We start from the raw sequence: 288,358 nt of genomic DNA, 5'->3' as shown, positions 1-288,358 counted from the left end.
TTCGAATATTTAATCGGATTCGAATTTGAATATTAATTTTCAATATCCGTCGGATATCGAATCGAATTCGGATATCAGATTTTCTAATTGGATTCAAATTCGGATAAGATCCGATTCGAATTCGATCCGTTTACACCCTTAAAAGGCATTTACTGTGGGTACCACTTAAATCTTGAAAAAGAATATGGGAGAATTGATGAATGAGAATCAAAATCCCATTGACCCACTTTCTCCCCTTCCAAAATCCAGAAAAAAGAAGGAAGCTTTCAAGGGCTACACAACAAGGGGTAGCCCATCCCCCAACCTATCAAGTCTTTGCTATAACCAACCAATTGGTTAACACCTTACGAATTCTAGGGTTTACTTCAAGGCAAATTCAATTTCAAAGTAAGTTCCAATAAGATCAATTCCACTAAGGCTAACCAAGGTTGATTCATGGGTCGGATCGAGTACCCCTAAACCCTAAAACTAGCTTGGGTGGAGGTTAGTTCTAAGAATTTGGAACTAGACCTATCTTGTAACAGATTGGATAGGGCCGGTTCAAGATAGGTTCAAGGTTGATTCCATTTGATTCTAAGTAAAACCTAATAATTTGCTCACTCCTATAGACTACTACCAAAAACACATCCGAGAGATTTTTTTTTTCGTCCCATTTTATAGGATTTTGATATCTCTTACATTTTCGATTTGGATTCGATTGAATTGGATAATAGAATTTGATTAAAAATTGGAATAATGTGGATCACCCCTATCCGACCCAAAAAAATCCAATTGGAGCAGATTTGGATCGCCTTTATATGTAATTTATTTATTTATTTATAAATATGTGTATATTATATTTTTGTAATTTTTATATTATTTATTTTTATAAAAAGACATGCATATATACGATAAAAATAGTTAAAAATACTTATATATTTTTTTCTTTATATAAATTATTTCATTTCTTTTAATAATTTAAAATTTGTATAGACCTGTTCATGGGTCGGGCTTTCACTCTTCATTCACATAATTTTTTCAGGCCTGAGCTCGAGCATGATCCGACCAACGGGCCTACAACTTGGGCTTGAGTCTAAACCTCTTAAAAAGCATTGAGAATATTGCATACTGAATTCGCCGGTGATAATGAGTTCACCAGAGTTCATTGGTGGCGCTGGTGAGAATGAAAACATTGAGAAGATGGAATACAGAGAGAGAAAGAGGGCACGAACTCATTGCCATAGTTTACTAGTGGTGCCGATTCTTGATAAAGTGAGAATATGCGACAATGATCCAGTTAGTGAGAAACTAAGAATGAGAATTGCGAGAGAGAAGAGAGAAAGAAGACTCACTACCGGAGAGAGAGACGACCGGTGCCTGAGCTCACGTGTTGCCTCTAAGATTGAGAATGGTGGCTGCCTGTCTAGGTTTGCGTCGATTCTTGAGAGTGAGAGTGAAGAGAAAAGAAGATGAAGATTGAAGAGAGCGAATAAGAAAGGGTATTTATTCGGCTAGGGTTTAAAAATTATAATAGGTTACACTTGGTCGGACCGGGCTGGGCTTTTGTGACAAATCCCGAGCCCAGCCCGTAAAATAATCGGGCTCGGGCTTTTAGGTCTGAGGTGAAGCTCAAGGGCTAAAAAATATGCGCAAGCCCATCTGGGGGGCTGGCCCGGCCTGTCGGATTACCCAACCCATGAATAGGTCTAAATTTGTATAAGATATAAGATTTGTACTATCGAATCGGATTCGGATATCCCGATTCGAATCCGATCCGTTTGCATCTCTAGCTGAGCAGGAGAATTGCTCATCTGGCATTAATAGATGGATATTCACCGAGAAGTGTAACAAGTAACAACCAATCTTGGATCTTGTTTCTCCAGCCCAGTAACTAGAGGGAGAGAGAGAGAGGGAGAAGAGAGAGAGAGAGATGAAAGCTTACCGAACTGCTGCCTTAGAGCTTTACAATGGTTACTCGAATGAGGAAAAAGTGTTGGTGGAGGAGGCTTTCAAAGCCTCGGCTTCGTACAACAAGGGCAAAGTAAGCTGTAAAGAGTTCGAAGATTTGTTCTCCAAATTCGGTGGGCGTGCAGAAACAGAACAAACTTTGGCCAAACTAGACAAAGATGGAGATGGGTATCTAGATCTCCAAGACTTCATTGCTCTGGCCTACAAGTTTTACCAGGGCTTTTCTTGCGACCACTGCCTTAAGAAAATAAAGGGCGGCATGCTTTACTCTTGTGTTGCTTGCATTGAGAGGAGAGATTCGAGGGGCAGGATGCTTTCCTATGATCTTTGTCCCAAATGCTCTGGTTGTTTCTCTAATTATCTGGCTAATCTGTTGTTGGGCACAGGAAACGCAGAAAAAGGGAGAGATGACGGAAATCCGTAAAGCTGCCATGACACTCTTCAATACGAGTGACGAAAAGGAGATACTAGAGAAGACCATCGACTCCAATAAAAATGGCAAATGGAGCATTAAGGAGTTACGTGATAATTGGTGGCCTTCCTTCGCATTAGAAGATTTCTTGCTCGTAGACAAAGATGGAGATGGGTATCTGGATAAGGAAGATATGATCGTGAGTAACTATATGGCTTTCTGTAGGCAAACGTGTAACGGATGTGGACTGTTTATAAAAGGCATGTATTACACGTGTAGAATGCTTCGAAACCTGGGATTCCGAAGGCAAACAATGGCGCTTTGATCTATGCCTCACCTGTTATCATCGCAGTGATGGACTCTGCACCCGCAATCACTCATTCTTCGTGGATAACTACGTAATGTTCAAGGTAGTTGCAGAAAAAAGCAAGGTAAAGCCAAAAAATTCGGAGTAGATTCTTCCTGTAAGGATTTGGGCAGAGCCTCTTTTAGGTCTGTAGACTGTAGGGCCGGGATATGGCTCTTCAAGGATTCAGACCAGCATGATAGCTTTCTTTGATTAAATACGATTTTTTTTACTAGGTTTCAATCACTGTAAGAAGGGTGTTTATTGAGCTATCAAGACTCAAGACAGTTTTAAGTGTTTTCTTGATTAATTATAGGGCTACTTAAAAATGGGGTTCTCAATTAAAGGCTAGGAACTGTATTTAATCAATTTTCTTTAGAGAATCAAGCAGTTGTGGTCAATCAAAACCTCAACAAGTTGGTTTGGAAGCATGTTGGGGTGTAAGTTTGATGGCTTCAAGGTTTGTTCAAGTCTTGTTCCGATGCTCTCCTATTGAAAGAGAACAAGAAGTCAAGAATGATGTTCTAATCAGTTCTTGTTCGGCTTTATTGGCAAATAGGGACACCTCATAATAATGCATTATTTAATAATTCTAATCCTAATCCTTGTGATGCTATTGATACTGTTAACAGGAAAGGCAGAAAAAGATTGATGATATTGAAGCCATCTGCCAAGGATGGATCACAGATTCAGAGTAAATGTTTTGATGTTAGAAGGAATGAGACAGGAGCAGCTTCTTTTGGTGTTGTGGTTAGAGACTGAAATGGTGATTTCGTTATTGCAAAATGGGGATCTTTTTGGCTTATTCTCCACCCGTTGGGGGATGAAAGAAGACTTGCTGGTCAAAGATTGAACTTAGGACTGACTGCAACTTATAACCATGATATAAATGATCGTTAAGTTTCTTTTTGTAATTAATCAGCAAATTTGGCAGCCCATCTGTCACCATGAAGAAAGGTTAATTATGTGGATTGTGGATGGTGGAGATGTTTTTGTATGGCCTCAATGTGGATGCTTTCTGTTAGTTCAATCAGTAGCAATTTAGTAGTTTTAGGCTACTCTTAATCTTGGTTGTTCAATCAACATGCAGAGGGTGGTTTCTACTTTCTAGTATTTGTTGTGCTGTTATTAGGGGCGTTTTTTTTTTCTGGATTTTAAAATTGGGAAAGTTGGTCAATGGAATTTTGATTCCCATTGACCAAAAATCGCATGTTCTTTTTCAGATTTATGTGGGGATGAGGGAAAGTATATTTTCTTGGGTATTTATTCATTTTTTAGGTGGGTAGACCTGTTCATAGGCTGGGTAGCCCGATAGGCCGAGCCGGCCCCTAGATGGGCTTGAGCATGCACTTTAGCCTATGGGCTTGATCTCGGACCTAAAAGCTCGAGTCTGACTATTTTGCAGGTTGGGCTCAGGATTTGTTAAAAAAGCTAAGCCCGATTTTTATACAAGTTAAACCTAAATTCCCAAACCACCTAATCCTAACCCTAAATTCTTAAAATTTTTCTTTTCATTATCATTTCTCACTCACACTCTCAATGGGCTTTCATTTCTCCCTCTCAGACTCTCACAATCTGCCAACTTAGGCATCGACGGCCGACGCTACTATAACTAGGTCTTCTCTCTCTCTCTCTCTCTCTCCAATTGGCACCATTTTCATCTTCTATCATCTCATTCACAGTTCTCTCTCTTATCAGAACTAGGATTTCTATCTTCTTAGTTCTCTCTCCAATCAGTGCCATCAGAACCCAAGCGCACCGTTTTCACTTTGCAAACTCATGTACCGGTGGCACCAGCCACCAGATCTAGGTTGTCTCTCTCTCCGGCGGCTAGCGCCACTAGACTCCTAGGAATCAGTGGACTCATCTCAGGCACCATTCTCTCAATCTCATAGGGAACTGACGGTGCTCAAACTCCCATGTCGGGCTTTTTATGGGGGCCGAGCTTGGGCTTGGAAAATTTCTGTTAATGAAGAGCAAAAGCTCGGCTCGAGACCGACCCATGAACAAGTCTATAGGTGGGTAAATAACTTTCCCACCTTCGGGGAAAATTGCCAACACTTGAATGAGACAAAAATGCCCCTTATAATAATGGATTTTTATGATTAAAATGGTCATTGTTTTGTATGCATGAGAAATAAAAGAACATGGGTAAATACACTTAACCCAAATAAGTAATTCCCAGAAAAGAAACTTACCCGAATAAGTGCATTTACTCGGATAAATAACTTACCAAAAACAAACAGGGCCTTGCTGTTATTTGTTGTTGTTCTTAATATGTTTCTTTTTAACTGAATTAGAGCACGTGCTTCAAGAGAGTAGTGGCACGTGCATTTACATGTGTAAGAGTATGATCTTCAATACTCATTTTCCCCCGGCCTTGGCTGCCAAAAATATGGGCTTCCTTGGAATCACATGATGAATACCACTGACCTGACTGGTTAGTGGTTACTACCATTTAATACTTCAACATCTTCAAATTAACAATCTTGGAATACCATCAAACCTCAATGCTCACAGTTTATATTTTTTCCTGGCCTTGGTTGCTAAAACCTGGCTCAAGTGGTCATGCGACTATGCATCTTATATACCGGTGTAACTGAACTGTGGATGTAGCTTCAAAAGCTTGTAGAAGGGATGGACATCCATTGCCCATTTTCTGCTTTTGCTCACTACTATGCAATAAAATTTTGGGAAAATCTGTGATTAGTATTCTGTATTTTGGGAATAGTGTCATTTTAGTTTTTGAATTTTAAAATGCGATAATTTAGTATTCGTACTTTTAAAACATGTCAATCCAGTATTTACCTTAAGCAGCATTTAATCAGTCATTAAGTGGCATTTTAAAAAGACACAAATGCCCTTTTAGTGTTATCTGATTTTTTTTACCAACTACCCAAATGTTGACAAAAAAATTTATAGTCGTAAATTCTTGCCTCTTTTATTCAAAAAAGTTGGGGTTCAGAAATGCTCATGAGATTGACTTCAACTTTCTTGAATAGAAGAAGCAAGGATTTGTGATTGTTAGTTTTTTGTTGACGTTTGGATGGTTGATAAGGAAAATTAGATAACATTCAAAAGGTATTTGTGTCTTTTTCAAATGCCACTTAAGGACTGCTTAACCGTAGGCAATGGATTGACACATTTTGAAAGTTCGGGTATTGAATTATCGCATTTTATAGTTCGGGGATTAAAATGGCACTAGGCCCGAAGTACATAGTACCAATCAAGAATTTTCCCTAAAATTTTTACAATGTTAATAATTAAAAAAAATGAGATGCCACTCTTGTTGGAGTAACATGCATCCATGAACATCAATGGCATGGGAAACCTAATTCTCATGTTGAAATATAACACTAGAAGTTAGGATGTATCCATGCAACTATCCCTTTAATTTGTTTTAAAAGTAAGTGTAGTGGCTTCATAAGTAAAACAATTCAAAAAATTTTCATGGTGTGTATTCAACTATACGTTTTTTGCACCATTTGCACCACAAGGCAAGCTCGGAGAGAACATAAACTTCATGCTTGCAATGTGGAATATGGCAAAAAAAAACATGATAGTTAGCAATGTGGAATATTTCATGCTTATCTGATTTTGTTGAATTGGATTTTTGGCTCAGTTTGGAAAGAGTACAAATATAAATATGTACAGTGCAAATAGATTTGCAAAATAATACAAAATACAGAGTTTTGAGTTTTGCACTCTACATATATTTGTATTTGTGCTCTCCTTCCTGACTTTATATGAAATTTCGCTTGGACTGGAGCATTGGAATTGCTGTTAATTCTCTTGTTTTTTAACAATAGAGATTGTTAACTCCACTAAAGCTGAGGTGCTAGTTGCATTAACTAGGATTTGTATAGTTAGAGATGAAGGGGATTCAGCAAACACAGTCAGATGGTTGAGAGAGGATAGTGGACATTGTAGGCCGGCGCATTATTTAACAGAGGCTAGAGACATCCTTAACCAGTTAATGCATCGAACTAACAGGGACAATTAGTTTAGCAATAGGTATTTTCCATTATAATCTTTTGGGTGTTTCTTTTTCCTAACGTGCATCTCCTCATCCATTATAGCCCAATTTCCAACTAGAACATTTTGATAATATATAGATATGTATATCATAAAATATTGGTACATGCTCAAATTGAGTTAGGCCAAGCTTAAATTATCCGAGGCCTCAATCCAAATCCAACCTGAGTTTAGATTAGCATTAAAAATTTTGGCCTACACCCAGCTTGAAGTTCAAAAACTCAAGCCCAACTTGTGCAAAAGCTTGGGTTGAACTCAGTCATGCTCAAGTTAGGCCCACCCAACCCAAGGTATACCCCTAGCTCCTTTTGCCTCAAATTCTTTTAACAAAATTTGTGCATTGTAGGGTCCCCACTAGTAATTAATAGCACTAATTTTAATTTATAATTACTAATAGTAATATTAATTACTAAGAATAGTAATATTTTATGGTATTTTTTAGTTGTTCACAAAAATAGTTAATAATTATTTGTTAGGTTTAATAATTAATATCTAAAAAATATTAATAAATTTATAAATATAGTTAATAACTCTTAATTATGAATTAATAAATTTTACAATTCTTAATTAATAAAAATCTTACTATTATTAATAGTAATAATAGTTAATTTAATAAACAATTGAATTATTCATGAAACAAATATTAATTTTAAAATTTTAATATTAATAAAATAATTAATTATTATTGGTAATTAATTAATTTGTTGGTAGTATGCCACTAATAATTAATCATGAATTATTAATATTAATTACTAAAAATAGTAATATATTTTGGTATTAAATTTTGGCAATTTTTAAAAAATCATGGATATAAATAATAGATTTTAAGTGAATTTTGGTATTTTTCAATTAATTCTAAAAAGAATTAATTAATTTTGGTAAACTATTAGTAAATTATCGGCAATATTAGTAATTAATCCCAAAAATATTACTAAAATGAAAAATATTAATTATTAAAAATAGTAATATTTTTTGGGAATTTTTAAATAATCACAAAAATAATTAATTTATTTTGGTATAAGTTATAATAGAATAAAATAAAATTATTAATTATAAACAATAGGTAATATACCATTCAAAGTAAATGAGTCAGATTAATGAAAACCAAACTATACCCGATCCAATAAACCACATCACTTTAACTAAATAAATCAAATAGAGAGAGAGAGAGAGAGAGAGAGAGAGAGACGTTTCTTAGTTAGAAGTGGGAATTTTCGGTCTTCCTCCCATTTTCAACTCTTCCCCACCAAGCCCTAACCTAGAAGCATCCATCGGCATGACGTCCGTGAACGTGAAAGCCACCGGCAGACAACATCAAGGGTTACAACTTTGTTTGCTGCTGGACAGCGCATACTGTCTCCACCGTCCTCGTCTCCATCAACTACCATTTCTCGCCGAAACATTGGTTCTCAACGTTGTACAATGATGGATTCAAAACTCTGGTGTTCCTGAATGCAAGAAATTGCGCGGGGTTTCCAATTAATGCCAATATCACTTCTTTATACTATTATTTTTTTTTGTTGTTTGTGAATACTTCTGAAGTTGGTAGTACTTGAACCCCTTTTTTCTCTAAAACGAACAACAACATCCCTAAATCGTCGGTACCTTGATAGAAGGCAATCTATCAAAGTTCCGGAAAGAGAACAGTTAACTCTCTATGCCTGGTTTGTTTCACCAAATCAAGATGGGCATTTTTCTGTAAGTTCTAGACTTTGTAAGTAGCTATAAATTTATGAGTAAAAAAATCAAAGTTTTATTTTTTTACTTGTAACAAATTTGTATCACAAAGTAATAGAACTTGGTGTGAAGTAGTGTTGAATTTCTTCCTTGAACTCAAGGTTAACAGATCGACATTTTTTTTTTCTAAGGTTAAGTTAAAATGTTGTATTAGTTTCATAAAAAACCTATACAGACATAACTCATGTACACTGAACAGCCATGCATTAAGAATATAAAAATCATTTAAGAATTTCTACAGAGATGAACTCAAATAGAATTCAATATTGGAATTCTAGTAAGAGAATTGCTTTTACAATTTCATTTCTGTGGTCCAAATTCCATGTTTTCAGCTCTCAAAGTAGTGTAGTAAGTCTCATAGAACTGCATTAAACAGACAAGGAATTCAGTTAATTTGTATTAGACAAATGGCACCAGAGCAACAGAGAACTGGATCCAAATCTGTTTTTGGGGTTTTGATAGGTTGCCTTCGATCGGGGTAGCACCGACTTGGGGATGCGGATTTTTGTTACAGAGAGGAAGGAGTTTAGGGGTAACGTTGACTTCAAAAGTATTAAAAAGAAAAAAAAAAATTATGTTTGCAGGGAAGGAGGAGGAGAAGAAAAATAAATCCTCAGAAGAATATTCGAAGAAGAATAGAAAGAAGACAAGCATGCTTATTGCTGGTTGATTTTCTTGTCGTCGGTGGATTCCTCGTTCACAGACATTGGTTGTGCAGTGAAATCGCCGGTGGTAAAAAGGGGAGAAGAGAGAGAGTCAAGGAAAATGTAAGGGAATGCAGCAAGAAGAAGTAACCATGTTTTAACTTTTATCTGAAGGGAATAGATTAGCGGGAGACAATAACATACACACCCAGCTAAACTACTTAGCACGGTTGAACACACTAGTGTTCATTATAGCTGGGCTCTAGATGGGGCCCATAGTGAGTACTGGCATGCTTAATTGTGATAGGTAGTTCAGCTGGGTGTGTATGATTTTGTTTCCAGTTAACCCATTCCCTTATCTAAGCATACAGTTAGAAGTTAACTAGTCTAGTAGTAGCTATGGTAAACCTTTTATTTCTTTCTTTGCAATGATCTTTCAGACATTAACCGACTCTCATCCGTTTGAAAGCCATTCTAGATGGGGTGGCTTCTTTTGTATCATTTGATTCTAGATGGGTTGGTTGGTTTTCTAATTAAAAGATGAGACATTTAAGGTTTAAAATCTAAACTACTTTAAAAAGCACAAATGGCCTCAAGAATATTTCTGGAATTTTTTAAGGACAAAATTTACCCCTCTATATTTAAATTTATTGATAAAAATGATGACAAATAGGGTAATCAGTTCTTGATATTAAATGAGTTGAAAAGAAGTTATTTAAAGATAATCAATGCATTCAATTCTCTCTCATTAAATCCAACATAAGTTATTAACTTGCATTCATGTTCATTGAATCATGCATTTAAGTCATTTTTTGTTTCTTCTCATCATTAAGTTATATTAATTAAATCCATACTTAATAAATTAATAATTCCAATAACATAAAAGCTTATACTTTTAAAATCTACCTAGCAAAAATAGTGTTTTCATCTAGGTGGTGGTAAGAAATTAAATCATTTTGGGTTAAATGGGTTAATCCATGTTGCCACAATTAAATAATAAAAATAAAAAATAGATAAAATGAAAAAAAATAGAAATTGAAAAAATTGAACATTTTTAGCACACATATTAAACAATAATAAGTATGATAAATAAGAAATGTTTTTATTAATGATGGAAATGGAATGTAAAATTTAAAATCAATTGCAAATAAAAATATTTTACTATATTCTCTCTAATTAAATCCTATGTTCATTGAATCATATATTTAAGTCATTTTTAATTTGTTTCTTTTCATCATTAAGTTCTATCAATTAAATCCATACTTAATAAATTAATAATTCCAATAACATAAAAGCTTATACTTTTAAAATCTACTTAGCAAAATAGTGTTTTCATCTATGTGGTGGTAAGAAATTAAATCGTTTTGGGTTAAATAGGTTAATCCATGTTACCACAATTAAATAATAAAATTAAGAAATAGATAAAATGAAAAAAAAATAGAAATTTAAAAAAATTGGAAACATTTTTAACATACATATTAAACAATAATAAGTATGATAAATAAGAAATGTTTTTATTAACGATGGAAATTGAGTGTAAAACTTAAAATCAATTGGAAATAAAAATATTTTCCTATTCTCTCTAATTAAATCCTATATTTAAGATATATTTTTCTCATCATTAAATTCTTGTAATTAAATCCACATATTAACTTTAATAATATAAAATAAACATTTTAAAAAGTAATTTGAAAACAAAACCATTTTCTTCCCTCCCGGTGGTGGGCAAGCAATTTGACCATTTGGGGTCAAATGGATTAATAAATAATTTCATAATTAAATAATAAAAATTAAAATAAATAAATATGAAATGTAAGAAATATTTTTATTAATGTTGAAAATGGAATACCAAATTCAAAATTTACCTAGAAATGAAATGATGTCATAGTCAAATAATAAAATTTTTAATAATAGAAAATACAAAGAATCACAAAAATAAAAAAATAGAGAAAATTTTGGGCACATATCTAATGTTATATATTTATAAAAAATAAAATATTGGTGGGTACATCTCTAATATTGTGCACTCATTATATTGAACAAAAATAAGTTTTATACATAAGAAATAACTTTATCAATGATGGAAGTGTAATACAAAATTTAATGTTAACTTAGAAATCAAAGAGTTTTTATTTTTAGAAGGTGGGTTAGTGGTTTTGAGTCAAATGATACTATAGACAAACAAAAATTAAGTGTGATAAATAAAGAATATTTTATATAATGTAAATAAAATATATAATTTAAAGGGAAAATTATAATCAAAGTCGGTTGTACATTTAAAATTAGGTTGCAGGTTGGTCTAGAAACCAACAAAACTTTGACAACCAACATTACATTTCAAATTATAAAAACCCCAACCATGTCATCAAAGGTTTATGTGGCTATTTCCAACATGGACTCTTGGACACAGCAAAAAACCTATACTGAAAATAGGTTTTAAGTTTCTCTCCCACTCCCTCTGTCTCTTGATCTCCCTCATTTCTCTCTCACTTTCACAGTCATCTCTTGATCTCCTGCTCCCTTTGTTCTCCCACTCTCTCATCTTTGATCTATAGCCAAATCAAAACTTCTCTCTCTCCCTCTCTCTCTCTCTATTGTTTTCCCCCAATCTTTTTCGATCATTCTTCTCCCTCACTCTTCCTCTCGGTCAATATCTCCTTATCCCTTAATCTCTATTATTCTCCAGTTGGTGTAAATTTCATAGCCAAGAGCTTCTTGTGATTTTTTATTAAATTGGTGTAATAATTCTTGAACCATACCAAGTTGGTCTCATGTTCTTTTATACGATCTGATTAATGTAAAAAAATAAAAAATAATGAGAGAGGGAGCATGAGAGAAATTGAGGGAGAACGATAGAAATTAAGAGAGAATGAGAGATCAACTGAGAAAGAGAATGATAGATAGAGAGAGAATAAGAGAAATTGAAATGGAGAACGTAAATACAGAAACCAAAAACCATTTTTATTTATTTTCAAATCACATAGTCATTGAGCAGATAAAGATGAGAGAAAGAGAGAGACTAAAAACCCTTATTTTATTTTCCAATCACCCAACATTAAAGGGAAATTTTAGAATAAGCTTTTTGTTGTGTCCAACATGGATAAAGAGTCTCATATTGGCTAGGGATGAGCAAAAAAAACTAAAAAACTGAGCCGACTAAAACCAAACTGAAAAATCGGTTAATCGAACCAATCAGTTCAGTTTCAGTTCAATATTCTTAAAAAACTGATAGTTTTGGTTAACCATTTAAAAAAACCAGTGGTTAATCAAAGTGATCAATATATATATTATATTGTATTTTTTATTTTTTTTTGAAATTTGAATAAAAGAGTTCGCAACCTATTTCAACCTTTCTCTTTGAAATTTCAACATTTTTCAACAGTGCCAGACTGCTAGTCTGGCAACCTCCAATACTCTCCGTCGCCCATCGGTTCTCTTTTATCTTTTCCCCAAACTGCTAATCTGGCATTTTCTCTTTTGTCTCATTCAGTCTCTCGGTTTTCTACTTTTCTCTTTGGTTTCTCAATCTTTCACTCTCTCGCTCTCTCATTTCTCTTTTCCTTCATTTCTCTACTTTTCTCTTACTCTTTTGTCTCTCATTTCTCTTGTTCCCCAATCCCCACTCCAGACTCTCGTGCGGCCCGCGTCAACCATCAGCACGGTAGCACCAGCAGCAATGTCGGTCGCTACCTCACTGACAAGCAAGCACCAATGGTCCAATGCCAACCACCAACACGACAGCACCAAGCCTATCAAACAGATTTTTGTCTCTCTTCTCGCTCTCTCACTTGTCCTCTCTGCGTCTTCGCCAGGCGCCACCTCTCAAGTCTCAAGCTTTCACTTCAAGCAACAGTAGACACTCGACAGCAACCACCGGCACCAACCAGTCCCAACACCGACAACAACCACCGTCTTCATGAAAAATCCACCATCTTCATGATAAATGAAAAAAGAAATGAAAAATCCACCATCTTCATGAAAAATCCGGCATCAACAACAACCATCATCCATCGACAGTTTTAGTTTTTTTTTTTTTTTTTTTTTTTTATTTTAAGTGCGTAAAAAATTGAAAAACCGAACTATGGTTAATGAGTCCATCGGTTAACCAATTGCATCAATTCGGTTTCGATTTGGATATTTAAAAAACCGATTAGGTCAGTTTGGTTTGAAAAAATACCCCACAGTTTTGTTAACCAAACTGTGAGCACCGCTAATATTGGCAATAGCTATATAAGCCTCCGATGACATGGCGAGGATTTTTAAAATTTGAAATGTAGAACCAGTTGTCAGAGTTTTGTTGGTTTATTGACCAACTTGTAGCCTAATTTTAAATGTACAACCGGCACCGACTAATTTAAAACTAATAAAAAAAAATCTATTTTCTTATTTAGATGGTGGGACAATGATCTAACATTTCAAAAAAGCCCATGATATCATAATTGAATAATAAATATTTAAGTTTATTTTTAACTATATTGTTACTTTTGTTAATTTCCAATTTTTATCTTAAGATATATCTAAAACTCAAATAATTAATATGAAGAAAATTTTCTTACGTGCAATAAACGTGATTATTTACTAGTAAATAAAAACAAGACAATCTCCAAGGAGGAAGACAATCTCGAAGGAGGTCACTGATAATAATTGCTAAATGGGCAGCTGAATTGAATCTCTTATTATCCAGACTCGTTTAGTGGCATAATATACAGTCACATAATGAAACATTTAGGCTGTGTTTGGTTGCAGTACGTACAATTTTTTACATTAAAATTTTTTTTACATTAATACAAATGCATAGGAGTGCAAATGAAAAGAATACAAAAATTTTGGCTTAATTTTGCTTTGGATTTTAATCTGTTGTGGTTCATGTCTTATTTTAGTTCACTTAGAATGTAATTAGATAAAATTTGAAACAAAATTTGCACTCAAATCATTTGCACTGGCACACTGTCAATGTTTTGCATCGATGCAAATAAGTTTGCGCTGCAACCAAACACAGCCTGAGGTGTTAAAGTGGTCATCTAACACGTGCCATTCATTCAGTATACTTGGGTTTGAGCCTCCCATTCCACGGGTTGAACCTCCTGCAGTTACATCTTCTCCTCTTCCCTCTTCCCTCTTCCCTTAACATTAACTGAAAATGCAAGCAAATTCAATGTAACGTGAAAAGTAAGTGGATGAGGCTCACTAGTCACTAACAGCTTCTTTTATTATATTATATAAAATTTTAATTAATCACTCTTTTTATCTTTTGGCTAGGGCTGTCTCCTGATTAACTACGGAATCAATATGCCCAGATTAGTGGACGACCGACGACCCTTGGAAGTCTCTGAGTGGCCAAGCTAACTATAAAAGAACTCGTCTCACAGCTTTTCCCTGCGCTCATTAGTCATTACAATTTACACGGTGAGGAATGAAGTCAGTCAGTCCTGCAGCTGGGTTGGCGCTTTAGTCGGGAAAAGAACATGATGGGCAAATACTGTAATCAGCCTAGTTCATGGCAGAACTCCTTTCTATTCCTCCCTCCCTCTGACTCTTCCTGTGGCTGTTTCATTTCAGAGTTCTGCCGCGTGAACTGGGTCTTAAACAATTCCAGCTTTCTGAAGCAGCTTCGTCCATGAACTTGTGATATATGAAGACGAAAGCGAGAGAAGTGCAGCAGAGATATTGAGGTTAGGAACGAGGCTGGTGATGAGGTATTTAAGTTTAATTGTTTATCACTCTGTAGATGAGCCCAATCTAAAAGCTCGCAGTAAGCCCGCGTACTGTAATCTGCCTATTACATGGCGGAACCCTCTTTCACTCTTCCCCTCGATCTCTTTCTCTTTCTCTTTCATTTCTTCCCGGAAGCCGTAGGAAGAACCAGAGGAGTGGAAAATAGTTCCACCGTGGACTAGGTAGATTACAGAAGGCGGACTTATTGCAAACTTTTTGATCATAATCATGAACTGCGTGATAACAATTAAGCTTCTCGCGACTGCCGACTGGCCTATTTCGTAACCTCAGTATCTCTCTGCACTTACCCCATAGCTTTCGTTTTCGTACTTTCATGGACAAAGCTACTTCAGAAGGTTGGAATTCTTTCCACCAGTTCACACGGCAGGATAACACCATAACCCAGGTTTGCGCAGTTGCTTGTTACGACACTGCTGTAGAAGGTGAATGCTCTAATCTTAAAAAAAGAAAAAAAAAATATCAGTTCAATCTTTCCATTTTCAGTTTGCTCTTTCTCTCTAATATGTTCAAATTTTGTTCTCTTTTGTATTGCACATGGTCTAATTTGGGATGTAGATTCCTCTTGATCTGGTTGTAAAATGGTTTGCTGGGTCTGCTTTAAATTCTTTAATGTTAATAATCTGACGGTTGGTCTTTATAGGGATGATCTTTTGGAGCCACAAGGCGGTTGATTTCTTTATATATATATATATGGTCATTGTTCTCAGCTTCTGATTTTTTTTTTCCAGCTGCAAGTTGGGTAAGACTCCATTTCTTGTAATCAGATCCCTTTTATTAATATCCTTAGATTTAAATTTACTTCTGATTCAAAACTCAAAATTTTAATGGGCGAGTGATTATTTATGCAAGCTTTTCAATTTCCATGGCGCTCTGAACTATATATTGGTTAATCTGGTTGTTTAGAGCATCAATCAAACGCAGATATACTGGGATGTACTAAGTTTTTCTGGGTATTAGGATGATATATGATTGTTGGTAACTGTGGAATAGTTCTATACCTCTAGGTGTTTTGATGAGGAAACTAAAAAACCAATCTTACTAAAACCATTCTATATTTTAATTTTGTAATCTCAATTTTGTTAGGTCGACCCTTTATGAAGAGCATCTCTTGGGGTGAACGTTTCCATCATCCTTAGGAATCCGGAACTGGTAGCCACACTCTATGAGCACACTATGTAAACATTATGAGCATGTGGACACGGGACACCTGTCCCTTAAATACCTCATAGCCCCCTTCAAAGTTTAAACACTTTCAACACGATAGATGGGCCGGGCCGGGCCGGGATTTTAGAGGGCAATAACAATCTTGAGGCCTGCAAAGGCCTAGCCCTATCTGCACTCTGGTCTGATAATACATGTCCAGGCCCAAAGTCCCGAGCAGCTGGGCCAGGCTCGCATTTGTGATTAATAGACCAGTTCATGGGCCGGCCCAGCCCCCAGACGGGCTTGAACACGTTAAAGAGCCCGCGGGCTTAACCCCAGGCCAAAAACCCGGTTCGGCCCTCAGACGGGCTTGAACATGCTAAAGAGCCTGTAGGCTTAACTCCAGGCCAAAAAGCCCGGCCCACAATAAATTCGAGCCAGGCTTGGGATTTGTCAAAATAGCCCAGCCCGAGCCCGACCTATAGATTAAAGTTAAAAAACCCTAGTTGAACCCCTCTTCTCTTTCACCTCTTTCCAGCCGAACCTCTCTTCTCTTCAGTTTTCACATCATCCTCAGTCCTCAGTCCTTGCACTCTTAGGCAGCCACACAACCGGTGAGGTGGCGAATATTCACCATTCCTCTTCTCACTTTCTCTCTCTCTCTCTCTCTCTCTCTCTCTCTCTGACACGAACTGATCACTGTTGAAATCACAGCTTACAAATCTCAAACACCGCGAACTTAGCTTACAGTCACTGGCGAGGCGACGAATATAGGCACCGGCGGCGACAGTGAGTTCTCTCTCTCTCTCTCTCTCTCTCAGACGTGAACTGATCATTGTTGAAATCGCAGCTTACAATTACTGCGAATTCGGGCTTCGGGCTTTTTATCAAGGTCGGGCTCGGGCCCAAGTTGTAAACCCGTTGGTCAAGCCGAGCTCAGGCTTGGGCCTAACAAATTTTCATTCATGAAGAGTAAAAACTCGGCCCAAGCCCGGCCCGGCCCATGAACAGGTCTAGTGATTAATATTTATATATTTTAAAAATAAAAATTTCATTTATTTTTATAATAAAAAATACTAAAAAAAAGCTATATATATGTTAAAATTGGTTTGTCAATGTAAGCAGCCTTCTCCTTCCAGCAAACCCATTACTTTTATAATCAAAATTACTAAAAAATTTTATGCACGTAATTATCCCACAACCAATAAAACTTTTGTGAAATAAAGTGGAGGCAGAGACGTCTGGACTTCTAAAGCGTCTCGTACCCACATCTGCCATTAAATCTTATAGAAAGCCTAAGAACTTTTGGACTTCCAAGCTTTTTTACAAGAGTTGAAACCCTTGGACTCCCATGCGTATTTTCTCTTTTCTTGCTTTTGTTTGTGCTGAAATGTTTGTTTTTTACAGTCTCCTTTAAGAACATCTTAGATTAGGTTTGTTTCATTTTTTTCCTGAAACTTCCACAAACTTTCATTTTCTCATTGTTCATTGTTTCTCTTCAGTATGACTTTCTTCAGGTTCGACTTTACTTGAGCAGACGTGATTTAGCTTGGAAGAAGCATCTCAGCATTATTTTGCTTTTTCCAATTTTCTTGCTCAGACCAGGTACGTATTAGCTAGGTGTTTTTCTGCGAAAAACAGATTTGATTAGGTGTTTTTTTTGCATTATTGGTAGCATTGTTAAGTGTTCTTTTTATGCTGAAATGTTGAACAATAACAAATTTCATTTCTCCTTCGTTTCTCTACTTTTAAAAAAAAAGTTGAAAAATAACTAAAAAAAGTAAAACCGACTCATTAATAACAAATAAGTAGAGAAAACAGCAAAAGAAAGTAATGAAAAATGAAAAAGATAATCGGGTCTTTGCAGAACTCGTTTTAACTATCGGGCAAAGAAGATAACGAAAGCGGTTTTTTCGCGCCCCGTTTTCGATATTAAATCGGGTATGTACGAACCCGAACCGTGTTGCGGATGGTTCACACCGACCATGCATCATACGGTACAATTAATCAATTAACAGTAATCAATTAAAAACAATAATATAATTAACAATAATTAATTACAGTTATTAGCAGAAAATTACAAAAGTCAATTGTAATTAACAGTAATTATTTTAAAAAAATTACATTTAAATAATTATAGTATTTTTAATAATTAGTAGTATTTTAATAAATATAGTATTTACTAATTACAAGTATTAATAATTATAGAATTTTTCATAATTTTTAATAATTTACATTATTTTAAAAAATACAGTATTTTTTCATATTACTGTATTTTAACAATAATTATGAATTAATGGTATTAATTATCAGAAAATTACATTGAAATAATTACAGTATTTTTAATAATTAAATGTATTTATTAATTAAAAGTATTAGTAATTACGGTATTTATTAAAAATAATGTGTTTATTTTAATAATTAACAGTATTTATTATTTACAAGTATTAATAATTAGAGTATTTATTAAATATATATTTATTAATTAACAATAATTTAATAATTACAATATTTCTCTAATTTTTAATAATTAACATTAAAATAGTATTTTGTTAATTATAGTATTTATTTAAAATAATGTGTTTATTAAATAATAGTGTTGATACTCGGAGTGGTGGAGGGCAACAAAGCCAATTCACTCTTGAGCTTCAAAGGATGGTCGAAGTCTTTGAAGATCTGGAGAGGGTATGCCGAGGCCAAGGACTGGAGGCCGAGGTGGATCGCTTCCTTGGATGCTGAAGAAGCCAAGGGCTAGTATTGAGAAGGATGTTTAAGGAGACTGAAGTATAACTGCTCACTTGTGCGTACAAGGGGTCTGGAGGAGCTCTTGTGAGTTGCTCTACAAGGAAGAAAGTGTCAGAGGCCTCGGGGAAGAGGATATGAGAGGTCTCAAAGGTTCTAAATCCTTTACCTTGTGGGAGGTGCCTTGCATTTATAGTCGGAGCTGCTTGCGAGTAGTTGGGCTTGGATGGCTTAGATGCGAAGCGTACGAGGGTTGGGCGAGATATTCCAATGGAGCCATGCGGCACCCTACGATTGGCTCCGCACGTCCTTATGGAAACCCTATGCTAGTGCCTGCTGGCTGACACACGTCAGCCCTATATTGGCCAGCTGGATGCGCCTACATCACTTGCCCCCCCCCCCCCGCTCCCGAGGTTGAGGCGGAGGCCTAGATAGGGCTTCAGCTTCGGCCAAAGGGAGTGTTGACATTGGTAGATGCAATTGGGTTCATCGCGTTCATCTTGTGTATTTTTTGGTCCTATCTCTTGTTCGCGGTGGAGGGGCGAAGCTGTTGGGGCCTCTGCTCTGGCTAGGGAGTCCGTATAGGAGGGTTTGGAGAGGTCAAGTCCATGCCTCGTGCTCACATGGGTTGTTGCATCGGGATCGTTCCCCATACGGGTCATGCGTGACGAAAGCCCTCCGTAGGCGGAACAGGTGCTCTAGGTGAGTTGGACCGCATATTCGTTGGGTCAACAGGCCCGAGCAAGCGGGTTGTGGCAAATGGACCTATCAGTTCGACCGGCATCGTTTCTTCTCCTTGAGGCTAAGTGTCGAGTGTCGTGCCACGGATGGGCAATGGAGGAGAAGGCTTCACGACCGTTGGATTTGGCCGGATCTGGGTCGTTTGTTCTTCTATAAATAGGGGCCTTAGTTATAGTTTTTCTTTATCATTTGACTCTAGGCACCTTTGCTATCGAGTGATTTCCGCTCCTAGAACCTTTGACCAACACACTTCGTCTAGCTTCCTTCAACCCTCGTCTTTAGGTAACACCTCATCCCAATGTGTTGTTCTGATTCTAGCCTTGAGTGTTATGAGCTTCCTAACTTGTCGGGGTGGGGGGGTGGGAATTCTCCTCGGACTCCCACTCCTCTTATCTCCAATTTGGGGCCATTGATTGCCAAGGTCTCCCCTCTGCGAGAGGTGGAGGTGCTGAAGGAGAGGGTGGCTTTTGGGGGTGCCGAGGGCAATCGCCGAGGCAGTGACCCTCCTTGTTAGAGTGCCGCATCCGTGACGCAAAGGGAGCCGGAGGGGTCCCCTTTGGACAAGGGTGAGACACTCCCTGAGCTCAATCTGAGGGGGCGGCAGAGTGCGCTGCTCGAGGGGTGGCCCTAGCCAACTTGCTGCGTTCAGAGTTTGAAAGTACTCTGGACATGGACTAGGTAAAGACCCTAGCCAGATAGTTCTACATACCTCGATCCTGCTCACTTAGAGTACCCGATGTCGGTGATCGGCCGTGGACTCCCAAGGAGGGGGAAGTTTGGCCTTAGGTTCCCTCTCCATCCTCTGATTTCCGAGTTGCTGAGGTGGCATAGGATCACCATTAGCCAGCTTGTTCCCAACGCCCTCCGAACCATGGTTGTCATGCTAGTAGTGGCTCGGCTTCGAGACGTGGAGTTGACGCCCAAGTTCTTCCGTGTCATGTTCGTGCCGAGGAAGCACACCTCTGAGGTCGGCATATATTATCTTCAGCCTCGGAGGGATAAGACTGTTGACAACCCCTCATCCGTCCATAACTAAATGGACAAGTTCTTCTATATTTTTTGCCCCAAGGGTTGGTCTTTCAGGTCGAGGTGGGGAGAGGCATGTACAATGGTGGAGAGGTGCCCTCCCACACTTCGGAATGAGGATGCCACTAACATAGCCCACCTACTCGTACAAGGGACAATCAAGGCCAAGCCTTTGGTGGAGGAGGAACTTCCTTTGGTGTTTGTGGGGCTCAACCCTGCCCCATCAGTAGGAGATGTCCTGTAGTCTCTTAAAACATTCCCCTCGTCTTCAACAGTTTATTGACTTGTGTTTTTTGCTTGCTTGAAGAGGTTCCCATGGACATGAAGAAGTTTTTGTTGGAGAGTGTCCATGCGAGGAAGAAGGCCCAAGGGGGCAATATGCCAGGAGGGCAGGCACCAAAGAAGCTTGTCGATGCAGCACTAGCAAGGGGTGATTGGGTACCCGCTCTTGCCACGGGGCCAACCCATAGCAAGTCCTGGCCGGCCAAGGGGACCAAGGGAAGAAGCCGACCGAGGGGGGGGGGGGGAAGAAGAGGCTGACTGAGGAGGCTCCGTGAGATTGTCCATTGAAGAAGCTGGCGCATAAAGATCGACCTGCCGAGGTAGCCGTAGCGAAGAAGCCCCCTACGAAGGGGTATCCTACAGGGCCTTCCTCCACCCTTGCATCTGTGCAAGATTGGGCCGGGGAGCCTGAGTGCCTCACCTGGGTGTTTTGCCCCTGGTGGTAGATCCGTGAGGGGGACTCCATTACTGAGAAGGGGGTTGATGAAGGATGATTTGACCCAACCTATGAAACAGTGACACGTAGACATTTACTCAACATAAGCGTCAGCTCAGCATTGTGGTCCAGTACAACCAAGTAACGAGCCCATAAAGCAGCTCGCTACATCATAGCGCGCAAAGGGAAGAGCTCGCCACAACGCGAGCTCCGGGTTCCCCGAGCTACCTCTAAAGGGATACTCCGAGGCAAATGTAGCTCGCGAGCTACAGTTATCAACTCGCTCGAGCTCCCTAGCAGACAGGTCATTCCGAGGATAAATTTCACTAAGGGTAATCTTGGAATGTTCCAAGCTCACTATGAGATAGGTCGCGAACGAGCCGCACTAGCACCCTCCAGGAAGCTTCCGACTGACAGACCATACCGGTCAAACTGTGCCATATCCTCTATTGACGGCATAGTCCCAGTACTTTCGATAGTTTGAGTCCACGTCTCTCGGTAGGCAAAGGCATGCCTGCCACTTTGGAAATGTGTCACTCACCCGGACGAAGCATACACCACAACGGCCACCTACGCAGCCCTAGCAGGTAACGGTTGTGGTAGGAGCCCAATGGCAGTTATGCCGACCTAATGTGAGTGTCCCTATAAAATCCCTCAGGGCAGAAGGGAAACTTCTTCTGGAGAACTCTAACCTCTCGAGTATAGTGATAAAGTGAGACCTACACTCTTAGCTACCGACTCTTCATTTCCTTCTTTCTTGCGTTCTAACTTAAGCATTGGAGTATTCCCACCGGGTAAAATCCCTGGGAATCCTTCCTTTCATCTTCTTAGGTGCCGTCCGTTGCCAACGAGGAGCCAATCAGCAGCCAGCTAGGAGTGCCCAGATCGTGCTACATCATTTGGCGCCGTCTGTGGGAAACTCTTCAAAAGGCTTTTCTCTCTAAATTTTCTCAGTTCTTATCTTCCTCGAAACAATCCAACACCCATGGCTTCCTCTAGCAACGTCGGACGAAGCACGAAAATGGACAACTCTAGAGAACAACCCCAGCTTCCTACTGTTTGTATCAGACAGTTCACCGTCCCCCTCTCAACGAACGGAATCCCCAACTTGAGTGTGCCTCTCACGGTGGCACCTGTCGTCGCCCCACTCCCTGCTGCTGTCAGAGCAACGTTCACCGAACCTTCGGTCGTGCCCCAAGCGACCAGCTCAAACCAACTAGAGGACTTGATGCAGTGCATGCGGGCCATGCAGGCCCAAATGCAACAGTTCCAGCAACTTCAGCTCTATCAACAACACGTACTGCACCAGGTCTCCCAGCATCAGTATCAGCAGCAGTTCCCCCAACTGCCTCAACCTCAACTTCAGCAGCCGCAATTCCCGCCTCGGCACCCGGCCTTGCAGCAAGATAAGTCTCATCGCCAAGATGAGCGGCCCTCAGGCCAAGGAGGGGTCTCCCAAAACCTCCCAAGAAACTAGGCCTCCCCTCGCAGCAGACGAGAAAGACCAGCTACCCTGATCTCACTACAGGCGGGCAGGTTAGGGGGACCCAGCTCAGCAGGTCTACGTCTCCTCGATAGTCGAAGTTTGAAACCCCGCTCCTTGAGAACCGGTTTGAGGTCCTAGCAACAGATTCTAAGCAGGACCCCTCTGTCTATAGCCATCACCAGCAGACTGGGCTACTTCCTGCACAAACCATTCCAGATAGCGCAGAGATGAGCAGCACGAACGCCAAGCCCACCAAGAAGCAGAGACGCCACCGCCAAGCTCGTCGATTTGTCACCCGCGATTTGCCCGAGCTCATGGGCAAAGAAGAGGCAGGCTCGGCTGAAGTCAAAGCCCCCCTCCTCTCAACTCCATCCCCCCTGTCTTCCGAACTCCTGGCAGTCAAAATGCCTAAAGACTTCAAGCTCCCCCTCTTGACAAGTACGACGGGTCGTTCGACCCAAACGATCACGTGGACACCTTTCAGTTGCAAATGCACCTGGCAAGAGCTAGTGAATCGTGCATGTGCGTGGCCTTCTCCACCACTTTTAGAGGAGCAACCCGTACATGGTACCGGAACTTGGCACCTAGGTCGATAAGAAGTTGGGTGCAGTTCGCACAAGCCTTCACATCCCACTTCGTCACCAGCAAATGGTGCCCCTGAACTGAAGAAAGCCTCATCAGCATAGTGAAAAGAGAGGGAGAGTCCATCCGAGGCTATATCAAGCGGTTCAACGATGCTTGTATGTGGATACACACAAATAGTTCAAATGGCACATGGTCGTTAACCAACTAGCGACCATAACCGAGTTCCTGAAGCTTGCGAACAGGTTCATAGCCATCGAAGAGGAGATCAACTAAAAGGGCGAGGGCGCGCCCGAAAAGAGAAAGAGGGAAGGAGCGCTTTCCAGTCAAGGGGACAGCCAAAAGAAAAAGGACACAGCTCGGGGGGCAAAGCCGGGTCAGCTTTTCCAACCTCCTATAGTGGACCGAGTTGATTACACCCCACTAAACGCAAAGTAGAATGAAATCCTAATGGCAATCAAGGATGCCCCATACATAAATTGGCCACCACGTCTGAGAGGCCATTCCAATGAAAGAAATAAGAACTTGTATTGCAGTTTTCATAAAGATCACGGTCACAGTACCAAGAGTTATAAAAACCTCCATAATGAGATAGAGGAGCTCATCCGTCGCGGGTATCTAAGAAACTCTATACAGAATAATAGTAACAGTAATAAAACAGGTCGGCAAGGGGAGCACGATAAGGATGCTCCTGAGTCCAGTAGTAGGCCGGTCGAACAGCCACAGAGGCAGCCTCCGGAAGAGAGGCCAGTCCGGGGAACCATCCGCATGATAGTGGGAGGTTCTATTGTCGCGGGTTGCACTTCAGTAGCAGCTTCGACTTTGGTTCGTGAAGCCACTTGGGAGGAGCAGAACCCCCCAAAGCGATTGAGGATAGAAGAGCCAATTTTCTTCACAGAAGATGACACGCGAGGAGTCCAATATCCTCACAACGACGCGCTCGTGATAAAACTAAGAGTCAACGACTTTGAGGTCAGGCGTGTACTCGTTGACTCAGGCAGCTCAGCCGACATCCTCTTCAAAGCTACATTTGACCAGCTCCAATTGCAGAGAAGCGACTTGAAGCCCGCAGACACTCCTTTGGTAGGCTTTAACGGAGAAGAAGTCCGGCCCCTTGGGAAAATAACAGTACCTGTGGAAGTCAGCACGTGGCCTTGTGTGGTCAGATTCAAGCACGACTTCTTGGTGGTTGCGACCCCCTCCCCCTACAATGCCATAGTAGGTCGACCGATCACCCATGTCCTACGGGCGGTGGTCTCCACTTACCATTTGGCTATGAAGTTCCCAACCGACTTCGGTGTGGGAGTAGCGCGGGGTGACCAGCTCGAGTCCCGTAAGTGCTACGTCGCCGCCCTGAAGGGAAAAACCAAGGTAGCCGATGACCTCGAGCTGGAGCAGCCTATAGAGCAAGGTGAAGCACGAGCCGTGCCAACAGAAGAAACAATCGCGGTTCCGACCTCAGCAACGGACCCAACTCAAACACTTCAAACCGGCGCTTCCGTCCAAGAACCTCTAAGATCGGAAGTGGTAAGCTTCTTACTTCAAAATTTAGATATTTTTGCATGGTCTGCAGTAGAGATGCCCAGTATAGACCCCAAACTCATAACTCACAAGCTGAACACTAATCCTATTGTTAGGCTTGTTAGACAGAAGAAATGCAACCTAGCCCCGAAGCGGTGGAAAGCGGTCGATGAGGAGGTCGAAAAGCTCATCGCAGCGGACTTCATAAGAGAAGTCCACTACCCGAGCTGGGTAGCCAACCCCATCCTGGTAAAGAAGGCCAACGACAAGTGGCGCATGTGCGTCGACTACACCAACCTGAACTGGGATTGCCCAAAAGACTGCTTCCCGCTCCCTAGAATCGACCACTTGGTAGACACGAACTCAGGGTATGAGTTGCTAAGTTTCTTGGATGCCTATTCGGACTATAACTAAATCAGGATGGACCCGGTGGACAAAGAAAAGACTGCATTCATCACAGAATTCGGTCTGTACTGTTACAAGGTTATGCCCTTCGGGTTGAAAAATGCAGGGGCAACCTTTCAAAGGCTTGTAAATAAATTGTTTGCACCATTAATCGGCAGAAAAGTAGAATGCTATGTAGATGACATGGTCGTCAAAACTCAACACTCACAAGAATTAATACAAGATTTGCATTCTGTTTTTGAAATTCTGCATAAGTTTAATATGAGACTGAACCCAAACAAGTGTATGTTTGGTGCGACCTCGGGCAAGTTCCTAGGATACATTGTTAACCGGCATGGCATCGAAGCCAACCCGGATAAGATTAAGGCCATTTTGGATATGAGATCACCCCGGAAGCTGAAGGAGGTTTAGAGGTTGAATGATCGCATAGCTGCCCTGAGACGCTTCATGTCTAAGTCGGCCGACCGTTGTCTGCCATTCTTTAAGGAAATTAAGAGCAAAAAGTTTGAATGGACCCAAGGTTGTCAGCTCGCGTTCGACGAGCTCAAGAAATACCTCGCTAGTGTGCCGACCTTAACCCGGCCCAAGGAGGGCGATGTCTTAGAATTGTATCTCTCGGTGAGCGATGAAGTGGTCAGTTCGGTACTAATAAAGGAAGTAGATCGAGTACAAAGACCCATCTATTATGTTAGTAAAGTATTGCAGGGAGCATAAACGAGATACCCGAAGATGGAAAAGCTAGCATACGCATTGATAATCGCTCTCGGAAGCTCCGCCCGTACTTCCAAGCTCATACTATTGTCGTCCTCACCGACAAACCTTTGAGGCAGGTGTTGCTTAAGCCCGAGGTCTTTGGTTGACGAAGTGGGCCGTTGAGCTCAGCGAGTACGACCTCCAGTACAAGCCGCGAAGTGCCATTAAGGCCCAAGCCTTACCAGATTTCATAGCTGAATGCACATTCAGCTCGAAGTTCCCAAGCCGGTTGAGCGCAAGGCTCCCACCTTGGGTGAGCCCGAAGCTCCCGGGTCGGTCGAGTTCGAACCCCATGAGGTAGCAGCCAGTGTGGCACCTCTCCTGGCTTGGCCAACTTCGAGCTGGGATGAGGAGCCCTGGATCCTTCACGTAGATGGCTCCTCGAACCAACAGGGCAACGGTGCCAGAATAGTTCTAAATGGCCCAAGCAGTACGAAACTGGAATATGCACTACGCTTCGAGTTCATGGCATCTAACAATGAAGCAGAGTACGAGGCATTGATAGCTAGACTAGCCATAGCCAGAGATGTAAAAGCAAGGCACATTGTTATCTACAGCCTCCCAGCTCGTGGTTAACCAGGTTACCTGCGAGTATGAAGCTCACGTGCCAACCACGATTGCCTACCTGACCAAAGTTAGAAAAGCCCTGCTCGACTTCCAATCACACTTCATCAGACAGATCCCTAGGTCGGAGAATGATGAGGCCGACGCTCTATCCAAGTTAACCAGCACTAGTGACATCACCATGAGAAACGTGTACATAGAGGACCTGTCTTGGCCTAGCATTGTCAGGGGGGCAGAGGAGGTCACTCCCGTCGTCCAAGTAGAGCCGAGCTGGATTGACCCGCTCGCTAGCTTCTTGCTACATGGGACCCTCCCTGCAGATCGCAATGCAGCCAGAAGGGTGCAATGCCAGGCAGCCAAATACGTCATGATGGATGAGCGACTGTACAGGAGATCCTACACGATCCCCTATATGCATTGCTTGCGGCCTACCGAAGCCAAACTCGTACTCCACGACACTCATGAGGGGTTGTGCGGCGGGCACTTGGGGGGCAGAGCCCTTGCCCAGAAAGCACTTCAATAAGGGTATTATTGGCCAACAATGAAGGCAAATGCCATTGAACTCGTTAGAAAATGTGACAAATGCCAGAGACATGCCAATATCCACCACCAACCCGCTGCCGACCTCAAGTATCTCACCAGTCCGTGGCCCTTTGGACAATGGGGCATCGATCTACTCGGGTCATTCTCGCCAGCAACAGGTGGAAGGAAGTTCCTAGTGGTAGCAGTGGACTATCTTACCAAGTGGGTAGAAGTCGAAACCCTCGTAACGATCACAACCCGAAATGTTCAAAACTTCTTTTGGAAAAATATTGTATGCCGCTTCATATTACCTCGGGTATTGATTTTCGACAACGACAAACAGTTCGAAGACATCAAATTCCAAGACTCGTGCCAAGACATGGGAATCCGACAAAACTTACTTCAGTCGCACACCCTCAAACAAATGACCAAGCAGAAGTAACGAATAGAGCCATCCTCCGCGGATTAAAGGCACGATTGGTCCGAGCTAAAGGATTGTGGGCAGATGAACTACCCAGTGTTCTGTGGGCATACCGGTCCACAGAGAAGACCGCCATGGGAGAAACTCCCTTCAATCTTACCTACGGTACTGAAGTAGTAATCCCTACAAAGATCGAAGTGCCCACACTACGACTAGAAGCATACAGTGATCAAACGAATGAAGATGAGCTACATACCAACCTCGATCTATTCGACGAAGTAAGGGATCTTGGGTACATCAGAACCGCAGCCTACCAGAAGAGAGTAGCTCGGTACTATAACACCAGGGTCAAGAGGCGGAACCTCCGCATTGGTGACCTTGTCCTTCGTAAAGTTATGGTACCTGAGCCCGACGCTGGCAAGCTCGGGTCCAATTGGGAAGGCCCCTACCGAGTGAAGTGAGTGCTCGGGGAAGGAACATACGAGCTCGAGACTCTTGAAGGGAAACAAGTACCTCGGGCATGGAATATTGTCAACTTAAGGCAATATTACCTATAACTACTAAGTAGTCCATGAGTTGCTCCCAGAGCCTAAGGGTCAAAATGCGAGCTAATGCGACTTCGGCGCTAATAAGACCCAGTCGCCTCCATGGCATGGGCAAACTTCAAGGGCAGGCTATAAATCACCCCCTCAGACTAAGGGCTAAAACACCGAACTAACGAAGACCTCGGCACCAAGAAAGACTTAGGCACTTCAGTGGCGAAGGCAAAGTATGAAATATCAGAGGCGTAAGCAGCTCGGGTTTAAACCTTATGAAGCATAGCTCGTCTCAATACGTTGGTTGAATTGCGGAATAACCAACAAATCCATAGTTCGGGCATACATGGTAATCACTTCACGGTGTACCATAGAGACGCCTTAAACGTTAAAGGACATATCGAAATAACGACTAACGAAAAGTCCTACTTCGGGCATAAAGCTCTAAAAGCTCAAGTGATGAGACCGCCCAACAAGATCTTTAAAAGACCGGGTTTATGGCACCTGGAAGCCACCAGAAGCCTAGAGAAATGCAACCTCAAGTATCCACCTCCTCATTCTCTGGAGAGTCAGGCTCCTCTTCCTTCGCTTGGTCCGCCGTCTCAGGGGATAGACCCTTCATAGTAATGCCGCAGAGGTTGAGTCCGGAGAACTTCTTCTGAACCAACCACCGGCAAAGCTTAAACCCCGAGTGATACGAACCCGAACCATACTCCGCCTGGAGGTCCTAAAATTCCTAGGAGTGTTCAAAATCCTAGACCGCTTTCTCTCGCTTAGCCTCCACCATTTGATCAAAGTTTCGAGTCCGATTTAGAAGAGTGGACTCCAACTCCCGCACCTGCTGCCTGAGGAGCTCCCTCTTCGCTGCCATCCTCGACTATTCCTCCTTGTAACGTGTTCTTGTTAGACAGTTTTTTATGCCCTTAGCTTCAATCAAAATGATGTACTTGATGAGTTTATTGTAAATAAAAAAAATGCATATTTGATTCATGTTCCCTTGGTATGTTTCTGTGTAATACCCTTAAACTGAACACTTAATGAGACTCGTGTTAGTTTAGAATGTTCACAGCCAGTGGGTCGGTCTGGGGAGACCTATCCTAACAAGGCTGACACTGTAGTGCCACCAAGTCAGTTGGGATGGCTTGTCTCAGCTACAAGGGTGAGACCCTAGGCAGATATAGTGTAGGATTAATTGAATCTTTGAACTGGACCATATTTCCAGTATTGCCTTGGACCTTGGAGATTAATGGGCAAAACTGGAAAATTATACCTGACCCCTAGACTCGATTATGATACTACACTAGGTGTCGGATTGGATTATCTTTGATGTACCAATCAGTGAGATCCTTAGCAGGGGTCAAAACCTAGGTATGTTGGGACTGTCTGAGAATTCATCTGAGTGGGTGATCATAGTGACAAGATCAGCCCTTCTGTCGGACAAAGGTAATGATCGGGGATGCACTCTCACTGATGGAAACCAAGACTGCTGGCAACCGATTTCAATCATTGAGATTTGTTTTGCAAAATATATTTTATATGAGATATAAAAGTATATATATTATGGTTTTGAAATGTTTGCAAAATGTTTTAATTCCCGGGATCCATATAAGAGAGAGTGCAACACTGTTCCTTGCAGCCAGGGGAGAGGTCCTCTCTTGTCGGGCAGTGTATGATCATTATGGGCTGAGAGGTTAAGTGTAAGATCATTGAGGATAATACCTGATGGGCTAATCTTGCATCTGCCCACAGTCCCTAGGTGTTACAAGGTGGCTTGTCCCAGAGACCACTTAGGGTAAGTGTTGGGCCCATAGAGCCCATCTAATGGGTTTTAGGGGGTGCATTGTCCATAACAGTGTATTCGGCCAGGTCTTGTAACAAAGGCTGGACTGAACCCATGTGGTTGATGTGTAGATCAATATTTGGGTCCCACGCCATACAAGGAAGCCCAACTGGGTAGCAGTTTGGAAGGCTAAATGAATTCATAACCTTAAATGAGCCTATAGCCCATTTCGAACTGGGCTAATTTAATTAGTCACCTAAGGGGCGAATTCTGAGATGGATCAGCTGATAGGATTGGGCCCAGGCCCTATCCACTTAGAGAGTCCAAGATCTAAATGAGATTTAGATCTGGAAACCTCCTAATTAGATTAGGAGATGACTGATCTAATTTGTAGATAAGATAAGGGTTATCCCTTATCACTTAAAGGGACTCCTAATCCAAATATGATTTGGGTTAGCAACTCCAAATGGGATTAAGAGCTGGTCCCTTTATGTCTATAAAAGGAAGAGGGGGCGGTAGCCTTTAGACATGCAATGCAATCAACACTCTTGTCTTCAAAGCTGAGATTACAAGAAGAGAGAATTTTGCACCCTGCAAATACTCTCTTGCCGCCTCCTTCCTGTAGTCGCCGCCTACAGCAGTTCGATCTCCAATTCTTGGGAGAAATCAAAATTGGATCTAGATACCAATCTTTTGGAGAAAAGATTGGTGGGAGTTATATTCACAATCCATCCAAGTGATTCTTGAGAAAGGTCAAGATCTTTTGGAAGAACACTGTTGATTCTGCTCCACCCTGCACTGCGCCATCTTTAGTGGGAGCAGATTTTGGATCCTTCCTTGGGCGTGAACACCTCCATTGCGAGATACTACTTCTCTGTATCAGGTATTATCCCTCCCTACTCCTTTTGGTTTAGATCTGGTTCAATTTATGGTTCAAGAATGATCATTGAAAATATGATTTTCTAAATGGGGAATTTGATTCCCAATTGAAGGGAGAGAAAAATTTTTGAAATTCGCCCCCTTATTCTGCAATCTTTGGGCGTCCATGTGATGGATTTTCTATCCCTTCAGTGGTATCAGATCCATGGTTCAAATCTTGAACCATTCTATTTCATATCTGAACCTGCGCAAATAGGGATAAGGCGTTCTACCCAATTTGCACAGATATGGGTTTTGGGAAATTTGTTCCCAAAATGGATGGGCAAATAATCTGAAATTAATTTTATATAAATCTGATTATTGTTTAGAATAGTTCTTTATGATTTTCTTGATTTATGGGTTGTTCATACAAGAGGAGATCTAATTCTTGATTTGCGCAGGGAAAACTGCAATATTTGCAGTTTCTTGATTTATTTATTACATTTGGTCTGTAAATAATTTTTTTTACTCAATTTTTAGACATTCGATATAATGTAATTATTAATAGAAATAGGATTTCCATTTATTTTTATTTTTGGATCAAAGATGGCGGCGCAGAAAGGGAGATTTCGCAGAGAAGGAGATTTCGCAGATGGGAGACAGAATCTGCGATTTACAGTTTGTGAAACTACAATCTGTGATCTAACCTCCGTTTTGCAGGATGGAGTGTGCGAATAGCCCTGTTTAACTGATTCTTGATTTTCTTTTATCAGTTATTTAATTTCAGATTATTTTCTTGAATTAAAGATCAAACCCTAGACCCATTCGAACCAAGATTGGTTCAGACTGTTTGGACCAAATCTAGTGTTTAATCAAGGCTGAAAGTCAGCCCTAATTTTCCCACTAATGGGCTTGAGGATTGATATTTAATTAAATGGTTAATTTGGCCCAACCTGTAAAGGCCCAGTTTTAAATAGTTAAAACTGCTAAAAGCCCACTTCAAAGGATAAAGCTATATGGGCCGAACCGGGTAGCCCTACTTCAGCCCATATATCTAGATAATATTAATGGTTAATATTATGGATTTAAAATGGGCTTCCAATGGGCCTTACAGATAATTAATTGATTGGATCAATTTATCCCTGCATGAGATGTTTGGATGTGTGATGTGCTGCGTACATGGGCCATTAGTGCTTGGCCCATGCTCAATCGACTGTGGCTCTTGCGCATACCATGGTTGAATGCACATCATTGCCATGGTGTCCCTTTTGGTCATTGGATGACCTCCCTCAGTGGTGGGCCCCACACCTCATCAAGAGGTTACGTACGAAACCCTAGCCGATTTAAGGTCTACCGAAATCTGACTTTATGAAAGTCAGTGGGAGCCACTTTGGTTTGACCTAAATCAAACTAGGGCGTAATTAACTGTTCCCTCCAGCTAATATGAGTGCACGTGGTAGGAAGATTCATATGATGAACTCTCTAATGGCCTTCCATCATTAGCATGAGGATGGGTCCTTCAGTACTGAGGAAACACACCAGAAAATGGGATATCCATTTGCTGTTGGGCTTGTCTAAGTGTTTCATAAGATGATAGGGGCGTCATAGACCGATGTGGGAGGGGCTTCACTAGAAAATGGGAACTCTCTCTCGGTACCTTGGCGTTCACGAATATGATGGGTAAGCACTCATTGGACAGAAAGGTTTACCTAAAAATGGCTCTGAACCTTGTCTAACAGAGGCCAAAGGGAAAACTCATATGATGAGTGGATATGATCCTTCACAGAAAGGTGATGGGGTTATGCAGCTGAAACAGTTGGCTCCATGCACCCTATGTGATTTCCCACATTTCCAGAAACAACTCGTAGTCTCCGTCACTAAGAAAGGAGGGAAATCTCAGAGATGTATAAATGGAAATGGATCGTAGATTAAAATCCATATCTATGAAATGAAAATGAATCAAATTAGGTTGTGAACTGATGTTTGCTCTTTTATCAGAAAATGGCAAACGGATCATTTGTAAAGCTTCTTGAGGACAACAAGCTTAAGGGCCCAAACTATGCCGACTGGTACAGGAACCTTATGTTAGTCTTAACCTCTGAAAAGTTGAATAAGGTAGCCAAGAATCCTGCCCTGGATCGTCCGGGAGATAGGGCTTCTAAGGCCCATAGATGAGAATACCAAGAATGGGAGGAGAAAAACTCCCTTGCCCGCTGCTATATCATTGCCTCTTTGGACAATCCAATTCAGAGGCAGTTCGATCAGATCGAACTTGCCAAGTACGTATTGGATAGTCTTAAGATAATGTACGAAGAGTAGAATCGTTCTACTCGACAGAAGGTCTTGAAACAGTTCATGATCGTGCAAATGTCCAAGAACCAACAAGTTCACGACCATTGTCTCCGGATGATGGGTTACATCAACAAACTAGAGGCTCTTGGATCTGGGCCGGATTTGGTAACACAGATCGATGCTATTCTCAACTCTCTACCTTCGTCCTTTAATCCATTCATCATGAACTACAACCTGAACAAGTTGAATGTCAGCTTGCAGGAACTCAGCAATATGTTGTAGAGGGTCGAAGAATTGATTAAAAGGATGAGCCCATTGCCATGCTTATTGAAACTGGCAAATCGGGCAAGAAAAGGAAGGCAAAGAGAAAGCCCCAAAAGAAGGATGTCAAATCTAAGAAGCAAAAGAAAGACAAAGCATCGGATGCCTGTCACTTCTGCAAGAAGACCGACCACTAGAAAAGGAACTCTCCTGCCTACCTGGAATCTAAGAAAGGTAATTTCAAACCTTGTGTTATAGAAACCAATTTATTGGTAGCTTCTGCGTCTTGGTGTATTAACTCTGGGGCTTCAACTCATGCGTGTAACTCATAGGGGTTCAAGGTAAGCAAAAGGCTGAGTGAAGGAGAAGTTACACTCTTTTGGGGACTACTGCAACTGTTGCAGCTGCGGAAATAGGAACCATGGAGTTAATTTTTAGAGAAGGAATAATTGTACTGAAAGATTGTCTTTATGTACAAATTTTAAGGAGAAATTTGATTTCTGTTTCAAAACTATGTGCAGATGGTTATTCTGTCTTCTTTAGTAATACGATTACTATTAAAAGAAATAACAGATTCATCGCATACAGAGAACTGGAGAACGGTCTCTATGTTCTACATCCTTCTCTAGAAATTAACATAACCGAAACTACGTCAGCTGAAATCCCCAAGAAGAGAGCCCGTGATACAGTTAATCCCACGTGTCTATGGCATTACTGACTTGGCCACATCGGTGTTGACTGAATCACAAGGTTGGTAAAGGATGGTCCTTTGAATTTTCTAACTATAGAAGATCTTCCCACCTGTGAGCCTTGCCTACAAGGCAAGATGACGAAACGACCATTTAACGGTAAGCCTGAAAGATGTACATGCACACTTGACCTAATACATACTGATGTATGTGGTCCCTTGAGTGTTAGGACACGAAATCAACACGTGTACTTCATCACCTTCATAAATGATTTCTCACGATATAGTTACGTGTACCTAATGAGACACAAGTCTGAATCCTTTGAAAAGTTCAAAGAGTTTAGACAAAAGTTTGAGAAACAGTTGGGGAGAGAAATTAAAGCCCTTCGATCTAATCGAGTTGGCAAGTATCTCTCTCATGAATTCAGGGACTACTTAAAGGACAATGGGATAGTATCACAATTAGCTCCTCCTGCTACACCACAACTCAACGGTGTTTCAGAGAGGAGGAATAGTACCTTATTGGATATGGTCCAGTCACTTCTCATACACTCAGAGTTACCCACATCCTTTTGGGGTTACGCATTAGATACTGCTATTTACATGCTGAATCAAGTTCCAACCAAATCGGTTCCGAACACTCCATATGAACTTTGGACCGGAAGGAAACCAAGTGTCAAACACTTGAAGATTTGGGGTTGTCCAGCACATGTTAGAAGAATGAGTGCAGACAAGTTGGAATCCAAGACCAACTATTGCCTATTTGTAGGCTACCTAAAAGACTCTGTAGGTTACCTATTCTATGACCCAAGTCAGCAGAAAGTGTTCTACTATCGAAATGCCCAATTCTTGGAGACCGATTACATCCTGGACACCCATCGTCAGGAAATTGTTCTTGATGAGGAGAGCTCAGGAGTAGTGGGAGATGTCCCACAAGTTCTAGGTAGTGACCAACCTAGAAGATCCACTCGGGTATCCAGGCCACCAGTTCGTTATGGTTATGACTAGGATAGTTACCTGGTGGAAACCTTGACTAGTGAGGAGGATCCCGTGACTTATGCAGAAGCTATGTTGGACATAGATTCCCAGAAGTGGGTGGAGGCCATGAGAGTAGAGATGGACTCAATGGAGACCAATGGAGTCTGGACTCTGGTAGATCCGGCCTCCGGGGTAAAAGCAATCGGTTGCAAATGGATTTACAAGAGGAAGAAGGGCCCGATGGTAGGGTTGAGACCTTCAAAGCTCGTATGGTGGCAAAAGGGTACACTCAGAAAGAGGGCATCGATTATGAGGAAACATTTTCGCCTGTGGCCATTCTTAAATCCATTAGGATCTTGCTAGTTGTAGCAGCATACCATGATTATGAGATTTGGCAGATGGATGTCAAAACTGCATTCCTGAATGGAGATCTTACTAAAGATATCTATATGCAGCAGCCGCAAGGCTTCATAGCTGCCGGTCAAGAAAACATGGTATGTAAACTTAATAATCCATTTATGGACTTAAGCAAGCTTCTAGAAGTTGGAGCATCCGTTTTTACTCTGCTATCAAATCATTTGACTTCGAGCAGAATCCAGATGAACCCTGTGTTTACAGGAAGTATAGTGGAGATAAAGTTACCTTCTTGGTTTTGTATGTAGATGACATTCTACTCATTGGGAATGATGTAGGAATGTTGACTACGGTGAAAATATGGCTTTCACAGTAATTCTATATGAAAGATCTTGGAGAAGCCTCCTATATACTGGGTCTTCGACTATATAGAGATAGATCGAAGCGGATAATAGGATTATCCCAATCTGCCTACGTTGACAAAATAGTCAAAAGATACAGTATGGAAAACTCCAAAAAAGGAAATGTTCCTTTCAGGCATGGAGTCACTCTCTCCAAGAAGATGTCTCCCAAGACTTCTGAGGAGATTGATGGCATGAAAGACATTCCTAATGCCTCTGCCGTAGGGAGCATCATGTATGCCTTGTTGTGCACTCGTCCTGACATTGCTCAGGCAGTAGTGTAGTAAGCAGATTTCAAGCCAACCCAGGGCAGGAGCACTGGACTGTTGTGAAAAACATACTTAAGTACATTTGAAGGACAAAAGAGTTTTGTCTACTATTCGATGGTAGCTCACTACAGATCCAAGGGTATACAGATGCTGATTTTCAGTCGGAACCAGATGATAGAAAGTCTACATCTAGATATGTTTTCATGATAGGATCGTGTGCTATTTGTTGGAAAAGCAGCAAACAGGGGTCCACTGCAGACTCCACGACCGAGACCGAGTACATTGCCACAAGTGAGGCTGTCAAAGAAGCCGTGTGGATGAAGAAGTTCGTTCACGAGTTGGGAGTAGTTCCTTATAGCACATCACCCATCCCATTGTTGTGTGACAACAATGGAGCTATTGCTCAGGCTAAGGAGACACGAGCCCACTCGAAGTCGAAGCACATTGAGAGGAAGTACCACGTACTGAGGGAGATTGTTGGTAGAGGGGATGTCCTGATTCAGAAGATAGCATCAGCGAAAAATGTAGTAGACCCATTGACAAAGCTACTATCATAGAAAGTGTTTGAGAAACACGTGGAAAGCATGGGACTCCGGCTAGTACCTGATTGGACCTAATTGCAAGTGGGAGTTGTTAGACAGTTTTGTATGCCCTTAGCTTCAATCAAAATGATGTACTTTATGAGTTTGTTGTAAATAATTAAAAGTGCATATTTGATTCATGTTCCTTTAGTATGTTTCTATGTAATACCCTTAAACTGGACACTTAATGAGACTCGAGTTAGTTTAGAATGTTCACAGCCAGTGGGTCGGTCTAGGGAGACCTATCATGACAAGGCTGACACTGTAGTGCCACCAAGTCGGTTGGGGTGGCTTGTCTCAGCTACCAGGGTGAGACCCTAGGCACATACAGTGTAGGATTGATTGAATCTTTGAACTGGACCAGATTTCCAGTATTGCCCTGGACCTTGGAGATTGATGGACAAAACTGGAAAATTACACCCGACCCCTAGACTCGATTATGGTACTACACTCGGTGTCGGATTGGGCTATCTTTGATGTACCAATCAGTGAGATCCTTAGCGGGGGTCAAAACCTGGGTATGTTGGGACAATTTGAGAATTCATCTGAGTGGGTGATCATAGTGACAGGATTAGCCCCTTTGTCGGACAAAGGTAATGATCATGGATGCACTCTCACTGATGGAAATCAAGATTGTCGGCAGCCGATTTCAATCGTTGAGATTTGTTTTGCAAAAATTATCGTTTCAAAATGTTTGCAAAAGGTTTTAATTCCCAGGATCCATATAAGAGAGAGTGCAACACTGTTCCTTGCAACCGAGGGAGAGGTCATCTCTTGTTGGGCAGTGTATGATCATTATGGGTTGAGAGGTTAAGTGTAAGACCATTGAGGATAATACCAGTGTATGTCGGGCAGTGTTGGGCCCATAGAGCCCATATAATAGGTTTCAGGGGGTGCACTGTCCATAACAGTGTATTCGGCCAGGTCTTGTAACAAAGGCTGGGTTGAACCCATGTGGTTGATGTGTAGATCAATGTTTGGGTCCCACGCCATACAAGGAAGCCCAACTGGGCAGCAGTTTGAAAGGCTAAATGAATTCATAACCTTAAATGGGCCTTAAGCCCATTTCGAATTGGGCTAATTTGATTAGTCACTTAAGGGGCGAATTCTGAGATGGATCAGCTGATAGGATTGGGCCCAGACCCTATCCACTTAGAGAGTCCAAGATCTAAATGAGATTTAGATCTGGAAACCTCTTAATTAGATTAGGAGATGACTGATTTAATCTGCAGATAAGATAAGGGTTATCCCTTATCACTTAAAGGGACTTCTAATCCAAATATGATTTGGGTTAGCAACTCCTAATGGGATTAGGAGCTGATCCCTTTAAGTCTATAAAAGGAAGAGGGGGCGGCAGCCTTTAGACATGCAATGCAATCAACACTCTTGTCTTCAGTGTTGAGATTACAAGAAGAGAGAATTCTGCACCCTGCAAATACTCTCTTGCCGCCTCCTTCCTGCAGCCGCCGCCTATAGCAGTTCGATCTCCAATTCTTGGGAAAAATCAAGATTGGATCTTGATACCAATCTTTTGGAGAAAAGATTGGTGGGAGTTGTATTCACAAGCCGTCAAGGTGATTCTTGAGAAGGGTCAAGTTCTTTTGGAAGAACACTACTGATTCTGCTGCACCCTGCACTGCGCCATCTTCAGTGGGAGCAAATTTTGGATCCTTCCTTGGGTGTGAACACCTCCATTGGGAGATACTACTTCTCTGTATCAGGTATTATCCCTCCCTACTCCTTTTGGTTGAGATCTGGTTCAGTTTATGGTTCAAGAATGATCTTTGAAAATATGATTTTCTAAATGGGAAATTCGATTCCCAATTGAAGGGAGAGAAAATTTTTTGAAATTTGCCCCCTTATTCCGCAATCTCTGGGTGTCCATGTGATGGATTTCCTATCCCTTCAGTTCTCTCTTCAGAAAGCTGGGAGATTTGAGCCTCCTGGTCGTGGACGAGCAGCTCCTGAGACTCGCTCCCCTTGCAGGTGTGATGGAGCTCTTCCTGGATCCGGTTGAGCTCACTCTGGAGCTTTTGGTTGGTAGCCTGCTGGTCGAGGGCGTCGATGTTAGACAGTTTTGTATGCCCTTAACTTCAATCAAAATGATGTACTTTATGAGTTTATTGTAAATGAATAAAAGTGCATATTTGATTCATGTTCCCTTGGTATGTTTCTATGTAATACCCTTAAACTAGACACTTAATGAGACTCGTGTAAGTTTAGAATGTTCACAACCAGTGGGCCGGTCTGGGGACACCTATCCTGACAAGGCTGACAATATGGTGCCACCAATTCGGTTGGGGTGGCTTGTCTCAGCTACTAGGGTGATACCCTAGACACATACAGTGTAGGATTGATTGAATTTTTGAACTGGACCAGATTTCCAGTATTGCCCTGGACCTTGGAGATTGATGGACAAAACTGGAACCCAACCCCTAGACTCGATTATGGTACTGCACTCGGTGTCGGATTGGGCTATCTTTGATGTACCAATCAGTGAGATCCTTAGCGGGGGTCAAAACCTGGGTATGTTGGGACAATTTGAGAATTCATCTGAGTGGGTGATCATAATGACAGGATTAGCCCCTTTGTCGGACAAAGGTAATGATCATGGATGCACTCTACCTGATGGAAACCAAGATTGTCGGCAGTCAATTTCAATCGTTGAGATTTGTTTTGCAAAATATATTTTATATGAGATATAAAAGTATATATATTATGGTTTTGAAATGATTTGCAAAAGGGTTTTAATTCCCGGGATCCATAGAAGAGAGAGTGCAACACTGTTCCTTGCAGTTGAGGGAGAGTTCCTCTCTCGTCGGGTAGTGTATGATCATTATGGGCTGAGAGGTTAAGTGTAAGGCCATTGAGGATAATACCTGATGGGCTAATCTTGCATCTGCCCACAGTCCCTAGGTGTTACAAGGTGGCTTGGCCCAGGGACCACTTAGGGTAAGTGTTGGGCCCATAGAGCCCATCTGATGGGTTTCAGGGGGTGCACTATCCATAACAGTGTATTCGGACAGGCCTTGTAACAAAGGCTAGGCTGAACCCATGTGGCTAGTGTGTAGATCAATGTTTGGGTCCCACGCCATACAAGGAGGCCCAACCGAGCAGCAATTTGGAAGGCTAAATGAATTCATAACCTTAAATGGGCCTTAAGCCCATTTCGAACTGGGCTAATTTGATTAGTCACTTAAGGGGCGAATTCTGAGATGGATCAGCTGATAGGATTGGGCCCAAACCCTATCTACTTAGAGAGTCCAAGATCTAAATGAGATTTAGATCTAGAAACTTCCCAATTAGATTAGGAGATGGCTGATCTAATCTGCAGATAAGATAAGGGTTATCCCTTATCTTGAAGGGACTTTTAATCCAGATATAATTTGGGATAGCTACTCCCAATGGGATTAGGAGCTGATCCCTTTAAGTCTATAAAAGGAAGAGGGGGCAGCAGCCTTTAGACACAACACAATCACAAGCAAGCAACAGATAGTCTTGTCTTCAGAGCTGAAATCATAGAAGAGAGAATCTGTACCCTGCAAATACTCTCTTGTCGCCTCCTTCCTGCAGCCACCGCCTACAACAGTTTGATCTCCAGTTCTTGGGAGAAATCAAGATTGGATTTTGATTCCAATCTTTTGGAGAAAAGATTGGTGGGAGTTGTATTCACAATCCGTCCAGGTGATTCTTGAGAAGGATTAAGTTCTTTTGGAAGAACACTGTTGATTCTGCTCCACCCTGCACTGCGCCATCTTCAGTGGGAGCAGATTTTGGATCCTTCCTTGGGCGTGAACACCTCCTTTGGGAGATACTACTTCTGTGTATCAAGTATTATCTCTCCCTACTCCTTTTGGTTCAGATCTGGTTCAGATTATGGTTCAAGAATGATCACTGAAAATATGATTTTCTAAATAGGGAATTCGAATCCCAGTTGAAGGGAGAGAAAAATTTTTGAAATTTGCCCCCTTATTCTGCAATCTTTGGGCGCCCATGTAATGGATTTCCTATCCCTTCAGTCGACACGATGGATGCGTGTCTGGAGAGCCATGGCATGGATGTCGGAATTCACCTATCAACAGAAAAGAAGATCAGAAGACATCAAAAAAGGGCAAAACAAGAGAGAGAAGAGGGAAAAAGGTCACTTACCACCATGCAATGAGTAGAGGCGAATGCGGAGAGGTCCCCGGGCTCCATGTTTCCCCATTGAGCGATCTCGTCATTAGTGATCACCTTCCGGCTACTCCGACGAGCCACCAGATAATCATTTACCCCTTCCCAGTTCCCCACTAGAAACCGGGGGTAAGGACGGGGCTGAAGGGGATTACAGGGAGCCTCCCCAGGCTGAGGGAGCTCGTTTCCCCCAGGGTTAATCCCACTAGCCCCCTCGGGAGGTGGTATCGGAACCTCGGGTGGAGGAGAGCGTAGAACCGCCTCAGCAGACCCAAACTCAGTACTTCCCGAAGGAGGGGTCTGGTCGGGGCTCATCCTCTTTGCATGGCATCTCTGGCTGCCCGAGAGAAGGCGGTGCAAGTCGGCACTAAACATGATGGCTGCCAAAAGATCACAAGATATTAGTTCGACAAGAAACAAAATACATGTGTACAAGGCACTACATGACCTAAAAGGCCGACCAACCCGGACTCAAGCATGCCTGCACGAGCTTCTCCTCGATCAAGTAGTCCGAGCAAAGGAAGCCTACCGACGCTCAAGACAGCATCGTTTTTCAAGTTTCAGGGTCCAGCTCAGCCCCAAGGGGTTACGGACCACAAAGTAATCCCGCTTCTAGGTGGGAATCTTACTTGGCAGCTCGTACAAGAGCTTATAGCCACAATAGGGAGAGAGGTAATAAAAGTGCCTCTCTGGAGTAACCCTAGGAGCATCGTTCTTTATACAAAGGATAGAGACAAAAATATCAAGGTCCAAAGGAAGGCAGTACTCGTAACACAGGGATATAGTCCCAATCATGTTTCGAATGGCGTTGGGATGAAGTTGGTCAATGGTGATGTTGAAGTGATTTAACACCTCCACTATCAAGTGGTGTAGGGGGAGACGCAAGCCAGCCTCGAGTTGTTCCTGAAAGACTACTATGTCATTGGGACCATGCTCCCAAGGGAAGTTGCCAGTAGGGAGGCTGTAAACCAGGTCCCCAAGGAGGCGAAAGTAGCAGATCAGAGACCTGAGTCTCTCCGTTGTCATTAAGGGCCAAAGGTATCAGGCTCCCTCCCCCTAGAAGTAGACGACATGTCGCTAGAGGCCTCCCGAGCCTCCGGGATCTGCTCCCAGGCTCCCCCTGAGCTCGAGGGAGCATCATCATCATCCTGGCTATCGCCCCTATGATAGGTATGGTATGGGTATCCAGACATGGCTACAGCGATTGGGACTCACCAGAGTAGACAGAACGGAGCAGACTGAGGAACTCGGATAGACTAGGTGAAGTGCACAACCTCAGAATCCAAAGATAGCAAAGATGGCGTGGGAGAAAATAGGGCCCGAGGGGGCCCCCTATTTATAGTCTCCACCCTTTCAAATTGACGGCTCGGATCAAAGCAGATCCAACGGTCTGCGGGCGCCCTTACCGCACGCCTTCTAAAAACTGAAGGTGATTGGTGGCACGTCTTCCATAATTAAGGTAGTCGCAGCCGCACGACGTTCGGAGTTGAAGGCCACCTCAGCACGTTTTCCGAATTCGAAAAGCCAGGAAAGTCATAAAATCTCTTGATTCTCGCAAGTGCATTTAATAAGGGTAGTCAATCAAGTTTGAATTTCGGTCAAATCAGTTCATCGCACTTCATAAACTCCCCGCGCTAAGGCGGTACTCTTAGCTTGAGGAGTGGGGGGCAATTGATGAAGGATGATTTGACCCAACCTATGCAATGGTGACACGTAGACACTAACTTAGCATAAGCGACAACTCAGCATTGTGGTCCAGTACAACCAAGTAACGAGCCCATAAAGCAGCTCACTACATCATAGCGCGCAAAGGGAAGAGCTCGCCACAACGTGAGCTCTGGGTTCCCCGAGCTACCTCTAAAGGGATACTCCGAGACAATTGTAGCTTGCGAGCTAAAGTTATCAACTCGCTCGAGCTCCCTAACAGACAGGTCATTCCGAGGACAAATTTCACTAAGGGTAATCTTGGAATGTTCCAAGCTCACCACGAGATAGCTCGCGAACGAGCCGCACTAGCACCCTCCAGGAAGCTTTCGACTGACAGACCGTACCGGTCAGACTATGCCATATCCTCTACTGATGGTGCAGTCCCAGTCCTTTTGATAGTCTGTGTCCATGTCTCTCGACAGGCAAAGGCGTGCCTGCCACTTTGGAAATGTGTCACTCACCCGGACGAAGCGTACACCACAACGGCCACCTACGCAACCCTGGCAGGTAAAGGCTGTGGCAGGAGCCCAGTGGCAGTTATGCCCGACCTAATGTGAGTGTCCCTATAAAAGCCCTCAGGGCAGAAGGGAAACTTCTTCTGGAGAACTCTAATCTCTCGAGTATAGTGATAAAGCGCAACCTACACTCTTAGCTACTGACTCTTCATTTTCTTCTTTCTTGCGTTCTAACTTAAGCATCGGAGTATTCCCACCGGGTAAAATACCCGGGAATCCTTCCTTTCATCTTCTCAGGTGTTGTCCATTGCCAATGAGGAGCCAGTCAGTAGCCAGCTAGGAGTGCCCGGATCGTGCCACATCAGGGGTCGACAAGGCCTTGGTGAGCGGGGTGGTCCTTCCGCGGGACCGGTTTGAGATGATGCAGAGTGAACCTCTGTGCATGCGCGACGATGGCGTCACCAACTTGGCTGAGGTAAGCTCTTTTCTTCTCGTATTTTATTTCTTCATTATTCATCGTTTGCTTTACTGATGGTGCTTCCCTTTGGCGCAGGTATGCCATCACCTCGTCAATTTGGGGGATTGAGTGGAGCTCTTCCATGAGCACCTTGTCTGGCTCGAGAAGATCAATGAGAAGCTTACCATGAAGGCAACCAAGGCGAAGAGTAGCTGAGACGAGGCCATGGCGGCCCTGAAGGATGAGTAGCAGCTTCGATAGACACTGGAGGATGATCTGAACAGGGAGAAGGCTTGGGTCGATTGTGTGAAGGAGGCCCTCAAGAAGTTTGAGAAGGACCAGGCCCATCTCGATAGAGTTGCACTGGGGCCTCCAAGTAGGTAGCAGAAGCCGAGGCCGAAGCACGAGCGGTTAGGGCCATCGAGATTTGGAAGCAGTCAGTGGAGTACCAAAAAAGCCTCACCGACTACGTAGCTACCTCCTACCTAGATGACATCGAAGACACGAAGAAAGCAATTTTGCTAGTGATGCTAGACTTCAATGTCGAGGGGCTACAAGTGTACCTAGAGTCCCCCGAGGAGAGTGTTCAGGTCCTCGACCAGCTTGCTAATGCAGATGAGGCTGTTGGTGGAGCCGAATACTCTACCCTCCCCCCGGCTAGTGATGATACCTAACTACTTCTTTCCCTTGTATTTCTTTTGTTTTTCTTTTTGATGTAAATGTGCTCGGCCGCGGAGGCCAAAGGAATGTAAATGTTTTACACATGAATGAATGAATGAATGAATAAAACATTTTTTGTACAGTGTGTGACCAAGGTGTGTGACCAAGGTGCAACCGTGCAACTTGCTTGACTCGCTTCCTCCAAGTGTTTACTTAGGCGAGGCCAAGGTGGCCTGTCGAAGTGTGGGGGAGGGGCTGAGGCTGAGGTGCAGCTCACCTGGCCCATCTCTTTCCCAAGTGATTACTTCGGCAAGGCCGAGGTCTCGGGCCGAGGCATCGCATGCCTCGGCCATCCTGATGTATTCCCGTTTGGCGAGGTGTTAAATTTGGGTGTTCGCCACTAGCTCGAAGGGAGCAATGTGCCCTGGCGATGGTTCGGTGTGAGCGCATGGTCCTTGGGATGGGAGAGGCAATGCATTTCGGCTAGTTGTAAAGCCGAGGGGTCTTGGGGACTTAGTGAGAACACATGATAAATATTGAGCCAAAAAGGAACTTTGCATTATTCATTCATCATTTGGCCATCAAAATTTACAATTCCTGGTAGTACATTCAAAGATTCTCTGAGTTTCACGTATGAGGGACAAGTCTTCCATCTAGGTGTTCTAGGTGAAGGTGTCGGGGCCGAGGACTTGCTTGACCTTGTAGGGACCTTCCCAATTGGGGCCTAGCTTTCCTACCCAGGCTCGGGGACCATGACCTTCCTGAGAACGAGGTCCCCCTCTCTATAATGTCTTTCTTTCACCTTCGAGTTATAATAGCGGGTCACTCATTGCTAGTAGGCGGCCACCCTAATTTATGCTTGCTCCCTAGCTTCTTCCAGGAGATCTAGGTTTGTTCTCAATGCTTCACTATTCTCGTCTTCATTGTATGCTTCAATCTAGAGCATCGGCTGGCCGATCTCTGTTGGGATAACCACTTTGGTATCGTAGATCAGGCCAAATAGGTTCTCTCCTGTGGCCGTCCGAGGTGTGGTTTGGTATGCCCAGAGGACATTGTTCAGTTCATCAGCCCATAGGCCTTTAGCCCGGTCTAGTCTGGTCTTTAGTCCATCCAAGATGGTTCTATTGGTGACCTTGGCTAGGTTGTTTGTTTGGAAATAGCCTACCGAAGTGTATTGCTGCTTGATGCCAAAGGAGGCGCACCATTCCCAGAACCTGGCATCGTCAAACTGCTTTTCATTGTCAGTTACCAACATGTGGGGGAGGCCGAAGTGGTAGATTATGTTCTTCCAAAAGAAGTTCTGTATTGCTCGAGCTGTGAGGGTTCGGCTTCTACCCAATCGGTGAAGTAGTCCATGACGAAGACGAGGTATTTCTTGCCCCTTGTTGCTTGAGGGAAGGGGCCGAGGAGGTCGGTTCCCCAATTGGCGAAAGGCCAAGAGCTGTTGAGAGATGAGAGGGTTGTAGCCGGCTGGTGGCATAGGTTGGCATGTCTCTGGCATTTGTTGCATCTCCATCCCAGTTTGGTTGCGTCTTTCTGAAGGGTCGACCAAAAGTACCCCTACCTTAGTGCTTTTTGGACTAGAGCTCTACCGTCGAGGTGGTTGCTGCAAATGCCTTCGTGAATTTCTCAAAGAACATACTCACCCTCTTCCGAACGAAGGCATCAGAGGTAGGGCAAGGTAAATGATCTTCTGTACAACTTTCCCTCGAGCAAGGTGTAATGGGTTGCCTAATGTCAGAGTCGTCTGGCTTCGTTCCTGTTGCCGGGTAGCTGCTCAGTCAGAAGGAAGTTGACGATGGGGTCCGTCCATGACGGTTCGGCCTCTATCGGAAGGACCTAGGTCTCTTATATAGAGAGCCGAGGTAGCTCCTCTACACGAATAGTGCAGCCGAGGTGCTTGCCAACTTAGAGAGGGTGTCAGCTCTTGTGTTCTTGGCTCGCAGGACTTGCTGCAGGGAGAAGCATTGGAAGTGGCGAGCTAGCTCTTGAACCTTGGTGAGGTACTTGGTCATGCTTTACTCTCTGGCCTCATACTCATCATTGACTTGATTCATCTCCAGTTGTGAGTCACTAAAGACTTTGATGTGTTGGGAGCCAAGGTCTTTGGCGAGCTGTAGTCCAGCAAGAAGGGCCTCATAATCGGCTTCGTTGTTGGATGCCAAGATCTCAGGCTTGGTGAGGACAACCTTAAAGGGCTGGTTCGTCAGAACCATAGTGGTGTGAGCTTGAAAATATGGCCTAAGCTTCTTAGCCAAGATTACAAGGGCGAAGGCCAGCTTCTCCACCTCGGGATATATGGTTTCAGCAGTGCAGAGAACTTGTTGACATAGTATATTGGCTTTTGTGTCCCATCCTCTTTTATAAAAACTGAGCTGATTGCCTCATCCCCAGCTAACAACTACAAGTACAAAATTTATCTTGGAGTAGGCCAGGCAAGGAGGGGAGGTGAGGTGAGGTTTCTCTTTAACTCATTAAAAGTGCACTGGCACTCCTGTGTCCACTAGAAATCTTTTAGTTTCTTGATGGCATTGAAGAAGGGAAGATAGCGGTTGGATGACTTCGACATGAAACTGATGAGAGCAGCTATTTGATTGGTGAGTCTCTAAGTCTCCTTCACCGACCGGTGGGGTGCCATGTCTAGTATGACCTGTATCTTGTTAGGGTTGGCCACAATGCTTCTTTGAGTAATGATGAAGCCTAAGAATTTGCCTAAGGTGACATCGAAGGCACACTTGCTAGAACTAAGCCTATGTTGAACTTCTGCAAGGTGTCAAAGGTCTCGGCCAAGTTCGAGGTGTAAGTCTTAGCTTTTAGGCTTTTCACCACCATATCATTCACGTAGGATTCGACGTTCCTCCCCACCTGATTTTTGAACACCTTGTTGACGAGGCATTGGCAGCTATCTCTTGCATTTTTTAGGCTGAAGGGCATCACTTTGTAGCAGTATATACCATGCTTAGTGATGAATGAGGTCTTCTCCTCATCTTCGGGGTGCATCTTTATTTGGTTGTATCCGGAGATGACATCCATGAAGCTAAGTAGCTTGTACCCTGTAATGGCGTCAACAATGTGGTCTATCCTTAGCAAGGAAAACTGTCCTTATGGCAGGCTCAGTTATGGTCTATGAAATCAATACAGATCCGTTACTTCCCATTAGCTTTCTTTACCAAAACCACGTTTAACAACTAATTAGGGTTATATACCTCTCGGATGAAGGTAGTGTCGAGTAGCTTGCCAACTTCCTCTCATATGGACTTTCAATACTCCAGTGCAAAGTTTCACTTCTTTTGCCGAACTGGCCTAGAGCTCGGGTCCACGCTCAACATGTGAGTGATGACCAAGGGGTCAATTCCAAGCATATCAACAGTGGACCAAGCAAAGACGTCGGCATTAGTTTTGAGGAAACTTACCAGTCCGGATAGGCTCTCTGGGGGAAGGTTGGACTGGACACGGACTGTTTTTTCAGGCTTGGCCTCGTCTAGGGAAACTGAGGTGTGGTCTTCAGATGGTTGGCCTCGGCTCACTAGTTCCTCCCTGAGGTCAAGTCCCTCTAGTGGCAATGCTTCCTTGTTCTTGCCCTTCAATGCTGCCACATAGCACTGGCAGGCAGCTTGCTAATCTCCATGAATGACTCCGACACCGTGTTCGATGGGGAACTTGAGGGCAAGGTGGTAGGATGACATGGCTATCTTGAGTGCATGGAGGGTTAGTCTCCCCACAATGGCATTGTAGGGCGAGCCAATCTTCACGACTAGGAACTCGTTCATCCTTGTCACCTGTTGAGGCTCGGTTCCTACCGTAACGGGTAGGGTGATCCTCCCCTCTGGTCTTATCACATTCTCGGAGAAGCCAACTAGTGGAATACCGGCAGGCTAGAGGTGCTCGGGCACTATCTTCATCTTTTGAAATGCTTAATAGAAGAGGACATCGATTGAGCAGCCACTATCGATGAGAATCCTCTTTACCATGAAATTGGCGATGATGGCCGAGATTACGAGGGCATCATCATGGAGTACTGTGACCCCAACCAGGTCCTCATTCGTGAAGGTGAGTGTTTCTTGAGGCTTCAACTTCTTGGGGGCAGGCCCATGGATTCTCAATTGCCTGGCGTAGGCCTTGCGGGCCAAGGCCGAGGCCCCACCTGAGGCCATGCCTCCATTGATGACGTCGATGACGCCGACTACTTGTTGGTGTTGCTGTTGTTGCTAGGAGGACGAGGCACCGGGCTCGCCTCTGATGAATTGCTTAAGGTGCCCTTGTTGGATGAGGAACTCTATCTCATTCTTTAAACCGTAGCAGTCCTTGGTGTTGTGGTTGGTGCCACGGTGATACTTGCAATATTTTTTCAGGTTCACACTCTTGGGGTTCTTCTTCATTTTCTTTGGCCACTTCACGTACTTCTCATCACCGACCTGCATCAAGATCTGGATCCTGGTGGAGTTGAGTGGCGTATATTAGTTGTAAGCCAGGGCTGAAGCCGATGGCTTCTTGTTGTCCTTGTTGTTGTTGTTACGGTGGTCTCCACTCTTCATTTTCTTCTCCAAGGGCCCATTGTTGCGCTCGTCTTCCCGTTCTTGGTGATCTTCGGCTGAAGCCTCCTCGGTCGCAATGTACTTTTGTGCTTTCTTGAGGAACTCCATCTTGGTCTTTAGTGGGGTCTTGGCGGCCGAGCTGGGGTGGAGCCCATTGATAGCAGTGTGCATAAAGACTATGGGGTTGAGGTTATGAACCTCGAGCTCTTCTTTTTTAAAGCAGTCGATATAGGACTACAGACTTTCTCCCTGCTTCTACTTGATGGACATTAGCAAGACCACTTTTTTCTGGCACCGTTTGCTATTGATGAAGTGAGCAAGGAATAAGTTGGCAAACTGCTCCCATGAGCTTATTGACCGAGGCGGGAGATTGGAGAACCAATGACGGGCGACCCCCTTGAAAGTGGCCTGGAAAGTCCGATACGTCAAGGTGTTGGAATACCCATAGAGTATCATGAGTGCTCTAAAACTTTCTAGGTGGTTGATGGGGTTTGAGTTCCCATCGTACATCTCCAACGTGGAAGCTTTGAAGTGCGGCAAGAGAGGCTCAGAGATGATGTCTGGGGTGAAGGCATCCATCCTCCTCATCGGGTTGTTCTCGCCGTCCGAGGTGTCAACTTGGCTCTCTCGAACTTAGTGGAGCTCGTCCCTGACAGCCCCGAGCTCGGCTCATAGTTTTGCAATTCGAGGGTCGAGCATAGCTCTCGTGAGTTGCTCTGCAAGGAAGAAAGTGTTAGAGGCATCGGGTGAAAACCGGAGGCAAGGACTCCAATGGTCAAGTTAGTGTTTGCATGAGGTAAACAGTAAGTCTAGAGTCGAGGAGCCTAGACGAGGTCACTATTGGCACTAAGTCCTCAAGGAAGAGGATATGAGAGGTCCCAAAGGTTCCGGATCCTTTACCTTGTGGGAGGTGCCTTGCATTTATGGTCGGAGCTTCCTGGGAGTAGTTGGGCTCGGATGGCCCAAATGCGAGTCGTACGAGGGCTGGATGAGATATTCTAGCGGAGCCATGAGAGACCCTGCGATTGGGCCCGGTTTGTATCAAATGGCTCCGTGCGTCCTTATGGCGACCCTATGCTGACACCTATTGGCTGACACACGTCAGCCCCGACTAGCCCAATCGCAGGGCGTCGTGTGGCTCTATTGGAATATCTCGCCCAACCCTCGTACGGCTCACATCTGGGCCAACTATTCCCAGGTAGCTCTGACTATAAATGCAAGGCACCTCCCACAAGGTAAAGGATCCAGAACCTTTGAGATTTCTCATATCCTCTTCCTTGAGGACTTAGTGCCACTAAGTCCTTGCCTTGGGTCCCTTGGCTCCAAACTTATTCTTTACCTCATGGGCACACTAACTTGACCATTAGAGTCCTTGCCTTGGGTTTCCACCCAAGGCCTTTGACACTTTCTTCCTTGCAGAGCAACTCACAAGAGCTCCTTCAGACCCCTTGTACGCACAAGCGAGTAGTTATACTTTGGTCTCCTTGAACATCCTTCTCAGTACTAGCCCTCGGCTTCTTCAGCATTTGAGGAAGCGATCTGCCTCGGCCTCGGCATACCCTCTTCAGATCTTCAAAGCCTTTGGCCATCCTTTGAAGCTCAGGAGTGAATTGACTTTGTTGCCCTCTACCACTCCGAATATCGACAAACAATATTTTCAAAAAAATAACCAAAAATATTTCTAAAAATATGAAAATATGTAATTAACAGTAGTTATCAGAAAATTAACTGTAATTATTTTATAATTAAAAAAATCAACATATGGTTATTTTATAATTAATAGTAGTTATTTTTAAAAAATTATATTTAACTACATTTAAATAATTACAATATTTTTAATAATTAGGGATGGCAATTCATACTTTGGTATGACAAGTGAATGCAGCATTTAAACTAAGGATGGCAATTCCTACCCTACCTGGTGGGTACCCGCCCCTACCTTCCCCGATGGTAGTGACAACGACGATGGAGCAGGTTTTCTTGCTTTAGGAATGGGTTTTGTGGTAGGGATGCATTTTAAGATTCTACAACCCATACGGGTATGGGTAGGGTATGTGTTAGGATAAACCGACCCTCCTTGACCTGTATATTGTTGGAAAGCATATAAACTTTATGTACTAGATCTCGAATTTAGTAATATTTTAAATTTTATGACAATTAATAGTTTATGTGCTTTTTACATGCCTTAATCAAATAATTAGAAATTTAGTAATATTCTCAACCCACTTACCCTTGAATGTGGGGAGGGTATGATCCGAGAAGATTTTACATTTTCATGTGCGAATAAAGTTTGGATTGTTAAAATCCCTCCCTAAACCCGCCCCGTTGCCATTCATAATTAAAACATTATAAATTCTAAAGACTACAATTTCCCGTTACTAATGCCATATATTTGGTATGCTTGGTGGGGCCTCACCTGCATTATATGTGGGCTTGATATGGGTCCGATTGGGCTAGGCAGAGTGAAATTACTTTCTTCAGCCCATAAAATTTTCACATATGGGCCAGGTTATAAATAACTCTCTCAGCCTACTTTAAATACATTTGTAGGGCAATTGTCAGATTGTCAGCAAAATAATATATGCTTATTTCAATACAAAAAAAAAAAAAAAAAAAAATCATCCTTTCATGACGTTGAACGTCGAAGTTCTCTTTTCGGTGAAAATGATTTTTGTCGCAGAGAAAGGTTTTTGCAACGGTTACGAACAGCTGTTGTTAACATCCGCCTTTTCGCAACATTTAATTTCTGTTTTGACGACGTTCACCGTAAGTCATTAAAAGTCATTCCCGCCACCGCCATTATTTAGCCCCAAATATTTTAAACGTCGTAAAAACCTTAACTTTTAATAACATTTAGTTTATATTTTAGTGACATTTTTGCTAAACGTCACCAAATGTCTACTTTGAATCCCTTTTCCAAAATTGCTTTATTATATATATATAATTATTATTGTTATTATATTACTATTATTATTATTATTACTATTTAACTTTAAAGCTTTTATCAATTAGTTATAAAATGAATTAATTATAAAGTTAAGTTATAGCTAATTTGAAAATAATTATAAAAAATACTTATATAAATGAATATTTTAAATGCTTAAATATTTAAATTGTTTTTATTGAGCATAAAGTTTAATTATTAGTATTTCGTTTTAATTTTATTAATGTAGTTAGTATTTTCAAATAATCAATTACATTCTTGTTTTTAATTAAAATTTGAATATTCAGATAAATATATCTATTTTATAATTATAATATTAATTATACTTATAATATATAATATTTCAGAGTATAAAATTTATATTATTTATATTTTTACACAAATAATATAAAAATATACTTGCAAATATACCAGCAGTCAACCACCCACTACACCGGGTATTGTTACATAAGGAATCTCATCAAATATAAACGAAGGTATTATGTATAGAGGCTACCTTTGACAAGCGTGTCCCCATTGATGGAGGGACGAATAGATTGAAGCATTTGACGGAATATATCTGAACCATGCTTCTCTGAGGACTTAATAAATTCCAAATCCCTTTGAGAAACTGAATACAAATCAAACATCTCTATCATTCTAATGTTAGCATCAATAGCTAGCAAATCTTCAGATATAGACTAGGATTTGGAGTTTATAGTCGGAAAATAGAAAATAAACACTTTGTAACATTCTAACATAAAAGTGTCTAGGCATTGAACACAACTACAAAGCATAAAAAAACCCCAAAAACCAAAGTGTGGACTTGCGATATGGGTTTTCAACAGAGGAGAAAACATTGAACCGTATGGTTTAACAAAGAAGAAAATGATTGAAAGAGGAATAAGCAAACCCATGCAATAGATATTAACGAAAAACCACTTTTTACTTGGACTTTTTGAGATAGGTTCTAAGTAACAAACAAAAACGATAAGGCCATGTTTGATTCACGGGAATTGGGGTTTGGAATCGGAATTGGAATGGGCTATTCCGATTCGGAATCCTATTCCCATTCCTGCTGGAATGACATTCTACCATTTGAGGGAATGGTCATTCCCTACCCTTTTCTTGGGAATGAAATCTCATTCCTGCTTATTCCAATTCTCATCCGTCTGAACCAAATAGACTATGTGAATAGACCATTTCGATTCCGAGTCCAAAGGATTCTCATTCCTATTTCGATTCTGATTCCAATTACGAACTAAAGTGACCCTAAATCTTGCAAACGCCAGGGAAAAATATGAGAACAAAGCTTGAGAAAAAAAGAGAAAAAAATGAAGAGAATGATGGAATTTTTGTGATTATATTGTTTGAAAGAGGACAAAAAAAGAAGGGATATGATTCTTGCCTAAAATCCTACAAGTTGCAAAGAACCATTGTAGAGTAGAAAGTGTTTGGAGGAGTTTACATCTCCTTCCCACAAGGGGCCGCTCCACAATGCCCCACAACACATCTCGTCCATGTATAGGAAACATCTCCCGATGATAATACTAGAACCTATAATATCATCATTGGGAGATGTTTCCAATACACGGCGGGAATATACTGTAGGGCATTGTAGGACAGCCCCTTGTGGGGAGGAGATGTGATCTCCTATTGGACGTAGGAGAAGAAGCTGAGTGAGAGTTAGGGCTTTTGCCGAGCATCTATTTTGTCTTGCAAAATTATTGAACTGCCCATGTTCGCATGTGGAACATGGGCACTCATGTTTGGTATTTAACCAGAAGGACGTAGTGAGAAATCAAAAGATGAGAATCACTCATTTGTAGAAACGAAAAAATGGATTTGGAGAATTGGTCTTTTGGATGAGAATTTCTATTCAGAGTTAATAACTCCAAACTGCATTCCACTCCAAAAAATGCGACAATTGCCAGAAGCGATTATCCAGAGTGATGCCAAACAATGCCTCAATTTGTACTGTCTAGAGTCATACTCAGTTTTTTTTTTCTCATATATTAGTTCAGCTTTACCAAACGCCACCAAATTGTTAGGTTAATTTATATTGATGATCTAACATTTATCCCAAACCACTAAGGCCTCATTCGCTTTTCGATAAGAAAATGCAATTACCTGGGTAAGTTTTTCTTAGGAAATACTTACCCATGCTCTTTTATTTCTCATGTAAATAAGGTAATGACTATTTTAACTATAAAAATTCATTTTTAAAAGGGACATTTTTGTCCCATTCAAGGATTGGCAACTTTCCCCCTAAGTGGGAAAGTTATTTATCCACCTAGGTACTTAGGAAAATAAACTGGTCCCCACATAAATCTGTAAAAAAAATCTGAGATTCTTGATCAATGAAAACCAAAATACCATTGACTAATTTTCCTCCTCTCAAAATCAAAAAAAAAAAGAACGCCCCTAATTACTACTCCGACAATATATTTGATTAAGAGAGAGAGAGTGAGAGGTCAACCGGTAACTCTGGAATGGTTTGTTTTTTGGTGGCAAGCGTTTCCTAATCAACCAATGGGCCTTTAAAACGAGTGAGATCGATGCAATAACCCAGCCCTAAGTTTATACACTGGACCGGATCTATCTTATCTAGCCCAGGCCCAGTACAGTGAGCATTGTAGGAAAATTCGTGGTGATCACACATGCTGGTGCTAACGACAAGCTGGGATCTGGGTGTTTGTTCAACTGTTCATGATAGATGATCATAGATGTTGCTTTGAAATTTCTAGGTGGGTCCCAACGATCACCGTGCATCACGTGCTCTACGATTTCGCCGAATCAAGAGTAATTAATGCCAAAAACGAGGGTATTTTTGTAAACTGCAGTTAATCTCTGTGTCTCCTATTTCGATCGCAGTTCGCAGATTGTTCGGCTTCGCAATTTCGCATCCAGCTCTAAAAACTCACTCCATCACCGTCATCAGCCCTTCTTATCGATCCAACCTTCTTCTTCTCGTTCTCGAAAGAGAAGAACGACTGAACGAACCACAGCCGAAGAGCAAACCAGCAGAGATCAACTGAAATTAAGGTTTTTGAATTTCTCGGATCTTTGCAAAAATGTCTTCGACTTTCAGCGGTGACGAAACTGCTCCCTTCTTCGGTTTCCTCGGAGCCGCAGTAGCCCTCGTTTTCTCCTGTAAATTCTACCCCTTCCCGATCTGTAATTTGTATATTAGGGGATTATTTTTATATTTGGATATTATAGGCTCGTGATGGCGTTGTTGCAGGCATGGGTGCTGCGTATGGGACGGCGAAGAGTGGCGTCGGTGTTGCCTCAATGGGTGTGATGCGGCCTGAGCTTGTCATGAAATCGATCGTTCCAGTTGTTATGGCAGGAGTGTTGGGTATTTACGGTTTGATTATTGCTGTTATCATCAGTACGGGGATTAACCCTAAGGCGAAATCATACTATCTGTTTGATGGGTATGCTCACTTGTCATCTGGTCTTGCTTGTGGGCTCGCTGGGCTCTCTGCCGGAATGGCTATCGGGATCGTCGGTGATGCCGGTGTTAGGTGCTCTCTTATTTTAGTTTTCTGTTTTCCTACATATTTCTGATTATCGTTTAAAGTTTTAATCTTTTTCTTTGATTTTTGGTTGATTTGAGTAGCGATCTGCTCTTCCTGAATTCCTGAGTTTTTCCACTTGTTGATCTGTTTATTTTTCATCGAAAAAAAAAGAACAAAGAAAATGGAGATGCATGTTTTGGCTGTTTGATTGGATCTTAGGTTTTAGAAGTCTAATTTTAATGTCGGGTTATATAACTAAGGATCTTACTCTTCATATTATCGTCTGGGTATATTTGGAAATTCTGAAGATGTGGCAGTGGGGGAACGATCTTCCCTTTCAACTTAGTTGTCTGAGATTGCTGAATGTTATTCCAATTTTATAATAGAAAATCTTCCCTCACGAAATTCCATATATGTGGTTACGGGATTGCTTGAAATGCATTTACCGAAATTTGGTTCTAGAAGAGCAATTGCTCAATACTTTTCAGAAAGTCATATGTTTTTTGTAATTCCATTTTCTTTATCTGAAAACTTCATCATAGGTAGTTGAACATAAATGAGCTTGTCATTAACTAAATACCAATATGCATCTATACTTTTAAGAGATTTAGTTAGGCAAATTCAGGTCAAGTTACCAAAGTTTAAGTGCTTGCTTTTTCCCTTTATTTTCTCGTTGAAAATTGAGTTGGATATTCTTAGTGACACGTGACATACTGATTAAGAAAAAGTTTAAGCCCTGTCATATTGTTGCCTTCATTCAGTTCACTCCTTTCTGATATGTGTTTTTCTATGATATCCGGATACCTATACAAAAGTGACAAAAGTGATGTAACATGATGCATCGATTTTTAGTTAAATTCCACATCCAACATAGTGTCCAGCCATGTCCTTTTTGTACTCGGGTAAAGATGTAACTATGTATGTCCAATAGTTTATCTTATTCTGTATGAACAGAACATAATTACTGTACAAGTTTAATATGCCTTACCAGTTCGAAAGTAGTAACCTTCTACTAGATTTTCTTTTCGCAACATCTACTTGGAACAACTGGAGCAGTTTAAACTAATTCAATCTTTGACAAAGTTCAAATTAGTCATATTGGAAGGGAAGTCCCCTGCCTTGACAACAGTATGTAGCTCATTCTGCATTGGGGAAGTCATTGGTATTTACCCTGATTTTGATCTAGGAAAGAAAAGGTATGCACCCCAATATATTAGATTAGTTGAAAGTTTTGCTTCACCTTAAAAACAAGACATCTTTGATTGCCTTACTATTTTTTAGGTTAACTTAATAGTTAATATAGTAATAGCATGGATTTTACACTTGAGAATTCAATGTGCATATAAGAAGGCTATGTGGGAAAGATGCATTCCTTTTGATGGGCATCATTCTGATTTTCTTTCCCATTTAAGGGATGGCAGTGGTTTCATGAACAAGTTTGTAATCCTGTATTATTTACTGAGGGCAACTTGGTAAGAAAGTGCCACTGATCAGAAGAGAAAAAAAAAAAAAAAAGAAAGATAAGTAAATCTCATGGAACCATTTCTGTTAACCAGAGTTGAAGTTTTCTAGAGGGTTACATGAGCCCATGCCAGTATTCTTTCATATGTGAAGAATGGGTTGAATTGTCTTTGAAGGATTATATCAATGTTTAAAAATAAGGAGGCACTAGACATGGTGTGGGACCTTTAAATGCATCTGAGTTACTACTGTTTTAAGAGAAACTTGGATGAATATGGAATAACATAGCAACTCTTAGAAAGTTCTCAAAGTAAAGGTTCAAGTATAAAATAACACCTCAAATGGTTTTATATATGTTACGGCATAAATACATTTGTACTTAAGGCTTCAGAAGTTGTGAGGAATGTGCTTTTTATTCTCAGGAATGAGCTTCAAGTTTGAACCTTGGGTTGTTTTCCTTGAAGCTCACCTCAAGGCATAATATTCATGTGTATCTAGAGCATTGGTTCATGCAGAGATTAGTACAAGTTATATATTGTATTTCATTATAGATTATTATATTATCACTCATGTCTAATGTTTGGAAAGTGAGGAAGGCGATGCTATGTTGCATGCCATTAAACACCAGCAGCCACAACACAGATGCTTGTGTTGGTGCCACCATTCCACCTTCAATTTGCCCTGGCAACTGCTGCCAGAAATGCCACACTTAAAGCCATGGTGGAAAGGAATAGACATTATATTTACAGCTCATGTTTGCCAGTCTGAGGCATTGTTCAAGCTGACTTGCAATATTCCTCTATCACACATGAACTTCTTGGACTTTGATAATTTACTAAACTGAACAAGTTTCTGAATTTGTTGGGGGATAACATTAAAGCCTGTTTTTAAAGCTTCACTTCAATGCAGGATTTGTTTATCCAATTTTTTAGATCCTTGGTTTCCTTGAAGTTTTGAGTACAAGTTCAATCATACTTGTGCAGAAGATGATTGAAAAGTTTGCACTTTGTAGTCCTTTCTATATTCCATATTAGATTCAGCTGGCAGTGTTTGTTGTATATGGTATGAGATGGATAAGCTGTAATGGTTTAGAATGTCCTTATCCCCTGATAACCCATAGGTCCAGGCATCCAAATATGGTGCCTTGATTGCCTGTATCTTGGGTGTTGGACTATTGCTTGAAACACTCGCCGGAAATAAACCATTTATCTTCAATTGTTACAGTATAATAGTCCGTCCATCTCTTTACCATAATTTTGTTCTACAGAATTGATAATTGCATGCTCCGGATATAGTTTAAGCTTTTAGTATCCAACAAATGGTTCTTTGCTTGCTTCCAAAATAAAAGATATGTTTGAAGTAGCTTCTGTGATAAACGATAAAAAAAGTAGCTTCTGTGCTAATAGCCTTTTCTTCTTTTTTGAGGGTGGATTTTTTTGGGGTCCCTAATTGGATATCATGTACAGCTTCTCATTGTACAGAGGACCCTGCTTTTGATATTAATATAATTTACTATATTTTACCTTAAAAAAGAAAAAAAAAAGACAATAGCCCGAATGTTATTTGGTGTTGAGGTACACGCTTTTTCCTCCATTTAGTGCTCATATGTTACTGCTATGACTTTGGGTTGTTATTTTCAGGGCCAATGCTCAGCAGCCCAAGCTGTTCGTGGGTATGATTCTAATTCTGATCTTTGCTGAAGCTCTTGCTCTGTATGGGCTCATTGTGGGTATCATTCTCTCATCTCGAGCTGGCCAATCTCGGGCGGATTAGTGAAAGAGATTAAGTCGTGGCTACTTTGAAGCCTTTCCCCTTTCTTATTATAATGGCATGTTTAGATTCAAGAACTGCAACTGAACCAAGGCTTTGCTCAATATTCTATTCCATTTATGATTTTAATCAAATTAAGAGAACTTGCTGTATATGTGGAGTCTTATTGAAGATCTCCAAAATTTTCCCCAAATTTTTGTTCATCTTTTTGATTGGTTATTTTAATGGCCTCTGCGAAGGTGCAATGATAGAATGAATAGAAATGGCCAAATGGGTAGGTCTGATTCTTACATTATTACAAGAAAAATCATTTCCTCAGTTCCTGGTTTTTTAAGCTTTTATTATTTCTTTCATAAATAATTATTTAAAACTAGTGTAAATGACCTGCATGAAAATCAAGGCAAATGGAGCCTACGTCTGCCTGCCTTGATTGGGAAAGTACTGGTAAGTAGAGCCCTATTTAAAGAAATTGTTTGGGCAACCCAGCCTATGGTCTTATGATCACCACTGCCAAACTTGAGTGAAAAAGAATTTATAAAGGGTTCTAAAAGTAGTGTAAATGCGATTACATGGCAATTAATCATGCTTTTTTCATGTGTAAATGGTGCTCAGATCCTTTAGTTTTCGTATTTTCTTTATTAGCAAAAAATGTATTTTTTATTCTCTCTATTTTTAATTCTGTCATACTTTCTTACTTGTAGGCTCTGTTTGTTTCAATCTAAAGTGGGTGGAAAAGTTTTCAGGCTGAAATATTCCAGCTATACCATTTTTCTTTTATGGTGAAAATTTTGTTACTTGTCGAAAATTTGAATTGTCTTTTGGTTGTGAACTGTGAACCCAAAGTTTCAAATATGGAACGTTGGGTATAAAGAAAATGAGCAATGAACAAAACATATTTGATCATTATAAGCAATATCATTTCAGTATTAATGAGATTTATATCAATTTATTGGCATATCTTAGTTCTTCTACCAATTTTCAAAATTTGTATTCTATTTTATAGTCATTTATGTATTTTCATCTTAATGAGATTTATATCAAAGTTTTATGACCTTCTCTAGCATATCTATGTAGGTGTTTGGCATCCATGCCTTTGCTTTAGAGATGTTTTCTAAGAAAAGTTTGTATGAAGGTCTGTTGCACTGTTTTCTCAAAAAATGACGCTTTTTTTTTTGATTTGGCATCGATACTGCTATATAGGCTGTTTTCTGGGAAAACAGTATTGGTTTTGTTTGGTAGTAGTGCCGTATAATCATTATCAGCATTGGTATACATTATCCAACGCTCAAAATGATGCAACATTGATGTCACGTCATTGTGCCATTGGCAGTAAGTGGCTTTTTGAGAAAACATTGAATTTGGAGTTTTCTTCATACCACATTTTTCCAATTCTCAAGGCATGGTTTAGAGTAACATTTTTTTGGAAAAACCAAGGTTCAAAATGTCGATACACCTGATACATCATAGTTTTTTTTAATATATATATATATTTTTTCAAATCCAGTTTAGAGGGGTCGGTTTAAGGTTCATCCACCCCCTAAACTAGTCAAAATCCTGGTACATCCTTTGTAAGGGTGTATCGGGAAACTCTTGATACGGGCTGATACGTATTGATACTTTGAACTTTGGGAAAAATGATGCCAAAGGCCATTTTCTAAAGTACCATTTTTTCTGATGTAGCACCGATGTGGCACTGTTTTCTTAGAAAATGGCATTGTCTGCATCGATGCCAAACACTGCCTATGTCTGTTTGCAGAGTATATCTTTTACTTTAAGATGTTTCCCAATCCCAATATCATCATCATCTAATTCTTGTCCTGACCATATGGAGTCGCTTACATGAGTTTTGTTCTGCGCCATATGTATTGTTAAATTGAGGGCACTTGCACCATATTTGTAATAGATTATTTTTTTCTAAGAAGTGTTATAAGGGTGGCTTCACCACATAATTTAAGACATGACTGAAGGAATAAGGCATTACTTAGACTTTTGTAAAATTAGGTGCACATATTAAGGGCTTAATTATCATGCGGAAGATCTCTGGGCCTTAGGGTGTCTGTCTACTCAAATACTACAGCAACCAGAGCTAAAAAATGGTCTAATTTTGATGTAGTTTCTTTTGAGTCTTAACCCACTGAACACCTGAACTCCCACACCTATGTACTCAATTTTTCTATACCCAAAATATGTGCTTCTGACCTGTTGAAGGGAGACCAAACAATTAGAGCCCATTTTGAACCTGAATCAATATGAATATAATTTAGCACAAATCTCTGTTTAGCCAGAGATATATCGAAGGTAAAATTTATGGTGCATCCTCTGCACCATACAGTAAAAGGTGTGATTGGTTGAAATCTGCATTTAAATTTCAAACTTCAAACTTGGTCCGAAGATTAATACTCTAAAACTAAAAGTCCCCATTTGCAAGGGGCTGGTGAGGCTTCATCTCTTATTCTCAGCTCCTATAACTCTGGTCCATTCAAATACACGAATCTGAATTTCCTTCTCACAAAATCCTTCTTACAAGTCACACCCACTTAACAGTACGTTGCAACCACACATTACAACATCTCTCCTACTTGTATGTTTTTTATTCATGGGAGATATCATCAATGCATGGGTACAAGTGTTGTGAGGTGGGTATGAAGAGGAAATTTGCACACTTGATCATTCAAACAAGCACTTAAATAGACCCTTCAACTAGCAATCTCTCTCTGACCTTTCAATTTATCCCATCTTTTCCTCTGTTCCCACAACATAGACCCTTCAAACAAGCACAGACAGAACTCCCACAGGTCAAAAGAATAGGCAGGTCACAACGCACAAAGCCCAAAAGCAGGTCTAAAACCGAAAATAGACCCTTAGACCCTTCAACCATGCCTAAGACCAAAAAGTCTCGCCTTATCAGGCTTCGAAAAGAAAAGAAAAAAAAAGTCTCAAAATTCAACTCCAAGAGTCTAAGTCTTCCACCTTCAGACTCTCACAAGTCACAACGCACAAAGCCCAAAAGCAGTCACTATGGGCCTATTGGGCCATAATGAAGTCGATAGTGCACCTCCACTCACTTGAAGCACCTGCCTTGCTATATTAAAAAGCAAAATTTTATTCTCAACTGGTCAGTAAAGACTAAAGAGAGAGAGAGAGAGACACATGGCAACAGAGGCTCCGAAGATCATTTGGAACGAGAGCCAGCAGAGGTTCGAGACAGAGGATAAGAAAGCTTACATAGAGTACGAGCTCAGGGATGGCGGGAAAGTCATGGACATCGTTCACACGTTCGTTCCATCTAGCAAGAGAGGCCATGGTCTCGCTTCCCATCTCTGTGTCTCGGCCCTCAATCATGCGAAAGCTCATTCCATGTCCGTAATCCCAACCTGTTCTTACGTTTCTGTAAGTCTCCCCCACCACTCCATTCTCGTGGTTTATTTATTAGTGCAGTGGGGCTCTTAGTGTTGGCCAAGAATTCCGATTGGTGTATGTTAGGTTTTTGTTTTACGAGTATGCTTCATCGTTTCGAATTTTGATGGGTTTTAATTGTGAGTTTGCAAGTTTGCCTTCTGGGTTTATGTTTTCCGGTGGTTGAACGTTTTTTCCGAATTAATTGGTAGTCTGCAAGTTTGACTTCTGGGTTCTGTGCCTTTTGTAGTGATGTTAGACTTTAAATATGGATCAAATTCATGAATTTTCTGTCTAGGTTTTGTAATTTTCTTTTGTACATGTGTTGATTGATTGTACTTTACCTCTTGCAATCTGGGTTTATATCCTCCATTGCTCGGATGCTTCTCTCAAGTTTTCATTCGGTAGATTGTGTCCCGTTTACGATTTCTTTAGCATCAATAGCTGCTGCTGTTCTATTTAACTGAAGGTGATCCTGAGTATGGCTAGAATTTCCCGTTGTTGATCTTTAATTTATGGTCCATATAAATGGTTGTTTCTCAAGTGAATCCTTGTATTAATATTTTTTTTACTTGCCTACTCAAAATTGCAGAACGCTGTAGTTCCATTTTTCTCTGTTTGACTTTGTAAACTCATCCTCATCATGGTTAATTACTAGTAGGAGCCTTTTTTTTCTTGGGTTTGAGCCATTCATGAGTCATGACTGTCTACTAGGTTTGTAGGATTGTTCAAGGAACCGCACATATCATATATTACTTTTGTCTAACTTGTTTGGGTAATATTATGTGGACTTAGCGATTGGAATCTAGAAATTAGAGCCCAAGCAGTCCTGGCAGATAGATTTGATCGTGAGAAATTCTTGTTTGGTGCTATTAATCATACCTTCGCCAAAGACCAATGTCATCCAATCTAATCCAGTAGGGAAAATAGAGGGATTTTGTGTCTTCAAAAGTCTAATCCAGTAAGTATAACACAGGGATTTTGAATCTTGCAGAGAGAAGGATTGGCAACATGTGTCTTCAAAAAGAAACAGGATTTTGTGCCAGAGATTCACATATCTTTCTAGCAGTTTCCATTTCTAGAACTTGGGTCCATTTTGGCTTAGACAAGATTCTTATCAAATCTTTCGGTCTTATCTATGCTTACCGCGATTCCTCTTAAAACTGATCATTGAAATGTGAAAAATCTTGCAGCTCCATCATGGTAACTCGTGAAAACATGTGGCAAGTCTTTCTTTTTATTCATTCTTTTACCACTAACAGTACAGCTGTTATTTTAGTACATGCTAAACCTAGCATTCAATCTAGTCACATTTGGAGAAATGTTCAAAGATGTCTTTGAAAAGCCATATTTGAGTACTACAATCCAATAATTTCAGTTTTAGGCTTTTAGCTTATGAACACATTTATCTTTGCTAAACATATTTTTAGGTATTCATGAACACATCATTTGAGCCATGATGTGATTTATCTTGTTTAAGTGTTGAATATTAAACAATACGTGTCACAAGTTATCAATTTTGAGATTTCTGAATTCTAGAGCCAAACAACATTGTTTCAGGGTAAATTTTATTAAAACATTGTTTCAAGATAAACTTTTTTTCTCGTCAGCTGCATTATTTCCTCATGTTGCATGTCTCCAACTCAAAATACATTATTCCCTCATGTTGCATTTCTCTTGTATGACAGTTTTTCTAGCATGCCACCGGAACAGGAATTAATCTGGCATTTCTTTGCTTCTTTTTGGCAGGATACATTTCTTCCCCGGAATCCATCATGGAATTCAATCATATATACAGATGGTCATAAATCTAATATGTGAAAGTTGTTCTCAACTTTTACCAACAAGAATATATTTACATAGACATACATATTAAAAAGAATAAACAACATCTTTTCTATGTAATGATGTCCATACTCTGCTCCTCATTTCATGGCTTTAGGGGGTTGTGTTGTGGGTGCAATCTGAGAAATAAAAAAGGAAACTAGATGCAAATTTAAGTATGGAGTATGTGTGAGAGGTCAATTCTAGTTCCATCAAAACCAGGTCATTTTAAATATATGGTTGGATGTCTGAACCAACGGACCACAAATTGCTGCTAACCATTTTCGACTGTCTTATCAATTAAAAATTCCACCTTCCGAAGTCAAGGTCTAATTTACAGAAGCTTACTCCTTTGGCTGAGTCTTTTGACAGATTTGGATGGTTATGTGCATGTGTGCAAATGAGTTTACCTTCTAAATGAAAACCATTATGAATAGCAATAATATAGGCATTCCTCTCTTCTTCTTCTATACATCGTTGACAACCTAAACTTGAAATTTTAATACGGTCCAACGCGTAGAAAACAAACATGAAAATCAGTCCCCTGATTTTCATTACTGCCCACGGAATGAACCCAGGTGGCTCATGTTCTTCATGCTCAGGATAGATGGATTAGACGGTAAATTGGAAATAATGATATTCAGAATCCCAGCCAACAACACCATGAAGGGAAACTCCAGAGAAACCATACACTGCATATCGCAATCATTTTCAGCTTTAAAAAGGGATTTAATTTAGTTCAGATCAGCTTAATGGGACGGAATTTGAATTGGCATTCAGATAAAATGGATACCATTTGCAGGCATAATGGCTGAGGTACAAAGTATTCTCTGTAGATGATCAACGAAACTATATTTGGCAACTGCACAGCAATAGGCGATACTATTTGTGTTATCTGCTTGTGGTGTAAATATGTCATTCCTGGAGATGTTACAATATTTTTTAAATCAAGAGAAACTAAGAGAGTGATCAAACAAAGATGTCAGATAAAAAATTGTACCAGTTACTGCTGCCGGAACTTAAGGGCTTGAGAGTTACTAAAATATCACTAGTGGGTGAAGAAGCCCATGATAGAAGATTGGTAATTGAATTTAAACATGGCACCTCAGTTAAGTCCAACATCCAACAATTTGTTCTGTTTCCACCACAAGAACATACTGATAAATTTCAGAAAAGGAGGACGAAAGATCACAGTCTTGGCATAGTTAACATCTCATCTCAACTATACACAAACAAAAAAAACAAAATCCTTGTTTTGGTTAATCATTCATTATGAGATTAGACCACTAAAAGATTTCACAAACTTAAAGATTACTACAATAGCCTATATTCATAGGGAACTTTCTGACCTATACGTATTTACAGAGTGGAAATTCCTGATGCAAGTATTTTCCCAGGCATGAAATAATCCATCTTGTCCATAGGAAGATTCAGAACCGATGTTTCAACCTGTACAACGCACAAGATTGGGGTGTGTTATTTAATGGTGAAACTAAACCACCATAAGAAATAAATGGCCTTTGACAAGTCAAAATTCTTGCTCTCTTGAAATGGCTAATAGAAGAGACTTGTCATCAAGCAGGAAGTATTTGTTCAACATAACTGAATAGCATCAACTCCACATTCAGGTAATAGCAGGAAAATTCGTCAGAAATTCATGGGTTTTCAAACATTTTAATCCAGAGAAATCTTGAACATCATTGAAAAGCCACAGAAGATGTTTTCAAATTCCTATGGGCTTGCTCATGACAAGAAGGGATGTAGCAGATTCATTCAACAAGGAGTTGTGAAGATACTGTAAAATGATGAACAAGGAAGAAAGAAATTAACTTGTTAGATCTATAATAAATTTATAGTAAGCATGCGTGAGAGCATTGTAGTGCACGATCATTACATTATCAAAAGGATTTGTCAACAAGGAAGATATCACATGATAGCCCCAGTTTCTAGCAAATAGGTTCAGAAAGAACATATGCTTCCAACATCACATGATAGCCCCAATGACCCAAATAGATATCTTAGACAACAGAAAAAATGCAAGAAAAACCATGTGAGACCTTAACTGAATTCTCAAAACAGTAGAACGCAAGTCTGGATACAGGAGACAGCTTCAACCTGCAGATGAAGACCAGAAATGAACATCAGTTAACATATTGAAATATAAGAACGAAGTGGTGGACTAGAAAGTAGAAGGTTCCAATAAGATTTTCCCATCTAATGAAATGTTAATGGTATAGAAATGGAGAAGTGGATAGCAAAGTATGGAGTGAAGTTCTGGAAGACCGACCAAGAAAATGAAACCAGACCTTGTCATCAGACAGTGCGTAGTGGCCACTAAAAGCATATCAGTTTTAGAAGCACGGAAGTTCATGCATTTTGCCACATCTTTCACCTTTCCAGAAGAATTCTGACAAAACAGAATAACATTGTAAGAATATACATTTAGATACAGCAAGACAAAATCTTTTGAGAAAGTTAATGAGGCACTTGTGGGAAGTTACTTACCTGGGTAAATACACTTACCTGGCAAGTGTTTCCTTACATAGGTAAATGCACTTGCCCCGATAACTATTTCTTGGGCAAGTGCATTTATTCGCGTTCCTTTATTGCTCAGGGAAATGAGATAATGACCGTTTTAGCTATAAAAAGTCATTGTTAAGAGGGGCAATTTTGTTCCATCCAAGTATCCGCAACTTTCCCCCAAATGGAAAGTTAACCACCAGGGAGATGGATACCTAGGGAAAATAAATTTTCCATGAATCCCACACAAATCTGAAAGAAGGATATAACTCTCCCATTGACCAATTTCCCCCCTCTCAAAATCCGAAAAAGGAACAGACCCTAAATGAAATCCAGATATGGGAAGTAACCTTGTAAAAGAACTTGCCAGAAGGGAAAAACCTCAAGTAGCGGAAATAGCAGACCTACAAAAGCACAAAAATAAATTTAAAGACATGGTATCACAGAAAATGATCTCCCCTTCCTTTCCATTGGTAAAGATATCCTTCTATTACATATAAAAAATAAATCAAGAGCAGAATCTCATACGAATCAGAGAATTTACAAATAGTGCTTCCTATTTTCTTCCTTTCTAACTTTCTTTTCTTTTAACATACAATTATGCACCCTTGAAATGATTATCAAAGCAATCCCGTATCCAGAATTTTAGAAAAGAATGCTTGCAGATACAGACCATCACCAATAAAATGACCAACATATCTTTTGAAGAGTCTCATTTTTCATAGTTAACCAGTAGGATCTTTGTGCGTTCATCAGCGCAATGCAATAGAGATGTACAAGTCATTGAACAGTAAGTATCATCGATCACTTAACCCCTTTTTTGATGGGAGAAAGTTCTGAAATCGCCTGCAATGTATTTGAATGAGCACACTATACTTGTACCAAGATTTTTTAAACAAACAACACTGCTATTTGATGCATGTCATGCAACTGATCAATGACTTTCTTTTTGGTACTAGTCAAGTTATTAGGTCAGACAATAAGTAGGGACTCAGGAGTGGAGACAGCAGGATGAATGTGATGCCCAGTTCCCATACCACTGAGTGCCTCAAGTTCTGTGGGATCAACTCCAAGTCCCCACTATGGAAGTGATGCAGAGTGAACATCCCAATCACGCAGATGCAACACTGATCAATTTATTCATTAACAGAAGAAACAAAAACAGAGCATACCACATGTACAGGATTGGTTATCTTCCACTCTGCAACTCCAAAAGAAATGTTGGTGTTCCTACTCACATAAAGTCTTGACATGGAAAAAAGAGATCAGAACTGTAGGGGGATTCCTGAAAAACCTCAGAATTGCAGGTACAATACCATTAATATATTAAACAGTAAGAAATGGAAAGTTCATGCTTGACAGAATTGCCTTTGAAAACTAGTAAGAAACATGGTAACAATATGTCAATTATCCATTGTAGAAAAAGGATTATAAGGAGGAAAACCTCAAATTTTGATAATCTGATCTAACATTAGACTTCCTTTTTGTGCCACACTAAGATGAAAGGTGAACCTGTAAAACACCTATCATAGCAAATTGTAAACAATTGAAATCTCCTTCCAGACATATTAAATACATTAAAACATTAATAAAGTATATTCCCACTAGTTTTGCTTGCATTTTCTCACAAGAGAAAGTCTATGATACTGGTAAGACATGGTACCGGAAGAGTTTTGACCAATTAAAGTACCTCCATGAAGTTTGATGAATACCACCTGATTGGTCACCTCTTTTATTATACCAGTTGATTGGTTGTAAGTTTTTCTGGTACCATGTCTTTCTGGTATCATAGTCGAACCCGAAACATATAAATAGAATTTTTCTCTTATATCCATTTATGCAAACAGACATGTCATGAATTAATAACTCAAATACTAATAAGTTAACATTTACTTCATTAGACCGAAGAAAATATGTATGAGCTTTTGCATTAAGATCATAGCAACTTGAAGACCATTTGATTAAGTCACGTCTTTTCATGCGAAGATGAATTGAAAAAAGGGGAAAAACTCCATATGAATTTTTTTGGGAATAGCTCAAAATGGGCTTTCCGCATCTTTTCGGGACTATGGCTTTTAACAGCTAGATCTTTTCCACCCAAACGGGAAAAGACCAAAATGTGAACTGCCTAAAAAACCGATAGCCCACACAAAAAGACACACCAAATGGGGCCTTAGAAGGACTAACAATTTTCTTTTATGTATTCGATCCTTTTCTAGAGGAAGGAGATCCAATCAACATATTGATATTAATTTAATGGAACACAGTCATGAAACATGACATAAAGCTCTAGTGCCAATGCAATAGTCTTTCATATTTAAAGTAAAAGAATGATTTGTCAACTACAAAAGCACAACTGATTAAATAGATGGTAAAAGATACAAGCATGAGCAGAGTTTTAGACATATTCATTCAAGTAGAAGTTACCATCAGTACCAAGCCTTGGATTTAATAGCCACATTTTCCTCAACGAACCCTCATATTGTAGACTGCAAGATCTGGTCCACAGAGCTTTAGACAAAGAAGGCCTAAGTTTCGACTTGGATAACAGGTACACTCAATTGAAATAATAAGGCTAATTTTGGAAGGAATACAAATGCAAATATGTATAGTGGAAATACGTACAAAATAATAGAAAATACAAGGTTTTGCACTCTACATATTTGTAGTTGTACTCCTTCCAAGCTGAGCTTAAGGCTGTGTTTGGTTGCAATGCAAATAAATTTGCACTGGTGCAAAATTATGGCAATGCAAATGATTTGAGTGTAAATTCTGACCTATTTTTGTTTCAAATTTAGCTCATTTTATTTGATTGTAGTACAAATGAAGTAAATTAAGATATGAAGCAGAATAAAGTAAAATCCAAAACAAAATTAAACAAGTTGCATTTTTTACATTTGCACTCCCATACATTTGTGCTAATGCAAATAAATTTGCACTACAACCAAATACACCCTAAGGCTCAATTTGGAAGGAGTACGAATACAAACATGTAGAGTGCAAAGCCTAAATACATACAAAATAATACAAAATATAAGGTTTTGGACCCTACGCATTTGTATTTGTACTCCTTTGAAACTGACCATAAGGCATAATATGGAAGGTGTACAAATGCAAATATGTAGAGTGCAAAACCTTATATTTTGTATTACTTTCTATGTATTTGCACTGTACATATTTGTATTTGTAATCTTTCCAAATTGAGCCTAAAGCTCCATTTGGTTGGAGTATGAATGCAAAGTTATAGAGTGCAAAACAAAAATGTTTGGTTTATGTGAGTGCCAAGTGGTTCAAGATTTATACACCCATTTTGTCCTCAGCTCATTTGTTCTAAAGGATGTAAATAAGAATACAATTTTTGTGGATGTTTGGCATTTCCATCAATGTAAATACAACTATTTCTTGCTACCAAATGGTGTTCCAACTATTCCCACCATTAAACAAATATAAAACATAACAAGCTGCCCGAACATACAATGGGCATCTTGGTAGAAAATAACAAAATAAAAACAACCAGCTACTCCCACCATCAATGCAAATACAATGGTCTCTTTTACTAATTAAGTAAGCCAGCAATTCAAGATGTAGCAATTTTGATGTAGCAATTTTGATGCTTGTAGAATTGACGGAATCCCTTTGAATCATGGGAATTTCACGGGTTAATGTGACACGAAGATGTAGCAATTTTGATGCTTCAGCAATTCAAGAGTTGGGGCCTTTCTTCTTTCTTTCTTAATCTTAGTGCAGTGCATTTCCTCTCCTTCTTTTTCAAAAACAACGGAAGCGATCGAAGACAAACGAAAGCAGTGCTTGAAAGGGGGAGCTGAATAGGAGCTTCCTCTTGTTTTCTCCTTTATTTATAGAGGCTAACCAATAGACAATGAGCTAGTTTGAAATATTTGAATTGATTTGAATTGTTTAAATTCAATTCATCACCATTTAATGTTGATTGAAATGGGGGCACTAAATTGACATATCGGTGATCATTTTGTTGACTTGATTAGGGTAATTAGGTCATTTAATTGAAGTTAATTTCAATCCCTAATTGTACTTAGAACCAAATGCCACTTGGCACATGGTTGGGCCTACACATAAAAGGAAATCCAATGGATTAGTTGTAACATTCCCTCTTAACTTAGAATAAATTGGATGCCATTGAGATCCGATAATTCAATTTAAATGCTCTTCTCTAGACTGAAATGGAAATTGAATCAATCTCCCTTAATTAAGGGGCCATGTTTAGCTAATTGGGAAATCATTTGTGAAGAGGCCACTTGTTAGCTAGGTGTAATAACACCTCGTGGGTAATGTGGTCGGTCAAGATCCAACCAGAATTTCTTCCCCCCTCTTTTTGTTTATTATTTATTTTCTTGAATTCATGTTGGGCTCAATGGGATGGAAGGTTTTAATGGGACCCAATGTATGGGCCCTTTATCGTATTAGCCCAAGGTGTTGGAGCTCAACATTAATTAAAGAAAATAAATAATAAACAAAAAGAGGGGGGAAGATATTCCGATTGGATCTTGATCAACCACATTACCCACGAGGTGTTATTACACCTAGCTAACAAATGGCCTCTTCACAAATGATTTCCGAATTAGTTGAATGTGGCCCATTAATTAAGGGAGATTGATTCATTTGTTATTTCAGTCTGGAGAAGAGCATTTAAATTGAATTATCGGATCTCAATGGCATCTAATTTAATCCAAGTGGCAGTTGGATTTCCTTTTATGTGTAGGCCCAAACATGTGCCAAGTGGCAGTTGGTTCCAAGTACAGATAGGGAATGAAATTAACTTCAATTAAAAGACATAATTACCTTAATTAGGTCAACAAAGTGATCACTGATATGTCAATTTAGTGCCCCCATTTCAATCAACATTAAATGGTGATTAATTGAGTTGAAATCATTCAAATCAATTCAAATCTTTCAAACCAAGTCATCGCCTATTGGGGATCCTCTATAAATAGAGGAGAAAACAATAGGAAACACGGATCATCTTTCTCCCATTCAGCTCCCCCCTTTCAACCACTGCTTCCATTCGTCTCTGACTGCTTCCGTAAGGAGAGGAAACACGTTGCGCTAAGATCAAGGGAGAAAGAAGAAAGGCCCCAACTCTTCAACTGCCAAATCACCAAAATTGCTACAACTTTGTGACACATCAACCTGTGAAATTCCCATGATTTAAAGGGCTTCTGTGAATTCTACAACCAAGAACATTGCTTTTAGCTATTCACATTCTAATCATTAATTGAGCGTGAGTAAATTTTCGTTGACACAAGGTTGGGTGTTACTTGCTTCTCATAATTGTAAGCTCTAGTCGCGGTTTCGACTTTTGTCCAAGACAAGAGAATTAGAGGGTTTTGTTTGCCAAGAAAAGGAGAGTTTGTATCCCTTAAATTTCTACATAAATTCCTTTGAATTTGTCCACATTAATTTTTTTGCTCCAAATTTACACACGAAATTTGTGTCAACAAATCTGTAGCACGCCCAGTGGGACATCTCTTTCCTCTCATCTCTCAAGTCAACACATCAAGTTTGTTTTTGCTAATAGTTTGGAGACATGGCTCCAAAGAAAACCATTTCAAGTGTCATTAGAAATAAGAAAAATGCCACATATAACTCAAGTTCATTTGTATCAAGTGCATTTTTAGCCTCCAACCACGAGAGGCCAACCAAAATGCCAAAAAGGGACTTTCGAAGTTGTCAATGTCAAAGGACACTAATACAAAGGGGGTATCCCCAATGAAAGAGTTCATCATAACAACCTTCTTGGCATTGTACATATTGATGTGTGTTCTATGAGTTTCAGAGCTCTTTGTGGTGCTTTGTACTTTGTTACATTCATTAATGAAGAAATGTCTAGGCTTATGCCCTTAAATCCAAAGATCAAATGTTGATACCACTTAAACACTTTCACATTAGTGTTGAACGAGAAATCGGTAGAAAAATAGAAGTGTGTTGGTAATGCCAGTGAGCACCAAGGCTCATTTGGTAACTATTATAGAGAATATGGTATCAGATTGGAAAAGATTATTCCCAAAATAGAGTAGTAGAAAGGAGGACACACACCATAGTTGAAAGGACTTAAGTGTTAAAAGCCATGAGGACCATAATAGACTTAATCAATCTCTCTTCCTCTGTTCTACTAAGAGGAAATTTTGTTAATAGAGTTTGGAGAGGAAGTGACATTTCCTATGAACACCTACAAATCTTTGGCTATAGGGCTTTGGTCTACATTTCTATGGACGAAAGATCGAAGCTAGACAATAAAGGAAAACAATGCATTTTACGGGATATGGACATAAAGAATTTGGCTACAGGATATAAGATATTGTATATAAGAAAATCATCTGAAATAAGGATGTAATATTCTTTGATGATTAGACCTTTGAAGACCTTGAGAGTGTAGAAAAGATAAGATCTGTGGTTAAATCTTGACCCAAGATCTTCATCTGTGGTCTTGCATGATGAGTATGAAGATGTGCACACAGATCCTGAATTTACACTTAGAAAGGACTCAAGTGATAGATAAGTGGCCGAAGAACAAGCATCTCCTAAGCCAACCATTAACTAACATTTGAAAAGACACAAGTCCTTTGAGTGTCATATAATTTTCTTTGTCAACCATCCACATGTTGATAAAAAGTGAGCAGTTTCAAATCCTTGTCTCTTCTATTCAAGAGATTTAGGGTTACATCGCCGTGGGCATTTTGGTTGCCCCAACTTTCTTGAATAGAAAAGGCAAGAATTTGGGAATGTTCATTTTTTGTCAACGTTTGGATGGTTAATAAAGAGAATTAGATGACACTTGAAGGGTATTTGTGTCTTTTCAAATGGCACTTAACGACTGGTAGGGCTGTTCATGGGCCAGGTTGGGTCGGTTTACTGAGATTTTTCCAACCGACTTGACCTAATCGTTTTATCTGAAATCAAAACCAAAACTGACATTGTGTTAAGCAAAACCGACCTGGTCGGTTTGAGTTGGGTTGGGTCAGTTTGGGTTGGTTTCGGCTCTAAGTTCAACATGGTAATAAATTGGTAGATTGGAGAAAGAAGACTAGAATTTGATGTAAAAAAGGACACCTAATTCTATTAGAGAAAGAAGACCGAAATTGGTAGGGGGCCGGACCAAGTTAAAATAGAAGTTATCAAGAAAATAGAAAGTCAAACTGTATTAGAGAAAGAAGGCTTAAATTTGTATATTTCAAGAAACCTTCTAATCTAAGTAAAAAAGGAAACCTAATTCTAATTGTAGTTGGTTGCCTATTTGGTGTAAAGGACCATAAAAACTAGGATCCTTTGATTATTTTCTTTAAAATTTTCCAAAAAAATTCCTTGTCTAATTGTCTTACAATACTTGCCATTAATGTCATTTCTAACTAAAGGGAGTTAAGCAAACCCTTTGCTATAAAGGATTTGGGACTGGTGAAATAATTTCTAGGCATGAGTATCCTCCAAGGTAGGAAAAACAAAAGGCAATGATTGTCTTAGGAAGCGTACCATTGATAAGAGGGCATTTAAAATTTAATTTACAAATGTATACTACAAGTGAGAAAGAAAAAGAAGAAACGAAGAGTATGCCTTATGCATTAGTGACGGGTTGTCGAAGCCCTCAAAATTAGTGCTAGTCTCACAATAAAATTTCTGCAGTAAAAATGGTACTAGGTCGAATCCCACATTAAGCTAAACAATAATCTCTCAGCCGAATGAATAATATAACTGAATAACTACAATTTAAAAAAACAAGAAAGCAATAGCAAATTCAACTAACAAGATGTAATCGGTCTTACCAAATTCTGATTCAAGGGTTCGGGTTAGTCAATTGGCCATCGATCACTAGTAGACTTCAATGGTCTTGCAATTCAAGCATTTAACCTTATATTTATTATGATAGCCATAATAAACCATGTGTTTTCTTAATTTAGTTGACCAAACCCAGCATTCAATCAACACTTATCACTAATCGACTGGGTACAATAGCGTTCCATATCAATTAGTGATAGCATTAAGCTTTGTGAAAACATTTAAACCAAAATAACAATAATTGAGATAGCTGCAATTATTGATTTTTGTTCCATCGATTCCCTTTAGGTTAAAACATGTCAATACATTGGTCAAAGGCTATCACGAATGATGGACCCAGAAAGATATTAAACTAATTGCTACTTGTACCATTATTCGTGACAATTACAGGTCACCGAACTATGGATAGCAGTAGGAAAATCAATATTAATTAATTTGTCAGACTAATTAACATTAACATCCAATGAGAATATGTACAAGAACCAATGAATACTTGAATTAAAAAGCAAGACTTGAACTAAATACAGAACATCATGATGACACAATCAAACCTCCCCCCTTGAACCAGAAAGGAAAAGCTTAGCTGCTCATGAATTTTGATCCCTCCATGCTCTGCTTCTTAGTAGGCCGAACTGCTCTTCTTGATAGCTTGAGTTGCTTGAGGATTTCTTGGATGCTTGAGTGATTCCTAAGGCCGATCCGCCCCCCTCTTTATATAGCAGAGGAAAAGGGCTGTTTTCCAACTCCTTCTAGGATATTAACCTTAGCTAGAAAGTCCTGATCTGTTTTGAACTAATCCTATCCTATCTCTTATCTAATGTTCTAATCTCAATCTTCTTATCTCTCTAGGATTACATTCAAAACTTTAGATCTGATAAGACTCTCTCTCTCTGGAGATTACATTCGAAATTGGGACTCTTGGCTCTTGAATTCGAGTTGGGCTGCTTGATAACTTGGGTTGCTTCAAGGTTCTTCTGTGAGTTGGGCTTCAGCTATGAAATGGGCCTGACTACGAACTTGCTCCAACTTCGGGCCCGGTTTCATACTCGATGCGGAATGGATCTGTCAAATTCCAAAATATAAAAGTTGTGGGCCTTTCTTTCATATTTCTAATGCCTCTTGAATTGTCCAATTCAGAGTCTGGAATTGAGAGTTATGCCCATATTACTGATTGTTGGCGAAACTGTGCAAAATCATCCGAATTGCCCTGTTTTCTCCCAATTGCCTTCTTTTTGCCTTGAATCGAAATACACGAGTAATGAGTCAATTTAGGTGCTAAATAAGTGTAAAATAGTGAATATTAGGGGATAAAAATAGGGTACTTTTTAGTCTCATCAAATCCCTCCACACTTAAACTTTGTCCGTCCTTGGGCAAGGCAAAACTCAAGCAAAACATTGTCGTGCTACTACTCTGGCTTTTACGGTCCTCGGAGTCTGAATTCCGTGTGTTTTATTGCCAGCTCCTTCCCGTTCCCCAAAATCACCTTATAAACATTCCCCAGACTCTTCCTTCCCAATCAATTTCTCCTCTTTTATCGAATTCAATATATCTTCTTTGTTGAAACTCAACACACAAAATGATTTTACATTCTAAGAGTCCTTTGACAATGCATGCTCTTGTGCGACACATCGAAAAGGCTAAGCCTAAGAGAAGATAGACTCATCGGAATTGATCCCGTTAGCTGGTTATTCAATAGGTTTAACGATTTCAGGGAGGGTATTGCCCTAGTGTCGATGGAATTTGACCGGTGAGTGAGTTGTCGGTGAAATTTATGATGTTCAGAGAAATGCATGGACCTAATGAATCGGGTATGCTGCTAGAAAACATCTTATCCTACAACTGAATAATGTTGAGCTTCTTTAATTTTCTGGTACTAAGCAGAATGTCACCTAAGAACTTGTTGGAGTTCAAGTCAATAGAAATCAAAGTCGTCGCTTTTGAGATTTCTGATGGCAATTCACCTGAAAATCTAGTATTTGCAATGTATAACTGCCAGAGTGCTTTGGCATTTGCGATGTCGAACGTAATGACTCCTTCCAAGTGATTCATAGTGAAATCGATGATGCTGAGGTTGGGCAAACCCTACATTCCAATAGGGACGTTGCTAGAAAGGAAATCATTGCTTACCCGGAAAAGAGTTAGGAGTCAAACAATTCGTGTAAGTGGCCGGAACTAATGAAGCCACTATGTTTGTCCAGTAACACATACTTCGATATGGCCATCGATGTCTCTGAGAATTACTAGACATACTTCGATACCATCGATGTCTCAGAGAATTATTTGACGGGTCAGATTCCACCTGATATGGCGGGAACTAATGAAGCCACTGTGCAAGAACAACACAGTGGAGCCTACCTTCCTCTAAAATCGACAAAATGGAAAAGGCTTTCCAAACTCCAGATCTACCTAAAATGACTTTTCTTTTTAGCTTCTCCTAACCCTGGTTAAACCTTGGTTTGGGCTTTGAGATCAGTATCTTATAATTTCACTGAAACTTGACATGATTTATTTGTTTGTTTCTTTATGTATCTTCCCCAACTTGGTTGTTCCAATTAAATTATTTCATACCAACTTGGAGATTCTTTGTTCTTTCACAGTAAGCATATCCTACCTGACATAATTGAATTATTAATCATCTCTCATAAATACAGCTTGAAGAGCTAGCAACCACCAGCTCTAGGTTGGGTCAATATTTTCTGATCAAACATGAAAGTATCAAACTCTGAACTTGAAGCAGAAGGCATGTCCGAAGATGAATCAAACATCAACAGCCAAGTTGCTTCCAATATATATGGTCATGGAACCACTCCAGACCCTTCCTACTGGCCGGTACAAGAAACTATCTTACCGTGTTGTGTCTAAAACAGAAACTAGTACGGGTCATTCATGCCTAAAACAGAAACTACAGAAACAGAACTGAACACATCTACCAAACCCAGATTCTCAACAAAAGGAAGGCTCACATTACGTAGGCAAATCTTGAATTTCCCCTGTTCTTTATGACCATATTTAATGAAACCCTAATTTCTAGTGTCTTATGTACATTTCCAGATAACTAGGGAGAGACATTCATGTGTTAAGCTGAATAGGTGCTTCAGATGTATGCGGCTCTGATTCCAAATGTTGGAGCTTGTTAGGCTTATTTATTAGATGGTTTATGTCACTATTTTTTTTTTTTGTTCCTTTATGTGATAGAATGCCCGGGCAGTTAATTCTATTCCTTTTGGAAACTCCATAGTTCCTATTCAAAAAGAATAGTTATCATTGGCGTGAAGAGGAGAGAGAAACTGGCTTACTTAATTAGTAAAAGAGACCGTTGTATTTGCATTGATGGTGGGAGTAGTTGGTTGTTTTTATTTTGTTATTTTCTACCAAGATGCCCGTTGTATGTTCGGGCAGCTTGTTATTTTTTATATTTGTTTAATGGTGGGAATAGCTGGAACACCATTTGGTAGAAAGAAATAGTTGTATTTACATTGATGGAAATGCCAAACATCCACAAAAATTGTATTCTTATTTGCATCCTTTAAAACAAATGAGCTGAGGACAAAATGGGTGTATAAATCTTGAACCACTTGGCACTCACATAAACCAAACATTTTTGTTTTGCACTCCATAACTTTGCATTCATACTCCAATCAAACGGAGCCTTAGGCTCAATTTGGAAAGATTACAAATACAAATATGTATAGTGCAAATACATAGAAAGTAATACAAAATATAAGGTTTTGCACTCTACATATTTGCATTTGTACACCTTCCATATTATGCCTTACGCTCAGTTTCAAAGGAGTACAAATACAAATGTGTAGGGTCTAAAACCTTATATTTTGTATTATTTTGTATGCATTTAGGCTTTGCACTCTACATGTTTGTATTCGTACTCCTTCCAAATTGAGCCTTAGGGTGCGTTTGGTTGCAGTGCAAATTTATTTGCACTAGCACAAATGTATGGGAGTGCAAATGTAAAAAATGCAACTTGTTTAAATTTGTTTTAGATTTTACTTTATTCTGATTCATATCTTAATTTATTTCATTTGTACTACAATCAAATAAAATGAGCTAAATTTGAAACAAAAATAGGTCAGAATTCACACTCAAATCATTTGCATTGCCATAATTTTGCACCAGTGCAAATTTATTTGCATTGCAACCAAACACAGCCTTAAGCTCATCTTGGAAGGAGTACAACTACAAATATGTAGAGTGCAAAACCTTGTATTTTCTATTATTTTGTATGTATTTGCACTATACATATTTGCATTTGTACTCCTTCCAAAAGTAGCCTTATTATTTCAATTGAGTGTACCTGTTATCCAAGTCGGAACTTAGGCCTTCTTTGTCTAAAGCTCTGTGGACCAGATCTTGCAGTCTACAATATGAGGGTTCGTTGAGGAAAATGTGGCTATTAAATCCAAGGCTTGGTACTGATGGTAACTTCTACTTGAATGAATATATCTAAAACTCTGCTCATGCTTGTATCTTTTACCATCTATTTAATCAGTTGTGCTTTTGTAGTTGACAAATCATTCTTTTACTTTTAATATGAAAGACTATTGCATTGGCACTAGAGCCTCATGTCATGTTTCATGACTGTGTTCCATTAAATTAATATCAATATGTTGATTGGATCTCCTTCCTCTAGAAAAGGATCAAATACATAAAAGAAAACTGTTAGCCCTTCTAAGGCCCCATTTGGTGTGTCTTTTTGTGTGGGCTATCGGTTTTTTAGGCAGTTCACATTTTGGTCTTTTCCCGTTTGGGTGGAAAAGATCTAGCTGTTAAAAGTCATAGTCCCGAAAAGATGCGGGAAGCCCATTTTGAGATATTCTCAAAAAAATTCAAATGGGGTTTTTCCCCTTTTTTCAATTCATCTTCACATGAAAAGACGTGACTTAACCAAATGGTCTTCAAGTTGTTATGATCTTGATGCAAAAGCTCATACATATTTTCTTCAGTCTAATGAAGTAAATGTTAACTTATTAGTATTTGAGTTATTAATTCATGACATGTCTGTTCCCATAAATGGATATAAGAGAAAATTTCTATTTATATGTTTCGGGTTGGACTATGATACCAGAAAGACATGGCACCAGGAAAACTTACAGCCAATCAACTGGTATAATAAAAGAGGTGACCAATCAAGTGGTATTCATCAAACTTCATGGGGGTGCTTTAATTGGTCAAAACTCTTCCGGTACCATGTCTTTCCAATATCATAGACTTTCTCTTGTGAGAAAATGCAAGAAAAACTAGTGGGAATATATTTTATTATTTTTTAATGTATTTAATATGTCTGGAAGGAGATTTCAATTGTTTACAATTTGCTATGATAGGTGTTTTACAGGTTCACCTTTCATCTTAGTGTGGCACGAAAAGGAAGTCTAATGTTAGATCAGATTATCAAAATTTGAGGTTTTCCTCCTTATAATCCTTTTCTACAATGGATAATTGACATATTGTTACCATGTTTCTTACCAGTTTTCAAAAGCAATTTTGTCAAGCATGAACTTTCCATTTCTTACTGTTTAATATATTAATGGTATTGTACCTGCAATTCTGAGGTTTTTCAGGAATCCCTCTACAGTTCTGATCTCTTTTTTCCATGTCAAGACTTTATGGATTGTGTATAAGTTTTCACATGATGGATTGTGTGAGAGAATAAAAATCTAATTAGGGACCACATTAATGGGTTGTGCAGTTGCTCTAAATAGATACTACAAATTGCACATTCTAGCATATCTGAAATTGATATACAAAGAGGGCCGACCATTTTTGGAATTGTGGGGAAGACATTGGATGTAAATCTGCATAAAGTTATTTCCATGTGTATTTATATTTAAACACATTTATAATTAATTATTTATTGATTTTGGACTTTTTTTCTAAATCACACTAATTTCAGTGAAACAAATGAACCAAAATGATTTTGCTACTATTCTTGGAGGTCCCATCACCTTCATTTCCTAATTTGATGGGTGGAAACTCCAATTCTAGCCCAAGTGAGTCATTTTCCCGACATTAACAGACTAGCGATTCCACTAGGGAGTTCTCAGACCATGGGGGGGGTCCACATGGAGTCTATTTTGCTTGATTGCCTTTTCTTGTATATATGCATGGTTATGTGCTATTTCCTTTTTTCTAGTAATAGCTACTTATTTTCTGATAATTAGATATTTTTTACTTCTTTATATCTATTATTGCTTATCTGCTCACTTACACTCTACATGCACCATTTGCATTAGGTTTAGCATCCTATGCCCTATTAGGAAGGGTCCTAGGCGGTAGGTCGTTGGGGTCTTGGTCCTAATAGTATAACCAAATGCCCAAACTAGTCATTCACCAGAGAAGCCCATTTGTCTAGTGGGTGGAAATTTGAAGACCAGTTACCTAGCTTGTTGGAGCCTTGTGTCTAGAAATAAACTATGTCAATCCATGCATTTTTACTTAGATCCAATTTTAAATTTAGAAAGGAGTAGGAAGGCCGAGCAACACCTTGCCGACCTACAAAAGTCTTCAATACCCTCAGGAAGTACAAGATGAAGCTGAACCCGACCAAATGCACTTTTAGGGTCGGCTCGGGTAAATTCCTAGGGTTCATGGTGACACAAAGGGGCATTGAGGCAAACCCAAAGAAAATACAGGCCATCCTCAACATGCAATCCCCCCGAACCCACAGAGATGTACAACGACTCACAGGTAGAATATTCACCCTTAGCAGGTTCATGTCCAAATCTGTGGACCAGTGTCTGCCATTCTTCAAAGCCCTCAAACGACCGAAGGACTTCCAATGGACTAAGGAATGTGAACCCTTTCAAGAACTAAAGCGGTACCTAAGTTCATCGCCTCTCTTCACCAAGCCGAGCCCAGGGGATGAGCTATTGCTTTACCTCTTAGCTGGGGATGAGGTCGTGATCTTAGTACTAGTCAAAGAGGAAGACTGGGTATAGAAGCCGATTTACTATACTAGTGGAGTCCTTGGTGGTGCAGAAACTCGGTACTCTAACTTGGAGAAAATAGCTTTGGCTTTGGTCACCTCGTCTAGAAAGCTCAGACCATACTTTCAGGCCCACACTTTTTGAATGCTCACCAACAACTGCTTAAGTAAGTCCTCCAAAGGCTAGAAGCATATGGCCGATTAATCATGGAGCGTGGAGTTCAGTGAGTTCGACATCGAGTATGCACCCTGGCCTGCGATCAAAGTTCAGTCCCTACCTAACTTCATTGTCGAATGCACGCTCACCACCAAGTATCCTACCCCGCCGTTCTTTATATGGACCCTACACATGGACGACTCATCCAATCACCAAGGCAGTAGATCCAATCTTATTCTCCTTGCCCCGGATGACGAAGTGTTAGAGCATGCCCTCAGATTCGAGTTTAAAGCATCCAACAACGAGGCTGAGTATGAGGTTTTGATCGCTGGGCTATGCCTCGCCCTATACCTGGGAGCTCAAAGAATAGAAGCCTTCAGTGACTCTGAATTGGTAGTCAACCAGATCCATAGACAATTTGAGATGAGAATGTCCACGATGGTAAGTTACCCACAGAAGGTGTAGGAGCTCTTCCACCGACTTGAGCACTTCAATATCCAATAGATTCCTCAACTTGAGAACATAAGAGCTGATGCACTACCCAAGTTGGCCAGCTCCCTAAGAACCAACCTTAGCAAATCAGGATGGTTCGACACCCTGGCCTAGCTGAGCATCACGTAGACAACTCTCCTCGTCCTCCTGGTACAGCACGATCCATCCTGAATGGACCCTATAACACAGTACCTTCGCAAAGGCACACTTCCAGAAGATTGGACAGAAGCAAAGAAACTCCAACACACATCAGACCGGTATTGCCTTATACAGGGTCAACTCTACCGCCGGTCACATACTCTCCCCTACTTGAAATGCCTCTCCCTATCTGACTTAGACTACGTCCTCAGGGAAATCCACAAAGGCATTTACAGAGACCATCTTGGTGCACACACGCTAGCACACAAGGCACTTCGGCAAGGTTATTTCTGGCCGACGATGAAACAGGATGTGGCCCAACTGGTTTGGAGATGTGACAGTTACTAGCGACACTCCAATCTCCACCACAAGCTTGCAGTTCCTCTGAAGCCAATCACTAGCCCATAGCCGTTTGTGCAATGGGGGATGAACATCGTCGGCCCCTTTCCCATTGCGATTGCTCAAAAGAAGTTCCTCCTGGTGGCGGTGGATTACTTTGCCAAATGAGTAGAGGTTGAAGCTCTAGCACGCATTACTGTGCATAATGCCTAAAACTTTTCTGGCAAAGTATTGTCTACTGATTCAGTATTCCACACATCCTCATCACAGATAATGGGACATAGTTCACTAATCTAAAGTTTGAAGCCCTCTGCATTGACTTGAAGATTGACCATCAGACCATGACTGTACACTGACCCCAGAGCAAAGGGTAGACCAAGTTGACCAACCAAACCTTGTTGCACGGCCTGAAGACTTGGCTAGACCAGGCCAAGGGGAGGTGGGCTAAGGAACTGTCGAGCATACTTTCGGCATACAGGACTACTCCGCGGGGCAGCCACCAGTGAGACCCTCTTTAGCCTGACCTACAGGGCCGAGGCTATGGTTCCTGTAGAGATTGGTTCTCCAACCCTCCAGACAGAGCTCTTCGATGGAGACCAGAATGACGAGGACCTTCTCCCCAGAGTTAGACCTGATTGAGGAAGCCTGGGTCCGAGCATATGTCAAGATAGTAGCACAATAGCAAATGATGGCGACCTCATCCTCTACAAAGTCATAGTACCCGTGCCAAGAGAAGGAAAGCTCAGAATGAATTGGGAAGGGCCCAAGCACCTATAGGCTCAAAGACCTAGACGGCCAACTAATATTAGGGAGTTGGAACTCTCCACACAAGCATTTTGTAGACGAACATGATAAGTATACCAAGAAAGATAATGAAACACAAGGAATAAGAAGATGAGACCTACCTAGGCCACAAACCATAGTAGCACACACTCTAGTGCTCTGTTGCCGACCTCGATTGGTTCCCAAGCTATTGACATTGTCATGATTCCCTGCAAAAACTGCTCGAGAACCCCAGGCATCTCCACATTGTCATCCAAACAAGCCAACCACCTTGGCATGTGCAGACCCGAGCTACTGCCTGCCTTAGTTACTGATGCGCCTATGGGACAACAAACCCCTTTAGGGTCAACCACGACAATGTTGTCCTCCTCAACCTCCTATTGCTGGACTCTCTATTGCCGAAGAGCCCCTTGTTCGCGGAATGTGTCCGTTCTCCTATCTTAGGGCAAGCTTTCGGTTGCACATCGCCTTGCTCCTGTCTTTGTCGAAGTGCCTTCATTCGGTGAACAATTTATTCTTCGCTAACCATAATTGTACCTACAACACAAGATACCCGATGTAAGTAAAACGAAGATAAGATAAATTTAACTCGATGAACGAATAGTAAAGGAAACAGACTAGCCACCCTCTCCTCAGCCCAACGAGCATCAACATCTTCGAGGATGTGTATGCGATAACGTCAATTTCTTGAATCATGTTGAGGGCCAACCTCTCCTCCCAAGTGAGCGCTGAACATTGGGGCTGCAACAGAGTTGTCCTCAGCTCCCGCAGCTTGGCAGGAAAAGGGGGACCCTTGGGAATGCACACGAGGAAGAATGACTCTTTCCAGTGCTTCACAGAGGAAGGGGCCCAACTAATGACCAAATGTTCCACCGAGTGGAGAAGTAATAGTACCTCTGCTGGTGGTGTTTCAGCTGGAGCATAAAGTTCACCATCCCCAGGGTCATATCGACATCACAGACGACACAGTAGGACATAAGTCCGAGCAGGAACCTAAAGGAGTTTGGCATCTGCTGCACTGACAACGCCTTGTATCAGTTTAGCACCTCGACAAACCCTTCGCTCATTAGGAACCACAACCCAACCTCTAAACTGTGCTCATAAACGCATAGTTCACCGGGTTGAGCATCAATGGCCATCTCCCCGGGAAGTGGACACCTCATTTGGTATTCCATGGGAATAGCATATGTAGCTCGGATCCGAGCCATATCCCCAGGTGCCAAGACGCAGGGCGTGGTGCCAAACCGACGACCTACCCGTAGAGGAAGCTTTGTATCCATCTCGAAGGGACCAGCCTTAGCCTCCTCAACTTTGGCAGCCACAACATCTCTTAGCTCGGGCTCGTAGTTCGAACCATGTGAAGAGCTGGAACTGGAACTACTGAAGGACCCAAAAGAGGAGGACGACTGATGAGATGAAAAGGACATACTGAGCAATTCACAAGAGCTGAGGAGCGAAGGTCACCAAGCTATCTACTGTGTTAGTTGCCAAGCTATCCATTGTCTTCCCTTTTATAACCATTGGGGGTATGGACTGAGAAGAGATCAACGGTGCAGATGAAGCACCTCTAACAATGCCTTGGAAGACCAATCGACAGACCAATAATGTACGATGGAGAGCCTCGAAAACTGATGTGGCATCCTAAGTAGGCAGTAGTTATGCCTATTAATTGCACCAGTTCAACTACAATACCAATCCAACCTTTGACACGAAGACCCGCAATACCAGTCCAGTCTTTGACACAGACCTTCGGCTAGGCCACTCAAGTCCTCGGATAGGCTACTTAAGGCTACAAGGCCATGGAGTAGTCTGGCTGATGACTCTCCTCGATAGTAGAACTAGGGTAGTTGTTTGGGAATCGAAACTTCGATTGTCATTTAAGTTCTGTAGTCGACGAGCGAAAGACTCCTCGACAACGACTGACATGGCATGGACGAATCATGATGACTTTAGTTTTACAGCTCGGCAACCCCGAAGGAACCTATCTTCGCAGCCCGGTGCCCTATGGCCGAACATCACAACTTCAATTCTAGAGCTTGGACTCCAACCTTCAGCAAAAGGCCTTTCCTCAGCATACGGTCGAGCTAAGCCTCGATTTTGGAAGCTCAACACGTCAAAGCCGAGCATAACACAAACCCCAATTCTGAAATATGGATCCAACTCCAAATCTTGGTGCACCTTGGCCGAGCATCACCACGACACCAAAGCTCGACTTCCACTTGGAACCAGAGTTGTTCCTCGGCCCCAACAGCTTAGTTTGACACTTAGGCCCTCCACCAAGCTACACAACTGTGCAATATTTTAGGGAATGGTTTGGATTCCAAAGTCAGAGCTTTTAGAGTTTTGTAGCCAACAATGGGAAGATTCCTCTACCATTCCCTATATTGCCTAGTTCTCAAAATTGTGACCTTCACCGAGGAACACCAAAAGGGCCAGAAACCCATCTAGACATCAACTTGAAGTTCTTCAGTCGAAGAACGAATTGGACTACTTAATTCCTCAACTTCAAAACTAGGGGAGTGGTGTTCGGGTCTTGGCTGAATTGGTCCTGCGAGACACGTGGCCGCCTAACTATCGCCCTGCCATGTCATCCTAGCGTGGCCATGTTGGCCTAGCTATACTATTATTGTCGCTCCCGTTTTATCCTTCCATCCATGTCAACTACACATCATGCGGATGAGCACAATTATAGATAAGGAGGAGTAAGGAAAGATGACTCCACTAGGGAATGGGACTCTATCCCGAGTACCTCCAGCCAGGATACAGATCTTTGGGCATAAAAAAGTACTCCATGCTCGAGGTAAGGGATCCTACTTCTGGGACCAGTACTACTACTACTTAGGTTGGACCAACATCCTCATAGCTCGGCCCGATCACCTACCACTTCTTACTAATTTGAGTGTCAGATTACTTACTTGGAGATAATTCCTTGGGCCTCTAACTTCTTTCTTGATCACAGGTCCTAAAGCATAGCCTCATCTTTGTAGCTCGGCCTCACCCTATCAACAAGGACTACCTGATTGTTCTCCTTAGTTCATACACCACTTCGGATTGAGCAACTTTAAAAGCCATACTCACTGTAGACCAGAACTAGAAAGAAAGCTGCATAGTTAGAATAAAGATAATCTCTCTCTCACGGCTCACAATCTCATAATTTATAAAATATATAGAGGCTCGTCCATGATGCTAATGACATATGAATGCGTGATGTGAAATGTAGTTTGATGACAACCACTACCGGCCATTAGGTAGGCTTCTACCTAAACTTTTGTTTCTTTTTTTCTTTGTTACCAACGAAAATATCTTCTTTTTTTTTCTTTGGTTAAAAAAATTTCACTCCACAGCAAAGACGAGAAACCCCAAAAAAAAGAAATTACTTACTAGTACTACTAACTACTTTGGCGCAGTTTGAAAAGAGTACAAATACAATTATGTAGTGTAAATACATACAAAATACAAGATTTTGTACCCTACATCTATATTTGTGTCTACTCTTTTCAAACTGAGCTTTAGGCTGCTTTTGGTTGCAAAAAATTATTTATAGACCCAAAATAAATCAAGAACTGCAAAAACGTAGGTTCCCTGCGCAAACCAAGAATTCGATCTCCTCTTGTACGAACAACCCATAAATCAAGAAAATTATAAAGAACAATTCTAAATAATAATCAGATTTATTTAAAATTAATTTCAGATTATTTGCCCATCTGATTTGGGAACAAATTTCCCAAAACCAAATCTGCGCAAATTGGGTAGAACGCCTTCTCCCTAATTGCGCAGGTTCAGATCTGAAATAGAATGGTTCAAGATTTGGACCTGGCTCTGATACCACTGAAGGGTTGAGAGATCCATCCCATGGATGCCCAAAGATTGCGGAATAAGGGGCGAATTTCAAAAATTTTTCTCTTCCTTCAACTGGGAATCACATTCCCTATTTAGAAAATCATATTTTCAAGGATCAATCTTGAACCTTAAATTGAACCAGATCTGAACCAAAAGGAATGGGAGAGAATAATACCTGATACGGAGAAGTAATATCTCCCAACGAAGGTGTTCACGCCCAAGGAAGGATCCAAAGACTGCTCCCACTGAAGATGGCGCAGTACAGGATGGAGCAGAATCAGCAGTGTTCTTCCCAAGAACTCTGTCATTCACAAGAAACAACAGGATGGAACGTGAGCACAGCTTCCCTTTTCAGTCATTTCTCAAAGAACTGATGTCAAGATCCAATTTTGACTTCTCCCACAGCTAGAGATCGAACTGACAAACAGGGCGACAAGAGCAGGGAGGCGGCAAGAGAGTATTCGCAGGGTGCAGAATTCTCTCTTCTTGATTTGTTGGGTTTTCCCTCGTCATAATGAGGATGACTTTGCCATTTGTAGCCTTATGGGATTATGACTTCACAACCTTGAAAGCTCATAAAAGAAAAACATAAAGTATACAAATGAGGCCTCTACAAGCCTCTACCACCAAGCTCCAAGACAGGCAGGCATTCGGAGACCTCTTCAGGCCTCAACCAAGGCTAGAACCAAAAAACCACCCAAAGAGAAAAGCAACCTAAATAGGATAGAAGTACTATCCTAACTCAGCACACCAAAACAAGAGGAGGGCGTACAAATTAACCAACTGAAACACGACCTTGAAAATCTAGACTGAGATTAAGGCTGGAAACCGTGCTTCCCCAGCAGATCTAAGAAAAGGCTGCAAATCTTCCTCTACCTCTTCCTCTTATACTTCTCACACTCCTATTACCTTTCAAGCCACTAGAAAGATTGTAATCCCCCGTTTTAAAGAGAGTGTAAGTTTTCTAGAGACTAGTGTTCTGCGTTTTTTTCCATTAAGTTTTTATAAGTTTTCCACGTTAAAAATCCTATGTGTGCTCACTTTCTTGTTTATTGTTTTGATTATTTTTTTCTTATCTAATAACTTAAGCTTTTATGTTGAATGATTATGTAGGAAGGTATCAAGCCTTTTAATAGGCTTACACCTTACCTTTTCACTTCCTTTGACTTTCATTAAAATGAGCATGTTGAATCAACGTAATAATATAGGCAGGATGGAACTCAAATTTATTTTAATAAGACTGAAATCTTGATAAGATCAATTGCCGATTGGAATCAATCCCCGATCAAGTTGCTAGCAATGAGGTAAGGTTTTTAAATCTCATTTCAATCAATTTGCATAAACAAACAAAGTATCCAAATTAAAAAAATATATTAAAACACCCTAACTATTTATCAATTGAAAGAGGATTTATCAAAGGAAGAAATTTATCTATTCTATAAAACTATGATATGGAAAAGATATGATATCTAAAAAGTTTCTGACCACAGCTGGAATCATAAACGTGGTAGCCAATCATCAGGTGTTATTTATCAAAATTTATAGATGGGTTTTGATTAGTCAAAACTCTTCCCATATGATATATTTTCCACATCATAGATTTTCCCTTTTATTAATAATTAATAATGGAGTGCCCGAGTTCCAAGGAGAGGGAAACTTTTTATTTTAGGTATTTAACTTAATATTTTATGATTAATGACGAAACTAGTTGATCAGTAATTACGGATATTGAAACTGGTCGCTAAATAGCAATGTTTTGTGGAGTAATAACGATGATACATTATTCTTGATGTTATTAATGTCTGACAATGACAGTTTTTTTTTCAACAGACGTTAAGTATTGGTCGCTAATGACATAATTTCTTGTAGTGTTCGTTGTTAAACGAGACTAGAATAGGCTTTCTCATCTCCTTACCCAGTGGGGTTTGGTTTCTTCAATTTGACCAGGCAATATGGGGAATGGCCGAGGAATCTTCCCATCGTTGGCTGCAGAACTCTAAAAGCTCTGACTTCGGAATTTGAACCACTCCCCGAAATGTTGTGCGGTTGTGTAGCTTGACAAAGGGCCAAAGTTTCAAACTGAGCTTCCGAGTCCATCCTGTTGGGGCTGAGGAACGACTTTGGTTCCAAGTGGAAGTCAAGCTTTGGTGCTGTGGTGATGCTCGACCATGGTTAATCGAGATTTGGAGTTGGATCCTTATTTTGGAATAGGGGTTTGTGTCATGCTCGGCTTTGATGTGCCATCCTTCCGAAATCGAGGCTTAGCTGGGCCGTATGATGAGGAAAGGCCTTTTGCTGACTTTGGAGGCCGAGCTCTGGAACTGAGGTTGTGATGTTCGGCCACGGGGTGCTGGGCTGTGAAGACGGGTTCTTTCAGGGTTGCCGAGCTGTGAAACTAAAGTTGTCATGATTTGTCCATGCCATGTCAGTCGTTGTCTAGAAGTCTTTCGCTCATTGGCTGCAAAACTAAAATGAGAACCGAAGTTTCGGTTCCCAAACCACTCCCCCAATTCTGCTTTCGAGGAGGGGAGTCCTCAACCAGACTATTGTGTGGCCTTGTAGCCTTAAGCAGCCTATCCGAGGACTTGAGTGGCCTAGTCGAGGGTCTGCTTCGAAGGTTGGACCAGTACTTCAGTCTCCGCATCAAAGATTGGACCAGTAGTGTAGTTGAACCGGTGCAATTAATAGGCATAACTGCTGCCTGCGGAGGATGCCACATCGGTTTTTGAGGCTTTCCGTCATACGTTATTGGTCGTTTCGATTGGTCTTCTGCGGCATTGTTAGAGGTTCTTCATCTGCACCGTTGATCTTGTCTTGGTCTGTTCCCTTGATGGTTATAAAAGGGAAGACAGTGTATAGCTCGGCAACTAACACGGCAGATAGCTTGGTGGTCGTTGCTCCTCAGTTCTTGTGAATTGCCCGGTATGTCCTTTTCATCTCATCAGTCCTCTTCCTCTTTTGGGTCCTTTAGTAGTTCCGGTTCTAGCTCTTCTCACGGCTTGAACTACGAGCCTGAGCTGAGAGATTTTGTGGCTGCCGAAGTTGAGGAGGCTAAGGCTTGTCCCTCCGAGATGGAAGCAGAGCTTTCTCTATAGTCAAGTCATCATTTTGGCACCACACCCTGCGTCTTGGTGCCCGGGGATATGGCTCGGTGAACTATGTCTTTATGAACACAGTTTGGAGGCTTGGCTGAGGATCCCATTGAGCGAGGGGTTCGTCGAGGTGCTAAACTGGTACAGGGTGTTGCTGATGTAGCTGATGCCAAACTCATTTAGGTTCCTTGTTGGACTTATGTCCTACTGTGTTGTCTGTGATGTTGAGCTAACCCTGGTGATGGTGAACTTTACTCTCCAGCTGAAACACCATCAACAGGGGTACTATAACTTCTCCACTCGGTGGAATATTCGGTCGTTAGTCGGGGCCCCTTCCTCAGTGAAAAACTATTAGGAGTCGCTCTTCTTCATGCACATTCCAAAGGGTCCCCCTTTTCCTACACAGTTGCGTGAGTCGAGGATGACTCTACTACAGCCCCAATGGTCAACACTCACTTAGGAGGAGAGTCCCTGAGCATGATTCATGAAATCGACGTTATCGTGTACACATCCTCGGAGATGTTGATGCTCGTCGGGATGATGAAGAGGGTGGCTGGTCAGTTTCCTTTACTATTCGTTCATCGAGTTAAATTTATCTTGCCTGCCTTTTACTTGCATTGGGTATCCTGTGTTGTAGGTATAACTATGGTTAGCGAGGAAGAGATTGTTCACAGGATGAAGGCACTTCAACAAAGATAGGAGCTAGCCAGTGTTCAATCGGAAGCTCAATCCAAGACAGGAGAATGGCCACATTCTACGAATAAGGGAGGCTTGTCGGCAACAGAGAGTCCAACAATGGGAGGTTGAGGAGGACGACGTTGTCGTGGTCGACCCTGAAGGGGTTCGTCATCCGATAGGCACGTCGCTAACTAAGACTGGCAGTAGCACGGGTCTGCACGTGCCAAGGTGGTCAGTTCATTTGGACAAAAATCTGGAGATGCCTGGGGTACCCAGGCAGTTATTACGGGGAATCATGACAGTGTCAATAGCTTGGGAATCAATTGGAGTTGGCAGCGGAGCACTAGAGTGTGCGCTACTATGGTTTGTGGCACAGGTAAGTCTCCTTTTCTTATTCCTTGTGTTTCGTTCTCTTTCTTGTTATACTTATCATGTTCGTCTACAAAATGCTTGTGCAGCGATCGCGCTGGTTGATTATCTTCGAGACCTCAAGTTGTCGTACAAATGGGAACAGTCTGAGTATCTATGGTAGAAGGCCCAGTTGGCCGAGCTGCAGGCTGCTGGGGAGAGATCGCTCTTAAGAGGGAGGTTGCCGAGCTAAAGGTATAGTTGGCTTGGCAGACCAGCCTTGTCCGGGACCTGAAGCGAGAGATTGCTGAGCTTAAGGCAGAGCGAGATAGGTTGAGGCAGGAGGCTACCGACTAGGTAGCCAGCCAGTACAAGGCATCAGAGGAGATGTAGTTGCAAATGGACGAATACACCAAAGCTTCCTTTGCAGCTAGGTTCAACCTCTTTTGTCGAATGATCCTTCGTTGCCATCTGGACTTGGCCAATGAGTCAGAGGGCTGGGGTACTTTGGATCTGGATTCTTTGCAAGGATCCACTGAGGGAGCTGATGTTGAGGTCGAAGTTGTTAATTGTGTTGCTGACTCTACCACCAAGAATTGAGCGGCTTCCTTCTCTCTCTTTTTTCTGTTGTTTTGAGTTTTTTTTGGGGCTCAGTATGCCAAGCCTTAAGCAATGTAATGAATGATTTCGAGTTGAATATTTAGTGTTTCTTTTGTCTACCCATATGTTGCTATCCTAGTGCCTTTTTCTTTCCCCAGTCGAGGCAAGTCAAGCCGGGCTATTGTGTGTTGGGCTGGGTTATGCCTCGACATCTTATTATTCAATTTTCTATTGGCCTTATTGTACCATTTTCTGTTAGCTAGGGTAGGTTGTGCCTTGGGTAACCTCTTTGTACTCCTGTGATTTTAGTTTGTTGGTCGAGGCGTAGCTAGCCGAGCAATAACTCAGCATCCCCAGTTGTGTGCTGATTGAGATGTAGTTGCCCGAGGCATAGCTGGCTGGGTTATGCCTTGGCATCCCCAGTCTTGTCGTAACCGAGGTGTAGTTGGCTGAGGCATAGCCAACCAAGTTATGCCTCAGCATCCCCGGTCTTGTGCCGATCGAGGTGGAGTTGCCTGAGATCTTTCATTTTCCGAGTTCTCAACCATGGGGCGCTTAGTTTCCGGTCATAGGAGCCTTTGGGGACCTTCTAGGGATAGCCGTTTCCCAACTAGCTCGAACGTTAAGCTGGAGGAAGTGTGGAGTTTCTCAACCGCCCTCAAGCCTTAGTGGGTAGGGGCATTCTTCCTCCACGTTTAGGCTCAGCCGTTGTCAGCTGAGTCGGGTAGCTTAGTCGGTGATACGCTACTGAGCTGGGCGTAATGGGCTCAGCCGTTCAGGGACAACCGCAGTCAACTCATTGGAGGTGCGGCTCAGCATGTGTATGAGTAGTGTGTGAGGTGGGCGTGTGTGCGCCTTGGGGTCAGAGCTGTAGCTTAAAAGGTAGGAAACTCTTATTACTTGCAAGTCTACTAGTAGTACATCCTGAGATTTCCCGAGTTCCAACTTCTCAATATTGGTCCGCCATCTTGGTCTTCGAGCCTGTAGGTGCCTGGGCCCAGGACCTTGGTGACTCTATACGACCCTTTCCAATTTGGTCCAAGCTTTCCTTCTCCGAGCGCGGGTACTATGACTTTGTAGAGGATGAGGTCGCCATCCTCTGCTGTTGTGCTACCATCCTGACATATGCTCGGACCCAGGCTTCCTTGATTAGGTCTAACTCTACGTGGAGGTCCTCGTCGTTCTAGTCTCCATCTAAGAGCTCGGTCTGGAGGGTTGGAGAACCTATCTCTACAGGAACCATAACCTCGGCCCCATAGGTCAAACTAAAGAGGGTCTCACCAGTGGTTGCCCGCGGAGTAGTCCTGTATTCCCAAAGTATGCTCGGTAGTTCCTCAGCCCACCTCCCCTTGGCTTGGTCTAGCCAAGTCTTCAGGTCGTGCAACAAGGATCGGTTAGTTAACTCGGTTTGCCCATTGCTCTGGGGTTGGTGTACAGCCGTGGTCCGAGGGTCAATCTTTAGGTCGAAGTAGAGGGCTTCAAACTTTCGGCCGATGAACTGTGTCTTGTTATCTATGATGATGATACATGGAATACTAAATTGACAGACAATACGTTGCCAGGAAAAATTTTAGGCATTATGCGTAGTAATGCATGCTAGAGCTTCGGCTTCTACCCATTTGGTGAAGTAATCCACCGCCACCAAAAGGAACTTCTTCTGAGAAATCGCAGTGGGAAAGGGGCCAAGGATGTTCATCCTCCATTGTGCGAATGACCATGGGCTGGTAATTGGGTTCAGGGGAACTACAGGCTTGTGGTGGAAATTGGAGTGTTGCTGGCAACTATCGCATCTCCAAACCAATTGAGTCGCATCCAGTTTCATCGTCGGCTAAAAATAACCTTGTCGGAGTGCCTTGTGTGCCAACGTGCGTGCACCAGGATGGTCTCCGCAAATGCCTTCGTGGATCTCCTTGAGGACATAGTCTGCCTCGAATAGGGAGAGCCATTTCAAGTAGGGGAGAGTATGTGACCGTCGAAAGAGTTGACCCTAGATAAGGCAATACCGGGCCGATGTGTGTTGGAGTTTCTTTGCTTCTATCCAATCTTTTGGAAGTGTGCCTTTGCGGAGGTACCGTGCTATAGGGTCCACCCATAATGGGTCATGTTGTACCAGGAGAACGAGGAGAGTTATCTACGTGATGGTCGACTGGGCCATGGTGTCCAACCATGCTGATTTGCCAAGGTCGGTTCTTAGGGAGCTAGCCATCATGGACGTTCTCATCTCAAATTGTCTCTAGATCTGGTAAACAACTAGTTGAGAGTCACTGACGGCTTCTATTCTTTGAGCTCCCAGGTCTAGGGTGAGGCGTAGCCCGACAATCATAACCTCATACTCAACCTCATTGTTGGATGCTTTAAACTCGAACCTGAGGGCATGCACTAACATCGTGTCATCTGGGCCGAGGAGAATAAGATCGGCTTTGTTGCCTTGTTGATTGGATGAGTCGTCCATGTGTAGGGTCCATATATGCGACGATAGGGTAGGATCCTCTGTGATGAATGCGCATTTGGCAATGAAGTCAGCTAGGGACTGAGTTTTGATCGCATGCCGGGATGCATACTCGATGTCGAACTCACTAAACTCCATGCTCCATTTGATCAAGTGGCCATATGCTTCCAGCCTTTGGAGGACCAGCCTAAGCAGCTGGTCAGTGAGCACTCGAATAGTGTGGGCCGGAAAGTATGGTCTAAACTTTATTGCTGAGGTGACCAAAGCCAGAGCTATTTTCTCCAAGTTAGAGTATCAGGTTTTTGCGCCACCAAGGACTCTACTGGTATAGTAAATCAGCTTCTATACCCGACCTTCCTCCTTGACTAATACTGAGTTGACGACCTCATCCCCGACTAAGAGGTAAAGCAATAGCTCATCCCCTGGGCTCGGCTTGGTGAAGAGAGGCAGCGAACTTACGTATTGCTTTAGTTCTTGAAATGACTGTTCACATTCCTTGGTCCATTAGAAGTCCTTCAGTCATTTGAGGGCTTTGAAGAAGGGTAGACACCGGTCCACAGCGACATGAACCAGCTAAGGGAAAATATTCTATCGGTGAGCTGTTGTGTATCTTTGTGGGTTCGAGCAGATTGCATGTCCAGGATGGCTTGTATTTTCTCTGGGTTTGCCTCAATCCCCCTTTGTGTCCCCATGAACCCCAGGAATTTACCTAAGCCGACATCGAAAGCACAATTGGTCGGGCTTAGCTTCATCTTATACTTCTTGAGGGTATTGAAGATTTCCTTTAGGTCGGCAAGGTGCTGCTCGGCCTTCTTGCTCTTCACTAACATGTTGTCGACGTACGCTTCTACATTTCGGCAGAGCTGATCCTTGAACACCTCATTCACCAGCCTTTGGTAAGTTGCGCTAGCGTTCTTGAGGCCAAAGGGCATGACCTTGTAGCAATACAAGCCACGATCGATGATAAAGGTTATTTTCTCCTGGTCATCGGGATGCATTCGGATCTGATTGTACCCTGAGAAGGCATCCATAAAGCTTAGGAGTTCAAGGCCCGTTGTTGCATCAACAAGTTGGTCGATCATTGTTAAAGGAAAGTTGTATTTGGGGTAGGGCTTGTTTAGGTCAGTGAAGTCGATGCATATTCTCCACTTCCTGTTGGATTTTTCACCATTACTACATTGGCCAGCCAGTCGAGATACTTGACATCCCGAATGAAGCCAGCATCGAGTAGCTTTTGTACTTCGTCTGCAATCACCTTCCACCGTTCTGTTGCAAAATTCCTCTTCCTCTACTTGACAGGTCGGTAGCGGGGGTCAGCGTTCAAATGGAGTGTAATGAATTCGGGGTCGATCCCCAACATATCTGTTGTCGTCAGTCAAATACATCGGCGTGGTCTCTTAGTAGCTATACAAGCTCTTCCCAGAGGTGGTCATTTAAGAGAGAGCCGACCTGGACTCTTCTCTTGGGGTCTCCTTCATTGAGCGGTACCTGGATGAGGTCTTCGACTGGTTATCCATTACATGTCCTCACCTCATCTCGGAAGTTATAAGCTTTTGTCCTTCTGTGGCCGGTCATGGTCCTCAGTAGGAGAGCAGATAAAACTGCCATGCAATTATTTGATCACCACGTGCTACCCCTATATCATATTCAATGGGGAACTTCATAGCAAGATGGAATGTGGAGACTGCAGCTTGCAGAGCATTAAGGGTTACCCTACCAAGGATGGCATTGTAAGAAGAGGGGCAACGAACCATAGTGAAGTCCACCATGGTCATCGTAGTAATGTCACCATCTTCAATTAGTAAGGGAAGAGCTATTCTCCCAATGGGCAGGAGGGACTCCCCAGAGAAGCCCATTAGGGAATGGTCAATGAGGGTGAGGCACTTTTTGTCCATTTCGATCTTTTCAAGCACATCCTCGAAGAGTACATTAGTAGAGCTACCCGTGTCAACCAGGACCCGTCTTATCTCGAAGTTGGTCACCTTGGTCATGATGACCAAGGCGTCATCATGTGGGGTCTGAACTCCACGGAGATCATCGTCGGTGAATGTGATGATCTAGCCGCGCTTCTTCTTTTGCCCCGATTGTCAATCTCGCACAGTCGTGCATACTTCTTGCGCCCCGAGCTACTCTCCCCTCCTGTAGTGATTCCACCTAATATGATGTGGGTCACACCAATAGGGGGAGCTCGAGGCAGCAATCGAGCATCCTCCGTAAGCTATTCTTTCTGTGTCGGGTTCTTGCTCTTGATGAATCCGCCGAGGTATCCACGCCTGATTAGGTCTTCAATGTGGTTGTGCAGGTCGAAGAAGTTTTCAATGTATTGGCCATGATCACTATGGAACTCGCAATATTTTTCGCGATTCCTCTTGTTGCTTTGCATTTTCATCTTCTCAGGCCAACAAACATAGTTACGGTCACGGATTTGCCTTAACACTTTAGACCATGGCATATTGAGCAGTGTGAAGTTTCGATAGGTTGGCAGGGGTGTCCGTGGCTTGTGGTCGGGTCGGTGGTCTTGCCTCTTATAATCTTCTCCTCTTGTCGAGACTCTCTTCCTCAGCCCGTAGTTATGTCTATGCTTCTTCTACAATGAAATACTTCTATGCATGGCTCAAGCGTAGCTAGGGTTTGTGTAGGGTGTTTGGGGATGGAAAAGTTGAATGGGGATGGGCGGAGGCCATGCTAGATAGAGGTGACAGCCACAGACTGGTTCAGGTTCCTAACCTATAGTGCTTCCTTATTGAATCTGGCCAGGATCCTTGAGGGACTCATTTTTCTTCTATCACACCTGCATGAGGCTGGTTGAGGTCTTCCAATGCTTTTGACTCATTGTGAATTGAGCACGAAACTGGGTCTCCAGTTGCTCCCACGACACTATTCAGCGTGGGGGCAAGGAGGAATACCAAATTAGGGCTGGACCTGCGAGAGTGGCCACTAAGGTTTTGCACATCAAGCCCTCGGAGGATCCGTGCAACATTAACTAAGCCTTTAATGCTTCGATATGGTTGGCGGGATCAGTGTTTCCATTGTACTTGTCAAGTGGGGGTACCCAACATCCTGTGGGAGGTACCTGGTCAACAATTTCCTGGGAGAAGGGTGACTCCTTGGCCATGGGCACGAATGGTGGAACTGACCGATCTTCAACTGTTGTCATGCTTCTCTAGCTGCGCTCTAACTCCTCTAAGCGCTGGTAGAGTTCTTGAATCTTGTCATCCCTTTGGTCTAGAGCCACAGTGTGCATCGCCCTTTCCCTCTTGTGGCGCACTGCACTGTCCTTCACGGAGCTAGACTCGACAACGGAGACCACGTGAAGTTGCGCCAATCTGTTGAGCCTCTCTTTAGCCGGGATCCACGGATGGAGGGGGCCGACCTTGTTGTATCCTGCTTTTCTTGGTTGGGTCGCGCTATGCCCTTATCTATTCGGCACACTTTAGGGTCCTCGCGATGAGGACCATCCTTCGTGCATGTCTTTCTAGGGGGTGCTACGGGTCCTAGGTTCTCCATCATTTTGAAGATCTTGTCAATTTTTTCTTGCATTACTCGGAATTGCTCAGGATCAATCGCAATTGGGGGCTATGGAATATCTTGATGTGGAGAACTGCGGTGGCGAGACTCCCAAGATGGGGATCGGCCTGTTGAACGCTTGGACTAGTTCTTGGGCATCTTGGTCGCTTTCTTGATTGCGCGGTAAGAAAAGATTTTTGGGGTGGCTTTTTGTACTTTCCCACAGACGGCGCCAATCTGATGCTGCTCAATCCGAGGTGGTGCACAAACTGAGGAGAGCACCCAAATAGTCCTTGCTGATAGGGCGAGGCCGAGCTACAAGGATGAGGCCGTGCTTCAAGACCTGTGATCAGGAAAGAAATCAGAGGCCCGAGGAGTTATCTCTGGGTAAGTACTCCGACACTCAAGTCAGTAAGAGGTGGTGGGTGGGTGGGTGGGTCAAGCTATGAGGATGCTGGTCCGAGCTACGTAGAAGTACTGGTCTCAAAAGTAGGATCCCTTACCTCGAGCATGGAGTGCCTTTTTATAGCCAAAGATCTGTATCCTGGCTGGATTGGGCTTTTAGGGTTGTCGGGGTGAGGTTAGCCGCCGAGGTACTCAAGATAGAGTCCCATTCCCTAGCGGAGTCATCTTTCCTTACTCCTTATCTACAATTGTGCTCATTCGCATGACGTGTAGTTGACGTGGCTAGAAGGATAAGACGGGGGGCCACAGTAGTAGTATAGCTCGGTCGAGCTAGGCCGATGTGGCTGGAGTAGGATGATGTGGCAGGGTGATAGCTGGGCGGCCACGTGTCTCATAGGACCAGCTCAGCCATGACTTGAATAGCTTTAATCATTAGTAATCATTTTGAAACCCCAAATGATGAGAAAGAAGAAGAAAACTATATGTTGGTGGCCATGCAATTTGCAAGTGCGTCAGTGCTACCTAGGGCCTTGAAAGTCACTACAGAACAAGATGTGTTTGAGATCATATCTAGAGCTGGCCTTGATGCGTACCTCTCGGCTTTAGAGATTACCTTGCACCTTCACATTGAAAACCCAAATGCAGCAACCGCACTTGACCGTGTCATGTCTCTACTAAGGAGCTACTTTGTTCTTAAATGCTCTCTCGTCTACCGGGACAATGACCAAGTTGAAAGGCGTTATGGTTGGCTCCTATCTGCATTTTTTTTCACTAACAACCAGGATGGAATGTCGCTTCAACCCCTGCTTCTACTAATTCAGGACAAGTTGATCATCATGGGGACTGATCAGGAGATCGTAACACATATGAACTTTGTGATCATAAACTTGCTTTATTAGGTGTTAGATAGTGTATGCCCTTAGCTCCAATCAGCATGATGTACATTATGACATTTATTGAAAATGAATAAAGTACATATTTGGTTCATGTTATTATGGTGTGTTTCTATATAATACGCTTAAACTGGACACATATGAGAATCGTGTTAGTTCAGAATCTTTACAGCCTTTGGATAGATATGAGGAGATTTATCCTGTCAAGGCTGAAACTGATGTACTGCCAAGTTGGTTGGGGTGGCTTGTCTCAGCTGCTAGGGTGAGACCTGAGGTACATGCAGTGTGGGGTTTCTTGAAACCCTGAATTGGACCAAAATTCCAGTATTGCCTTCTACCTTGGAGATAGATGGGAAAAACTAGAATGTTACACCTGACCCATAGACTCGATTATGATACTACACTAGATGCCAGATTGGCCTGTCTTTGATATGCTAATCAGTGGGATCCTTAGAACGGGTCAAAACCTAGGTATGTTGGGATAGTCCAATAATTCATCTGAGTGGGAGATCATAGTGACAGGATCAGCCTCTTTGTCAGACAAAGTGAATGATCGGGGATGCACTCTCTTTGATTGAAACCTAAACTGCCGGTAGTTGATTTCAGCCGTTGAAATTTTGTTTTACAAAATATATTTATATAGAGATATACATATATATATATATATATATATATATATATATATATATATGTATATATATTATGGTTTCAAAATGTTTGCAAAATGTTTTAATCATGATCCATGTGAGTAGAGAGTGCAACATTATACCTTGCAGCCGAGGGAGAGGTCCTCTCTTGTCGGGCAGTGTTTGATAATTATGGGTTAAGAGGTTAAGTGTAAGACCATTGAGGATTGTACCTGATGGGCTAATCTTACATCTGCCCACAGTCCTTGGGCCTTCATAAGATGGCTGGACCCAAGGATCATTTAGTATGTTGGACCCATTAAGAGCCCATTCAACCTGAAAGCTTAAGCTATAAGGTGAGGTCTCAAATTAGGTTTTTATTCTCTAACACAACCCATCATGTGAAAATCTATTGGGTTTGGAGCATGAAGCATGAACAAGGGGAGTCCAATCCACACCTTATACTGAAATTTAATTAATTATAGTGGAGTGACAAGGATTGAACATTAGACCACTTACTCAAATAGGCTCCGATAACCATTTAACATAAAAGTTAAAGCTATTAGATAAGAAAAAAAACAAAACAATAATGTACAAGAAAGTGAGCACACACGGAGGATTTTTAACGTGGAAAACTCTTCTAAAAACTTAATGTTTAAAAACACAGGACACTAGTCTACAACAATTCCACTATCTCTTTAAAGTAGGGGGATTACAATCTTTCTGGACTCTATCAAAGGATAATAATGACAAGAAGATGAGCTTTGCATCCATGTTATAGAGGATGACCTTGTTGTTCACACATCACACTAATTATTATGGCTAATACAATCTTGTTCATGCACACCGCTATTCTATGTAAATAATATACACAAATAAATAGAATAGGGCAATGATTCAACTTCCAAAACTTCAATCTTTGAAGATACCCAAATCAATTAATTATCTCAACATATAGTCACGAGCCTCTGAATACCAAGAGATGTGAGGTTGTGAGGACACCATCAATGAGGCCCAAATAAGAACACAAGGTTAGGAGGGTGAGTCTAGCTTGTGAGGTCAGAGAGAAAATCGTGAGACCAAATTCTATGCTAGGTTGAGGTTCGAAGAAAGATAAAGTGGAGATGTTAGAACGATCATCCAAGGGCCCATAAAAGTAACTATGATCAAAAAGATTAGCAAGACTAAGAGGCAATGAATCCAAAAAGTTGCAACACCATCATCCCATGCCGTTGCAAGGTTACAGATCCCACAAGACTATGGGACTACCATTCGCAAGGTTGTGAAGTCATGGATCCCATAAGGCTACAAATGGAAAACTCATCCTCATTATGATGAGGGAAAACCCAACTAAACTCCCCCCTCCCAACTCATGAGGGCTCTACAAAACCTACTCTGTTTCTACATAGGGCAAACTTCTAGACAACAACAATCTTGGTCATCATGTTTAATCTAATCTCATCAGTCTGAATCTTTTTAAGTTCCCCTTGCTTGGTTTCCAGAGCATCATAGATTTATAGATATCTAATATTAATATGCTTGAACCTAGCTAGAATGGAAAATAGAGTTATTACTCACGGATGGCACTCTAACAGTTTGAGTGAAAAACATATTCTTCCTACTTTAGTCCAAATTCCTATTGGGATCTCTTCATCAATATCAGTCTTTGCTTGTCTCATTGATGGCAATGAATCAGTTTCAATGGTAGACAAGGAAATCCACTTCTGAAATTTTGACTACCACAGGACTGTTCCCACATGAAAAAGTAATCAAATATCTAGATGTGGATTTTCCTTGAATCCAAATCATATTTGCATTTATGTAGCCATCCAGCACAAAATTACCATTTTGAAAACATAAGTAAACTTTGGATGTTCCTCAAGGGAATCTGAGTATCAAATTCATAGCTGCCCAATGTTTCTTGCCTAGGTTTGAGAAAAATTTGCTTACTACACCAACATGGGTGACGCCTGGCCTAGTACATTAACATGGCTTAAATCAAACTTCCCATTGCTAATTGATGAGATTAAAAAATACCCTATTTTTATCCCCTAATATTCACTCTTTTACACTTATTTAGCACTTAAATGAACTCATTACTTTTGTATTTCGATTCAGGGCACGAAAAAAGGCAATTGGGAGAAAACAGGGCAATTCAAATGATTTTGCACAGTTTCGGCAACAGTCAGTAATCTGGGCATAATTCTCAATTCCAAACTCCGAATTGGACAATTCAAGAGGCATTAGAAATACGAAAGAAAGGCCCACAACTTTTATGTTTTTGGCTTTGACAGATCCAGTCCGCATCGAGTATGAAACTGGGCCCGAATTTGGAGCAAGTTCGTAGTCAGGCCCATTTCACAGCTGAAGCCCAACTCGCAAATGAACCTTGAAGCAGCCCAAGTTATCAAGCAGCCCAACTCGAATTCAAGAGCCAAGAGTCCCAATTTCAAATGTAATCTCCATAGAGAGAGAGAGAGAGAGAAAGTCTTATCAGATCTAAAGTTTTGAATGTAATCCTAGAGAGATAAGAAGATTGAGATTAGATCATTAGATAAGAGATAGGATAGGATTAGTTCAAAACAGATTAGTACTTTCTAGCTAAGGTTAATCTCCTAGAAGGAGTTGAAAAACAGCCATTTTCCTCTGCTATATAAAGAGGAGGTGGACTAGCCTTAGGATTCACTTAAGCATCCAAGAAATCATCAAGCAACTCAAGCTATCAAGAAGACTGCTATCGTACCCAGTTGATTAGTGATAACTATGGTAGTTGCAGCTAGTGGAGGAGCCTTGGTAAATAAAACACCCAAAGCGGCCAAGGAATTAATTTCCAACATGGCCAAAAATTCTCAACAGTTCGGAGCAAGAACAGATGGCACCACTAGGCGTGTTAATGTGGTAAGTCATGTTAATTTGGAAAATCAATTTTCAGATTTAACTGCTTTGGTAAGAGAATTGGTTGCAGGGCAATTGCAAACAGCTATGGTATGTGGTGTCTATTCAATCTCTGGGCATCCTACGGATATGTGTCTATCACTACAGGATGGATCGATGCAGCAAGTTAATACCGTAGGAGGACTTCCGGGCCAGCCTCAACGCAAGTTTGACCCCTATTCTAATTACTACAATCTGGGGTGGAGGGATCATCCAAATCTGAGCTACGGAAACCAAGGAGGACCACAAAGATACCAGCCCCAAGCTTTCAATAGACAGCCCCAATTTTCAGCACCTATCACAGTGCAAGGCCAACCCTCAAGTTCAGGTATGTCATTAGATGAAATAGTTATGGCTTTAGCTACTAACACTCAACAATTTTAGTAGGAAACAAGAGCCAGCATCCAAAACTTGGGGAACCAAATCAGCCAACTCGCTACTTCTATTAGCAAGTTGGAGGCGCAGAACTCTGGGAAACTACCATCATAGACGGTAGTCAACCCCAAGGAAAATGCAAATGTAGTGGTGCTAAGAAGCGGGAAGGAGTTGTAGCCCCAACCTACCTCACCAACGAGGGCAGGTAAAGGAGACAAGGAAGAGGAGAGACAAGGTTCAACCAGGGATCCCATTGAGGTATATCCGATCCCCCTCCCCCTAAGATTACTAATACCATTATACCACCTTTTCCTAGTAGGTTGGAAAAGCTCAAGAAGGAGGAATATGAGCGGAAAGTCTTAGAAACCTTCAGGAAGGTGGAAATCAAAATCCCCTTGTTAAATGCTATAAAACAAATCCCAAGATATGCAAAGTTTCTAAAGGCATTATGCACTAACAAGAGGAGGTTGCGAATCGATGAGAAGGTAAGGGTTGGAGAAAATGTTTCAGCTGTTATCAAGAGGACCTTGCCAGAAAAATGTGTTGATCCAGGTATGTTCACCTTACCTTGTGTGAATGGCAATAAATGAACCGAGCATGCCATGCTAGACTTAGGTGCATCCACCAATGTCATGCCATACTCGATTTACTGTGCTTTGAGATTAGGTCCCTTAAAGGAAACTAAAGTAGTTATTCAACTAGCTGATCGTTCTATTGCCAACCCGGAAGGGATTGTTAAGGATGTGTTGGTGTAGGTTAATGATTTAATTTTTTCAGTCGATTTTTACATCCTGAAGATGGAGGAGGACATAATCACAAGTTCAGCCCCATTTCTATTAGGCAAGCCATTCATGAAAATGGCCAAGACCAAAATAGATGTGGACGAGGGTACCCTCTCCGTCGAGTTCGACGGAGAGATTGTTAAATTTAATATATTTGAAGTTATGAAATATCCAAGTGAATGCCATTCGATATGCTCTATTGATACCATTGATTCGATTGTGCAGGAAGATTTTGGAAAGGAGGGCATGGATGAGGAACTTGAATTCAATGCACAATTGGACAAGGATGAGGAGTTTGATACACCCTATGAAACTCCGGAACCGATGCCGGAACAAAAGGTAATCAATTCTGATCTTCCATCGTCATGTTCTCACAAGAAATTGTTACCTTCTGTTTTGCAGGTTCCGAAGTTGGAACTAAAGACCTTACCTGATCACCTTAAGTATGTGCACTTGGGCGAAAAAGAGACACTACTCGTGATCATTGTGAAAGGGTTGACCGAATGGTATTGCTGCTTATGTCTTCATCCAGATGGTGGCATCGTCAAGCGAGCTTTCATCCCATATGGTATTGCTGCTTATGTCTTCATCCAGATGGGTACTTACACGGGTGCCTCAACACTTTTGTTGTTGTCAGTCTAGCCTACAAGCCTCTCCATATCGCCAGTAAGCCCCAGCTGGGTTCGGAAAGCTCACTAGTCTTCATAAATTTTACACTTCAACTAACAATCTCGAAGGAGATCTCTCAGAACTCAGGTTCCTGACACAATTCATCTCTCTACAACTCTTTGAGAATAATCTGTCGGGAGAAATGCCCAAAGAATTTGGGGATTTTAAGTATCTCATGAATTTGACGCTTTACTGGAACAACCTAAGTGGTACTCTCCCTCAGAGGCTTGATTACTAGACAGACTTCAATACCATCGATGTCTCTGAGAATTATTTGGCGGGTCTAATTCCGCCTGATATGTGCAAGAACGACAAATTGAAAGCCTTGCTCATGCTGCATAACAAGTTTATTGGAGAAATTCCAGCCACTTACACGAATTGTTCAACTCTAACTCTTTTCTACGTAAGCAATGATTCCCTTTCTAGCAGCGTCCCTATTGGAATCTAGGGATTGCCCAACCTCAACAACATCGATTTCACTATGAATCACCTGCAATGAGCCGTTATGTTCGAAATCGCGAATGCCAAAGCACTGTGGCAGTTATACATTGCAAATACTAGATTTTCAAGTGAATTGCCACCAGAAATCTCAAAAGCGATGACTTTGATTTCTATTGACTTGACCTCCAACAAGTTCTTAGGTGACATTCCATTTAGTATCGGAAAATTAAAGAAGCTCAACATTATTCAGTTGCAGGATAAGATGTTTTCTAGAAGCATACCCGATTCGTTAGGTTCAAGCGTTTCTTTGAACGTCATAAATTTCACCGATAACTCACTCACCAGTCAAATTCCATCGACACTAGAGCATTACCCTCCTTGAAATCGTTAAACCTATTGAATAACCAGCTAACGGGATCAATTCCGATGGGTCTATCTTCTCTTAGGCTTAGCCTTTTCAATGTGTCGCACAAGAGCATGCATTGTCAAAAGACTCTTAGAATGTAAAATCATTTTGTGTGTTGAGTTTCAACAAAGAAGATATATTGAATTCAATATAAGAGGAGAAATTGACTGGGAAGGAAGGGTCTGTGGAATGTTTATAAGGCGATTCTGGGGAACGGAAGGAGCTGACAATAAAACACATGGAATTCAAAATCCGAGGGCCGGAAAAGCCAGAGTAGTAGAACGACAATGTTGAAGAAGAGATCAAGAAACCCATCGGAATTCGACGCAGAGGTGACGACTCATCTCTCTGCATCTCTCTGTGATCGTGTCAATCGATAGTACTTCTCACGGCTCTGGCTGCAGAGCGAGATGGTGTACTAGATCTCTGATGCGAATTTGAAGGTCCAAGTATCAGAAGATGTGGTGTCTAAGGTGGGAGTGCACCGAGAAGATGTGGTAAAATAGGTATTTTAAAAAGATGATCATCTCTTTTACTTGTTCCATTTTGGTCATTGTAGAATACTAAAAAATGCGAGGTGATGGGGACACCATCATCAAGGCCCAAAGAACACAAGGTCAGGAGGGTGAGGCTGGCTTGCAAGGTTAGAGAGAAAACCACAAGACCAAATACTATGTGAGGCCGAGGTCCGAGGTTTGAGGAGCTACAAGGCAGAGATGTTAGAACCATCATATGAGGAGCCATAGAGGTACCTATTCAAAAAGATTAATGAGATAGTGAGGTTGCAAATACCATAGGGCTACAAGGTCATAAATCTCACATGGCTGCATGGCATTCATCCTACAAGGCTATGAAGTCGTGGATCCTATAGGGTTGAAAATGACAAACTCAACCTCCTTATGAGGGAAAACTCAACAAATAATACTATTGTCAACCTATTTTAGGGTCATTTTGTAAGACACCCCTTATATTTTAACTGATGTGTTTACTGAGACCTGCCCTTTAGTTTGCCCCGATTACTAAGATATCCATTATAGTTTTAGTTTGTAATTGTATTAGTTATTAATGATTCTTTTAGATGAAAGTGTAAAATGACATTTTTGACACGAATGCCATCAAACCAAACTAATAATTGAAAAAGAAAATAAGGGATATAAGCCTATTTTCTTTTGAAGAGTAGAAACCTAACCATTGAATGACAATGGATAATTGTCCTTTTCCACAGTATTCAAAGTCTAAAACCATGCTAGAAGCTCCCAAAGTTCCTAGAGCAGCATCAACAGCAAATGGGTATATATGTGGCCAATCGTTAATTCATAATAGTCCTGAGGGCTTCGACAACATGACAATTATAACTCAATTAGGAAAAAGAGAAAGCTATTTTGACATTTACATAGCCAAGTGTAAAATCCTGACAAGAATGCTAAAGTATGGGTGAGAATTTGGAAAAAAATCTTCATAAAACAACTTCCTTTCTGAGTAAAAGTTATAGAACATATATGATTGTTCTTTGTGTTGAATCTTTCTAAGAAGTTTGTTCTTGAAGTTTCTCTCCTGCAAATCCATTTTGTTTGTAAAGATTCTACAGATGCACCTTCATCACCATCTTGCAATTCGCAAATGATTACTTAATTTTTTCAAAAAAGTACTATTCCATCTTGCCTTGAAATTATAGATATTCTGTAAAAAGTGAACGGGGCCTAAGAAGGAAACCGTGTTGCAAACTGCTCCACTAATAAAGGTATTGATCAACAGAACTTTTTTACCTATACCTCGATGCATCCAATTCCAAATGACAATAGAAAGCTTCTTAGAGAAGACTACCAACAACTTCTCATTCTTTGAATGGGGTAGTGCTTTGGTTTCTCTTAACCTTATGTATTAACTAGTCGGGACCCGTGCACTACATGGGTTTTATTTATAAGAAAAATTGAGGATGGAATTCTATGACATTTCTAATTAAGTGGTACCCATCTATGTTCAATTCAAGTATTATTTATTGGGTTATGTCTAGTTTATCCAATCACAATATAAATTACGCTATTGTGAGAATGGCCCATTTCCTATTCTCTAGATAAGTTTATTTTCTTTTTTGTCTTAATGCTAATTTATTATTATTTTTTTGAAAAAATTATTAATTTTATTGGTTTAATTTATTATTTTTTTGTATTATTTTTAGGTAAAATAATATTGGAAACTTCAAAAGAAAACACCAAATCTATCAGACTGTCAATTCAACTCTATATTCAAACAAGGTAAAAAAAGGAAGAATGACGGTTCAATACAGGGTCAGAATTTGTATGCCCAAAGTACTGTTGGGGTAGGCGCCAAGTTGGAATTGATGCCTATTCACGGGCGGGCATTGGTGCATAGAGTGTGGGTTGTTGCCATTTTGAATATTCATAGCTCTGTAGTGAAAATCAGAAATCTACTTTAGGCCTGTCCATACTTTTCCGGAAAAAAAAAAAAAAAACCATTGTGATGCCAGTGACTCCAAATGGTCCACTTGCACAAGCTTAATGATAATTACCATTTTCAAAACATAAGTAAACTTTGGATGTTCCTCAAAGGAATCTGAGTATCAAATTCATAGCTGCCCAATGTTTCTTGCCTAGGTTTGAGAAAATTTTGCTTACTACACCAACAAGGGTGACGCATGGCCTAGTACATTAACATGGCTTAAATCAAACTTCCCATTGCTAATTGATGAGATTAAAAAGTACCCTATTTTTATGCCCTAATATTCACTCTTTTACACTTATTTAGCATTTAAATTGACTCATTACTCTTGTATTTCGATTCAGGGCAAAAAAAAGGCAATTGAGAGAAAACAGGGCAATTCAGATGATTTTGCACAGTTTCGGCAACAGTCAGTAATCTGGGCATAATTCTCAATTCCAAACTCCGAATTGGACAATTCAAGAGGCATTAGAAATACGAAAGAAAGGCTCACAACTTTTATGTTTTTGGCTTTGACAGATCCGGTCCGCATCGAGTATGAAACCGGGCCCAAATTCGGATCAAGTTCGTAGTCAGGCCCATTTTACAGCTGAAGCCCAACTAGCAAAAGAATCTTGAAGCAGCCCAAGTTATCAAGCAGCCCAACTCGAATTCAAAAGCCAAGAGTCCCAATTTCAAATGTAATCTCCACAGAGAGAGAGAAAGTCTTATCAGATCTAATGTTTTGAATGTAATCCTAGAGAGATAAGAAGATTGAAATTAGATCATTAGATAATAGATAGGATAGGATTAGTTCAAAACAGATTAGTACACGAATTGTTCAACTCTAACTCTTTTCTATGTAAGCAATGATTCCCTTTCTAGGATTTAAGCCTATTTTCTTCTGAAGAGTAGAAACCTAACCATTGAATGACAATGGATAGTTGTCCTTTTCCACAGTATTCAAAGTCTAAAACCATGCTAGAAGCTCCCAAAGTTCCTAGAGCAGCATCAACAGCAAATGGGTATATATGTGGCCAACCGTTAATTGATAATAGTCCTGAGGGCATCGACAACATGACAATTATAACTCAATTAGGAAAAAGAGAAAGCTAATTTGACATTTACATAGCCAAGTGTAAAATCCTCACAAGAATGCTAAAGTATAGGTGAGAATTTGGAAATAAATCTTCATAAAACAACTTCCTTTCTGAGTAAAAGTTATAGAACATATATGATTGTTCTTTGTGTTGGATCTTTCTAAGAAGTTTGTTCTTGAAGTTTCTCTCCTACAAATCCATTTTGGTTGTAAAGATTCTACAGATGCACCTTCATCACCATCTTGCAGTTTGCAAATGATTACTTAATTTTTCCAAAAAAGTACGACGGCATGCATAATAGTTGGTCATCACCGACGTTTCTGACTTTCCTTCGTACCGACATAATGTCACATCAAAGCGTTATTATGTGGGCGTTAATTGACAATTCCTGTTTGGACAGAAGAGAGATAGATCGAAGACTGTTTTGTACAGTACAGCAAAATATTTTGGAAAATTGGTGGTGGTTCTCCACCAAGCTGGCCGGATTCGTTTGTGTCTATATATGTAACTTTATTATAGGTTTATGTTCAATGATCAAAAGAAAGATATTTCACATTTTCACTTGTAGGAATTAAACTTACATCGACTAGTTAAATAAATCCTTGTTAACTATTTTTATACTCCTTATCTTATTCAATGGTTCCCAAAACGAAATTTCAAATATAATGCTCACCTTGACACCAAGTATTATTTAAGTCAAAACTTTTAAATAAAACTCATGCGCAATGCATGGGATTGAATGGAAATTCGATTACGTTTGGTTGAGAAATTTTGGTTTTACATTACTTTGTTATAGGCGATACATTCAAGTTTGATTAAATTGGCATGTAACACGTGGCATTCTTAGAGGGTAGCTTCTTCATCCTTTCATGAGGAAAAACTTTGGTTGTTGGCCTCTAACAACCTATACTGTTGTTGAGAGTGATGGAGGGTGATTTGACCCGATCCCTTGAGACGATTACACATGGACATGACTCAGGACAAATAACAAATCAACACCACAGCCTAACTGCGAATAAGTAACGAGCCCGCAGGATAGCTCGCTATATCATAGTTTGCTATAGGGAGAGCTCGCTATAGCGCGAGCTCAAGGACCCCTGATTTACTAAAAGGGAATACTCCTAGAGTAAGTTTATCCTAGCTCGCGAGTTAGGGTAACCAGCTCACTCCAATACATAGGTAGAAAAACTTCCCCAAAAGCAGCCTTAAGAGGAATCACCTCGACATACCCCTAGGAGCTTGCTACAAGGTAGCTCGCGACTGAGAGACGCGATGTTTTCAGGTAGCTTCTATCTGACAAGACCGTACCCGTCAGACTGCGCCACACCTCCTGGCTGATGCGCAGTCCCTGCCAGTTCAACAAACTACACCCAAGTCTCTTGACAGATGGGGGCGTGCCTATCCTCTCGGGACGCGGCACTCATCCGATTGGGTAGTACCCTACAACGATTACCTGCGCAACCTTGGTAGATAACGGTTGAGACAAAGGCCCAGTGGTGGTTATGCCCGATTTGACAAGAATGCCCATATTTAAGAGCCCCTTAGTCGAAGGGGAGAAGGTATCTTGCACCTTGTATCTTGAATCTTATCTTACTTGAATTTTCTCTCGAGCTAATCTCAGGCACTCAGTGATCTAGTGCGACCTACACTCTTAGCCTTGTTTACACTCTTTACTATTTTCTCCAGCCTTCTAACTTAAGCATTGGAGTATTCCCATCAGGCAAATCCCCCGGGAATCCTTCATCGTTCTTCTCAGGTACAGTCCGTTGCCAGCTAAGAGCCAGTCAGCAACGAACTAGGAGTTCCCAGATTGCGCAACATCATTTGGCGTCGTCTATGGGAAACACTTCAAAAAGCCTTCCTCTAAGCTTCTATAGTTTCCCTTTGAAAACTTAGCATTCATGGTCTCCTCCAGCAACGCTAGACGTGGTGCCAACCAGAACACTTCTGGGGAGCAACCCCAACTCCCCACTGTTTTTAACGGACAGTTCACCGTCCCCCTCTATGTGAACGGGATTCCCAGTTTGAATGTGCCTCTGATAGTGGCACCCGTGAATGCTTCACTCCCTTCCACAGTTGGAGCAACCTTTGTTGAACCTTCGGCTATTCCCCTAGTGACCAACCCAAACCGGTTGGAAGACTTAGTGCAGTGCATGTGAGCCATGCAAGCTCAAATGTAGTAATTCCAGCAGTTCCAACTCTACCAACAACTAGTGTTGCATCAGGTCTCTTAGTACCAGTACCAACAACAGTTTCCTTCCTTGCCTCAGGCCTAGTAGCCGATTCCCCCTTGGCACCCGGCCACGAAGAAGACCAAGCTTTCCCGTCGGTGTGAACGAGAGCCAAGCCTCTTCCCATGGCAGAAAGGAGAGGCCAGCCACCCCCGCCTCGTAGACTATGGGAAGGTCGGGGGCCTCTCAGCCAATCAAGCCTGCATCGCCCCAGCACTTGCAGTTCGAGCTCCCACTCGCAGAGAACTTGTTCGAGGTCCTAGTCACAGGCTACAAGTAGGGCCCTTCGGTTTAGAGCTACCACTAGCAGTCCGAGCCCATTGAGCTCGACAACACTGAAGCATCAAGCACCAATGCTGAGCCAACAAAGCAGCAACGAAGACGCCGACGAGCTCGCCGAACTGCTACCCGAGTCTCTCTTGAGCTCAAAGGTAAAGAGGAGGTGAGCTTAGGTGAAGTGAAAGCTATCCCTCTCCTCTTAGTTTCTTCCCCACTCTCTCCAGAACTCCTTTCTATCCCCATGCCAAGGGACTTCAAGCTCCCTCCACTGGACGCCTTTCAATCCTAGATGCACCTGGTAAGAGCCAGCAAATCCTGCTTGTGTATGGCCTTCTCCACCACCTTCAAAGGGGTAGTCCGCACCTGGTACCAAAACCTCGTGCCCGATTCGGTAAGAAGTTGGGCGCAGTTCGTGCAAGTCTTTACCTCCCACTTTGTCACCAGCAAGAGGTGCCCAAGAACTCTAGAAAGCCTCTTTGGCATAGTTCAAAAGGAAGGGGAGTCCATTCGGAGTTACATCAAGCAGTTCAATGACGCTTATTTGCAGATACCCGATCTGGATCCCACAGTTCGCCTCACTATAGCCAAGCGAGGCATCACCCACAAAGAGTTCAAGTAGCATGTAGTTGTCAATCAGCCCAAGACCGTGACCAAGTTCCTCAAGCTCACAGATCGATTCATAGGGACAGAGGAAGAGATCAACCAGAAGGGCGAGCAGGCCCTTGAGAAAAGAAAGAGGGAACCAGAGCCCCTAGCTCAGGGCGACAACAAGAAGAAGAAGGACAAAGCTTGACGGGTAAGGCTGGTTCAGCATTTCCAAGCTTCAGCAGCAGAAAGGGACTCTACGCCCCTCAACGCGAAGCGGGCCGAGATCCTCATGGCGATCAAGGATGCTTCGTATGTGAAATGGCCACCTCGGCTGAAGGCCGACCCTAATGTTAGAAATAAAAATTTGTATTGTAGTTTTCATAAAGACCACGGCCATAGTACTGGGAATTGTAAAAACCTCTGCGATGCGATAGAGGAGCTCATTCGTCACGGATATCTGAGAAATTTTATACAAAATAGTAATAGTAATAAAGCAGGTTGGCACGGGGAGTAGAGTAGAGATGCTCCCGAGTCCGGCAGGCAGGCAGAACAAATGTAGAAGCAGCCCCCTGAAGAGAGACAAGTTCGGGGGACCATCCATGTGATAGTTGGAGGTTTGATTGTGGCGGGCTGCACCTCAGCTACAGCTCGCATATCAGCTCGCGAGGCCGCCACGGAAGAAAAAAACCCCCCAAAGTGGCCAAGGATGGAAGACCCCACCTTCTTCACTGAAGACGATGCACATGGGGTCCACTACCCCCATGATGATGTGCTCGTCATAAAGGTGAAGATCAACGACTTCGAAGTCAGGCGTGTCCTCGTCGACTCAGGCATCTCAGTGGACATCCTCTTCAAAGCAGCCTTCGACCAACTTCAGCTCCAAGAGAGCGACCTGAAGCCCATGAACACTCCACTTACTACTTGGCCATGAAGTTCCCCACCGACTTTGGAATTGGGATAGCGCGAGGTGACCAGCTCGAGTCTCACAAATGCTATGACACCGCCCTTAAAGGAAAAGCCAAGGTGGCCGATGACCTCGAGCTGGAGTGACATATGGAGCAGAGCGAGGAGCAGGCTGTGCCCACAAAAGAGACCGTCTCCATCCCAGCCTTGATGGAGGACCCAACCCGAACACTTCAGATTGATGCTTCCATTGAGGAGCCTCTGTGATCTAAACTGGTATGCTTTCTACTTGAAAATTTAGATGTTTTTGCATGGTCAGCGGTGGAAATGCCCGACATAGACCCTAGCATTATAACTCATAAGCTTAATACTAATCCTGTAGTTAGGCATGTTAGACAAAAGAAACGCTACCTAGCCCCAGAGCGATGGAGGGCAGTTGACGAGGAGGTCAGGAAGCTCCTTGTAGTCGATTTTATCAGGGAAGTCCATTACCCGAGATAGGTGGCCAACCCCGTTCTGGTGAAAAAGGCTAACGGTAAATGGCGCATGTGCGTCGACTACAGTGACCTGAACCGAGCCTGCCCAAAGGACTGCTTCCCACTTCCAAGGATCGACCGTCTAGTGGATGCGACCTCGGGGCATGAGTTTCTGAGCTTTCTAGATGCTTACTCGGGCTACAACTAGATCAGGATGGACCCGACAGATGAAGAAAAGATTGCCTTCATAACCGAGCTTGGCCTATACTGCTACACGGTCATGCCCTTTGGGCTAAAACATGACGGGGCAACCTTTCAAAGACTTATAAACAAATTGTTTGAGCCATTGATTGGCCAAAAAGTAGAGTGTTATGTAGACGATATGGTCGTCAAAACCTAGTTTTCATGTGACTTAATACAAAGACTTGCATTTAATTTTTGAAATTCTGCATAGATTTAATATGAAGTTTAACCTGAAAAAGTGTCTTTGGTGTCAACTCGGGTAAATTCCTGGGATACATTGTTAACCAGCACGGCATTGAAGCCAATCTGGAGAAAGTAAAGGCCATCTTAGACATGAGACCACCCCGAAAAATGAAGGAGGTTCAGAGGCTGAATGGCCGAATAGCCGCTCTGAGCCGCTTCATGTCCAAGTCAGCAGACCTTGCCTACCTTTCTTTAAGGCAATTAAAAGCAAAGGGTTTGAATGGACCCCAGATTGTTAGCTCGTGTTTGACGAGCTCAAAAAGTACCTCGCTAGCATACCAATCTTAACCCAGCCCAAAGAGGGCGATGTTTTAGAGTTGTACCTCTCGACAAGTGATGAAGAGGTCAGCTCGATACTAATAAAAGAGGTAGATCGGGTCCAACGACCTATCTACTATGTTAGTAAGGAGTTGTAGGGAGCAGAGACAAGTTATCTAGAGATAGAAAAGTTGGCCTACGCACTAGTTATTGCAGCCCGAAAGCTCCGGCCGTACTTCCAAGCTCATACTGTTATCGTCCTCACCAACAAACCTCTGAGGCAAGTTCTACTCAAGCCCGAGGTCTTTGGTCGATTGACGAAGTGGGCCATTGAGCTCAGCGAGTACGACCTCCAATACAAGTCGCGAACTGCTATTAAGGCCCAAGCCTTAGCAGACTTCATCGTGGAGTGCACTTTCAGCTTCAAAGTCCTTAGGCCGGTTGAGCACGAGGCCCCCAGTTTGGGCGATCTCAGAGCTCCCAAGCTGGTTGAGTCCGAGCACTGTGAGGTAGCAACTAGTGCGGCATCTCTCCTAGTTAGGCCAAGCACGAACATGGTGGAGAGGATGTCAAGGTTGAGGGGAAGACAGTACTCGTAAAACAGAGAAATAGTCCCAACTACGTTTTGGATGGAGTTGGGGTGAAGCTAGTCAATCATGACGTTGAAATGATTCAAAGCCTCCACTATCAGAGGATGCAGAGGAAGACGTAGGCTAGCCACAAACTGTTCCTGAAAAATCACTATCTTGTTGGGACCATGCTCCCAGGGAAAGTTACCAGAAGGGAGACTGTAGATGAGGTTCCAGGAAGGTTAAAATGAAGAACTAAAGACCTAAGTCTCTCCATCGACATGGAGGAGGGACCAAAGCGGTCGGGCTCCCTGCCCCAAGAAGTGGAAGCCATCTCACCGGAGGCCTCCCAAGCCTCCAGGGCCTGCCCCCAAGATCCCCCTGAGCTCGAGGGAGTGTCATCCTAGTTACCGTCTCGGGAATAGACGTGGTACGGATATCCAAACATATTGACAATATGATAAGACTCGCCAGAAAAGAAGAGACGGTGTTAACGAGAGAAGAGCTTAGGCAGCTAGATGGATACGCGACCTCAGAATCCGAAGACAAGGCAAGTTAGCATAAAAGAAAATGAGGCCTGGGGCCCTCCTATTTATAGCCATTGTGCCCTCAAACCGACAACTCGGATTGAGACAGATCTGACGATTCATAGTCAAGCTGACCGCACATCTTCTAAAACCGAAATGTGACTAGCTGCACATCTCCCATGATTGAGGTAATGACGGTTGCACGACTTCCGGAGTTAAGAGCCGCTTTGGTGCATTTCTCGACATTCAAAAGGTCAGAAATCCCTTGACTTCTGCATGCACATTTAATGTGAGTAGTCAATCAAGTTTGAACTTCGATCAAATCCACCCGTCACACTTCATGAACTCCTCACGCTAAGGTAGCACCCTTAGCTCGAGGAGTGGGGGCAATTGATGGAAGGTGATTTGACCCGACCCCTTGAGACAATGACATGTGGACACAACTCAGCACGAGTAACAGCTCAGCACCACAACCTGACTGCGACTAAGTAACGAGCCCGCAGGACAGCTCGCTACGTCATAGTTCGCTATAGGGGGAGCTCGCTATAGCGCGAGCTCAAGGACCCCCGATGTAGTAAAAGGGAATACTCCAAGACAAGTCTATCCCAGCTCACGAGCTAGGGTAACCAGCTCGCTTCAATACTTAGGCAGAAAAACTGCCCCAAAGGCAACATTAAGAGGAATCATCTCGAAGTACCCCTAGGAGATCGCTACAAGGTAGCTTGCGACTGAGAGACGCGATGTTTTCAGGAAGCTTCTATCTGACAAGACTGTACCCATCAGACTATGCAATGTCTCCTGGTTGACGATGCAGTCCCTGCCAATTCGACAGACTGCACCCAGATCCCTCGACGGATGGTGGCATGCATGTCCTCCCGGGACGTGTCACTCATCCGATTGGGTAGTACCCTACAATGGTTACCTGCACAGCCTTGGCAGATAACGAATACAACAGAGGCCCAGTGGTGGTTACGTAGAGTAGTAGCACGACAATGCTGAAGAAGAGATCAAGAATCCCATTGGAATTCGACGCAGAGGTGGCGAATCATCTCTCTGCATCTCTCTGCGATCGTGTCAAATTATAGTACAGCTCACGGCTCTGGCTGCAGAGTGAGATGGTGTACTGGATCTCCGATGCGGATTCGAAGGTCCAAGTATCAGAAGATGTGGTGTCTGATGTGTGAGTGCACCGAGACGATGTGGTAAAATAGGTATTTTAAAAAGATGATCATCTCTTTTACTTGTTCCGTTTTGGTCATTGTGGAATACTAAAAGATGCTAGGTCATGGAGACAGCATCATCAATGCCCAAAGAACACAAGGTCAGGAGGGTGAGGCTGGATTGCAAGGTTAGAGAGAAAACCACAAGACCAAATACTATGTGAGGCCGAGGTCCGAGGTTTGAGGAGCTACAAGGCAGAGATGTTAGAACCATCATTTGAGGAGCCATAGAGGTACCTATTCAAAAAGATTAATGAGATAGTGAGGTTGCAAATCCCATAGGGCTACAAGGTCATAAATCTCACAAGGCTGCATGGCATTCATCCTACAAGGCTTTGAAGTCGTGGATCCTATAGGGTTGAAAATGACAAACTCAAACACAACAAATAATACTATTGTCAACCCATTTTAGGGTCATTTAGTAAGACACCCCTTATATTTTAACCGATCAAGTCTGATCCAGTCCAATGTGAGTCCATTATAAATAAATCAGGTCCAATCCAATCTAATGAATATTTTGGTCCAATCTGGTCCAGTCCAATGTGAGTCCATTATATATAAATCAGGTCCAATCCAATCTAATGAATATTTTGGATCATTTTGGACTGGTCCAATTAATGTCTGGGCCATTTAATAACCTGTTCAAATTTGTTTTAATTATCCAAATTTGCTCAATTTACACTTATATTCTTATCTTTTATCAATGGATCAGATATTGGCTCAATCCAACCCAATCTAATATAAATTCATTATGGATGGACCATGTCCAACCCATTCCAATAAATACTTTGGACCATTAAATCTTGACTGATCTAATTCATATATGTTATTGGTCTATCCAATCCATCCAAATTGATTTTGGTTTGGATGGGTCCAATCCAAAACTGGTCCATTGACGCCCCTAATCATGGAGACTCAGGAGATAGCAGGAAATAGGAACTTTAGACTTGCTTTAGGAACGAGAGAATATATGTCCAGTGTTTTTGGAATTTGGGAAAGATTATACCAGATTGAAGCATGTGTTATTGGAAAATAAAATATGCACACCATAAAGATCAAACTGCATTTCATTCTTATTCGGATGCATAATTTAAAAAAGTCACAAACAAGTTCGAAGGTAAAAAAGAAAAAAAAAGGAACTAATTATTTGTGGAACTCCATAACCCAAGTATGGTAAGCATTGCAAACAATTTCACAACCAGCAAAGCCCGAGTCTATTGCCAAGGCCTCAAACTCATTTTGTGTCCTCTCTTTTCCTCCAGGGCAACAAGTTAGTACGACTAAATCATATGTGAAGGCGATATTAGAGCGGTAACTAGCTTCTGGAGCCATTGGAAGAATTGATTCAACAATGATCACTTTTCCTAACTTTGGTAGGGCTTTCCAACAGTTTCTCAAAATCTTTAAGCAGTCTTCATCATTCCAGTCATGAAGTATCCACTACAAAAATCACAAAAATTAAAATATATATATATATATATATATATTTGGAGACATTAAATCACAAAAGAACATATCCAGTCTATGTTTTATCACTTCCTTGATTTAAGGACTAATAGACATTATGACTTTCTTGATTTGTAAACTTTATTTGCTTTAAATGACTTGATACTACAAAGAGATTCATGGTGAATGTAATTCTCTTCTAGATATCGTGGGACATATCCATTCTACCCCTCTCAAGAACTAAAAGAAGAACTAACCTTCATAAAAATGGTTTCTCCTTTGGGGACATATTCAAACATATCTCCTCCAACATGTTTCACACCTGTCCCATGGTTACAAATACTTTTTGAGTTTCTGTTAGCTGTTAGAAATTAAAGGAAGTAGAAAAGCTGGGTTTTTTCTACTAATAATTATCAAGCCAAGCCAAATAAAATTCTTACCAGGGTAGGATGGTGCTGCTTCTATCACATGAAGCAAATCAAAATTGATACCTTTGATTTGAGGATACCTAGATGTAATCATTTTTAGTGTGGTTCCATTCCCACCTCCCACGTCAACCACCTCTTTAAGACCTCCAAATCCCTTGTATGTGTCAAGAATCTTCTTCAAGACTATTGTGGTGTGACCTGACATTCCTTTATTAAAGAATTCGTTATACCTTGAATCTTTCTCACAGTACTGAAATAAGGTCATGGTGGTGGTGGAATATTTTGCCCAAATCTGAGATCATAGCTCGGCAAGTAAGATCATACCAGCTATCAATGAGCGACTTGTCCTGATGCAGTAGAAGCAGGGGTCGAAGAGACACTCCGTCCTGGCTGTTGGTGAAAAATTTGCAGACAGGAGCCAAGCCATAACGCCTTTCCACTTGGTCATTGTCCCGTTTGACGAGAGAGCATTTAAGAACAGAGTAGCTCGTCAGTAGAGACAAGAGACGGTCGAGCATGGATGCTGCATCTGGGTTTTCAGTGTGAAGGTGCAAGGCAATCTCTGAAGCCGAGAGGCACGCATCAGGGCCAGCTCTAGATATGATCTCGAACACATCTAGTTCTGTAGTGACTTTCAAGGCCATAGGAAGCACTGAAGCACTTGCCAATTGCATGGCCGCCAATATACAGTTTTCTTCTTCTTTCTCTTCATTTGGGGTTTCAAAGTGATTACTGAGGATTAAAGCCATACTCACTGTATAGTAGAACTAGAAAGAAAGCTACACAGTTAGAATAAAGATAATCCCTCTCTCACGGCTCACAATCTCACTGTTTATGAAATATATAGAGGCTCGTCCATGATGCTAATGACATGTGATGTGAATTATTGATATGATTTGTAGTTTGATGGCAACCAGGTATGCTTCTACTTATACTTTTGGTTTTTTTTTTTCTTTCTTAGCAACGAAAATATCTTCTTCTTTTTTTCTTTGATTAACAGAATTTCACTACACAAGTAAAAAAACAATAAAGCAAATACAAAAAACACCAAAAAAATGAAATTACTCTAATAGCTTAAGCTTTTATGTTGAATGATTATGTAGCAAGGTATCAAGCATAGATCTTACCTTTTCACTTCCTTTGACCTTCATTAAAATGAGCATGCTGAATCAACGTAATAATATAGGCAGGATGGAACTCAAAATTATTTTAATAAGACTGAAATCTTGATAAGATCAATTGCCGATTGGAATCAATCCCCGACCAAGTTGCTAGCAATTAGGTAAGGTTTTTAAATCTCATTTCAATCAATTTGCCCAGTGGGGTTTGGTCTCTTCAGATGAGTGGTTAGACGCATGCCCTTTGTCCTATTTCATAAATTGTTGATTAATTTTTTTTCTGTTCCTAAGGTTGTGTTTGGTTGCAAAATAAATTTGTATTGATGCAAAGTTATAGCAGTGCAAATGATTTGGGTGAAAATTTTGATTTATTTTTGTGCCAAATTTTACCTTATTTTCTTTGATTGTAGTTCAAATAAAATAAATAAGATGTGAAACAGAATAAAGTAAAGCGCAAAACAAAATTAAATCAAAATATGCATTAACCTTATTTGCACTCCTATGAATTTTTATACTAATGCAAACAATTTTGTGTTGCAACCAAAAGCAGCCTAAAGCTCAGTTTGAAAAGAGTAGACACAAATATACATGTAGGGTACAAAATCTTGTATTTTGTATGTATTTACACTACACAATTGTATTTGTACTCTTTTCAAACTGAGCCAAAGTAGTTAGTAGTACTGGTAAGTAATTTCTTTTTTTGGGGTTTCTCGTCTTTGCTCTGTTGTTTTTTTGCTTGTGGAGTGAAATTTTTTTAACAAAAGAAGAAAAAAAGAAGATATTTTCGTTGGTAACAAAGAAAAAAATAAACAAAAGTTTAGGTAAAAGCCTACCTAATGGCCGGTAGTGGTTGTCATCAAACTACATTTCTCATCACGCATTCATATGTCATTAGCATCATGGACGAGCCTCTATATATTTCAGAAATTATGAGATTGTGAGCCGTGAGAGAGAGATTATCTTTACTCTAACTGTGCAGCTTTCTTTCAAGTTCTGGTCTATAGTGAGTATGGCTTTTAATGTTACTCAATCCGAAGTGGTGTATGAACTAAGGAGAACAACCAGGTAGTCCTTGTTGATAGGGTGAGGCCGAGCTACAAAGATGAGATTGCGCTTTAAGACCTGTGACCAAGAAAGAAGTCAGAGGCCCAAGGAATTATCTCTAAGTAATCTCACGCTCAAGTCAGTAAGAAGTGGTAGGTGATCGGGCCGAGCTATGAGGATGTTGGTCCAACCTAAGTAGCAGTACTGGTCCCAGAAGTAGGATCCCTTACCTCGAGCATGGAGTACTTTTTTATGCCCAAAGATCCATATCCTGGCTGGAGGTACTCGGGATAGAGTCCCATTCCCTAGTGGAGTCATCTTTCCTTACTCCTCCTTATCTATAATTGTGCTCATCCGCATGACGTGTAATTGACATGGATGGAAGGATAAAACGGGGGCCACAATAATAGTATAGCTAGGCCAACATGGCCAAGCTAGGATGATGTGGCAGGGCGATAGCTAGGCGGCCATGTGTCTCGTAGGACCAGTTCAGCCATGACCCGTACACCACTCCCCTAGTTCTGAAGTTGAGGAATTAAGTAGTCCAATTCATTCTTCGATTGAAGAACTTCAAGTTGATGTCTAGATGAGCTTCTGGCCCTTTTGGTGTTCCTAGGTGAAGGTCACAATCTTGAGAACCACGCAATATAGGGAATGGTCGAGGAATCTTCCCATTGTCGGCTGCAGAATTCTAAAAGCTATGACTTTGGAATCCGAACCACTCCTTGAAATGTTGCACAGTTGTGTAGCTTGGCAGAGGGCCAAAGTGTCAAACTAAGCTTCCGAGTTCGTCCTGTTGGGGCCGAGGAACAACTCTGGTTCCAAGTGGAACTCGAGCTTTCGTGTCGTGGTGATGCTCGGCCAAGGTGCACCAAGATTTGGAGTTGGATCCATATTTCGGAATTGGGGTTTGTGTCATGCTCGGCTTTAACGTGTCGTTCTTCCAAAATCAGGGCTTAGCTCGATCGTATGCTGAGGAAAGGCCTTTTGCTGAAGGTTGGAGTCCGAGCTCTGGAATTGAAGTTGTGATGTTCAGCCATAGGGCACCGAGCTGCGAAGACAAGTTCCTTCGGGGTTGTCGAGCTATAAAGCAAAAGTCATCATGATTCGTCCATGCCATATCAGTCATTGCCGAGGAGTCTTTCGCTCGTCGACTATAGAACTTAAATGAGAACTGAAGTTTCGATTCCCAAACCACTACCCCAGTTCTACTGTTGAGGAGGAGAGTCATTGGCCAGACTATTCCATGGCCTTGTAGCCTTAAGCAGACTATCTGAGGACTTGAGGGGCCTAGCCGAAGGTCTGCGTCAAAGGCTGGACCGGTACTACGGGTCTCCGTGTCAAAGGTTGGACTAGTATTGTAGTTGAACTGGTGCAATTAATCGGCATAACTACTGCCTAAGAAGGATGCCACATCAGTTTTTGAGGCTTTTCGTCGTACGTTATTGGTCCACCGATTGGTCTTCCAAGGCATTGTTAAAGGTGCTTCATTTGCATCATTGATCTCTTCTTGGTCCATACCCCCGATGGTTATAAAAGGGAAGACAACGGATAGCTCGGCAACTAACACGGCAGATAGCTTGGTGGCCTTCGCTCCTCAGCTCTTGTGAATTGCCTGGTATGTCCTTTTCATCTCATCAGTCCTCTTCCTCTTCTAGGTCCTTCAGTAGTTCCAGTTCCAGCTCTTCACATGGTTCAAACTACGAGCCTGAGCTAAGAGATGTTGTGGCTGCCAAAGTTGAGGAGGCTAAGGCTGGTCCCTTCGAAATGGATACAAAACTTCCTCTACGGGCAGGTCGTCGGTTTGGCACCACGCCCTGCGTCTTGGCACCATGGATATGGCTCGGATCTGAGCTACATATGCTATTCCCACGGAATACCAAATGAGGTGTCACTTCTCGGGGAGATGGCCATTGATGCTCAGCCCGGTGAACTATGCGTTTATGAGCACAGTTTGGAGGTTGGGTTGTGGTTTCTATTGAGCAAAGGGTTCGTCGAGGTGCTAAACTGATACAAGGTGTTGTCAGTGCAGCTGATGCCAAACTCTTTCATGTTCCTGCTCGGACTTATGTCCTACTGTGTCGTCTGTGATGTCGATATGACCCTGGGGATGGTGAACTTTATGCTCCAGCTGAAACACCACCAGCAGGGGTACTACTACTTCTCCACTCGATGGAACATTTGGTCATTAGTTGGGCCCCTTCCTCCATGAAGCACTGGAAAGAGTCGTTCTTCTTCATGTGCATTCCCAAGGGTCCCCCTTTTCCTGCCAAGTTGCGGGAGCTGAGGACAACTCAGCTGTAGCCCTAATGGTCAGCGCTCACTTGGGAGGAGAGGTTGGCCCTCAACATGATTCAAGAAATCGACGTTATCGCATACACATCCTCGAAAACGTTGATGCTCATTGGGCTGAGGAGAGGGTGGCTAGTCTGTTTCCTTTACTATTCATTCATCGAGTTAAATTTATCTTATCTTCCTTTTACTTACATCGGGTATCTTGTGTTGTAGGTACAAGTATGGTTATCGAGGAATAGATTGTTCACCGAATGAAGGCACTTCGACAAAGATAGGAGCAAGCCAGTGTGCAACCGAAAGCTTGCCCCAAGATAGGAGAATGGCCACATTCCGCGAACAGGGGGCTCTTCGGCAATAGAGAGTCCAGCAATAGGAGGTTGAGGAGGACAACATTGTTGTGATCAACCCTAAAGGGGTTCGTCGTCCCATAGGCGCATTAGTAACTAAGGCAGGCAGTAGCTCGGGTCTGCACAAGCCGAGGTGGTCGGCTTGTTTGGATGACAATGTGGAGATGCCTAGGGTTCCCGAGCAGTTATTGCAGGGAATCATGACAATGTCAATAGCTTGGGAACCAATCGAGGTCGGCAACGGAGCACTAAAGTGTGCGCTACTATGGTCTATGGCCTAGGTAGGTCTCCTCTTCTTATTCCTTGTGTTTCATTCTCTTTCTTGGTATACTTATCATGTACATCTACAAAATGCTTGTGCGGCGATCGTGCTAGTTGGTCATCTTAGAGACCTCCAATCAACGTAGGAATGGTAACACTTTGAGTATCTATGGTAGAAGGCCCAGTTGGCCAAGCTATTGGCTGCTAGGGAGAGATTGGCCGCTCTTGAGAGGGAGGTTGCCAAGATAAAGGTATAGTTGGCCAAGTAGGCCAGCCTTGTCCAGGAGCTGAGGTGAGAGATCGCCAAGCTTAAGGCAGAGAAAGAGAGGTTGAGGCAAGAGGCTACTAAGGAGGCAATCAACCAGTACAAGGTGTTAGAGGAGATGCAACTGCAGATGGACGAATACACCAAAGCTTCCCTTGCGGCTGGGATCAACCTCTTTTGTCGAATGATCGTTCGCCGCCATCCGGAGTCGGCCCATGAGTCATAGGGCCAGGGTGCTTTCCATCCGGATTATTCGCAAGGATCCACCAAGGGAACTGATGTTGAGGTCAAAACCATTAATGGTGTTGCTAACTCTACTGCCGAGGATTGAGCGACTTCTTTCTCTCTCTTTTTCTATTGTTTTGTTTTTTTGGGGGGGGGGCTTGGTACGCCAAGCCTTAAGTGATGTAATGAACAATTTTGAGTTAAATATTTAGTGTTTCTTCTGTCTACCCATATGTTGCTATCCTAATGCCATTTTCTTTTCCTAGTCAAGGAAAATCTGGCCAGGCTATTATGTGTATTGGGCTGGGCTATGGCTCAGCATCTTATTATACAGTATTCTGTTGGCCTTATTGCACCATTTTCTGTTGGCTGGGTAGGTTGTGCCTTGGGTGACCTCTTTGTACTCCTATGATTTTAGTCGTGGTTGAGGCATAGGAAACCAGGCAATAACTCAGCATCCCTAGTCTTGTGCCGACTGAGATGTAGTTAGCCAAGGCATAGCTAGATGGGTTATTCCTTGGCATCCCTAGTCTTGTCGTGATCGAGGTGTAGTTGGTCGAGGCATAGCCAGCTGAGTTATGCCTCAGCATCCCCGCTCTTGTGCTGACCAAGGTGTAGTTACCCGAGATCTTTCATTTTCCGAGTTCTCAACCATGGGACACTCAGTTTCCGATCTCATGAGCCTTTGGGGCCCTTCTAGGGCTAGCCGTTTCCCAACTAGCTTGGTTATTAAGCTGGTGGATGTGCGGAGTTCCTCGACCGCCCTCAGGCCTTGGTGGGCGGGGGCGCTATTCCTCCATGTCTAGGCTTAGTCGTTGTCAACTGAGTCGGGTAGCTTAGTCAGTGATACACTACTGAGCTAGGCGTAATGGGCTCAGCTGTTCAGGGATCGGTGGAGTTAACTCGTTTGGCAGTGCTGCTCAGCTTGTGTATGTACAGTGTGTGTGGTGGGCGTGTGCGCACCTTGGGGTCAGAGCTGTAGCTTAAAAGGAAGGAAACTTTTATTACTTGCAAGTTTACTGGTAGTACATCTTGAGATTTCCCGAGTTCCAACTCCTTAATATTAGTCGGCCATCTAGGTCTTCGAGCCTATAGGTGCTTGGGCCCAAGACCTTGGTGACTCTATATGGCCCTTCCCAATTCAGTTTGAGCTTTCCTTCTCTGGGCGCGGGTACTATGACTTTGTAGAGGATGAGGTTGCCATCCTCTGCTATTGTGCTACTATCTTGACATATGCTCGGACCCGGGCTTCCTCAATCATGTCTAACTCTGCGAGAAGGTCCTCGTCATTCTGGTCTCCATCGAAGAGCTCTGTCTAGAGGGTTGGAGAACCAATCTCTACGGAAACCATAGCCTCGGGCCCGTAGGTCAGGCTAAAGAGGGTGTCACCGGTGGCTGCCCCGCGGAGTAGTCATGTATGCCCAAAGTATGCTCGATAGTTCCTTAGCCCACCTCCCCTTGGCCTGGTCTAGCCGAGTCTTCAGGCCATGCAACAAGGTTTGGTTGGTCAACTCAGTCTACCCTTTGCTCTGGGGTCAGTGTACAGTCGTGGTCTGATGGTCGATCTTCAGGTCGAAGCAGAGGGCTTCAAACTTTCGATTAGTGAACTATGTCCCATTATCTGTGATGAGGATGTGTGGAATACTAAATTAGTAGACAATACTTTTCTAGAAAAGTTTCAGGCATTATGCACAGTAATGCGTGCTAGAGCTTCAACTTCTACTCATTTGGCAAAGTAATCCACCGCCACTAGGAGGAACTTCTTTTGAGCAATCACAATGGGAAAGGAGCCGATGATGTTCATCCCCCATTGCACAAACAGCTATGGGCTAGTGATTCGCTTCAGGGGGACTACAGGCTTGTGGTGGAGATTGGAGTGTCGCTAGTAATTGTCGCATCTCCAAACCAATTGGGCCACATCCTGTTTCATCGTCGGCAAAAAATAACCTTGCTAGAGTGCCTTGTGTGCTAGCGTGTGTGCACCAAGATGGTCTCCGCAAATTCCTTTGTGGATTTCCTTGAGGATGTAGTCTACCTCAGATAGGGAGAGGCATTCCAGGTAGGGGAGAGTATGTGACCGGCGGTAGAGTTGACCCTATATAAGGCAATACCGGGCTGATTTGTGTTGGAGTATCTTTGCTTCTATCCAATCTTTTGGAAGTGTGCCTTTACGAAGGTACTGTGTTATAGGGTCCATCCAGGATGGGTCGTGCTGTACCGGGAGGACGAGGAGAGTTGTCTACATGATGCTCGGCTAGGCTAGGGTGTCCAACCGTCCTGATTTGCTAAGGTTGGTTCTTAGGGAGCTGGCCAACTTGGATAGTGCATCGGCTCTTATGTTCTCAGGTCGAGGAATCTACTGGATGTTGAAGTGCTCAAGTCGGTGCATGAGCTCCTGCACCTCCTGTAGGTAACTTACCATCGTGGACCTTATCATCTCAAATTGTCTATGGATCTGGTTGACTACCAAATGAGAGTCATTGAAGGCTTCTATTCTTTGAGCTCCCAGGTCTAGGTAGAGGCATAGCCCAGCGATCAAAACCTCATACTCAGCCTCATTGTTGGATGCTTTAAGCTCGAATCTGAAGTCACGCTCTAACACTTTGTCATCTGGGCCAAGGAGAATAAGATTGGATCTATTGCATTGGTGATTGGATGAGTCGTCCATGTGTAGGGTCCATATAAAGAACGGCGGGGCAGGATACTTGGTGGTGAACATGCATTCAACAATGAAGTTAGGTAGGAACTGAACTTTGATCGCAGGCCAGGGTGCATACTCGATGTCAAACTCACTGAACTCCATGCTCCATAATTAAGCGGCCATATGCTTCTAGTCTTTGGAGGACTTACCTAAGCAGTTGTTGGTGAGCATTCAAATAGTGTGGGCCTGAAAGTATGGTCTGAGCTTTCTGGACGAGGTGACCAAAGCCAAAGCTATTTTCTCCAAGTTAGAGTACCGAGTTTCTGCGCCACCAAGGACTCCATTGGTATAGTAAATCGGCTTCTATATCCGGTCTTCCTCTTTGACTAGTACTAAGTTGACGACCTCATCCCCGGCTGAGAGGTAAAGCAATAGCTCATCCCCTGGGCTCGGCTTGGTGAAGAGACCGGTCCACAGATTTGATCGTTTGAGGGCTTTGGAGAATGGCAGACACCGGTCCACAGATTTGGACATGAACCTACTAAAGGCAAATATTCTACCTATGAGCCATTGTACATCTCTGTGGGTTCAAGGTGATTGCATGTTGAGGATGGCCTGTATTTTCTTTGGGTTTTCCTCAATGCCCCTTTGTGTCACCCTGAACCCTAGGAAATTACCCGAGCCGACCTTAAAAGCACATTTGGTCAGGTTCAGCTTCATCTTGTACTTCCTGAGGGTATTGAAGACTTCTGTAGGTCATAAGGTGTTGCTCGACCTTCCTACTCCTTTCTAAATTTAAAATTGGATCTAAGTAAAAATGCATGGATTGACACGGTTTATTTCTAGACACAAGGCTCCAACAAGCTAGGTAACTGGTCTTTAAATTTCCACCCACTAAACAAATGGGCTTCTCTGGTGAATGACTAGTTTGGGCATTTGGTTAGACTATTAAGACCAAGACCCCAACGACCTACCACCTAGGACCCTTCCTAATAGGGCATAGGATGCTAAACCAATGCAAATGGTGCGTGTAGAGTGTAAGTGAGCAGATAAGCAATAATAGACATAAAGAAGTAAAAAACTATCTAATTATCAGAAAATAAGTAGCTATTACTAAAACAAAAGGAAATAGCACATAACCATGCATATATACAATAAAAGGCAATCAAGCCAAATAAACCCCATGTGGGCCCCACCCATGGTCCGAGAACTCCCTAGTGGAATCGCTAGTCTGTTAATGTCGGGAAAATGACTCACTTGGGCTAGAATTAGAGTTTCCACCCATCAAATTAGGAAATGAAGGTGATGGGACCTCCGAGAATAGTATCAAAATCATTTTGATTCATTTGTTTCACTAAAATTAGTGTGATTTAGAAAAAAATCCAAAATCAATAAATAAATAATTATAAATGCGTTTAAATATAAATACACATGGAAACAACTTTATGCAGATTTACATCCAATGTCTTTCCCACAATTCCAAAATGGTCGGCCCTCTTTGTATATCAATTTCAGATATGCTAGCATGTGCAATTTGTAGTATCTATTTAGAGCAACTGCACTACCCATTAATGTGGTCCCTAATTAGATTTTTATCATCTAACACAATCCATCATGTGAAAGCTTATACACAATCCATCATGTGAAAACTTATTGGGCTTGAAGCATGAAGCATGAACAAGGGCAGTCTTATGCCTTATACTGAAATTTAATTATAATGGGGTGACAAAGATTGAACATTAGACCACTTACAAATAGGCTTTGATACCTTGGTAGATAACCATTCAACATAAAAGCTTAAGCTATTAGATAAGAGAATAAAAAACAAAAACAAAACAGTAAACAAGAAAATGAGCACACACATAGGAATTTTAAAATGGGGGCATTACAATCACACTAATAAACTATGGCTGATACAATCTTGTTCACACACACCACTATTCTATGTAAATGATATTCATAAATAAATAGAATAGGACAATTATTTAGCTTCCAAAACATCAATCATTAAAAATACTGTGAGCGTTGGGAAAATGACTACTTGGGCTAGATTTGGGGTCATCATCCATCAAATTTGGAAATGGAGGTGATGAAACATCCGAGAATAGTATCAAAATCATTTTAGTTCAATAGTGACTCTAGTAGCTTGAGGCACCAACTAAACCAATCTGGGTCAGACTCGGATGTGAGAGGGAAAGGGTTAGGCACCGCTCTCCTGCGTTCAAAGGTCAGGCCCACATGGTGTCCCAAATAAGCACTATTACAAATATAGAATCAAATAAGCACATGGTTTTAATTCACACGATCCATCTGAGTAGAGAGTGTAACACTCGACCTTGCAGCCAAGGGAGAGGTCATTCCATGTCGAGTAGTGTTTGATCATTATGGACTAAGAGATTAAGTGTAAGAGACTATTAAGGGCTGATTACCTAATGAGATTTATTTTACTTAAGTCCATTATCCTTGGGTTCCCATAGGATGGCTAGATTCATGGATCATTTAAGTGTAAATGTTGGGCCCATATTGAGCCCATAGTGATGTGCTTAGGGGTTCACTATGTTTAGTAGTGAATTCGGCCAACCCTTTTTACAGAGGATAAGTTAAAGAAATATGGATTTATGTGAAGTCATTATGGGGTCCCATGCCATACAAATCAGACCTAAATTGACCATGCAATACCCTTGGGTCATGAGCCTTATAAATGATGGGCTTAAGGCCCATAATTAATATGATTAATTTAGCTGCCATATGATAGCTTAATTTGTCGTGTGACAACGGGCAAATCTGGGTATGGAGCACCTAATTTTATAAGAAGATAAGGCGTTATCTCTAATTAGAGTCCAGATCTGATTTAAATCTTGATTATCTCCTAATTAGATTAGTAGATAGCTCCTTGAGAGATTATAAAAGATGAGGGGTGAACCATTTCAAGACAACTCCACATTTTTGCAATTTCTAGTTCACTTTTCACCCCTTTTGTCTCTTAGTTTTTCCTAGTTCGACATCAACTTTTTGAGACTGATTGGGTCATGAGCCTTATAAATGATGGGCTTAAGGCCCATAATTAATATGATTAATTTAGTTGCCATATGATAGCTTAATTTGTCATGTGACAACGGGCAAATCTGGGTATGGAGCACCTAATCTTATAAGAAGATAAGGCGTTATCTCTAATTAGAGTCCAGATCTGATTTAAATCTGGATTATCTCCTAATTAGATTAGTAGATAGCTCCTTAAGAGATTATAAAAGATGAGGGGTGAACCATTTCAAGACAACTCCACATTTTTGCAATTTCTAGTTCACTTTGCACCCTTTTGTCTCTTAGTTTTTCCTAGTTTGACATCAACTTTTTGAGACTGATTTAGATTAGTTCTCCTCCAACTTTCAATAAAAAATCAGGGGATATCAGGCCCATCATCCTCAGTATGGTCCAAGCATTTGGGTCTCAGTTTCATAGAAAACTGTGTTGTTGAACTGGCTTTAGGAATAACATTGCACATTCTTTAGTGGAGCCTGGTTTTAGGACTGATTTAGGCGTGAACTTCAATCATAGGGTTTGCATTTTTTGTATTCGTATCAGATATACATCTCTTTGATTAGTTTCAAATCTAGTCTGATTTAGTGTAAGACCGATCCAAAAAAATACAGTTTTTCAAAGCATAGGGATTTTGATTCATAGAAGAATTAGGAAAATTTTGAAATTCCGATCATTCATCAAGCAATGTTCGGCCACTCATAGAATGGATTGTAACACTTCCAACATTGTCAACCCATTTTAGGGTTATTGACCCCCCCCAATAGTTTAATTGATGTGTTTAGTGAGACCTGCCATTTAGTTTGCCTCTATTACTAAGACATTCATTATAGGTTTAGTTTGTAGTTGTATTAGTTATTAATGATTCTTTTTAGATGAAAGAGTAAAATGACATTTTTGACACCAATGCCCATCAAATTGTGATCAACGCCACACATCTTTTATGATACCAGTTGATTGGACATAAATTTTTCTGATACCATGGTCCAAATGTTTATAAGCAAATTATCAAAACCTGCCAAGCATTAAGGCATGCACTGCACCAAACACATTGCTGACTATATTCATCTAGCTATACAGTTGAAACATCGGTTATATAAAGTATAAGAGATATTCCCAATGTATGACTGGATGAATATGACTAACAAAACAATCATACATTGTAATCAGCAGATCCGAACTCCTTCCTAAGCTGTATGGAGTCATTCAAGCAAAGATTTGGCCATGGATATTGAATATGGATAGGCCTTAGAGAACAATGTATTCAATAGGCCCACACCATTAACAAATAATCTCATTGACACATTATAGGTAAATACCATGGTTTTCAAAACTGGACTGGACTGGAAAAACCGGGAACTGGTCAAGTGACTGGTTCTGTTTTCCCCAAAAATTGGATTTTTCCCCCAAAATTGTTGATTTTGGTCAGTGAACCACTGAACCGGGTGGTTAATCATTCGAACCATTCAAACAGTTTTGACCATTTTTTATTTTATTTTTTTGAATTTTTTTTATTTTTATCAAAACAGGTCGAACATTCAATTCGAATAGTCGAACCATTTGACCTGATAACTGGACCCCTGACCAATTCGGTCACCGGGTCGGTTTTAAAAACGATGGTAAATACGATGTATTGAAAAGCCATCAGGTTGAATTTTTCTTATCAATTTCTAGAAATGAAAGATTATACTATAAATGATAAAAAGTACAGAGCAGCGCTGGAAAGTGGAAACTATTTCCACAATCATCTTGCTGCAGACAAAATAGGGCCCATGGTAAGAGATGCTAAAAATCAAACATTGCAAAAAATTGAATCGATCGAAATTGAATCGAAAATTTGATTAATCGAATCGGTCAGTTTGGTTTCGATTAACTGATTCGACCGATATACATGTTTTTCTATATATTTTCTATAAATTTATATATATTATATTATAAATTAATAAATACATATTATATATAAAAATATATATTTATAATTTTTTATTATATGTTTATATATATTTTTATAATAAATATTATAAAATAAAAAAAAAAACTAAAAAACCGACAAACTGAACCGTTGATTAATTGAACTAATCAACCAGTTAATTGACTAATTTCAATTCGGTTCCAATTACCAATTTTCCGGAAACCAATACTACCGGTTCAATTCACAAAAAAAGCCCACAGTTCGACTACCCACACCGTGAACACCCGTAAGTGTGGGACACGTCCAGTGGGGAGCCCATCCGACCTTGTATAAAATGTCTGGATCTGGATTAGCCTCGTCTTCACCCATGTCAACTTTAACCTCAATAGTCAAAACATGGTGGACTGCTCCTTTTTTGTGGGCTGAAATTTGCACCATGAACATATGAATGAATAAAAAATGGATTGTCCTTTTAAATAAAAAAACATATTTTCAATGTTATATGTAATGTTTAAATTACATGACGAAAAATTATATATTGTCCAAGAGAGAGATTTAAAAAACCGGGCTCTAGCACCCGAGAACCACTAGAATTCAGTTAGAAGAAAATAACAGAAGAGCTGCCAGCCTCAAGGGTCCACCTCCTCCACCTCGTCGTCATCCTTCGGAGAGTCAGGCTCCTCCTCCTCCGCCTGGTCCACCGTCTCAGGATCCAGGCCCTTCATTGTTATGCCGTCAAGGTTGAGCCTAGAGAACTTCTTTCGGACCAACCAGCAACAAAGCTTGAATTTGGAGCAGTAGGAGCTCAAGTCGTACTCCATTTGGAGGTCGTGATACTCCTGGGAGTCCTTGAAGTCCCAGACTGCTTTAGCCTGCTCGGCCACCACCATGGTGTCGAAGTTCCGAGTTCGGTCCTGAAACGTAGACTCCAAGTCTCGATCCTGCTAGAGAAGAAGCTCCCTCTCCGCCACCACCCTCAACGACTCCCCCTTGTAGTGAGCACTCTCCTCAGAAAGTCTGGCGATCTACGCCTCCTGGTCCCGGACGAGCAGTTCCTGGGCCTCGTTCCCCTTGCGAGCCTGAAGGATTTCACCTTGGGCCTAGTTGAGCTCGCCCTGGAACCTTTGCACGTTGGACCTATGATTATGAGTGTTGCCGGAGTGGATGTTGGTATGGAGGGCCATGGCATGGATGACGGAGTTCACCTACCAATAAGAGACTAAGGTTAGAAAAAAGGAAAGGAAATGAAAGAAAAGAACGAGAAGGAAGAGAAAGGCCACTTACCACCATACAGTGAGCATAGGCTAGCTTGGCAAGATCCTTGGGGTCATCCCTCCCTAGTTGGTGACCACCTTGTGGTAGAGCGGCCTAAGTTTCTTTTGCATAGCCACAATGTAATCATTAACACCCTCCCAGTTTTCAGAGGGGAACTGTGGGTAGGGGAAGGGGCGGGATGGCACAAACGGAGGAAACAACCCTTGCCTTGGGAGCTTGCCTTCCTTGAGGTCACCTTCTATGGCAACTCTCTCAGATGGGACCGGTGGGACCTCAAGCAGTGGAGAAGCAAAGTCCGGGTCAGCAGACTCGAACTCAGTACCCGCAGAAGTGGAAGATCAGTTAGGATGCAATCTCTTTGCCTTACGGTTCTGGTTGCTGGGCAGGAGGCGGCGTGCATCAACACCAGGCATGATGGCTGCCAAAAAACCAAATGGTTTTAGTCTAGTAAAAAAAAATTACAAGGCACTACGCAACCTGAAAGGCAACCTACCCAGGCTCAGGCCAGCATGTGTGAGCTTTTCTTCGGTCAAGTAGTCCGACCAATGGAAGCCGGCTGCTGCCCAGGACTGCAGCGTTTTTCAAACTTCGGGGTCCAACTCAACCCCTGAATCCTAGATGGTGGCCATCCAAGCCTTGACGGGGGACCCAGCCCGAACACTTCAGATCGATGCTTCCATTGAGGAGCCTCTACGATCTAAACTGGTATGCTTTCTACTTGAAAATTTAGATGTTTTGCATGGTTTGCTGCAAAAATGTCCGGCATAGACCCTAGCATTATAACTCATAAGCTTAATACTAATCCTGTAGTTAGGTCTGTTAGACAAAAGAAATGCAACCTAGCCCCAGAGCGATGGAGGGCAGTCAACGAGGAGGTCGGGAAGCTCCTTGTAGTCAATTTTATCAGGGAAGTCGATTACCCGAGCTGGGTGGCCAACCCCATTCTGGTGAAAAAGGCTAATGGTAAATGGCGCATGTGCGTCGACTACATTGACCTGAACCGAGCTTGCCCAAAGGACTGCCTCCCACTTTCAAGGATCGACCGTTTGATGGATGCGACCTCGGGGCATGAGTTGCTGAGCTTTCTAGATGCCTACTCGGGCTACAACTAGATCAGGATGGACCCGACAGATGAAGAAAAGACTGTCTTCATAACCGAGCTTGGCCTGTACTACTACAAGGTCATGCCCTTTGGGTTAAAAAATGACGGGCAACCTTTCAAAGACTTATAAACAAATTGTTTGAGCCATTGATTGGCCAAAAAGTAGAGTGTTATGTAGACAACATGGTCGTCAAAACCCAGTTTTCATGTGACTTAATACAAGACTTGCATTTAGTTTTTGAAATTCTGCGAAGATTTAATATGAAGTTGAACCTAAATAAGTGTGTCTTTGGTGTCACCTTGGGTAAATTCCTGGGATACATTGTTAACCGGCGCGGTATTGAAGCCAACCCGGATAAAGCAAAGGCCATCTTAGAAATGAGACCACCTCGAAAAATGAAGGAGGTTCAAAGGCTGAATGGCCGAATAGCCGCTCTGAGCAGCTTCATGTCCAAGTCAGTAGACCGTTGCCTACCTTTCTTTAAGCAATTAAAAGCAAAGGGTTTGAATGGACCTAAGATTGTCAGCTCGCGTTTGACGAGCTCAAAAAGTACCTCGCTAGCATACCGATCTTAACCAGGCCCGAAGAGGGCAATGTTTTAGACCTGTACTTCTCGGCAAGTGATGAAATGGTCAGCTCGGTACTAATAAAAGAGGTAGATTGGGTCCAACGACCTATCTACTATGTTAGTAAGGAGTTGTAGGGAGCAGAGACAAGTTATCCAGAGATAGAAAAGCTGGCCTACACACTAGTTATTGCAGCTCGAAAGCTCCGACCGTACTTCCAAAATCATACTGTTATCGTCCTCACCAACAAACCTCTGAGGCAAGTTCTACTCAAGCCCAAGGTCTCTGGTCGATTGACGAAGTGGGCCATTGAGCTCAACGAGTACGACCTCCAATACAAATCGTGAACTACTATTAAGGCCCAAGCCTTAGCAGACTTCATCGTGGAGTGCACTTTTAGCTCCAAAGTCCCCAGGCCAGTTGAGCATGAGGCCCCTAGTTCGGGTGAGCTTAGAGCTCCCAAGCCGGTTGAGTCCGAGCACCATGAGGTAGCAACTAGTGCGGCATCTCTCCTAGTTAGGCCAAGCGCGAATTGGGATGTGGAGCTCTGGATCCTTCACGTAGATGGCTCCTTGAACCAGTAGGGTTGCGGAGCCGGAATAGTTCTGCACGGCCCAAGTGGCACAAAACTGGAGTATGCACTATGCTTCAATTTTGCAGCATCCAACAATGAAGCAGAGTACAAAGCATTGATAGACGGGCTAGCTCTAGCCAAAGAAGTGAAAGCCAAGCATATCGTCATCTGTAGTGATTCCCAGCTCATGGTTAATCAAGTCACAGGAAAATACGAAGCTCATGAACCGACTATGATAGCCTACTTATCCAAAGTAAGAGAGGCTCTGCTCAACTTCTAGTCACACTTCATCAGGCAAGTCTCGAGGTCGGAGAACTTTGAGGCCAATGCCTTGTCCCTGTTAGCCAGCACCAGTGGTAACACCATGAGAACTGTGTACATAGAGAACCTGCCTCAGCCTAGCATTCTTGGGGGGGCAGAGGAGGTCGCTCCTGTCGTTCAAGAAGAGCTGAGCTGGATTGACCTGCTTGCGAGCTTACTACTACATGGGACCCTCCTTGCAGATCGCAATGCCGACAGAAGGGTAGAGCGTCAGGCAGCCGAATACATCATGATAGACGAACGGCTATACCAAATATCCTACATGCTCCCCTATCTGTGCTGCTTGTGACCTTCCGAAGCCGAGCTCGTACTCCACGACACTCATGAGGGCCTGTGCGGAGAACACTTGGGGGGCAGGGCCCTCGCCCAAAAAGTGCTATGACAGGGATACTACTGGCCAACAATGAAAGTAGATGCTATCAAGCTTGTCAGAAAATGTAACAAGTGCTAGAAGCATGCCAATATCCACCATCAGCCCGCTGCCAACCTCAAGTATCTCACCAACTTGTGGCCTTTCGCACAATGGGGCATTGACATACTTGGACCATTCCACCAGCCACAAGTCAAAGGAAATTCTTAGTGGTAGTAGTGGATTATTTCACCAATTGGGTAGAAGCCGAACCTCTCATGACAATCATAACTCGAAACGTCCAGAACTTCTTTTGGAAGAACATAGTGTGCCACTTCAGGTTACATTGGGTACTGATTTTTGACAACGGTAAGCAGTTCGAGGACATTAAATTCTAGAACTGGTGCCAAGACATGGGGATCTGGCAGAACTTCACTTCAGTCGCACACCCTCAAGCAAATGGTCAAGCAGAAGTCATGAATAGAGCTATCCTCCATGGACTGAAGGCACGGTTAGACCGAGCTAAAGGACTATGGGGAGATGAGCTACCCAGTATTCTATGGGCTTACCAAACCACAAAGAAGACCACTATAGAAGAGACCCCGTTCAACCTCACCTATGGCACTGAAGCAGTCATCCCAGCTGAGATCGAGGTTCCCTCGCTACGACTGGAGCGTACGGCGATAAGGCAAATGAAGATGAGCTACGTACCAACCTCGACATACTTGACGAAGTAAGGGACCTCACATATATCAGGACCATAGCCTACCAGTAAAGAGCAGCTCGGTACTATAATGCTAAGGTCAAGAAGCAAAACCTCCACACTGGTGACCTAGTCCTTTGTAAAGTTATGGTACCTGAGCCCGGTGTTGGCAAGCTCAGACCGAATTGGGAAGAACCCTACCGAGTCAAACATACGAGCTCGAAACCCTAGAAGGGAAACAAGTACCTCAGGCATGGAATATTGTCAACTTAAGGCAGTATTACCTATAACTACTGAGTAGACCACGAGTTACTATCAAAGCCTAAGGGCCAAAAATGCCGAGCTAACAAAGACCTCGACGCGATAAGACCCAGTCGCCTCTATGGCATGGGCGAACTACTGAGTAGACCACGAGTCACTCTCAGAGGCTAAGGGCCAAAATGCCGAGCTAACGCAATCCTCGGCGCAATAAGACCCAGTCGCCTCGATGGCATGGGCGAACTCCAAGAGTCGACTATAAGTCACTCCCTCAGCCTAAGGGCTAAAACACCGAGCTAACTAAGACCTCGACACTGTGGAAGACTTAGTCGCTTCATTGGTAAAGGCAAAGTATTAAGTTTCAGAGGCGTAGGCAGCACGGGTCTGAACCCTATGAAGCCTAGCTCGTCTCGGTATACTGGTTGAACCTGACAAGGAACAACCTCTGAACATACAGTTTGGCATACATGGTAATTACTTCGGGGTATACTATAAAAATACCTCAAGCATTAAGGGATAGCTTGGGGTAACAACTACCAAAAAATCCTACTTCGGGTATGTAGCTCTAACAACTCGAGTGATGAAATTGCTTCGATAGAAAATAAAGAGCACAACACACTTAGTAGAAAAAGAAAAATTCCATTACTAATTTATAAATTAAAGATCGAGCTTAATAGCCCGGTAAGAGTTCAACAAGAGTAAAATAGGGCATAATTGTCCAAGAGAGAGATTTAAAAAATCGGGCTCTAGCACCCGAGAACCACTAGAATTCAGTCAGAAGAAAATAACAGAAGAGCTGCCAGCCTCAAGGGTCCACCTCCTCCACCTCGTCGTCATCCTTTGGAGAGTCAGGCTCCTCCTCCTCCGCCTGGTCCACCGACTCAGGATCCAGGCCCTTCATTGTTATGCCATCAAGGTTGAGCCTAGAGAACTTCTTTCAGACCAACCAGCAACAAAGCGTGAATTTGGAGCGGTAGGAGCTCAAGCCGTACTCCACTTGGAGGTCGTGATACTCCTAGGAGTCCTTGAAGTCCCAGACCGCTTTAGCCCGCTTGGCCACCACCATGGTGTCGAAGTTTCAAGTTCGGTCCTGAAGCGTAGACTCCAAGTCTCGATCCTGCTAGAGAAGAAGCTCCCTCTCCGCCACCACCCTCAACGACTCCCCCCTGTAGTGAGCACTCTCCTCAGAAAGTCTGGCGATCTGCGCCTCCTGGTCCCGGACGAGCAGTTCCTGGGCCTCGTTCCCCTTGCGAGCCTGAAGGATTTCACCTTGGGCCTGGTTGAGCTCGCCCTGGAACCTTTGCACGTTGGACCTATGATTACGAGTGTTGCCGGAGTGGATGTTGGTATGGAGGGCCATGGCATGGATGGCGGAGTTCACCTACCAACAAGAGACTAAGGTCAGAAAAAAGGAAAGGAAATGAAAGAAAAGAACGAGAAGGAAGAGAAAGGCCACTTGCCACCATACAGTGAGCATAGGCTAGCTTGGCAAGATCCTTGGGGTCATCCCTCCCTAGTTGGTCACCACCTTGTGGTAGACAGGCCTAAGGTTCTTTTGCGTAGCCACAATGTAATCATTAACACCCTCCCAGTTTTCAGAGGGGAACTGTGGGTAGGGGAAGGGGCGGGATGGCACAAACGGAGGAAACAACCCTTGCCTTGGGAGCTTGCCTTCATTGAGGTCACCTCCTGTGGCAACTCTCTCAGATGGGACCGGTGGGACCTCAGGCAGTGGAGAAGCGAAGTCCGGATCAGCAGACTCGAACTCAGTACCCGCAAAAGTGGAAGCTCAGTCAGGATAAGATCTCTTCGCCTTACGGTTCTGGTTGCTGGGCAGGAGGCGGCGTGCATCAACACCAGACATGATGGCTGCCAAAAAACCACAAGGTATTAGTCCAGTAAAAAAAAATTACAAGGCACTACGCAACCTGAAAGGCAACCTACCCAGGCTCATGCCAGCATGTGAGAGCTTTTCTTCGGTCAAGTAGTCCGACCAATGGAAGCCAACTACTGCCCAGGACTGCAGCGTTTTTTGAACTTCGGGGTCCAACTCAACCCCTGAATCCTAGATGGTGGCCCTCCAGTGAGTTGGGAAGGGCCACCCTTCGGGGTTATGGACTACGAAATAGTCTCGCTTCTAGGTCGGGATCCTGTTCGGCAGCTCATATAAGAGCTTGAAGCTACGGCGGGGAGAAAAATAGTAGGAACGCCTTTCTGGAGGCACTCCGGGAGAAGCATTCTTGATGCAGAGGATGGTGGAGAGGATGTCAAGGTTGAGGAAGACGTAGGCTAGCCACGAACTGTTCCTGAAAAATCACTATCTTGTTGGGACCATGCTCCCAGGGAAAGTTACCAGAAGGGAGACTGTAGATGAGGTCTCCGGGAAGGATAAAATGAAGAACTAAAGACCTAAGTCACTCCATCGACATGGAGGAGGAACCAAAGCGGTCGGGCACCCTGCCCCAAGAAGTGTAAGCCGTCTCACCGGAGGCCTCCCAAGCCTCCGGGGCCTACCACCAAGATCCCCCTGAGCTCGAGGGAGCGTCATCTTGGTTACCGTCTCGGGAATAGACGTGGTATGGATATCCAAACATATTGACAAGGTGATAAGACTCACTAGAAAAGAAGAGACGGTGTGAACGGGAGAAGAGCTCAGGCAGCTAGATGGATACGCGACCTCAGAATCCGAAGACGAGACAAGTTAGCATAAAAGAAAATGAGGCCTGGGGCCCTCCTATTTAAGCCACTGTGCCCTCAAACCGACGGCTCAGATTGAGACAGATCTGATGATTCACAGTCAAGCTGACCACACATCTTCTGAAACCGAAATGTGACTAGCTACACGTCTCCCATGATTGAGGTAATGACGGCTGCACAACTTCCAAAGTTAAGTGCCGCTTTGGTGCATTTCTCGGCATTCGAAAGGTCAAAAATCCCTTGACTTCTATGCGCACATTTAATGCGTGTAGTCAATCAAGTTTGAACTTCGGTCAAATCCACCCGTCACACTTCATGAACTCCTCACGCTAAGGTAGCACCCTTAGCTCGAGGAGTGGGGGGCAATTGATGGAAGGTGATTTGACCCGACCCTTTGAGACGATGACACGTGGACACAACTCAGCACAAGTAACATCTCAGCACCACAGCCTGACTGCGACTAAGTAACAAGCCCGTAGGACAGCTCGCTACGTCATAGTTCGGTATAGGGGGAGCTCACTATAATGCGAGCTCAAGGACCCCCGATGTACTAAAAGGGAATAATCCAAGACAAGTCTATCCCAGCTCACGAGCTAGGGTAACAAGCTCGCTTCAATACTTAGGTAGAAAAACTGCCCCAAAGGCAACATTAAGAGGAATCACCTCGAAGTACCCCTAGGAGCTCGCTATAAGGTAGCTTGTGACTTAGAGACGCGATGTTTTCAGGAAGCTTCTATCTGACAAGACCGTACCCATCAGACTACGCCACGTCTCCTGGCTGATGGTGCAGTCCCTGTCAATTCGACAGACTGCACCCACATCTCTCGACAGATGGTGGCATGCCTGTCCTCCTGAACGTCACTCATCCGATTGGGTAGTACCCTACAATGGTTACCTGTGCAGCCTTGGCAGATAATGGCTACAACAGAGACCCAGTGGCAGTTACTCCCGATTTGACAAGAACACCCATATTTAAGAGCCCCTTAGTCGAAGGGGAGAAGGTATCTTGCACCTTATATCCTGAATCTTATCTTACTTGAATTTTCTCTCGAGCACTCAGTGATCTAGCGTGACCTACACTCTTAGCCCTATTTACACTCTTCACTATTTTCTCCAGCATTCTAACTTAAGCATCGGAGTATTCCCACTGGGCAAATCCCTCGGGAATCCTTCACCGTCTTCTTCTCAGGTACCGTCCGTTGCCAGCTAGGAGCCAGTCAGCAACCAGCTAGGAGTGCCCGGATTGCGCAGAATTAGGATGCATTTTTGGGAATGGTATGTTATCATGAGAATAGGTAAATTAATAATTTTCCCTATTTTATTTTGACTAAAAAGAAAGACATATGCGTGAATAGGTGAACATGCCTCGCCCAAAATAGCTATTCAAAGTTACCCCCTTTGAATATGTGGACAGGTCCCATCCACACCCCAATTTTTCATCAACAGCAAAATCTCGTGGTTAGGGACCGTTTACACTTGATTTTTTATCCGCTACTTCACACTTTTCCTGAAAGGCTACCCTATTGTCTATTTCACATTTTAATATTTTTATCAATAAAATATTAATTACTTTACTTAATTTTATATTTTAATAATTTTAATGTTTTATCAATAAAATTATATTTTAAATATTTAAAATATATTTAAAAATTTTTTAATTATTTTACTATTACTTTTTATAAAAAAAGTTAATATTTATTGGTTAATATTAATTCATTGATGCATTTTTCAATATATTTATCATATAAAATACAAAAAATTAGATATTTATGATTAACTGTGTAGATAAAGGTTTTCGAACTGTCGTTGACCTGGACGGTCAGACCTTTCAGCCCAAAAACCGTCTAGGCAAGTGATTCTATTTTACCCCAAACCTGATTTTTGGCCAAAAACCGTTGAAAAAGTCAACAACCCATTGACCAGAACGGTCAAACCATCGAGCTACCCCATTGCCCCAAGCACATGGGTGTGTTCTGGCCCAAGCGGTTGCCTCTCAAGATGGCACACAGGTGCCCTCATCATCAGCTTACAAGAGACCCCTCACATCGGCACCCAGTCGCCTCACATCATGATCGTCCCCCTTTAGCACGTAAGTGGCAGCTCCCATGGACCAGACAGATCCAACCAAGTGCCCCGGCCATGCAACCTGAGGTCATGCTCCAGTGCTACTGACCTTGGTGGAGCCATCTCATCGAGCAACTCCTAGCGTTGCAGCACACAAATGCTTGTCCTGGCCTACCTTGGCTTGAACACCGCACGGGTTTCTTCCACCGTAGAACTACCCCATGACAATAAGTCACATCAAAGCATTCTTATATGGGCATTAATTGACAATTCTTGTTTTGAACTTTGTCCCAAACTTTTATAGAAGAGAGATAGATTGAAGACTGTTTCTGCTCATATGATAAACTGTAAAGCAAAATATTTTGGAACTTGCTCAAATTGGTGGAGGTTCTCCACCAAGCTGGCTGGATTCATTTGTATCTATATACGTAACTTTAAGAAAGATATTTCACATCTAACCTGCCAGTGGAAATCAGATTTTGGTAGATATCAGGAACATGTGTAACATTCTTCAAAATTAATTTGCAACTAGTATTGTATACATACATACATACATACATACATATTTACACATATATATAAATTTTTATTATATGTTTATATATATTTTTATAATAAATATTATAAAATTAAAAAAAACTAAAAAACCGACAAACTGAACCGTTGATTAATTGAACTAATCAACCAGTTATTTGACTGATTTCAATTCGGTTCCAATTACCATTATTCCGGAAACCAATACTACCAGTTCAATTCACAAAAAAAACCCACAGTTCGACTACCCAGACCGTGAACACCCGTAAGTGTGGGACACGTCCAGTGGGGAGCCCATCGACCTTGTATAAAATGTCTGGATCTGGATTAGCCTCGTCTTCACCCATGTCAACTTTAACCTCAATAGTCAAAACATGGTGGACTGCTCCTTTTCTGTGGGCTGAAATTTGCACCATGAACATATGAATGAATAAAAAATGGATTGTCCTTTTAAATAAAAAACATATTTTCAATGTTATATGTAATGTTTAAATTACATGACGAAAAATTATATATTGTTTTAAAAAAACATCATAATACTTTAATATATAATGTTCACTATTAAATTTTTTTTAACGTACAATTAAATTTAAAACATAATAATTTAGAAATATTTATCTTTTCTCAAATTTTCATCTGTTGGTATTTATTTGAACGAGATGAACGGTCAAATTGAACATGGGGACAGATCGACCCATGAGGCCATGACCCATTGACCAAACGTTTATCCCGTTTAAGTGCCACAACATTTTTTGGCCCTTTTGGTCTTATTGGGTCTTTGGGGGAACTGATCAACCCAAGCCCAATCTCCATCATAAAATTCTCTCTCTCTCTCTAAAACCATGAAATTATTCCCATATTCAATAGGAAAAGACTTGAAACAAGTTCTGCACAAGGATATAATCCCATCATCCATTGATATTATTATTATTTTTTTTTGAAGCCACCAATAAAATCATTATTAAGATCAAGCAACCATTAAGCTAAGAACCACAAAGAGTTCCAAAACTAATACATCATTTGTGGAATTCCATGACCCAACTGTGATATGCAGAACAAATAATCTGAACACTGCTAAATCCTGAGCTCATTGCCATGGCCTCAAACTGTTTGACTGTTCTTTCTTTTCCTCCTGGATTTTGTGTTAACATGATCAAATCATGTTCACTGACGATTTTTGTGATGGGATTAGTCGCCTCAAGGGTCTTCGGAAGAATTGATTCCACTACAATCACTTTTCCCGAGTTGGGTAGAGCTTTCCAACCGTTCTTCAGAAGTTTCAAGCAATGGTCGTCACTCCAATCATGAAGTATCCACTGCAAGAAAAAAAATAAAAGAACCATGAAAGACATGTTTAATTGAATTCCTGAAATGAGATATATACAAAAGAAAACTAAGGAACTTGATTCAACTTTTGACATTTATTTAGAATTTGGGTTGGGTTGGGTTGACTTCATGGATGAGAGAAACTAGTCTGCACCCTTTACAGCCCCACTGTGCTAAATTATAAAAAAGAAACTCTTTTTTATAAAAAAAAATCAAATAAATCACCTTCATAAAAATGGCTTCTCCTTTTGGAACACATTCAAACATATCTCCTCCAATATGCTCCACACCTGCTCATAAGCAGTTAAATAGTGTAATTTAGATGAAATAAAGGTTTAATCCCCACAGTGCTTAATAATACTCTTAGATTATAATTTTTCTTTTTATTAAGTTTCAAGAATTGAGTCAGGACATGTAAGATAATGGTATTTACCTTCAAAAGTAGCCAAATGTCATAACGCATAGTATTTAGTGTATTGGGTATAGGATACGTTTAACCTTAGATGAAAATCAAATCAATTCAAGTAAAAGAAAGTGAAATGCTTTTACCAGGATAAGATGGTGCATCTGCTATGACATGGGGTAAATCAAAATTAATGCCCTTAATTTGAGGATACTTGGATGTGATCATGTTAATTGTTACTCCAATTCCACCTCCCACATCAACTATCTCTTTGAGGCCCTCAAATCCCTTGTATGTCTCAAGAATTTTCTTCATGGTCATTATGGTATGATTTGACATTGCTTTATTGAAGACCTTGTTAAATCTAGCATCTACCCCAGGATATTTAAATGCATGCATCCCATGGACCTTGTTGAAAGGAATTCCACCTTCAAGAACCGCATCTTTCAAGCAATGCCTGCAACCAAATTGATGATTAGATTTTGCTTTTGCTTGAGTTTAATGAATTTAGAACTATGGTTGCATTTGGATTAGAGCAAATTTGGAATTGGATGAAGGATTGGATTTGTCAATTCTCTATTTGAATTCCTCCCCAATCCAATTGCAGTCCAAGTAACTACCACAAAAAGGGCAGGGTGGCAATCAAGCCAGAATTGGACTCAAAACATCGGAATCCAATCTGATTATTGAAAACTGAAATCCAAACTCGATTTAAAATACAAGAAGATTCAGGGAGTTCAGGTGGGATTTAAATCCTATCGAATTAGATTTAATTCAAATATACTTTATATTTTAAAGAAGGGAAATTTGCAGTACCCTATACTTTGGGCCTAGTCTCACTTTGGTCCTCAGATTTCAAAATATGCCAATTCAGTACCTAAACTTCCAAAACATGCCAGGTTAGTCTTTACCATTAGCAATCCGTTAGTTATCTCTATCACTTGATGACATGTATGACTTAAAACTTTTAAAAATGTCAAAATTATCCTTAAATACTAATCATCATCTTTTTCCTCAAAAATCAAGATTGAACCAAAGCAATAGATTGGTTTTTGATGTCTTATAGGACAGTTCAACTTGGTTTTATTTTAGATTGCATCCAATCTAAACATAGTCCATTGACACTTCTACATTTATCATTTGTCAATGGATTGGATATTAATTTAACCGACTAGGGGTGCAAAAGGATTGGTTCGAATCTGAATCATATCCAATAATTGTAGGCTTGATCCAATATGATCCGAAGATCCGATAGGATCTTATAAAAATTTATTCAAATTCGAATCTGATAAGAATATCAGATATCCGAATATGATCCAATTCGACTTAATTTAAAAAATAATTTATTAAAAGAAAATTAAAATATGACCATTTAAATAAAAACAAAAAAATGCATTTTTCAACTATTTTCATCAAATATAAACGTTTTTATAAAAATAAATAAATAATATAAAAAATTACAAAATTGAAATTATATATATAATTGGATTTTTAATCAGATCGTATTATTCAATCCAAAAAGCTGAAATGGGATATCCAAATCCCACAAAATAGGATTGTACTTCGGATCATATTGGATCATGATCCGATACATTTGCACCCTTAAACCCGACCCAATGCAATGTAAATCCATTATGATGGACCAGGTCCAATCCAATTCAATAAGTACTTTGGACAATTAAGTTTGAATTGATCAAATTCAATATTGTCTTATTCGACTCTCCAACTTAAAAATTGGTATTTATTAGGGGTGAGCATTCGGTTTATTCGATTAAAAACTGAACCAAATAAATCAAATTTTAAGAACCAAACTTATAAAATATAAACCGAATTGAAACCGAATTATTAAAAAACCAAAGAATCTGAAGCTGAATTTTTTGTTCAGTTTTCGGTTATTTCGTTTAAAACCAAATTTTATTAATATTATACTAATACATATTATACATTACATATTAAAATATATATGTATATGTATATTATAATATATGTATATGTTAATGTATATTATATATATTAATATTATATAACATATATTATATTATATATATAATAAATTTTGGTTAATTCGGTTAATCGAATTTCTAATCTTGAAAACCAAAACTGAAACTGAAATTTTTTAAAACCAAATTAACCGAACCAAACAAACCAAAACACAATTTTTATTCGATTTTTCAATTTTAACCAAACAAATGGTCACCCCTATTTAGACTGCTCTAGCCCAAACCTAGTTAATCGGAATGATGTCAAGACTTCTAAGAGTCCATCGACATTCCAAAGAAAGACTCTTTGAAATTAATACTTTGGAAAGGGTTTATATGGTCAATCATGTTTGAGGCAGATTTATGTCTTATGAACCAAAAGCGAGTGAGGCAGATTTATGAATTAAAAAGTAGGGAAATTGTCTAAGGCCATGTTTGAGAGTGCTTAAAAGTAAATGTTTATCCAAAATAAGTGCTTAATTGGGCCATTAGCACTTATTGGTATTTGAGAAATAAGCTGGAAATAAGTGCTTATTTTTGAAGCCCAAATTTCTAGCTTTTTTTAAGTGTTTATACAATAAGTACTTATTTAATTTTTTTCTTCCAAAATTATGCTTAATTGAATTTTATTCATAAAAGTACTTTCTTAAAAGTGCTTATGTAAAAGTACTTTTCTGAAAGCACTTTTGTAATAAAAGTACATTTACAAAAGTTCTTTATAAAAGTAATTTTGTAAAAGTGCTTTCGTGAAGGTACTTTTATAAAAGTGCTTTTGTAAAAAGCAATTTAGTAAAAATGCTTTCATTAAAGTGTTTTTATAAAAGTATTTAAAGAAAAGTGCTTTTGATAAAAATAATTTAATAAAAGTGCTTTCAAATGGTATATTTTGAAAAATTGAAAGAAAATAAAGAACAAAATAGTCACAAATGCTTATTTAAGTATTTATCAGAGAAAAATACTACCAAATGCCCAATATAAAATAATTGATTGTTTTAAAAAATAAGCACTTGAAAAAATTGGATGCCAAAGGCAAATAAATGCTTACTGGAATAAGCACTTGTTTTTAAGCATCCATTCCATAATCACTTATTTTTAATTTAAGCACTCTCAAACATAACTTACCCAGCATGACTTTTTGGTACTTATTTTAAAATCACAATGACTTTTCAAAATGTTCCGGAAATCTAAATAAGATTTTGTTTTCAAAAAGTGTACGTTAAGTTTTAGTAAATTACAACTAGTACTGACTACCGACCCAATAAATATGGATTATTTAAGTGTGAGATCTGTGAACGCATTTAAGCAGCTCTACGATTGGGATCTAACCACACAAAGCATAAATTAAGCTGAACCGAGGATAATCTCAAAAAGATAAAGCTCAACTACTGAGAATTAAACACCACAGGCACAGTATTGTTATTTGCTTAGAAAGGAAAAGAAGATTATTACCAACTGTCCATGAAAACTTTGTCCTGAAGTAAAAGCAGGAAAGACCCAAACGAGATGCCATCCTGGTTCGCAGTGAGGAATTTGCAGACAGGCGCCAAGCCATAAACCATTTCGACATGGTCATCATCGTCCCGTTCGACAATAGAAGATTTGAGAATAGAGTGGGCAGCAAGGAGACGCAAGATGCGGTCGAGCATGGCCGGGGCATCTGGGTGTTGGGTGGGCAAATGGGACGCGATCTCCGAAGGTGAGAGGAAGGTGCCAGGGCCGGCCCTGGATATGATCTCCAGCACGTCGAGCTCCAAAGCAGCTTTTAAGACCATGGGAAGCACCGAAGCGCTCGACAGTTGCAAGGCCAAGAGGCAGTTTTCTTCATCTTCTTTCTCTTCACTGAACGATTTTCCGAGACCACTGACGGAAGACATGTTGCTAGCCGTGAGGCTGGGGGTTGCAGGCTTTCTGAAATGTAGCTACAGACAAAGATCCTTCTACCTCTCCTCCACATTTGCTCCTTTTAAAATGGAGGAAATGGTATGCCACGTCTACACTTTTTCTAAGGGAAATTAACTGGGAATTTTTCCTTTTTTGGGAGTCCAGTGCCACTTTGCTCATCAAATCTTAAAATAGAATTTAATTTTTCTATCAAATAAACTTTCTAATATAATAAATGGAGCATTGAATTCCTAAATTCTCTTGCAATTAATGACATTTGAACTATACTCGATTAAGCAAAAATAGCGAATTTATACCTTGGTTATTCCCTAGATGACCTCTCAGCCCTTTTTGACAATATAACATGACAATCTATGTAGGATGATTTGGAGTTGGATGGTTGGGCTAACCGTCTCAACTTTCAATTGTTTTCTTCTTTAAATGGATTGTAACTCCTAAATTGGGTATTATAATAATTAATAATTACGACTAAATCCTTTTTCATGTCCTAAACTGAGACATCACAGAATCTAATCATAATGAAAAATTAAAAAGAAAAGAATTTTGTTTCTCTAAAGGGTCCCAACTATGAGAAGACATTTCGCTCACATCAGATTGGAATCTAATAGACCTTCTCAACCCTGTATTGCCAATGACAACAATCCACCGGATAAAAACCCCTCCATCATGTGAGGAGCCCCTCACTGATACGTGGCACTCAGGAATACCACATGAAGCCAGAAACCACAGCACAGCAGAATACAAGGAGTGGCAGCCTCAGGTTCCACGGAAGAACTAATGGTGGCCAATGGTAGAGTGGCCTCACCAAGCACCCCAATCGTGACCAGAAGACTACAAAATCCCTTAGATTCAAAGCCAACTTTGCAGACCAGACAACAACCCCTTTGATTCAATCTTCTTTACTCGCGAATATAGAAAGGATACAAGAAAAACTTTACCAAATTCATTTTCAAACAAAACCCAAAATTACAATCTGTTTCACAGCCGTAAAAGCATCGATTTCTGGATGATTAGAACAACATTCATGTTGTGTTTCTCGACAGTAACAACATTCATGACAAAAACAGAAAGGCAAGAGTACGAAGGACCTTCTTGAATGGAGACAAGAGAAAGAGAGAACAGTGCCTTTAGGCTTTATGGCTGCTTTTCCCGTTCCATGTTATGTTTTGTTTTGTAGCGAAATGACCAAAAAAGCCCTTGTGATCGTACGTATTCATAACCGAGTTGAGCACATATCGAGAATTGAGCGGATGAAAATTCAAAATTCCTTATCTTTAGAAGCGAAAAACATCACTTCGGAAAAAAAAAAGAAAGAAAGTTTCCGATGAAAAATTCCATCCAAAAACAAAAGAATTCTCTAAACACAATCCTACTATTTCAATCATGATGTTTTTAACACTAGTAGAGGTGTAAAGTGGGCCATGTCGGGCCGATAAGGGAGGAGTGGAGTCGGGAATATTTTTATGAGGGGGTCAAAACTTATGAATAGGCTATAGGGAGCTAACCATTGGATGAAAAGTGAGCGGAGAGAACAAATTTATATATAAAAATGCTTTGAGTGTGCAAATTTCTGGACCATAGGGAGAGCCATGGCTCTCATGGGTCCCCCCTAGCTTCGCCCCTACGGCAAGGCATGGCCTGCACGCGGCCTATGCAAAGTGTGGACCATGTCGTGCTAGCTTGCAAGCTGTCACAGGCTGTGCTGCCCTCCTCGGTGAAAAGTTTGGAGGTCAGCCTAACACGACCCATGGCCCAAGCTCATGCAGGCTCGTGCCATGGGCTTGGGCCATAGGGCTGGTCTTGGGCGTGGGCCAAACTGGGATATACTAGTTTTTTTTTTGTTTTCTTTTTTGAAAATTTGATTTCTTTTATAAGTAAAAGTGTAAAACTAAAATATTTAACTTTCCTTTGAGCTTTAGGAACTATTTGAAAAATTAAGAAATGATAAATGATAAATCTAACACATAAATGAAAAAAAAATATACTTAACCAAAAAAGAATGATGGAATGACAAATTAGAAGAAAAATAAGAGTTTTATTTCATTTAAATTTGAACTATACAAATTACAAAGCATACAATGGTTGGATATTTGGATGAATGAAATATGAAAATGGAATAAAATTAATAAAATATAAAAAATACAATATAATTACAAATTGAAAATACAAAATTACATTGTTGAAAAAATAGCAAATAAATTAAATAAAATTAAAACAAAATTTACAATAATTTTAAAAAAATAAAATTGTTCGATCCGATCCAATTTAATTGGATAAATGTATATTTTATTATTTATTATTTTACAAGGTTTCTAAAACCAACTTAGAGAACGAATCGGTTAGGGATCCGGTTCCCGGGTCGAACAGTCGGCCTGCTCTAACGAAAAAGTAAAAAAATAAAAACGATTAAAACCATTGAACGGTTTGAACGATTCAAACGGTGCAAACGCTCGGGTCAATGGTTTGCTGACCAAATCAACATTTTTTGTCCAAAATCGGTTTTGGCGAATGATCGGTTCCTGGTTTTTTCGATTCGACCGTCCAATTCGGTTTTGAAAGCCATGGAAAAAGTAATAACATTTAATTGGATATATGTATATTTTATTATTTATTATTTTACAAGGTTTTTAAAACTAACCTGGAGAATGAACCAGCCATGGGTCCGGTTACCGAGTCAAAAGGTCAACCAATTTTGGTAGAAAAAATAAAAAAATAAAAAATGATCAACATTTTTTGGCCAAAATCTAGTTTTGGTGAAAAACAGAACCGGTCACCTGACCGGTTCCCGGTTTTTCTAGTCCGACCGTCCGGTTTAGTCCAATTTTAAAAACCATGTTATTTAACATAAATAAATAGTAGTGATGTCAGATTGTCAATAACTTCATAAAACCATATTAGACATATTAATAATATTTTTATTAATTAATAAGTTTTAAATATTATTTTTATTAATATTATTAATCATTGTTAATTATTAGTAATTAGTAACAATATTATTAATTGTTATCAAATATTATAAATATTATTATTAATATTGTTAATTATTATTAACATTATTTTATTAATTATTAATTATTAATATTAACAATTATTTTTTAATTATTATTACTAATTTTAGTTAATATTAATATCATTATTTGTTATTAAATATTATTAATATTTTTATTAATTATTAATTTTTTGTAATTTGTTAATGTTTTTCTATTATATATATTACTAAAAAAATAAATATTGTATTTTAATGATTAATGGCATAGATAATCTCACATGTTGTAGTTGAGATGCATGGAATCAAACACAAGATGTGGACAAAAATGTGCCACACCTTGCAGAACGCCCATTAAGCTGTGGTATGGATCAATGCACACATTTTTGTCCATGGTGCAGAACAACTATCCTATTGGGGTGTGGTGTGGTCCTGTGGTGTGGATGCTAACACACCACCCAATTTCTCATTTACGTTACAGAACACTCCCTAAGTATATGTTTGGTTTCATTTACGTTTATGGACGGAACTACATAGGTGCCTCGTTAGCAAATGCCTCATTAATTGCATTTGTGTGTATTGAAGTTTGCAAAAGCAAACTTTGGTTTCTATGCGCTTCTCCTATTTCAGGAAGCTTCATTTTAGAGTTTCTTGAAACAGATAGGCGTTTATTGGCATTTTGTTGATGTAGTGCCTAATGGCGCTTATGTGTCATAAACACCCTCATTAATTGCTTTTCCCGGTTTTGTAGTCACACAAGTATAAAATGTTTATTCAATAAATGTAAACGGAACCAAACACCCTGTAAGAGAATTGTTGAATTAGTGTGATCGATGAGAATGGTGGAGGATAGGGTTATTTATAAGAATTAAAAATAATTTAATTGCCCAAAATACTCTAAAACTAGCTGTTTTTTAGTTGTTGGGATGGATATTTTGGTCATTGTAAAGTTATTTATAACTTTACCTAAAATGCCTCCTAAACTAATTGTTATATAGTTGTTGGTAGGGCATTTGTCATGATTTATTAGCAGCAGAGGTAGAAGAGAAATTCCATTCGGATTGCGAGTGAGAAATTTACAGAGAGGAGCCAAGCCATAACGCCTTTCAACTTGGTCATTGTCCCGTTTGACGGGAGAGCATTTAAGAACAGAGTAGCTCGTCAGTAGAGACAAGACACGATCGAGCATGGTAGCTGCATCTGGGTTTTCAGTGCGCAGGTGAAAGGCGATCTCTGAAGCCGAGAGGTGGGCATCAGGGCCAGCTCTAGATATGATCTCAAACACGTCTAGCTCCGTAGCCACTTTCAGAGCCATAGGAAACACTACAGCAGTTGCCAATTGCATGGCCACCAACATACAGTTCTCTTCATTTGAGGGTTCAAAGTGATTACTGCCACTGGTTAGAGCCATATTCACTATATATTGGAACAGGAAATAGTTAAAAGTGAGAGCTATCTTCTCCCTTTTAGCTGGGAGCCTCAGAGGTTATGAAATATATAGAGGCTCCATGATACTAATGAAGTGTACGTATACGTATGGTCTGATTTGCTTGATTTTATGACAAACAATAGGCTGCTAGTATCTGATTAAAAGTTCAAATGCTAATAACATTAGTTGGGTGACATGGATAAGAGAGGAGAACTGAATAATAAAGTGGGAGAAGAGAAAGATTTACAGGGAGAACATCTGTCACATTAGATGAAGTGTCTGTTTATATTGGTGGGGCCACAACAAATAAATTTAAGGCCACGATTCTTGGTTTTAGCCCTGTGCAAGGACCCCTTGTATTGGCATGCAGCTCACACTTTATGACCTCGTCAGCAATTATGAAATGCGGGTGTATTGGCATGTGAGACACTTTATGACCTCAGTCAAGTCTCACAACTCAACTTCTACAGCAGGATCCCAATGGAGTAGGTACAAGAGGCATCCTTGGCCTGAGTCCGGCCAAAGACCAAAAAGCAAGCCGGTTTGACACCTTGAGATCCGTGTTGAGCCTCAGCCCTAGGACTTCAAGGCTCTGAACCTGGAGTCATATGATGGGTTGGATTAACTCCTCGATCACATGGAGAGCTTCCAAACCATTATGTTCCAACCACATTCTATCAAATAACTCAGGTGTGGTACTCGGGTTTGGCACCGGGCTCAATTTATGGATCTCCTGGCCATCCATTATTTTTCCAGTAGCTGATGTCATCCGAAGACCACATCAAGTCTCATGACGGTTTACCAGCTTTTTGACAAGGACATCCAAGAGTAATTGTGGAGGTTTAATCTGGAGTCCCTATAGGTCTAGAACCTTGACCCGACTATATAGGTGACTACAAAAATCCATGGCATCGAAGACCCTAACCTGAGGTTTTCGTTGGCGAAGAAACCTCTAGATAACATGAAAGGTTTCCTTGTCGGAGCTTATAAATAAATGAATGTTGAGGAATTATCCATGTGCAAAGTGAATCAAGCAAAATTATTATTTTATCATTATCTCCATAATTGTAGGAGAGATATTTCTAATCTAATTAGTTGTATATATCTTATTTCTTTCTTTTTTTTATTCTAATTTAGGTCGCTGACCTTGTTTCCTGATGGTATCCCTAACTCCATTATAAATAGGTTGTAACCTACTGAATTCAACATTAAGAAATATTATTTTCTCCATTTATCTTCTTTCTTTTTTTGTATCAAGGATGATGACCAAGGTGAGGTAGCCACAAAAGAGGCTGCCATGATAACATGTCATCCATGCGTTTTAGGTCACTTGGCCGATGCTCCAGGACTCCCCCTGATAAAGCACAAAAATTATACTCCACTAAATGCGATGAGGGGTGAGATCCTGTTGCTGATGAAGTCTGTTAACTACTTGAAGTGGCCATCTCTCCTAAAGCAAAAACAACAAACAAGAACCAGGACCGCTACTACCACTTCCACAAGGCTAAGGGGCATGACACAGAGAACTGCAAGATCCTAAAGGTCGAGATTGAGGAATTGATCCGCTATGGGTACTTGAAGTAGTTCATGAAGGAGGATTGAGCTATCGAGTTGTTGAGGAACCAGCCCTAGTAGCCCAAAGATCCACTTCTTGGGGTAATCTCCATGAACACTAGTGGGTCGACAATGGTTGGCTGGATGTAGCTCATTGGCAAGAAGGATGATAATCCAGGAGCTGAAGGGCGAAGAAAAGAACCCTCCAAAGAGGCCTAGACCGAGGAGATGATTTACTTTAATGAGGACAATCTATGAAGAGTCCACCATCCCCACGATGATGCCCTAGTCATCAAGTTGATCATTGCAAATTACGGGGTAAAGTGTATATTTGTTGATAATGGTAATTCAACTAATAGTTTGTTTGTAGAAGCGTTCAACAAAATCAAGCTAGATAGGAAGGACCTCATCCTTCCCAACATACCAGTAGTTGGTTTCAATGGGACATCATCGGCCCTATTGAGAGGTTTAACCTGTTGGTAACAACAAGTTTTTGATTGTTGACATAATATCACCCTACAACACTATTCTTAGTCGTCCTATCTTGCATGCCCTTTGAGCTATGGTATCAACATACCACTTGACAATGAAGTTCCCAACCAAGCAAGGAATTGTCGTAGTGCGGGGGGACCACCTAGAGTCCCAAAAATGTTACATGTGGGCCTTGAAAGGAAAAGGAAAGTAGTTGTTGGTGGTCGACCTAGACCTCAAAACCACTACTAGGGTCCAACAAAGACCGATGACACCTTGTGGAGAGTGTTATCTCAGTTCCAATCTCAAAGGCTGAGCTTGAGAAGACAATGTAGATTGGATCATACATCGAAGAGCCTCTAAAAAGCAAACTCACTAGAAAAGAAAAGAAATGGAACTTCACCCCATAGCAATGAAGGACCATTGACGAGGAGGTTGGGAAGCTCTTTAGTACCACATTCATTATAGAAGATAGAATACCTAAGCTAGATAGCAAACATGGTGCTCATTTGGGGTGGCAACGAGCCAATCTTTTCACGAGCTCTCGGCTCAATTTCAATCGAGCTCGAGCTCGATCTCAAGCCCAATTCAGTGGCTCGATTAATAAACAAGTTAGACTTGAGCCTACTAGAGCTTGGCTTGTGAGGCTCGCGAGCCGGCTCAAATATATATTATATATATAATAAAATTATATAAAATTATATATATATATATATAATAAAAATCTTATAATTATTAATGATTATAATTCTTAATCTTTAAATATAAAATATTTTTTTTTATATATAAATTTTATTTTTATAAAATATTAATAATATATATAAAAAATATTTTTATACAATATAAAATGAGCCGAGCTGAGCTAAGCCGAGCTCAAAACTGGTACTATTCATCTTGGCTAGACTCGAATCCACCCCTAGTGCTCATTAAAAGGGCAAATAGGAAGTGACATATGTGTATAGATTACACCCACCTAAAGAGAGTAGCCCAAATGATAGCTTCCCCCTCCCTAGAATAGATCAGCTAGTAGACGCCACCTCGGAGTCTAAGATGCTAAGCTTCATGGATGCCTATTCCGGTTACAACTAAGAGAAGACTACTTTTGTAACTGAAAGTGGTCTATATTGTCACAAGGTTTTGCCCTTTAGCATTAAGAATGTCGGGGCAACCTACCAACATATTGTAGACAAGATTTTTTTTTCTGAATTAATAGGAAATAAAATTGAAGTTTATGTTGCTGATATGGTAGAAAAAAGTAGTTTTTTAAACTCCCACATCGTTGATTTAACCAACATATTTAAAGTTTTAAGAAAATATGACCTGAAGCTCAATCTTAACAAATGTGTGTTCAGCGTTACATTGAGTGAGTTCCTTGGTTGCATGGTTACCCAACATGGAATTAAAGTCGAACCTGAGAAGATCCAAGCAATCTTGGATATACAACCTCTGAGGTCGGTGAAGGAAGTCCAAAATCTCACTTGTTGAGTCACCACCCTCGACCACTTTATGTCTAAGTTGACAAGGCAATACCTACCCTTTTTTTAAGAAATAAAAAAAGCCAAAGACTTCCAATGGATCAAGGAGTGCTAGCTCGCTTGTATAAACACTTAAAAAAAGCTAGAAATTTGGGCTTCAAAAATAAGCACTTATTTCTGGCTTATTTCTCAAATACCAATAAGTGCTAATGGCCCAATTGGATGTCGATGGACTCTTAGAAGTCTTGACATCATTCCGATTAACTAGGTTTGGGCTAGAGCAATCTAAATAGGGGTGACCATTTGTTTGGTAAAAATTGAAATATCAAATAAAAATTGTGTTTTGGTTTGTTTGGTTCGGTTAATTTGGTTTTAAAAAATTTCAGTTTCAGTTTTGGTTTTCAAGATTAGAAATTCGATTAACCGAATTAACCAAAATTTATTATATATATATATAATATAATATATGTTATTTAATATTAATATATATAATATACATTAACATATACATATATTATAATATACATATACATATATATTTTAATATGTAATGTATAATATGTATTAGTATAATATTAATAAAATTTGGTTTTAAACGAAATAACCGAAAACTGAACAAAAAATTCAGCTTCAGATTCTTTGGCTTTTTAATAATTCGGTTTCAATTCGGTTTATATTTTATAAGTTTGGTTCTTAAAATTTGATTTATTTGGTTCAGTTTTTAATCGAATAAACCGAATGCTCACCCCTAATAAATACCAATTTTTAAGTTGGAGAGTCGAATAAGACAATATTGAATTTGATCAATTCAAACTTAATTGTCCAAAGTACTTATTGAATTGGATTGGACCTGGTCCATCATAATGGATTTACATTGCATTGGGTCGGGTTTAAGGGTGCAAATGTATCGGATCATGATCCAATATGATCCAAAGTACAATCCTATTTTGTGGGATTTGGTTATCCCATTTCAGCTTTTTGGATTGAATAATACGATCTGATTAAAAATCCAATTATATATATAATTTCATTTTTGTAAGTTTTTATATTATTTATTTATTTTTATAAAAACGTTTATATTTGATGAAAATAGTTGAAAAATGCATTCTTTTGTTTTTATTTAAATGGTCATATTTTATTTTTCTTTTAATAAATTATTTTTTAAATTAAATCGAATTGGATCATATTCGGATATCTGATATTCTTATCAGATTCGAATTTGAATCAATTTTTATAAGATCCTATCGGATCTTCGGATCATATTGGACCAAGCCTACAGTTATTGGATATGATTCAGATTCGAACCAATCCTTTTGCACCCCTAGTCGGTTAAATTAATATCCAATCCATTGACAAATGATAAAAGTAGAAGTGTCAATGGACTATGTTTAGATTGGATGCAATCTAAAATAAAACCAAGTTGAACTGTCCTATAAGACATTGAGCTAGACCTGTCTAGTCCAAAATATTTATTGGATTGGATATAACCTGGTCCACCTATCATTGATTCATATTGGCCTAAATCGGAATGGACAATAACTAACCATGACTTAAAACTCCAGACAGCCTTGTAAGTGAGTTTTATTATCCATAACTCACCTTCTTAGATCACCGTTAGTGATCATTAATAGAAATTGTCTACATAAGAATTTAAGTAGTTTATATGACCAAATAACCCCTTGAATGGCCAATCAAGCTTATTTAATATTTTTATGGCAAAATTACCTTTGACCCATACCCAGGCCCATACTAGGCCCACAACAATCAGGGGTAATTTTGTTATAAAAATATTAAATAAGGCTAACTAATCAATCAGGGGTAATTTGGTCATGTAAAATATTTAAATGCTTATGTAGACAACTTCTATTAATGACCACTAATGGTGTTCTAATGGAAATCTCAGTGGAATGTGAGTTTTGGACAATAAAACTCATTGACAAGGGTGTTTTGAAAAATCATGGTGAGTTTAAGAAAGATGCAAAAATGTTAGGGTAAATTTTAGATAATAACCCTTCTTTAAAGGGAAAATTGTATATTAATACTCTATATTTTGGGTCATCTTATTTTGGTCACCAAACATCAAAACGTACCAATCCAGTACCTAAACTTCCAAAATGTGTCAATTTAGTACAAAACCATTAACTGCTGTTAGGTAGCATGTGAAAGGATGCAAATGCCCTTTGGGTGTCATCTAATTTTATTTACCAATCATCCAAATGCCCAAATCTCGTAGAAGCCAATAGAGAAAAGAAATTTGTCAAAAACCAATCTATTGCTTTGGTTCAGTCTTGATTTTTGAGGAAAAAGATGATGATTAGTATTTAAGGATAATTTTGACATCTTTAAAAGTTTTAAGTCATACATGTCATCAAGTGATAGAGGGAACTAACGGATTGCTAATGGTAAAGACTAACCTGGCATGTTTTGGAAGTTTAGGTACTGAATTGGCATATTTTGAAATCTGAGGACCAAAGTGAGACTAGGCCCAAAGTATAGGGTACTGCAAGTTTCCCTTCTTTAAAATATAAAGTATATTTGAATTAAATCTAATTCGATAGGATTTAAATCCCACCTGAACTCCCTGAATCTTCTTGTATTTTAAATCGGGTTTGGATTTCAGTTTTCAATAATCAGATTGGATTCTGATGTTTTGAGTCCAATTCTGGCTTGATTGCCACCCTGCCCTTTTTGTGGTAGTTACTTGGACTGCAATTGGATTGGGGAGGAATTCAAATAGAGAATTGACAAATCCAATCCTTCATCCAATTCCAAATTTTCTCTAATCCAAATGCAACCATAGTTCTAAATTCATTAAACTCAAGCAAAAGCAAAATCTAATCATCAATTTGGTTGCAGGCATTGCTTGAAAGATGCGGTTCTTGAAGGTGGAATTCCTTTCAACAAGGTCCATGGGATGCATGCATTTAAATATCCTGGGGTAGATGCTAGATTTAACAAGGTCTTCAATAAAGCAATGTCAAATCATACCACAATGACCATGAAGAAAATTCTTGAGACATACAAGGGATTTGAGGGCCTCAAAGAGATAGTTGATGTGGGAGGTGGAATTGGAGTAACAATTAACATGATCACATCCAAGTATCCTCAAATTAAGGGCATTAATTTTGATTTACCCCATGTCATAGCAGATGCACCATCTTATCCTGGTAAAAGCATTTCACTTTCTTTTACTTGAATTGATTTGATTTTCATCTAAGGTTAAACGTATCCCTATACCCAATACACTAAATACTATGCGTTATGACATTTGGCTACTTTTGAAGGTAAATACCCTTATCTTATATGTCCTGACTCAATTCTTGAAACTTAATAAAAGGAAAAATTATAATCTAAGAGTATTATTAAGCACTGTGGGGATTAAACCTTTATTTCATCTAAATTACACTATTTAACTGCTTATGAGCAGGTGTGGAGGATATTGAAGGAGATATGTTTGAATGTGTTCCAAAAGGAGAAGCCATTTTTATGAAGGTGATTCATTTGATTTTTTTTTATAAAAAAGAGTTTCTTTTTTATAATTTAGCACTGTGGGGCTGTAAAGGGTGCAGACTAGTTTCTCTTATTCATGAAGTCAACCCAACCCAACCCAAATTCTAAATAAATGTCAAAAGTTGAATCAAGTTCCTTAGTTTTCTTTTGTATATATCTCATTTCAGGAATTCAATTAAACATGTCTTTCATGGTTCTTTTATTTTTTTTCTTGCAGTGGATACTTCATGATTGGAATGACGAGCATTGCTTGAAACTTCTGAAGAACTGTTGGAAAGCTCTACCCAACTCGGGAAAAGTGATTGTAGTGGAACAATTCTTCCGAAGACCCTTGAGGCGACTAATCCCATCACTAAAATCGTCAGTGAACATGATTTGATCATGTTAACACAAAATCCAGGAGGAAAAGAAAGAACAGTCAAACAGTTCGAGGCCATGGCAATGAGCTCAGGATTTAGCAGTGTTCAGATTATTTGTTCTGCATATCACAGTTGGGTCATGGAATTCCACAAATGATGTATTAGTTTTGGAACTCTTTGTGGTTCTTAGCTTAATGGTTGCTTGATCTTAATAATGATTTTAATGGTGGCTTCAAAAAAAAATAATAATAATATCAATGGATGATGGGATTATATCCTTGTGCAGAACTTGTTTCAAGTCTTTTCCTAATGAATATGGGAATAATTTCATGGTTTTAGAGAGAGAGAGAGAGAATTTTATGATGGAGATTGGGCTTGGGTTGATCAGTTCCCCCAAAGACCCAATAAGACCAAAAGGGCCAAAAAATGTTGTGGCACTTAAACGGGATAAACGTTTGGTCAATGGGTCATGGCCTCATGGGTCGATCTGTCCCCATGTTCAATTTGACCGTTCATCTCGTTCAAATAAATACCAACAGATGAAAATTTGAGAAAAGATAAATATTTCTAAATTATTATGTTTTAAATTTAATTGTACGTTAAAAAAAATTTAATAGTGAACATTATATATTAAAGTATTATGATGTTTTTTTAAAATAATATATAATTTTTCGTCATGTAATTTAAACATTACATATAACATTGAAAATATGTTTTTTATTTAAAAGGACAATCCATTTTTTATTCATTCATATGTTCATGGTGCAAATTTCAGCCCACAGAAAAGGAGCAGTCCACCATGTTTTGACTATTAAGGTTAAAGTTGACATGGGTGAACACGAGGCTAATCCAGATCCAGACATTTTATACAAGGTCGGATGGGCTCCCCACTGGACGTGTCCCACACTTACGGGTGTTCACGGTCTGGGTTGTCGAACTGTGGGATTTTTTTGTGAATTGAACCGGTAGTATTGGTTTTCGGAATATTGGTAATTGGAACCAAATTGAAATCAGTCAATTAACTGGTTGATTAGTTTAATTAATCAACGGTTCAGTTTGTCGGTTTTTTAGTTTTTTTTTTAATTTTATAATATTTATTATAAAAATATATATAAACATATAATAAAAATTTATATATATGTGTAAATATGTATGTATGTATGTATGTATGTATGCAATACTAGTTGCAAATTCATTTTGAAGAATGTTACACATGTTCCTGATATCTACCTAAATCTGATTTCCACTGGCAGGTTAGATGTGAAATATCTTTCTTAAAGTTACGTATATAGATACAAATGAATCCAGCCAGCTTGGTGGAGAACCTCCACCAATTTGAGCAAGTTCCAAAATATTTTGCTTTACAGTTTATCATATGAGCAGAAACAGTCTTCAATCTATCTCTCTTCTATAAAAGTTTGGGACAAAGTTCAAAACAGGAATTGTCAATTAATGCCCATATAAGAATGCTTTGATGTGACTTATTGTCATGGGGTAGTTCTACAGTGGAAGAAACCCGTGCGGTATTCAAGCCAAGGTAGGCCAGGACAAGCATTTGTGTGCTGCAACGCTAGGAGTTGCTCGATGAGATGGCTCCACGAAGGTCAGTAGCACTGGATCATGACCTCAGGTTGCATGGCCGGGGCACTTGGTTGGCTCTGTCTGGTCCATGGGAGCTGCCACTTACGTGCTAAAGGGGGACGACCATGATGTGAGGCGACTGGGTGCCGATGCGAGGGGTCTCTTGTAAACTGATGATGAGGGCACCTATGTGCCATGTTGAGAGGCAACCGCTTGGGCCGGAACACACCCATGTGCTTGGGGCAATAGGGTAGCTCGATGGTTTGACCATTCTGGTCAATGGGTTGTTGACTTTTTCAACGGTTTTTGGCCAAAAATCGGGTTTGGGGTAAAATAGAATCACTTGCCTTGACGGTTTTTGGGCTGAACGGTATGACCGTCCAGGTCAACGGCAGTTTGAAAACCTTGATCTACACAGTTAATCATAAATATCTAATTTTTTGTATTTTATATGATAAATATATTGAAAAATGCATCAATGAATTAATATTAACCAATAAATATTAACTTTTTTTATAAAAAGTAATAGTAAAATAATTAAAAATTTTTAAAATATATTTTAAATATTTAAAATATAATTTTATTGATAAAACATTAAAATTATTAAAATATAAAATTAAGTAAAGTAATTAATATTTTATTGATAAAAATATTAAAAGGTGAAATAGACAATAGGGTAGCCTTTCAGGAAAAGTGTGAAGTAGCGGATAAAAAATCAAGTGTGAACGGTCCCTAACCACGAGATTTTGCTGTTGATGAAAAATTGGGGTGTGGATGGGACCTGTCCACATATTCAAAGGGGGTAACTTTGAATAGCTATTTTGGGCGAGGCATGTTCACCTATTCACGCATATGTCTTTCTTTTTAGTCAAAATAAAATAGGGAAAATTATTAATTTACCTATTCTCATGATAACATACCATTCCCAAAAATGCATCCTAATTCTGCGCAATCCGGGCACTCCTAGCTGGTTGCTGACTGGCTCCTAGCTGGCAACGGACGGTACCTGAGAAGAAGACGGTGAAGGATTCCTGAGGGATTTGCCCGGTGGGAATACTCCGATGCTTAAGTTAGAATGCTGGAGAAAATAGTGAAGAGTGTAAATAGGGCTAAGAGTGTAGGTCACGTTAGATCACTGAGTGCTCGAGAGAAAATTCAAGTAAGATAAGATTCAAGATATAAGGTGCAAGATACCTTCTCCCCTTCGACTAAGGGGCTCTTAAAAATGGGTGTTCTTGTCAAATCGGGAGTAACTGCCACTAGGCCTCTGTTGTAGCCGTTATCTGCCAAGGCTGCACAGGTAACCATTGTAGGGTACTACCCAATCGGATGAGTGACATGTTCGGGAGAACAGGCATGCCACCATCTGTCGAGAGATGTGGGTGCAGTCTGTCGAATTGACAGGGACTGCACCGTCAGCCAGGAGAGGTGGCATAGTCTGATGGGTACGGTCTTTTCAGATAGAAGCTTCCTGAAAACATCGCGTCGCTCAGTCACAAGCAACCTTATAGCGAGCTCCTAGGGGTACTTTGAGGTGATTCCTCTTAAGGTTGCCTTTGGGGCAGTTTTTCTACCTAAGTATTGAAGTGAGCTGGTTACCCTAGCTCGTGAGCTGGGATAGACTTGTCTTGGATTATTCCCTTTTAGTACATCAGGGTCCTTGAGCTCGCGTTATAGCGAGCTCCCCCTATAGCGAACTATGACGTAGCGAGCTGTCCTACGGGCTTGTTACTTAGTCGCAGTCAGGTTGTGGTGCTGAGCTGTTACTTGTGCTGAGTTGTGTCCACGTGTCATCATCTCAAAGGGTCAGGTCAAATCACCTTCCATCAATTGCCCCCCACTCCTCGAGTTAAGGGTGCTACCTTAGCGTGAGGAGTTAATGAAGTGTGACGGGTGGATTTGACCGAAGTTCAAACTTGATTGACTACACGCATTAAATGTGCACGTAGAAGTCAAGGGATTTCTGACCTTTCGAATGCCGAGAAATGCACCAAAGCGGCTCTTAACTTCGGAAGTTGTGCAGCCGTCATTACCTCAATCATGGGAGGCGTGTAGCTAGTCACATTTCGGTTTCAGAAGATGTGTGGTCAGCTTGACTGTGAATCGTCAGATCTGTCTCAATCTGAGCCGTCGGTTTGAGGGCACAGTGGCTATAAATAGGAGGGCCCCAGGCCTCATTTTCTTTTACGCTAACTTGTCTCGTCTTCGGATTCTGAGGTCGCGTATCCATCTAGCTGCCTGAGCTCTTCTCCCGTTCACACTGTCTCTTCTTTTCTGGTGAGTCTTATCATCTTGTCAATATGTTTGGATATCCGTACCATGTCTATTCCCGAGACAGTAACCAAGATGACGCTCCCTCGAGCTCAAGGGGATCTTGGTGGTAGGCCCCGGAGGCTTGGGAGGCCTCCGGTGAGATGGCTTCCACTTTTTGGGGCAGGGAGCCCGACCGCTTTGGTTCCTCCTCCATGTCGATGGAGTGACTTAGGTCTTTAGTTCTTCATTTTAACCTTCCCAGAGACCTCATCTACAGTCTCCCTTCTAGTAACTTTCCCTGGGAGCATGGTCCCAACAAGCTAGTGATTTTTCAGGAACAGTTCATGGCTAGCCTACGTCTTCCTCAACCTTGACATCCTCTCCACCATCCTCTGCATCAAGAATGCTTCTCCCGGAGCGCCTCCAGAAAGGCGTTCCTACTATTTTTCTCCTTGCCGCGGCTTCAAGCTCTTATACGAGCTGCCGAACAGGATCCCGACCTAGAAGCGGGACTATTTCGTAGTCCATAACCCCGAAGGGTGGCCCTTCCCAACTCACTGGAGGGCCACCATCTAGGATTCAGGGGTTGAGTTGGACCCCGAAGTTCAAAAAATGCTGCAGTCCTGGGCAGCAGTTGGCTTCCATTGGTCGGACTACTTGACCGAAGAAAAGCTCACACATGCTGGCCTGAGCCTGGGTAGGTTGCCTTTCAGGTCGCATAGTGCCTTGTAATTTTTTTTTACTGGACTAATACCTTGTGGTTTTTTGGCAGCCATCATGTCTGGTGTTGATGCATGCCACCTCCTGCCCAGCAACCAGAACCGTAAGGCGAAGAGATTGCATCCTGACTGATCTTCCACTTCTGCGGGTACTGAGTTCGAGTCTGCTGACCTGGACTTCGGTTCTCCACTGCTTGAGGTCCCACCGGTCCCATCTGAGAGAGTTTCCAGTCCAGTCCAGTTTTGAAAACCATGGTATTTACCTATAATGTGTCACTGAGATTATTTGTTAATGGTATGGGCCTATTGAATACATTGTTCTCTAAGGCCTATCCATATTCAATATCCATGGCCAGATCTTTGCTTGAATGACTCCATACAGCTTAGGAAGGAGTTTGGATCTGCTGATTACAACGTATGATTGTTTTGTTAGTCATATTCATCCAGTCATACATTGGGAATATCTCTTATACTTTATATAACTAATGTTTCAACTGTATAGCTAGATGAATATAGTTAGCAATGTGTTTGGTGCAGTGCATGCCTTAATGCTTGGCAGGTTTTGATAATTTGCTTATAAACATTTGGACCATGGTATCAGAAAAATTTATGTCCAATCAACTGGTATCATAAAAGATGTGTGGCGTTGATCACAATTTGATGGGCATTGGTGTCAAAAATGTCATTTTACTCTTTCATCTAAAAAGAATCATTAATAACTAATACAACTACAAACTAAACCTATAATGAATGTCTTAGTAATAGAGGCAAACTAAATGGCAGGTCTCACTAAACACATCAATTAAACTATTGGGGGGGTCAATAACCCTAAAATGGGTTGACAATGTTGGAAGTGTTACAATCCATTATATGAGTGGCCGAACCATGCTTGATGAATGATTGAAATTTCAAAATTTTCCTAATTCTTCTATGAATCAAAATCCCTATGCTTTGAAAAATTGTATTTTTTAGGATCGGTCTTACACTAAATCAGACCAGATTTGAAACTAATCAAAGAGAGATGTATATCTGATACGAATACTAAAAATGCAAACCCTATGATTGAGGTTCACGCCTAAATCAGTCCTAAAACCAGGCTCCACTAAAGAAGGTGCAATGTTATTCCTAAAGCCAGTTCAACAACACAGTTTTCTATGAAACTGAGATCCAAATGCTTGGACCATACTGAGGATGATGGGCCTGATATCCCCTGATTTTTTATTGAAAGTTGGAGGAGAACTAATCTAAATCAGTCTCAAAAAGTTGATGTCGAACTAGGAAAAACTAAGAGACAAAAGGGTGCAAAGTGAACTAGAAATTGCAAAAATGTGGAGTTGTCTTGAAATGGTTCACCCCTCATCTTTTATAATCTCTTAAGGAGCTATCTACTAATCTAATTAGGAGATAATCCAGATTTAAATCAGATCTGGACTCTAATTAGAGATAACGCCTTATCTTCTTATAAGATTAGGTGCTCCATACCCAGATTTGCCCGTTGTCACATGACAAATTAAGCTATCATATGGCAGCTAAATTAATCATATTAGTTATGGGCCTTATGCCCATCATTTATAAGGCTCATGACCCAATCAGTCTAAAAAAGTTGATGTCAAACTAGGAAAAACTAAGAGACAAAAGGGTGCAAAGTGAACTAGAAATTGCAAAAATGTGGAGTTGTCTTGAAATGGTTCATCCCTCATCTTTTATAATCTCTCAAGGAGCTATCTACTAATCTAATTAGGAGATAATCGAGATTTAAATCAGATCTGGACTCTAATTAGAGATAACGCCTTATCTTCTTATAAAATTAGGTGCTCCATACCCAGATTTGCCCCTTGTCACATGACAAATTAAGCTATCATATGGCAGCTAAATTAATCATATTAATTATGGGCCTTAAGCCCATCATTTATAAGGCTCATGACCCAAGGGTATTGCATGGTCAATTTAGGTCTGATTTGTATGGCGTGGGACCCCATAATGACTTCACATAAATCCATATTTGGTCAACTCATCCTCTGTAAAAAGGGTTGGCCGAATTCACTACTAAACATAGTGAACCCCTAAGCACATCACTATGGGCTCAATATGGGCCCAACATTTACACTTAAATGATCCATGAATCTAGCCATCCTATGGGAACCCAAGGATAATGGACTTAAGTAAAATAAATCCCATTAGGTAATCAGCCCTTAATAGTCTCTTACACTTAATCTCTTAGTCCATAATGATCAAACACTACTCGACATGGAATGACCTCTCCCTTGGCTGCAAGGTCTAGTGTTACACTCTCTACTCAGATGGATCGTGTGAATTAAAACCATGTGCTTATTTGATTCCATATTTGTAATAGTGCTTATTTGGGACACCATGTGGGCCCGACCTTTGAACCCAGGAGAGCGGTGCCTAACCCTTTCCCTCTCACATCTGAGTCTGACCCAGATTGGTTTAGTTGGTGCCTCAAGCTACTAGAGTCACTATTGAACTAAAATGATTTTGATACTATTCCCGGATGTTCATCACCTCCATTTCCTAATTTGATGGATGATGACCCCAAATCTAGCCCAAGTAGTCGTTTTCCCAACGCTCACAGTATTTTTAAAGATTGATGTTTTGGAAGCTAAATAATTGTCCTATTCTATTTATTTATGAATATCATTTACATAGAATAGGGGTGTGTGTGAACAAGATTGTATCAGCCATAGTTTATTAGTGTGATTGTAATGCCCCCATTTTAAAATTCCTATGTGTGTGCTCATTTTCTTGTTTACTGTTTTGTTTTTGTTTTTTATTCTCTTATCTAATAGCTTAAGCTTTTATGTTGAATGGTTATCTACCAAGGTATCAAAGCCTATTTGTAAGTGGTCTAATGTTCAATCTTTGTCATCCCATTATAATTAAATTTCAGTATAAGGTATAAGACTGCCCTTGTTCATGCTTCATGCTTCAAGCCCAATAAGTTTTCACATGATGGATTGTGTTAGATAATAAAAATCTAATTAGGGACCACATTAATGGGTTGTGCAGTTGCTCTAAATAGATACTACAAATTGCACATGCTAGCATATCTGAAATTGATATACAAAGAGGGCCGACCATTTTGGAATTGTGGGGAAGACATTGGATGTAAATCTGCATAAAGTTGTTTCCATGTGTATTTATATTTAAACACATTTATAATTATTTATTTATTGATTTTGGATTTTTTTCTAAATCACACTAATTTTAGTGAAACAAATGAACCAAAATGATTTTGCTACTATTCTCGGAGGTCCCATCACCTTCATTTCCTAATTTGATGGGTGGAAACTCTAATTCTAGCCCAAGTGAGTCGTTTTCCCGACATTAACAGACTAGTGATTCCACTAGGGAGTTCTCGGACCATGGGTGGAGCTCACATGGGGTTTATTTGGCTTGATTGCCTTTTCTTGTATATATGCATGGTTATGTGCTATTTGCTTTTGTTTTAGTAATAGCTACTTATTTTCTAATAATTAGATAGTTTTTTACTTCTTTATGTCTATTATTGCTTATCTGCTCACTTACACTCTACACGCACCATTTGCATTAGGTTTAGCATCCTATGCCCTATTAGGAAGGGTCCTAGGTGGTAGGTCATTGGGGTCTTGGTCCTAATAGTCTAACCAAATGCCCAAACTAGTCATTCACAAGAGAAGCCCATTTGTCTAGTGGGTGGAAATTTAAAGACCAGTTACCTAGCTTGTTGGAGCCTTGTGACTAGAAATAAACTGTGTCAATCCATGCATTTTTACTTAGATCCAATTTTAAATTTAGAAAGGAGTAGGAAGGTCGAGCAACACCTTCTGACCTACAGAAGTCTTCAATACCCTCAGGAAATACAAGATGAAGCTGAACCTGACCAAATGTGCTTTTAAGGTCGGCTCGGGTAAATTCCTTGGGTTCAGGGTGACACAAAGGGGTATTGAGGCAAACCCAAAGAAAATACAGGCCATCCTCAACATGCAATCCCCTTGAACCCACAGAGATGTACAATGGCTCACAGGTAGAATATTCGCCTTTAGCAGGTTCATGTCCAAATCTGTAGACCGGTGTCTGCCATTCTCCAAAGCTCTCAAACGATCGAAGGACTTCTAATGGACTAAGGAATGTGAACCCTTTCCAGAACTAAAGTGGTACCTAAGTTCACCGCCTCTCTTCACCAAGCCGAGCCCAGGGGATGAGCTATTGCTTTACCTCTCAGCCGGGGATGAGGTCGTCAGCTTAGTACTAGTCAAAGAGGAAGACCGGGTATAGAAGCCGATTTACTATACCAATGGAGTCCTTGGTGGCACAGAAACTCGGTACTCTAACTTGGAGAAAATAGCTTTGGCTTTGGTCACCTCGTCCAGAAAGCTCAGACCATACTTTTAGGCCCACACTATTTGAATGCTCACCAACAACAGCTTAGGTAAGTCCTCCAAAGACTAGAAGCATATGGCCGCTTAATTATGGAGCATGGAGTTCAGTGAGTTTGACATCGAGTATGCACCCTGGCCTGCGATCAAAGTTCAGTTCCTACCTAACTTCATTGTCGAATGCATGTTCACCATCAAGTATCCTGCCCCGCCGTTCTTTATATGGACCCTACACATGGACGACTCACCCAATCACCAAGGCAATAGATCCAATCTTATTCTCCTTTGCCCCGATGACAAAGTGTTAGAGCGTGCCCTCAGATTCGAGCTTAAAGCATCCAACAATGAGGCTGAGTATGAGGTTTTGATCGCTGGGCTATGCCTCTACCTAGACCTGGGAGCTCAAAGAATAGAAGCCTTCAATGACTCTCATTTGGTAGTCAACCAGATCCATAGACAATTTGAGATGATAATGTCCACGATGGTAAGTTACCTACAGGAGGTGCAGGAGCTCATGCGCCGACTTGAGCACTTCAACATCCAGTAGATTCCTCGACCTGAGAACATAAGAGCCGATGCACTATCCAAGTTGGCCAGCTCCCTAAGAACCAACCTTAGCAAATCAGGACGGTTGGACACCCTAGCCTAGCCGAGCATCACGTAGATAACTCTCCTCGTCCTCCCGGTACAGCATGACCCATCCTGGATGGACCCTATAACATAGTACCTTTGTAAAGGCACACTTCCAGAAGATTGGATAGAAGCAAAGATACTCCAACACACATCAGCCCGGTATTGCCTTATATAGGGTCTACTCTACCGCCGGTCACATACTCTCCCCTACCTGGAATGCCTCTCCCAATCTGAGGTAGACTACATCCTCAAGGAAATCCATAAAGGAATTTGCGGAGACCATCTTGGTGCACACACGCTAGCACACAAGGCACTCTAGCAAGGTTATTTTTGGCCGACGATGAAACAGGATGTGGCCCAATTGGTTTGGAGATGCAACAGTTACTGGCGACACTCCAATCTCCACCACAAGCCTGCAGTCCCCCTGAAGCGAATCACTAGCCCATAGCCGTTTGTGCAATGGGGGATGAACATCGTCGGCTCCTTTCCCATTGTGATTGCTCAAAAGAAGTTCCTCCTAGTGGCGGTGGATTACTTTGCCAAATGAGTAGAAGTTGAAGCTCTAGCACGCATTACTGTGCATAATGCCTGAAACTTTTCTAGAAAAGTATTGTCTACTAATTTAGTATTCCACACATCCTCATCACAGATAATGGGACATAGTTCACTAATCGAAAGTTTGAAGCCCTCTCCTTCGACCTAAAGATTGACCATCAGACCACGACTGTACACTGACCCCAGAGCAAAGGGTAGACCGAGTTGACCAACCAAACCTTGTTGCACGGCCTGAAGACTCGGCTAGACCAAGCCAAGGGGAGGTGGGCTAAGGAACTGTCGAGCATACTTTGGGCATACATGACTACTCCGTGGGGCAGTCACCGGTGAGACCCTCTTTAGCCTGACCTACGGGCCCGAGGCTATGGTTTCCGTAGAGATTGGTTCTCCAACCCTCTAGGCAGAGCTCTTCGATGGAGACCAGAACGATGAGGGCCTTCTCGCAGAGTTAGACCTGATTGAGGAAGCCCGGGTCTGAGCATATGTCAAGATAGTAGCACAATAGTAGAGGATGGCAACCTCATCCTCTACAAAGTCATAGTACCCGCGCCAGAGAAGGAAAGCTCAAACTGAATTGGGAAGGGCCATATAGAGTCACCAAGGTCTTGGGCCCAAGCACCTATAGGCTCGAAGACCTAGATGGCCGACTAATATTAAGGAGTTGGAACTCGGGAAATCTCAAGATGTACTACCAGTAAACTTGCAAGTAATAAAAGTTTCCTTCCTTTTAAGTTACAGCTCTGACCCCAAGGTGCGCACACGCCCACCACACACACTGTACATACACAAGCTGAGCAGCACTACCAAACGAGTTAACTCCACCGATCCCCGAACAGCTGAGCCCATTACGCCTAGCTCAGTAGTGTATCATTGACTAAACTACCCGACTCAGCTGACAACGACTAAGCCTAGACATGGAGGAATAGCGCCCCCGCCCACCAAGGCCTGAGGGCGGTCGAGGAACTCGCACATCCGCCAGCTTAATAACCAAGCTAGTTGGGAAACGGCTAGCCCTAGAAGGGCCCCAAAGGCTCATGAGATCGGAAACTAAGTGTCCCATGGTTGAGAGCTCGGAAAATGAAAGATCTCGGGTAACTACACCTTGGTCAGCACAAGAGCGGGGAAGCTGAGGCATAACTCGGCTGGCTATGCCTCGACCAACTACACCTCGATCACGACAAGACTAGGGATGCCAAGGCATAACCCATCTAGCTATGCCTTGGCTAACTACATCTCGGTCGGCACAAGACTAGGGATGCTGAGTTGTTGCCTGGTTGGCTATGCCTCAACCAACGACTAAAATCATAGGAGTACGAAGAGGTCACCCAAGGCACAACCTACCCAGCCAACAGAAAATGGTGCAATAAGGCCAACTGAATACTGTATAATAAGATGCCGAGGCATAGCAAGCCCCCCCAAAATTGTTCATTACATCACTTAAGGCTTGGCATACCAAGCCCCCCCAAAAAAAACAAAACAATAGAAAAAGAGAGAGAAGGAAGTCGCTCAATCCTCGGTAGTAGAGTTAGCAACAATATTAATGGCTTTGACCTCAACATCAGCTCCCTTGGTGGATCCTTGCGAATAATCCGGATTGAAAGCACCCTAGCCCTGTGACTCATCAGCCGACTCCGGATGGTGGCGAAGGATCATTCGACAAAAGAGGTTGATCCTAGCCGCAAAGGAAGCTTTGGTGTATTCGTCCATCTGTAGTTGCATCTCCTCTAACACCTTGTATTGGTTGATTGCCTCCTTAGTAGCCTCTTGCCTCAACCTGTCTTTCTCTGCCTTAAGCTTGGCGATCTCTCACCTCAGCTCTTGGACAAGGCTGGCCTACTTGGCCAACTATACCTTTATCTTGGCAACCTCCCTCTCAAGAGCGGCCAATCTCTCTCTAGCAGTCAATAGCTTGGCCAACTGGGCCTTCTGCCATAGATACTCAAAGTGTTACCATTCCTACGTTGATTGGAGGTCTCTAAGATGACCAACTAGCACGATTGCCGCACAAGCATTTTGTAGATGAACATGATAAGTATACCAAGAAAGAGAATGAAACACAAGGAATAAGAAGAGGAGACCTACCTAGGCCATAGACCATAGTAGCGCACACTCTAGTGCTCCGTTTCCGACCTTGATTGGTTCCCAAGCTATTGACATTGTCATGATTCCCCGCAATAACTGCTCGGGAACCCCAAGCATCTCCTCATTGTCATCTAAACAAGCCGACCACCTCGGCTTGTGCAGACCTGAGCTACTGCCTGCCTTAGTTACTAATGCGCCTATGGGACGACGAACCCCTTTAGGGTTGATCACGACAATGTTCTCCTCCTCAACCTCCTATTGCTGGACTCTCTATTGCCGAAGAGCCCCCTGTTCGCGGAATGTGGCCATTCTCCTATCTTGGGGCAAGCTTTTGGTTTCACACTGGCATGCTCCTGTCTTTGTCGAAGTGCCTTCATTCGGTGAACAATCTATTCCTCGCTTACCATACTTGTACCTACAACACAAGATACCCGATGTAAGTAAAAGGAAGATAAGATAAATTTAACTCGATGAACGAATAGTAAAGGAAGCAGACTAGCCACCCTCTCCTCAGCCCAATGAGCATCAACGTCTTCGAAGATGTGTATGCGATAACGTCGATTTCTTGAATCATGTTGAGGTCCAACCTCTCCTCCCAAGTGAGCGCTGACCATTGGGGCTACAGCAGAGTTGTCCTCAGCTCCCGCAGCTTGGCAGGAAAAGGGGGAAACTTCGGAATGCACACGAAGAAGAACGACTCTTTCCAGTGCTTCATGGAGGAAGGGGCCCAACTACTGACCAAATGTTCCACCGAGTGGAGAAGTAATAGTACCCTTGCTAGTGGTGTTTCAGCTGGAGCATAAAGTTCACCATCCCCAGGGTCATATCGGCATCACAGACGACACAGTAGGACATAAGTCCGAGCAGGAATCTGAAAGAGTTTAGCATCAGCTGCACTGACAACACCTTGTATCAGTTTAGCACCTCGACGAACCCTTTGCTCAATAGGAACCACAACCCAACCTCCAAACTGTGCTCATAAACGCATATTCACTATAGACCAGAACTTGAAAGAAAGCTGCACAGTTAGAGTAAAGATAATCTCTCTCTCACGGCTCACAATCTCATAATTTCTGAAATATATAGAGGCTCGTCCATGATGCTAATGACATATGAATGCGTGATGAGAAATGTAGTTTGATGACAACCACTACCGACCATTAGGTAGGCTTCTACCTAAACTTTTGTTTATTTTTTTTCTTTGTTACCAACGAAAATATCTTCTTTTTTTTTCTTTGGTTAAAAAAATTTCACTCCACAAGCAAGAAAACAACCGAGCAAAGACGAGAAACCAAAAGCTTTAGGCTGCTTTTGGTTGCAACACAAAATTGTTTGCATTAGTATAAAAATTCATAGGAGTGCACATAAAGTTAATGCATATTTTGATTTAATTTTGTTTTGCGCTTTACTTTATTCTGTTTCACATCTTATTTTACTTTATTTGAACTACAATCAAAGAAAATAAGGTAAAATTTGGCACAAAAATAAATCAAAATTTTCACCCAAATCATTTGCACTGCTATAACTTTGCATCAATACAAATTTATTTTGCAACCAAACACAACCTTAGGAACAGAAAAAAAAATTATCAACAATTTATGAAATAGGACAAAGGGCATGCGTCTAACCACTCATTTTTTTGGTGTTTCTTGTATTTGCTTTATTGTTTTTTTACTTGTGTAGTGAAATTCTGTTAACCAAAGAAGAAAAAAAAGAAGATATTTTCGTTGCTAAGAAAGAAAAAAAAAAACCAAAAGTATAAGTAGAAGCATACCTGGTTGCCATCAAACTACAAATCATATCAATAATTCACATCACATGTCATTAGCATCATGGACGAGCCTCTATATATTTCATAAACAGTGAGATTGTGAGCCGTGAGAGAGGGATTATCTTTATGAAATAGGACAAAGGGCATGCGTCTAACCACTCATCTGAAGAGACCAAACCCCACTGGGCAAATTGATTGAAATGAGATTTAAAAACCTTACCTAATTGCTAGCAACTTGGTCGGGGATTGATTCCAATCGGCAATTGATCTTATCAAGATTTCAGTCTTATTAAAATAATTTTGAGTTCCATCCTGCCTATATTATTACGTTGATTCAGCATGCTCATTTTAATGAAGGTCAAAGGAAGTGAAAAGGTAAGATCTATGCTTGATACCTTGCTACATAATCATTCAACATAAAAGCTTAAGCTATTAGAGTAATTTCATTTTTTTGGTGTTTTTTGTATTTGCTTTATTGTTTTTTTACTTGTGTAGTGAAATTCTGTTAATCAAAGAAAAAAAGAAGAAGATATTTTCGTTGCTAAGAAAGAAAAAAAAAAACCAAAAGTATAAGTAGAAGCATACCTGGTTGCCATCAAACTACAAATCATATCAATAATTCACATCACATGTCATTAGCATCATGGACGAGCCTCTATATATTTCATAAACAGTGAGATTGTGAGCCGTGAGAGAGGGATTATCTTTATTCTAACTGTGTAGCTTTCTTTCTAGTTCTACTATACAGTGAGTATGGCTTTAATCCTCAGTAATCACTTTGAAACCCCAAATGAAGAGAAAGAAGAAGAAAACTGTATATTGGCGGCCATGCAATTGGCAAGTGCTTCAGTGCTTCCTATGGCCTTGAAAGTCACTACAGAACTAGATGTGTTCGAGATCATATCTAGAGCTGGCCCTGATGCGTGCCTCTCGGCTTCAGAGATTGCCTTGCACCTTCACACTGAAAACCCAGATGCAGCATCCATGCTCGACCGTCTCTTGTCTCTACTGACGAGCTACTCTGTTCTTAAATGCTCTCTCGTCAAACGGGACAATGACCAAGTGGAAAGGCGTTATGGCTTGGCTCCTGTCTGCAAATTTTTCACCAACAGCCAGGACGGAGTGTCTCTTCGACCCCTGCTTCTACTGCATCAGGACAAGTCGCTCATTGATAGCTGGTATGATCTTACTTGCCGAGCTATGATCTCAGATTTGGGCAAAATATTCCACCACCACCATCACTCCTTATGTGACATGCATTCTGTATTTCCAGGAGAAAAAAAAAAAAAAAACACTACATTCTATCTGAACTTTATCGCTGCTTGCAGGTACCAGCTGAGAGATGTTATATTGGAAGGTGGAATTCCTTTCCATAAGGTACATGGAATGACCTTATTTCAGTACTGTGAGAAAGATTCAAGGTATAACGAATTCTTTAATAAAGGAATGTCAGGTCACACCACAATAGTCTTGAAGAAGATTCTTGACACATACAAGGGATTTGGAGGTCTTAAAGAGGTGGTTGACGTGGGAGGTGGGAATGGAACCACACTAAAAATGATTACATCTAGGTATCCTCAAATCAAAGGTATCAATTTTGATTTGCTTCATGTGATAGAAGCAGCACCATCCTACCCTGGTAAGAATTTTATTTGGCTTGGCTTGATAATTATTAGTAGAAAAAACCCAGCTTTTCTACTTCCTTTAATTTTTAACAGCTAACAGAAACTCAAAAAGTATTTGTAACCATGGGACAGGTGTGAAACATGTTGGAGGAGATATGTTTGAATATGTCCCCAAAGGAGAAACCATTTTTATGAAGGTTAGTTCTTCTTTTAGTTCTTGAGAGGGGTAGAATGGAGTACGACTTGAGCTCCTACTGCTCCCAATTCAAGCTTTGTTGCTGGTTGGTCCGAAAGAAGTTCTCTAGGCTCAACCTTGACAGCATAACAATGAAGGGCCTGGATCCTGAGATGGTGGACCAGGCGGAGGAGGAGGAGCCTGACTCTCCGAAGGATGACGACGAGGTGGAGGAGGTGGACCCTTGAGGCTGGCAGCTCTTCTGTTATTTTCTTCTAACTGAATTCTAGTGGTTCTCGGGTGCTAGAGCCCAGTTTTTTAAATCTCTCTCTTGGACAATATATAATTTTTCGTCATGTAATTTAAACATTACATATAACATTGAAAATATGTTTTTTATTTAAAAGGACAATCCATTTTTTATTCATTCATATGTTCATGGTGCAAATTTCAGCCCACAAAAAAGGAGCAGTCCACCATGTTTTGACTATTGAGGTTAAAGTTGACATGGGTGAAGACGAGGCTAATCCAGATCCAGACATTTTATACAAGGTCGGATGGGCTCCCCACTGGACGTGTCCCACACTTACGGGTGTTCACGGTGTGGGTAGTCGAACTGTGGGCTTTTTTTGTGAATTGAACCGGTAGTATTGGTTTTCGGAAAATTGGTAATTGGAACCGAATTGAAATTAGTCAATTAACTGGTTGATTAGTTCAATTAATCAACGGTTCAGTTTGTCGGTTTTTTAGTTTTTTTTTTATTTTATAATATTTATTATAAAAATATATATAAACATATAATAAAAAATTATAAATATATATTTTTATATATAATATGTATTTAGTAATTTATAATATAATATATATAAATTTATAGAAAATATATAGAAAAACATGTATATCGGTCGAATCAGTTAATCGAAACCAAACTGACCGATTCGATTAATCAAATTTTCGATTCAATTTCGATCGATTCAATTTTTTGCAATGTTTGATTTTTAGCATCTCTTACCATGGGCCCTATTTTGTCTACAGCAAGATGATTGTGGAAATAGTTTCCACTTTCCAGCGCTGCTCTGTACTTTTTATCATTTATAGTATAATCTTTCATTTCTAGAAATTGATAAGAAAAATTCAACCTGATGGCTTTTCAATACATCGTATTTACCATCGTTTTTAAAACCGACCCGGTGACCGAATTGGTCAGGGGTCCAGTTATCAGGTCAAATGGTTCGACTATTCGAATTGAATGTTCGACCTGTTTTGATAAAAATAAAAAAAATTCAAAAAAATAAAATAAAAAATGGTCAAAACTGTTTGAATGGTTCGAATGATTAACCACCCGGTTCAGTGGTTCACTGACCAAAATCAACAATTTTGGGGGAAAAATCCAATTTTTGGGGAAAACAGAACCAGTCACTTGACCAGTTCCCGGTTTTTCCAGTCCAGTCCAGTTTTGAAAACCATGGTATTTACCTATAATGTGTTAATGAGATTATTTGTTAATGGTGTGGGCCTATTGAATACATTGTTCTCTAAGGCCTATCCATATTCAATATCCATGGCCAAATCTTTGCTTGAATGACTCCATACAGCTTAGGAAGGAGTTCGGATCTGCTGATTACAATGTATGATTGTTTTGTTAGTCATATTCATCCAGTCATACATTGGGAATATCTCTTATACTTTATATAACCGATGTTTCAACTGTATAGCTAGATGAATATAGTCAGCAATGTGTTTGGTGCAGTGCATGCCTTAATGCTTGGCAGGTTTTGATAATTTGCTTATAAACATTTGGACCATGGTATCAGAAAAATTTATGTCCAATCAACTGGTATCATAAAAGATGTGTGGCGTTGATCACAATTTGATGGGCATTGGTGTCAAAAATGTCATTTTACTCTTTCATCTAAAAAGAATCATTAATAACTAATACAACTACAAACTAAACCTATAATGAATGTCTTAGTAATAGAGGCAAACTAAATGGCAGGTCTCACTAAACACATCAATTAAACTATTGGGGGGGGGGGTCAATAACCCTAAAATGGGTTGACAATGTTGGAAGTGTTACAATCCATTCTATGAGTGGCCGAACATTGCTTGATGAATGATCGAAATTTCAAAATTTTCCTAATTCTTCTATGAATCAAAATCCCTATGCTTTGAAAAACTGTATTTTTTAGGATCGGTCTTACACTAAATCAGACCAGATTTGAAACTAATCAAAGAGATGTATATCTGATACGAATACAAAAAATGCAAACCCTATGATTGAAGTTCACGCCTAAATCAGTCCTAAAACCAGGCTCCACTAAAGAATGTGCAATGTTATTCCTAAAGCCAGTTCAACAACACAGTTTTCTATGAAACTGAGACCCAAATGCTTGGACCATACTGAGGATGATGGGCCTGATATCCCCTGATTTTTTATTGAAAGTTGGAGGAAAACTAATCTAAATCAGTCTCAAAAAGTTGATGTCAAACTAGGAAAAACTAAGAGACAAAAGGGTGCAAAGTGAACTAGAAATTGCAAAAATGTGGAGTTGTCTTGAAATGGTTCACCCCTCATCTTTTATAATCTCTTAAGGAGCTATCTACTAATCTAATTAGGAGATAATCCAGATTTAAATCAGATCTGGACTCTAATTAGAGATAACGCCTTATCTTCTTATAAGATTAGGTGCTCCATACCCAGATTTGCCCGTTGTCACATGACAAATTAAGCTATCATATGGCAGCTAAATTAATCATATTAATTATGGGCCTTAAGCCCATCATTTATAAGGCTCATGACCCAATCAGTCTCAAAAAGTTGATGTCGAACTAGGAAAAACTAAGAGACAAAAGGGTGCAAAGTGAACTAGAAATTGCAAAAATGTGGAGTTGTCTTGAAATGGTTCACCCCTCATCTTTTATAATTCTCAAGGAGCTATCTACTAATCTAATTAGGAGATAATCAAGATTTAAATCAGATCTGGACTCTAATTAGAGATAACGTCTTATCTTCTTATAAAATTAGGTGCTCCATACCCAGATTTGCCCGTTGTCACACGACAAATTAAGCTATCATATGGCAGCTAAATTAATCATATTAATTATGGGCCTTAAGCCCATCATTTATAAGGCTCATGACCCAAGGGTATTGCATGGTCAATTTAGGTCTGATTTGTATGGCATGGGACCCCAAAATGACTTCACATAAATCCATATTTCTTTAACTTATCCTCTGTAAAAAGGGTTGGCCGAATTCACTACTAAACATAGTGAACCCCTAAGCACATCACTATGGGCTCAATATGGGCCCAACATTTACACTTAAAAATGATCCATGAATCTAGCCATCCTATGGGAACCCAAGGATAATGGACTTAAGTAAAATAAATCTCATTAGGTAATCAGCCCTTAATAGTCTCTTACACTTAATCTCTTAGTCCATAATGATCAAACACTACTCGACATGGAATGACCTCTCCCTTGGCTGCAAGGTCTAGTGTTACACTCTCTACTCAGATGGATCCTGTGAATTAAAACCATGTGCTTATTTGATTCTATATTTGTAATAGTGCTTATTTGGGACACCATGTGGGCCCGACCTTTGAACGCAGGAGAGCGGTGCCTAACCCTTTCCCTCTCACATCCGAGTCTGACCCAGATTGGTTTAGTAGGTGCCTCAAGCTACTAGAGTCACTATTGAACTAAAATGATTTTGATACTATTCTCGGATGTTTCATCACCTCCATTTCCTAATTTGATGGATGATGACCCCAAATCTAGCCCAAGTAGTCATTTTCCCAACGCTCATAGTATTTTTAATGATTGATGTTTTGGAAGCTAAATAATTGTCCTATTCTATTTATTTATGAATATCATTTACATAGAATAGTGGTGTGTGTGAACAAGATTGTATCAGCCATAGTTTATTAGTGTGATTGTAATGCCCCCATTTTAAAATTCCTATGTGTGTGCTCATTTTCTTGTTTACTGTTTTGTTTTTGTTTTTTATTCTCTTATCTAATAGCTTAAGCTTTTATGTTGAATGGTTATCTACCAAGGTATCAAAGCCTATTTGTAAGTGGTCTAATGTTCAATCTTTGTCACCCCATTATAATTAAATTTCAGTATAAGGCATAAGACTGCCCTTGTTCATGCTTCATGCTTCAAGCCCAATAAGTTTTCACATGATGGATTGTGTATAAGCTTTCACATGATGGATTGTGTTAGATGATAAAAATCTAATTAGGGACCACATTAATGGGTAGTGCAGTTGCTCTAAATAGATACTACAAATTGCACATGCTAGCATATCTGAAATTGATATACAAAGAGGGCCGACCATTTTGGAATTGTGGGAAAGACATTGGATGTAAATCTGCATAAAGTTGTTTCCATGTGTATTTATATTTAAACGCATTTATAATTATTTATTTATTGATTTTGGATTTTTTTCTAAATCACACTAATTTTAGTGAAACAAATGAATCAAAATGATTTTGATACTATTCTCGGAGGTCCCATCACCTTCATTTCCTAATTTGATGGGTGGAAACTCTAATTCTAGCCCAAGTGAGTCATTTTCCCGACATTAACAGACTAGCGATTCCACTAGGGAGTTCTCGGACCATGGGTGGGGCCCACATGGGGTTTATTTGGCTTGATTGCCTTTTATTGTATATATGCATGGTTATGTGCTATTTCCTTTTGTTTTAGTAATAGCTACTTATTTTCTGATAATTAGATAGTTTTTTACTTCTTTATGTCTATTATTGCTTATCTGCTCACTTACACTCTACACGCACCATTTGCATTAGGTTTAGCATCCTATGCCCTATTAGGAAGGGTCCTAGGTGGTAGGTCGTTGGGGTCTTGGTCTTAATAGTCTAACCAAATGCCCAAACTAGTCATTCACCAGAGAAGCCCATTTGTTTAGTGGGTGGAAATTTAAAGACCAGTTACCTAGCTTGTTGGAGCCTTGTGTCTAGAAATAAACCGTGTCAATCCATGCATTTTTACTTAGATCCAATTTTAAATTTAGAAAGGAGTAGGAAGGTCGAGCAACACCTTATGACCTACAGAAGTCTTCAATACCCTCAGGAAGTACAAGATGAAGCTGAACCTGACCAAATGTGCTTTTAAGGTCGGCTCGGGTAATTTCCTAGGGTTCAGGGTGACACATAGGGGCATTGAGGAAAACCCAAAGAAAATATAGGCCATCCTCAACATGCAATCACCTTGAACCCACAGAGATGTACAATGGCTCACAGGTAGAATATTTGCCTTTAGTAGGTTCATGTCCAAATCTGTGGACCGGTGTCTGCCATTCTCCAAAGCCCTCAAACGATCAAATCTGTGGACCGGTCTCTTCACCAAGCCGAGCCCAGGGGATGAGCTATTGCTTTACCTCTCAGCCGGGGAAGAGGTCGTCAACTTAGTACTAGTCAAAGAGGAAGACCGGATATAGAAGCCGATTTACTATACCAATGGAGTCCTTGGTGGCGCAGAAACTCGGTACTCTAACTTGGAGAAAATAGCTTTGGCTTTGGTCACCTCGTCCAGAAAGCTCAGACCATACTTTCAGGACCACACTATTTGAATGCTCACCAACAACTGCTTAGGTAAGTCCTCCAAAGACTAGAAGCATATGGCCGCTTAATTATGGAGCATGGAGTTCAGTGAGTTTGACATCGAGTATGCACCCTGGCCTGCGATCAAAGTTCAGTTCCTACCTAACTTCATTGTCGAATGCATGTTCACCACCAAGTATCCTGCCCCGCCGTTCTTTATATGGACCCTACACATGGACGACTCATCCAATCACCAATGCAATAGATCCAATCTTATTCTCCTTGGCCCAGATGACAAAGTGTTAGAGCGTGACCTCAGATTCGAGCTTAAAGCATCCAACAATGAGGCTGAGTATGAGGTTTTGATCGTTGGGCTATGCCTCTACCTAGACCTGGGAGCTCAAAGAATAGAAGCCTTCAATGACTCTCATTTGGTAGTCAACCAGATCCATAGACAATTTGAGATGATAAGGTCCACGATGGTAAGTTACCTACAGGAGGTGCAGGAGCTCATGCACCGACTTGAGCACTTCAACATCCAGTAGATTCCTCGACCTGAGAACATAAGAGCCGATGCACTATCCAAGTTGGCCAGCTCCCTAAGAACCAACCTTAGCAAATCAGGATGGTTGGACACCCTAGCCTAGCCGAGCATCATGTAGACAACTCTCCTCGTCCTCCCGGTACAGCACGACCCATCCTGGATGGACCCTATAACACAGTACCTTCGTAAAGGCACACTTCCAAAAGATTGGATAGAAGCAAAGATACTCCAACACAAATCAGCCCGGTATTGCCTTATATAGGGTCAACTCTACCGCCGGTCACATACTCTCCCCTACCTGGAATGCCTCTCCCTATCTGAGGTAGACTACATCCTCAAGGAAATCCACAAAGGAATTTGCGGAGACCATCTTGGTGCACACACGCTAGCACACAAGGCACTCTAGCAAGGCTATTTTTTGCCGACGATGAAACAGGATGTGGCCCAATTGGTTTGGAGATGCGACAATTACTAGCGACACTCCAATCTCCACCACAAGCCTGTAGTCCCTCTGAAGCGAATCACTAGCCCATAGCTGTTTGTGCAATGGGGGATGAACATCATCGGCTCCTTTCCCATTGTGATTGCTCAAAAGAAGTTCCTCCTAGTGGCGGTGGATTACTTTGCCAAATGAGTAGAAGTTGAAGCTCTAGCACGCATTACTGTGCATAATGCCTGAAACTTTTCTAGAAAAGTATTGTCTACTAATTTAGTATTCCACACATCCTCATCACAGATAATGGGACATAGTTCACTAATCGAAAGTTTGAAGCCCTCTGCTTCGACCTGAAGATCGACCATCAGACCACGACTGTACACTGACCCCAGAGCAAAGGGTAGACTGAGTTGACCAACCAAACCTTGTTGCATGGCCTGAAGACTCGGCTAGACCAGGCCAAGGGGAGGTGGGCTAAGGAACTATCGAGCATACTTTGGGCATACATGACTACTCCGCGGGGCAGCCACCGGTGACACCCTCTTTAGCCTGACCTACGGGCCCGAGGCTATGGTTTCCGTAGAGATTGGTTCTCCAACCCTCTAGACAGAGCTCTTCGATGGAGACCAGAATGACGAGGACCTTCTCGCAGAGTTAGACATGATTGAGGAAGCCCGGGTCCGAGCATATGTCAAGATAGTAGCACAATAGCAGAGGATGGCAACCTCATCCTCTACAAAGTCATAGTACCCGCGCCCAGAGAAGGAAAGCTCAAACTGAATTGGGAAGGGCCATATAGAGTCACCAAGGTCTTGGGCCCAAGCACCTATAGGCTCGAAGACCTAGATGGCCGACTAATATTAAGGAGTTGGAACTCGGGAAATCTCAAGATGTACTACCAGTAAACTTGCAAGTAAAAGAAGTTTCCTTCCTTTTAAGCTACAGCTCTGACCCCAAGGTGCGCACACGCCCACCACACACACTGTACATACACAAGTTGAGCAGCACTGCCAAACGAGTTAACTCCACCGATCCCTGAACAGCTGAGCCCATTACGCCTAGCTCAGTAGTGTATCACTGACTAAGCTACCCGACTCAGTTGACAACGACTAAGCCTAGACATGGAGGAATAGCGCCCCCGCCCACCAAGGCCTGAGGGCGGTCGAGGAACTCCGCACATCCGCCAGCTTAATAACCAAGCTAGTTGGGAAACGGCTAGCCCTAGAAGGGCCCCAAAGGCTCATGAGATCGGAAACTGAGTGTCCCATGGTTGAGAACTCAGAAAATGAAAGATCTCGGGTAACTACACCTTGGTCAGCACAAGAGCGGGGATGCTGAGGCATAACTCAGCTGGCTATGCCTCGACCAACTACACCTCGATCACGACAAGACTAGGGATGCCAAGGCATAACCCATCTAGCTATGCCTTGGCTAACTACATCTCAGTCGGCACAAGACTAGGGATGCTGAGTTATTGCCTGGTTTCCTATGCCTCAACCACGACTAAAATCATAGGAGTACAAAGAGGTCACCCAAGGCACAACCTACCCAGCCAACAGAAAATGGTGCAATAAGGCCAACAGAATACTGTATAATAAGATGCTGAGCCATAGCCCAGCCCAATACACATAATAGCCTGGCCAGATTTGCCTTGACTGGGAAAAGAAAATGGCATTAGGATAGCAACATAAGGGTAGACAGAAGAAACACTAAATATTTAACTCAAAATTGTTCATTACATCACTTAAGGCTTGGCGTACCAAGCCCCCCCCCAAAAAAAACAAAACAATAGAAAAAGAGAGAGAAAGAAGTCGCTCAATCCTCGGCAGTAGAGTTAGCAACACCATTAATGGTTTTGACCTCAACATCATCTCCCTTGGTGGATCCTTGCGAATAATCCGGATGGAAAGCACCCTGGCCCTATGACTCATGGGCCGACTCCGGATGGCGGCGAACGATCATTCGACAAAAGAGGTTGATCCCAGCCGCAAGGGAAGCTTTGGTGTGTTCGTCCATCTGCAGTTGCATCTCCTCTAACACCTTGTACTGGTTGATTGCCTCCTTAGTAGCCTCTTGCCTCAACCTCTCTTTCTCTGCCTTAAGCTTGGCGATCTCTCACCTCAGCTCCTGGACAAGGCTGGCCTACTTGGCCAACTATACCTTTATCTTGGCAACCTCCCTCTCAAGAGCGGCCAATCTCTCCCTAGCAGCCAATAGCTTGGCCAACTGGGCCTTCTACCATAGATACTCAAAGTGTTACCATTCCTACGTTGATTGGAGGTCTCTAAGATGACCAACTAGCACGATCGCCGCACAAGCATTTTGTAGATGTACATGATAAGTATACCAAGAAAGAGAATGAAACACAAGGAATAAGAAGAGGAGACCTACCTAGGCCATAGACCATAGTAGCGCACACTTTAGTGCTCCGTTGCCGACCTCGATTGGTTCCCAAGCTATTGACATTGTCATGATTCCCTGCAATAACTGCTCGGGAACCCTAGGCATCTCCACATTGTCATCCAAACAAGCCGACCACCTCGGCTTGTGCAGACCCGAGCTACTGCCTGCCTTAGTTACTAATGCGCCTATGGGACGACGAACCCCTTTAGGGTTGATCACAACAATGTTGTCCTCCTCAACCTCCTATTGCTGGACTCTCTATTGCCGAAGAGCCCCCTGTTCGCGGAATGTGGCCATTCTCCTATCTTGGGGCAAGCTTTCGGTTGCACACTGGCTTGCTCCTATCTTTGTCGAAGTGCCTTCATTCGGTGAACAATCTATTCCTCGCTAACCATACTTGTACCTACAACACAAGATACCCGATGTAAGTAAAAGGAAGATAAGATAAATTTAACTCGATGAATGAATAGTAAAGGAAACAGACTAGCCACCCTCTCCTCAGCCCAATGAGCATCAACGTTTTCGAGGATGTGTATGCGATAACGTCGATTTCTTGAATCATGTTGAGGGCCAACCTCTCCTCCCAAGTGAGCGCTGACCATTAGGGCTACAGCAGAGTTGTCCTCAGCTCCCGCAACTTGGCAGGAAAAGGGGGACCCTTGAGAATGCACATGAAGAAGAACGACTCTTTCCAGTGCTTCATGGAGGAAGGGGCCCAACTAATGACCAAATGTTCCATCGAGTGGAGAAGTAATAGTACCCCTGCTGGTGGTGTTTCAGCTGGAGCATAAAGTTCACCATCCCCAGGGTCATATCGACATCACAGACGACACAGTAGGACATAAGTCCGAGCAGGAACATGAAAGAGTTTGGCATCAGCTGCACTGACAACACCTTGTATCAGTTTAGCACCTCGACGAACCCTTTGCTCAATAGAAACCACAACCCAACCTCCAAACTGTGCTCATAAATGCATAGTTCACCGGGCTGAGCATCAATGGCCATCTCCCCGAGAAGTGACACCTCATTTGGTATTCCGTGGGAATAGCATATGTAGCTCAGATCCGAGCCATATCCCCAGGTGCCAAGACGCAGGGCGTGGTGCCAAACCGACGACCTGCCCGTAGAGGAAGTTTTGTATCCATTTCGAAGGGACCAGCCTTAGCCTCCTCAACTTTGGCAGCCACAACATCTCTTAGCTCAGGCTCGTAGTTTGAACCATGTGAAGAGCTGGAACTGGAACTACTGAAGGACCTAGAAGAGGAAGAGGACTGATGAGATGAAAAGGACATACCAGGCAATTCACAAGAGCTGAGGAGCGAAGGCCACCAAGCTATCTGCCGTGTTAGTTGCCGAGCTATCCGTTGTCTTCCCTTTTATAACCATCGGGGGTATGGACCAAGAAGAGATCAATGATGCAAATGAAGCACCTTTAACAATGCCTTGGAAGACCAATCGATGGACCAATAACGTACGACGAAAAGCCTCAAAAACTGATGTGGCATCCTTCTTAGGCAGTAGTTATGCCGATTAATTGCACCAGTTCAACTACAATACTAGTCCAACCTTTGACACGGAGACCCGTAGTACCGGTCCAGCCTTTGACGCAGACCTTCGGCTAGGCCCCTCAAGTCCTCAGATAGTCTGCTTAAGGCTACAAGGCCATGGAATAGTCTGGCCAATGACTCTCCTCCTCAACAGTAGAACTGGGGTAGTGGTTTGGGAATCGAAACTTCAGTTCTCATTTAAGTTCTACAGTCGACGAGCGAAAGACTCCTCGGCAATGACTGATATGGCATGGACGAATCATGATGACTTTTGCTTTATAGCTCGACAACCCCGAAGGAACTTGACTTCGCAGCTCGGTGCCCTATGGCTGAACATCACAACTTCAATTCCAGAGCTCGGACTCCAACCTTCAGCAAAAGGCCTTTCCTCAGCATACGATCGAGCTAAGCCCTGATTTTGGAAGAACGACACGTTAAAGCCGAGCATGACACAAACCCCAATTCCGAAATATGGATCCAACTCCAAATCTTGGTGCACCTTGGCCGAGCATCACCACGACACGAAAGCTCGAGTTCCACTCGGAAGCTTAGTTTGACACTTTGGCCCTCTGCCAAGCTACACAACTGTGCAACATTTCAAGGAGTGGTTCGGATTCCAAAGTCATAGCTTTTAGAATTCTGCAGCCGACAATGGGAAGATTCCTCGACCATTCCCTATATTGCGTGGTTCTCAAGATTGTGACCTTCACCTAGGAACACCAAAAGGGCCAGAAGCTCATCTAGACATCAACTTGAAGTTCTTCAATCGAAGAATGAATTGGACTACTTAATTCCTCAACTTCAGAACTAGGGGAGTGGTGTACGGGTCATGGCTGAACTGGTCCTACGAGACACATGGCCGCCTAGCTATCGCCCTGCCACATCATCCTAGCTTGGCCATGTTGGCCTAGCTATACTATTATTGTGGCCCCCGTTTTATCCTTCCATCCATGTCAATTACACGTCATGCGGATGAGCACAATTATAGATAAGGAGGAGTAAGGAAAGATGACTCCACTAGGGAATGGGACTCTATCCCGAGTACCTCCAGCCAGGATATGGATCTTTGGGCATAAAAAAGTACTCCATGCTCTAGGTAAGGGATCCTACTTCTGGGACCAGTACTGCTACTTAGGTTGGACCAACATCCTCATAGCTCGGCCCGATCACCTACCACTTCTTACTGACTTGAGCGTGAGATTACTTAGAGATAATTCCTTGGGCCTCTGACTTCTTTCTTGGTCACAGGTCTTAAAGCGCAATCTCATCTTTGTAGCTCGGCCTCACCCTATCAACAAGGACTACCTGGTTGTTCTCCTTAGTTCATACACCACTTCGGATTGAGTAACATTAAAAGCCATACTCACTATAGACCAGAACTTGAAAGAAAGCTGCACAGTTAGAGTAAAGATAATCTCTCTCTCACGGCTCACAATCTCATAATTTCTGAAATATATAGAGGCTCGTCCATGATGCTAATGACATATGAATGCGTGATGAGAAATGTAGTTTGATGACAACCACTACCGGCCATTAGGTATGCTTCTACCTAAACTTTTGTTTATTTTTTTCTTTGTTACCAACGAAAATATCTTCTTTTTTTCTTCTTTGGTTAAAAAAATTTCACTCCACAAGCAAAAAAACAACAGAGCAAAGACGAGAAACCCCAAAAAAAGAAATTACTTACCAGTACTACTAACTACTTTGGCTCAGTTTGAAAAGAGTACAAATACAATTGTGTAGTGTAAATACATACAAAATACAAGATTTTGTACCCTACATGTATATTTGTGTCTACTCTTTTCAAACTGAGCTTTAGGCTGCTTTTGGTTGCAACACAAAATTGTTTGCATTAGTATAAAAATTCATAGGAGTGCAAATAAGGTTAATGCATATTTTGATTTAATTTTGTTTTGCGCTTTACTTTATTCTGTTTCACATCTTATTTATTTTATTTGAACTACAATCAAAGAAAATAAGGTAAAATTTGGCACAAAAATAAATCAAAATTTTCACCCAAATCATTTGCACTGCTATAACTTTGCATCAATACAAATTTATTTTGCAACCAAACACAACCTTAGGAACAGAAAAAAAATTAATCAACAATTTATGAAATAGGACAAAGGGCATGCGTCTAACCACTCATCTGAAGAGACCAAACCCCACTGGGCAAATTGATTGAAATGAGATTTAAAAACCTTACCTAATTGCTAGCAACTTGGTCGGGGATTGATTCCAATCGGCAATTGATCTTATCAAGATTTCAGTCTTATTAAAATAATTTTGAGTTCCATCCTGCCTATATTATTACGTTGATTCAGCATGCTCATTTTAATGAAGGTCAAAGGAAGTGAAAAGGTAAGATCTATGCTTGATACCTTGCTACATAATCATTCAACATAAAAGCTTAAGCTATTAGAGTAATTTCATTTTTTTGGTGTTTTTTGTATTTGCTTTATTGTTTTTTTACTTGTGTAGTGAAATTCTGTTAATCAAAGAAAAAAAGAAGAAGATATTTTCGTTGCTAAGAAAGAAAAAAAAAAACCAAAAGTATAAGTAGAAGCATACCTGGTTGCCATCAAACTACAAATCATATCAATAATTCACATCACATGTCATTAGCATCATGGACGAGCCTCTATATATTTCATAAACAGTGAGATTGTGAGCCGTGAGAGAGGGATTATCTTTATTCTAACTGTGTAGCTTTCTTTCTAGTTCTACTATACAGTGAGTATGGCTTTAATCCTCAGTAATCACTTTGAAACCCCAAATGAAGAGAAAGAAGAAGAAAACTGTATATTGGCGGCCATGCAATTGGCAAGTGCTTCAGTGCTTCCTATGGCCTTGAAAGTCACTACAGAACTAGATGTGTTCGAGATCATATCTAGAGCTGGCCCTGATGCGTGCCTCTCGGCTTCAGAGATTGCCTTGCACCTTCACACTGAAAACCCAGATGCAGCATCCATGCTCGACCGTCTCTTGTCTCTACTGACGAGCTACTCTGTTCTTAAATGCTCTCTCGTCAAACGGGACAATGACCAAGTGGAAAGGCGTTATGGCTTGGCTCCTGTCTGCAAATTTTTCACCAACAGCCAGGACGGAGTGTCTCTTCGACCCCTGCTTCTACTGCATCAGGACAAGTCGCTCATTGATAGCTGGTATGATCTTACTTGCCGAGCTATGATCTCAGATTTGGGCAAAATATTCCACCACCACCATCACTCCTTATGTGACATGCATTCTGTATTTCCAGGAGAAAAAAAAAAAAAAAACACTACATTCTATCTGAACTTTATCGCTGCTTGCAGGTACCAGCTGAGAGATGTTATATTGGAAGGTGGAATTCCTTTCCATAAGGTACATGGAATGACCTTATTTCAGTACTGTGAGAAAGATTCAAGGTATAACGAATTCTTTAATAAAGGAATGTCAGGTCACACCACAATAGTCTTGAAGAAGATTCTTGACACATACAAGGGATTTGGAGGTCTTAAAGAGGTGGTTGACGTGGGAGGTGGGAATGGAACCACACTAAAAATGATTACATCTAGGTATCCTCAAATCAAAGGTATCAATTTTGATTTGCTTCATGTGATAGAAGCAGCACCATCCTACCCTGGTAAGAATTTTATTTGGCTTGGCTTGATAATTATTAGTAGAAAAAACCCAGCTTTTCTACTTCCTTTAATTTCTAACAGCTAACAGAAACTCAAAAAGTATTTGTAACCATGGGACAGGTGTGAAACATGTTGGAGGAGATATGTTTGAATATGTCCCCAAAGGAGAAACCATTTTTATGAAGGTTAGTTCTTCTTTTAGTTCTTGAGAGGGGTAGAATGGATATGTCCCACGATATCTAGAAGAGAATTACATTCACCATGAATCTCTTTGTAGTATCAAGTCATTTAAAGCAAATAAAGTTTACAAATCAAGAAAGTCATAATGTCTATTAGTCCTTAAATCAAGGAAGTGATAAAACATAGACTGGATATGTTCTTTTGTGATTTAATGTCTCCAAATATATATATATATATATATATTTTAATTTTTGTGATTTTTGTAGTGGATACTTCATGACTGGATTGATGAAGACTGCTTAAAGATTTTGAGAAACTGTTGGAAAGCCCTACCAAAGTTAGGAAAAGTGATCATTGTTGAATCAATTCTTCCAATGGCTCCAGAAGCTAGTTACCGCTCTAATATCGCCTTCACATATGATTTAGTCGTACTAACTTGTTGCCCTGGAGGAAAAGAGAGGACACAAAATGAGTTTGAGGCCTTGGCAATAGACTCGGGCTTTGCTGGTTGTGAAATTGTTTGCAATGCTTACCATACTTGGGTTATGGAGTTCCACAAATAATTAGTTCCTTTTTTTTTCTTTTTTACCTTCGAACTTGTTTGTGACGTTTTTAAATTATGCATCCGAATAAGAATGAAATGCAGTTTGATCTTTATGGTGTGCATATTTTATTTTCCAATAACACATGCTTCAATCTGGTATAATCTTTCCCAAATTCCAAAAACACTGGACATATATTCTCTCGTTCCTAAAGCAAGTCTAAAGTTCCTATTTCCTGCTATCTCCTGAGTCCCCATGATTAGGGGCGTCAATGGACCAGTTTTGGATTGGACCCATCCAAACCAAAATCAATTTGGATGGATTGGATAGACCAATAACATATATGAATTAGATCAGTCAAGATTTAATGGTCCAAAGTATTTATTGGAATGGGTTGGACATGGTCCATCCATAATGAATTTATATTAGATTGGGTTGGATTGAGCCAATATCTGATCCATTGATAAAAGATAAGAATATAAGTGTAAATTGAGCAAATTTGGATAATTAAAACAAATTTGAACAGGTTATTAAATGGCCCAGACATTAATTGGACCAGTCCAAAATGATCCAAAATATTCATTAGATTGGATTGGACCTGATTTATATATAATGGACTCACATTGGACTGGACCAGATTGGACCAAAATATTCATTAGATTGGATTGGACCTGATTTATTTATAATGGACTCACATTGGACTGGATCAGACTTGATCGGTTAAAATATAAGGGGTGTCTTACTAAATGACCCTAAAATGGGTTGACAATAGTATTATTTGTTGTGTTTGAGTTTGTCATTTTCAACCCTATAGGATCCACGACTTCAAAGCCTTGTAGGATGAATGCCATGCAGCCTTGTGAGATTTATGACCTTGTAGCCCTATGGGATTTGCAACCTCACTATCTCATTAATCTTTTTGAATAGGTACCTCTATGGCTCCTCATATGATGGTTCTAACATCTCTGCCTTGTAGCTCCTCAAACCTCGGACCTCGGCCTCACATAGTATTTGGTCTTGTGGTTTTCTCTCTAACCTTGCAATCCAGCCTCACCCTCCTGACCTTGTGTTCTTTGGGCATTGATGATGCTGTCTCCATGACCTAGCATCTTTTAGTATTCCACAATGACCAAAACGGAACAAGTAAAAGAGATGATCATCTTTTTAAAATACCTATTTTACCACATCGTCTCGGTGCACTCACACATCAGACACCACATCTTCTGATACTTGGACCTTCGAATCCGCATCGGAGATCCAGTACACCATCTCACTCTGCAGCCAGAGCCGTGAGCTGTACTATCATTTGACACGATCGCAGAGAGATGCAGAGAGATGATTCGCCACCTCTGCGTCGAATTCCAATGGGATTCTTGATCTCTTCTTCAGCATTGCCGTGCTACTACTCTACGTAACCACCACTGGGCCTCTGTTGTATTCGTTATCTGCCAAGGCTGTGCAGGTAACCATTGTAGGGTACTACCCAATCGGATGAGTGACACGTCCCGGGAGGACATGCATGCCACCATCCGTCGAGGGATGTGGGTGCAGTCTGTCGAATTGGCAGGGACTGCATCGTCAACCAGGAGACATTGCATAGTCTGATGGGTACAGTCTTGTCAGATAGAAGCTTCCTGAAAACATCGCGTCTCTCAGTCGCAAGCTACCTTGTAGCGATCTCCTAGGGGTACTTCGAGATGATTCCTCTTAATGTTGCCTTTGGGGCAGTTTTTCTGCCTAAGTATTGAAGCGAGCTGGTTACCCTAGCTCGTGAGCTGGGATAGACTTGTCTTGGAGTATTCCCTTTTACTACATCGGGGGTCCTTGAGCTCGCGCTATAGCGAGCTCCCCCTATAGCGAACTATGACGTAGCGAGCTGTCCTGCGGGCTCGTTACTTAGTCGCAGTCAGGCTGTGGTGCTGAGCTGTTACTCGTGCTGAGTTGTGTCCACGTGTCATTGTCTCAAGGGGTCGGGTCAAATCACCTTCCATCAATTGCCCCCACTCCTCGAGCTAAGGGTGCTACCTTAGCGTGAGGAGTTCATGAAGTGTGACGGGTGGATTTGATCGAAGTTCAAACTTGATTGACTACTCACATTAAATGTGCATGCAGAAGTCAAGGGATTTCTGACCTTTTGAATGTCGAGAAATGCACCAAAGCGGCTCTTAACTCCGGAAGTCGTGCAACCATCATTACCTCAATCATGGGAGATGTGCAGCTAGTCACATTTCGGTTTTAGAAGATGTGCGGTCAGCTTGACTATGAATCGTCAGATCTGTCTCAATCCGAGTTGTCGGTTTGAGGGCACAATGGCTATAAATAGGAGGGCCCCAGGCCTCATTTTCTTTTATGCTAACTTGCCTTGTCTTCGGATTCTGAGGTCGCGTATCCATCTAGCTGCCTGAGCTCTTCTCTCGTTAACACCGTCTCTTCTTTTCTGGCGAGTCTTATCATATTGTCAATATGTTTGGATATCCGTACCACGTCTATTCCCGAGACGGTAACTAGGATGACACTCCCTCGAGCTCAGGGGGATCTTGGGGGCAGGCCCTGGAGGCTTGGGAGGCCTCCGGTGAGATGGCTTCCACTTCTTGGGGCAGGGAGCCCGACCGCTTTGGTCCCTCCTCCATGTCGATGGAGAGACTTAGGTCTTTAGTTCTTCATTTTAACCTTCCCGGAACCTCATCTACAGTCTCCCTTCTGGTAACTTTCCCTGGGAGCATGGTCCCAACAAGATAGTGATTTTTCAGGAACAGTTTGTGGCTAGCCTACGTCTTCCTCTGCATCCTCTGATAGTGGAGGCTTTGAATCATTTCAACGTCATGATTGACTAGCTTCACCCCAACTCCATCCAAAACGTAGTTGGGACTATTTCTCTGTTTTACGAGTACTGTCTTCCCCTCAACCTTGACATCCTCTCCACCATGTTCGTGCTTGGCCTAACTAGGAGAGATGCCGCACTAGTTGCTACCTCACAGTGCTCGGACTCAACCAGCTTGGGAGCTCTGAGATCGCCCAAACTGGGGGCCTCGTGCTCAACCGGCCTAAGGACTTTGAAGCTGAAAGTGCACTCCGCGATGAAGTCTGCTAAGGCTTGGGCCTTAATAGCAGTTCGCGACTTGTATTGGAGGTCGTACTCGCTGAGCTCAATGGCCCACTTCGTCAATCGACCAAAGACCTCGGGCTTGAGTAGAACTTGCCTCAGAGGTTTGTTGGTGAGGACGATAACAGTATGAGCTTGGAAGTACGGCCGGAGCTTTCGGGCTGCAATAACTAGTGCGTAGGCCAACTTTTCTATCTCTAGATAACTTGTCTCTGCTCCCTACAACTCCTTACTAACATAGTAGATAGGTCGTTGGACCCGATCTACCTCTTTTATTAGTATCGAGCTGACCTCTTCATCACTTGTCGAGAGGTACAACTCTAAAACATCGCCCTCTTTGGGCTGGGTTAAGATTGGTATGCTAGCGAGGTACTTTTTGAGCTCGTCAAACACGAGCTAACAATCTGGGGTCCATTCAAACCCTTTGCTTTTAATTGCCTTAAAGAAAGGTAGGCAAGGTCTGCTGACTTGGACATGAAGCGGCTCAGAGCGGCTATTCGGCCATTCAGCCTCTGAACCTCCTTCATTTTTCGGGGTGGTCTCATGTCTAAGATGGCCTTTACTTTATCCAGATTGGCTTCAATGCCGTGCTGGTTAACAATGTATCCCAGGAATTTACCCGAGTTGACACCAAAGACACTTTTTCAGGTTAAACTTCATATTAAATCTATGCAGAATTTCAAAAATTAAATGCAAGTCTTTGTATTAAGTCACATGAAAACTAGGTTTTGACGACCATGTCGTCTACATAACACTCTACTTTTTGGCCAATCAATGGCTCAAACAATTTGTTTATAAGTCTTTGAAAGGTTGCCCCGTCATGTTTTAGCCCAAAGGGCATGACCGTGTAGCAGTATAGGCCAAGCTCGGTTATGAAGGTAGTCTTTTCTTCATCTGTCGGGTCCATCCTGATCTAGTTGTAGCCCGAGTAAGCATCTAGAAAGCTCAGAAACTCATGCCCCGAGGTCGCATCCACTAGACGGTCGATCCTTGGAAGTGGGAAGCAGTCCTTTGGGCAGGCTCGGTTCAGGTCACTGTAGTCGACGCACATGCGCCATTTACCGTTAGCCTTTTTCACCAGAACGGGGTTGGCCACCTATCTCGGGTAATGGACTTCCCTGATAAAATCGACTACAAGGAGCTTCCTGACCTCCTCGTCAACTGCCCTCCATCGCTCTGGGGCTAGGTAGCGTTTCTTTTGTCTAACATGCCTAACTACAGGATTAGTATTAAGCTTATGAGTTATAATGCTAGGGTCTATGTCGGGCATTTCCGCCGCTGACCATGCAAAAACATCTAAATTTTCAAGTAGAAAGCATACCAGTTTAGATCACAGAGGCTCCTCAATGGAAGCATCAATCTGAAGTGTTCGGGTTGGGTCCTCCATCAAGGCTGGGATGGAGACGGTCTCTTTTGTGGGCACAGCCTGCTCCTCGCTCTGCTCCATATGTCACTCCAGCTCGAGGTCATCGGCCACCTTGGCTTTTCCTTTAAGGGCGGTGTCATAGCATTTGTGAGACTCGAGCTGGTCACCTCGCGCTATCCCAATTCCAAAGTCGGTGGGGAACTTCATGGCCAAGTAGTAAGTGGAGTGTTCATGGGCTTCAGGTCGCTCTCTTGGAGCTGAAGTTGGTCGAAGGCTGCTTTGAAGAGGATGTCCACTGAGATGCCTGAGTCGACGAGGACACGCCTGACTTCGAAGTCGTTGATCTTCACCTTTATGACGAGCACATCATCATGGGGGTAGTGGACCCCATGTGCATCGTCTTTAGTGAAGAAGGTGGGGTCTTCCATCCTTGGCCACTTTGGGGGGTTTTGTTCTTCCGTGGCGGCCTCGCGAGCTGATATGCGAGCTGTAGCTGAGGTGCAGCCCGCCACAATCAAACCTCCAACTATCACATGGATGGTCCCCCGAACTTGTCTCTCTTCAGGGGGCTGCTTCTACATTTGTTCTGCTTGCCTGCCGGACTCGGGAGCATCTCTACTCTACTCCCCGTGCCAACCTGCTTTATTACTATTACTATTTTGTATAAAATTTCTCAGATATCCGTGACGAATGAGCTCCTCTATCGCATCGCAGAGGTTTTTACAAGCTCCTAGGGGTACGTCGAGGTGATTCCTCTTAAGGCTTCTTTTGGGGCAGTTTTTCTACCTATGTATTGGAGTGAGCTGGTTACCCTAACTCGCGAGCTAGGATAAACTTACTCTAGGAGTATTCCCTTTTAGTAAATCAGGGGTCCTTGAGCTCGCGCTATAGCGAGCTCTCCCTATAGCAAACTATGACATAGCGAGCTATCCTGCGGGCTCGTTACTTATTCGCAGTTAGGCTGTGGTGTTGATTTGTTATTTGTCCTGAGTCATGTCCATGTGTAATCGTCTCAAGGGATCGGGTCAAATCACCCTCCATCACTCTCAACAACAGTATAGGTTGTTAGAGGCCAACAGCCAAAGTTTTTCCTCATGAAAGGATGAAGAAGCTACCCTCTAAGAATGCCACGTGTTACATGTCAATTGAATCAAACTTGAATGTATCGCCTATAACAAAGTAATGTAAAACCAAAATTTCTCAACCAAACGTAATCGAATTTCCATTCAATCCCATGCATTGCGCATGAGTTTTATTTAAAAGTTTTGACTTAAATAATACTTGGTGTCAAGGTGAGCATTATATTTGAAATTTCGTTTTGGGAACCATTGAATAAGATAAGGAGTATAAAAATAGTTAACAAGGATTTATTTAACTAGTCGATGTAAGTTTAATTCCTACAAGTGAAAATGTGAAATATCTTTCTTTTGATCATTGAACATAAACCTATAATAAAGTTACATATATAGACACAAACGAATCCGGCCAGCTTGGTGGAGAACCACCACCAATTTTCCAAAATATTTTGCTTTACTGTACAAAACAGTCTTCGATCTATCTCTCTTCTGTCCAAACAGGAATTGTCAATTAACGCCCACATAATAACGCTTTGATGTGACATTATGTCGGTACGAAGGAAAGTCAGAAACGTCGGTGATGACCAACTATTATGCATGCCGTCGTAATATTCACTTGCTCAAAAATAAAGAAAATAGAAAAAAATAATAATAAAATGGGGAGAGGGGAATTGCCTTTTCTATCTGTCAACACCAACTATAGAATTGTGTGTCATAAAATTAAATTGTCGTATTTTAAAATTTGATGAGCAAAGTGGCACTGGACTCCCAAAAAAGGAAAAATTCCCAGTTAATTTCCCTTAGAAAAAGTGTAGACGTGGCATTATCATCCACAACGAATAGGACCATCCATTTCCTCTATTTTAAAAGGAGCAAATGTGGAGGAGAGGTAGAAGGATCTTTGTCTGTGGCTACATTTCAGAAAACCTGCAACCCCCAGCCTCACGGCTAGCAACATGTCTTCCGTCAGTGGTCTCGAAAAATTGTTCAGTGAAGAGAAAGAAGATGAAGAAAACTGCCTCTTGGCCTTGGTGTGTCTTTTTGTGCATAAAATAAAATTGTTAGTCCTTCTAAAGCCTCATTTGGTGTGTTTTTTTGTGCGGGCTATCGGTTTTTTAGGCAATTTACATTTTGGTCTTTTCTCGTTTGGTTGGAAAAGATCTAGTTGTTGAAAGTCACAATCCCGAAAAGATGCGGAAAGTCCATTTTGGGCTATTCTCAAAAAGATTCGAATTGAGTTTTTCCCCTTTTTTCAATCCATCTTCACACAAAAAGGCATGACTAAACCAAACGGTTTTCAAGTTCCTATGATCTTGATGCAAAAGCTCACATCGTCTTTCAACTATTAAAGCTTCCAGAAAATCTTTCAAGAAAGACTTGCCAAACGACCCCTAAGATAACTTTACATATTTGATGACTCGTTGGATCCTTACTCAGTTGTCATCAGTCACCCCAACTTTTACTCAGAAAGAAGTTGTTTTATGAAATTTTTTTTTCTGAATTCTCACCCCAACTTCCTCTACCATTCTTGTGAGGATTTTACACTTGACTATGTAAAAGTCAAAATAGCTTTCATTTTACTCTTTCATTGGTGTGATGGGCATTGGTGTCAAAAATGTCATTTTACTCTTTCATCTAAAAAGAATCATTAATAACTAATACAACTACAAACTAAACCTATAATAAATGTCTTAGTAATAGAGGCAAACTCTCACTAAACACATCAATTAAACTATTGGGGGGTCAATAACCCTAAAATGGGTTGACAATGTTGGAAGTGTTACAATCCATTATATGAGTGGCCGAACCATGCTTGATGAATGATCGAAATTTCAAAATTTTCCTAATTCTTCTATGAACCAAAATCCCTATGCTTTGAAAAACTGTATTTTTTAGGATCGGTCTTACACTAAATCAAACCAAATTTGAAACTAATCAAAGAGAGATGTTTATCTGATATGAATGCCAAAAATGCAAACCCTATGGTTGAATTTCACATCTAAATCAGTCGTAAAACCAGTCCCCTCTAAAGAATGCGCAATGTTATTCCTATAGCCAGTTCAACAACACAGTTTTCTATAAAACTGAGATCCAAATGCTTAGACCATACTGAGGATGATGGGCCTGATATCCCTTGATTTTTTATTGAAAGTTGGAGGAGAACTAATCTAAATCAGTCTCAAAAAGTTGATGTCGAACTAGGAAAAACTAAGAGACAAAAGGGTGCAAAGTGAACTAGAAATTGCAAAAATGTGAAGCTGTCTTGAATTGGTTCACCCCTCCTCTTTTATAATCTCTTATGGAGCTATCTACTAATCTAATTAGGAGATAATCCAGATTTAAATCAGATCTGGACTCTAATTAGAGATAATGCCTTATCTTCTTATAAGATTAGGTGCTCCATACCCAGATTTGCCCCTTGTCACATGACAAATTAAGCTATCATATGGCAGCTAAAATAATCATATTAATTATGGGCCTTAAGCCCATCATTTATAAGGCTCCTGACCCAAGGGTATTGCATGGTCAATTTAGGTTTGATTTATGTGGCGTGGGACCCATAATGACTTCACATAAATCCACATTTGTTCAACTCATCCTTTGTAAAAATGGTTGGCCGAATTCACTATTAAACATTGTGAACCCCAAAGCACATCACTATGGGCTTAATATGGGCCCAACATTTACACTTAAACGATCCATGAATCTAGCCATCCTATGGGAACCCAAGGATAATGGATTTAAGTAAAATAAATCCCATTAGGTAATCAACCCTTAATAGTCTCTTACACTTAATCTCTTACTCCATAATGATCAAACACTACTCGACATGAAATGAACTCTCCCTCAGCTGCAATGTATAATGTTACACTCTCTACTTAGATGGATCCTGTGAATTAAAACCATGTGCTTATTTGGTTCCATATATGTAGTAGTGCTTATTTGGGACACCATGTGGGCCCAACCTTTGAACCCAGGAGAGCGGTGCCTAACCCTTTCCCTCTCACATCCAAGTCTGACCCGGATTGGTTTAGTTGGTGCCTCAAGCTTCTAGAGTCACTGTTGAACTAAAATGATTTTGATACTATTCTCGGAGGTTTCATCACCTCAATTTCCTAATTTGATGGATGATGACCCCAAATTTAGCCCAAGTGAGCCATTTTCCCAATGCTCACATTATTTTTAATGATTGAAGTTTTGGAAGCAAAATTATTGTCCTATTCTATTTATTTATGAATATCATTTACATAGAATAGCGGTGTGTGTGAACAAGATTGTATCAGCCATAGTAATTAGTGTGATTATAATGTCCCCATGTTAAAATTCCTATGTGTGTGCTTACTTTCTTGTTTTTGTGTGTGCTCACTTTCTTGTTTATTGTTTTTTTTTTTTGTTTTTTTTTTCTCTTATCTAATAGCTTAAGCTTTTATGTTGAATGGTTATCTACCAAGGTATCAAAGCCTATTTGTAAGTGGTCTAATGTTCAATCTTTGTCACCGCATTATAATTAAATTTCAGTATAAGGTATAGGACTGCCCTTGTTCATGCTTCATGCTTCAAGCCCAATAAGTTTTCACATGATGGATTGTGTATAAGTTTTCACATGATGGATTGTGTTAGAGAATAAAAATCTAATTAGGGACCACATTAATGGGTTGTGCAGTTGCTTTAAATAGATACTGCAAATTGCACATGCTAGCATATCTGAAATTGATATACAAAGAGGGCCGATCATTTTTGGAATTGTGGGGAAGACATTGGATGTAAATCTGCATAAAGTTGTTTCCATGTGTATTTATATTTAAACGCATTTATAACTATTTATTTATTGACCAAGCCGAGCTAAGGAATGTAAATCTGCCATTCTTCAAAGCCCTCAAACAACCGAAGGACTTCCAATGGACTATGGAATGTGAACCCTTTCAAGAGATAAAGTGGTACCTAAGTTCACCGCCTCTCTTCACCAAGCCGAGCCCTGGGGATGAGCTATTGCTTTACTTCTCAGTCGGGGATGAAGTCGTCAGCTTAGTACTAGTCAAAGAGGAAGACCGGGTATAGAAGCCGATTTACTATACCAGTGGAGTCCTTGGTGGTGCAGAAACTCGGTACTCTAACTTGGAGAAAATAGCTTTGGCTTTGGTCACCTCGTCCAGAAAGCTCAGACCATACTTTTAGGCCCACACTATTCGAATGCTCACCAACAACTGCTTAGGTAAGTCCTCCAAAGGCTAGAAGCATATGGCCGCTTAATCATGGAGCGTGGAGTTCAGTGAGTTCAACATCGAGTATGCACCCTGGCCTGCAATCAAAGTTTAGTCCCTACCTAACTTCATTGTCGAATGCACGTTCACCACCAAGTATCCTGCCCCGCCGTTCTTTATATGGACCCTACACATGGACGATTCATCCAATCACCAAGGTAGTAGATCCAATCTTATTCTCCTTGGCCCGGATGACAAAGTGTTAGAGCATGCCCTCAGATTCGAGTTTAAAGCATCCAACAATGAGGTTGAGTATGAGGTTTTGATCACTGGGCTATGCCTCGCCCTATACCTGAGAGCTCAAAGAATAGAAGCCTTCAGTGACTCTCAATTGGTAGTCAACCAGATCCATAGACATATTTAGACGAGAATGTCCACGATGTTAAGTTACCTACAGAAGGTGCAGGAGCTCATCCACCGACTTGAGCACTTCAACATCCAGTAGATTCCTCGACCTGAGAAAATAAGAGCTGATGCACTATCCAAGTTGGCCAGCTCCCTAAGAACCAACCTTAGCAAATCAGGTCGGTTGGACACCCTGGCCTAGTCGAGCATCACATAGACAACTCTCCTCGTCCTCCCGGTACAGCACAACCCATCCTGGATGGACCCTATAACACAGTACCTTCGCAAAGGCACACTTCCAGAAGATTGGACAAAAGCAAAGAAACTCCAACACACATCAGACCAGTATTGCCTTATACAGGGTCAACTCTACCGCTGGTCACATACTCCCCCCTACTTGAAATGACTCTCCCTATCCGAGGTAGACTACGTCCTTAGGGAAATCCACAAAGCCATTTGTGGAGACCATCTTGGTGCACACACGCTAGCATACAAGGCACTCCGGCAAGGTTATTTCTAGCCGACGGTGAAACAGGATGTGGCCCAATTGGTTTGGAGATGCGACAGTTACTAACGACACTCCAATCTCCACCACAAGCCTGCAGTCCCCCTGAAGCCAATCACTAGCCCATAGTTGTTTGTGCAATGGGGGATGAACATTGTCGACCCCTTTCCCATTGTGATTGCTCAAAAGAAGTTCCTCCTCGTGGCGGTGGATTACTTTGCCAAATGAGTAGAAGTTGAAGCTCTAGCACGCATTACTGTGCATAATGCCTGAAACTTTTCTGGCAAAGTATTGTCTACTGATTCAATATTCCACACATCCTCATCACAGATAATGGGGCATAGTTCACTAATCGAAAGTTTGAAGCATCTGCTTTGACCTGAAGATCGACCATCAGACCACGATTGTACACTGACCCCAAAGCAAAGGGTAGACCAAGTTGACCAACCAAACCTTGTTGCACGGCCTGAAGACTCGACTAGACCAGGCCAAGGGGAGGTGGGCTAAGGAACCGTTGAGCATACTTTGGGCCATTCTCACAATAGCGTAATTTATATTGTGATTGGATAAACTAGGCACAACCCAATAAATAATATTTGAATTGAACATACATGGGTACCACTTAATTAGAAATGTCATAGAATTCCATCCTCAATTTTTCTTATAAATAAAACCCATGTAGTGCACGGGTCCCGACTAGTTAATACATAAGGTTAAGAGAAACAAAAGCACTACCCCATTCAAAGAATGAGAAGTTGTTGGTAGTCTTCTCTAAGAAGCTTTGCATTGTCATTTGGAATTGGATGCATCGAGGTATAGGTAAAAAAGTTCTGTTGATCAATACCTTTATTAGTGGAGCAGTTTGCAACACGGTTTCCTTCTTAGGCCCCGTTCACTTTTTACAGAATATCTATAATTTCAAGGCAAGATGGAATAGTACTTTTTTGAAAAAATTAAGTAATCATTTGCGAATTGCAAGATGGTGATGAAGGTGCATCTGTAGAATCTTTACAAACAAAATGGATTTGCAGGAGAGAAACTTCAAGAACAAACTTCTTAGAAAGATTCAACACAAAGAACAATCATATATGTTCTATAACTTTTACTCAGAAAGGAAGTTGTTTTATGAAGATTTTTTTCCAAATTCTCACCCATACTTTAGCATTCTTGTCAGGATTTTACACTTGGCTATGTAAATGTCAAAATAGCTTTCTCTTTTTCCTAATTGAGTTATAATTGTCATGTTGTCGAAGCCCTCAGGACTATTATGAATTAACGATTGGCCACATATATACCCATTTGCTGTTGATGCTGCTCTAGGAACTTTGGGAGCTTCTAGCATGGTTTTAGACTTTGAATACTGTGGAAAAGGACAATTATCCATTGTTATTCAATGGTTAGGTTTCTACTCTTCAAAAGAAAATAGGCTTATATCCCTTATTTTCTTTTTCAATTATTAGTTTGGTTTGATGGCATTCGTGTCAAAAATGTCATTTTACACTTTCATCTAAAAGAATCATTAATAACTAATACAATTACAAACTAAAACTATAATGGATATCTTAGTAATCGGGGCAAACTAAAGGGCAGGTCTCAGTAAACACATCAGTTAAAATATAAGGGGTGTCTTACAAAATGACCCTAAAATAGGTTGACAATAGTATTATTTGTTGAGTTTTCCCTCATAAGGAGGTTGAGTTTGTCATTTTCAACCCTATAGGATCCACGACTTCATAGCCTTGTAGGATGAATGCCATGCAGCCATGTGAGATTTATGACCTTGTAGCCCTATGGTATTTGCAACCTCACTATCTCATTAATCTTTTTGAATAGGTACCTCTATGGCTCCTCATATGATGGTTCTAACATCTCTGCCTTGTAGCTCCTCAAACCTCGGACCTCGGCCTCACATAGTATTTGGTCTTGTGGTTTTCTCTCTAACCTTGCAAGCCAGCCTCACCCTCCTGACCTTGTGTTCTTTGGGCCTTGATGATGGTGTCCCCATCACCTCGCATCTTTTAGTATTCTACAATGACCAAAACGGAACAAGTATTCTCGGTGCACTCCCACCTTAGACACCACATCTTCTGATACTTGGACCTTCAAATTCGCATCAGAGATCTAGTACACCATCTCGCTCTGCAGCCAGAGCCGTGAGAAGTACTATCGATTGACACGATCACAGAGAGATGCAGAGAGATGAGTCGTCACCTCTGCGTCGAATTCCGATGGGTTTCTTGATCTCTTCTTCAACATTGTCGTTCTACTACTCTGGCTGTCTGTACTGATGTGGCCTCCCCCACACAATTCACAATTAAGAGGCTGCACATGCATGGCAGCTATCTGCATTTCATCTATTTTTTTACTGAGTGCTCCTATTTGTGCAGCTAGTGCTGTATAAGTGTCAACATTATGCAAGCCTTGCTGCTTCCTAGTTTGAGTCCTTTCCGAATGCCATTGATAATTGTTGGCTGCCATTTCCTCAATAAGTGCATGGGCAACCTCAGGAGTTTTATTATTTATGGATCCTCCGGCTGCAGCATCTAATATGGTCTTATTTGAGTCAGTAAGACCATTATAGAAAGTCTGCACTTGCAGCCAAATGGGGAGGCCATGGTGAGGAACTCTCCTTAACAGCTCCTTGTATCGTTCCCATGACTCATATAAAGATTCCCCCTCTTGCTGGAAAAAAGTAGTGATGTCATTCCTCATTTTAGCAGTTTTAGAAGGGGGAAAATATTTAGAGAGAAAACGGCTGGCCATTTCGTCCCATGTGGCTATAGATCCTGCCGGTAATGAGTTCAACCAAGCTTTGGCTTTATCCTTCAAAGAAAATGGGAATAACCTCAGCCGAATGGCATCATCACTTACCCCATTGTGTTTGAAGGTGTCACAGATTTCCAAGAAGTTAGCAATATGGGCATTCGGATCCTCATGGGCCATACCACAAAACTGAACCGTATTTTGTATCATTTGGATTATGGCCGGTTTAATTTTGAAGTTATTGGCAGCAATAGTTGGCCTGATAATGCTGGAGACAGTCCCGGTGAGGGTAGGCTTGGCATAATCCATCATAGTTCTTTGTTCAGCCATTTCTTGTGCTTCTTGTCTGACTTGCTTAGCAGCTCTCAAACGGACACGGAGAGTCCGTTCAATCTCTGGGTCGTAAAGGATCTCTTCCAGTTCAGGTCTGCTTGTCATAAACTGTTAAAGTCAAAGCAATAAAAATGCCAATATTCACAAAAGAAAATAAATAACTAATCCTATCACACTGAAAATGTAAAGTGAAGTATTGGAATACAAAACCTACATCCTATCATGAATAAATGAAGCCGATTATACTAAAAGCAGATTTAAACCAATCATCTTATTCAAGGTTCCTTTATCTACATCCATCGATTGCAACATCTGAATTCAGACCCAATTTAGATCTGAGTTCAGATCTACAAGTCTTTGGTATTGTTAGTCTAGAGAAATTAATAAATAATAATTCAGATCTGAGCTGGTTATCTCATACACACTCATTGGTATACACTACAATATACATCCATTAAGGTTGGAATCAATTCTGTGATGCTTTAGGGCTGAAATCAGATCTGATCTAAAAAAAAAAAATTTAAAAGGATCTGAAATAAACTAAAACCAGTCCTGAGTTAGGCTTGGGTTAAAAACTCTACAATTGAAGCCCAAACCTGTATAGCTGATGCATATCAAACACTTGCTAAGACCTGAAAATTGGGTCTGCAATGTTTGGTATTGCAAGCTATTCGGCCCATACAACTTTTGTAGAAATCTGAAATCAGGTCTGCTAACTGTTGCACTATAGCAGCCCTGCTACAGATCTGAATGCTAAAAGAAATACTTGGAAAGTGCTAATTTTTCTTAAATATCTGAGGCATAACAATTATTCAATCCAAACATACACCTCCTTAGCTAATGTAGCTCGGTTACAAGTGGGTAAAGCCAAGAATTCAGTCCACCCAGAATTCATAGTATGCTCTGTATCAGTTCAGTCCTCACATCATATCAACTGCATTTCAGATTTGAATTTCTCTCATTCCTTGCTATCCATTCACCCTTGAGGCAGGTTGGATGTATCCTAGGGTGGATTGGGGTAGTGATGGCACCCAATTCACCTCAAACTTGCATCGGTTCAGATCTGAGTTCAGAGGAATTCAGATCTGAACTGAGCAGATCTGTAACAGCAGAATTCAGATCTGAACTCAAGTCTGAGTTTGGATCTGAATTCTCAATTGCCTTACCTTCAGTTATTGCTACCAAATTGTTTTTGGGGAATAGCAGAAGTGCCCTAGGGTGAATTGGGGTGGTGATGACACCCAATTCCCCTCAAAATTTCATCAGTTCAGGTCTGAGTTCAGAGGAACTCAGATCTGAACTGTTGCAGATCTGCAATAGCAGAATTCAGATCTGAACTCAGATCTGAGTTCTGATCCGAATTCTCAATTGCTCCTCTGGTTGTTCAAAAGATCTCCCCCATTTTTCTTTCATTTGTTTTTTTTTTTTTTTTTTTTTTTTTTTCTGTTTTTGTAACGAAAGAAAAGAATAATAAAATCTGAAACACAAGCAACTCTTTTCGGCTGAGGGCTGCAGATCTGAAATCTACTGATCTGAGTGCCGAATGCAACTCAGATCTGCAACACTCATGTTTATGTGAATTTTTTTTTCTTTTTCTTTATTCTTTTTGAAAGGAACAACACCAAGATTGAATAGTAATCAAATATGCCTTTATTAAAATGAAACTGAAACCAGAAAAAGAGAGTAATCTACTTAAGAAAGAAGAAACATAACTACATGAGTACAGCAGTTGCAGTCCAAGCTGAAATGAAAAAGTTAGCAAATTAACCCAACTATGAATGCAATGCTGAATGAGATCAGATTAAGAATGCTCAATGTTTCCTAATATTGCTTCTCTAAATCCCCGGCAACGGCGCCAAAAACTTGATGTGTGGCTCATTGTGACACTAGCAAGTGCACTAGCCGTTCAAGTAATAAAGTAGTGAGTGAAGTATCGTTCCCACGAGGATTTAGGAAACAATTACCAATACTAAATTGAACATTTCTTATCTGATCAACAAATAAATCAAAACTCTAATGAAAGCTAAGAAATCCTAAATTAAAATCTATCTAAATCATTGGTCCAATTGCCTTCAATTCAGGTTAGAAGAGTAAGCAGTAAATGTCAATCTCAGAATTCAGCAATCTATCAATTTGGATCATTCGAATGAATCATGATTGAGCCTTGGTTTGGTGAAACCCCAAGGTCATGAACAGCCTCTCTCAAGTGCATGTTCATCCTATGCATGAGTGACGGTTCTGCTATCTCTAGCAAGAATCTAATCCTCATGCATGCATTTCTTCAAACACTTCTAAGGCATCAATTCAAATCTGAATTGATCACCAACTGAATTGTGCAAGTTATCTCTAACCTTGCACTCAATTCAGTTCTTGAATAGTAGATCTGAATTCCTAGAGTCTCTCTCAAGCACTCTAGGAATTCCAAGCTGTAGATTAATTCGCCCAATCTGAAAATTGCAGATCTGAATTCTCTTTCAAGCAATTCAGATCTTGCAATCTCAGATCTGAGAATTCAGATCTGAGTTTTGAAGGTTAGTTGGCCGAATTAATCTACAATCACACCCTTATTCAAGAAACTTCAAATACAATGCATGACCATTTGAATGAATCAAAAAGAATTAGATTGCTGAACTGAAATTTTACAAGCTGAAATACATCAAGGAAGAATGGAAACAAGGAGAAAGAAGAAAGAACATATAACTAAGAAACTGAATTCAAATCAAAAGAGAATGAAACTACAAATGATTTATTACAGAAGATCTTTGAATCACAAACTCTCAATTCGAACTCACCTTCTTCTTCTAGCTTGCTTGTCTTGAACTTCCTTCAGCCCTTCTTCTTCTTCTTCCTTGCGCCTAGCCTTCTTCTCTTCTCTTCTCTCAAGGTGGCCGAACCTCTAAGAGTGGGAGAGCCTTCCTCTCAAGCAATTGAACAACTTTCTCCCCTCCTAGAGGCCTCCTTATATAGTTTTTCAAGGGGGCTCTTGCCCCTTCTTGAAGCCTCTAGAATGGGGTGTATTACACCCCTCATGAACCTTCTAGAGTGCTCCCTCCTTCTCTTCAAGAAACTCCTAGAAGTTGCCGCCCCTAGCTCCCTTTGGGCTGCTATTTGGGCTACAACTTAGCTTGCTTTTGAGCTCATGTGGGCTACACTCTAGGCTGTTATTTGGGCTAAAAATGGGCCTTCCTTGCTGGGCCGAATTCTCCTCATAGCTAGGCTTCTTCCCTTGGATTTTCCAAAGAGTTTCACTTGCTCTTCTTGGGCCGAATGAAATTCTCTTGCTCTCATGGCTGGGCCGGGCTGAACTTGATAAATTTTTGGGTTTTCTTTTCTTGCTTTTGCCTTCTTTTTGTTGATTTGGCTCCCCCTGAAATCTTTCTTGCAATCAAGCTAAAATACGGCAAAAATTTAATTAAACCATTATAAAATTTCATGCAAAAACCTCATAAAATATAGATAAATTGTAAGTTCATCAGCCGCCAACATATAGTTTTCTTCTTCTTTCTCTTCATTTGGGGTTTCAAAGTGATTACTGGTGATTAAAGCTGTTCAAGTCATGGCTGAGCTCGTCCTATGAGACACGTGGCCGCCCAGCTATCGCCCTGCCACATCATCCTACTCCAGCCACATCGGCCTAGCTTGACCGAGCTATACTATTACTATGGCCCCCCGTCTTATCCTTCTAGCCACGTCAACTACACGTCATGCGGATGAGCACAATTATAGATAAGGAGGAGTAAGGAAAGATGACTCTGCTAGGGAATGGGACTCTATCTCGAGTACCTTGGCGGTGATGTGTGGCTCATTGTGACACTAGCAAGTGCACTAGCCGTTCAAGTAATAAAGTAGTGAGTGAAGTATCGTTCCCACGAGGATTTAGGAAACAATTACCAATACTAAATTGAACATTTCTTATCTGATCAACAAATAAATCAAAACTCTAATGAAAGCTAAGAAATCCTAAATTAAAATCTATATAAATCATTGGTCCAATTGCCTTCAATTCAGGTTAGAAGAGTAAGCAGTAAATGTCAATCTCAGAATTCAGCAATCTATCAATTTGGATCATTCGAATGAATCATGATTGAGCCTTGGTTTGGTGAAACCCCAAGGTCATGAACAGCCTCTCTCAAGCGCATGTTTATCCTATGCATGAGTGACGGTTCTTCTATCTCTAGCAAGAATCTAATCCTCATGCATGCATTTCTTCAAACACTTCTAAGGCATCAATTCAAATCTGAATTGATCACCAACTGAATTGTGCAAGTTATCTCTAACCTTGCACTCAATTCAGTTCTTGAATAGTAGATCTGAATTCCTAGAGTCTCTCTCAAACACTCTAGGAATTCCAAGCTGTAGATTAATTCGCCCAATCTGAAAATTGCAGATCTGAATTCTCTTTCAAGCAATTCAGATCTTGCAATCTCAGATCTGAGAATTCAGATCTGAGTTTTGAAGGTTAGTTGGCCGAATTAATCTACAATCACACCCTTATTCAAGAAACTTCAAATACAATGCATGACCATTTGAATGAATCAAAAAGAATTAGATTGCTGAACTGAAATTTTACAAGCTGAAATACATCAAGGAAGAATGGAAACAAGGAGAAAGAAGAAAGAACATATAACTAAGAAACTGAATTCAAATCAAAAGAGAATGAAACTACAAATGATTTATTACAGAAGATCTTTGAATCACAAACTCTCAATTCGAACTCACCTTCTTCTTCTAGCTTGCTTGTCTTGAACTTCCTTCAGCCCTTCTTCTTCTTCTTCCTTGCGCCTAGCCTTCTTCTCTTCTCTTCTCTCAAGGTGGCCGAACCTCTAAGAGTGGGAGAGCCTTCCTCTCAAGCAATTGAACAACTTTCTCCCCTCCTAGAGGCCTCCTTATATAGTTTTTCAAGGGGGCTCTTGCCCCTTCTTGAAGCCTCTAGAATGGGGTGTATTACACCCCTCATGAACCTTCTAGAGTGCTCCCTCCTTCTCTTCAAGAAACTCCTAGAAGTTGCCGCCCCTAGCTCCCTTTGGGCTGCTATTTGGGCTACAACTTAGCTTGCTTTTGAGCTCATGTGGGCTACACTCTAGGCTGTTATTTGGGCTAAAAATGGGCCTTCCTTGCTGGGCCGAATTCTCCTCATAGCTAGGCTTCTTCCCTTGGATTTTCCAAAGAGTTTCACTTGCTCTTCTTGGGCCGAATGAAATTCTCTTGCTCTCATGGCTGGGCCGGGCTGAACTTGATAAATTTTTGGGTTTTCTTTTCTTGCTTTTGCCTTCTTTTTGTTGATTTGGCTCCCCCTGAAATCTTTCTTGCAATCAAGCTAAAATACGGCAAAAATTTAATTAAACCATTATAAAATTTCATGCAAAAACCTCATAAAATATAGATAAATTGTAAGTTCATCAGGCGGCTAACCTCACCCCGACAACCCCAAAAGCCCAATCCGGCCAGGATACAGATCTACGGTTATAAAAAGGCACTCCATCCTCATAGCTTGGCCTAACCACCCACCACCTCTTACTGACTTGAGTGTCGGAGTACTTACCCAAAGATAATTCCTCGGGCCTCTGATTTCTTTCCTGATCACAGGTCTTGAGGCACGGCCTCATCCTTGTAGCTCGGCCTCGCCCTTTCTGCAAGGATTATTTGGTTGCTCTCCTCAGTTTGTGCACCACCTCGGATTAAGCAGCATTAGATTGGCACTGTCTGTGGGAAAGTACAAAAAGCCACCCCGAAAATCTTTTCTTACTGCACAATCAAGAAAGCGACCAAGATGCCCAAGAACTAGTCCAAGCGTTCAACAGGCCGATCCCCATCTTGGGAGTCTCGCCACCACAGTTCTTCGCATCAAGAAATTCCACAGCCCCCAACTACGATTGATCCTGAGCAATTCTGAGTAATGCAAGAAAAAATTGACAAGATCTTCAAAATGATGGAGAACCTAGGACCTGTAACACCCTCTGGCAAGACATGCACGAAGGATGGTTCTCATCTCGAGGACCCTAAAGTGTGCCGAGCAGATACAACAAGAAGGTTGGCCCCCTCCATCCGTGAAGGACGGTGCAGTGCGCACCAAGAGGGAAAGGGCGATGCACACTGTGGCTCTGGACCAAAGGGATGACAAGATTCAAGAACTCTGCCAGCGCTTAGAGGAGTTAGAGCGCAGCTAGAGAAGCATGACAACAGTTGAAGATCGGTCAGTTCCACCACTCATGCCCATGGCTAAGGAGTCACCCTTCTCCCAGGAAATTGTTGACAAGGTACCTCCCACAGGATGTTGGGCACCCCCACTTGAGAAGTGCGATGGAAACACTGATCCCGCCGACCATATCGAAGCATTAAAGGCTCAGTTAATGTTGCACGGATCCTTCGAGGGCTTGATGTACAAAACCTTAGTGGCCACTCTCGCAGGTCCAACCCTAATTTGGTATTCCTCCTTGCCCCCACGTTGAATAGCGTCGTGGGAGCAACTGGAGACCCAGTTTCGTACTCAATTCCCAACGAGTCAAAAGCATTAGAAGACCTCAGCCAGCCTCATGCAGGTGTGATAGAGGAAAAATGAGTCCCTCAAGGATCCTGGCCAGATTCAATAAGGAAGCGCTATAGGTTAGGAACCTTAAACAGTCCATGGCTATCACCTTTATCTATCATGGCCTCCACCCATCCCCATTCAACTTTTCCATCCCCAAACACCCTACACAAACCCTGGCTACGCTGATGAGCCATGCATAGAAGTATATCATTGCAGATGAAGCACAGACACAACTACGGGCTGAGGAAGAGAGTCCCGACAAGAAGAGAAGATTATAAGAGGCAAGATCTCCGACCTGACCACAAACCACAGACACTCCTGCCAACCAATCAAAACTTCACACTACTCAATATGCCATGGTCTAAAGTGTTGAGGCAAATTCGTGACCGTAACTATGTTCGTTGGCCCGAGAAGATGAAAACGCAAAGCAACAAGAGGAATCGCGACAAATATTGCGAGTTCCATAGAGATCATGGCCACGACATGGAAACTTCTTCGACCTGCGCAACCACATTGAAGAACTAATCAGGCGTGGGTACCTAGGCGGATTCGTCAAGAGCAAGAACCCAACATAGGAAGAATAGCGTACGGAGGATGCTCGATCACCGCCTCGAGCTCCCCCTATTGGTGTCATCCACATCATATCAGGTGGAATCACTACAGGAGGGGAGAGTAGCTCGAGGCACAAGAAGTATGCACGACTGTGCGAGATTGACAATCGGGGCACAAGAAGAAGTGCGGCTAGATCATCACATTCACCGACGATGATCTCCGGGCGGTTCAGACCACACATGACGATGACTTGGTCTTCATGACCAAGGTGACCAACTTCGAGATAAGATGGGTCCTGGTTAACAAGGGTAGCTCTACTGATGTACTCTTCGAGGATGCGCTTGAGAAGCTCGGAATGGACAAAAAGTGCCTCACCCCCGTTGACACTCCCCTAATGGGCTTCTCTAGGGAGTCCCTCTTGCCCATTGGGAAAATAACTCTCCCCTTACTAATTGAAGATGGTGACGTTACTACGACGACCATGGTGGACTTCACTGTGGTTCATTGCCCCTCTTCGTACAATGCCATCCTTGGTAGGCTAGCCCTTAATGCTCTGCAATCTGCAGTCTCCACATTCCATCTTGATATGAAGTTCCCAATTGAATATGATATAGGGGTAGCATGTGGGGATCATAAAATTGCATGGAAGTTCTACCTGCTCTCCTACTGAGAACAATGACCGGTCACAGAAGGACAGAAGCCTATAACTTCCGAGATGAGGTGAGGACATGTCGTGGATAACCAGTCGAAGACCTCATCCAGGTACCGCTTAATGAAGGAAACCCCGAGAGGAGAGTCCAGGTCGGCTCTCTCTTAAATGACCACCTCTGGGAAGAGCTTGTATAGCTACTAAGAGACCACGCTGATGTATTTGCCTGACGACAGTAGATATGTCAGGGATTGACCCCGAAGTCATTACACACCGTTTGAACGCTGACCCCCACTACCGACCTGTCAAGTAGAGGAAGAGGAATTTCACAACAGAATGGTGGAAGGTGATTGCAGATGAAGTACAAAAGCTACTCAATGCCGGCTTCATTAGGGATGTCAAGTATCTCGACTAGCTGGCCAATGTAGTAATGGTGAAAAATCTAATAGGAAGTGGAGAATATGCATCGACTTCACTGACCTAAACAAACCCTACCCCAAATACAACTTTCCTTTAACAATGATCGACCAACTTGTTGATGCAACAACGACCTTGAACTCCTAAGCTTTATGGATGCCTTCTCAGGGTACAATCAGATCCAAATGCATCCCAATGATCAGGAGAAAATAGCCTTTATCATCAATCATGGTTTGTATTGCTACAAGGTCATGCCCTTTGGCCTCAAGAGCGCCAACGCAACTTACCAAAGGCTGGTGAATGAGGTGTTCAAAGATCTACTCTGTCGAAATGTAGAAGTGTAGATCGACAACATGCTAGTGAAGAGCAAGAAGGCCGAGCGGCACCTTGCCGACCTAAAGGAAGTCTTCAATACCCTCAAGAAGTATAAGATGAAGCTGAGCCTGACCAATTGTGCTTTCGGTGTCGGCTTAGGTGAATTCCTGGGGTTTATGGGGACACAAAGGGGGATTGAAGCAAACCTAGAGAAAATACAAGCCATCCTGGACATGCATTCTGCTCGAACCCACAAAGATACACAACGGCTCACCGATAGAATATTTGCCCTTAGCTGGTTCATATCCAAGTCTATGGACCGGTGTCTACCCTTCTTCAAAGCCCTCAAATGACCGAAGGACTTCCAATGGACCAAGGAATGTGAATAGTCCTTTCAAGAACTAAAGCAGTACCTAAGTTCGCTGCCTCTCTTCACCAAGCCGAGTCTAGGGGATGAGCTATTGCTTTACCTCTCAGCCGGGGATTAGGTCGTCAACTCAGTATTAGTCAAGGAGGAAGGTCGGGTATAGAAGCCGATTCACTATACCAGTAGAGTCCTTGGTGGCGCAAAAACCCGGTACTCTAACTTGGAGAAAATAGCTCTGGCTTTGGTCACCTCAGCAATAAAGCTCAGACCATACTTTCTGAGCCACACTATTTGAGTGCTCACTGACCAGCTGCTTAGGCTGGTCCTCCAAAGGCTGGAAGCATATGGCTGCTTGATCAAATGGAGAATGGAGTTTAGTGAGTTCGACATCGAGTATGCATCCCGGCCTGCGATCAAAACTCAGTCCCTAGCTGACTTCATTGCCAAATGCGCATTCACCATAGAGGATCCTACCCCGTCATCACAAATATGGACCCTACACATGGACGACTCATCCAATCAACAAGGCAACAAAGTCAATCTTATTCTCCTCCGCCCAGATGACACGATGTTATTGCATGCCCTCAGGTTCAAGTTTAAAGGATCCAACAATGAGGTTGAGTATGAGGTTATGATTGCCGGGCTACGCCTTGCCATAGACCTGGGAGCTCAGAGAATAGAAGCCTTCAGTGACTCTCAACTAGTTGTTAACCAGATCCATAGACAAATTGAGACGAGAACGTCCACGATGGCCAGCTCCCTAAGAACCGACCTTGGAAAATAAGCATGGTTGGACACCGTGGCCCAGTCGACCATCACGTAGATAACTCTCCTCGTCCTCCTGGTACAACATGACCCATTCTGGGTGGACCCTATAACACAGTACCTCAGCAAAGGCACACTTCCAAAAGATTGGACAGAATTTTTTCTGTGGCTCTCTCCTACTTGAAATGGCTCTCCCTATTCGAGGCAGACTGCGTCCTCAAGGAGATCCATGAAGGCATTTGTGGAGACCATCCTAGCGCATGCACGCTGGCACACAAGGCACTTCGATAAGGTTATTTCTATCCGACGATGAAACTGGATGCAACTCAATTGGTTTGGAGATGCAATAGTTGCCAGCGACACTCCAATGTCCACCACAAGCCTGTAGTTCCTCTAAAGCCAATTACCAGCCAGTGGTCGTTCGTGCAATGGGGGATGAACAACCTCGGCCCCTTTCCCACTGTGATTTCTCAGAAGAAGTTCCTTTTGGTGGCGGTGGATCACTTCACTAAATCGGTAGAAGCCGAAGCTCTAGCACGCATTACTGCGCATAATGCCTAAAATTTTTTCTGGCTATGTATTGTCTGTCAATTCAGTATTCAATGGATCTTCATCACAGATAACAAGACACAGTTCACTGGCCAAAAGTTTGAAGCCCTCTACTTCGACCTAAAGATCGACCCTCGGGCCACGGCTGTACACCAACCCCAGAGCAATGGGCAAACCGAGTTAACCAGCCGATCCTTGTTGCACGACCTGAAGACTTGGCTAGACCAAGCCAAGGGGAGGTGGGTTGAGGAACTGCCGAGCATACTTTGGGAATACAAGACTACTCTGCGGGCAACCACTGGTGAGACCCACTTTAGTTTGACCTATGGGGCCGCGGTTTTGGTTCCTGTAGAGATAGGTTCTCCAACCCTCTAGACCAAGCTCTTAGATGGAGACCAGAACAATGAGGACCTCCGCGTAGAGTGAGACCTAATTGAGGAAGCCTGGGTCTGAGCATATGTTAGGATGGTAGCACAACAGCAGAGGATGGCGACCTCATCCTCTACAAAGTCATAGTACCCGCACCCGGAGAAGGAAAACTTGGACCAAATTGGAAAGGGCTGTATAGAGTCACCAAGGTCCTGGGCCCAGGCACCTACAGGCTTGAAGACCAAGATGGCAGACCAATATTGAGGAGTTGGAACTCGGGAAATCTCAGGATGTACTACTAGTGGATTTGCAAGTAATAAAAGTTTCCTACCTTTTAAGCTACAGCTCTGACCCCAAGGCGCACACACTACACATACACATGCTGAGCCGCACCTCCAAATGAGTTGACTCCGGTTGTCCCTGAACGGCTGAGCCCATTATGCCTAGCTCAGTAGTGTATCACCAACTAAGCTACCCGACTCAGCTGACAACAGATGAGCCTAAATGTGGAGGAAGAATACCCCTACCCACCAAGGCCTGAGGGCGGTTGAGAAACTCCGCACTTCCTCCAGCTTAACGTTCGAGCTACCTGGGAAACGGCTAGCCCTAGAAGGGCCCCAAAGGCTCCTATGACCGGAAACTAAGCGCCCCTTGGTTGAGAACTCGAGAAATGAAAGATCTCGGGCAACTCCACCTCGGTTGGCACAAGAGCGGGGATGCTGAGGCATAACCTGGTTGGCTATGCCTCGGCCAACTACACCTCGGTTGCGACAAGACTGGGGATGCCAAGGCATAACCCAGCCAGCTATGCCTCGGGCAACTACTTCTCAGTCGACACACAACTGGGGATGCTGAGTTGTTGCTCGGCTAGCTATGCCTCGACCAACAAACTAAAATCACAGGAGTACAAAGAGGTTACCCAAGGCACAACCTACCCCAGCTAACAGAAAATGGTACAATAAGGCCAATAGAAAATTGTATAATAAGATGTTGAGGCATAACCCAGCCCAACACACAATAGCCCGGCTTGACTTGCTTCGACTAGGGAAAGAAAAAGGCACTAGGATAGCAACATATGGGTAGACAAAAGAAACACTAAATATTCAACTCAAAATCCTTCATTACATCGCTTAAGGCTTGGCATACCGAGCCCCAAAAAAACTCAAAACAACAGAAAAAAGAGAGAGAAGGAAGCCGCTCAATCCTCGGTGGTAGAGTCAGCAACACAATTAACAACTTCGACCTCAACATCAGCTCCCTCGGCGGATCCTTGCGAAGAATCCAAATCCAAAGCACCCCAGCCCTATGACTCATCGGCCAACTCTAGATGGCGATGAAGGATCATTCGACAAAAGAGGTTGAACCTAGCTACAAAGGAAGCTTTGGTGTATTCCTCCATTTGCAACTGCATCTCTTCTGATGCCTTGTACTGGATGGCTACCTCGTCAGTATCCTCCTGCCTCAACCTATCTCACTTTGCCTTAAGCTCAGCAATCTCTCGCTTCAGGTCCCAGACAAGGCTGGTCTGCCTGGCCAACTATACCTTTAGCTCGGCAACCTCCCTCTTAAGAGCGATCTCTCCCCAACAGCCTGCAGCTCGGCCAACTGGGCCTTCTGCCATAGATACTCAGACTGTTCCTATTTGTATGATGACTTGAGGTCCCGAAGATAATCAACCGGCACGATCGCTGCACAAGCATTTTGCAAACGAGCACGATAAGTATAACAAGAAAGAGAACGAAACACAAGGAATAAGAAAAGGAGACTTACCTATGCCACAAACCATAGCAGCGCACACTCCAGTTCTCCGCTGCCAACTCCAATTGATTCCCAAGCTATTGACATTATCATGATTCCTCACAATAACTGCTTGGGAACCCTAGACATCTCCAGATTGTCATCTAAACGAACTGACCACCTTGGCACGTGCAGACCCAAGCTACTACCTACCTTAGTTAGCAACGTGCCTATGGGATGACGAACCCCTTCAGGGTCGACCACGACAACGTCGTCCTCCTCAACCTCCCGCTGTCAGACTCTCTGTTGCCGACAAGCCCCCCTATTCACAAAATGTTGCCATTCTCCTGTCTTGGATTGAGCTTCCGATTGAACACCGGCTTGCTCCTATCTTTGTTGAAGTGCCTTCATCCGGTGAACAATCTCTTCCTCGCTAACCATACTTATACCTACAACACAGGATACCCAATGTAAGTAAAAGGCAAGCAAGATAAATTTAACTCGATGAATGAATAGTAAAGGAAACAGACCAGCCACCCTCTCCATCCTCCCAACGAGCATCAACATCTTCGAGGATGTGTATGCGATAACGTCGATTTCATGAATCTTTCTCAGGGCTGACCTCTCCTCCTAAGTGAGCATTAACCATTGCGGCTCTAGTAGAGTCATCCTTGACTCACGCAACTGTGTAGGAAAAGGAGGACCCTTTGGAATGCGCACGAAGAAGAGCGACTCCTTCTAGTTTTTCATCGAGGAAGGGGCCCCAACTAACGACCGAATATTCCACCGAGTGGAGAAGTTATAGTACCCCTGCTGATGGTGTTTCAGCTGGAGAATAAAGTTCACCATCACCAGGGTCAGCTCAACATCATAGACAGCACAGTAGGACATAAGTCCAAGAAGGAATCTAAATGAGTTTGGCATCAGCTACATTGGCAACACCCTGTACCAATTTAGCACCTCGACGAACCCCTCGCTCAACGGGATCCTCAGCCTAGCCTCCAAACTATGCTCATAAAGACATAGTTCACTGAGCTGTGGGAATGGTGTACGTAGCTCGGATCCGAGCCATATCCCCGGGCGCCAAGACGTAGGGCGTGGTGCCAAACCGACAACTTGACTGTAGAGAAAGCTCTGCTTCCATCTCGGAGAGACCAGCCTCAGCCTCCTCAACTTTGGCAGCCACAAAATCTCTCAGCTCAGGCTCGTAGTTCGAGCCGTGAGAAAATCTGGAATCGGAACTACTAAAGGACCCAAAAGAGGAAGAGGACTGATGAGATGAAAAGGACATACCGGGCAATTCACAAGATCTGAGGAGCGACGGCCACCAAGTGATCTGCCGTGTTAGTTGTCGAGCTATCCACTGTGTTCCCTTTTATAACCATCAAGGGCACAGACCGAGACAAGATCAACGGTGCAGATGAAGCACCTCTAACAATGCTATAGAAGACCAATCGACGCGACCAATAACGTATGACGGGAAGCCTCGAAAACTGATGTGGCATCCTCCACAGGCAGTAGTTACGCCTATTAATTGCACCGGTTCAACTACACTACTGGTCCAACCTTTGCTGCGGAGACCGTAGTACTGGTCCAACCTTCGAAGCAAACCCTCAACTAGGCCACTCAAGTCCTCGGATAGGCTGCTTATGGCTACAGGGCCATGCAGTAGTCTGGTCGAGGACTCCCCTCCTCGACAGTAGAACTGGGGGAGTGGTTTGGGAACCAAAACTTCGGTTCTCATTTTAGTTTTGCAGTCGACGAGCGAAAGACATCTCGACAACGACTGACATGGCATTGACGAATCATGACGACTTTAGTTTCACAGCTCGGAAACCCTGAAGGAACCTGTCTTCACAACCCGGCACCCCGTGGCCGAACATCACAACCTCAGTTCTAGAGTTCGGCCTCCAAAGTCAGCAAAAGGCCTTTCCTCAGCATACGGCCGAGCTAAGCCTCGATTTCGAAAGGTCGGCACATCAAAGCTGAGCATGACACAAACCCCAATTCCGAAATACGGATCCAACTCCAAATCTCGATGCACCATGGTCGAGCATCACCAAGGCACCAAAGCTTGACTTCCACTTGGAACCAGAGTCGTTCCTCGGCCCCAACAGGACAGACTCGGAAGTTCAGTTTGAAACTTTGGCCCTTCGCCAAGCTACACAACCGCACAACATTTTGGGGAGTGGTTCGAATTCCGAAGTCAGAGCTTTTAGAGTTTTGCAGCCAACGATGGGAAGATTCCTCGACCATTCCCCATATTGCCTGGTTCTCAAGATTGCGACAATCATCGGGGAACACCAAAAGGGCCAGATGCCCATCTAGACATCAACTTGAATGGTCGAGGTAAGGGATACGGATCTTTAGATATTAAAAGGCACTCCATGCTCGAGGTAAGGGATCCTACTTCTGAGACCAGTACTGCTACTTAGCTTGGCCTGACCACCCACCACTTCTTACTAACTTGAGCGTCAGAGTACTTACCCAAGGATAACTCATCGGGCCTCTGATTTCTTTCTTGATCACAGGTCTTGAAGCACAGCCTCATCCTTGTAGCTCGGTCTCGCCCTGTCAACAAGGACTACCTGGTTGCTCTCCTCAATTCGTACACCACCTCGGTTTGAGCAGCATCAAAATCCATACTCACTGTATACCAGAACTAGAAAGAAAGTTGCACAGTTAGAATAAAGATAATCTCACTCATGGCTCACAATCTCACAATTTATGAACTATATTATGGCTCGTCCATGATGCTAATGACATGTAATGTGAATGCGTGATGGGAATTGTAGTTTGATGGCAACCACTACCAGCCATTAGGTAGGCTTCTACCTAAACTTTTGTTTCTTTTTTTCTTTGTTACCAACGAAAATATCTTCTTCTTTTTCTTTGGTTAATAGAATTTCACTCCACAAGCAAGAAAACAACAGAGCAAAGATGAGAAACACCAAAAAAAAAAATTAATTACTAGTACTACTAACTACTTTGGCTCAGTTTGGAAAGAGTACAAATACAATTTTGTTGTGTAAATATATACCAAATAATGCAAAATACAACATTTTGTACTCTACATGTATATTTGTATCTGTACTCTTTTCAAGCTGAGCTTTAGGCTGCTTTTGGTTGCAACACAAAATTGTTTGCATTAGTATAAAAATGCATGGGAGTGCAAATGAAAATAATGCATATTTTGATTTCATTTTGTTTTGCGCTTTACTTTATTCTGCTTCACATCTTATTTTACTTTATTTGAACTACAATTAAAGAAAATAAGGTAAAATTTGGCACAAAAATAAATCAGAATTTTCAACCAAATCATTTGCACTGCTATAACTTTGCATCAATACAAATTTATTTGCCTTGCAACCAAACACAACCTTAAAACAGAAATAAAATTAATCAACTAAAACAATTTATGAAATAGGACAAAGGGCATACGTCCAACCACTCAAATTGAAGAGACCAAACTCATCGGCCGACTCCAGATGGCGGCGAAGGATCATTCGACAAAAGAGGTTGATCCTAGCCGCAAAGGAAGCTTTGGTGTATTCGTCCATCTGTAGTTGCATCTCCTCTAACACCTTGTACTGGTTGATTGCCTCCTTAGTAGCCTCTTGCCTCAACCTGTCTTTCTCTGCCTTAAGCTTGGCGATTTCTCACTTCAGCTCCTGGACGAGGCGGGCCTACTTGGCCAACTATACCTTTAGCTTGGCAACCTCCCTCTCAAGAGTGGCCGATCTCTCCCTAGCAGCCAATAGCTCGGCCAACTGGGCCTTCTGCCATAGATACATAGAGTGTTACCATTCGTACGATGATTGGAGGTCTCTAAGATGACCAACTAGCGTGATCGCCACACAAGCATTTTGTAGACGAACATGATAAGTATACTAAGAAAGAGAATGAAACACAAGGAATAAGAAGAGGAGACCTAGGCCATAGACCATAGTAGTGCACACTCTAGTGCTCCGTTGCCAGCCTCGATTGGTTCCCAAGCTATTGACATTGTCATGATTCCCCGCAATAACTACTCGGGAACCCCAGGCATCTCCACATTATCATCCAAACCAGCCGACCACCTCGGCATGTGTAGACCCAAGCTACTGCCTACCTTAGTTATTGATGTGCCTATGGGACGACGAACCCCTATAGGGTCAACCACGACAATGTTGTCCTCCTCAACCTCCTATTGTTGGACTCTCTATTGCCGAAGAGCCCCCTGTTCACGGAATGTGGCTGTTCTCCTATCTTGGGGCAAGCTATTGGTTGCACATCAGCTTGCTCCTATCTTTGTCGAAGTGCCTTCATTCAGTGAACAATCTATTCCTCGCTAACCATACTTGTACCTACAACACAAGATACCCAATGTAAGTAAAAGGAAGATAAGATAAATTTAACTCGATGGACGAATAGTAAAGGAAACAGACTAGCCACCCTCTCCTCAGCCTAACGAGCATCAACATTTCGAGGATGTGTATGCGATAACGTCAATTTCTTGAATCATGTTGAGGGCCAACTTCTCCTCCCAAGTGAGTGCTGGCCATTGGGGGTGCAGCAGAGTCGTCCTCAGCTCCCGCAGCTTGGCAGGAAAAGGGGGACCCTTGGGAATGCACACTAAGAAGAACAACTCTTTCCAGTGCTTCACGGAGGAAGAGGCCAAACTAATGACCAAATGTTCCACCGAGTGGAGAAGTAATAGTACCCCTGCTGGTGGTGTTTCAGCTGGAGCATAAAGTTCACCATCCCGAAGGTCATATCGACATCACAGACAACATAGTAGGACATAAGTCCGAGCAGGAACCTAAAGGAGTTTGGCATCAGCTGCACTGACAACACCTTGTATCAGTTTAGCACATCGACGAACCCTTTGCTCAATAGGAACCACAACCCAACCTCCAAACTGTGCTCATAAACGCATAGTTCACCGGGATGAGGATCAATGGCCATCTCCCCGGGAAGTGGACACCTCATTTGGTATTCCATGGGAATAGAATATGTAGCTCGGATCCGAGCCATATCCCTTGGTGCCAAGACGCAGGGCATGGTTCCAAATCTTGGTGCACCTTGGCCGAGCATCACCACGACACCAAAGCTCGACTTCCATTTGGAACCAAAGTTGTTCCTTGGCCCCAATACGATGAACTCGGATGCTTAGTTTGACACTTTGGCCCTCCGCCAAGCTACACAACTGTGCAACATTTTAGGGAATGGTTCGGATTCCAAAGTTAGAGCTTTTAGAGTTATGCAGCCAACAATGGAAAGATTCCTCGACCATTCCCTATATTGCCTGGTTCTCAAGATTGCGACCTTCACCGAAGAACACCAAAAGGTCCAGAAGCCCATCTAGACATCAACTTGAAGTTCTTCAGTCAAAGAACGAATTGGACTACTTAATTCCTCAACTTCAAAACTAGGGGAGTGGTGTTCGGGTCCTGGCTGAACTGGTCCTGTGAGACACGTGGCCGCCTAACTATCGCCCTGCCACATCATCCTAGCTTGGCCATGTTGGCCTAGCTATACTATTATTGTGGCCCTCGTTTTATCCTTCCATCCATGTCAACTACACGTCATGCGGATGAGCACAATTATGGATAAGGAGGAGTAAGGAAAGATGACTCCACTAGGGAATGGGACTCTATCCCGAGTACCTCCAGCCAGGATACGGATCTTTGGGCATAAAAAAGTACTCCATGCTCGAGGTAAGGGATCCTACTTTTGGGACCAGCACTACTACTTTGGTTGGACCAACATCCTCATAGCTCGGCCCGATCACCTACCACATCTTACTAACTTGAGCGTTAGATTACTTACTTGGAGATAATTCCTTGGGCCTCTGACTTCTTTCTTGATCACAGGTCTTAAAGCGTAGCCTTGTCTTTGTAGCTCGGCCTCACCCTATCAACAAGGACTACCTGGTTCTTCTCCTTAGTTCATACACCACTTCGGATTGAGCAACTTTAAAAGCCATACTCACTGTGGACCAGAACTAGAAAGAAAGCTGCACAGTTAGAATAAAGATAATCTCTCTCTCACAGCTCACAATCTCATAATTTATAAAATATATAGAGGCTCGTCCAAGATGCTAATGACATATGAATGCGTGATGTGAAATGTAGTTTGATGACAACCACTACCGGCCATTAGGTAGGATTCTACCTAAACTTTTGTTTCTTTTTTTCTTTGTTACCAATGAAAATATCTTCTTTTTTTTCTTTGGTTAAAAAAATTTCACTCCACAAGCAAGAAAACAACAGAGTAAAGACGAGAAACCCCTAAAAAAGAAATTACTTACCAATACTACTAACTACTTTGGCTCAGTTCGAAAAGAGTACAAATACAATTGTGTAGTGTAAATACATACAAAATAGAAGATTTTGTACCCTACATGTATATTTGTGTTTGTACTCTTTTCAAACTGAGCTTTAGGCTGCTTTTGGTTGGAACACAAAATTGTTTGCATTAGTATAAAAATGCATAGGAGTGCAAATAAAATTAATGAATATTTTGATTTAATTTTGTTTTGCGCTTTACTTTATTCTATTTCACATCTTATTTTACTTTATTTGAACTACAATCAAAGAAAATAAGGTAAAATTTGGCACAAAAATAAATCAAAATTTTCACCCAAATCATTTGCACTGCTATAACTTTGCATCAATACAAATTTATATTGCAACCAAACACAACCTTAGCAACAGAAATAAAATTAATCAACTAAAACAATTTATGAAATAGGACAAAGGGCATGCGTCTAACCACTCATCTGAAGAGACCAAACCCCACTCGGCAAGGAGATGAGAAAGCCTATTCAAGTCTCGTTTAACAATCACAAAACCAATCCATGAATTTTGATAATTGGCTACCACGTTTATGATTCCAGCTGTGGTCAGAAACTTTTTAGATATCATATCTTTTCCATATCATAGTTTTATAGAACAGATAAATTTCTTCGTTTGATAAATCCCCTTTTAATGAAGGTCAAAGGAAGTGAAAAGGTAAGATGTAATTTTGAGTTCCATCCTGCCTATATTATTACGTTGATTCAACATGCTCATTTTAATGAAGGTCAAAGGAAGTGAAAAGGTAAGATGTAAGCCTATTAGATAAGAAAAAAATAATCAAAACAATAAACAAGAAAGTGAGCACACATAAGATTTTTAACGTGGAAAACTTATAAAAACTTAATGGAAAAAAACGCAGGACACTAGTCTCTAGAAAACTTACACTCTCTTTAAAACGGGGGATTACAATCTTTCTGGATTCTACCAAAGGATAATAATGACAAGAAGATGAGCTCTGCATCTATTTTACAGAGGATGACCTTGTTGTTCACACATCACACTAATTACTATGGCTAATACAAGAAGGTGTAATCTACGACACGGAGAGGCTTTTTCAATTCTCAGGCGTTGGGGATCATTGCTCCGATCGACCAACATCAGCGGTAAACAGTGGTGCCTGAAGACCTTCACCTATTTTAATGGAAAACAGAGGTCCTAAACGACGTCGTAGAAGGCATCGCAAAAGAAGGAAGAGGATCCTCCAATGTTCCAACCGGCGGATGGGAAGGGGTTGTATCCTCAACCGCTGGTATCCTAGATAGCCCATCACCATCAACCCTCCCAACCGTTCCTCTATATGTCTTCTTCCAGCATAAGTCACCAGTGATGGTGGGCAACTCAAATTTTGAATCGTTGCTTCATCCCAGTGAACAAGCATGCATTGAGAGGTCAAGTGGGCCCATCATCTTATGCCCAAGCCCAGACAGAATCCTATCTTTTAAAGGGCCTCTTAGTTCAGGTTATTCAGATGTGGCCCATAAGAGGCTTAATGGCTTGCACTCGTCATTAGGCCCAAGTCCATGTGTCAGTGATGCAAGGAGGTTGGTTCCACTATGCACCGTGTGGAGCAGATTCAAGCCCATTCTTAGGCCCGCAAAAAGTGAGGCTTTTTCCTGATCTTCCCCTATGTCAAATGAAAGTCCTAAGTGTCAATCACAACTAAATCCTTTGGAGGAAAATCCTACTCTTTCTTTGGATTTGATGGGTGGATCCCCAGCATCCGGGAGAGGCAATAGTCAGGTTGAGAAGTTTATGTGCCTCTGAAATTTGCTTGGGGTGTCATTAGATGAATTGCAAGACGTCCAGGTTCGTGAGTGGTTCAAGGCAAAAGGTTTCAACATGACCGAACTAATTCAACCAATCACAGTAGACAGCTCTGTTGCAGAAGATGAGATTGAATCCTTGAACTATAGCTCGGATTAGTCATCCGATAGTTTGGATTACCTCCCAGGTAGCAGAAAGTCAAGATACTTGGATTTGTTCTATGATGTAAAGGTTACAAATCTATCTAGTGGCTTGAAAGGTAATAGGAGTGTGAGAAGTGTAAGAGGATGAGGTAGAGGAAGATTTGCAGCCTTTTCTTAGATCTGCTGGGGAAGCACGGTTTCCAGCCTTAATCTCAGTCTAGATTTTCTAGGTCGTGTTTCAGTTGGTTAACCGTTGATTTTGGTCAGCAATCTGCTGAACCGGATGGTTAACCGTTTGAACCATTCGAATGGTTTTAATCGTTTCCCAATTTTTAAAATTACTTTTATTTTTTGTCAGAACGGGCCGGCTGTTCGAATCGAATGGTCAGAAAACCATGCTCACCAGTATGAATCTTCTTAAGTTCCCCTTGCTTGACTTCCTAAGCATCACAGATTTATAGATATCTAATATTAATATGCTTGAACCTAGCTAGAATGGAAAATAGAGTTATTACTCAGATGGATGACACTCTAACTGTCTGAGTGAAAAACATATTTTTCTTGCTTTAGTCTAAATTCCTACTGGGATCTCTTTATCCATATGGGTCTTTGCTTGTCTTAGTGATGGCAATGAATCGGTTTCAATGGTGGACAAGGCAATCCACTTTTGAAGCTTTGACTACCACAAGACTGCTTCCATATGAAAAAGTAATAAAATATCTAGATGTGGATTTCCATGAATCCAAATCATATTTGCATTTATGTAGCCATCCAGCAATTACCATTTTTCAATACATAAATAAACTTTGGATATTCCTTAAAGGCATCTGAGTATCAAATTCATAGCTGCCCAATGTTTCTTGCCTAGAATTTATTTGACCAATCACAAATTCTTTATAGCAAAGGGTTTGCTTAATTCCCTTTAGCTTTTCAATCTTCTTAACATCTTGGCCAACAATCACCATGTCATTGACCTATAGTTAGATAATGGTAAGCTTATATCGGAAAAATCCTTCACAAAAATATAATGGTATTAAGTAGTTTTACTGAAACCATGATCTACTATAAATGGTTCCAAACTTCTTGTACCTACTATCTTGGGGCTTTATTAAGTCCATAAAGACTCTTCTTTTGTCTACATACTAGATTTTCTTTACTCTTGTCTTTGAACTCCTCTGGTTGCTCCATATAAATTTCCTCTTCAAAATCTCCTAGCAGAAAATTTGTTTTCACATCTAACTGTTCAACTTATAATTTCATGCTTACAACCATATAGCAAGAATCACCTAGATTTTCTTTACTCTTGTCTTTGTATCACTTTCTTAGCCTTGACTCTATACATCCACTTATTTTTTAGTGCTTTATTGCCTTTAGGTAGATTTACACGGTTTTAAGTGTTGTTCTCTGATATATTCTAAACGGACTTTGCAGTTTGGTAGATCTTATTAATGGATGTTCAATAGGTGGTTTAGGAGATGCTTGTTCTTCGGCCAATTATCTATCACTTGAGTCCTCTCTAAGTGTAAATTCAGGATCTGTGTGCACATCTTCATACTCGTCATGTAAGACCACAGATGAAGATCTTGGGTCAAGATTTAAGCACAGATCTTAGCTTTTCTACACTCTCATGGTCTTCAATGGTCTAATCATCAAAGAATATTACATCCTTATTTCAGATGATTTTCTTATATACAAGATCTTATATCCTGTAGCCAAATTCTTTATGTCCATATCCCATAAATTGCATTGTTTTCCTTTATTGTCTAGCTTCGATCTTTCGTCCATAGAAATGTAGACCAAAGCCCTATAGCCAAAGATTTGTAGGTGTTCATAGGAAATGTCACTTCCTCTCCAAACTCTATTAACAAAATTTCCTCTTAGTAGAATAGAGGAAGAGAGATTTATTAAGTCTATTATGGTCCTCATGGCTTTTAGCACTTAAGTCCTTTCAACTATGGTGTGTGTCCTCCTTTCTACTACTCTATTTTGGGAATAATCTTTTCCAATCTGATACCATATTCTCTATAATAGTTATCAAATGAGCCTTGGTGCTCACTGGCATTACCAACACACTTCTATTTTTCTACTGATTTATCGTTCAACACTAACGTGAAAGTGTTTAAGTGGTATCAACATTTGATCTTTGGACTTAAGGGCATAAGCCTAGACAGTCCTTCATTAATGAATGTAACAAAGTACAAAGCACCACAAAGAGCTCTAAAACTCATAGAACAAACATCAATATGTACAATGCCAAGAAGGTTGTTATGATGAAATCTTTCGTCGGGGATACCCCCTTTGTATTAGTGTCCTTTGACATTGACAACCTCGAAAGTCCCTTTTTGGCATTTTGGTTGGCCTCTCATGGTTGGAGGCTAAAAATGCACTTGATACAGATGAGCTTGAGTTATATATGGCATTTTTCTTATTTTTGATGACACTTGAAATGGTTTTCTTTGGAGCCATGTCTCCAAACCATTAGCAAAAACAAAATTGATGTGTTGACTTGAGAGATGAAAGGAAAGAGATTTCCCACTGGGCGTGCTACAAATTTGTTGACACAAATTTCGTGTGTAAATTTAGAGCAAAAAAATAAATATGGACAAATTCAAAGGAATTTAATTTTTTTTGCAGAAATTTAAATGGGATACAAACTCTCCTTTTCTTGGCAAACAAAACCCTCTGATTCTCTTGTCTTGGACAAAAGCCAAAGCTGCGACTAGGACTTACAATTATGAGAAGCAATTATGCCCAACCTTGTGTGAACGAAAATCTACGCACGCTCAATTTTCTTGCTTGTAGAATTCATAGAAGCCCTTTAAATCACGGGAATTTCACAGGTTGATGTGTCACAAAGTTGTAGCAATTTTGGTGCTTTGGTAGTTGAAGAGTTGGGGCCTTTCTTCTTTCTCCCTTGATCTTAGTGCAATGTGTTTCCTCTCCTTTTTAAAAAACAACGGAAGCAGTCAGAGACGAATGGAAGCAGTGGTTGAAAGGGGGAGCCGAATGGGAGAAAGACGATCCGTGCTTCCTATTGTTTTCGCCTCTATTTATAGAAGATCCCGAATAGACGATGAGTTGGTTTGAAAGATTTGAATTGATTTGAATGGTTTCAACTCAATTAATCACCATTTAATGTTGATTGAAATGGGGGCACTAAATTGACATATCGGTGATCACTTTGTTGACATAATTAAGGTAATTAGGTCTTTTAATTGAAGTTAATTTCACTCCCTATATGTACTTGGAACCAAGTGCCACTTGGCACATGTTTGGGCTTATACATAAAAGGAAATCCAATTGATTAATTGTAACATTCCTTCTTAACTTGGATTAAATTAGATTCCATTGAGATCCGATAATTCAATTTAAATGCTCTTCTCTATAATAAAATAGCAAATGAATCAATCTCCCTTAATTAAGGGGCCACATTCAACTAATTCGAAAATCATTTGTGAAGAGGCCATTTGTTAGCTAGGTGTAATAACACCTCGTGGGTAATGTGGTTGGTCAAGATTCAACCAGAATATCTTCCCCCCTCTTTTGTTTATTATTTATTTTCTTCAAATAATGTTGGGCTCCAACACCTTGGGCTAATACGATAGAGGGCCCATACATTAGGTCCCACTAAAACCTTCCATCCCATTGAGCCCAACATGAATTCAAGATAATAAATAATAAACAAAAAGAGGGGGGAAGAAATTCTGGTTGGATCTTGACCAACCACATTACCCAAGAGGTGTTATTACACCTAACTGACAAGTGGCCTCTTCACAAATGATTTCCCAATTAGCTAAACATGGCCCCTTAATTAAGGGAGATTGATTCAATTGCCATTTCAATCTAGAGAAGAGCATTTAAATTGAATTATCGGCTCTCAATGGCATCCAATTTATTTTAAGTTAAGAAGGAATGTTACAATTAATCAATTGGATTTCCTTTTATGTATAGGCCCAACCATGTGCCAAGTGGCATTTGGTTTCAAGTACAGTTAGGGATTGAAATTAACTTCAATTAAATGACTTAATTACCTTAATCATGTCAACAAAATGATCACCGATACGTCAATTTAATGCCCCCATTTCAATGAACATTAAATGGTGATGAATTGAATTTAAACCATTCAAATCAATTCAAATATTTCAAACTAGCTCATTGTCTATTGGTTAGCCTCTATAAATAAATTAGAAAACAAGAGGAAGCTCCTATTCGGCTCCCCCCTTTCAACCACTGCTTTCGTTTGTTTTCGATCGTTTCCATTGTTTTTGAAAAAGAAGGAGAGGAAATGCACTACACTAAGATCAAGAAAGAAAGAAGAAAGACCCCTACTCTTGAATTTCTGAAGCATCGAAATTGTTACATCTTCATGCCACATTAACCCGTGAAATTCCCATGATTCAAAAGGGATTCCGTCAATTCTACAAGCAAGAACATTGCTTTCAGCTGTTCACGTTCTAATCATTGCTACATCTTCTTTTAGGTCTTGAGAGGGGTAGACTGGATATGTCCCACGATATCTAGAAGAGAATTACATTCACCATGAATCTCTTTGTAGTATCAAGTCATTTAAAGCAAATAAAGTTTACAAATCAAGAAAGTCATAATGTCTATTAGTCCTTAAATCAAGGAAATGATAAAACATAGACTGGATATGTTCTTTTGTAATTTAATGTCTCCAAATATATATATATATATATATATATATATATATATATATATATATATATATATATATATTTTTTAATTTTTGTGATTTTTGTAGTGGATACTTCATGACTGGAATGGTGAAGATTGCTTAAAGATTTTGAGAAACTGTTGGAAAGCCCTACCAAAGTCAGGAAAAGCGATCATTGTTGAATCAATTCTTCCAATGGCTCCAGAAGCTAGTTACCGCTCTAATATTGCCTTCACACATGATTTAGTCATGCTAACTCATTGCCCTGGAGGAAAAGAGAGGACGCAAAAGGAGTTTGAGGCCTTGGCAATAGACTCGGGCTTTGCTGGTTGTGAAATTGTTTGCAATGCTTACCATACTTGGGTTATGGAGTTCCACAAATAATTAGTTCCTTTTTTTTTCTTTTTTACCTTCGAACTTGTTTCTGACTTTTTAAATTATGCATCCGAATAAGAATGAAATTCAGTTTGATCTTTATGGTGTGCATAGTTTATTTTCCAATAACACATGCTTCAATCTGGTATAATCTTTTCCAAATTCCAAAAACACTGGACATATATTCTCTCGTTCGTAAAGCAAGTCTATGATCACAAAGTTCATATTTCCTACTATCTCCTGATTCCCTATGATTAGGGGTGTCAATGGACCAGTTTTGGATTGGACCCATCCAAACCAAAATCAATTTGGATGGATTGGACAGACCAATAACATATATGAATTAGATCAGTCCAGATTTAATGGTCCAAAGTATTTATTGGAATGGGTTGGACATGGTCCATCCATAATGAATTTATATTAGATTGGGTTGGATTGAGCCAATATCTGATCCATTATTAAAAGATAAGAATATAAGTATAAATTGAGCAAATTTGGATAATTAAAACAAATTTGAACAGGTTATTAAATGGCCCAGACTTTAATTGGACCAGTCCAAAATGATCCAAAATATTCATTAGATTGGATTGGACCTGATTTATTTATAATGGACTCACATTGGACCAAATCCAGTGCAATTGACACTCTTAATGGCTTGCACTCGTCATTAGGCCCAAGTCCATGTGTCAGTGATGCAAGGAGGTTGGTTCTACTATGCACCGTGTGGAGCAGATTCAAGCCCATTCTTAGGCCCGCAAAAAGTGAGAGGCTTTTTCCTGATCTTCCCTTATGTCAAATGAAAGTCCTAAGTGTCAATCACAACTAAATCCTTTGGAGGAAAATCCTACTCTTTCATTGGATTTGATGGGTGGATCCCCAGCATCCGGGAGAGGCAATAGTCAGGTTGAGAAGTTTATGTGCCTCTGAAATTTGCTTGGGGTGTCATTAGATGAATTGCAAGACGTCCAGGTTCGTGAGTGGTTCAAGGCAAAAGGTTTCAACATGACCGAACTAATTCAACCAATCACAGTAGACAGCTCTGTTGCAGAAGATGAGATTGAATCCTTGAACGATAGCTCGGATTAGTCATCCGATAGTTTGGATTACCTCCCAGGTAGCAGAAAGTCAAGATACTTGGATTTGTTCTATGATGTAAAGGTTACAAATCTATCTAGTGGCTTGAAAGGTAATAGGAGTGCGAGAAGTGTAAGAGGATGAGGTAGAGGAAGATTTGCAGCCTTTTCTTAGATCTGCTGGGGAAGCACGGTTTCCAGCCTTAATCTCAGTCTAGATTTTCTAGGTCGTGTTTCAGTTGGTTAACCGTTGATTTTGGTCAGGAATCTGCTGAACCGGATGGTTAACCGTTTGAACCATTCGAACGGTTTTAATCGTTTCCCAGTTTTTAAAATTTCTTTTATTTTTTGTCAGAACGGGCCGGCTGTTCGAATCGAATGGTCAGAAAACCAGGCTCACCAGTATGAATCTTCTTAAGTTCCTCTTGCTTGACTTCCAAAGCATCACAGATTTATAGATATCTAATATTAATATGCTTGAACCTAGCTAGAATGGAAAATAGAGTTATTACTCAGATGGATGACACTCTAACTGTCTGAGTGAAAAACATATTTTTCTTGCTTTAGTCTAAATTCCTATTGGGATCTCTTTATCCACATCGGTCTTTGCTTGTCTTAGTGATGGCAATGAATCGGTTTCAATGGTGGACAAGGCAATCCACTTTTGAAGCTTTGACTACCACAAGACTGCTTCCACATGAAAAAGTAATAAAATATCTAGATGTGGATTTCCATGAATCCAAATCATATTTGCATTTATGTAGCCATCCAGCAATTACCATTTTTCAATACATAAATAAACTTTGGATATTCCTTAAAGGCATCTGAGTATCAAATTCATAGCTGCCCAATGTTTCTTGCCTAGAATTTATTTGACCAATCACAAATTCTTTATAGCAAAGGGTTTGCTTAATTCCCTTTAGCTTTTCAATCTTCTTAACATCTTGGCCAACAATCACCATGTCATTGACCTATAGTTAGATAATGGTAAGCTTATATCGGAAAAATCCTTCACAAAAATATAATGGTATTAAGTAGTTTTACTGAAACCATGATCTACTATAAATGGTTCCAACTTCTTGTACCTACTATCTTGGGGCTTTATTAAGTCCATAAAGACTCTTCTTTTGTCTACATACTAGATTTTCTTTACTCTTGTATTTGAACCCCTCTGGTTGCTCCATATAAATTTCCTCTTCAAAATCTCCTAGCAGAAAATTTGTTTTCACATCTAACTGTTCAACTTATAATTTCATGCTTACAACCATATAGCAAGAATCACCTAGATAGAGGACATATTAACAATTGGTGAGAAAATCTCTTCAAAATCAATCCCTTTTGTTTGGTTGCATCCTTGTACAACTAGATAAGCCTTATATTTAGGCTTTGTATCACTTTCTTAGCCTTGACTCTATACATCCACTTATTTTTGAGTGTTTTATTGCCTTCAGGTAGCTTTACACGGTTGTAAGTGTTGTTTTCTGATATATTCTAAACGGACCTTGCAGTTTGGTAGATCTTATTAATGGATGTTCAATAGGTGGTTTAGGAGATGCTTGTTCTTCGGCCACTTATCTATCACTTGAGTCCTCTCTAAGTGTAAATTCAGGATCTGTGTGTACATCTTCATACTCATCATGCAAGACCACAGATGAAGATCTTGGGTCAAGATTTAAGCACAGACCTTAGCTTTTCTACACTCTCAAGGTCTTCAATGGTCTAATCATCAAAGAATATTACATTCTTATTTCAGATGATTTTCTTATATACAAGATCTTATATCCTGTAGCCAAATTCTTTATGTCCATATCCCATAAAATGCATTGTTTTCCTTTATTGTTTTCGATCTAAGTGAGTGTTGACCATTGGGACTGTAGTAGAGTCGTCCTCGACTCACGCAACTGTGTAGGAAAAGGGGGACCCTTTGGAATGTGCATGAAGAAGAGCGACTCCTACTAGTTTTTCACTGAGGAAGGGGCCCCGACTAACGACCGAATATTCCACCGAGTGGAGAAGTTATAGTACCCCTGTTGATGGTGTTTCAGCTGGAGAGTAAAGTTCACCATCACCAGGGTCAGCTCAACATCACAGACAACACAGTAGGACATAAGTCCAAGAAGGAACCTAAATGAGTTTGGCATCAGCTACATCAGCAACACCCTGTACCAGTTTAGCACCTCGACGAACCCCTCGCTCAATGGGATCCTCAGCCAAGCCTCCAAACTGTGCTCATAAAGACATAGTTCACCGAGCCATATCCCCGGGCACCAAGACGCAGGGTGTGGTGCCAAAACGATGACTTGACTATAGAGAAAGCTCTGCTTCCATCTCGGAGGGACAAGCCTTAGCCTCCTCAACTTCGGCAGCCACAAAATCTCTCAGCTCAGGCTCGTAGTTCGAGCCGTGAGAAGAGCTAGAACCGGAACTACTAAAGGACCCAAAAGAGGAAGAGGACTGATGAGATGAAAAGGACATACCGGGCAATTCACAAGAGCTGAGGAGCGACGACCACCAAGCTATCTGCTGTGTTAGTTGCCGAGCTATACACTGTCTTCCCTTTTATAACCATCAAGGGAACAGACCAAGACAAGATCAACGGTGCAGATGAAGAACCTCTAACAATGCCGCAGAAGACCAATCAAAACGACCAATAACGTATGACGGAAAGCCTCAAAAACCGATGTGGCATCCTCCGTAGGCAGTAGTTATGCCTATTAATTGCACCGGTTCAACTACACTACTGGTCCAATCTTTGATGCGGAGACTGAAGTACTGGTCCAACCTTCGAAGCAGACCCTCGACTAGGCCACTCAAGTCCTCGGATAGGCTGCTTAAGGCTACAAGGCCACACAATAGTCTGGTTGAGGACTCCCCTCCTCGAAAGCAGAATTGGGGGAGTGGTTTGGGAACCGAAACTTCGGTTCTCATTTTAGTTTTGCAGCCAATGAGCGAAAGACTTCTAGACAACGACTGACATGGCATGGACAAATCATGACAACTTTAGTTTCACAGCTCGGCAACCCTGAAAGAACCCGTCTTCACAGCCCAGCACCCCGTGGCCGAACATCACAACCTCAGTTCCAGAGCTCGGCCTCCAAAGTCAGCAAAAGGCCTTTCCTCATCATACGGCCCAGCTAAGCCTCGATTTCGGAAGGATGGCACATCAAAGCCGAGCATGACACAAACCCCTATTCCAAAATAAGGATCCAACTCCAAATCTCGATTAACCATGGTCGAGCATCACCACAGCACCAAAGCTTGACTTCCACTTGGAACCAAAGTCGTTCCTCAGCCCCAACAGGATGGACTCGGAAGCTCAGTTTGAAACTTTGGCCCTTTGTCAAGCTACACAACCGCACAACATTTCGGGGAGTGGTTCAAATTCCGAAGTCAGAGCTTTTAGAGTTCTGCATCCAACGATGGGAAGATTCCTCGGCCATTCCCCATATTGCCTGGTCAAATTGAAGAAACCAAACCCCACTGGGTAAGGAGATGAGAAAGCCTATTCTAGTCTCGTTTAACAACGAACACTACAAGAAATTATGTCATTAGCGACCAATACTTAACGTCTGTTGAAAAAAAAACTGTCATTGTCAGACATTAATAACATCAAGAATAATGTATCATCGTTATTACTCCACAAAACATTGCTATTTAGCGACCAGTTTCAATATCCGTAATTACTGATCAACTAGTTTCGTCATTAATCATAAAATATTAAGTTAAATACCTAAAATAAAAAGTTTCCCTCTCCTTGGAACTCGGGCACTCCATTATTAATTATTAATAAAAGGGAAAATCTATGATGTGGAAAATATATCATATGGGAAGAGTTTTGACTAATCAAAACCCATCTATAAATTTTGATAAATAACACCTGATGATTGGCTACCACGTTTATGATTCCAGCTGTGGTCAGAAACTTTTTAGATATCATATCTTTTCCATATCATAGTTTTATAGAATAGATAAATTTCTTCCTTTGATAAATCCTCTTTCAATTGATAAATAGTTAGGGTGTTTTAATATATTTTTTTAATTTGGATACTTTGTTTGTTTATGCAAATTGATTGAAATGAGATTTAAAAACCTTACCTCATTGCTAGCAACTTGATCGGGGATTGATTCCAATCGGCAATTGATCTTATCAAGATTTCAGTCTTATTAAAATAAATTTGAGTTCCATCCTGCCTATATTATTACGTTGATTCAACATGCTCATTTTAATGAAAGTCAAAGGAAGTGAAAAGGTAAGGTGTAAGCCTATTAAAAGGCTTGATACCTTCCTACATAATCATTCAACATAAAAGCTTAAGTTATTAGATAAGAAAAAAATAATCAAAACAATAAACAAGAAAGTGAGCACACATAGGATTTTTAACGTGGAAAACTTATAAAAACTTAATGGAAAAAAACGCAGAACACTAGTCTCTAGAAAACTTACACTCTCTTTAAAACGGGGGATTAAATTGAAATGGAAAAAAACGCAGAACACTAGTTTGAAATATTTGAATTGATTTGAATGGTTTAAATTCAATTCATCACCATTTAATGTTCATTGAAATGGGGGCATTAAATTGACATATCGGTAATCATTTTGTTGACATGATTAAGGTAATTAAGTCATTTAATTGAAGTTAATTTCAATCCCTAACTGTACTTGGAACCAAATGCCACTTGGCACATGGTTGGGCCTATACATAAAAGGAAATCCAATTGATTAATTGTAACATTCCTTCTTAACTTAAAATAAATTGGATGCCATTGAGAGCCGATAATTCAATTTAAATGCTCTTCTCTAGATTGAAATGGCAATTGAATCAATCTCCCTTAATTAAGGGGCCATGTTTAGCTAATTGGGAAATCATTTGTGAAGAGGCCACTTGTCAGTTAGGTGTAATAACACCTCTTGGGTAATGTGGTTGGTCAAGATCCAACCAGAATTTCTTCCCCCCTCTTTTTGTTTATTATTTATTATCTTGAATTCATGTTGGGCTCAATGGGATGGAAGGTTTTAGTGGGACCTAATGTATGGGCCCTCTATCGTATTAGCCCAAGGTGTTGGAGCCCAACAATATTTGAAGAAAATAAATAATAAACAAAAGAGGGGGGAAGATATTCTGGTTGAATCTTGACCAACCACATTACCCACGAGGTGTTATTACACCTAGCTAACAAATGGCCTCTTCACAAATGATTTTCGAATTAGTTGAATGTGGCCCCTTAATTAAGGGAAATTGATTCATTTGCTATTTTATTATAGAGAAGAGCATTTAAATTGAATTATCGGATCTCAATGGCATCTAATTTAATCCAAGTTAAGAAGGAATGTTACAATTAATCAATTGGATTTCCTTTTATGTATAAGCCCAAACATGTGCCAAGTGGCACTTGGTTCCAAGTACATATAGGGAGTGAAATTAACTTCAATTAAAAGACCTAATTACCTTAATTATGTCAACAAAGTGATCACCGATATGTCAATTTAGTGCCCCCATTTCAATCAACATTAAATGGTGATTAATTGAGTTGAAACCATTCAAATCAATTCAAATCTTTCAAACCAACTCATCATCTATTCGGGATATTCTATAAATAGAGGCGAAAACAATAGGAAGCACGGATCGTCTTTCTCCCATTCGGCTCCCCCTTTCAACCACTGCTTCCATTCGTCTCTGACTGCTTCCGTTGTTTTTTAAAAAGGAGAGGAAACACATTGCACTAAGATCAAGGGAGAAAGAAGAAAGGCCCCAACTCTTCAACTGCCAAAGCACCAAAATTGCTACAACTTTGTGACACATCAACCTGTGAAATTCCCGTGATTTAAAGGGCTTCTATGAATTCTACAAGCAAGAAAATTGAGCGTGCGTAGATTTTCGTTCACACAAGGTTGGGCATAATTGCTTCTCATAATTGTAAGTCCTATTCGCAGCTTTGGCTTTTGTCCAAGACAAGAGAATCAGAGGGTTTTGTTTGCCAAGAAAAGGAGAGTTTGTATCCCATTTAAATTTCTGCAAAAAAAATTAAATTCCTTTGAATTTGTCCATATTTATTTTTTTGCTCTAAATTTACACACGAAATTTGTGTCAACAAATTTGTAGCACGCCCAGTGGGAAATCTCTTTCCTTTCATCTCTTAAGTCAACACATCAATTTTGTTTTTGCTAATGGTTTGGAGACATGGCTCCAAAGAAAACCATTTCAAGTGTCATCAAAAATAAGAAAAATGCCATATATAACTCAAGCTCATCTGTATCAAGTGCATTTTTAGCCTCCAACCATGAGAGGCCAACCAAAATGCCAAAAAGGGACTTTCGAGGTTGTCAATGTCAAAGGACACTAATACAAAGGGGGTATCCCCGACGAAAGAGTTCATCATAACAACCTTCTTGGCATTGTACATATTGATGTTTGTTCTATGAGTTTTAGAGCTCTTTGTGGTGCTTTGTACTTTGTTACATTCATTAATGAAGGACTGTCTAGGCTTATGCCCTTAAGTCCAAAGATCAAATGTTGATACCACTTAAACACTTTCACGTTAGTGTTGAACGATAAATCAGTAGAAAAATAGAAGTGTGTTGGTAATGCCAGTGAGCACCAAGGCTCATTTGATAACTATTATAGAGAATATGGTATCAGATTGGAAAAGATTATTCCCAAAATAGAGTAGTAGAAAGGAGGACACACACCATAGTTGAAAGGACTTAAGTGCTAAAAGCCATGAGGACCATAATAGACTTAATAAATCTCTCTTCCTCTATTCTACTAAGAGGAAATTTTGTTAATAGAGTTTGGAGAGGAAGTGACATTTCCTATGAACACCTACAAATCTTTGGCTATAGGGCTTTGGTCTACATTTCTATGGACGAAAGATCGAAGCTAGACAATAAAGGAAAACAATGCAATTTATGGGATATGGACATAAAGAATTTGGCTACAGGATATAAGATCTTGTATATAAGAAAATCATCTGAAATAAGGATGTAATATTCTTTGATGATTAGACCATTGAAGACCATGAGAGTGTAGAAAAGCTAAGATCTGTGCTTAAATCTTGACCCAAGATCTTCATCTGTGGTCTTACATGACGAGTATGAAGATGTGCACACAGATCCTGAATTTACACTTAGAGAGGACTCAAGTGATAGATAATTGGCCGAAGAACAAGCATCTCCTAAACCACCTATTGAACATCCATTAATAAGATCTACCAAACTGCAAAGTCCGTTTAGAATATATCAGAGAACAACACTTAAAACCGTGTAAGTCTACCTAAAGGCAATAAAGCACTAAAAAATAAGTGGATGTATAGAGTCAAAGCTAAGAAAGTGATACAAAGACAAGAGTAAAGAAAATCTAGGTGATTCTTGCTATATGGTTGTAAGCATGAAATTATAAGTTGAACAGTTAGATGTGAAAACAAATTTTCTGCTAGGAGATTTTGAAGAGGAAATTTATATGGAGCAACCAGAGGAATTCAAAGACAAGAGTAAAGAAAATCTAGTATGTAGACAAAAGAAGAATCTTTATGGACTTAATAAAGCCCCAAGATAGTAGGTACAAGAAGTTTGGAACCATTTATAGTAGATCATGGTTTCAGTAAAACTACTTAATACCATTATATTTTTGTGAAGGATTTTTCCAATATAAGCTTACCATTATCTAACTATAAGTCAATGACATGGTGATTATTGGCCAAGATTTTAAGAAGATTGAAAAGCTAAAGGGAATTAAGCAAACCCTTTGCTATAAAGAATTTGTGATTGGTCAAATAAATTCTAGGCAAGAAACATTGGGCAGCTATGAATTTGATACTCAGATGCCTTTAAGGAATATCCAAAGTTTATTTATGTATTGAAAAATGGTAATTGCTGGATGGCTACATAAATGCAAATATGATTTGGATTCATGGAAATCCACATCTAGATATTTTATTACTTTTTCATGTGGAAGCAGTCTTGTGGTAGTCAAAGCTTCAAAAGTGGATTGCCTTGTCCACCATTGAAACCGATTCATTGCCATCACTAAGACAAGCAAAGACCCATATGGATAAAGAGATCCCAGTAGGAATTTAGACTAAAGCAAGAAAAATATGTTTTTCACTCAGACAGTTAGAGTGTCATCCATCTGAGTAATAACTCTATTTTCCATTCTAGCTAGGTTCAAGCATATTAATATTAGATATCTATAAATCTGTGATGCTTTGGAAGTCAAGCAAGGGGAACTTAAGAAGATTCATACTGGTGAGCATGGTTTTCTGACCATTCGATTAGAACAGCCGGCCCGTTCTGACAAAAAATAAAAGTAATTTTAAAAATTGGGAAACGATTAAAACCGTTCGAATGATTCAAACGGTTAACCATCCGGTTCAGCAGATTGCTGACCAAAATCAACGGTTAACCAACTGAAACACGACCTAGAAAATCTAGACTGAGATTAAGGCTGGAAACCGTGCTTCCCCAGCAGATCTAAGAAAAGGCTGCAAATCTTCCTCTACCTCATCCTCTTACACTTCTCACACTCCTATTACCTTTCAAGCCACTAGATAGATTTGTAACCTTTACATCATAGAACAAATCCAAGTATCTTGACTTTCTGCTACCTGGGAGGTAATCCAAACTATCGGATGACTAATCCGAGCTATAGTTCAAGGATTCAATCTCATCTTCTGCAACAGAGCTGTCTACTGTGATTGGTTGAATTAGTTCGGTCATGTTGAAACCTTTTGCCTTGAACCACTCACGAACCTGGACGTCTTGCAATTCATCTAATGACACCCCAAGCAAATTTCAGAGGCACATAAACTTCTCAACCTGACTATTGCCTCTCCCGGATGCTGGGGATCCACCCATCAAATCCAAAGAAAGAGTAGGATTTTCCTCCAAAGGATTTAGTTGTGATTGACACTTAGGACTTTCATTTGACATAGGGGAAGATCAGGAAAAAGCCTCACTTTTTGCGGGCCTAAGAATGGGCTTGAATCTGCTCCACACGGTGCATAGTGGAACCAACCTCCTTGCATCACTGACACATGGACTTGGGCCTAATGACGAGTGCAAGCCATTAAGCCTCTTATGGGCCACATCTGAATAACCTGAACTAAGAGGCCCTTTAAAAGATAGGATTCTGTCTGGGCTTGGGCATAAGATGATGGGCCCACTTGACCTCTCAATGCATGCTTGTTCACTGGGATGAAGCAACGATTCAAAATTTGAGTTGCCCACCATCACTGGTGACTTATGCTGGAAGAAGACATATAGAGGAACGGTTGGGAGGGTTGATGGTGATGGGCTATCTAGGATACCAGCGGTTGAGGATACAACCCCTTCCCATCCGCCGGTTGGAACATTGGAGGATCCTCTTCCTTCTTTTGCGATGCCTTCTACGACGTCGTTTAGGACCTCTGTTTTCCATTAAAATAGGTGAAGGTCTTCAGGCACCACTGTTTACCGCTGATGTTGGTCGATCGGAGCAATGATCCCCAACGCCTGAGAATTGAAAAAGCCTCTCCGTGTCGTAGATTACACCTTCTTGTATTAGCCATAGTAATTAGTGTGATGTGTGAACAACAAGGTCATCCTCTGTAAAATAGATGCAGAGCTCATCTTCTTGTCATTATTATCCTTTGGTAGAATCCAGAAAGATTGTAATCCCCCGTTTTAAAGAGAGTGTAAGTTTTCTAGAGACTAGTGTCCTGCGTTTTTTTCCATTAAGTTTTTATAAGTTTTCCACGTTAAAAATCTTATGTGTGCTCACTTTCTTGTTTATTGTTTTGATTATTTTTTTCTTATCTAATAGGCTTACATCTTACCTTTTCACTTCCTTTGACCTTCATTAAAATGAGCATGTTGAATCAACGTAATAATATAGGCAGGATGGAACTCAAAATTACATCTTACCTTTTCACTTCCTTTGACCTTCATTAAAAGGGGATTTATCAAACGAAGAAATTTATCTGTTCTATAAAACTATGATATGGAAAAGATATGATATCTAAAAAGTTTCTGACCACAGCTGGAATCATAAACGTGGTAGCCAATTATCAAAATTCATGGATTGGTTTTGTGATTGTTAAACGAGACTTGAATAGGCTTTCTCATCTCCTTGCCGAGTGGGGTTTGGTCTCTTCAGATGAGTGGTTAGACGCATGCCCTTTGTCCTATTTCATAAATTGTTTTAGTTGATTAATTTTATTTCTGTTGCTAAGGTTGTGTTTGGTTGCAATATAAATTTGTATTGATGCAAAGTTATAGCAGTGCAAATGATTTGGGTGAAAATTTTGATTTATTTTTGTGCCAAATTTTACCTTATTTTCTTTGATTGTAGTTCAAATAAAGTAAAATAAGATGTGAAATAGAATAAAGTAAAGCGCAAAACAAAATTAAATCAAAATATTCATTAATTTTATTTGCACTCCTATGCATTTTTATACTAATGCAAACAATTTTGTGTTCCAACCAAAAGCAGCCTAAAGCTCAGTTTGAAAAGAGTACAAACACAAATATACATGTAGGGTACAAAATCTTCTATTTTGTATGTATTTACACTACACAATTGTATTTGTACTCTTTTCGAACTGAGCCAAAGTAGTTAGTAGTATTGGTAAGTAATTTCTTTTTTAGGGGTTTCTCGTCTTTACTCTGTTGTTTTCTTGCTTGTGGAGTGAAATTTTTTTAACCAAAGAAAAAAAAGAAGATATTTTCATTGGTAACAAAGAAAAAAAGAAACAAAAGTTTAGGTAGAATCCTACCTAATGGCCGGTAGTGGTTGTCATCAAACTACATTTCACATCACGCATTCATATGTCATTAGCATCTTGGACGAGCCTCTATATATTTTATAAATTATGAGATTGTGAGCTGTGAGAGAGAGATTATCTTTATTCTAACTGTGCAGCTTTCTTTCTAGTTCTGGTCCACAGTGAGTATGGCTTTTAAAGTTGCTCAATCCGAAGTGGTGTATGAACTAAGGAGAAGAACCAGGTAGTCCTTGTTGATAGGGTGAGGCCGAGCTACAAAGACAAGGCTACGCTTTAAGACCTGTGATCAAGAAAGAAGTCAGAGGCCCAAGGAATTATCTCCAAGTAAGTAATCTAACGCTCAAGTTAGTAAGATGTGGTAGGTGATCGGGCCGAGCTATGAGGATGTTGGTCCAACCAAAGTAGTAGTGCTGGTCCCAAAAGTAGGATCCCTTACCTCGAGCATGGAGTACTTTTTTATGCCCAAAGATCCGTATCCTGGCTGGAGGTACTCGGGATAGAGTCCCATTCCCTAGTGGAGTCATCTTTCCTTACTCCTCCTTATCCATAATTGTGCTCATCCGCATGACGTGTAGTTGACATGGATGGAAGGATAAAACGGGGGCCACAATAATAGTATAGCTAGGCCAACATGGCCAAGCTAGGATGATGTGGTAGGGCGATAGTTAGGCGGCCACGTGTCTCACAGGACCAGTTCAGCCAGGACCCGAACACCACTCCCCTAGTTTTGAAGTTGAGGAATTAAGTAGTCCAATTCGTTCTTTGACTGAAGAACTTCAAGTTGATGTCTAGATGGGCTTCTGGACCTTTTGGTGTTCTTCGGTGAAGGTCGCAATCTTGAGAACCAGGCAATATAGGGAATGGTCGAGGAATCTTTCCATTGTTGGCTGCATAACTCTAAAAGCTCTGACTTTGGAATCCGAACCATTCCCTAAAATGTTGCACAGTTGTGTAGCTTGGCGGAGGGCCAAAGTGTCAAACTAAGCATCCGAGTTCATCGTATTGGGGCCAAGGAACAACTTTGGTTCCAAATGGAAGTCGAGCTTTGGTGTCGTGGTGATGCTCGGCCAAGGTGCACCAAGATTTGGAGTTGGATCCATATTTCGGAATTGGGGTTTGTGTCATGCTCGGCTTTGACGTGTCGAGCTTCCAAAATTGGGGCTTAGCTCGACCGTATGCTGAGGAAAGGCCTTTTGCTGAAGGTTGGAGTCTGAGCTCTGGAATTGAAGTTGTGATGTTCAGCCACAGGGCACCGAGTTGCGAAGACAGGTTCCTTCGGGTTTGCCGAGCTGTAAAACTAAAGTCATCATGATTCATCCATGCCATGTCAGTCGTTGTCGAGGAGTCTTTCGCTCGTCGACTGCAGAACTTAAATGAGAACCAAAGTTTCGATTCCCAAACCACTACCCCAGTTCTACTGTCGAGGAGGAGAGTCATCGGCCAGACTACGCCATGGCCTTGTAGCCTTAAGCAGCCTATCCGAGGACTTGAGTGGCCAAGCCGAAGGTCTGCGTCAAAGGCTGGACCGGTATTGCGGGTCTCCTTGTCAAAGGTTGGATTCGTCTTGTAGTTGAACTGGTGTAATTAATAGGCATAGCTACTGCCTACTTAGGATGCCACATCAGTTTTTGAGGCTTTTCGTCGTACATTATTGGTCCGTCGATTGGTCTTCCAAGGCATTGTTAGAGGTGCTTCATCTGCACCATTGATCTCTTCTCGGTCCATACCCCCGAAGGTTATAAAAGGAAAGACAACGGATAGCTTGGCAACTAACACGGTAGATAGCTTGGTGGCCTTCACTCCTCCACTCTTTTGAATTGCTCGGTATGTCCTTTTCATCTCATCAGTCCTCTTCCTCTTCTGGGTCCTTCAGTTGTTCCAATTCCAGCTCTTCACATGGTTCGAACTACGAGCCCGAGCTAAGAGATGTTGTGGCTGCCAAAGTTGAGGAGGCTAAGGCTGGTCCCTTCGAGATGGATACAAAGCTTCCTCTATGGGCAGGTCATCGGTTTGGCACCATGCCCTGCATCTTGGCACCAAGGGATATGGCTCGGATCCGAGCTACATATGCTATTCCCATGGAATACCAAATGAGGTGTCCACTTCCCGGGGAGATGGCCATTGATCCTCAACCCAGTGAACTATGCGTTTATGAGCACAGTTTGGAGGTTGGGTTGTGGTTCCTATTGAGCAAAGGGTTCGTCGAGGTGCTAAACTGATACAAGGTGTTGTCAGTGCAGCTGATGCCAAACTCCTTTAGGTTCTTACTCGGACTTATGTCCTACTGTGTTGTCTGTGATGTCGATATGACCTTCGGGATGGTGAACTTTATGCTCCAGCTGAAACACCACCAGCAGGGGTACTATTACTTCTCCACTCGGTGGAACATTTGGTCATTAGTTGGGCCCCTTCCTCCGTGAAGCACTGGAAAGAGTCGTTCTTCTTAGTGTGCATTCCCAAGGGTCCCCCTTTTCCTACCAAGCTGCGGGAGCTGAGGACGACTCTGCTGCAGCCCCAATGGTCAGCACTCACTTGGGAGGAGAGGTTGGCCCTCAACATGATTCAAGAAATTGACGTTATTGCATACACATCCTCGAAGATATTGATGCTTGTTAGGCTGAGGAGAGGGTGGCTAGTTTGTTTCCTTTACTATTCGTTCATCGAGTTAAATTTATCTTATCTTTCTTTTACTTACATCGAGTATCTTGTGTTGTAGGTACAAGTATGGTTAGCGAGGAATAGATTGTTCACTGAATGAAGGCACTTCGACAAAGACAAGAGCAAGCCGATGTGCAACCAATAACTTGCCCCAAGATAGGAGAACAGCCACATTCCGTGAATAGGGGGCTCTTCGGCAATAGAGAGTCCAGCAATAGGAGGTTGAGGAGGACAACATTGTCGTGGTTGACCCTATAGGGGTTCGTCGTCCCATAGGCACATCTGTAACTAAGGCAGGCAGTAGCTTGGGTCTACACATGCCGAGGTGGTCGGCTTGTTTGGATGACAATGTGGAGATGCCTGGGGTTCCTGAGTAGTTATTGCGGGGAATCATGACAATGTCAATAGCTTGGGAACCAATCGAGGTCGGCAACGGAGCACTAGAGTGTGCACTACTATGGTCTATGGCCTAGGTCTCCTCTTCTTATTCCTTGTGTTTCATTCTCTTTCTTAGTATACTTATCATGTTTGTCTACAAAATGCTTGTTTGGCGATCACGCTAGTTGGTCATCTTAAAGACCTCCAATCATCGTACGAATGGTAACACTCTATGTATCTATGGCAGAAGGCCCAGTTGGCCGAGCTACTAGCTGCTCGGGAGAGATCGGCCACTCTTGAGAGGGAGGTTGCCAAGCTAAAGGTATAGTTGGCCAAGTAGGCCAGCCTCGTCCAGGAGCTGAAGTGAGAGATCGCCAAGCTTAAGGCAGAGAAAGACAGGTTGAGGCAAGAGGCTACTAAGGAGGCAATCAACTAGTACAAGGTGTTAGAGGAGATGCAACTACAGATGGACGAATACACCAAAGCTTCCTTTGCGGCTAGGATCAACCTCTTTTGTCGAATGATCCTTCGCCGCCATCCGGAGTCGGCCGATGAGTCACAGGGCTAGGGTGCTTTCAATCCGGATTATTCGCAAGGATCCACCAAGGGAGCTGATGTTGAGGTCAAAGCCATTAATGGTGTTGCTAACTCTACTGTCGAGGATAGAGCGACTTCCTTCTCTCTCTTTTTTCTATTGTTTTGTTTTTTTGGGGGGCTTGGTATGCCAAGCCTTAAGTGATGTAATGAACAATTTTGAGTTAAATATTTAGTGTTTCTTCTGTCAACCCATATGTTGCTATCCTAATGCCCTTTTCTTTTTCCAGTCGAGGAAAATTTGGCCAGGCTATTATGTGTGTTGGGTTGGGCTATGCCTCGGCATCTTATTATACAATATTCTGTTGGCCTTATTGCACCATTTTCTGTTGGCTGGGTAGGTTGTGCCTTGGGTGACCTCTTTGTACTCCTATGATTTTAGTTCGTTGGTTGAGGCATAGCCAACCAAGCAACAACTCAGCATCCCTAGTCTTCTGCCGATCGAGATGTAGTTGTTCAAGGCATAGCTAGATGGGTTATGCCTTGGCATCCCTAGTCTTGTCGTGATCAAGGTGTAGTTGGTCAACGCATAGCCAGCCGAGTTATGCCTCATCATCCCCGCTCTTGTGCCGACCAAGGTGTGGTTACCCGAGATCTTTCATTTTCTGAGTTCTCAACCATGGGACACTCTGTTTCCGATCACATGAGCCTTTGGGGCCCTTCTAGGGCTAGCCATTTCCCAACTAGCTTGGTTATTATGCTGGCAGATGTGCAGAGTTCCTCAACCGCCCTCAGGCCTTGGTGGGCGGGGGCGCTATTCCTCCATGTCTAGGCTTAGTCGTTGTCAGTTGAGTCGGGTAGCTTAGTCAGTGATACACTACTGAGCTAGGCATAATGGGCTCAGCTATTCGGGGATTGGTGGAGTTAACTCGTTTGGTAGTGCTGCTCAGCTTGTGTATGTACAGTGTGTGCGGTGGGTGTGTGCGCGCCTTGGGGTCAAAGCTATAGCTTAAAAGGAAGGAAACTTTTATTACTTGCAAGTTTACTGTTAGTACATCTTGAGATTTCCCGAGTTCCAACTCCTTAATATTAGTCAGCCATCTAGGTCTTCGAGCCTATAGGTGCTTGGGCCCAAGACCTTGGTGACTCTATATGGCCCTTCCCAATTCAGTCTGAGCTTTCCTTCTCTAGGCACGGGTACTATGACTTTGTAGAGGATGAGGTCACCATCCTCTGCTATTGTGCTATTATCTTGACATATGCTCAGACCCGGGCTTCCTCAATCAGGTCTAACTCTATGAGAAGGTCCTCGTCATTCTGGTCTCCATTGAAGAGCTCTGTCTGGAGGGTTGGAGAACCAATCTCTACAAGAACCATAGCCTTGGCCCTGTAGGTCAGGCTAAAGAGGGTCTCACCGGTGGCTGCCCCACGGAGTAGTCCTGTATGCCCAAAGTATGCTCAACGGTTCCTTAGCCCACCTCCCCTTGGCCTGGTCTAGCCGAGTCTTCAGGCCGTGCAACAAGGTTTGGTTGGTCAACTTAGTCTACCCTTTGCTTTGGGGTCAGTGTACAGTCGTGGTCTGATGGTCGATCTTCAGGTCAAAGCAGATGCTTCAAACTTTCGATTAGTGAACTATGCCCCATTATCTGTGATGAGGATGTGTGGAATATTGAATCAGTAGACAATACTTTGCCAGAAAAGTTTCAGGCATTATGCACAGTAATGCGTGCTAGAGCTTCAACTTCTACTCATTTGGCAAAGTAATCCACCGCCACGAGGAGGAACTTCTTTTGAGCAATCACAATGGGAAAGGGGCCGACAATGTTCATCCCCCATTGCACAAACAACTATGGGCTAGTGATTGGCTTCAGGGGGACTGCAGGCTTGTGGTGGAGATTGGAGTGTCGTTAGTAACTGTCGCATCTCCAAACCAATTGGGCCACATCCTGTTTCACCGTCGGCTAGAAATAACCTTGCCGGAGTGCCTTGTATGCTAGCGTGTGTGCACCAAGATGGTCTCCACAAATGGCTTTGTGGATTTCCCTAAGGACGTAGTCTACCTCGGATAGGGAGAGTCATTTCAAGTAGGGGGGAGTATGTGACCAGCGGTAGAGTTGACCCTGTATAAGGCAATACTGGTCTGATGTGTGTTGGAGTTTCTTTGCTTTTGTCCAATCTTCTGGAAGTGTGCCATTGCGAAGGTACTGTGTTATAGGGTCCATCCAGGATGGGTTGTGCTGTACCGGGAGGACGAGGAGAGTTGTCTACGTGATGCTCGACTAGGCCAGGGTGTCCAACCGACCTGATTTGCTAAGGTTGGTTCTTAGGGAGCTGGCCAACTTGGATAGTGCATCAGCTCTTATTTTCTCAGGTCGAGGAATCTACTGGATGTTGAAGTGCTCAAGTCGGTGGATGAGCTCCTGCACCTTCTGTAGGTAACTTACCATCGTGGACATTCTCGTCTAAATATGTCTATGGATCTGGTTGACTACCAATTGAGAGTCACTGAAGGATTCTATTCTTTGAGCTCTCAGGTATAGGGCGAGGCATAGCCCAGTGATCAAAACCTCATACTCAACCTCATTGTTGGATGCTTTAAACTCGAATCTGAGGGCATGCTCTAACACTTTGTCATCCGGGCCAAGGAGAATAAGATTGGATCTACTACCTTGGTGATTGGATGAATCGTCCATGTGTAGGGTCCATATAAAGAACGGCGGGGCAGGATACTTGGTGGTGAACGTGCATTCGACAATGAAGTTAGGTAGGGACTAAACTTTGATTGCAGGCCAGGGTGCATACTCGATGTTGAACTCACTGAACTCCACGCTCCATGATTAAGCGGCCATATGCTTCTAGCCTTTGGAGGACTTACCTAAGCAGTTGTTGGTGAGCATTCGAATAGTGTGGGCCTAAAAGTATGGTCTGAGCTTTCTGGACGAGGTGACCAAAGCCAAAGCTATTTTCTCCAAGTTAGAGTACCGAGTTTCTGCACCACCAAGGACTCCACTGGTATAGTAAATCGGCTTCTATACCCGGTCTTCCTCTTTGACTAGTACTAAGCTGACGACTTCATCCCCGACTGAGAAGTAAAGCAATAGCTCATCCCCAGGGCTCGGCTTGGTGAAGAGAGGCGGTGAACTTAGGTACCACTTTATCTCTTGAAAGGGTTCACATTCCATAGTCCATTGGAAGTCCTTCGGTTGTTTGAGGGCTTTGAAGAATGGCAGATTTACATTCCTTAGCTCGGCTTGGTCAATAAATAAATAGTTATAAATGCATTTAAATATAAATACACATGGAAACAACTTTATGCAGATTTACATCCAATGTCTTCCCCACAATTCCAAAAATGATCGGCCCTCTTTGTATATCAATTTCAGATATGCTAGCATGTGCAATTTGCAGTATCTATTTAAAGCAACTGCACAACCCATTAATGTGGTCCCTAATTAGATTTTTATTCTCTAACACAATCCATCATGTGAAAACTTATACACAATCCATCATGTGAAAACTTATTGGGCTTGAAGCATGAAGCATGAACAAGGGCAGTCCTATACCTTATACTGAAATTTAATTATAATGGGGTGACAAAGATTGAACATTAGACCACTTACAAATAGGCTTTGATACCTTGGTAGATAACCATTCAACATAAAAGCTTAAGCTATTAGATAAGAGAAAAAAAAAACAAAAAAAAAACAATAAACAAGAAAGTGAGCACACACAAAAACAAGAAAGTAAGCACACACATAGGAATTTTAACATGGGGACATTATAATCACACTAATTACTATGGCTGATACAATCTTGTTCACACACACCGCTATTCTATGTAAATGATATTCATAAATAAATAGAATAGGACAATAATTTTGCTTCCAAAACTTCAATCATTAAAAATACTGTGAGCATTGGGAAAATGGCTCACTTGGGCTAAATTTGGGGTCATCATCCATCAAATTAGGAAATTGAGGTGATGAAACCTCCGAGAATAGTATCAAAATCATTTTAGTTCAACAGTGACTCTAGAAGCTTGAGGCACCAACTAAACCAATCCGGGTCAGACTTGGATGTGAGAGGGAAAGGGTTAGGCACCGCTCTCCTGGGTTCAAAGGTTGGGCCCACATGGTGTCCCAAATAAGCACTACTACATATATGGAACCAAATAAGCACATGGTTTTAATTCACAGGATCCATCTAAGTAGAGAGTGTAACACTATACATTGCAGCTGAGGGAGAGTTCATTTCATGTCGAGTAGTGTTTGATCATTATGGAGTAAGAGATTAAGTGTAAGAGACTATTAAGGGTTGATTACCTAATGGGATTTATTTTACTTAAATCCATTATCCTTGGGTTCCCATAGGATGGCTAGATTCATGGATCGTTTAAGTGTAAATGTTGGGCCCATATTAAGCCCATAGTGATGTGCTTTGGGGTTCACAATGTTTAATAGTGAATTCGGCCAACCCTTTTTACAAAGGATGAGTTGAACAAATGTGGATTTATGTGAAGTCATTATGGGTCCCACGCCACATAAATCAAACCTAAATTGACCATGCAATACCCTTGGGTCAGGAGCCTTATAAATGATGGGCTTAAGGCCCATAATTAATATGATTATTTTAGCTGCCATATGATAGCTTAATTTGTCATGTGACAAGGGGCAAATCTGGGTATGGAGCACCTAATCTTATAAGAAGATAAGGCATTATCTCTAATTAGAGTCCAGATCTGATTTAAATCTGGATTATCTCCTAATTAGATTAGTAGATAGCTCCATAAGAGATTATAAAAGAGGAGGGGTGAACCAATTCAAGACAGCTTCACATTTTTGCAATTTCTAGTTCACTTTGCACCCTTTTGTCTCTTAGTTTTTCCTAGTTCGACATCAACTTTTTGAGACTGATTTAGATTAGTTCTCCTCCAACTTTCAATAAAAAATCAAGGGATATCAGGCCCATCATCCTCAGTATGGTCTAAGCATTTGGATCTCAGTTTTATAGAAAACTGTGTTGTTGAACTGGCTTTAGGAATAACATTGCGCATTCTTTAGAGGGGACTGGTTTTACGACTGATTTAGATGTGAAATTCAACCATAGGGTTTGCATTTTTGGCATTCATATCAGATAAACATCTCTCTTTGATTAGTTTCAAATTTGGTTTGATTTAGTGTAAGACCGATCCTAAAAAATATAGTTTTTCAAAGCATAGGGATTTTGGTTCATAGAAGAATTAGGAAAATTTTGAAATTTCGATCATTCATCAAGCATGGTTCGGCCACTCATATAATGGATTGTAACACTTCCAACATTGTCAACCCATTTTAGGGTTATTGACCCCCCAATAGTTTAATTGATGTGTTTAGTGAGAGTTTGCCTCTATTACTAAGACATTTATTATAGGTTTAGTTTGTAGTTGTATTAGTTATTAATGATTCTTTTTAGATGAAAGAGTAAAATGACATTTTTGACACCAATGCCCATCACACCAATGAAAGAGTAAAATGAAAGCTATTTTGACTTTTACATAGTCAAGTGTAAAATCCTCACAAGAATGGTAGAGGAAGTTGGGGTGAGAATTCAGAAAAAAAAAATTTCATAAAACAACTTCTTTCTGAGTAAAAGTTGGGGTGACTGATGGCAACTGAGTAAGGATCCAACCAGTCATCAAATATGTAAAGTTATCTTAGGGGTCGTTTGGCAAGTCTTTCTTGAAAGATTTTCTGGAAGCTTTAATAGTTGAAAGACGATGTGAGCTTTTGCATCAAGATCATAGGAACTTGAAAACCGTTTGGTTTAGTCATGCCTTTTTGTGTGAAGATGGATTGAAAAAAGGGGAAAAACTCAATTCGAATCTTTTTGAGAATAGCCCAAAATGGACTTTCCGCATCTTTTCGGGATTGTGACTTTCAACAACTAGATCTTTTCCAACCAAACGAGAAAAGACCAAAATGTAAATTGCCTAAAAAACCGATAGCCCGCACAAAAAAACACACCAAATGAGGCTTTAGAAGGACTAACAATTTTATTTTATGCACAAAAAGACACACCAAGGCCAAGAGGCAGTTTTCTTCATCTTCTTTCTCTTCACTGAACAATTTTTCGAGACCACTGACGGAAGACATGTTGCTAGCCGTGAGGCTGGGGGTTGCAGGTTTTCTGAAATGTAGCCACAGACAAAGATCCTTCTACCTCTCCTCCACATTTGCTCCTTTTAAAATAGAGGAAATGGATGGTCCTATTCGTTGTGGATGATAATGCCACGTCTACACTTTTTCTAAGGGAAATTAACTGGGAATTTTTCCTTTTTTGGGAGTCCAGTGCCACTTTGCTCATCAAATTTTAAAATACGACAATTTAATTTTATGACACACAATTCTATAGTTGGTGTTGACAGATAGAAAAGGCAATTCCCCTCTCCCCATTTTATTATTATTTTTTTCTATTTTCTTTATTTTTGAGCAAGTGAATATTACGACGGCATGCATAATAGTTGGTCATCACCGACGTTTCTGACTTTCCTTCGTACCGACATAATGTCACATCAAAGCGTTATTATGTGGGCGTTAATTGACAATTCCTGTTTGGACAGAAGAGAGATAGATCGAAGACTGTTTTGTACAGTAAAGCAAAATATTTTGGAAAATTGGTGGTGGTTCTCCACCAAGCTGGCCGGATTCGTTTGTGTCTATATATGTAACTTTATTATAGGTTTATGTTCAATGATCAAAAGAAAGATATTTCACATTTTCACTTGTAGGAATTAAACTTACATCGACTAGTTAAATAAATCCTTGTTAACTATTTTTATACTCCTTATCTTATTCAATGGTTCCCAAAACGAAATTTCAAATATAATGCTCACCTTGACACCAAGTATTATTTAAGTCAAAACTTTTAAATAAAACTCATGCGCAATGCATGGGATTGAATGGAAATTCGATTACGTTTGGTTGAGAAATTTTGGTTTTACATTACTTTGTTATAGGCGATACATTCAAGTTTGATTCAATTGACATGTAACACGTGGCATTCTTAGAGGGTAGCTTCTTCATCCTTTCATGAGGAAAAACTTTGGCTGTTGGCCTCTAACAACCTATACTGTTGTTGAGAGTGATGGAGGGTGATTTGACCCGATCCCTTGAGACGATTACACATGGACATGACTCAGGACAAATAACAAATCAACACCACAGCCTAACTGCGAATAAGTAACGAGCCCGCAGGATAGCTCGCTATGTCATAGTTTGCTATAGGGAGAGCTCGCTATAGCGCGAGCTCAAGGACCCCTGATTTACTAAAAGGGAATACTCCTAGAGTAAGTTTATCCTAGCTCGCGAGTTAGGGTAACCAGCTCACTCCAATACATAGGTAGAAAAACTGCCCCAAAAGCAGCCTTAAGAGGAATCACCTCGACGTACCCCTAGGAGCTTGCTACAAGGTAGCTTGCAATAGGATAGCTCGCTACAAGGTAGCTCGCGACTGAGAGACGCGATGTTTTCAGGTAGCTTCTATCTGACAAGACCGTACCCGTCAGACTGCGCCACACCTCCTGGCTGATGCGCAGTCCCTGCCAGTTCAACAAACTACACCCACGTCTCTCGACAGATGGGGGCGTGCCTATCCTCTCGGGGCGCGGCACTCATCCGATTGGGTAGTACCCTACAACGGTTACCTGTGCAACCTTGGTAGATAACGGTTGCGACAAAGGCCCAGTGGTGGTTATGCCCGATTTGACAAGAATGCCCATATTTAAGAGCCCCTTAGTCGAAGGGGAGAAGGTATCTTGCACCTTGTATCTTGAATCTTATCTTACTTGAATTTTCTCTCGAGCTAATCTCAAGCACTCAGTGATCTAGTGCGACCTACACTCTTAGCCTTGTTTACACTCTTCACTATTTTCTCCAGCCTTCTAACTTAAGCATCGAAGTATTCCCATCGGGCAAATCCCCCGGGAATCCTTCATCGTTCTTCTTAGGTACAGTCCGTTGCCAGCTAAGAGCCAGTCAGCAACCAACTAGGAGTTCCCAGATTGCGCAACATCATTTGGCGTCGTCTATGGGAAACACTTCAAAAAGCCTTCCTCTAAGCTTCTATAGTTTCCCTTTGAAAACTTAGCATTCATGGTCTCCTCCAGCAACGCTAGACGTGGTGCCAACCAGAACACTTCTGGGGAGCAACCCCAACTCCCCACTGTTTTTAACGGACAGTTCACCGTCCCCCTCTATGTGAACGGGATTCCCAGTTTGAATGTGCCTCTGATAGTGGCACCCGTGAATGCTTCACTCCCTTCCACAGTTGGAGCAACCTTTGTTGAACCTTCGGCTATTCCCCTAGTGACCAACCCAAACCGGTTGGAAGACTTAGTGCAGTGCATGTGAGCCATGCAAGCTCAAATGTAGTAATTCCAGCAGTTCCAACTCTACCAACAACTAGTGTTGCATCAGGTCTCTTAGTACCAGTACCAACAACAGTTTCCTTCCTTGCCTCAGGCCTAGTAGCCGATTCCCCCTTGGCACCCGGCCACGAAGAAGACCAAGCCCTCCCGTCGGAGTGAACGAGAGCCAAGCCTCTTCCCATGGAAGAAAGGAGAGGCCAGCCACCCCCGCCTCGTAGACTATGGGAAGGTCGGGGGCCTCTCAGCCAATCAAGCCTGCATCGCCCCAGCACTTGCAGTTCGAGCTCCCACTCGCAGAGAACTCGTTCGAGGTCCTAGTCACAGGCTACAAGTAGGGCCCTTCGGTTTAGAGCTACCACTAGCAGTCCGAGCCCATTGAGCTCGACAACACTGAAGCATCAAGCACCAATGCTGAGCCAACAAAGCAGCAACGAAGACGCCGGCGAGCTCGCCGAACTGCTACCCGAGTCTCTCTTGAGCTCAAAGGTAAAGAGGAGGTGAGCTTAGGTGAAGTGAAAGCTATCCCTCTCCTCTTAGTTTCTTCCCCACTCTCTCCAGAACTCCTTTCTATCCCCATGCCAAGGGACTTCAAGCTCCCTCCACTGGACGCCTTTCAATCCTAGATGCACCTGGCAAGAGCCAGCAAATCCTGCATGTGTATGGCCTTCTCCACCACCTTCAAAGGGGTAGTCCGCACCTGGTACCAAAACCTCGTGCCCGATTCGGTAAGAAGTTGGGCGCAGTTCGTGCAAGTCTTTACCTCCCACTTTGTCACCAGCAAGAGGTGCCCAAGAACTCTAGAAAGCCTCTTTGGCATAGTTCAAAAGGAAGGGGAGTCCATTCGGAGTTACATCAAGCAGTTCAATGACGCTTATTTGCAGATACCCGATCTGGATCCCACAATTCGCCTCACTACAGCCAAGCGAGGCATCACCCACAAAGAGTTCAAGTAGCATGTAGTTGTCAATCATCCCAAGACCGTGACCAAGTTCCTCAAGCTCGCAGATCGATTCATAGGGACAGAGGAAGAGATCAACCAGAAGGGCGAGCAGGCCCTTGAGAAAAGAAAGAGGGAACCAGAGCCCCTAGCTCAGGGCGACAACAAGAAGAAGAAGGACAAAGCTTGAGGGGTAAGGCTGGTTCAGCATTTCCAAGCTTCAGCAGCAGAAAGGGACTCTACGCCCCTCAACGCGAAGCGGGCCGAGATCCTCATGGCGATCAAGGATGCTTCGTATGTGAAATGGCCACCTCGGCTGAAGGCCGACCCTAATGTTAGAAATAAAAATTTGTATTGTAGTTTTCATAAAGACCACGGCCATAGTACTGGAAATTGTAAAAACCTCTGCGATGCGATAGAGGAGCTCATTCGTCACGGATATCTGAGAAATTTTATACAAAATAGTAATAGTAATAAAGCAGGTTGGCACGGGGAGTAGAGTAGAGATGCTCCCGAGTCCGGCAGGCAAGCAGAACAAATGTAGAAGCAGCCCCCTGAAGAGAGACAAGTTCGGGGGACCATCCATGTGATAGTTGGAGGTTTGATTGTGGCGGGCTGCACCTCAGCTACAGCTCGCATATCAGCTCGCGAGGCCGCCACGGAAGAACAAAACCCCCCAAAGTGGCCAAGGATGGAAGACCCCACCTTCTTCACTGAAGACGATGCACATGGGGTCCACTACCCCCATGATGATGTGCTCGTCATAAAGGTGAAGATCAACGACTTCGAAGTCAGGCGTGTCCTCGTCGACTCAGGCATCTCAGTGGACATCCTCTTCAAAGCAGCCTTCGACCAACTTCAGCTCCAAGAGAGCGACCTGAAGCCCATGAACACTCCACTTACTACTTGGCCATGAAGTTCCCCACCGACTTTGGAATTGGGATAGCGCGAGGTGACCAGCTCGAGTCTCACAAATGCTATGACACCGCCCTTAAAGGAAAAGCCAAGGTGGCCGATGACCTCGAGCTGGAGTGACATATGGAGCAGAGCGAGGAGCAGGCTGTGCCCACAAAAGAGACCGTCTCCATCCCAGCCTTGATGGAGGACCCAACCCGAACACTTCAGATTGATGCTTCCATTGAGGAGCCTCTGTGATCTAAACTGGTATGCTTTCTACTTGAAAATTTAGATGTTTTTGCATGGTCAGCGGCGGAAATGCCCGACATAGACCCTAGCATTATAACTCATAAGCTTAATACTAATCCTGTAGTTAGGCATGTTAGACAAAAGAAACGCTACCTAGCCCCAGAGCGATGGAGGGCAGTTGACGAGGAGGTCAGGAAGCTCCTTGTAGTCGATTTTATCAGGGAAGTCCATTACCCGAGATAGGTGGCCAACCCCGTTCTGGTGAAAAAGGCTAACGGTAAATGGCGCATGTGCGTCGACTACAGTGACCTGAACCGAGCCTGCCCAAAGGACTGCTTCCCACTTCCAAGGATCGACCGTCTAGTGGATGCGACCTCGGGGCATGAGTTTCTGAGCTTTCTAGATGCTTACTCGGGCTACAACTAGATCAGGATGGACCCGACAGATGAAGAAAAGACTGCCTTCATAACCGAGCTTGGCCTATACTGCTACACGGTCATGCCCTTTGGGCTAAAACATGACGGGGCAACCTTTCAAAGACTTATAAACAAATTGTTTGAGCCATTGATTGGCCAAAAAGTAGAGTGTTATGTAGACGACATGGTCGTCAAAACCTAGTTTTCATGTGACTTAATACAAAGACTTGCATTTAATTTTTGAAATTCTGCATAGATTTAATATGAAGTTTAACCTGAAAAAGTGTCTTTGGTGTCAACTCGGGTAAATTCCTGGGATACATTGTTAACCAGCACGGCATTGAAGCCAATCTGGATAAAGTAAAGGCCATCTTAGACATGAGACCACCCCGAAAAATGAAGGAGGTTCAGAGGCTGAATGGCCGAATAGCCGCTCTGAGCCGCTTCATGTCCAAGTCAGCAAACCTTGCCTACCTTTCTTTAAGGCAATTAAAAGCAAAGGGTTTGAATGGACCCCAGATTGTTAGCTCGTGTTTGACGAGCTCAAAAAGTACCTCGCTAGCATACCAATCTTAACCTAGCCCAAAGAGGGCGATGTTTTAGAGTTGTACCTCTCGACAAGTGATGAAGAGGTCAGCTCGATACTAATAAAAGAGGTAGATCGGGTCCAACGACCTATCTACTATGTTAGTAAGGAGTTGTAGGGAGCAGAGACAAGTTATCTAGAGATAGAAAAGTTGGCCTACGCACTAGTTATTGCAGCCCGAAAGCTCCGGCCGTACTTCCAAGCTCATACTGTTATCGTCCTCACCAACAAACCTCTGAGGCAAGTTCTACTCAAGCCCGAGGTCTTTGGTCGATTGACGAAGTGGGCCATTGAGCTCAGCGAGTACGACCTCCAATACAAGTCGCGAACTGCTATTAAGGCCCAAGCCTTAGCAGACTTCATCGCGGAGTGCACTTTCAGCTTCAAAGTCCTTAGGCCGGTTGAGCACGAGGCCCCCAGTTTGGGCGATCTCAGAGCTCCCAAGCTGGTTGAGTCCGAGCACTGTGAGGTAGCAACTAGTGCGGCATCTCTCCTAGTTAGGCCAAGCACGAACATGGTGGAGAGGATGTCAAGGTTGAGGGGAAGACAGTACTCGTAAAACAGAGAAATAGTCCCAACTACGTTTTGGATGGAGTTGGGGTGAAGCTAGTCAATCATGACGTTGAAATGATTCAAAGCCTCCACTATCAGAGGATGCAGAGGAAGACGTAGGCTAGCCACAAACTGTTCCTGAAAAATCACTATCTTGTTGGGACCATGCTCCCAGGGAAAGTTACCAGAAGGGAGACTGTAGATGAGGTTCCGGGAAGGTTAAAATGAAGAACTAAAGACCTAAGTCTCTCCATCGACATGGAGGAGGGACCAAAGCGGTCGGGCTCCCTGCCCCAAGAAGTGGAAGCCATCTCACCGGAGGCCTCCCAAGCCTCCAGGGCCTGCCCCCAAGATCCCCCTGAGCTCGAGGGAGTGTCATCCTAGTTACCGTCTCGGGAATAGACGTGGTACGGATATCCAAACATATTGACAATATGATAAGACTCGCCAGAAAAGAAGAGACGGTGTTAACGAGAGAAGAGCTCAGGCAGCTAGATGGATACGCGACCTCAGAATCCGAAGACAAGGCAAGTTAGCATAAAAGAAAATGAGGCCTGGGGCCCTCCTATTTATAGCCATTGTGCCCTCAAACCAACAACTCGGATTGAGACAGATCTGACGATTCATAGTCAAGCTGACCGCACATCTTCTAAAACCGAAATGTGACTAGCTACACATCTCCCATGATTGAGGTAATGACGGTTGCACGACTTCCGGAGTTAAGAGCCGCTTTGGTGCATTTCTCGACATTCAAAAGGTCAGAAATCCCTTGACTTCTGCATGCACATTTAATGTGAGTAGTCAATCAAGTTTGAACTTCGATCAAATCCACCCGTCACACTTCATGAACTCCTCACGCTAAGGTAGCACCCTTAGCTCGAGGAGTGGGGGCAATTGATGGAAGGTGATTTGACCCGACCCCTTGAGACAATGACACGTGGACACCACTCAGCACGAGTAACAGCTCAGCACCACAGCCTGACTGCGACTAAGTAACGAGCCCGCAGGACAGCTCGCTACGTCATAGTTCGCTATAGGGGGAGCTCGCTATAGCGCGAGCTCAAGGACCCCCGATGTAGTAAAAGGGAATACTCCAAGACAAGTCTATCCCAGCTCACGAGCTAGGGTAACCAGCTCGCTTCAATACTTAGGCAGAAAAACTGCCCCAAAGGCAACATTAAGAGGAATCATCTCGAAGTACCCCTAGGAGATCGCTACAAGGTAGCTTGCGACTGAGAGACGCGATGTTTTCAGGAAGCTTCTATCTGACAAGACTGTACCCATCAGACTATGCAATGTCTCCTGGTTGACGATGCAGTCCCTGCCAATTCGACAGACTGCACCCACATCCCTCGACGGATGGTGGCATGCATGTCCTCCCGGGACGTGTCACTCATCCGATTGGGTAGTACCCTACAATGGTTACCTGCACAGCCTTGGCAGATAACGAATACAACAGAGGCCCAGTGGTGGTTACGTAGAGTAGTAGCACGACAATGCTGAAGAAGAGATCAAGAATCCCATTGGAATTCGACGCAGAGGTGGCGAATCATCTCTCTGCATCTCTCTGCGATCGTGTCAAATGATAGTACAGCTCACGGCTCTGGCTGCAGAGTGAGATGGTGTACTGGATCTCCGATGCGGATTCGAAAGTCCAAGTATCAGAAGATGTGGGGTCTGATGTGTGAGTGCACCGAGACGATGTGGTAAAATAGGTATTTTAAAAAGATGATCATCTCTTTTACTTGTTCCGTTTTGGTCATTGTGGAATACTAAAAGATGCTAGGTCATGGAGACAGCATCATCAATGCCCAAAGAACACAAGGTCAGGAGGGTGAGGCTGGATTGCAAGGTTAGAGAGAAAACCACAAGACCAAATACTATGTGAGGCCGAGGTCCGAGGTTTGAGGAGCTACAAGGCAGAGATGTTAGAACCATCATATGAGGAGCCATAGAAGTACCTATTCAAAAAGATTAATGAGATAGTGAGGTTGCAAATCCCATAGGGCTACAAGGTCATAAATCTCACAAGGCTGCATGGCATTCATCCTACAAGGCTTTGAAGTCGTGGATCCTATAGGGTTGAAAATGACAAACTCAACCTCCTTATGAGGGAAAACACAACAAATAATACTATTGTCAACCCATTTTAGGGTCATTTAGTAAGACACCCCTTATATTTTAACCGATCAAGTCTGATCCAGTCCAATGTGAGTCCATTATAAATAAATCAGGTCCAATCCAATCTAATGAATATTTTGGTCCAATCTGGTCCAGTCCAATGTGAGTCCATTATATATAAATCAGGTCCAATCCAATCTAATGAATATTTTGGATCATTTTGGACTGGTCCAATTAATGTCTGGGCCATTTAATAACCTGTTCAAATTTGTTTTAATTATCCAAATTTGCTCAATTTACACTTATATTCTTATCTTTTATCAATGGATCAGATATTGGCTCAATCCAACCCAATCTAATATAAATTCATTATGGATGGACCATGTCCAACCCATTCCAATAAATACTTTGGACCATTAAATCTTGACTGATCTAATTCATATATGTTATTGGTCTATCCAATCCATCCAAATTGATTTTGGTTTGGATGGGTCCAATCCAAAACTGGTCCATTGACGCCCCTAATCATGGGGACTCAGGAGATAGCAGGAAATAGGAACTTTAGACTTGCTTTAGGAACGAGAGAATATATGTCCAGTGTTTTTGGAATTTGGGAAAGATTATACCAGATTGAAGCATGTGTTATTGGAAAATAAAATATGCACACCATAAAGATCAAACTGCATTTCATTCTTATTCGGATGCATAATTTAAAAAAGTCACAAACAAGTTCGAAGGTAAAAAAGAAAAAAAAAGGAACTAATTATTTGTGGAACTCCATAACCCAAGTATGGTAAGCATTGCAAACAATTTCACAACCAGCAAAGCCCGAGTCTATTGCCAAGGCCTCAAACTCATTTTGTGTCCTCTCTTTCCCTCCAGGGCAACAAGTTAGTACGACTAAATCATATGTGAAGGCGATATTAGAGCGGTAACTAGCTTCTGGAGCCATTGGAAGAATTGATTCAACAATGATCACTTTTCCTAACTTTGGTAGGGCTTTCCAACAGTTTCTCAAAATCTTTAAGCAGTCTTCATCATTCCAGTCATGAAGTATCCACTACAAAAATCACAAAAATTAAAATATATATATATATATATATATATTTGGAGACATTAAATCACAAAAGAACATATCCAGTCTATGTTTTATCACTTCCTTGATTTAAGGACTAATAGACATTATGACTTTCTTGATTTGTAAACTTTATTTGCTTTAAATGACTTGATACTACAAAGAGATTCATGGTGAATGTAATTCTCTTCTAGATATCGTGGGACATATCCATTCTACCCCTCTCAAGAACTAAAAGAAGAACTAACCTTCATAAAAATGGTTTCTCCTTTGGGGACATATTCAAACATATCTCCTCCAACATGTTTCACACCTGTCCCATGGTTACAAATACTTTTTGAGTTTCTGTTAGCTGTTAGAAATTAAACGAAGTAGAAAAGCTGGGTTTTTTCTACTAATAATTATCAAGCCAAGCCAAATAAAATTCTTACCAGGGTAGGATGGTGCTGCTTCTATCACATGAAGCAAATCAAAATTGATACCTTTGATTTGAGGATACCTAGATGTAATCATTTTTAGTGTGGTTCCATTCCCACCTCCCACGTCAACCACCTCTTTAAGACCTCCAAATCCCTTGTATGTGTCAAGAATCTTCTTCAAGACTATTGTGGTGTGACCTGACATTCCTTTATTAAAGAATTCGTTATACCTTGAATCTTTCTCACAGTACTGAAATAAGGTCATTCCATGTACCTTATGGAAAGGAATTCCACCTTCCAATATAACATCTCTCAGCTGGTACCTGCAAGCAGCGATAAAGTTCAGATAGAATGTAGTGTTTTTTTTTTTTTTTTCTCCTGGAAATACAGAATGCATGTCACATAAGGAGTGATGGTGGTGGTGGAATATTTTGCCCAAATCTGAGATCATAGCTCGGCAAGTAAGATCATACCAGCTATCAATGAGCGACTTGTCCTGATGCAGTAGAAGCAGGGGTCGAAGAGACACTCCGTCCTGGCTGTTGGTGAAAAATTTGCAGACAGGAGCCAAGCCATAACGCCTTTCCACTTGGTCATTGTCCCGTTTGACGAGAGAGCATTTAAGAACAGAGTAGCTCGTCAGTAGAGACAAGAGACGGTCGAGCATGGATGCTGCATCTGGGTTTTCAGTGTGAAGGTGCAAGGCAATCTCTGAAGCCGAGAGGCACGCATCAGGGCCAGCTCTAGATATGATCTCGAACACATCTAGTTCTGTAGTGACTTTCAAGGCCATAGGAAGCACTGAAGCACTTGCCAATTGCATGGCCGCCAATATACAGTTTTCTTCTTCTTTCTCTTCATTTGGGGTTTCAAAGTGATTACTGAGGATTAAAGCCATACTCACTGTATAGTAGAACTAGAAAGAAAGCTACACAGTTAGAATAAAGATAATCCCTCTCTCACGGCTCACAATCTCACTGTTTATGAAATATATAGAGGCTCGTCCATGATGCTAATGACATGTGATGTGAATTATTGATATGATTTGTAGTTTGATGGCAACCAGGTATGCTTCTACTTATACTTTTGGTTTTTTTTTTTTCTTTCTTAGCAACGAAAATATCTTCTTCTTTTTTTCTTTGATTAACAGAATTTCACTACACAAGTAAAAAAACAATAAAGCAAATACAAAAAACACCAAAAAAATGAAATTACTCTAATAGCTTAAGCTTTTATGTTGAATGATTATGTAGCAAGGTATCAAGCATAGATCTTACCTTTTCACTTCCTTTGACCTTCATTAAAATGAGCATGCTGAATCAACGTAATAATATAGGCAGGATGGAACTCAAAATTATTTTAATAAGACTGAAATCTTGATAAGATCAATTGCCGATTGGAATCAATCCCCGACCAAGTTGCTAGCAATTAGGTAAGGTTTTTAAATCTCATTTCAATCAATTTGCCCAGTGGGGTTTGGTCTCTTCAGATGAGTGGTTAGACGCATGCCCTTTGTCCTATTTCATAAATTGTTGATTAATTTTTTTTTCTGTTCCTAAGGTTGTGTTTGGTTGCAAAATAAATTTGTATTGATGCAAAGTTATAGCAGTGCAAATGATTTGGGTGAAAATTTTGATTTATTTTTGTGCCAAATTTTACCTTATTTTCTTTGATTGTAGTTCAAATAAAATAAATAAGATGTGAAACAGAATAAAGTAAAGCGCAAAACAAAATTAAATCAAAATATGCATTAACCTTATTTGCACTCCTATGAATTTTTATACTAATGCAAACAATTTTGTGTTGCAACCAAAAGCAGCCTAAAGCTCAGTTTGAAAAGAGTAGACACAAATATACATGTAGGGTACAAAATCTTGTATTTTGTATGTATTTACACTACACAATTGTATTTGTACTCTTTTCAAACTGAGCCAAAGTAGTTAGTAGTACTGGTAAGTAATTTCTTTTTCTGGGGTTTCTCGTCTTTGCTCTGTTGTTTTTTTGCTTGTGGAGTGAAATTTTTTTAACCAAAGAAGAAAAAAAGAAGATATTTTCGTTGGTAACAAAGAAAAAAATAAACAAAAGTTTAGGTAGAAGCCTACCTAATGGCCGGTAGTGGTTGTCATCAAACTACATTTCTCATCACGCATTCATATGTCATTAGCATCGTGGACGAGCCTCTATATATTTCAGAAATTATGAGATTGTGAGCCGTGAGAGAGAGATTATCTTTACTCTAACTGTGCAGCTTTCTTTCAAGTTCTGGTCTATAGTGAGTATGGCTTTTAATGTTACTCAATCCGAAGTGGTGTATGAACTAAGGAGAACAACCAGGTAGTCCTTGTTGATAGGGTGAGGCCGAGCTACAAAGATGAGATTGCGCTTTAAGACCTGTGACCAAGAAAGAAGTCAGAGGCCCAAGGAATTATCTCTAAGTAATCTCACGCTCAAGTCAGTAAGAAGTGGTAGGTGATCGGGCCGAGCTATGAGGATGTTGGTCCAACCTAAGTAGCAGTACTGGTCCCAGAAGTAGGATCCCTTACCTCGAGCATGGAGTACTTTTTTATGCCCAAAGATCCATATCCTGGCTGGAGGTACTCGGGATAGAGTCCCATTCCCTAGTGGAGTCATCTTTCCTTACTCCTCCTTATCTATAATTGTGCTCATCCGCATGACGTGTAATTGACATGGATGGAAGGATAAAACGGGGGCCACAATAATAGTATAGCTAGGCCAACATGGCCAAGCTAGGATGATGTGGCAGGGCGATAGCTAGGCGGCCATGTGTCTCGTAGGACCAGTTCAGCCATGACCCGTACACCACTCCCCTAGTTCTGAAGTTGAGGAATTAAGTAGTCCAATTCATTCTTCGATTGAAGAACTTCAAGTTGATGTCTAGATGAGCTTCTGGCCCTTTTGGTGTTCCTAGGTGAAGGTCACAATCTTGAGAACCACGCAATATAGGGAATGGTCGAGGAATCTTCCCATTGTCGGCTGCAGAATTCTAAAAGCTATGACTTTGGAATCCGAACCACTCCTTGAAATGTTGCACAGTTGTGTAGCTTGGCAGAGGGCCAAAGTGTCAAACTAAGCTTCCGAGTTCGTCCTGTTGGGGCCGAGGAACAACTCTGGTTCCAAGTGGAACTCGAGCTTTCGTGTCGTGGTGATGCTCGGCCAAGGTGCACCAAGATTTGGAGTTGGATCCATATTTCGGAATTGGGGTTTGTGTCATGCTCGGCTTTAACGTGTCGTTCTTCCAAAATCAGGGCTTAGCTCGATCGTATGCTGAGGAAAGGCCTTTTGCTGAAGGTTGGAGTCCGAGCTCTGGAATTGAAGTTGTGATGTTCAGCCATAGGGCACCGAGCTGCGAAGACAAGTTCCTTCGGGGTTGTCGAGCTATAAAGCAAAAGTCATCATGATTCGTCCATGCCTTATCAGTCATTGCCGAGGAGTCTTTCGCTCGTCGACTATAGAACTTAAATGAGAACTGAAGTTTCGATTCCCAAACCACTACCCCAGTTCTACTGTTGAGGAGGAGAGTCATTGGCCAGACTATTCCATGGCCTTGTAGCCTTAAGCAGACTATCTGAGGACTTGAGGGGCCTAGCCGAAGGTCTGCGTCAAAGGATGGACCGGTACTACGGGTCTCCGTGTCAAAGGTTGGACTAGTATTGTAGTTGAACTGGTGCAATTAATCGGCATAACTACTGCCTAAGAAGGATGCCACATCAGTTTTTGAGGCTTTTCGTCGTACGTTATTGGTCCACCGATTGGTCTTCCAAGGCATTGTTAAAGGTGCTTCATTTGCATCATTGATCTCTTCTTGGTCCATACCCCCGATGGTTATAAAAGGGAAGACAACGGATAGCTCGGCAACTAACACGGCAGATAGCTTGGTGGCCTTCGCTCCTCAGCTCTTGTGAATTGCCTGGTATGTCCTTTTCATCTCATCAGTCCTCTTCCTCTTCTAGGTCCTTCAGTAGTTCCAGTTCCAGCTCTTCACATGGTTCAAACTACGAGCCTGAGCTAAGAGATGTTGTGGCTGCCAAAGTTGAGGAGGCTAAGGCTGGTCCCTTCGAAATGGATACAAAACTTCCTCTACGGGCAGGTCGTCGGTTTGGCACCACGCCCTGCGTCTTGGCACCTGGGGATATGGCTCGGATCTGAGCTACATATGCTATTCCCACGGAATACCAAATGAGGTGTCACTTCTCGGGGAGATGGCCATTGATGCTCAGCCCGGTGAACTATGCGTTTATGAGCACAGTTTGGAGGTTGGGTTGTGGTTTCTATTGAGCAAAGGGTTCGTCGAGGTGCTAAACTGATACAAGGTGTTGTCAGTGCAGCTGATGCCAAACTCTTTCATGTTCCTGCTCGGACTTATGTCCTACTGTGTCGTCTGTGATGTCGATATGACCCTGGGGATGGTGAACTTTATGCTCCAGCTGAAACACCACCAGCAGGGGTACTACTACTTCTCCACTCGATGGAACATTTGGTCATTAGTTGGGCCCCTTCCTCCATGAAGCACTGGAAAGAGTCGTTCTTCTTCATGTGCATTCCCAAGGGTCCCCCTTTTCCTGCCAAGTTGCGGGAGCTGAGGACAACTCTGCTGTAGCCCTAATGGTCAGCGCTCACTTGGGAGGAGAGGTTGGCCCTCAACATGATTCAAGAAATCGACGTTATCGCATACACATCCTCGAAAACGTTGATGCTCATTGGGCTGAGGAGAGGGTGGCTAGTCTGTTTCCTTTACTATTCATTCATCGAGTTAAATTTATCTTATCTTCCTTTTACTTACATCGGGTATCTTGTGTTGTAGGTACAAGTATGGTTAGCGAGGAATAGATTGTTCACCGAATGAAGGCACTTCGACAAAGATAGGAGCAAGCCAGTGTGCAACCGAAAGCTTGCCCCAAGATAGGAGAATGGCCACATTCCGCGAACAGGGGGCTCTTCGGCAATAGAGAGTCCAGCAATAGGAGGTTGAGGAGGACAACATTGTTGTGATCAACCCTAAAGGGGTTCGTCGTCCCATAGGCGCATTAGTAACTAAGGCAGGCAGTAGCTCGGGTCTGCACAAGCCGAGGTGGTCGGCTTGTTTGGATGACAATGTGGAGATGCCTAGGGTTCCCGAGCAGTTATTGCAGGGAATCATGACAATGTCAATAGCTTGGGAACCAATCGAGGTCGGCAACGGAGCACTAAAGTGTGCGCTACTATGGTCTATGGCCTAGGTAGGTCTCCTCTTCTTATTCCTTGTGTTTCATTCTCTTTCTTGGTATACTTATCATGTACATCTACAAAATGCTTGTGCGGCGATCGTGCTAGTTGGTCATCTTAGAGACCTCCAATCAACGTAGGAATGGTAACACTTTGAGTATCTATGGTAGAAGGCCCAGTTGGCCAAGCTATTGGCTGCTAGGGAGAGATTGGCCGCTCTTGAGAGGGAGGTTGCCAAGATAAAGGTATAGTTGGCCAAGTAGGCCAGCCTTGTCCAGGAGCTGAGGTGAGAGATCGCCAAGCTTAAGGCAGAGAAAGAGAGGTTGAGGCAAGAGGCTACTAAGGAGGCAATCAACCAGTACAAGGTGTTAGAGGAGATGCAACTGCAGATGGACGAATACACCAAAGCTTCCCTTGCGGCTGGGATCAACCTCTTTTGTTGAATGATCGTTCGCCGCCATCCGGAGTCGGCCCATGAGTCATAGGGCCAGGGTGCTTTCCATCCGGATTATTCGCAAGGATCCACCAAGGGAGCTGATATTGAGGTCAAAACCATTAATGGTGTTGCTAACTCTACTGCCGAGGATTGAGCGACTTCTTTCTCTCTCTTTTTCTATTGTTTTGTTTTTTTGGGGGGGGGCTTGGTACGCCAAGCCTTAAGTGATGTAATGAACAATTTTGAGTTAAATATTTAGTGTTTCTTCTGTCTACCCATATGTTGCTATCCTAATGCCATTTTCTTTTCCCAGTCAAGGCAAATCTGGCCAGGCTATTATGTGTATTGGGCTGGGCTATGGCTCAGCATCTTATTATACAGTATTCTGTTGGCCTTATTGCACCATTTTCTGTTGGCTGGGTAGGTTGTGCCTTGGGTGACCTCTTTGTACTCCTATGATTTTAGTCGTGGTTGAGGCATAGGAAACCAGGCAATAACTCAGCATCCCTAGTCTTGTGCCGACTGAGATGTAGTTAGCCAAGGCATAGCTAGATGGGTTATGCCTTGGCATCCCTAGTCTTGTCGTGATCGAGGTGTAGTTGGTCGAGGCATAGCCAGCTGAGTTATGCCTCAGCATCCCCGCTCTTGTGCTGACCAAGGTGTAGTTACCCGAGATCTTTCATTTTCCGAGTTCTCAACCATGGGACACTCAGTTTCCGATCTCATGAGCCTTTGGGGCCCTTCTAGGGCTAGCCATTTCCCAACTAGCTTGGTTATTAAGCTGGCGGATGTGCGGAGTTCCTCGACCGCCCTCAGGCCTTGGTGGGCGGGGGCGCTATTCCTCCATGTCTAGGCTTAGTCGTTGTCAACTGAGTCGGGTAGCTTAGTCAGTGATACACTACTGAGCTAGGCGTAATGGGCTCAGCTGTTCAGGGATCGGTGGAGTTAACTCGTTTGGCAGTGCTGCTCAGCTTGTGTATGTACAGTGTGTGTGGTGGGCGTGTGCGCACCTTGGGGTCAGAGCTGTAGCTTAAAAGGAAGGAAACTTTTATTACTTGCAAGTTTACTGGTAGTACATCTTGAGATTTCCCGAGTTCCAACTCCTTAATATTAGTCGCCCATCTAGGTCTTCGAGCCTATAGGTGCTTGGGCCCAAGACCTTGGTGACTCTATATGGCCCTTCCCAATTCAGTTTGAGCTTTCCTTCTCTGGGCGCGGGTACTATGACTTTGTAGAGGATGAGGTTGCCATCCTCTGCTATTGTGCTACTATCTTGACATATGCTCGGACCCGGGCTTCCTCAATCATGTCTAACTTTGCGAGAAGGTCCTCGTCATTCTGGTCTCCATCGAAGAGCTCTGTCTAGAGGGTTGGAGAACCAATCTCTACGGAAACCATAGCCTCGGGCCCGTAGGTCAGGCTAAAGAGGGTGTCACCGGTGGCTGCCCCGCGGAGTAGTCATGTATGCCCAAAGTATGCTCGATAGTTCCTAAGCCCACCTCCCCTTGGCCTGGTCTAGCCAAGTCTTCAGGCCATGCAACAAGGTTTGGTTGGTCAACTCAGTCTACCCTTTGCTCTGGGGTCAGTGTACAGTCGTGGTCTGATGGTCGATCTTCAGGTCGAAGCAGAGGGCTTCAAACTTTCGATTAGTGAACTATGTCCCATTATCTGTGATGAGGATGTGTGGAATACTAAATTAGTAGACAATACTTTTCTAGAAAAGTTTCAGGCATTATGCACAGTAATGCGTGCTAGAGCTTCAACTTCTACTCATTTGGCAAAGTAATCCACCGCCACTAGGAGGAACTTCTTTTGAGCAATCACAATGGGAAAGGAGCCGATGATGTTCATCCCCCATTGCACAAACAGCTATGGGCTAGTGATTCGCTTCAGGGGGACTACAGGCTTGTGGTGGAGATTGGAGTGTCGCTAGTAATTGTCGCATCTCCAAACCAATTGGGCCACATCCTGTTTCATCGTCGGCAAAAAATAACCTTGCTAGAGTGCCTTGTGTGCTAGCGTGTGTGCACCAAGATGGTCTCCGCAAATTCCTTTGTGGATTTCCTTGAGGATGTAGTCTACCTCAGATAGGGAGAGGCATTCCAGGTAGGGGAGAGTATGTGACCGGCGGTAGAGTTGACCCTATATAAGGCAATACCGGGCTGATTTGTGTTGGAGTATCTTTGCTTCTATCCAATCTTCTGGAAGTGTGCCTTTACGAAGGTACTGTGTTATAGGGTCCATCCAGGATGGGTCGTGCTGTACCGGGAGGACGAGGAGAGTTGTCTACATGATGCTCGGCTAGGCTAGGGTGTCCAACCGTCCTGATTTGCTAAGGTTGGTTCTTAGGGAGCTGGCCAACTTGGATAGTGCATCGGCTCTTATGTTCTCAGGTCGAGGAATCTACTGGATGTTGAAGTGCTCAAGTCGGTGCATGAGCTCCTGCACCTCCTGTAGGTAACTTACCATCGTGGACCTTATCATCTCAAATTGTCTATGGATCTGGTTGACTACCAAATGAGAGTCATTGAAGGCTTCTATTCTTTGAGCTCCCAGGTCTAGGTAGAGGCATAGCCCAGCGATCAAAACCTCATACTCAGCCTCATTGTTGGATGCTTTAAGCTCGAATCTGAGGTCACGCTCTAACACTTTGTCATCTGGGCCAAGGAGAATAAGATTGGATCTATTGCATTGGTGATTGGATGAGTCGTCCATGTGTAGGGTCCATATAAAGAACGGCGGGGCAGGATACTTGGTGGTGAACATGCATTCGACAATGAAGTTAGGTAGGAACTGAACTTTGATCGCAGGCCAGGGTGCATACTCGATGTCAAACTCACTGAACTCCATGCTCCATAATTAAGCGGCCATATGCTTCTAGTCTTTGGAGGACTTACCTAAGCAGTTGTTGGTGAGCATTCAAATAGTGTGGGCCTGAAAGTATGGTCTGAGCTTTCTGGACGAGGTGACCAAAGCCAAAGCTATTTTCTCCAAGTTAGAGTACCGAGTTTCTGCGCCACCAAGGACTCCATTGGTATAGTAAATCGGCTTCTATATCCGGTCTTCCTCTTTGACTAGTACTAAGTTGACGACCTCATCCCCGGCTGAGAGGTAAAGCAATAGCTCATCCCCTGGGCTCGGCTTGGTGGAGAGACCGGTCCACAGATTTGATCGTTTGAGGGCTTTGGAGAATGGCAGACACCGGTCCACAGATTTGGACATGAACCTACTAAAGGCAAATATTCTACCTGTGAGCCATTGTACATCTCTGTGGGTTCAAGGTGATTGCATGTTGAGGATGGCCTGTATTTTCTTTGGGTTTTCCTCAATGCCCCTTTGTGTCACCCTGAACCCTAGGAAATTACCCGAGCCGACCTTAAAAGCACATTTGGTCAGGTTCAGCTTCATCTTGTACTTCCTGAGGGTATTGAAGACTTCTGTAGGTCATAAGGTGTTGCTCGACCTTCCTACTCCTTTCTAAATTTAAAATTGGATCTAAGTAAAAATGCATGGATTGACACGGTTTATTTCTAGACACAAGGCTCCAACAAGCTAGGTAACTGGTCTTTAAATTTCCACCCACGAAACAAATGGGCTTCTCTGGTGAATGACTAGTTTGGGCATTTGGTTAGACTATTAAGACCAAGACCCCAACGACCTACCACCTAGGACCCTTCCTAATAGGGCATAGGATGCTAAACCTAATGCAAATGGTGCGTGTAGAGTGTAAGTGAGCAGATAAGCAATAATAGACATAAAGAAGTAAAAAACTATCTAATTATCAGAAAATAAGTAGCTATTACTAAAACAAAAGGAAATAGCACATAACCATGCATATATACAATAAAAGGCAATCAAGCCAAATAAACCCCATGTGGGCCCCACCCATGGTCCGAGAACTCCCTAGTGGAATCGCTAGTCTGTTAATGTCGGGAAAATGACTCACTTGGGCTAGAATTAGAGTTTCCACCCATCAAATTAGGAAATGAAGGTGATGGGACCTCCGAGAATAGTATCAAAATCATTTTGATTCATTTGTTTCACTAAAATTAGTGTGATTTAGAAAAAAATCCAAAATCAATAAATAAATAATTATAAATGCGTTTAAATATAAATACACATGGAAACAACTTTATGCAGATTTACATCCAATGTCTTTCCCACAATTCCAAAATGGTCGGCCCTCTTTGTATATCAATTTCAGATATGCTAGCATGTGCAATTTGTAGTATCTATTTAGAGCAACTGCACTACCCATTAATGTGGTCCCTAATTAGATTTTTATCATCTAACACAATCCATCATGTGAAAGCTTATACACAATCCATCATGTGAAAACTTATTGGGCTTGAAGCATGAAGCATGAACAAGGGCAGTCTTATGCCTTATACTGAAATTTAATTATAATGGGGTGACAAAGATTGAACATTAGACCACTTACAAATAGGCTTTGATACCTTGGTAGATAACCATTCAACATAAAAGCTTAAGCTATTAGATAAGAGAATAAAAAACAAAAACAAAACAGTAAACAAGAAAATGAGCACACACATAGGAATTTTAAAATGGGGGCATTACAATCACACTAATAAACTATGGCTGATACAATCTTGTTCACACACACCACTATTCTATGTAAATGATATTCATAAATAAATAGAATAGGACAATTATTTAGCTTCCAAAACATCAATCATTAAAAATACTGTGAGCGTTGGGAAAATGACTACTTGGGCTAGATTTGGGGTCATCATCCATCAAATTAGGAAATGGAGGTGATGAAACATCCGAGAATAGTATCAAAATCATTTTAGTTCAATAGTGACTCTAGTAGCTTGAGGCACCAACTAAACCAATCTGGGTCAGACTCGGATGTGAGAGGGAAAGGGTTAGGCACCGCTCTCCTGCGTTCAAAGGTCGGGCCCACATGGTGTCCCAAATAAGCACTATTACAAATATAGAATCAAATAAGCACATGGTTTTAATTCACAGGATCCATCTGAGTAGAGAGTGTAACACTAGACCTTGCAGCCAAGGGAGAGGTCATTCCATGTCGAGTAGTGTTTGATCATTATGGACTAAGAGATTAAGTGTAAGAGACTATTAAGGGCTGATTACCTAATGAGATTTATTTTACTTAAGTCCATTATCCTTGGGTTCCCATAGGATGGCTAGATTCATTGATCATTTAAGTGTAAATGTTGGGCCCATATTGAGCCCATAGTGATGTGCTTAGGGGTTCACTATGTTTAGTAGTGAATTCGGCCAACCCTTTTTACAGAGGATAAGTTAAAGAAATATGGATTTATGTGAAGTCATTATGGGGTCCCATGCCATACAAATCAGACCTAAATTGACCATGCAATACCCTTGGGTCATGAGCCTTATAAATGATGGGCTTAAGGCCCATAATTAATATGATTAATTTAGCTGCCATATGATAGCTTAATTTGTCGTGTGACAACGGGCAAATCTGGGTATGGAGCACCTAATTTTATAAGAAGATAAGACGTTATCTCTAATTAGAGTCCAGATCTGATTTAAATCTTGATTATCTCCTAATTAGATTAGTAGATAGCTCCTTGAGAGATTATAAAAGATGAGGGGTGAACCATTTCAAGACAACTCCACATTTTTGCAATTTCTAGTTCACTTTGCACCCTTTTGTCTCTTAGTTTTTCCTAGTTCGACATCAACTTTTTGAGACTGATTGGGTCATGAGCCTTATAAATGATGGGCTTAAGGCCCATAATTAATATGATTAATTTAACTGCCATATGATAGCTTAATTTGTCATGTGACAACGGGCAAATCTGGGTATGGAGCACCTAATCTTATAAGAAGATAAGGCGTTATCTCTAATTAGAGTCCAGATCTGATTTAAATCTGGATTATCTCCTAATTAGATTAGTAGATAGCTCCTTAAGAGATTATAAAAGATGAGGGGTGAACCATTTCAAGACAACTCCACATTTTTGCAATTTCTAGTTCACTTTGCACCCTTTTGTCTCTTAGTTTTTCCTAGTTTGACATCAACTTTTTGAGACTGATTTAGATTAGTTCTCCTCCAACTTTCAATAAAAAATCAGGGGATATCAGGCCCATCATCCTCAGTATGGTCCAAGCATTTGGGTCTCAGTTTCATAGAAAACTGTGTTGTTGAACTGGCTTTAGGAATAACATTGCACATTCTTTAGTGGAGCCTGGTTTTAGGACTGATTTAGGCGTGAACTTCAATCATAGGGTTTGCATTTTTTGTATTCGTATCAGATATACATCTCTTTGATTAGTTTCAAATCTGGTCTGATTTAGTGTAAGACCGATCCTAAAAAATACAGTTTTTCAAAGCATAGGGATTTTGATTCATAGAAGAATTAGGAAAATTTTGAAATTTCGATCATTCATCAAGCAATGTTCGGCCACTCATAGAATGGATTGTAACACTTCCAACATTGTCAACCCATTTTAGGGTTATTGACCCCCCCCCCCAATAGTTTAATTGATGTGTTTAGTGAGACCTGCCATTTAGTTTGCCTCTATTACTAAGACATTCATTATAGGTTTAGTTTGTAGTTGTATTAGTTATTAATGATTCTTTTTAGATGAAAGAGTAAAATGACATTTTTGACACCAATGCCCATCAAATTGTGATCAACGCCACACATCTTTTATGATACCAGTTGATTGGACATAAATTTTTCTGATACCATGGTCCAAATGTTTATAAGCAAATTATCAAAACCTGCCAAGCATTAAGGCATGCACTGCACCAAACACATTGCTGACTATATTCATCTAGCTATACAGTTGAAACATCGGTTATATAAAGTATAAGAGATATTCCCAATGTATGACTGGATGAATATGACTAACAAAACAATCATACATTGTAATCAGTAGATCCGAACTCCTTCCTAAGCTGTATGGAGTCATTCAAGCAAAGATTTGGCCATGGATATTGAATATGGATAGGCCTTAGAGAACAATGTATTCAATAGGCCCACACCATTAACAAATAATCTCATTGACACATTATAGGTAAATACCATGGTTTTCAAAACTGGACTGGACTGGAAAAACCGGGAACTGGTCAAGTGACTGGTTCTGTTTTCCCCAAAAATTGGATTTTTCCCCCAAAATTGTTGATTTTGGTCAGTGAACCACTGAACCGGGTGGTTAATCATTCGAACCATTCAAACAGTTTTGACCATTTTTTATTTTATTTTTTTGAATTTTTTTTATTTTTATCAAAACAGGTCAAACATTCAATTCGAATAGTCGAACCATTTGACCTGATAACTGGACCCCTGACCAATTCGGTCACCGGGTCGGTTTTAAAAACGATGGTAAATACAATGTATTGAAAAGCCATCAGGTTGAATTTTTCTTATCAATTTCTAGAAATGAAAGATTATACTATAAATGATAAAAAGTACAGAGCAGCGCTGGAAAGTGGAAACTATTTCCACAATCATCTTGCTGCAGACAAAATAGGGCCCATGGTAAGAGATGCTAAAAATCAAACATTGCAAAAAATTGAATCGATCGAAATTGAATCGAAAATTTGATTAATCGAATCGGTCAGTTTGGTTTCGATTAACTGATTCGACCAATATACATGTTTTTCTATATATTTTCTATAAATTTATATATATTATATTATAAATTAATAAATACATATTATATATAAAAATATATATTTATAATTTTTTATTATATGTTTATATATATTTTTATAATAAATATTATAAAATAAAAAAAAAACTAAAAAACCGACAAACTGAACCGTTGATTAATTGAACTAATCAACCAGTTAATTGACTAATTTCAATTCGGTTCCAATTACCAATTTTCCGGAAACCAATACTACCGGTTCAATTCACAAAAAAAGCCCACAGTTCGACTACCCACACCGTGAACACCCGTAAGTGTGGGACACGTCCAGTGGGGAGCCCATCCGACCTTGTATAAAATGTCTGGATCTGGATTAGCCTCGTCTTCACCCATGTCAACTTTAACCTCAATAGTCAAAACATGGTGGACTGCTCCTTTTTTGTGGGCTGAAATTTGCACCATGAACATATGAATGAATAAAAAATGGATTGTCCTTTTAAATAAAAAACATATTTTCAATGTTATATGTAATGTTTAAATTACATGACGAAAAATTATATATTGTCCAAGAGAGAGATTTAAAAAACCGGGCTCTAGCACCCGAGAACCACTAGAATTCAGTTAGAAGAAAATAACAGAAGAGCTGCCGGCCTCAAGGGTCCACCTCCTCCACCTCGTCGTCATCCTTCGGAGAGTCAGGCTCCTCCTCCTCCGCCTGGTCCACCGTCTCAGGATCCAGGCCCTTCATTGTTATGCTGTCAAGGTTGAGCCTAGAGAACTTCTTTCGGACCAACCAGCAACAAAGCTTGAATTTGGAGCAGTAGGAGCTCAAGTCGTACTCCATTTGGAGGTCGTGATACTCCTGGAAGTCCTTGAAGTCCCAGACTGCTTTAGCCTGCTCGGCCACCACCATGGTGTCGAAGTTCCGAGTTCGGTCCTGAAGCGTAGACTCCAAGTCTCGATCCTGCTAGAGAAGAAGCTCCCTCTCCGCCACCACCCTCAACGACTCCCCCTTGTAGTGAGCACTCTCCTCAGAAAGTCTGGCGATCTGCGCCTCCTGGTCCCGGACGAGCAGTTCCTGGGCCTCGCTCCCCTTGCGAGCCTGAAGGATTTCACCTTGGGCCTAGTTGAGCTCGCCCTGGAACCTTTGCACGTTGGACCTATGATTATGAGTGTTGCCGGAGTGGATGTTGGTATGGAGGGCCATGGCATGGATGACGGAGTTCACCTACCAATAAGAGACTAAGGTTAGAAAAAAGGAAAGGAAATGAAAGAAAAGAACGAGAAGGAAGAGAAAGGCCACTTACCACCATACAGTGAGCATAGGCTAGCTTGGCAAGATCCTTGGGGTCATCCCTCCCTAGTTGGTGACCACCTTGTGGTAGAGCGGCCTAAGTTTCTTTTGCATAGCCACAATGTAATCATTAACACCCTCCCAGTTTTCAGAGGGGAACTGTGGGTAGGGGAAGGGGCAGGATGGCACAAACGGAGGAAACAACCCTTGCCTTGGGAGCTTGCCTTCCTTGAGGTCACCTTCTATGGCAACTCTCTCAGATGGGACCGGTGGGACCTCAAGCAGTGGAGAAGCAAAGTCCGGGTCAGCAGACTCGAACTCAGTACCCGCAGAAGTGGAAGATCAGTTAGGATGCAATCTCTTTGCCTTACGGTTCTAGTTGCTGGGCAGGAGGCGGCGTGCATCAACACCAGGCATGATGGCTGCCAAAAAACCAAAAGGTTTTAGTCTAGTAAAAAAAAATTACAAGGCACTACGCGACCTGAAAGGCAACCTACCCAGGCTCAGGCCAGCATGTGTGAGCTTTTCTTCGGTCAAGTAGTCCGACCAATGGAAGCCGGCTGCTGCCCAGGACTGCAGCGTTTTTCAAACTTCGGGGTCCAACTCAACCCCTGAATCCTAGATGGTGGCCATCCAAGCCTTGACGGGGGACCCAGCCCGAACACTTCAGATCGATGCTTCCATTGAGGAGCCTCTACGATCTAAACTGGTATGCTTTCTACTTGAAAATTTAGATGTTTTGCATGGTTTGCTGCAAAAATGTCCGGCATAGACCCTAGCATTATAACTCATAAGCTTAATACTAATCCTGTAGTTAGGTCTGTTAGACAAAAGAAATGCAACCTAGCCCCAGATCGATGGAGGGCAGTCAACGAGGAGGTCGGGAAGCTCCTTGTAGTCAATTTTATCAGGGAAGTCGATTACCCGAGCTGGGTGGCCAACCCCATTCTGGTGAAAAAGGCTAATGGTAAATGGCGCATGTGCGTCGACTACATTGACCTGAACCGAGCTTGCCCAAAGGACTGCCTCCCACTTTCAAGGATCGACCGTTTGGTGGATGCGACCTCGGGGCATGAGTTGCTGAGCTTTCTAGACGCCTACTTGGGCTACAACTAGATCAGGATGGACCCGACAGATGAAGAAAAGACTGTCTTCATAACCGAGCTTGGCCTGTACTACTACAAGGTCATGCCCTTTGGGTTAAAAAATGACGGGCAACCTTTCAAAGACTTATAAACAAATTGTTTGAGCCATTGATTGGCCAAAAAGTAGAGTGTTATGTAGACAACATGGTCGTCAAAACCCAGTTTTCATGTGACTTAATACAAGACTTGCATTTAGTTTTTGAAATTCTGCGAAGATTTAATATGAAGTTGAACCTAAATAAGTGTGTCTTTGGTGTCACCTTGGGTAAATTCCTGGGATACATTGTTAACCGGCGCGGTATTGAAGCCAACCCGGATAAAGCAAAGGCCATCTTAGAAATGAGACCACCTCGAAAAATGAAGGAGGTTCAAAGGCTGAATGGCCGAATAGCCGCTCTGAGCAGCTTCATGTCCAAGTCAGTAGACCGTTGCCTACCTTTCTTTAAGCAATTAAAAGCAAAGGGTTTGAATGGACCCAAGATTGTCAGCTCGCGTTTGACGAGCTCAAAAAGTACCTCGCTAGCATACCGATCTTAACCAGGCCCGAAGAGGGCAATGTTTTAGACTTGTACTTCTCGGCAAGTGATGAAATGGTCAGCTCGGTACTAATAAAAGAGGTAGATTGGGTCCAACGACCTATCTACTATGTTAGTAAGGAGTTGTAGGGAGCAGAGACAAGTTATCCAGAGATAGAAAAGCTGGCCTACACACTAGTTATTGCAGCTCGAAAGCTCCGACCGTACTTCCAAAATCATACTGTTATCGTCCTCACCAACAAACCTCTGAGGCAAGTTCTACTCAAGCCCAAGGTCTCTGGTCGATTGACGAAGTGGGCCATTGAGCTCAACGAGTACGACCTCCAATACAAATCGTGAACTACTATTAAGGCCCAAGCCTTAGCAGACTTCATCGTGGAGTGCACTTTTAGCTCCAAAGTCCCCAGGCCAGTTGAGCATGAGGCCCCTAGTTCGGGTGAGCTTAGAGCTCCCAAGCCGGTTGAGTCCGAGCACCATGAGGTAGCAACTAGTGCGGCATCTCTCCTAGTTAGGCCAAGCGCGAATTGGGATGTGGAGCTCTGGATCCTTCACGTAGATGGCTCCTTGAACCAGTAGGGTTGCGGAGCCGGAATAGTTCTGCACGGCCCAAGTGGCACAAAACTGGAGTATGCACTATGCTTCGATTTTGCAGCATCCAACAATGAAGCAGAGTACAAAGCATTGATAGACGGGCTAGCTCTAGCCAAAGAAGTGAAAGCCAAGCATATCGTCATCTGTAGTGATTCCCAGCTCATGGTTAATCAAGTCACAGGAAAATACGAAGCTCATGAACCGACTATGATAGCCTACTTATCCAAAGTAAGAGAGGCTCTGCTCAACTTCTAGTCACACTTCATCAGGCAAGTCTCGAGGTCGGAGAACTTTGAGGCCAATGCCTTGTCCCTGTTAGCCAGCACCAGTGGTAACACCATGAGAACTGTGTACATAGAGAACCTGCCTCAGCCTAGCATTCTTGGGGGGGCAGAGGAGGTCGCTCCTGTCGTTCAAGAAGAGCTGAGCTGGATTGACCTGCTTGCGAGCTTACTACTACATGGGACCCTCCTTGCAGATCGCAATGCCGACAGAAGGGTAGAGCGTCAAGCAGCCGAATACATCATGATAGACGAACGGCTATACCAAATATCCTACATGCTCCCCTATCTGTGCTGCTTGTGACCTTCCGAAGCCGAGCTCGTACTCCACGACACTCATGAGGGCCTGTGCGGAGAACACTTGGGGGGCAGGGCCCTCGCCCAAAAAGTGCTATGACAGGGATACTACTGGCCAACAATGAAAGTAGATGCTATCAAGCTTGTCAGAAAATGTAACAAGTGCTAGAAGCATGCCAATATCCACCATCAGCCCGCTGCCAACCTCAAGTATCTCACCAACTTGTGGCCTTTCGCACAATGGGGCATTGACATACTTGGACCATTCCACCAGCCACAAGTCAGAGGAAATTCTTAGTGGTAGTAGTGGATTATTTCACCAATTGGGTAGAAGCCGAACCTCTCATGACAATCATAACTCGAAACGTCCAGAACTTCTTTTGGAAGAACATAGTGTGCCACTTCAGGTTACATTGGGTACTGATTTTTGACAACGGTAAGCAGTTCGAGGACATTAAATTCTAGAACTGGTGCCAAGACATGGGGATCTGGCAGAACTTCACTTCAGTCGCACACCCTCAAGCAAATGGTCAAGCAGAAGTCATGAATAGAGCTATCCTTCGTGGACTGAAGGCACGGTTAGACCGAGCTAAAGGACTATGGGGAGATGAGCTACCCAGTGTTCTATGGGCTTACCAAACCACAAAGAAGACCACTATAGAAGAGACCCCGTTCAACCTCACCTATGGCACTGAAGCAGTCATCCCAGCTGAGATCGAGGTTCCCTCGCTACGACTGGAGCGTACGGCGATAAGGCAAATGAAGATGAGCTACGTACCAACCTCGACATACTTGACGAAGTAAGGGACCTCACATATATCAGGACCACAGCCTACCAGTAAAGAGCAGCTCGGTACTATAATGCTAAGGTCAAGAAGCAAAACCTCCACACTGGTGACCTAGTCCTTTGTAAAGTTATGGTACCTAAGCCCGGTGTTGGCAAGCTCAGACCGAATTGGGAAGAACCCTACCGAGTCAAACATACGAGCTCGAAACCCTAGAAGGGAAACAAGTACCTCAGGCATGGAATATTGTCAACTTAAGGCAGTATTACCTATAACTACTGAGTAGACCACGAGTTACTATCAAAGCCTAAGGGCCAAAAATGCCGAGCTAACAAAGACCTCGACGCGATAAGACCCAGTCGCCTCTATGGCATGGGCGAACTACTGAGTAGACCACGAGTCACTCTCAGAGGCTAAGGGCCAAAATGCCGAGCTAACGCAATCCTCGGCGCAATAAGACCCAGTCGCCTCGATGGCATGGGCGAACTCCAAGAGTCGACTATAAGTCACTCCCTCAGCCTAAGGGCTAAAACACCGAGCTAACTAAGACCTCGACACTGTGGAAGACTTAGTCGCTTCATTGGTAAAGGCAAAGTATTAAGTTTCAGAGGCGTAGGCAGCACGGGTCTGAACCCTATGAAGCCTAGCTCGTCTCGGTATACTGGTTGAACCTGACAAGGAACAACCTCTGAACATACAGTTTGGCATACATGGTAATTACTTCGGGGTATACTATAAAAATACCTCAAGCATTAAGGGATAGCTTGGGGTAACAACTACCAAAAAATCCTACTTCGGGTATGTAGCTCTAACAACTCGAGTGATGAAATTGCTTCGATAGAAAATAAAGAGCACAACACACTTAGTAGAAAAAGAAAAATTCCATTACTAATTTATAAATTAAAGATCGAGCTTAATAGCCCGGTAAGAGTTCAACAAGAGTAAAATAGGGCATAATTGTCCAAGAGAGAGATTTAAAAAACCGGGCTCTAGCACCCGAGAACCACTAGAATTCAGTCAGAAGAAAATAACAGAAGAGCTGCCAGCCTCAAGGGTCCACCTCCTCCACCTCGTCGTCATCCTTTGGAGAGTCAGGCTCCTCCTCCTCCGCCTGGTCCACCGTCTCAGGATCCAGGCCCTTCATTGTTATGCCATCAAGGTTGAGCCTAGAGAACTTCTTTCAGACCAACCAGCAACAAAGCGTGAATTTGGAGCGGTAGGAGCTCAAGCCGTACTCCACTTGGAGGTCGTGATACTCCTAGGAGTCCTTGAAGTCCCAGACCGCTTTAGCCCGCTTGGCCACCACCATGGTGTCGAAGTTTCAAGTTCGGTCCTGAAGCGTAGACTCCAAGTCTCGATCCTGCTAGAGAAGAAGCTCCCTCTCCGCCACCACCCTCAACGACTCCCCCCTGTAGTGAGCACTCTCCTCAGAAAGTCTGGCGATCTGCGCCTCCTGGTCCCGGACGAGCAGTTCCTGGGCCTCGCCCCTTGCGAGCCTGAAGGATTTCACCTTGGGCCTGGTTGAGCTCGCCCTGGAACCTTTGCACGTTGGACCTATGATTACGAGTGTTGCCGGAGTGGATGTTGGTATGGAGGGCCATGGCATGGATGACGGAGTTCACCTACCAACAAGAGACTAAGGTCAGAAAAAAGGAAAGGAAAGGAAAGAAAAGAACGAGAAGGAAGAGAAAGGCCACTTGCCACCATACAGTGAGCATAGGCTACCTTGGCAAGATCCTTGGGGTCATCCCTCCCTAGTTGGTGACCACCTTGTGGTAGACAGGCCTAAGGTTCTTTTGCGTAGCCACAATGTAATCATTAACACCCTCCCAGTTTTCAGAGGGGAACTGTGGGTAGGGGAAGGGGCGGGATGGCACAAACGGAGGAAACAACCCTTGCCTTGGGAGCTTGCCTTCATTGAGGTCACCTCCTATGGCAACTCTCTCAGATGGGACCGGTGGGACCTCAGGCAGTGGAGAAGCGAAGTCCGGATCAGCAGACTCGAACTCAGTACCCGCAAAAGTGGAAGCTCAGTCAGGATAAGATCTCTTCGCCTTATGGTTCTGGTTGCTGGGCAGGAGGCGGCGTGCATCAACACCAGACATGATGGCTGCCAAAAAACCACAAGGTATTAGTCCAGTAAAAAAAAATTACAAGGCACTACGTAACCTGAAAGGAAACCTACCCAGGCTCATGCCAGCATGTGAGAGCTTTTCTTCGGTCAAGTAGTCCGACCAATGGAAGCCAACTACTGCCCAGGACTGCAGCGTTTTTTGAACTTCGGGGTCCAACTCAACCCCTGAATCCTAGATGGTGGCCCTCCAGTGAGTTGGGAAGGGCCACCCTTCGGGGTTATGGACTACGAAATAGTCTCGCTTCTAGGTCGGGATCCTGTTCGGCAGCTCATATAAGAGCTTGAAGCTGCGGCGGGGAGAAAAATAGTAGGAACGCCTTACTGGAGGCACTCCGGGAGAAGCATTCTTGATGCAGAGGATGGTGGAGAGGATGTCAAGGTTGAGGAAGACGTAGGCTAGCCACGAACTGTTCCTGAAAAATCACTATCTTGTTGGGACCATGCTCCCAGGGAAAGTTACCAGAAGGGAGACTGTAGATGAGGTCTCCGGGAAGGATAAAATGAAGAACTAAAGACCTAAGTCACTCCATCGACATGGAGGAGGAACCAAAGCGGTCGGGCTCCCTGCCCCAAGAAGTGGAAGCCGTCTCACCGGAGGCCTCCCAAGCCTCCGGGGCCTACCACCAAGATCCCCCTGAGCTCGAGGGAGCGTCATCTTGGTTACCGTCTCGGGAATAGACGTGGTATGGATATCCAAACATATTGACAAGATGATAAGACTCACTAGAAAAGAAGAGACGGTGTGAACGGGAGAAGAGCTCAGGCAGCTAGATGGATACGCGACCTCAGAATCCGAAGACGAGACAAGTTAGCATAAAAGAAAATGAGGCCTGGGGCCCTCCTATTTAAGCCACTGTGCCCTCAAACCGACGGCTCAGATTGAGACAGATCTGATGATTCACAGTCAAGCTGACCACACATCTTCTGAAACCGAAATGTGACTAGCTACACGTCTCCCATGATTGAGGTAATGACGGCTGCACAACTTCCAAAGTTAAGTGCCGCTTTGGTGCATTTCTCGGCATTCGAAAGGTCAAAAATCCCTTGACTTCTATGCGCACATTTAATGCGTGTAGTCAATCAAGTTTGAACTTCGGTCAAATCCACCCGTCACACTTCATGAACTCCTCACGCTAAGGTAGCACCCTTAGCTCGAGGAGTGGGGGGCAATTGATGGAAGGTGATTTGACCCGACCCTTTGAGACGATGACACGTGGACACAACTCAGCACAAGTAACAGCTCAGCACCACAGCCTGACTGCGACTAAGTAACAAGCCCGTAGGACAGCTCGCTACGTCATAGTTCGCTACAGGGGGAGCTCACTATAATGCGAGCTCAAGGACCCCCGATGTACTAAAAGGGAATAATCCAAGACAAGTCTATCCCAGCTCACGAGCTAGGGTAACAAGCTCGCTTCAATACTTAGGTAGAAAAACTGCCCCAAAGGCAACATTAAGAGGAATCACCTCGAAGTACCCCTAGGAGCTCGCTATAAGGTAGCTTGTGACTTAGAGACGCGATGTTTTCAGGAAGCTTCTATCTGACAAGACCGTACCCATCAGACTACGCCACGTCTCCTGGCTGATGGTGCAGTCCCTGTCAATTCGATAGACTGCACCCACATCTCTCGACAGATGGTGGCATGCCTGTCCTCCTGAACGTCACTCATCCGATTGGGTAGTACCCTACAATGGTTACCTGTGCAGCCTTGGCAGATAATGGCTACAACAGAGACCCAGTGGCAGTTACTCCCGATTTGACAAGAACACCCATATTTAAGAGCCCCTTAGTCGAAGGGGAGAAGGTATCTTGCACCTTATATCCTGAATCTTATCTTACTTGAATTTTCTCTCGAGCACTCAGTGATCTAGCGTGACCTACACTCTTAGCCCTATTTACACTCTTCACTATTTTCTCCAGCATTCTAACTTAAGCATCGGAGTATTCCCACTGGGCAAATCCCTCGGGAATCCTTCACCGTCTTCTTCTCAGGTACCGTCCGTTGCCAGCTAGGAGCCAGTCAGCAACCAGCTAGGAGTGCCCGGATTGCGCAGAATTAGGATGCATTTTTGGGAATGGTATGTTATCATGAGAATAGGTAAATTAATAATTTTCCCTATTTTATTTTGACTAAAAAGAAAGACATATGCGTGAATAGGTGAACATGCCTCGCCCAAAATAGCTATTCAAAGTTACCCCCTTTGAATATGTGGACAGGTCCCATCCACACCCCAATTTTTCATCAACAGCAAAATCTCGTGGTTAGGGACCGTTCACACTTGATTTTTTATCCGCTACTTCACACTTTTCCTGAAAGGCTACCCTATTGTCTATTTCACATTTTAATATTTTTATCAATAAAATATTAATTACTTTACTTAATTTTATATTTTAATAATTTTAATGTTTTATCAATAAAATTATATTTTAAATATTTAAAATATATTTTAAAATTTTTTAATTATTTTACTATTACTTTTTATAAAAAAAGTTAATATTTATTGGTTAATATTAATTCATTGATGCATTTTTCAATATATTTATCATATAAAATACAAAAAATTAGATATTTATGATTAACTGTGTAGATAAAGGTTTTCGAACTGTCGTTGACCTGGACGGTCAGACCGTTCAGCCCAAAAACCGTCTAGGCAAGTGATTCTATTTTACCCCAAACCTGATTTTTGGCCAAAAACCGTTGAAAAAGTCAACAACCCATTGACCAGAACGGTCAAACCATCGAGCTACCCCATTGCCCCAAGCACATGGGTGTGTTCTGGCCCAAGCGGTTGCCTCTCAAGATGGCACACAGGTGCCCTCATCATCAGCTTACAAGAGACCCCTCACATCGGCACCCAGTCGCCTCACATCATGATCGTCCCCCTTTAGCACGTAAGTGGCAGCTCCCATGGACCAGACAGAGCCAACCAAGTGCCCCGGCCATGCAACCTGAGGTCATGCTCCAGTGCTACTGACCTTGGTGGAGCCATCTCATCGAGCAACTCCTAGCGTTGCAGCACACAAATGCTTGTCCTGGCCTACCTTGGCTTGAACACCGCACGGGTTTCTTCCACCGTAGAACTACCCCATGACAATAAGTCACATCAAAGCATTCTTATATGGGCATTAATTGACAATTCTTGTTTTGAACTTTGTCCCAAACTTTTATAGAAGAGAGATAGATTGAAGACTGTTTCTGCTCATATGATAAACTGTAAAGCAAAATATTTTGGAACTTGCTCAAATTGGTGGAGGTTCTCCACCAAGCTGGCTGGATTCATTTGTATCTATATACGTAACTTTAAGAAAGATATTTCACATCTAACCTGCCAGTGGAAATCAGATTTTGGTAGATATCAGGAACATGTGTAACATTCTTCAAAATTAATTTGCAACTAGTATTGTATACATACATACATACATACATACATATTTACACATATATATAAATTTTTATTATATGTTTATATATATTTTTATAATAAATATTATAAAATTAAAAAAAACTAAAAAACCGACAAACTGAACCGTTGATTAATTGAACTAATCAACCAGTTATTTGACTGATTTCAATTCGGTTCCAATTACCATTATTCCGGAAACCAATACTACCAGTTCAATTCACAAAAAAAACCCACAGTTCGACTACCCAGACCGTGAACACCCGTAAGTGTGGGACACGTCTAGTGGGGAGCCCATCGACCTTGTATAAAATGTCTGGATCTGGATTAGCCTCGTGTTCACCCATGTCAACTTTAACCTCAATAGTCAAAACATGGTGGACTGCTCCTTTTCTGTGGGCTGAAATTTGCACCATGAACATATGAATGAATAAAAAATGGATTGTCTTTTAAATAAAAAACATATTTTCAATGTTATATGTAATGTTTAAATTACATGACGAAAAATTATATATTGTTTTAAAAAAACATCATAATACTTTAATATATAATGTTCACTATTAAATTTTTTTTAACGTACAATTAAATTTAAAACATAATAATTTAGAAATATTTATCTTTTCTCAAATTTTCATCTGTTGGTATTTATTTGAACGAGATGAACGGTCAAATTGAACATGGGGACAGATCGACCCATGAGGCCATGACCCATTGACCAAACGTTTATCCCGTTTAAGTGCCACAACATTTTTTGGCCCTTTTGGTCTTATTGGGTCTTTGGGGGAACTGATCAACCCAAGCCCAATCTCCATCATAAAATTCTCTCTCTCTCTCTAAAACCATGAAATTATTCCCATATTCAATAGGAAAAGACTTGAAACAAGTTCTGCACAAGGATATAATCCCATCATCCATTGATATTATTATTATTTTTTTTTGAAGCCACCAATAAAATCATTATTAAGATCAAGCAACCATTAAGCTAAGAACCACAAAGAGTTCCAAAACTAATACATCATTTGTGGAATTCCATGACCCAACTGTGATATGCAGAACAAATAATCTGAACACTGCTAAATCCTGAGCTCATTGCCATGGCCTCAAACTGTTTGACTGTTCTTTCTTTTCCTCCTGGACTTTGTGTTAACATGATCAAATCATGTTCACTGACGATTTTTGTGATGGGATTAGTCGCCTCAAGGGTCTTCGGAAGAATTGATTCCACTACAATCACTTTTCCCGAGTTGGGTAGAGCTTTCCAACAGTTCTTCAGAAGTTTCAAGCAATGGTCGTCACTCCAATCATGAAGTATCCACTGCAAGAAAAAAAATAAAAGAACCATGAAAGACATGTTTAATTGAATTCCTGAAATGAGATATATACAAAAGAAAACTAAGGAACTTGATTCAACTTTTGACATTTATTTAGAATTTGGGTTGGGTTGGGTTGACTTCATGAATGAGAGAAACTAGTCTGCACCCTTTACAGCCCCACTGTGCTAAATTATAAAAAAGAAACTCTTTTTTATAAAAAAAAATCAAATAAATCACCTTCATAAAAATGGCTTCTCCTTTTGGAACACATTCAAACATATCTCCTCCAATATGCTCCACACCTGCTCATAAGCAGTTAAATAGTGTAATTTAGATGAAATAAAGGTTTAATCCCCACAGTGCTTAATAATACTCTTAGATTATAATTTTTCTTTTTATTAAGTTTCAAGAATTGAGTCAGGACATGTAAGATAATGGTATTTACCTTCAAAAGTAGCCAAATGTCATAACGCATAGTATTTAGTGTATTGGGTATAGGATACGTTTAACCTTAGATGAAAATCAAATCAATTCAAGTAAAAGAAAGTGAAATGCTTTTACCAGGATAAGATGGTGCATCTGCTATGACATGGGGTAAATCAAAATTAATGCCCTTAATTTGAGGATACTTGGATGTGATCATGTTAATTGTTACTCCAATTCCACCTCCCACATCAACTATCTCTTTGAGGCCCTCAAATCCCTTGTATGTCTCAAGAATTTTCTTCATGGTCATTATGGTATGATTTGACATTGCTTTATTGAAGACCTTGTTAAATCTAGCATCTACCCCAGGATATTTAAATGCATGCATCCCATGGACCTTGTTGAAAGGAATTCCACCTTCAAGAACCGCATCTTTCAAGCAATGCCTGCAACCAAATTGATGATTAGATTTTGCTTTTGCTTGAGTTTAATGAATTTAGAACTATGGTTGCATTTGGATTAGAGCAAATTTGGAATTGGATGAAGGATTGGATTTGTCAATTCTCTATTTGAATTCCTCCCCAATCCAATTGCAGTCCAAGTAACTACCACAAAAAGGGCAGGGTGGCAATCAAGCCAGAATTGGACTCAAAACATCGGAATCCAATCTGATTATTGAAAACTGAAATCCAAACTCGATTTAAAATACAAGAAGATTCAGAGAGTTCAGGTGGGATTTAAATCCTATCGAATTAGATTTAATTCAAATATACTTTATATTTTAAAGAAGGGAAACTTGCAGTACCCTATACTTTGGGCCTAGTCTCACTTTGGTCCTCAGATTTCAAAATATGCCAATTCAGTACCTAAACTTCCAAAACATGCCAGGTTAGTCTTTACCATTAGCAATCCGTTAGTTATCTCTATCACTTGATGACATGTATGACTTAAAACTTTTAAAAATGTCAAAATTATCCTTAAATACTAATCATCATCTTTTTCCTCAAAAATCAAGATTGAACCAAAGCAATAGATTGGTTTTTGACAAATTTCTTTTCTCTATTGGCTTCTACGAGATTTGGGCATTTGGATGATTGATAAATAAAATTAGATGACACCCAAAGGGCATTTGCATCCTTTCACATGCTACCTAACAGCAGTTAATGGTTTTGTACTAAATTGACACATTTTGAAAATTTAGTTACTGGATTGGTACGTTTTGATGTTTGGTGACCAAAATAATGACCCAAAATATAGAGTATTAATATACAATTTTCCCTTTAAAGAAGGGTTATTATCTAAAATTTATCCTAACATTTTTGCATCTTTCTTAAACTCACCATGATTTTTCAAAACCCCCTTGTCAAAGAGTCTTATTGTTCAAAACACACATTCCGTTGAGATTTCCATTAGAACACCATTAGTGGTCATTAATAGAAGTTGTCTACATAAGCATTTAAATATTTTACATGACCAAATTACCCCTGATTGATTAGTTAGCCTTATTTAATATTTTTATAACAAAATTACCCCTGATTGTTGTGGGCCTAGTATGGGCCTGGGTATGGGTCAAAGGTAATTTTGCCATAAAAATATTAAATAAGCTTGATTGGCCATTCAAGGGGTTATTTGGTCATATAAACTACTTAAATTCTTATGTAGACAATTTCTATTAATGATCACTAACGGTGATCTAAGAAGGTGAGTTATGGATAATAAAACTCACTTACAAGGTTGTCTGGAGTTTTAAGTCATGGCTAGTTATTGTCCATTCCGATTTAGGCCAATATGAATCAATTCAACTTGGTTTTATTTTAGATTGCATCCAATCTAAACATAGTCCATTGACACTTCTACATTTATCATTTGTCAATGGATTGGATATTAATTTAACCGACTAGGGGTGCAAAAGGATTGGTTCGAATCTGAATCATATCCAATAATTGTAGGCTTGATCCAATATGATCCGAAGATCCGATAGGATCTTTTAAAAATTTATTCAAATTCGAATCTGATAAGAATATCAGATATCCGAATATGATCCAATTCGACTTAATTTAAAAAATAATTTATTAAAAGAAAAATAAAATATGACCATTTAAATAAAAACAAAAAAATGCATTTTTCAACTATTTTCATCAAATATAAACGTTTTTATAAAAATAAATAAATAATATAAAAAATTACAAAATTGAAATTATATATATAATTGGATTTTTAATCAGATCGTATTATTCAATCCAAAAAGCTGAAATGGGATATCCAAATCCCACAAAATAGGATTGTACTTCAGATCATATTGGATCATGATCCGATACATTTGCACCCTTAAACCCGACCCAATGCAATGTAAATCCATTATGATGGACCAGGTCCAATCCAATTCAATAAGTACTTTGGACAATTAAGTTTGAATTGATCAAATTCAATATTGTCTTATTCGACTCTCCAACTTAAAAATTGGTGTTTATTAGGGGTGAGCATTCGGTTTATTCGATTAAAAACTGAACCAAATAAATCAAATTTTAAGAACCAAACTTATAAAATATAAACCGAATTGAAACCGAATTATTAAAAAACCAAAGAATCAGAAGCTGAATTTTTTGTTCAGTTTTCGGTTATTTCGTTTAAAACCAAATTTTATTAATATTATACTAATACATATTATACATTACATATTAAAATATATATGTATATGTATATTATAATATATGTATATGTTAATGTATATTATATATATTAATATTATATAACATATATTATATTATATATATAATAAATTTTGGTTAATTCGGTTAATCGAATTTCTAATCTTGAAAACCAAAACTGAAACTGAAATTTTTTAAAACCAAATTAACCGAACCAAACAAACCAAAACACAATTTTTATTCGATTTTTCAATTTTAACCAAACAAATGGTCACCCCTATTTAGACTGCTCTAGCCCAAACCTAGTTAATCGGAATGATGTCAAGACTTCTAAGAGTCCATCGACATTCCAAAGAAAGACTCTTTGAAATTAATACTTTGGAAAGGGTTTATATGGTCAATCATGTTTGAGGCAGATTTATGTCTTATGAACCAAAAGCGAGTGAGGCAGATTTATGAATTAAAAAGTAGGGAAATTGTCTAAGGCCATGTTTGAGAGTGCTTAAAAGTAAATGTTTATCCAAAATAAGTGCTTAATTGGGCCATTAGCACTTATTGGTATTTGAGAAATAAGCTGGAAATAAGTGCTTATTTTTGAAGCCCAAATTTCTAGCTTTTTTTAAGTGTTTATACAATAAGTACTTATTTAATTTTTTTCTTCCAAAATTATGCTTAATTGAATTTTATTCATAAAAGTACTTTCTTAAAAGTGCTTATGTAAAAGTACTTTTCTGAAAGCACTTTTGTAAT

The 288,358-nt window shown here is 41.5% G+C and overlaps 7 protein-coding genes, 1 long non-coding RNA gene, 1 other non-coding gene and 2 pseudogenes across 12 annotated transcripts in view; 6 read left to right on the top strand and 5 right to left on the bottom strand.

Annotated features, from left to right (window-relative positions):
* The first annotated feature begins 54,037 nt into the window (after positions 1 to 54,037).
* LOC148852012 (V-type proton ATPase 16 kDa proteolipid subunit-like) lies at positions 54,038 to 58,337 on the top strand. Its single transcript, XM_088943035.1, has 3 exons — positions 54,038 to 54,542; positions 54,634 to 54,919; positions 58,015 to 58,337. The coding sequence occupies exons 1-3, from the start codon at positions 54,464 to 54,466 to the stop codon at positions 58,145 to 58,147; spliced, it is 498 nt and encodes a 165-aa protein (XP_088799161.1). The 5' UTR covers positions 54,038 to 54,463; the 3' UTR covers positions 58,148 to 58,337.
* A 2,922-nt stretch (positions 58,338 to 61,259) lies between these two features.
* LOC148852011 (acetyltransferase At1g77540-like) lies at positions 61,260 to 63,543 on the top strand. The gene is made up of 2 exons (XM_088947728.1): positions 61,260 to 61,534; positions 63,290 to 63,543. The coding sequence occupies exons 1-2, from the start codon at positions 61,295 to 61,297 to the stop codon at positions 63,359 to 63,361; spliced, it is 312 nt and encodes a 103-aa protein (XP_088803854.1). The 5' UTR covers positions 61,260 to 61,294; the 3' UTR covers positions 63,362 to 63,543.
* An 889-nt stretch (positions 63,544 to 64,432) lies between these two features.
* Positions 64,433 to 65,641, bottom strand: LOC148852010 (uncharacterized). Its single transcript, XR_016099926.1, has 3 exons — positions 65,428 to 65,641; positions 64,714 to 64,813; positions 64,433 to 64,586 (listed from the first exon to the last, which is right to left on the bottom strand). It is a non-coding gene; the product is annotated as an uncharacterized LOC148852010 (long non-coding RNA).
* A 29,553-nt stretch (positions 65,642 to 95,194) lies between these two features.
* On the top strand, positions 95,195 to 158,729 carry LOC148852007 (caffeic acid 3-O-methyltransferase-like; annotated as a pseudogene). The gene is made up of 6 exons (XR_016099417.1): positions 95,195 to 95,274; positions 97,893 to 98,292; positions 151,468 to 151,475; positions 157,502 to 157,812; positions 158,073 to 158,137; positions 158,373 to 158,729. The product of XR_016099417.1 is annotated as a caffeic acid 3-O-methyltransferase-like (transcript).
* On the bottom strand, positions 116,708 to 118,337 carry LOC148852009 (caffeic acid 3-O-methyltransferase-like; annotated as a pseudogene). Its single transcript, XR_016099532.1, has 3 exons — positions 117,545 to 118,337; positions 117,362 to 117,426; positions 116,708 to 117,098 (listed from the first exon to the last, which is right to left on the bottom strand). The product of XR_016099532.1 is annotated as a caffeic acid 3-O-methyltransferase-like (transcript).
* Positions 142,021 to 147,114, bottom strand: LOC148852008 (caffeic acid 3-O-methyltransferase-like). Its single transcript, XM_088946293.1, has 5 exons — positions 147,027 to 147,114; positions 146,278 to 146,894; positions 142,996 to 143,306; positions 142,672 to 142,736; positions 142,021 to 142,436 (listed from the first exon to the last, which is right to left on the bottom strand). The coding sequence occupies exons 2-5, from the start codon at positions 146,700 to 146,702 to the stop codon at positions 142,137 to 142,139; spliced, it is 1,101 nt and encodes a 366-aa protein (XP_088802419.1). The 5' UTR covers positions 146,703 to 146,894; positions 147,027 to 147,114; the 3' UTR covers positions 142,021 to 142,136.
* Positions 158,730 to 173,172: 14,443 nt separating the features above from the next.
* On the top strand, positions 173,173 to 174,690 carry LOC148852006 (caffeic acid 3-O-methyltransferase-like). Its single transcript, XM_088946297.1, has 3 exons — positions 173,173 to 173,662; positions 173,813 to 174,123; positions 174,242 to 174,690. The coding sequence occupies exons 1-3, from the start codon at positions 173,238 to 173,240 to the stop codon at positions 174,328 to 174,330; spliced, it is 825 nt and encodes a 274-aa protein (XP_088802423.1). The 5' UTR covers positions 173,173 to 173,237; the 3' UTR covers positions 174,331 to 174,690.
* A 12,756-nt stretch (positions 174,691 to 187,446) lies between these two features.
* Positions 187,447 to 228,528, top strand: LOC148852004 (caffeic acid 3-O-methyltransferase-like). Of its 2 annotated transcripts, none has more exons than XM_088946295.1 (4): positions 187,447 to 187,945; positions 188,096 to 188,406; positions 188,525 to 188,589; positions 228,139 to 228,528. In XM_088946295.1, exons 1-4 carry the CDS (start codon positions 187,521 to 187,523, stop codon positions 228,433 to 228,435), a joined length of 1,098 nt encoding a protein of 365 aa, XP_088802421.1. In that variant the 5' UTR covers positions 187,447 to 187,520; the 3' UTR covers positions 228,436 to 228,528. The 2 variants fall into 2 exon arrangements, with proteins under 2 accessions (XP_088802421.1, XP_088802420.1); XM_088946294.1 differs by lacking the exon at positions 228,139 to 228,528 and adding an exon at positions 188,851 to 189,250 and having other exon boundaries at positions 187,455 to 187,945.
* Positions 202,392 to 202,498, top strand: LOC148852005 (small nucleolar RNA R71). Its single transcript, XR_016100031.1, has one exon. It is a non-coding gene; the product is annotated as a small nucleolar RNA R71 (small nucleolar RNA).
* A 30,130-nt stretch (positions 228,529 to 258,658) lies between the features above and the next one.
* On the bottom strand, positions 258,659 to 260,566 carry LOC148852003 (caffeic acid 3-O-methyltransferase-like). The gene is made up of 4 exons (XM_088946292.1): positions 259,957 to 260,566; positions 259,496 to 259,806; positions 259,313 to 259,377; positions 258,659 to 259,049 (listed from the first exon to the last, which is right to left on the bottom strand). Exons 1-4 carry the CDS (start codon positions 260,379 to 260,381, stop codon positions 258,753 to 258,755), a joined length of 1,098 nt encoding a protein of 365 aa, XP_088802418.1. The 5' UTR covers positions 260,382 to 260,566; the 3' UTR covers positions 258,659 to 258,752.
* Positions 260,567 to 284,120: 23,554 nt separating this feature from the next.
* LOC148852002 (caffeic acid 3-O-methyltransferase-like) overlaps positions 284,121 to 288,358 on the bottom strand; it is a 5,831-nt gene continuing 1,593 nt past the window's right edge. The window contains exons 2-4 of the mRNA XM_088946291.1: positions 285,096 to 285,406; positions 284,772 to 284,836; positions 284,121 to 284,536 (exon numbers count right to left, since the gene is read on the bottom strand). Of these exons, the coding sequence (XP_088802417.1) occupies positions 284,237 to 284,536; positions 284,772 to 284,836; positions 285,096 to 285,406 (676 nt within the window). The 3' untranslated portion in view covers positions 284,121 to 284,236. The remainder of the gene's footprint in view (positions 284,537 to 284,771; positions 284,837 to 285,095; positions 285,407 to 288,358) is intronic.

This window comes from Nelumbo lutea, chromosome 5, assembly GCF_056320005.1.
Source record: "Nelumbo lutea isolate HS-2025 chromosome 5, American lotus-T2T, whole genome shotgun sequence".
Taxonomy (NCBI): Eukaryota; Viridiplantae; Streptophyta; class Magnoliopsida; order Proteales; family Nelumbonaceae; genus Nelumbo; species Nelumbo lutea.
Note: the sequence above shows the minus strand (reverse complement) of the source record. Positions and strands in the feature narration are given on the sequence as shown.

Coding starts and splice junctions, on each gene's coding strand:
- LOC148852008 (XM_088946293.1), bottom strand. CDS start 146,702: ATGTCTTCCGTCAGTGGTCTCGGAAAATCGTTCAGTGAAGAGAAAGAA. Junction 143,307..146,277: donor AAAGTTTTCATGGACAGTTG/GTAATAATCTTC, acceptor ATTTGGTTGCAG/GCATTGCTTGAAAGATGCGG. Junction 142,737..142,995: donor AGATGCACCATCTTATCCTG/GTAAAAGCATTT, acceptor GCTTATGAGCAG/GTGTGGAGCATATTGGAGGA.
- LOC148852003 (XM_088946292.1), bottom strand. CDS start 260,381: ATGGCTTTAATCCTCAGTAATCACTTTGAAACCCCAAATGAAGAGAAA. Junction 259,807..259,956: donor AAGTCGCTCATTGATAGCTG/GTATGATCTTAC, acceptor CGCTGCTTGCAG/GTACCAGCTGAGAGATGTTA. Junction 259,378..259,495: donor AGCAGCACCATCCTACCCTG/GTAAGAATTTTA, acceptor ACCATGGGACAG/GTGTGAAACATGTTGGAGGA.
- LOC148852004 (XM_088946295.1), top strand. CDS start 187,521: ATGGCTTTAATCCTCAGTAATCACTTTGAAACCCCAAATGAAGAGAAA. Junction 188,407..188,524: donor AGCAGCACCATCCTACCCTG/GTAAGAATTTTA, acceptor ACCATGGGACAG/GTGTGAAACATGTTGGAGGA. Junction 188,590..228,138: donor GAGAAACCATTTTTATGAAG/GTTAGTTCTTCT, acceptor TGATTTTTGTAG/TGGATACTTCATGACTGGAA.
- LOC148852006 (XM_088946297.1), top strand. CDS start 173,238: ATGGCTTTAATCCTCAGTAATCACTTTGAAACCCCAAATGAAGAGAAA. Junction 173,663..173,812: donor AAGTCGCTCATTGATAGCTG/GTATGATCTTAC, acceptor CGCTGCTTGCAG/GTACCAGCTGAGAGATGTTA. Junction 174,124..174,241: donor AGCAGCACCATCCTACCCTG/GTAAGAATTTTA, acceptor ACCATGGGACAG/GTGTGAAACATGTTGGAGGA.
- LOC148852012 (XM_088943035.1), top strand. CDS start 54,464: ATGTCTTCGACTTTCAGCGGTGACGAAACTGCTCCCTTCTTCGGTTTC. Junction 54,543..54,633: donor AGTAGCCCTCGTTTTCTCCT/GTAAATTCTACC, acceptor GCGTTGTTGCAG/GCATGGGTGCTGCGTATGGG. Junction 54,920..58,014: donor GTCGGTGATGCCGGTGTTAG/GTGCTCTCTTAT, acceptor TGTTATTTTCAG/GGCCAATGCTCAGCAGCCCA.
- LOC148852011 (XM_088947728.1), top strand. CDS start 61,295: ATGGCAACAGAGGCTCCGAAGATCATTTGGAACGAGAGCCAGCAGAGG. Junction 61,535..63,289: donor CAACCTGTTCTTACGTTTCT/GTAAGTCTCCCC, acceptor TCTTTTTGGCAG/GATACATTTCTTCCCCGGAA.